The 213,202-nt window shown below is 47.5% G+C and overlaps 3 protein-coding genes and 1 long non-coding RNA gene across 14 annotated transcripts in view; 2 read left to right on the top strand and 2 right to left on the bottom strand.

Moving 5' to 3' along the window:
* Positions 1 to 13,179, top strand: part of aqp4 (aquaporin 4) — a 17,062-nt gene extending 3,883 nt beyond the window's left edge. The window contains exons 3-6 of the mRNA XM_078398021.1: positions 434 to 842; positions 4,928 to 5,092; positions 9,319 to 9,399; positions 11,582 to 13,179. Coding sequence (XP_078254147.1) covers positions 434 to 842; positions 4,928 to 5,092; positions 9,319 to 9,399; positions 11,582 to 11,857 — 931 coding nt within the window. The 3' untranslated portion in view covers positions 11,858 to 13,179. The remainder of the gene's footprint in view (positions 1 to 433; positions 843 to 4,927; positions 5,093 to 9,318; positions 9,400 to 11,581) is intronic.
* A 17,811-nt stretch (positions 13,180 to 30,990) lies between these two features.
* On the bottom strand, positions 30,991 to 42,010 carry LOC144592852 (uncharacterized). The gene is made up of 3 exons (XR_013547183.1): positions 41,980 to 42,010; positions 38,618 to 38,756; positions 30,991 to 31,107 (listed from the first exon to the last, which is right to left on the bottom strand). It is a non-coding gene; the product is annotated as an uncharacterized LOC144592852 (long non-coding RNA).
* On the top strand, positions 41,760 to 119,141 carry kctd1 (potassium channel tetramerization domain containing 1). Of its 10 annotated transcripts, XM_078398010.1 has the most exons (8): positions 41,761 to 42,075; positions 53,634 to 53,710; positions 55,562 to 55,675; positions 94,275 to 94,459; positions 106,936 to 107,114; positions 110,684 to 110,828; positions 111,887 to 112,192; positions 118,952 to 119,141. In XM_078398010.1, exons 4-8 carry the CDS (start codon positions 94,349 to 94,351, stop codon positions 119,108 to 119,110), a joined length of 900 nt encoding a protein of 299 aa, XP_078254136.1. In that variant the 5' UTR covers positions 41,761 to 42,075; positions 53,634 to 53,710; positions 55,562 to 55,675; positions 94,275 to 94,348; the 3' UTR covers positions 119,111 to 119,141. The 10 variants fall into 10 exon arrangements, with proteins under 10 accessions (XP_078254143.1, XP_078254145.1, XP_078254136.1 ...); XM_078398017.1 differs by lacking the exon at positions 94,275 to 94,459 and having other exon boundaries at positions 41,760 to 42,075; XM_078398019.1 differs by lacking the exons at positions 55,562 to 55,675; positions 94,275 to 94,459 and having other exon boundaries at positions 41,760 to 42,075.
* Positions 119,142 to 132,406: 13,265 nt separating this feature from the next.
* LOC144592850 (transcription initiation factor TFIID subunit 4-like) lies at positions 132,407 to 209,283 on the bottom strand. 2 transcript variants are annotated; one of them, XM_078398007.1, is made up of 15 exons: positions 208,926 to 209,283; positions 204,421 to 204,593; positions 201,468 to 201,584; positions 192,165 to 192,281; positions 190,462 to 190,584; positions 188,434 to 188,523; positions 187,149 to 187,352; positions 185,969 to 186,089; positions 184,632 to 184,749; positions 170,933 to 171,102; positions 164,827 to 164,957; positions 160,226 to 160,351; positions 156,203 to 156,259; positions 151,798 to 151,917; positions 132,407 to 136,401 (listed from the first exon to the last, which is right to left on the bottom strand). In XM_078398007.1, exons 1-15 carry the CDS (start codon positions 209,092 to 209,094, stop codon positions 136,243 to 136,245), a joined length of 1,995 nt encoding a protein of 664 aa, XP_078254133.1. In that variant the 5' UTR covers positions 209,095 to 209,283; the 3' UTR covers positions 132,407 to 136,242. The 2 variants fall into 2 exon arrangements, with proteins under 2 accessions (XP_078254133.1, XP_078254134.1); XM_078398008.1 differs by having other exon boundaries at positions 192,165 to 192,275.
* Between the last annotated feature and the right edge of the window lie 3,919 nt (positions 209,284 to 213,202).

Genomic DNA, 213,202 nt, shown 5'->3' with positions numbered 1-213,202 from the left:
GGTAGTGCTGGTGTAGGGGTAGTGCTGGTGTAGGGGTAGTGCTAGTGTAGGGGTAGTGTAGGGGGAGTGTTAGTGTAGGGGTAGTGCTAGTGTAGGGGTAGTGCTAGTGTAGGGGTAGTGCTAGTGTAGGGGGTAGTGCTGGTGTAGGGGTAGTGCTGGTGTAGGGGTAGTGCTAGTGTAGGGGTAGTGTAGGGGTAGTGCTAGTGTAGGGGTAGTGCTGGTGTAGGGGTAGTGCTGGTGTAGGGGTAGTGTTAGTGTAGGGAGTAGTGCTGGTGTAGGGGTAGTGCTAGTGTAGGGGTAGTGCTGGTGTAGGGGGTGATCGCTGGTCGGCGCGGACTCGGTAGACCGAAGGGCCGGTTTCCGTGCTGTATCTCTGAACTAAACTACCATTGAACCATTGACTAACTCTTCCTCTTCTCTTCCCTCTCTCAAGCAAGCGTGCGCCACTGTGGAGCATCAAGGGGGCTATGGCGGCTTGCAAAGGCATCTGGACCAAGGCGTTCTGGAGAGCGGTGGCGGGAGAGTTTTTGGCCACCCTCCTCTTCGTGCTCATCAGCCTCGGCTCCTCCATGGGGTGGGGAGGGGTGACTGGACCCTCGGACATCCTACTCATCTCCCTCTGCTTTGGCTTCAGCATAGCCACCATGGTGCAGGGCTTTGGCCATATCAGCGGCGGGCACTTTAACCCCGCCGTGACCGCCGCCATGGTCTGCTCCAGGGACCTCAGTCTGGCCAAGGGCTTCTTCTATGTCCTAGCCCAATGCCTGGGCGCCATCGCCGGGGCAGGCATCCTCTACCTCCTCACCCCAGCCAACGTCAGGGGCACGCTCGGAGTCACCGCGGTAATACACACACTCGGCCACTCGCTGGCCATTTGGCCCAACATGGCCACCATGATCCCTGTGCAGGACTGGGGTTAAGGCTAGAGTTAGGGTGAGGTTTAAGATGAGGTGCAGGATTAGGTTTAGGATTAGGATGAGGTTTACTATTAGGTGCAGGAATAGGTTTAGGATTAGGAATAGGTTTAGGATTAGGAATAGGTTTAGGATTAGGAATAGATTTAGGATTAGGAATAGGTTTAGGATTAGGAATAGGTTTAGGATTAGGAATAGGTTTAGGATTAGGAATAGGTTTAGGATTAGAAATAGGTTTAGGATGAGGTTTAGGATTAGGATGAGGTTTAGGATTAGGAATAGGTTTAGGATTAGGAATAGGTTTAGGATTAGGAATAGGTCTAGGATGAGGTTGAGGTTTACGATTAGGAATAGGATTTGGAATAGGTTTAGGAATAGGTTTAGGATGAGGATGAGGTTTAGTTTCAGGTTTAGGATGAGATTTTAGGATTAAGATTAGGTTTGAAATTTAGGATGAGGTTTACTATTAGTAGGATTGTAGGATTAGGAATAGGTTTAGGATTAGGTTTAGGGTCAGGTTTAGGATGAAATTTAGGGTGAGGTTTAGGATTAGATTTAAGAATAGGATTGGGATGAGGTTTAGGTTTAATTTAGGATTAGGTTTATGATGAGGTTTAGGTTCAGGTTTAGAATTAGGTTTGGGTTAGGATCAGGTTTAAGTTTAGTTTTGTATAGTTCGGTTTAGGTTGAAGTTTAGGTTCAGAGTTTAATCATAATTATGATCATAACCATACTTTATTAGCCAAGTATGTTTTGCAACATATGAGGAATTTGATTTGCCATACAGTCACACCAATAAAAAGCAACAGAACACACAAAATACATTTTAACATGAACATCCCCCACAGTGAATCCTCCACATTCCTCCCTGTGATGGATGTCGAAAAAAGATTCAGTCTTCCCTTCTTTGTCTCCCGAGGTCGGGGGCCTCGAGCCTTTCGTTGTCGGGGCGATCTTGGCTCCCATAGCCGGTGGCCGAGCCCTCTGCATCGGGGCGATCAAGCTCCCACATCGGGGGTATCTCAGCTCCCCCGTGCCGGGCGATCAGATCTAGGGTCGGGGCTAGTCGAACCTACTGCGAATTTGGAGCTTTCCTGACATCGGTCTCTACCCGAGTCTGCAAGCTCCTCCGCGATTGGAGCGTCGATCCCAGGCAAGGGATCGCAGGCTCCGATGGTAAGTCCACGGCCCCACGGTGGGGCTCAAAGTCAGTCTCGAGCAAGGCCGCCAGCTCCATGATGTGAGGCCGCAGAGCGGCCGGAGATACGATCCGGAAAACAATCGGGTCTCCGGCAAGGTAAGAGATTGAAAAAAAAGTTTCCCCCGACTCCCCCCAACAACCCCCACATAAAACAAACCAGAGAACATTAACACAAACCTCTAAAACACTAAAAAGAACAAAAAAGATGAAAAGACAGACAGACCGTTGGCGAGGCTGCCATCGCTGACAGCGCCACCTGGTGAGTTTACGTTCAATTTTAGGATTAGGTTTCAGATTAGGTTGTGGTTTAGGTTTATTATTGTCACGTGTACAGGTACAGGGAAAAGATTTGCAGTGCATGCCATTCAATCTGATCAGGCAATACTATTAAAAAAAAGATACAAAGTGCTGGAGTAACTGGAGTAGCATCTCTGGAGAACATGGATAGGTGGCGTTTCAGGTCGGGACCCTTCATCACTCTGAAGAAGGGTCCTGACCCGCAATGTCACCTAACTGGGGCCTGATCCGCTGAGTTCCTTCAGCACTTTGTGTCTATTTTTAAAATAAATTGGTACCTGCAGTTACTTGAGCGATATCTAGGGAAAAAAAGGAAATATTTAGATTTAGATTCAGGTTTATTATTGTTACGTGTGTTATCCGGTCAAATCAGATAATACCATTCAAAAATACAATCGAGTCAAACCTAAGTACGAAGATAGACACAAAAAGCTGGTGTAACTGTGGGCCAGGCAGCATCTCTGGAGAAAAGGAATAGTTGATGTTTGGGGTTGAGACCCTTCTTCAGACTGAGTGTCGGGAGAGGGAAACAAGAGTTATAGACGGTACATAGAACAAATGAATGAAAGATATGCAAAAACCACCGTTGATCAATGAAAGGTGGAGCCCACAATGGTCCATTGTTGGCTGTGGGTTAGGTGATAACGAGTTGTACAGACAGTGGAACTCAACAGGTCGACAGTGAAACTAGTACGATGACTAGGGTTCACTGTCTGTACAGCTCGTTACCACCTACCCCACAGCCAACGATGGACCACTCCATCTTTTTGTGTCTATTTTAGCTTTAAACCAGCATCCGCAGTTCCTTCCTACAAACGCAAGTCCAATAGGTAGAGCTAAGGGGAAGAGAATCATCTCACCATTCTCACCTCCTCTGCTTTCTCCCCACGGACCTGCAAGTTCTTTATAGACAATAGGCAATAGGTGCAGGAGGAGGCCATTCGGCCCTTCGAGCCAGCACTGCCATTCAATGTGATCATGGCTGATCATTCTCAATCAGTACCCTGTTCCTGCCTTCTCCCCATACCCCCTGACTCCGCCATCCTTAAGAGCTCTATCCAGCTCTTTCTTGAATGCATTCAGAGAATTGGCCCCCACTGCCTTCTGAGGCAGAGAATTCCTCAGATTCACAACTCTCTGACTGAAAACGTTTTTCCTCATCTCAGTTCTAAATGGCCTACCCCTTATTCTTAAACGGTGGCCCCTTGTTCTGGACCCCCCCCAACATTGGGAACATGTTTCCTGCCTCTAACGTGCCCAACCCCTTAATAATCTTTATTTGAGAGGGTTGATTCAATCCTATCCGAAGTCCCCGATAGACTATTTTCACCTTTCCCACAGACAGCGAGTTGTAGAACAACACCTTGCTTTGGCAAGTATAACATTAACTAAGACCATAGAACGCTGCATCACAGGAACTGGCCCTTCGGCCCACAATGGCTGTACCGATCATGACGCCCAATTAAACTAATCCCCGCTTGCACGTAATCCATATCCCACCATTGGGGTGGCACAGTGACGCAGCAGTAGAGTTGCTGCCTTACAGCACCGGAGACACAGGTTCAATCCTGACCACAGGTGCTGTTCTTTGTACGGAGTTTGTACGCTCTCCGTGTGACCGCGTGGGTTTTCTCCGGGTGCTCCGGTTCCTTCCCACACTCCAAAGACGAGCAGGTTTTGCAGGCCAATTGGCTTCCATATAATTGTAAGTTGTCCTTAGTGTGAAGGATATCATATCATATCATATATCATATATATACAGCGCGGAAACAGGCCTTTTCGGCCCACCAAGTCCGCGCCGCCCAGCGATCCCCGCACACTATCACTATTAACACTATCCTACACACACTAGGGACAATTTTTACATTTACCCAGCCAATTAACCTACATACCTGTACGTCTTTGGAGTGTGGGAGGAAACCGAAGATCTCGGAGAAAACCCACGCAGGTCACGGGAAGAACGTACAAACTCCATACAGACGGCGCCCGTAGTCAGGATCGAACCTGAGTCTCCGGCGCTGCATTCGCTGTAAAGCAGCAACTCTACCGCTGCGCCACCGTGCCGCTAGTGTACGGGGCGATCGCTGGTCAGTGTGGACTCGGTGGGCTGAAGGGCCAGTTTCCACACTGTATCTCTGAACCAAACTAAACCAAACCAAACTAAATTAAATGTTGTGTAGGAAGGAACTGCAGGCGCTAGTTTAAACCGAAGACGGGCACAAAAAGCTGGAGTAACTCAGCGGGTCAGGCCGCATTTCTGGAGAAAAGGAATAGGTGACATTTCGGGGTGTGACCTTCTTCAGACTAAGGTCTTCAAACTAAAGGTTTGTAGATGAATTGGCTTTGGTAAATGGTAAATTGTCCCTAGTGGGTAGGGTAGTGTTAGTTAGTGTACGGGACGATGGCTGATCGGCGCGGACTCGTTGATTCGTGGTGTATCTCTACAGTCTACAGACTGCCGTCACCTCTGGACCCATCTGGAGGTCGTGACACTCGCTGCTCTTTGCCGTTTCAGATTGACGAGAATCTCTCCGCTGGCCACGGGCTGTTGGTGGAAATGCTCATCACGTTCCAGCTGCTGTTTACCATCTACGCCACGTGCGATTCCAGACGCGATGACCTCAAAGGCTCATCAGCGTTGGCCATTGGTCTCTCGGTCGCCATTGGACACATGTTTGCCGTAAGTTCAGCTTGGTTCAGTTTATTGTCACGTGTACCGACCGAGGTGCAGTGAAAAAGCCTTTTGTGCAGGAAGGAACTGCAGACGCTGGTTTACCCCGTAAATAGACACAAAATGCTGGAGTAACTCAGCTGGTCTGGCAGCATCTCTGGAGAAGAGCAATGGGTTTCATTTTGGGTAGAGACCCTTTTTCACGCTGAGAATCATGGGAGAGGGAAACGAGATATGGAAGGGTACAAAACAGCATTATGTAAGGTGTGAAAAGGACAGATCATAGCAGACGATGATCAAGGAAATGTAGTATAAGAAAATAACTGCAGATGCTGGTACAAATCGAAGGTATTTATTCACAAAATGCTGGAGTAACTCAGCAGGCCAGGCAGCATCTCAGGAGAGAAGGAATGGCTGTCGTTTCGGGTCGAGACCCTTCTTCAGACTGATGTCAGGGGGGCGGGACAAAGGAAGGATATAGGTGGAGACAGGAAGACAGTGGGAGAACTGGGAAGAGGGATGGGAAGAGAGGGACAGAGGAACTATCTAAAGTTTGAGAAGTCAATGTTCATACCACTGGGCTGCAAGCTGCCCAGGCAAAATATGAGGAGCTGTTCCTCCAATTTCCGGTGGGCCTCACTATGGCACTGGAGGAGGCCCATGACAGAAAGGTCAGACTGGGAATGGGAGGGGGAGTTGAAGTGCTCGGCCATCAAGGAAATGTAGAATGGTTCATTGTTAGCTTTTTGTTGCGTGCTCTCCAGTCAGCGGAAGGACAATCCATGATTACAATCGAGCCATCCACAATGTAAAGATACATGATAACGGGAATAACGTTTAGTGGAAGATAAAGTCCATTAAAGTCTGATCAAAGATAGTCTGAGTGTCTCCAGTCAGGTAGATGGTAGCTCAGGATTGCTCTCTAGTTTAGATTAGATTAGATTAGATTAGGGATATTGCGTGGAAACAGGCCCTTTGGCCCACTGAGTCTGCGCCGACCAGCGATCCCCGCACACTATAACCCTGTCCTATACAAACGTGGGACAATTTAAAAAGATGTCCCTCAGATTCCGATTAAATCTGTTGTGGATTGCTGAGCGTGTTGGATAGTGCTAGTGTTGAGTTTAGATTATTGTCACGTGTACCGAGGTACAGTGAAAAGCTTTTGTTGTGTGCTCACCGGTCAGCGGAAAGACAATGCATGATTGCAGTCGAGCCATCTACAGTGTACAGATACATGATGAAAGGGAATAATGTTTAGTGCAAGATAAAGTCCAGTAAACTCTGATTAAGGACAGTCCAAGGGTCTCCAGTGTGGTAGATAGCAGCTCAGGACCGCTCTCTAGTTGTTGGTTGGATGGTTCAGTTGCCTGATAACAGCTGGGAAGAAACTGCCCCATAATCTGGAGGTGTGCATTTTCACTCTTCTGTACTTTTTGCCTAATGGGAGAGGGGAGAGGAGGGAGTGAGACTCAGGGGTGCAATGCTGCCGGAGCTCACTGGAGCGCCGCTCCAACACCTCTGCAAAAACAAAAGGTCAAATAAACAGCGGTGTATTCTAACTAGCAGGGAATTTAACAGCGGCCGCTCCGAGCACCAGTGACAGCTCCGGTAACTAAAAAATGAGTACTGCAACACTGGTGCGACTGATCCTTGATTATGCTGGTGGTCTTGCTGAGGCAGCGTGAGGTGTAAATGGAGTCAGTGGAAGTCTCCTGAACCCTGCTCGATACAGCTTGAATGTAATAAGAAGAAACTACAGCAGGAAAGGGCACCAAGTTTCATGATTTGCAAATGCTGGTTTACATCCAATGTGGACACAAAGTGCTGCAGTAACTCAAGGGGTCCAGCAGCATCTCTGGAGAACATGGACAGGAGATGTTTTGGGTCGAGACCCATCTTCAGACCCTCTGAAGAAAATCCTATGCATGTTCTCCAGAGATGCTGCCTGATTCACTGAGTTACCCCAGCACTTTGTGTCTATCTTTAGATACAGCTTGAGTTTAGTTTTGTTCAGAGACACAGCATGGAAACTGGTTTAGTTTAGTTTAGAGATACAGCAATGGGTCCGCTCCGACCATCGATCATACGTTCAGACAAGTGCTGTGTTATCCCGCTTTCCCATCCGCTCCCGACTCTCTAGGGGGAAGTTTACAGAGGGACAATTAACTTACAATCCCATGTCTTTGGGCAGTGGGAAGAAACCGGAGCAACTAACATCGCAGGGAGAACGTGTAAACTCCAACACGGACAGCGCCCGAGGTCAGGATCAAACCAGGGTCTCTGGTGCTGTGAGGCCAGCAACTCTACCACCGCGCCACCGTGCCGACCCCACAGTTAAACTCTAAAAGACTTTTACTAAACTCGAGATGAACAAGATCACCAGGCTCAGCATGGGGAAAATCCAAAACTGAGCAAAGACAGAGACAAAAATCATTGGGACAGCACGGTGGTGCAGCGGTAGAGTTGGTGCCATACAGAGCTAGAGACATGGGTTCGATCCTGACTACAGGTGCTGTCCGTACGGAGTTTGTAGGTTCTCCCCGTGACCTGCGTGGGTTTTCTCCGGGTGCTCCATTTTCCTCCCACACTCCAAAGACGTACAGGTTTGTGGGTTAATTTGACTTCGGTAAAAATTGTAAATTGTCCCTAGTGTGTATGACAGTGTCAGTGTACAGAGTGAGTGTTGGCCAGCATAGACTAGGTGGGACAAAGGGCCTGTTTCCGTGCTGTATCTCTTAACTAAAACTAATCGGCACTTGCATAGGGAACTCAACAGGTAACTCAAATGAAAATGACACACAGATGAAAATACTTAAACTTAATTGAACACGTCAACACAGTCTATACTCTATGGTCAGCAGAGTTATCAGCAGGCACTGTGACTAGTTTAGTTAGATGTGATGTGGCCCTTGTGGCTAAAGGGATCAGGGGGTATGGAGAGAAGGCAGGTACAGGTTACTGAGCTGGATGATCAGCCATGATCATATTGAATGGCGGTGCAGGCTCGAAGGGCCGAATGGCCTACTCCTGCGCCTATTTTCTATGTTTCTGTTAGTATAGTATCATAAATTCATATATCATCAGAGCAGAAGTAGGCTAGTTGGCCCAATAAGTCTACTCCATCAGTCAATCACGGCTAATCTATCTTTCCCTCTCAACCCCATTCTCTTGCCTTCTCCCCCAAACCTTTGACACCCTTACTAATCAGGAATTTGTCAATCTTTGCTTTAAAAATACCCAATGACTTGGCCTCCACAGCCACATGTGGCAATGAATTGCACAGATTCACCAGCCTCTGGCTAAAGAAATTCCTCCTCATCTCCTTTCATAAAAGTACATCCTGTTATTCAAGGGTTGTGCCCTCTGATCCTAGACTCTCCCACTAGTGGAAACATCCTCTTCACATCCATTTTAACCATGCCTTTCACTATTCGGTAAGTTTCATTGAGGTCCCCTCTCATCTCTCGAAATACCTAGTTTAGTTTAGTTTAGTTTAGATATACAGCATGGAAACAGGCCCTTCAGCCCACTGAGTCACACCGACCATCGATCAACCGTTCACACTAGTTCTATGTTATCCCACTTTCTCATCCACTCCCTACACACTACGGGGCAATTTCCAGAGGCCAAAGAAAAACATACAAACAGGCACATCTTTGGGATGTGAGAGGAAACCAGGGCACCCGGAAAAAACCCACTCAGTCACAGTGAGAACGTGCAAACTCCACGCGGACAGCACCCGAGGTCAGGATTGAACCTGGGTCTCTGGCTCTACCCGCTGCGCCATCTTCCACGGATGGAAACAGGAATAATGATCAATGTATGCTCCAACAACTCTTTGCTCAGTTGCCAATGAATACAGCATGTCATGGAGCCATCGAGAATGGAAACAGGCCCTTCAGCCCAACTCGCCCATGCCGTCCAAGATTCGGTCAGAATCGAACCCGGGTCTCTGGCGCTGTGAGGCAGCAGCTCTACCCACTGGACCACTGTGCTGACCACAAAGGTTGACAATAGACAATAGGTGCAGGAGGAGGCCATTCGGCCCTTTGAGCCAGCACCGCCACTCAATGTGATCATGGCTGATCATTCACAACCAGTACCCCGTTCCTGCCCTCTCCCCATATCCCCTGACTCCACTATCATTAAGAGCTCTATCTAACTCTCTCTTGAGATGGACTTTAAGTCCCCTTTGATTTGTAGGTCATGCTAACCTTACTCTTGTGTTTCAGATAAACTACACAGGTGCCGGCATGAATCCTGCCAGATCGTTTGGACCTGCGGTTATTACAGGGAAATGGGCCAACCACTGGGTAATTATTAATTGCGCAATTAGTGTAGGAAAATAACTGTAGATGCTGGTGCAAATCGAAGGTATCACAAAATGCTGGAGTAACTCAGCAGGTCAGGCAGCATCTAGGAGAGAGGAAATGGGTGACGTTTCGGGTCGAGACCCTTCTTCAGACTGACGTCAGGGGGGCGGGGCAAAGAAAGGATATAGGTGGAGACAGGAAGACAGTGGGAGAACTGGGAAGGGGGAGGGGAAGAGAGGGACAGAGGAACTATCTAAAGTTGGAGAAGTCAATGTTCCATACCGTAGGACTGGAAGATGCCCAGGCGAAATATGAGGTGCTGTTCCTCCAATTTCCGGTGGGCCTCACTATGGCACTGGAGGAGGCCCATGACAGAAAGGTCAGACTGGAAGTGGGAGGGGGAGTTGAAGTGCTCAGCCACCGGGAGATCAGGTTGGTTAAGGCGGACTGAGCGAAGGTGTTGAGCGAAACGATCGCCGAGCCTGCGTTTGGTCTCGCCGATGTAGAGAAGTTGACACCTGGAGCAGCGGATACAATAGATGAGGTTGGAGGAGGAGCAGGTGAACCTCTGTCTCACCTGGAAAGACTGTTTGGGTCCTTGGATGGAGTTGAGGGGGGAGGTAAAGGGACAGGTTTTGCATCTCCTGCGGTTGCAGGGGAAAGTGCCTGGGGAGGGGGTGGTTTGGGTAGAAAGGGACGAGTGTCTCCTTGCATCTCCTGCGTTTGGCCCATATCTAATCCACATGTACATGTCCTATCCATGTACCTGTGGAGACTCTCCTACTAGTTTCCACTAGTTTCTAGAGTCTAGAACCAGAGGCCATAGCCTCAGAATAAAAGGACGTACTGTCAGAAAGGAGATGAGGAGGTATTTCTTTAGTCGGAGGGTGCTGAATCTGTGGAATTTATTTCCACAGGTGGCTTTGGAGGCCAAGTCGATGGATATTTTTAGAGTGGAAATTGACAGATTCCTGATTAGTACGCATGTCTAGGGTTATGGGGAGAAGGCAGGAGAATGGGTTTGAGAGGGAAAGCCATGAACGAATGACGTAGTAGACTTGATGGGCCGAATGGCCTAATTTTGCTCCTAGAACTTATGAACTTTTCGTACTTCTGTACCTCTTGCCTGATGGGAGAGGGGAGAAGAGGGAGTGACCGGAGCAATCTCTGGCATTCCAGGGAAAATGTTGAGAAAACAGCACGGTGACGCAGAGGTAGAGTTGCTGCCTCACAGCGACAGACACCCAATTTTGATCCTGACTCTGGGTGCTGCCTGTACGGAGTTTGTATGTTCTCCCTGCGGCCATGTGGGTTTTCTCCGGGCGCTCTGGTTTGCGCCCACATTCCAAAGATGTTCAGGCTTGCAGGTTAATTGGCTTGGCATAATTGTACATTATGGACAATAGACAATAGGTGCAGGAGTAGGCCATTCAGCCCTAGAGCCAGCACCGCCATTCAATGCGATCATGGCTGATCACTCTCAATCAGTACCCCGTTCCTGCCTTCTCCCCATACCCCCTCACTCCGCTATCCTTAAGAGCTCTATCCAGCTCTCTCTTGAAAGCATCCAACGAACTGGCCTCCACTGCCTTCTGAGGCAGAGAATTCCACACCTTCACCACTCTCTGACTGAAAAAGTTCTTCCTCATCTCCGTTCTAAATGGCCTACCCCTTATTCTTAAACTGTGGCCCCTTGTTCTGGACTCCCCCAACATTGGGAACATGTTTCCTGCCTCTAATGTGTCCAATCCCCTAATTATCTTGTATGTTTCAATAAGATCCCCCCTCATCCTTCTAAATTCCAGTGTATACAAGCCCAATCGCTCCAGCCTTTCAACATACGACAGTCCCGCCATTCCGGGAATTAACCTAGTGAACCTACGCTGCACGCCCTCCATAGCAAGAATATCCTTCCTCAAATTTGGAGACCAAAACTGCACACAGTACTCCAGGTGCGGTCTCACCAGGGCCCGGTACAACTGTAGAAGGACCTCTTTGCTCCTAATGTGTGTAGGCCCTAGTGTGTGTAGGATAGTGCTAGTGTGCGGGTATTGCTGGTCGGCGTGGACTCGGTGGGCCGAAGGGCCTGTTTCCGCACTGTATCTCCAAATTTAATTGAACTAGGCTGTAATTTGTGGCTGTTCCCCGTTGAGGAGCGCTTATCTTTCTTTATCTGTTTCAGGTTTACTGGGTAGGTCCAACAATGGGTGGAGTTGTGGCAGCTGCCTTCTACAAGTACCTCTTCTGTCCAGACAAGGAAATGAAGAACCATTTTAAAGATGCCTTAAGGCCAACGCAGGCTCCCGGGGATAAATATTCCGATGTGGAAGAGGGGAAGGGCCAAACCATTGAGTGCGTGGATCTGGCTGTGACACCAGTGAGCTCACGTTCCGTGCTTGGGTTTAACGTTGAAGAAAAGGAGAAAGACAAGACTGAAGAACTGTTGACACCTGCATGACTAGCAAAGGGAAAGAGGAACGGAGAGATAACTAGTGAATCCTTGCTTGTCGAGGTTGTTCCTATCAAGGAAACTGATCTATTATAAACATACAGCACTCTGTAACTCTTTGGCGCCTTGAACAAGGATTAATCCATTGTAAGGACAATATTAGTGCAATACCCAAGGACACAGGGGCTGGACTAGCACGAGATACGATCTGTCCCCTTCACAAACTCAACCCTTGCTCTGTCCTAGTCTTGGCGGCACAACGTTAAAGGAACGAGGTGGAATCATGCGTTGACATGATCGAAGGGAAGGCACAGCTGGTAGAGCAAACAGAGGCCCAGGTTCAATCCTGACCTCGGCCGCTACCTGTGTGGAGTTTGCACGTTATCACTGTGACCGCGTGTTTTCCCCCACGTGCTCCGATTTCCTCACATTTCCTGACAGAAAATGCGGGTTAGGTTGATTAGTTGGTGGCTATGAATTAAGTTTAGTCTTAGGTTTATTATTGTCACATGCATCGAAGTGTATACAGCGAAAAGCTTTATTTTGCCATGCTATCCAATCAAATCAGATAATACTATGCATAAATACTATCAATCCAAACTCACGTGCAATGGGTCGAGTGAAGACTCACGGATTCATAGTTATACAGTGCAGAAACAGGCAGTTAGGCCCAGTGAGTGTGTGTTGACCATCAACCAAAGATAGATACAAAAAACTGGAGTAATTCAGCTGTGCGTCAGACAGCGTCTGGAGTAAAGGAATAGGTGACGTTTTCGGTCGAGACCCATGTTCAGACCATCAGCCATTAATTTACGCTAATCTGTCCTACTCACACGGAAACTGGCCCTTCATCCCAACTCCACCATGCTGACCAACTTATCCCTTCTAAACTAATCCCATTTGCCTGTGTTTGGTCCATATCTGCCCAAAGCTTTCCTATACATGTGTCTATAACATGTTGCTATAATACCTGTCTCAACTAACTCCTCTGGCAGCTCGTTACACATACCCAACACCTCCATGTGAAAACGTTACTCCTGAGGTTCCAATCAACTCCTTCCCCTCTCACCTTAAACATTTTCCCTCTCGTCCTTGATTGCCCTATATTACCCAGAGTCTGGGTAAAGGACTCTGTGCATTCACCTGATCTATTCTCCTCGTGTTTTTATACATCTCCCTATAAGATCACCTCTCAACCATGCGGTACAATCTATCCAGTCTGTCCTCGTAACTGGCAACAAAGTGGCGCAAAAGAAGACACAAAGTGCTGGAGTAACTCAGTGGGTCCGACAGCATCTCTGGAGAACATGGATAGGGACCCTTCTTCGGATTGAATGGAGTAGGGGGGGGGGGGGGGGGGTGTCAGGATGGGACAAAGTCTGGCAAGTGATGGGAAAGAACTACAGATGCTGGTTTCAATCGAAGGTAGACACAAAATGCTGGAGTAACAGGCAGCATCTCTGGAGAGAAGGAATGGGTCTCTGGAGAGAAGGAATGAGAAGGCAAGTGATAGGTGGATACAGGCGAGGGGGTTGATTGGCAAATGGGTGGGAGTAAGTGACAAAGGCTGGAGATGAAAAGGGGACAAAAGGGTGTGAGATACGGAGAAAAGAGGAGTTAAAAACCTGCACTCAGATCCAATCAGATCAGATAATACTATGCATAAATACAATCACGTCACACTCAAGTACAATAGGTAGTGCAATGGGGAAGATACAAAAGTGGGTGGTTTTGCAGATAGTGAAGATGGTTGTGAAAGATTGCAGCAGGATCTGGATCGATTGGCCAGGTGGGCTGAGGAATGGTTAATGGAATTTAATACAGAGAAATGTGAGGTGTTGCATTTTGGGACATCTAACAAGGGCAGGACCTGCACAGTAAATGGCAGGCCTCTGGGGAGTGTTGTGGAGCAGAGGGATCTAGGAGTGCAGGTGCATGGCTCCTTGAAGGTTGAGTCGCAGGTAGATCGGGTGGTCAAAAAGGCTTTTGGCACATTGGCCTTCATCAGTCAGAGTATTGAGTGTAGAAGTTGTATGGTCATGTTGCAGTTGTATAAAACATTGGTGAGACCACATTTAGAGTATTGTGTTCAGTTCTGGGCACCATGTTATAGAAAAGATATTGTCAAGCTTGAAAGGGTTCAGAGAAGATTTATGAGGATGTTGCCAGGGCTAGAGGGTCCGAGCTATAGGGAGAGGTTCAGTAGGCTGGGTCTCTATTCAATAGACAATAGGTGCAGGAGTAGGCCATTCGGCCCTTCGAGCCAGCACCGCCATTCAATGTGATCATGGCTGATCATTATTTGGAGTGCAGGAGGATGAGGGGTAATCCTATTGAGGGTGTATAAAATCATGAGAGGAATAGACCGTGTAGATGCACAGAATCGCTTGCCCAGAGTAGAGATATCGAGGACCAGAGGACATAGGTTTAAGGTGAAGGGGGAATGATTTAAGAGGAATCTGGGGGGTAACATTTTCACACAAAGAGTGTGGGGTGTATTGAACAAGCTGCCAGAGGAGGTAGTTGAGGCAGGGGCTATCCCAACGTTTAAGAAACAGTTAGACAGGTACTTAGATAGGACAAGTTTGGAGGGATATGGACCAAGTGCAGGCAGGTGGGACTAGTGTAGCTGGGACATGTTGGCCAGTGTGGGCAAGTTGGGCCGAAGGGCCTGTTTCCACACTCTATGACTCTATACAAAGTGCAGAATATAGTTCTCAGCATTGTAGCGCATCAGTTCCAGAGACAAAGTCCAATGTCTACAATGGGGTAGGATGAAGATATACCAATATCAATCTATAGGTAAAATGTACATGAAGGAACTTCAGATGCTGGCTTACACCAAAGATAGACACAAAATGTTGCAGTAACTCAGTGGGTCAGGCAGCATCTCTGGAGAAAAGGAGTAGGGGATGTTTCGGGTCGAGACCCTTCTTCAGTCTGCTTATTGTTATGCTCTATGCCATGGAGGATCCGGTACTCATTGATGTGGGGGCGGAGGGATACATAGTCAAGGCCTCTGTTGAGGACAGACCGTCGTATGTCAGAGAGAGGGAGATGATGGGAAATGGTGCAAACACAACAAGGGTGGGGGTTGGAATCAGAGGAGGCAGAGGGATGGAAGGACGTATGAACAAAGGACTGTGGGAGGGTAGTGGAGGATTAGAGAGGAGAGTAGTGTTCGATTGAAGAGTGATTTGTTCTGAACCTTTTCATATCTCTAGTTTCTCTCTCCCCTGACTCTCAGTCTGAAGAAGGTCTCGACCCGAAACATCACCTATTCCTTTTCTACAGAGATGCTGCCTGACCCGCTGAGTTACCCCAGCTTTTTGTGCCTATCCTCAGTCTGTAGATATATCAATAACAATCTGTATTGAGGGGTTCATTCAGAAACTTGGAGATGACAAAATGTAAGAGCAGGATAAAGACCATGTTGACTTCAGAACATTTCATCAGTCAGGGTATTGAGTACAGAAGTTAGGTTGTTATGCTACAGTTGTACAAGGCATAGGTGAGCTTGCATTTGGAGTATTGTGTTCAGGTTTGGTCACCCTGCTATAGGAAGGTTGTTGCTAAGCTGGAATGGGTGCCGAGAAGATTTACGAGGATGTTGCCAGGACCCGGGGGCCTGAGCTACAGGGAGAGGCTGAGCAGGCTAGGACTTTATTCCTTGGAGCGCAGGAGGATGAGGGGTGATCTTATAGAGGTGTAAAAAATGATGAGAGGAATAAATAGGGTCTTTTACCCAGAGTAGGGGAATCAAGGACCAGAGGACATATGTTTAAGGTGAGGGTGGGAATGATTTAATAGGAGCAACGTTTTCACAAAGAGAGTGGTGGGTGTATAGAACGAGCAGCTAGAGGAAGTGGTTTGTATGTTCTCCATGTGACCGCGTGGGTTTTCTCCGGGTGCTCTGGTTTCCACCAATATCCCAAAGACGTTCGGGTTTGTAGGTTAAGTGGCTTCTGTAAATCATTCCTAGTGTGTAGGAAAGGACTAGTGTACGGTGTGATCGCTGTTCAGCGCGGACTCGGTGGGCCGAAGGGTCTATTTCCGTGCTGTATGCTCCCACTCCCACGAGCTCCATGCTCCCACTAGTGGGAGAGTCTAAAACCAGAGGCCATAGCATCAGAATAAATGGATATTCCTTTAGGAAGATGAGGAGGGATTTCTTTAGTCAGAGGGTGGTGAACCTGTAGAATTCTATGCCACAGAAGGCCGTGGAAGCTGCCAATTAATATTTTTAAGGCAGAGATAGATAGATTTTTGATTGGTGCTGGTGTCTGGAGTTATGGGGAGAGTAGGATTGAGGGGGTAAGATACAACAGCCATGATTGAATGGCAGAGTAGACTTGATGGGCTGAATGGCCTAATTCTGCTCCTATCACTTTTGAACTTTAAGTCCAAACTAAACTAAACCAGACTACCATTGCGATGTTTAAGAAACACTTGGACGGGTACTTGTATGGGACAGGTTTAGAGGGATATGGACAAAATGCAGCAAGGTGGGACTAGTGTAGATGGGACATGTTGGTCGGTTTTGGGCAAGTTGGGCCGAAGGGCCTGCTTCCACTCTGTTTGACTCTCTGATTCTACCATAGATCTTCAGTCCCTGTTCGAGAGGGACGTTGAGGCTTACAACGTAATGTAAAGTGACACTAATCGGGAAGCGGGATACGGGAGAGTGCACACAGGTCAGGAACTGAATGCGGTACAAAGCATTCCGAGCATTCCACATCTAAGATGACTTTGCTCCACTAGACAGGAACAATGTGACCCAAGTGGAGACCGACCGCACTGAGCTCTGCACTAAATCTACTGATGGAACTAGGGGCAGTAGACCGTAAAATTCCTGTGATAATGAGCGAGGCCGTCGAGACACAGTCCAAAATCATCGACCCTGAGGTTTAACGAGTACCGTGCAAAGGAGAGAACTGGAATCCATCGCCACAGGCGGCTGCGGAGGCTGCCACTGGGTATCTTTAAGGCCGGGATTAACAGATTCTTGGTTAGTGCGGGTGTCAGGGGTTACGGGGAGAATGCAGGAGAATGGGGTTGAGAGGGAAAGATAGATCAACCACGATTGAATGGCAGAGTGGACTCGCTGGGCTGAATGGCCTGACTTGGCCTCCACAGCCGTCTGTGGCAATGAATTCCACAGATTCACCGCCCTCTAAAGAAATTTCTCCTCATCTTTCTAAAGATACGTCTTTTTATTCTGAAGCTGTGGCCTCTGGTTCTAGACTCTCCCACTAGTGGAAACATCCTCTCCACATCCACTCTATCCAGGCCTTTCACTATTCGGTAAGTTTCAATGAGATTCCCCCTCATTCTTTTAAATTCCAGCGAGTGCAGGCCCCAGTGTCGTCAAACGCTCATCATATGTTAACCCAATCATCCCCGGGATCATTCTCGTAAACCTCCTCTGGACTCTCTCCAACACCAGCACATCCCTCATCAGACATGGGGCCCAAAACTGCTCTCAATACTCCAAATGCGGCCTGATAAAGCCTCAGCATTACATCCCTGTTTTTATATTCTAAAGAATCAGTAACACAATGGTTATATTAATCAGCAGAAAGTGCTGGAGTAACTCAGCGGGTCAGGCTGCATCTTTGGAGAACATGGATAGGTGACGTTTCACAAAGTGCTGGAGTAACTCAGCGGGTCAGGCAGCATCTTTGGAGAACATGGAGAGGTGACGTTTCACAAAGTGCTGGAGTAACTCAGCGGGTCAGGCAGCATCTCTGGAGAACATGGATAGGTGACGTATCAAATCAGCTTCTTCAGACTGATTTTGAAGGGGGGGTGGAGAAGTTGGATCAAATGAATCAATTAGTTGTCTAGAAGGGCAGGTCATTCCTTAAGAGGCAATGGGTTTAAATCTCTCCCCTGCTCATCAGAGAAAGTAAAAACTGTAAGCAAATCTGGAATTAAGAATATTGTATCGAGAAGAATGACCAAGCCTTTTGCAGATAAAGGGGGTGTCTCATTGAAAACTATTGAAGAACGAAAGGTCTAGAGAGTGTGGATGAGTACAATTAACTCGTACTCAAGTACAACTGCACAGTGGCGCAGCGGGTAGAGCTGCTGCCTCACAGCGCCAGAGACCCGGGTTCAATCCTGACCACGGGTGCTGTCTGAGTATATGGGTTAATTGGCCCTCTGTAAATTGCCCCCTAGTGTGTGGGGAATGGATGAGACAGTGGGATAACATAGCATTAGGGTGATCGATGGTCAGCGTGGACTCGGTGGGCTGAAGGGCCTGATTCCAATTAACCTTCAATTAATCAAATTCCAGCATTTGCAGTTCCTTTCAATCGCTGTGGTTTCTGATTGTGGCCTCTATACTCCCATCTAGTGGCTGAAGAAATGGATGCAAGAGAAAGCACTTTAGAATGGAATACATGACAATCTGAAGAAGAGTCCCGGCCAGAAATGTCACCTATTCCTTTTTCTCCAGAGATGTTGCCTGACCCGCTGAGTTACTCCAGCATTTTTGTATCTATCTTCAGTATGTACCAGCATCTGCAGTTCCTTTCTACACAATAATCCAAGCTTGCCCTTTTGCCCTCAGTGCCACTGAATATGAGGTCAGTTTAGTTTAGTTTAGATCAAAGATAACAGCAGATGATTCAATACCATTTCTACCTAAAGATGCTGCCTGACCTGTTGAGCAACTCCAGAATATTGTGTCTATCTTCGCTGTAATGGTATTGTTTACTTTATAATTGTAAGTCTGACAAAAGGTCCCATTAAATTACACATTTACAATTGAGTTTGGCTTGACTGTATTTATGCATAGTTTTAGACTTTAGAGATACAGCACAGAATCGGCCCACTGGGCCCACGCCGACCAGTGATCACACGTACACTAGCACTAACTAATCGGCCCACTGGGCCCACGCCAACCAGTGGTCACACGTACACTAGCACTAACTAATCGGCCCACTGGGCCCACGTCGACCAGTGGTCACACGTACACTAGCACCAATCGGCCCACTGGGCCCACGCCAACCAGTGGTCACACGTACACTAGCACTAACCAATCGGCCCACTGGGCCCACGTCGACCAGTGGTCACACGTACACTAGCACCAATTGGCCCACTGGGCCCACGTCGACCAGTGGTCACACGTACACTAACACTAACCTACACAATTTACAGTTTTACCGCAGCCAATTAATCTACAGACCTGTACTTCTTTGGAGCGTAGGACCGAAGAAAACTCACGCAGTCACGGAGAGAACGTACAAACTCCGTACAGACAGCACCCGTAGTCAGGATCGAACCCGGGTCTCTTGCGCTGCAAGGCAGCATCACTATCACTACCCTATCTATTATCTGATCTGATTGGGTGCAAAACAACGCTTTTCACTGTACCTTGGTACATGTGACAATAATAAACCTAAAAAATGTTAAACCTAGTTGTAAAATAAATCTGATAAAGGACATCTTCTTAAAGTAAAGCGTTATTTCCTGCAGAAACAAAGAACCATAGATACTGGTTAATACACAAAAGGACACAAAGTGCTGGAATACCTCAGCAGGTCAGGCAACGTCTCTGGAGAACCTGATAGGTGAAGTTTCAGGTCGAGACCTTTTTTCAGTAAACTCTCAATAAACTACACAAATAATTAAACGTTAACATATCCATACTACGCCAATACACATACCTAGTGCATTGAGTATGCATGTTATTTTAGTTTAGTTTACTTTAGTTTACGGACATGTGTACTGAGCTACAGTGAAAAGCTTTTGTTGCGTGCGAACCTGTCAGCGGAAAGCCTATACGTGATTACAATTGAACCTTCCACAGTGCACAGATACAGGATAAAGGGAATAATGTTCAGTGCAAGATAAAGTCCACTAAAGTCCAAGTAAATATAGTCCGAGGGTCTCCAATGTAGTTCAGGACCGATAGTAGGTCAGGAACGCTCTCTAGTTGGTGATAGGATGGTTCAGTTGCCTGATAACAGCTGGGAAGAAACTGTCCCTGAATCTTGAGGTGTGCGATTTCACACTTCTGTACCTCTTGCCTGGGTAGGAGAGGGGAGACGAGGGAGTGACTGGGGTGAGACTGGTCCTTGATTATGCTGGTGGCCTTGCTGAGACAGCATGAAGTGTAGATGGAGTCGATGGAAGGGAGGTTGTTTTTTTGTGTGATGGTCTGGGATACGTCACTATGACCCTAAAGCTTTTCACTTTACCTTGGTACACGTGATAATAAACTGAACTAACTAATTAACTTTATGTCTACGCTGTATGGCACTATGATGGCTCTATCAAGCAGATGTTACAGGTACAATGCCCAGGGCAGCACAGTGGTGCAGTGGTCGAGTCGCTGTCTCTCAGCGCCAGAGACCCTGGTTTGATCCTGACTACAGGTGACTAATTCTGCTCCTATAACTAATGTTACAAGAGCATCTGCAAATGTTATGACAGTACCTGCTTCTGGTGAAGGTGCTCCCCCAGTATTGTAGGGGAGGAAGTCCTAAAACTGCAGAGCGGCACAGTGATAGAGTTGCTGCTTTACAGTGCCAGAGTCCCGGGTTCGATCCTAGCTGCGGTGCTCTCTATACGGAGTTTGCATGTTCTCCCCGTGACCTGCCTGGGTTTTCTCTAGGTGCTCCGGTTTCCTTCCACACTCCAGACATACAAGTTTGTAGGCTATTTGGCTTCGGACAAAATTGTCACTTGTTCCTAGTGTGTAGGATAGTGCTAGTGTACGGGGTGACCGCTGGTCGGCACGGACAGGGGGCCGAAGGGCCTGTTTCTGCACTGTATTTCTAAAGTACACTAAATGGACCAAGTGGCCTTCTTCTGTGATGAGAAGTGTGACATCTTAGAAAGAGGTTTATAAAGTGGATACTAATCCACTGCTGATTCTGTGGCTCCATTGCTACCTGTGGGTTGTGAGAGATAGATGTCTTTGTGCAAACTTAGATCTCGTGTGAGTCTGCAGTAACTGTCCCTGGCCAGCAGATGGGGCTTGAGGTCTAAGGACAGCCTGTGGCTCATTTGTGGCTGAAACCTCCAACAAAGTGATTAGTTTATGTGCAGGAAGGAACTGCAGATGCTGGTTTACACCGAAGATAGATACCAAATGCTGGAGTAACTCAGCGGGTCAGGCAGCATCTCTGGAGAAAAGGAATAGATGACGTCTTGGGTCGAGACCCTTCTTCAGTTTAGTTTAGTTTAGTTTAGTTTAGAGATACAACACGGAAACAGGCCTTTCAACCCACTGAGTCCAGCGATCACCCTGCACACTGATACTATCCGAAACACCAGGGACAATTTGCAATTTTACCGAAACCAATTAACCAACAAACCTGGACATCTTTGGAGTGTGGGAGGAAACCGGAGCACCCGGAGAAAACCCATGTGGTCACAGAGAGAACGTACAAACTCCGTACAGACAGCACCCATCGTCAGGATCAAACCTGGGTATCGAGCGCTGTGAGGCAGCAACCGTGGATCCATGTCTGGTTTTACTGTTGTGCATCCGGTCCATAATGCAGGCCGGATTTTGTACTGCGTTTTCCTGGTGTTAGTTAGGAGACTATCCTGAGAGCTGGAGGTAACGGTAGCCAGCATCTGTACTGCCAATGATCTGCTAATAAAGGACTTATATACGCCGGAGTGCCTCTGAATGTACCCACTCACAAACATGGTGTCAGAAGTGGGATGGTGTTCATGTGCGGAGATCTTCTGGTGGGTGTGGACTCGGTGGGCCGAAGGGCCTGTTTCCGCGCTGTATCTCTAAACTAAACTAAACTAAACTAATATCGTTCATCACCTGTTTGTGAGTGGGTACATTCAGAGGCACTCCAGCGTATATAAGTCCTCTACTGCTGCACCACCGTGCCGCTCTTTAGTTCAGTTTAGACTATTCTCCCTGTGACTGCGTGGGTTCCCTCCAGATACTCCGGTTTCCTCGCACAGTTTTGGTCACCATGTTATACGAAAGATGTTGTCAAGCTGGAAAAGGTGCAAAGAAGACTCACGAGGGTGTTGCCAGGACTCGTGGTCATGAGCTACAGGGAGAGGTTGAGCAGGCTGGGACTCTCTTCCTGAGAGCCCAAGAGGATGATGGGTGATCTTATAGAGGTGTACAAAATCAGATAGGAATAGATTGGGTAGACGCACAGAGTCTCTTGCCCAGAGCAGGGGAACTGAGGACCAGAGGACATAGGTTTAAGGTGAAGGGGGAAAGGCTTAATAGGAATCTGAGGAGTAACTTTTTCACACAAAGGGTGGTGGGTGTTTGGAATGAGCTTCTGGAGGAGGTAGTTGAGGCAGGTGCTATCGCAACATTTAAGAAACATTTAGACAAGTACATGGACAGGTAGGATTAGAGGGATATGGGCCAAAAGTAGGCAGGTGGGACTATTGTAGATGGGGCACGTTGGTCGGTGTGGGCAAGTTGGGCCGAAGGGCCTGTTTCCACACTGTATGACCACGACATGCGGGCCTGTTTCCCTGTTCGATCTGTAAACTATACCAAACAGCATAACAGCATGCTCTCTATAGAAACAAAGAACTACACATGTTGGTTTATAGCTTTGAAGAAGGGTTCAGACCTCAAACGTCACCCATCCTTTTTCACCTGAGATGCTGCCTGACCCGCTGAGTTACTCCAGCACTTTGTGTCTATCTTTGGTAACATCCGTCCGAAAGTGGGGCAGACAGAACCGCGCACAAAAGCCTAACTAGTGTTCCGTAATCTTGCAACTTTGTGTCCTAACTTTAAGACTAATGTAATGCCTTGACTTTAGAGGCCAAATGCAGGCAAATGGGACTAGCCCAGTATGCCAACTTGGTCAACATGGACAAAGTGGGCCGAGCGGCCTGTTTCTGTGCTCAGTTTGGTTTAGTTTATCAGTTTCGTTTATTTATTGTCAGATTGTTTAGTTCAGTTTCAGTTCAGTTTATTGTCACCTGTAACGAGGTGCATTTTGCAAAGTTTTTGTTGCGTGCCAACCAGTCAGCCTACAATCTGTACAATCCATAACTCTTAGCAGTCTATGACATCACTACCACGTGGAAACGTTTTTTTACAATCCACCCTTTCTATGCCCCTCACAATTGTGTATGCCTCTCTTTAATGTTCCCCTCAACCTCCTTGCCTCCAGGGAAGGCAGTTCCAGCCTGGCCAGTCTCATTCCACCACAAGCAAGATCGACCCCAGAAATCACGCTTGCAGCCTCTTTCTACGTCATAGAAGAGTTCTACGATTTATTCAGTCAGGCTTACAACCATCCACCCATTATCAGTGAAATTACTTTAAAATTCACACCCATGTGAACCCATGTGAATATAGAACATGAGGATAAACTTTTTCAGTCACAGATTTGTGAATCTGTGGAATTCACTGCCTCAGAAGGCAGTGGAGGCCAATTCTCTGAATGCATTCAAGAGAGAGCTAGATAGAGCTCTTAAGGATAGCGGAGTCAGGGGGTAAGGGGAGAAGGCAGGAACGGGGTACTGATTGAGAATGATCAGCCATGATCACATTGAATGGCGGTGCTGGCTCGAAGGGCCGAATGGCCTCCTCCTGCACCTATTGTCTATTGGTACAGCCCATTGTAGACGGTACCTGTTTACACATTGCCTGGAGATACCTAATCAAGGTCCAACGCAGCACAGTGTAACAACCAGTCCAGTTGCTGCCTCACGGCACCAGAGACCCGGGTTCAATCTTGGCCTCAGGTGTGGGAGATGCTGGAGCACCCGGAGAAAACCCAGGTGCTGTCTGTGTGGTTTTCACGTTTTCCCTGTGACCGTGCGGGTTTCCACCCACATCCCAAAGATGTACGGGTTTCTCGGTTAATTGGCCCTCTGTACATTGCCCTCTAGTGTGTAGGGAGTAGATGAGAAAATGGGATAACAGAACTAGTGTGAACGGGTGATCGATGGTCAGCATAGACTTGATGGGCCGAAGGGCCTCTAAACTCCATGACTCTATCCCAAAGATGTGTGGGCTGATGGGATACTGGGCCGCTGTAAATCTGTGTGAGTGAGAGGTGGAATCTGGGGACAAATGATGGAAACGTGGGGAGAATTAAACAAGATGAATGGAGGATTTGGACAAGTGGATGATTGTTGGTCAGCACGGACTTGGTGGGCCGAAGGGCCAGTTTCCCTGCCGTACACTCTGTGACCATCGTGAGGAAGCTCCAGGTGACATATACCAAGAGTGACACCACTGTCCGAGAACGTTTACTATTTTTTATTCTTATTGTTATTATTTTATTTTTATTATCCGCTTCTTCTTTTGTTTACTTTAGATTTTTTTAGATTTAGATTTAGATTTAGAGATACAGCGCGGAAACAGGCCCTTCGGCCCACCGGGTCCGCGCCGCCCAGCGATCCCCACACATTAACACTATCCTGCACCCACTAGGGACAATTTTTACATTTACCCAGTCTATTAACCTACAAACCTGTACGTCTTTGGAGTGTGGAAGAAAACCGAAGATCTCGGAGAAAACCCACGCAGGTCACGGGGAGAACGTACAAACTCCGTACAGACGGCGCCCGTAGTCAGGATCGAACCTGAGTCTCCGGCACTGCATTTGCTGTAAGGCAGCAACTCTACCGCTGCGCCACCGTGCGCATTTAGAGATACAGCGCGGAAACAAGCCCCTTGGCCCTCCGAGTCCGAGCCGACCAGCAATCACCCCTTACACTAACACTATCCTACAACCTAGGGACATCTTACAATTTTACTGAAGCCAATTAACCTCCAAACCTGTACGTCTTTGGAGTGCGGAAGGAAACCGGGGCACCTGGAGGAAACCCACACGATCACAGGGAGAACATACAAACTCGGTATGGACAGCACCTGTAGTTAGGATTGAACCTGGGTCTCTGGCGCTGTGAGGCAACAACTCTACTGCTGCGCCACCGTGCTTCTTGTCCTGAGTTTTTAGTTTAAACACTAACGTTCCATCAAAACCTCCTGCAGATTAACCATTATTAAAAATGCCCATGGCAATGTGATAGAGCTGTTGGGGAAATCAAAGTGGTATCGATTGAGTCATTTTGTTTTTGGATTTCATTTAAAAAGATATTTTTGAAGATGTTTTACCTTGTCTGAAAACTGTTGCTAAAAGCTACTGTGCAGGAATATTATTTATTGAAACCTAAAGTGCTTTATGTGCCTTCTTGAGTTTTACACAGTTATTAGTTGTTATTTCCATGTGCTTTTTGTTGACTGGCCTTGTAATAAGGGGTAGGCGATTTAGAACGGAGATGGGGAAAAACTTTTTCAGTCAGAGAGTTGTAAATCTGTGGAATTCACTGCCTCAGAAGGCAGTGGAGGCCAATTCTCTGGATGCTTTCAAGAGAGAGCTAGATAGAGCTCTTAAGGATAGCGGAGTCAGGGGGTATGGGGAGAAGGCAGGAACGGGGTACTGATTGAGAATGATCAGCCATGATCACATTGAATGGCGGTGCTGGCTCGAAGGGCCGAATGGCCTACTCCTGCACCTATTGTCTATTGTCTAATCCTGATGTGAAACAAGGAACTGCAGATGCTGGTTTAAACTGAATATTAACACAAAATGTCGGAGTAACTCAGCGGGACAGGCAGCATCTCTGGAGAGAAGGAATGGGTGATGTTTCAGGTCAGGACCCTTCTTCAGATCCTTCTTCTGAAACGTCACCCTTTCCTTCTCTTCAGAGATGCTGCCTGTCCCGCTGAGTTAATCCAGCATTTTGTGTCTATCTTCTTGTAATCCTGATCTCTGACTACTGTGTACAAATTCTACAGTGGGATTGTCCGATCAGTTAATTAAATAAATTGGGAATAAGGTACTAGGATTGGTAATGGTGGCCGTAGAAAAAGGACATATTTTTGAATTGCCCAGCATTACAGCACGGAAACAGGCCCATCGGCCCACTGAGTCCACGCTGACCCCCCGTTCACACTAGTTCTATGTTATCCCACTTTCTCATCCATTCCCTACACACCAGGGGTAATTTACAGAGGGCCGATTAACTTACAAACCCGCACGTCTTTGGGATGTGGGAGGAAAGCGAAGCAACCGGAGGAACCCAATCGGTTACAGAGAGAACGTGCAAACTCTGTACAGACAGCACCCGTAGTCAGGATCGAAAACTCGCCAAGTTTTCCAATGTCTTTCAGGGAAGAATCTGCTCTCTCTCTCTCAGGTTGGACACTCTGGCCCCTGTTTCAGTCTGAAGAAGGGTCCCGACCCGAAACATCACATATTCCTTATCTTGAGATGCTGCCGACAGGCTGAGTTACTCCAGCACTTTGTGTCCATCTTCAGCCCCTTGAGAAGGAATGAGCGGGGTGGGACAAGTCTTTGATTATGTTGGCTGCTTTTCCGAGGCAGCGTGAAGTGTCTGATGGAGTCGATGATGGCCGTCTGGTCCGTGTGATGGACTAGGGCGGCACGGTGGCACAGGGGTAGAGCTGCTGCCTTGCAGCGCCAGAGACCCAGGTTCCATCCTGACTGTGTGTGCGGAGTTTGTAAATTCTCCCTATGACCGCATGGGCTTTCTCCGGGTGCTCTGGTTTCCTCCCAACTCCAAAGACGTGCAGGTTTGTAGATTAATTTGTTAAAATTGTGTAGGGATAGTGCTGACTCGAAGGGCCACTCTGTATCTCTAAAGTCTAGAGTCCACAGGTACTATAGCAATGCAAATCTCCTCGCCCCCATTTTAATACTCTCTAGCCCAGAACTGACAATTGCAGCCAGATCCAGGGAGATTTCTGTTCACAGAACAATATCCAATTATGAAAGCACAGTCAAACCTTCAAGGCATGTGTCGCGCAGCCTGTGGTATTCTTTTATGTTTGAAGATAGACATATGCTGAACCTTTAAAGAGAAAATTATTTTTCTTTTCATTATTTCATCTTGCTCTCCTCCCATCAGAGGAGAACTGTGTCTCAACTGTCAGTGCAACTGGGCAAAACATATCACAGGAAAAAAACCCGCGACTTTGCAAGCTGGAGATCACAGCAATTTAAAGTATAGTCAGAGGACCTTCGGCCCATTGTGCCCCTGCCAGTAAAACTAGAGTGTGGCTCAGTCCAGTCTGGTCCAGTCTATGGACACAAAATGCTGGAGTAAATTAGAGGGGACAGGCACCATCTCTGGAGAGAAGGAATGGGTAATGTTTCTTCAGTCTGAAGAAGGGTCTCGACCCAAAACGTCACCCATTCCTTTTCTCCAGAGACGCTGCCTGACCCGCTGAGTTACTCCAGCATTTTGTGTCTATCTTTGGTCTAAACCAGCATCCGCAGTTCATTCCTACATGTCTAGTTTAGCTTAGTTTAGCTTAGTTCAGTTTATCATCATGTATACCAAGGTACGGTGAAAAGCTTCTTTGTCGGGTACTTGCCCACCTTCCCGACTGGTGTAAACCTTGTTTAGACTTTAGACTGTAGAGATACAGCGCACAGAAACGAGCCCTTCGGCCCACCACGTCGGTGCCATCCAGCAATCATCCCGCGCACTAACACTATCATACACACACTAGAAACAATTTGCGTTTTTTTAAAACCAATTAGCCGACAAAACCTGTGCCCGGGATGAGGTGTTTCAGACTAGGGCTTCCGAGATGTCCTCGTTTTTCAGAAAACGGGGCTTCCCCTCCTCCATTATAGATGAGGCTCTCACTAGGGTCTCTTCTACATCCCGCAGCTCCGCTCTTGCTCCCCATCCCCCCACTCGCAACAAGGACAGGATCCCCCTCGTTCTCACCTTCCACCCCACCAGCCAGCGGATCCAACATATCATCCACCAACATTTCTGTCACCTACAACAGGACCCCACCACTGGCCATATCTTCCCATCCCCTCCCCTCTCTGCATTCCACAGAGACCGTTCCCTCCGCAACTCCCTGGTCCACTCGTCCCTTCCTACCCAAACCACCCTAACCCCGGGCACTTTCCCTTGCAACCGCACGAGATGCAACACCTGTCCCTTTACCTCCCCCCTCAACTCCATCAAAGGACCCAAACATTCTTTCCAGGTGAGACAGAGGTTCACCTGCACCTCCTCCAACCTCATCTATTGCATCCGCTGCTCTAGATGTCAACTCATCTATATCGGCGAAACCAGGCGCAGGCTCGGCGATCGCTTCGCTGAACACCTGTGCTCGGTCCGCATTAACGCAACTGATCTCCCGGTGGCCCAGCACTTTAACTCCCCCTCCCATTCCCAGTCTGACCTCTCTGTCATGGGCCTCCTCCAGTGCCATAGTGAGGCCCGCCGGAAATTGGAGGAGCAGCACCTCATATTTCGCCTGGGCAGTTTGCGGCCCGGTGGTATGAACGTCGACTTCTCCAACTTCAGATAGCTCCTCTGTCCCTCCCTTCCCCTCCTCCTTCCCAGATCTCCCTCTATCTTCCTGTCTCCACCTATATCCTTCCTTTGTCCCACCCCCGACATCAGTCTGAAGAAGGGTCTTGACCCGAAACGTCACCCATTCCTTCTCTCCCGAGATGCTGCCTGACCTGCTGAGTTACTCCAGCATTTTGTGAATAAATCGATTTGTACCAGCATCTGCAGTTATTTTCTTATACTACTGTGCGTCTTTGGAGTGTGGGAGGAAACAGTAGCCCCGGGGTGAGATCCACACGGGTCACGGGGACAACGTACAGACTCCGTTTAGTCTAGTTTATTATTGTCAACATTATTGTCCTGAGGTGTCGTGAAATATTTTTCCTTTGTTACCGCAAGAAATTGCAGACAGTTGTGGACGCAACCCAGAGAATCTCATAAACCAAGGTCAGATCAAACCCAGGTGTCTGGAGATGTGAGGTGGCAGTTTTACCAACTTTTCTACCAAACTTGTACATGTCAGTAAGGTCACCCCTCACTCAGCCTGCCACGCCCCACTGAAATAAACGTCTCAGCCTATCCAACCTCTCCCAATAACTCAAGCCTGCGAGCCCAGGTAACATCCTGGTGAATCTCCTCTGCACCCTTTCCCACTTAATATCCTTCCTGCAGCTGGAGGACCAGAACTGTGCACCCAACTTCTCCAAGTATGGTCTCACCCACGACTTGTATGGCTGCATCATGAAGTCCCAACTTTTGCACTCAGTACCCTTCCCAATGAAGGCCAGGGTGAGGAACACCTTCTTCACCCGCCTGTCTACCTGACTTGCCACTTTCAGGAAACCATGTACCTGCATTCCCAGATCTCTCTGTTTACAATTTACAGAAGCCAATTAACCTACAAACCCGCGCGTCTTTGAAATGTGGGAGGAAACCGGAGCACCCTTGGATAGGCCTAACAAATCCTGCGCCATCTAAGTCTCTTTTAAAGTCATCCACTGAGACAACTCTGTTAATTTTACATCTTTCCGTGATCTGTCTGCAGATCTGTTCCTCTTTCGCCCGCTGGCTATCGAGAGGCCGTCAGTATAATTCCAGAGTGACTGCACGATTCCTATTTTTGACCTCTCCCCATGTTGCCTCATTGGCTCAACCTTCCAGTTGGTCTTCTGACGGCAGCTCAACAATCTTTCCGATTAGTAATGCAACTCACCCACCTATTTTACCTCCTGCTCCATCACGTCTGAAACATCCAAACTCCCTGGAATATTGAGCTGTCAGTCCTGTCTCTCTTGCAACCAAGTCTCGCACAGTAACACACGAGGCCACAACATTATAGTCATGCCCAATCTAGGCTCTAGGTTTATACGATTTACCCGTAATACGCCTTGCACGTTAGTCCCAGCATGTTCATTAAACCCCTTCCTGCCTGTCTGCCTTTGCAGACTTGCTTGTCCTACCCTCTGCCTTCTCACCAGTCCCTCCATTTGCTGACCTGTTCCTCTGGTTCCCACCCCGTTCCACTCCACTTTAAACCATCCAGAGGAGCCCCAACACACTTCCCCGTGAGGATATTGGTTCCTGCTTCGTTTAATTACAACCCATCCCTCTTGTACACCTGCCCTGGATGAGAATCTAATAATCCATTTCATTTACATGAAAGAACAAGAAGGCAGATTATTATCTGAATGCAGGGCCGTTTTTACAGCATTATGGGCCCCCGGGCAAAGCAGTGTACTCTCCCCCACCCCCTTTCCCTACCAACCCCCCCCCCCCCCCCCTGCCCCCCCCTGTCGTAAGTTCGAAAAGCACTTACCGAAAAGCACTTAGCGATGGACTTAGGGTGCTACATTGTTGCGAAAAGCGCTTACAGATCGCTGTGAGAAGCACTTAGTGACCGAAAATGTTGCGAAAAAAGCACTTATTGAGCCTACATTTTTAAAGTAGTATTTATTTATTGCAAGTCACTTAACATACACAGATCAGCATGGGGCCCCTATGCTCGTGGGCCCCCGGGCAAGTGCCCATCAGGCCCATGCGTTAAGACGGCCCTGTCTGAATGGCGTCTGATTAAGAAAAGGGGAAGTGCAACGAGACCTGGGTGTCCTTGTACATCAGTCACTGAAGGTAAGCATGCAGGTACAACAGGCAGTGAAGAAAGCTAATGGCATGTTGGCCTTCATAGCGAGAGGATTTGAGTATAGGAGATCCTACTGCAGTTGTACGGAGCCCTGGTGAGACCACACCTGGAGTATTGTGTGCAGTTTTGGTCTGCTAATTTGAGGAAGGACATTCTTGTTATCGAGGGAGTGCAGCGTAGGTTCACCAGGTTAATTCCCGGGATGGCGGAACTGACATATGATGAAAGAATGTATCTACTGGGCTTATATTCACTGGAATTTAGATGAGAGGGCATCTTATAGAAACATTTAACATTCTTAAGGTATTGGACAGGCCAGATGCAGGAAAAATGTTCCTGATGTTGGGGGAGTCACAATTTAAGAATAAGGGACTGAGAAGAGGAAAAACTTTTTCACCCAGTGAGTTGTGAATCTGTGGACTTCTCTGCCACAGAAGGTAGTGGAGGCCAATTCACTGGATGTTTTCAAGAGTTAGATTTAGCTCTTAGAGCTAAAGGAATCAAGGGATCTGGGGAGAAAGCAGGAACGGGGTACTGATTTTAGATGATCAGCCATGATCATATTGAATGGCGGTGCTGGCTCGAAAAGCCAAATGGCCTCCTCCTGCACCTATTTTCTATGTTTCTATGTTATGTTTCACCCGGAGAAAGCCCACGCGGTCACGGGCGAACGTACAAACGCCAAGCAGACAGCACCCGTAGTCAGGATGGAACCGGTGTCTCTGGTGCTCTGAGGCAGCAACTCTACCGCTGCGCCACCGTGCCTCCCACTTACGTCATCATCGATACCTGGGGACTGGTTGAGAAGAAAGAGAATTCTTAAAATTCCATTATTCCCCATCTGTTAAAGGTTGTTACTATATTAAAAATTAGGGCATGGAATCTATTTCATTTTAATTATAGATTTATAAGTGATACTTGCAGAGGCAATTATAAGGCTTCTCCCGGTCTACCTAGGAAAGGAAAGCAACATTTTCGGAGGACGTGGTCTTGTCGCCAAGGCCAATGTTTATCAGTGCAAGTCACCTCGGGAACGTGGGGGCGAGCTACTTTCATAAGTTCAGAAGTTCTAGGAGCAGAATTAGGCCATTCGGCCCATCACGTCTATTCTGCCATTCAATCATGGCTGATCTATCTTTCCCTCTCAACCCCATTCTCCTGCCTTCTCCCCATAACCCCCGACACCCGTACTAATCAAGAATCTGTCAAACTCCACCTTAACAATACCCGTTGACTTGGCCTCCACAGTCGTCTGTGGCAATGAATTCCACCCTCTGACTAAAGAAATTCCTCCTCATCTCTTTACTAAAGGGACGTCCTTTTATACTGAGGCTGTGCCCTCTGGTCCTAGACTCTCCCACCTGTAGAAGTTTGAGAGTATTTGTCAACATACCAAATCTCCTCAACCCTTTCAAGAAATGGAGGCGCTGATAGGCTTTCTTTATAATTGCATCACGATGCTGAGTCCAAGACAGATCTTCAGAGGTACGTATGCAGGCCCAGGAATTTGAAGCTTTTGGTTCTCTCCACCACTGTCCCATTGATGAAGACAGGTTTGTGGATCCTTATTCTTCCCCTTCCAAAGATCACAACCAGATCCTTGGTTTTACTGACACGAGGAGCAAGGTTGTTGTTCTGGAACCGTTTGGCCAGTCAGTCGATCTCCCTCCAAAACTCTGACTCAGCATCCATCCGCCTTATTCATCCAACAACAGTGGCGCCGTCAGCCAATTTGAAGATGGAGTTCTTCTCACCTAACCTGACATCTTTTAAATCTCTTTTTCATCTCTAGCCTTTATCACTTACTTCACCCATCTGCAAACACCTTCACCTGTATCCACCTATCACTTACCAGGCGTTGTTCCACACCCCCACCTCTTTTTCACCTTTCTGCCCCCGACTAAAATCAGTCTGGAGATGGACCCCCCCGCCACTGTACCACTGTGCCACTGTACCACTGTGCCACTGTACCACTGTACCACTGTACCACTGTGCCACTGTACCACTGTGCCGCTGTGCCACTGTACCACTGTGCCACTGTACCACTGTGCCACTGAACCGCTGTACCACTGTACCACTGTGCCACTGTACCACTGTGCCACTGTACCACTGTGCCACTGTACCACTGTGCCACTGTGTTGCTGTACCACTGTGCCACTGTACCACTGTGCCACTGTGTTGCTGTACCACTGTGCCACTGTGTTGCTGTACCACTGTACCACTGTACCGCTGTACCACTGTACCACTGTGCCACTGTACCACTGTGCCACTGTGCCACTGTACCGCTGTACCACTGTGCCACTGTACCACTGTGCCACTGTGCCACTGTACCGCTGTACCACTGTGCCACTGTACCACTGTACCACTGTACCGCTGAACCGCTGTACCGCTGTACCGCTGTGCCACTGTGTTGCTGTACCACTGTACCACTGTGTTGCTGTCCCACTGTGCCACTGAACAACTGTGTTGCTGTACCACTGTGCCACTGTGCCACTGTGCCACTGAGTTGCTGCATCACTGCACCGCTGTACCACTGTGCCACTGTACTACTGTGCTGCTGTACCACTGTGTTACTGTACTACTGTGCCACTGTACTACTGTGCCACTGTACTACTGTGCCACTGTACTACTGTGCCACTGTACTACTGTGCCACTGTACTACTGTGCCACTGTACTACTGTGCTGCTGTACCACTGTGTTACTGTACTACTGTACTACTGTGCCACTGTACCACTGTGCCACTGTACTACTGTGCCACTGTACTACTGTGCCACTGTACTACTGTGCCACTGTACTACTGTGCCGCCCATGGGCTGTTCCTATTCCCCAATCCTGCCTCAATATTCTCCCAGGGTCACTGTGTCGTTTTACAGCCCATGCTTGTAATCGAGAACCAAGGACATGGATTTAAGGTGACGTGGGTTTAAGATTTAATAGGAACCTCAGGGGTAACTTTTCTTACACAAAATGTGGTAGGTGTATGAAATGAGCTTTTGGAGGAGGTACTATCGCAACATTCAAGAGATACAAACAAACAAGAGTTTTAGTATATAGATTTGAACCGGTACATGGATAGAATAGGTGTAAAAGGTATGGGCCAAATCGCAGGCAGGTGGGACTAGTGTCGATGAGACACGTTGGTCAGCATGGGCAAGTTGGGCTGAAGGGCCAGTTTCCACGCTGTGTAACTCTACTCAACGTGCCTGACGGGTTTGGTGACCTTCCCTGGCCAACAACTAAGCTCCAAGGGCTGAGATCTGATAACTCTGATAAAGGAGAGACAACTGTACATTTGTTTATTTGTGCCTTTGGCTTTGCAAAGGATAATAAGGGAGTGGAATTTGCCAGTAAAAGAGAATGTAGAAACAGAGAACTACAGCTGCTGGTCATGGAGTCATAGAGTGATAGAGCGTGGAAACAGGTCCTTCGGCCCAACTTGCCCACACTAGCTAACATGCCCCACCCGCTCGGCGTTTGGCCCATAGCCCTCTGAACCTGTCCTTTTAAACTAGGTTTAACAGGTTAATTCGCGGAATGGCGGGACTGTCGTTTGGTGAAAGACTGGAGCGACTAGGCTTGTATACACTGGAAGTTAGAAGGATGAGAGGAGATCTTATCGAAACGTATAAGATTATTAAGGGGTTGGACACGTTAGAGGCAGGAAACATGTTCCCAATGTTGGGGGAGTCCAGAACAAGGGGGCACAGTTTAAGAATAAGGGGTAGGTCATTTAGAGCTGAGATGAGGAAAAACCTTTCCACTCAGAGAGTTGTAAATCTGTGGAATTCTCTGCCTCAGAAGGCAGTGGAGGCCAATTCACTGAATGCATTCAAGAGAGAGCTAGATAGAGCTCTTAAGGATAGCGGAGTCAGGGGGTATGGGGAGAAGGCAGGAACGGGGTACTGATTGAGAATGATCAGCCATGATCACATTGAATGGCGGTGCTGGCTTGAAGGGCCGAATGGCCTCCTCCTGCACCTATTGTCTATACCAACGATAGACACAATTCGCCGGAGTAACTCAGTGGGTCAGGCAGCATCTCTGGCGAAAATAGATGGGTGACGTTCCGGGTGGGGACTCTTCTTTAGACTGAAAGCAGGAGGTGAGGGGGAAGGGTTGCCGAGCTCCTTGCTCTCCTCCTCCACCTCAGTGGATTTACCAGTTACCACTTCTCCACATTGAGGGCGCCGCACGATGGCTGCCCCGCCTACAGTCTGTCTGTCCTTTTCAAACTCATTTTTGTTATTGTTGGTAAGTTTTAAAAGTTTGTGTTAATGTTCTCTGGTTTGTTTTATGTGGGGGGTGGGAGAGGGGGTCGGGGGAAACTTTTTTTCAATCTCTTGCCTTGCCGGAGACCCGATTGTTTTCCAGATCGTATCTCAGGTTCGCTCTGCGGCCTCACATCACGGAGCTGGAGGCCTTGCCTGCGACTGATTTTGAGCCCCCGCGGGGGCGTAGACTTACCATCTGAGCCTGCGATCCCTTGCCTGGGATCAACGCTCTAACGCGACCTGTGGACTTAACATCGAGGAGCTCGCAGTCTCGGGTTGAGACCGGTCGGAAGCTCCAGGCTGCACGAGGTTTGACTGGTCCCGACCCGGGGTAGATCGCCGGCGCGGGGGAGCTGAGATCCCCCCCCCAATACAGGAGCTTGATCCCCCCGACAAGGAAGGCCCGCCACCGCCTACAGGGGTCAAGGTCATCCCGTCAACGAAAGGTTAGAGGCCCCCGACCACGGGAGGACAAAGAAGGGAGAAATTGAACTTTTTTTTCGCCTTCCATCACAGTGAGGAATGTGGAGGGGTCACTGTGGTGGACGTTCATGTTAAAATGTATTTTGTGTGTCCTGTTGCTTTTTATTGCTATGACTGTATGGCAAATGAAGTTCCTCGTATGTTGCAAAACATACTTGGCTAATAAAGTATTATTGTGGTGTGATTGTGATTGTCATTATTGCTTCTCTTGAGATCGATCACACCTTCCCCAGTTACCAATGGGCCCACCAGCCACCACCCTGCCTGAGGTCATTTTGTGGCCAGCCCAGATTGGTCCTGGTCTTTTCTTGCCTCCAGCTCTTCATCCCACCCCCTTAGGTTTCTATTAAACCTTTCCCCTCTCACCTTAAACCTATGTCCTCCGTTTCTTGATTCCCCTACACTGTGTAAAAGACTGTGCATTTACCCTATCTATTCGGCACAGTGGCTCAGTGGTTGAGCCGCTGCCTTACAGCACCAGAGACCCAAGTTTGATCCTGACGACAGGTGCTGTCTGTACGGAGTTTGCACGTTCTCCCCGTGACCGTGTGGGTTTTCTCCGGGTGCTCCGGTTTCTTCCCACATCCCAAAGACGTAGGGTTTGTAGGTCAATTGGCTTCGGTAAAAATTGTAAATTGTCCCTAATGTGCAGGATAGTGCTAGCGTATGGAGATCGTTGGTTGGCTCGATGGGCTGAGGGCCCTGTTCCTACACTTACTACATCTCTGTAGTAAAGTCTAAAGTCTATTCCATTTGAGTGACTTTGTGTGTTTTTATTACAACTCAACCTCGACAGTTCCTTGATTCTCCAAAGCTGCTGCTGCTGCTGATACTTTATTGTCACGTGTACAGGTGCAGTGAAATTCTTTCTTTTTACATACAAAGTGCACAAAACAGTCGCCATAACGGCGCAGACAATGTCTTCCATTCTTTGTCCCCCTCCCCTTGCTGGGTCCCCCGTTTGTTTCCGGCAGCGCGGTGCGGCGCGGCACGGCACGTCCACCTCGTCCCGAGCTGCTCCAACCTCGTTTCTTGACGGCTTTTCCTGGCTCCATTTTGCAGGTGATTTGCATCGGTAGCTGCATGTCAAACTCTGCTCCAAGCTGCCCTCTCCATCGCTTTGGCAGTGGGATTACAAGTCCCCAGGAACTGGTCAGTCCAGCAGTGATAGTCCACTTGCTGCACAGTGGCGCAGCGGGTAGAGTCGCTGCCTCACAGCTCCAGAGACCCGGGTTCGATCCTGACCTCGGGTGTTGCCTATGTGTGGGCTGTTGGCACGTTCTCTCTGTGATGGCATGAGGGTCCACCGAGTGTGTAGATGAAAGCATTGGAGTAACCCAGCGGGTCAGACAGCATCTTTGGAAGACTCAGATAGGTGAAGCTTAGAGTCCAGACCCTTCTCCAGGCTCCGTAGTGCTTCGGTTTCCTCCCACATGCCAAAGACGGGCAGGTTTTCGGAGGACCTAACATGGTCCACTAACACTGCTGCGCTGGTCAAGAAGGCACAGCAACGACTGTTCTACCTAAGAACACTGAAAAAGTCTGGTCTACCCCAACAGCTGCTGACGACCTTCTACCGCTGCACCATAGAGAGCATCCTAACACATGGCATCCCTGTGTGGTATCTCAGCTGCACGGAGGCAGAGAGGAGAGCTCTTTAGCGGGTAGTCCATAGAGCTCAGAGGACCATCAGAACACAGCTACCAGCCTTGGAGGGCATCTATAACACGATGCCTCAGAAAAGCCACCAGCATCCACAAAGACTCTTCACACCCCTGTTCGAACTTCTACCAACGGGCAGACGATACAAGGCCTTCAACGCCCGTACCTCCAGACTCAGGAACAGCTTCATCCCCAGGGCCGTAGCTGCTATGAACCGGTCCTGCTGAGCCGGATGGTCACATCGCACAGTGATCCGGCACAGATCTACTTGCACTTTATTCTGTTTTAAAACTGTTACAATTTGTTTCATTGGGTTGTTTAAATTAATACTGACTAGCTAATTAAATTATTGCATCGTATGGGAGGCGCATTCCCAATCTCGTTGTGCCCCTGTACAATGACAATAAAGATATTGTATTGCATTGTATTGTTTGCAGGCTAATTGTCCATCTGTAAATTGCCCCTGGTGTGTAGGGAGTGGATGGGAAAGTGGGATAAACGTGGAACTCATGTGAACGGGTGATCGATGGTCTGCATGGACTCAATGGGTCGACCCGCCTGTTTTCACGCTCTCTTTCTAAACTCAGTGAACAAGAGGTCAGTGAGATCCACTCTCGCTGTCCCCCCTCTGTAATTCCTGCTCTATGACCATGTTCTAACCTTCACCAAAGATAGACACAAAAGTGCTGGAGTAACTCAGCAGATCAGGCAGCATCTCTGGAGAACATGGAGAGGTGACGATTTGGGTCGGCATCTTTCTTCAGAAGGTTGGTGGGAGGGGGGGGGTGTGGATGAAAGCTGGAAGAGAGGAAGGGTTGAACAAAGCCTGGCAAGTGATAGGTGGATACAGGTGGGGGGATTGACAGGTGGATGGTTGGACAAAGGCCAGTGATAAAAAGACAAAAAGTGAGAAATGAGATCAGTTCAACTTGGCATCATGTTTGGCCTGTTTCTGTGCTGCACAATTCTATGGTCTATAAGACCATAAGATATTGAACCAGAATTCGGCCATTCAGCCCATCGAGTCTACTCCGCCATTCAATCATGGCTGATCTATCTTTCAACCTTTCCTTGTCCTGCCTTTTCCCCGTAACCTTTGAGTGAAGGATAGAAGAGTTGTAAAATGTGAAGCCAGAGGTAGGTGTGCAGGAGGAAGACGAGAAATGGGCACGTCCTGGTGGGGTGCAGGGAAAAGAAGGGGGGAGAGAGTAAAGGGAAGGTTGTTTGTAGGTTAGTTACCTAAAGTCATAGAGTCAGAGTTATACAGCGTGGAAACTGGCCCTTCAGCCCAACTTGCCCACGCTGACCAACATGTCCCATCTGCCCGCATTTGGCCCATATCCCTTTAAATCTGTCCTGTCCATGTACCTGTCTAAATATTTTTTAAACCTTGTGATAGCACCTCCCTCAACTACCTCCTCCGGCAGCTCGTTCTGTACACCCACCACCCTTTGCCCCTCAGGTTTCTATTAAATCTCCCCCCCCCCCACCTTAAACCTAGGTCATGTTCGAATCCTTGTATGCCGTCTGTATCACACCTTCCCCAGCCAACAATGGACCATTATGGGCTCCACCCTTCCTGAGGTCATCTGTTGCCAGCCCTGATTTGTTCTGGCCTTTTCTCGCGAGGGATTCCTCCTCCCTCCCCAGATCTGTACTTTCAGTCTAAAGAAGGGTTCTGACCCAAAACATCACTTATTCCTTTTCTCCAGAGATGACGCCCAACCCGCTGAATTCCTCTAACCTCCATTTTTTGCGTCTATCGCCTGATTTTTGATTCCCCTGCTCTGGGTAAAAGGGTGCATTCCCCTCTCTATTCCCCTCATGATCCTCAACACCTCTAAAATTATGGAATTCAATGTTCATGCCATTCATTGGGTTGGAAGCTACCCAAGAAATTGGCTTGTCTTAACATGGGTCGTAGCAGGTAAACACAAAAAGATGGAGAAACTCAGCGGGTCAGGCAGCATCTCTGGAGAAAAGAAATAGATGACGTTTTCGGGTCGAGACCCTTCTTCCGATTGAGAGCCTGGGGAAAAGGGAACAAGAGATATAGATGGCACTTAGAACAAATTAATGGAGGATATGCAAAAAGTAACATTAATCAAGGAAATGTGGAGCCCACAAAGGTCCATTGTTGGCTGTGGGATAGGTGATAACGAGTATATAGACAGAGGAACTCAACCTAGAGTACTGTGTGCAGCATTGGTCTCCAAATTTGAGGAAGGATATTCTTGCTATTGAGGGCGTGCAGCGTAGGTTTAATAGGTTAATTCCCGGAATGGCGGGACTGTCATATGTTGAAAGACTGGAGCGACTAGGCTTGTATACACTGGAATTTAGGATGAGAGGGGATCTTATCGAAATATATAAGATTATAGACAATAGACAATAGACAATAGGTGCAGGAGGAGGCCATTCGGCCCTTCGAGCCAGCACCACCATTCAATGTGATCATGGCTGATCATTATTAAGGGGTTGGACACGTTAGAGGCAGGAAACATGTTCCCAATGTTGGGGGAGTCCAGAACCAGGGGCCACAGTTTAAGAATAAGGGGTAGGCCATTTAGGACGGAGACGAGGAAAAACCTTTTCACTCAGAGAGTTGTAAATCTGTGGAATTCTCTGCCTCAGAAGGCAGTGGAGACCAATTCTCTGGATGCATTCAAGAGAGAGCTAGATAGAGCTCTTAAGGATAACGGACTCAGGGGGCATGGGGAGAAGGCAGGAACGGGGTACTGATTGAGAATGATCAGCCATGATCACATTGAATGGTGGTGCTGGCTCGAAGGGCCGAATGGCCTCCTCCTGCACCTATTGTCTATTGTCTATAAACAAGACGACAGTGAAACTTGTACAATGACTAGGGTGGGGGAAGAAGGGAGGGAGAGGGAACGCCAGGGTTACTTGAAGTTAGAGAAATCCAGGACAGAGAGGCGAGTGTGGGGATGGGAAGGAGAGTTAAGTGTTTGGCAACCGGTAGATCACCTAGGCCATGGTCTTGCTGGTGGTGGACTGGGGAACTCCATCAACAAGTGACCACCTTTGGTTGACTGATGGTCATGGAGAGAATTTTAAACCCTTCCCTCTCCTCTTTTCCCTATGCTCCCTTCTGCCTAATACTCACAGTGTGGAAAAAGACCTTTCAGCCCAACCTGCCCATGCTGACCAACATGCCCCATCTACACTAGTCCCACTACCTGCGTTTAACAGTCTGAACATGTCTAACCATGTGCCTGTCCAAATGCTGTGATAATCCCTGCCTCAAACGCTGTGATAGTCCCTGCCTCAACTACCCCCTCCAGCAGCTCGTTCCAAACACCCACCACCCTTTGTGTAGAAAAGTTACCCCTTATGTTCCCATTAAATCTTTTCCCCCTCCCTCATCTTAAATCTATGTCCACTGGTTCTTAATTCCCTCACTGTGGCCAAGAGACACTGTGCAGTTACCCAATCTATTCCTCTCATGATTTTGTACACACCTCTTCCCAATTACTTTTCTCCCCTTATTCAATCTTTTGCCCACAACCCTGCCCGTCCCTACATCCCTCTCTCCCACTCTCGCTCTCTGCTTCCTCCTCTACCCCACTCCCTCTCTTTCCCCTACACCCCTCTCCTCTCCCCCTCTCATCCTGTGCACCCTCCTTCTCTACCGCCCCCTCCCCTCCATCCCGTCCCCTCTCCTCTCTTCCCCATCCGCCCTACACCTCTCTCTCTCTCTCTCACTCACACATCTCCCACTCCTATCTCTCTCTATCTCCCCCCTCTTTCTCTGCCCCTTCTCTCCCCTCCCTGTCCATCTCCTCTCTCTCCACCCCCCCCTCTCTCTCTCTGCCCCCTCCCCTCTGCCCCTTCTCCCCCCTCTCTCTCTCTGCCCCTTCTCTCCCTCTCTCCCTCCCCCCTCTCTCCCTCCCCCTGCCCCCTCCCTCTCCTCCCCTCTGTCCCCTCTCTCCCCTGTCTCTGCCCCCCTCTCTCTCTCTCTGCACCCTCTCTCCCCTCTCTCTGCACCCTGTCTCCCCTCTCTCTGCACCCTGTCTCCTCTCTCTCTCTCTCTCTCTCTGCACCCTGTCTCCCCTCTCTGCCCCCTCTCTCTGCCTCTCTCTCTCTCTCTCTGTGCACCCTGTCTCCCCTGTCTCTGCCCCCCTCTCTCTCTCTCTCTCTCTCTCTCTGCACCCTCTCTCCCCTCTCTCTGCACCCTGTCTCTGCCCCCCCTCTCTCTCTCTCTGCACCCTCTCTCCCCTCTCTCTGCACCCTGTCTCTGCCCCCTCTCTCTCTCTCTCTGCACCCTCTCTCCCCTCTCTCTGCACCCTGTCTCTGCCCCCCTCTCTCTCTCTCTGCACCCTCTCTCCCCTCTCTGCACCCTGTCTCCTCTCTCTCTCTCTCTCTGCACCCTCTCTCCCCTCTCTCTGCACCCTGTCTCTGCCCCCCTCTCTCTCTCTCTCTGCACCCTCTCTCTGCACCCTGTCTCCTCTCTCTCTCTCTCTCTCTCTCTCTGTGCACCCTGTCTCCTCTCTCTCTCTCTCTCTCTCTCTGTGCACCCTGTCTCCCCTCTCTCTGCCCCCCTCTCCCCCTCTCTTTGCCCCCCTCTCTCTGCCCCCCTCTCCCCCTCTCTTTGCCCCCCTCTCTCTGCCCCCCTCTCCCCCTCTCTTTGCCCCCCTCTCTCTGCCCCCCTCTCCCCCTCTCTTTGCCCCCCTCTCTCTGCCCCCCTCTCTCCCTCTCTTTGCCCCCCTCTCTCTGCCCCCCTCTCTCCCTCTCTTTGCCCCCCTCTCTTATGGCAAAGAAACACTCGATCTATTTTGTGAGGAAAACCGCCCGCAGGAAACATCACATCAAAACTAATCATAGCGATTAAAATCAGCTCTCTGTACAGAGAGGGAGGGAGAGTAATGAGCAAGTTGGAGCTGACGGGAGGAGAGGCTGTTGCAGACAAAGGAAAATGATGCAAGGACTGGAATCACACACACACACACACACACACAGTGTATTGGCAAAATATAAACTGAAACAAACCGGGACACAGTCAGGGCGAAAGCAGGGAGGGAGGGAGGGAGGGAGGATGCACCTACACAACAGTTAATTAAATTTAACTTTTCTTTGCAGATTGGTTGAGACGCGAAGAGAGCAATGAGCTAATTGTGTCCTGATCCTTGCCTTGGGGGGTTTCAATGCCCTGCAGCGATTCTCTCTCTCTCTCTCCCTCTCCCCCTCTCTCTCTCTCTCTCCCTCTCTCCCTCTCTCTCTCTCTCGCCTACCTTAGAGCCAGCCTCTGTAAGACGGTCTACATTCTCTGCCGTGTATCGTGGGGAGCGGAGAGGCGACACACCGTCCGCCGCCCTTCATTGTTGCAGGTGAGAGGGTGTGAGAGAGAGAGAGAGAGAGAGAGAGAGAGAGAGTGGGGCGGCCCTGCCCTGCCCTGCCCGGCCGCTGACTCTCCCTCTGTGTGTGTGTGTGTGTGTATGAGTGAATGAGTGAGTGTGTGTTGATTGTGTCTTGCTGGCTGCCACTTTGGGGGACGCGAAGCGTTTCACGCATGTGCTGAGCAGTTGGATGTGAGCTTCAGGGAGAGAGAGATGTTGTACTCACACACACAGTACTAACACACACACACACACACACACACAGCACTCACACACACACACACACAGTACTCACACACAATACACACAGCACTCACACACACACACACACAGCACTCACACACACACACACACACACAGCACTCACACACACACACACACACACACACACACAGCACTCACACACACACACACACACACACACACAGCACTCACACACACACACACAGCACTCACACACACACACACACACACACACAGTACTAACACACACACACAGCACTCACACACACACACACACACACACAGTACTCACACACAATACACACACACAGCACTCACACACACACAGTACTCACACACAATACACACACAGCACTCACACACACAGTCCTACACACACAGTACTAACACACACACACAGTACTCTCTCACACACACACAGCACACACACACACAGTGATGACATACACACACCAATACTGACACACACACAGTACTCTCTCATACACACAGTACTGACATACACAAACAGTACTGACATACACAAACAGTACTGACACACACAGTACTGACACACGCACACACAGTACACACATACAGTACTCACACACACAGTACTCTCACACACACAGTACTCACACACACACACAGTAATGATATACACACACACAAGGTACACACACACACAGTACTCACACACACACAGTAATGACATACACACACACACAGTACACACACACACACAGTACTCACACACACAGCACTCACACACACAGTAATGACATACACACACACACACACAGTATTCACACACACACAGTACTCATAGAGACTACTCTCTCACACACACACACACACACACACACACACACACACACACAGTACACACACACCCACAGGACTCACACACACAGTACTCACACACACAGCACACAGACAAAGTACACACACACAGCACACACACAGCACACACACAGTACACACATACAGTACACACACTACACACTCACACAAGCAGTACACACACACACAGTACTCATACACACACACACAGTAACACTCACACACACAGTACTCACACACAGTACACACACACAGTACTGACACATATACACTCACACATATCACACACACACACACAGTATAAGAAAATAACTGCAGATGCTGGTACAAATCGATTTATTCACAAAATGCTGGAGTAACTCAGCAGGTCAGGCAGCATCTCGGGAGAGAAGGAATGGGTGACGTTACGTACACAAGTACACTCAGTACACACAGTACACACTCACACACAGTACACATGCACAGTACACACACACACAGTAATCACACACACACACTACACACACCTTACACACACACACAGTACACACACACACATACAGTAGTCATACACACACACAACACAAACACACACAGTACTCACACAGTACTCACACACAGTACTCACACATACACAGTACTCACACATACACAGTACTCACACACACACACAATACTTACACATATACACTCACACATATATCACACTCACATAGCCCTGACACATATACACACACAGTACTCACGCACACAGTATTGACATACATGCACTGACACATATATCACACAGCACTGACACATATACACTCATAGCTCACACTCACACATATCTCACACACACTATTGACACACACAGTACTGACACATATATCACATCTCTCACACACGCACTACTCTCTCATACACACACATATATATCACACACACACCACTAGCACGCACACATACATTATCACACACTACACATCACACACACAGTACCTCAGAAGGCAGTGGAGGCCAATTCCCTGAATGCATTCAAGAGAGACCTATATATATTTGATATATATTGTACCGTTCTATGTTCTATCTTAATAACAATTGAAAGACATTTGGACAGGTGCATGGATAGGAAAAGTTTAGAGAGCTTGTCCCCTCTATTTTATCTGGGCTCCACCCTTCCTTGGTCATTTGTTGCCAGTCCTGATTTGTTCTGGCCATTTTCTACCCCCAATCCTGCCCCTCCTCCTCTTTCAGTCTGAAGAAGAGTGCCGAACCGAAACGTCGCCCATTCCTTCTCTCCAGAGTTGCTGCCTGTCCCGCTGAGTGACTCCAGCAGTTTGTGTCTATCTTCGGTTTAAACCAGCATCTGCAGTTCCTACCGCTAAAGGTTTAATTGATTGATGGGTAAAACGTATATCGACAACACTTCCAACAAACACTGCAACAGGTTGCCATTATCTGGAAACTTTTAATGAGCTAAAACATGCTTGGAGTGTGATGAAGTGAGATATAATCTAAGGTCTGCTGCGATTGACTGTTCATTAGAGAGGAAGTGGGAGATTTTGGAGAAGAATTCAAAGCTGTCCTACCGACAACTGGAGAGCAGTTCTGACCTGCCATCTACCTCATCGGGGACCCTCAGACTATCTATAATCGGACTTTACTGGACTTTATCTTGCACTAAACATTATTCCCTTTATCCTGTATCTGTACAGTGTGGACGGCTCGTTTGTAATCATGTATAGTTTTTCCATTGATTAGCACGCAACAAAAGCTTTTCAATAGACAATAGGTGCAGGAGTAGGCCATTCAGCCCTTCGAACCAGCACCACCATTCAATGTGATCATGGCTGATCATTCTCAATCAGTACCCCGTTCCTGCCTTCTCCCCATACCCCCTGACTCCGCTATCCTTAAGAGCTCTATCTAGCTCTCTCTTGAATGCATTCAGAGAACTGGCCTCCACCGCCTTCTGAGGCAGTGAATTCCACAGATTCACAACTCTCTGACTGAAAAAGTCTTTCCTCATCTCCGTTCAAAATGGCCTACCCCTTATTCTTAAACTGTGGCCCCTGGTTCTGGACTCCCCCAACATTGGGAACATTTTCACTGAACCTTGACACTAAACTGGGCAGCACTGTGGTGCAGCGGTAGAGTTGCTGCCTCACAGCGCCAGAGACCAGGATTCCATCATGACTACGGGTGCTGCCGTCTGTACGGAGTTTGTACGTTCTCCCCATGACCTCTGTCGGTTTTCTCCGGAATCTCCGGTTTCCTCCCACGTTCCAACGACGTGCACGTTTGTAGGCTAATTGGTTTGGCAAAATAGTAAATTGTCCCTCGAGTGCCTAGGATAGCGCTAGTGCGTGGAGACCACTGGTTGGGCAGACTTGGTGGGGGTGAAGGGCCTGTTTCTGCTATGTATCTCTAAAACTGAAACTAAAAACAAAACTAAACTAAGCTAAGAGCCCAGGTAGAGTCATGGAATCATAAAGTACAGAATGAGGCCATTCAGCCCATCATATCTGTGATGTATATATGCAACAATATGGTAAAGCTGCTATGTGATGTATACATGCAACAATATGGTAACAACACATGTTTGGACACAAGATCGCCATTTTAACTCTCTGTGTATTTTAGCAAAGTCGCAGGCACAGCTTTACCATATTGTTGCATGTATACATCACAAAGCAGCTTTACCATATTGTTGCATATATACATCACAATATCCATGCCGACTTTTTTGCCCACCTATTTCCATTTGCCTGCTTTAGTATTGGAATCGGTTTATTATTATCATATGAAAAACCTTTATTACAGTGACAAATTTGGTTTGTGTACTATCCAGACTAACCATACCATGTATGAGTGGAAAACCATACCATGTATCAGTATAAAAGCAGGGTCTTGACCCGAAACGTCACCCATTCCTTCTCCCCAGAGATGCTGCCTGTCCCGCTGAGTTACTCCTGCATTTTGTGTCTACCTTCCATATAAAAGCACAACTGATGGCACAAAAATAAAAATGTCACAATCCAGGGTTATAGCATTATAGTGTCACAGTTACAGAGAACGTGCAGATAAAGTGCAAGGGCTGCAATGGGGTGCTTTCAAGGTTCTGTACCTTCTGCCAGACCAGGAGCAGGGAGAGCAAGGAATGACCGGGGAGGGACAAGTCTTTAATTATGTTGGCTGCTTTCCCAAGGCAGCGTGATGCGGAGGTGGAGTCAATGGTGGGACTCTGGTCTGTGTGATGGACTCTAAATTTGTCATTGTTGCGGTTTGCGTGTCAATATGGATCGAGGTCACCTGTTGAGTTTGAGATTGAGTTTAGTTTATTGTCACGCATACCAAGGTACAGTGAAAAGCTTTTGTTGCGTGTTAACCAGTCAGCGGAAAGACAATACATGATTACAATCGGGCCATTCACAGTGTACAGATACATGATAAAGGGAATAACGTGAATAACGTTTAGTGCAAGATAAAGCCAGTAAAGTCCAATCAAAGATAGTCTGAGGGTCTCCAATGAGGTAGATTGTAGTTCAGGACTGCTCTCTAGTTGGTGATAGGATGGTTCAGTGGCCTGATAACAGCTGGGAAGAAACTGTCCCTGAATCTGGAGGTGTGCGTTTCACACTTCTGTACCTCTTGCCTGATGGGAAAAGAGAGAAGAGGGGGGTGGGGTAAGGCTCGTCCTTGGTTATGCTGGTTGGAGCTCACAATGGATTCAGGATTATTTGAGAGAAAGGTAAAGTAATTCATTACCAATGTACTCTGTGTTCAGTCTCAGGAGCCATCACTAGTAAAAGACTCACGGTCCTTCCATAAGCTAGGGTATTATTTGTTTCACCTCTCCCCCATTGCGGCCATTGGACTTTGTCTCTGGAACTGATGCGCTACAATGCTGAGAACTATATTCTGCACTCTGTATCTTCCCCTTTGCTCTACCTATTGCACTTGAGTTTGACTTGATTGTAGTTAAGTTCAGTCCTATCTGGTCTAATTGGATACCATGCAAAGGAAAGTTTTTCAATGTTCTGTACCTTTTCATTTAGTTTCCTTTAGTTCTTTAGTTTCCCTCTCCTCTAACACTCAGTCTGAAGAAGGGTCTCGACTCGAAAAGCCACCTATTCCTTTTCTCCAGAGATGCTGCCTGACGCGTTGAGTTACTCCAGCATTTTGTGTTTCTTTTCAATATACATGACAATAATGTACACATGACAATAATAATTCTTTGCCAGAATGATGCCTGGGTTAGGGGGTAGTAACTACAGGGAGGTTGGACAGGCATGGATTGTTTTCTCTGAACAGCAGAGGTTGCGACGAGACCTGATAAAAGAATACAAAATTATGAAAGGATAGACAGTCAGAACCTCTTTTCCCAGGGAATAATCAAAATATTAGCGAATCTAACTAATATTAAGGTGAGTAAAGAACATCTAAAGGAGATGTGCAGGTTTTTTTTTTTACAGAAGAACACGCTGTCAAGGGTGTTGGTGGAGGCAAATGCCTATTTAAAGGGCATTTAGATAGGCACAAGTATAGGCAGGGAATGGATTAAGTGCAGGCAGAAAAGAGTTGGTCTTGGCATCATGTTCAGCACTGACATTGTGGGCCGAAGGGCCTGTTCCTGTGCTGTGCTGTGTTCTAAGTTTTTAGGATAGGCGCATGGATAGGCAGGGAATGGAGGGATATGGAATATGTGCAGGCAGGTAAGAGTTGGTCTTGGCATAATGTTCAGCTGGGACAGAGTGGGCCGAAGGGCCTGTGCTGTACTGTTCCATGTTCTATTTTGTTTGTACAGGCAGGGAATGGAAGGATGTGGATTACGCACAGGCAGATAGGAGTTGGTCTTGGCATTATGTTTGGCACAGACATTGTGGGCCAAATGGCCTGCTGTTGTGCTGTACTGTTCTAAGTTAACAAATCTGAACCTAAACTTAACAATCGCCCTTTTAAAATGGCTTCCCATTGAATTTACCATTTGCTTGCAGCAGTTCTTTCAGCTGGCGAACGAACAATTTGGTGTGGTTTTTGCACAATGAACTATTAATAGTTTGAGGTGTGTTTAGCGCGTGGGCGCTGTGGTTAATGTGGTCTCCGGTTTTATTGAAAAAAAATGCCTTGTTTGTTTCTGCCTTTGACTGTAATACCTACTTCCTAACCAAAGAAACTCTTCAAAGCATTTGTGCCCATTAATAATAAAAGATCAATACTCGCCCTTAGCACTGTTGAAATCACGTTCTTTATTTCAAGAGAATCAATTATTTTATCGTTTCCCTTTTTCTTCCAACGCTGTTGGAGGAATGTTTTTCTATATCCTCTTCCAGTGCTTCAAACCTTCATAAACCCAAGCAATGTTGCTAATGTGAAGGGCACAAAGTGCTGCAGTAACTCAGCAGGTCTGTTGGGTGGGTTTGTGAGAGGTTACCCAAAATGGGAGAATTCAGCGTTCATAATTTAGTTTAGTTTATTAGTTTAGAGATACAGGCCCTCCGGCCCACCGAGTCCATGCCAACCAGCGATCACCCCGCACTAGCACTATCATACACACACTGGGGACAATTTAAAATGTTACCAAGGCAATTAGCCTACAAACCTGTACGTCATTGGAGTGTGGGAGGAAACTGGAGAAAACCCACGCAAGTCACAGTGAGATCATGCAAACTCCCTATAGACAGCACCCGAAGTCAGGATCGAACCCGGGTCTCTGGCGCTGTGAGGCAGCAACTCTACTGCTGCGCCACCGTGCTGCCCTCGTTGTGCCACCGTGCTGCTGTTCGTACCGTTGGGTTGTAAGTTACCCAAGCGGAGTACGAGGTGCTGTTCCTCCAATTTGCATGTGGACTCACCCTGGAAAAACTTTGCCCCTCTCACCTTAAAGCTATGCCTTCTACTATTAGATTTTTCCACACATGAAAAAAATATATACTCCCATCAGGTCTCCTCTCAACCTGCAGAGTGCCAGGACTCCTGGTGGAACTGACAGCACAGACAGTGAGGTTCAGACTGTGGTGGATGCAATAGGTAGCAACGTTTAAGAGGCGTTTACACAGAACATGAAGAGGCAGGGAATGGTGGGATATGTGACCACATGCAGGCATATGTGCAGTTTAAGTGCGTAAGAAAGAACTGATGCAGATGCTGTTTACAACGAAGATAGATACAAAATGCTGGAGTAACTCAGCTTGTCAGGCAGGTCTGGAGAAAAGATATAGGTGACTTTTCTCCAGAGAAGGGCCTTGATCCGAAACATCACGAACATCCGAAAGGAATATCCAAAAGATATTCCTTTTCTCCAGAGATGCTGCCTGACCCACTGAGTTTTTAAGGTGGAGGTTGACAGGTTCCTGATTAGTATGGGTGTCAGGGAATATGGGGCAAAGACAGGAGAATGGACTTGAGAGGGAAAGATAGGCCAGCCATGATCAAATGGTGGAGGAGACTTGGGCCAAATTCTGCTCCTAGAACATGAACCTCAACCTCCAGTGTTCATGAGGTTGAGGTGCCTCCACAAATTGACCAGTTACTGGTGCCTTCCATTAATTCCTCATTTACTGGTGCCCTCTATTAATTCCTCATTTATTCGTGCCCTCCATTTTGTCGACACTTTCCCTGGCAGCCCAGATACTGACTACCCTCTGAGTGAAAAAGTTTCCCATCTACCCCAGCTTTGTGACACTACCAGATAGAGTGGTAAAGAAAGCATATGATATGCTTGTTTTCCTAGGTTGGGGCTTTGAGTATAAGAGTCAGGTAGTCACGATGCAGCTTTCTCGGACTTTAGTTAGGCCGCATTTGGAGTATTATGTGCAGTTCTGGTCGCCCCCATTACAGGAAGGATGTGGAGGATTTTGAGAGGGTGCAGAAGAGGTTTACCAGAATGATGCCTGGATTATTGGGTATTAGCTACAGAGAGAGGTTGCACAGACTTGGATTGTTCTCTCGGCAACTTCGGAGGTTGTGGAGAGACTTGACAGGAGTCTCGGACAACTAGTAGAATAGATTGCAAGCTGGGTAACGTACAGTAAGCAGAGTTAAGCTAAAAGGTCGTTGTCTGTAATGAAAGGGAGTGGGTTAATGGTGCTCCACACAGCACAAGCACAATCTATGGATTCCCCATTTACTAGTGTCCTCCATTATTACCCCATTTATTGATGACCCACCTCCAATTCCACATTTCCTGAGATCCACCCCTCCTGTAATTCCTCATTTGCAAAGGCACCTCCCATATTCCCCGTATACTGGTGCCCCCCTCTATTTTCCTAGTGATCTGTGTTCCACCCCTAACTCCTCATTTACCAGTGCCCTCCAATAACAGTGATCCATCCCAAATTTCACACTGCCTACCCAAAAGGAAATAGGACTGTCCTGTGACCAGGTGCACATCCCTGACCTATCTACCTCATTGGAGACCCTTGGACTATCTTTAATCAAGCTCTTCTCAAACTCTTCTGCACTAAATGTTACTCCCTTTGTCCTGTATCTGAAGCCAATTCTCCAACTAGTCAGCTAGTTCTCCCTGGATCCCATGCTCTCTAACCTTCCAGATCAACCTACCATGGCTTTTACCCAGAGCAGGGGAATCAAGAGAGTGGTGGGTATATGGAACGAGCTTCCAGATGAGGTAGTTGAGACAGGTATTATAACATTTAAGATACATTGGACAGGTGCATGAAAAGGAAAGGTTTGGAGAGGTATGGGGCAAACGTAGGAAGGTGGGACAAGATTACTATCGTTTGGGCATCTTAATCAGCATGGGCAGTTTTGGCCAAAGGGACTGTTTCTGTGCTAATGGCTCCATGACCCTTGGGTAAAAGACTGTGTGCATTCACTCTATCTATTCCCATCATGTTGTTTTACACCACTAGAAGATCACCACTAAGCCTCCATCTTGGTTTTGCGTGTTAGCCAGTCCAGGATGTCACAGTGGCACAGCAGATAGAGTCACTGCCTCACAGCGCTAAAGATCCGAGTTCGATCCTGACTACAGGTGCTGTCTGCGTGGAGTTTGCACTTTCTACCTGTTCTCAGTACTGTAGCACATCAATTCCATAGACAAAGTCCAACGTCGCAATGGGGTAGAGGTTAATCGGACAGTACCCTAGTTTCTGGAGGGTCTCAACCCGAAACGTCACCCATTCCTTCTCTCCAGAGATGCTGCCTGACCTGCTGAGTTACTCCAGCATTTTGTGAATAATTAGCTTCTGGAAGGACCGTTCAGAAGCCGGGTAACAGAGGGGATAGAACCAGGGGCTGGGACAAACTGGAAAACTCTTTCAAGCTGCTGGCATCGATAGGATGGGCCAAATGGCCTCCCTCTGTGCTGATTTCAATTCTATGATTTAAATCAGTTTTAGTTTTAGAAATACAGTGCGGAAACAAGCCCTTCAAGTTTGAGTTGAGTTTAGTTCATTGTCACGTGTGAAGTTTCTGTTGGATGCTAACCAGCAGTGGAAAGACAATACATGATCACAATCGAGCCATTTACAGTGTACAGATACATGATAAATGGAATAATGTGAATAATGTTCAGTGCACAGTAAAGTCCGATGAAAGATAGTCGGAGGGTCTCTACTATCTGAGGTATATAGTTGTTCAGGACAGCTGTCTAGTTGTTGTAAGATGGTTCGGTTGCCTGAGCGGCCCTTCAAGTCCCTGCCGACCAGCGATCACCCCATACACTAGCACAATCCTGAACACTAGGGACAATTTACAATCTTTTTTACCAAAGCCAATTAACCTACAACCCTGTACTCTTTGGGTACAGTGGGAAGAAACCAGAGCACGCAGAGAAAACCCACGCAATCACAGGGAGAATGTGCAAACTCCACACAGATTGCACCCGTGGTCAGGATCGAACCCGGGTCTCTGGCACTATGAGGCAGCAGCTCTACCGCTGTGCCACTGTGCCACTCCCAAATGCGAAACATGCAGGTTAGTGTGAGACATTGGGAGGTCGATTTTGTTCACAATAAAACATAACTATAATTGTTCAGTGACATATTAATTCAGCCTATCATTCTCAGACAGTTGCTTCAGCATCACTTGCTGCAATGATTTAATTTATTTTGAGTCATAGGCAGGTTTCAAAGCTGTAGCTTAAGGCATTGTACTCTTGTGCCCTAAACTTCATAAGTTCATAAGTTCTTAGAGCAGAATAAGGCCATTCGGCCCCATCAAATCTACTCCGCCATTCAATGATGGCTGATCTATCTTTCCCTCTCAACCCAATTCTCCTGCCTTCTCCCCACAACACTGACACCCATGCTAGTCAAGAATCTGTCAATCTCTGCTTTAAAAATATCCATTGACTTGGCCTTCTCAGCCTTCCGTGGCAAAGAATGCCACAGATTCACCACCCTCTGACTAAAAAATTCTGCATTTCTTAACCTGTCCTAATTTTATATGTGGCTGCGTGGGGTTTTTTTTCTGGGTGCTCCAGTTTCCTCCCACATTCCAAATACATAAGTTCTAAAGACTTAAGGTTGACAAACACAAAATCCTGGAGTAACTCGGCAGATCAGGCAGCATCTCTGGAGAATAGGTGGCGTTTCGAGACTCTTCTTCAGATTTGGAGGTTAATTAGCTGCTGTTAATTGTAAATTGTCCCTAATGTGTAGGATGGAGCTCGTGTCGGAGTGATTGTTGGTCGGCGTGGACTCAATGGCCAAAGGGCCTGTTTTCATGCTGTATCTCTAAAGTCTAAAGTCCAAAGAAGGAACTGCAGATGCTGGTTTACAAAAGAAGACTCAGAGTGCTGGATTAACTCAGTGGGTCATTTTAGGGGTCAGGAAGAAGGATCCCCACTTGAAATGCCGCCTACCCATGTTCTCCTGAGATACTGCTTGACCCACTGAAGGCACTTTGTGTCTTCTTAATTTTATATGTCTGTATTTAATATCAATGCAAACTTAGCACCTTCATCCCCAAAGTACGATTATTATTTCTTATGGTCTTGGGCAGAGCTGTTGCCAAATCAAGCTGGGCTGCATCCTGATAGAATGCTTTCCAAGGTGCATCTGTAGAGGTTGGTAAGAGCCGGGGCAAACATGCCGAACAGTCTTAGTCTTATGAGGACTTTAGAGATACAGCGTGGAAACAGGCCCTTTGGCCTACCAAAGATGGACACAATGCTGGAGTAACTCAGTGGGACAGTGTCTCTGGATAGAAGGAATGTGTAGCGTTTTGGGTCGAGACCTTTCTTCAGACTGAGCGTCAGGGGAGAGGGAGTTACAGGGTGTATCATAAGAGATGAAGCTCAAAGGAGAATGTAGAATAGACCATTGTTAGCTAGGATAAGGTGACAACAAAACAAACAGGGATACAATGTTTTCAGGAGGACTGTACTCCACACAGACAGCACCCGTGGTCAGGATCAAATCCGGGTCTCTGACACTGTGAGGCAGCAACTCTAACGTGCTGCCCACAGATCTTGAGTTCCTCCAGCACTTAGATTTTACTCAAGATTACAGCATCTGCAGAAATCAAACGTTAATTTTATGCTTCTCTCTCCACAGATGCTGCCTGACCTGTTGAGTATATTCAGCGTTTCACGTTTAATCCTTGTGAGGAAATCAGTCTTGTGATTGTACAGGTAGGCACCGCTGATTTACTTTTACTAAAGCGATTTCAGTTTGGTGAAATGTTCATGTTTTTACTTGCGCCAGGGATGGGGGAAATGGTTTCCAACTGATGGAACACTTGGTGTGAACTGGGAGATTCGACACACTAAATCCAACCTTAAGGGTAATCCAGCAGATGAGGAAATCAAAAGACACATCAAAAGGGAACAAAATCTCCCTTTTTGCTCTACCTATTGTAATTGAGTTTGATGGAATTATATTAATTCCTCTCTGCTATCAGGCTTCTGAAAGTGCATTCCACAAGCTAGGGTAGTGTCCGATTCACCTCTACCCCGTTGCTGATATTCGATTTTATCTGTGGAACTGATGCACTACAATGATAAGAACTATATTCTGCACTCTGTATCTTCCCCTTTGCTCTACCTATTGTACTTGAGTTGGACTTGATTATATCTAAATATGGCATTATCTGATCTGTTTGGTTTGCATGCAAAACAAAACTATTGTCCTTGAATTTGACCTGATAGTATTTACATAGAACATAGAAGAGTACAGAACTATGTGTAGGAAAGAACGCCAGATTCCTTCTCTCCGGGGATGCTGCCTGACCCGCTGAGTTACTCCACCATTTTGTGTCTACCTTAGAGTACAGAACTACCCTGGCTGACCCAATGTTTCTGCCTGCTGCTGTCCCACTGAATTCATTTCCACATACCTCGACTCCATCCTATCCCCCTTGGTCCAATCCCTCCCGACCTATGTCCAAGCCACCTCACACGCCATTCGTCTCATCAATGACATGTTTTCCAGGCCTCCACTCCTTCATCTTTACTATGGACATTCAGTCACTCTACACCTCCATCCCCCACCAAGGTCATAAAGCCTTCCGTTTCTTCCTCGACTTCAGAACCAGCCAACTTCCCTCTACCAACACTCTCGATAACTTTGCCTTCGATTCCTCCCACTTCCTCCAAATCCAAGGCGTAGCTATGGGCAGCTGCATGGGCCCCACCTATGCCTGCCTCTTTGTAGGGTATATCGGACAATCCTTGTTCCAGGAGTACACTGGCCCCACCCCCGAACTCTACCTCCGCTACATTGACGACTGCAACGGTGCTACCCCCTGTAACCATGCAGAACTCACTGACTCATTAACTTCACCACCAATTTCCATCTTGCACTCAAATTCATTTGGACCATCTCCGACATCTCCCTTCCGTTTCTTGATCTCACCGCCTCCATCACAGGAGATGTACTATCAACTGACATGTATGACTCCCACAGCTATCTTGGCTACACTCCTTCCCACCTGCCTCCTGCAAAGACTCGATCCCTTACTCACAATTCCTCCGTCGACACCGCATCTGCACCCAAGATGGGGTGTTCCGTACCAGGACATCTGAGATGTCCTCATTCTTTAGGGAACGAGGGTTCCCCTCTTCCATCATAATTGAAGCCCTCAAACGTGTCTCCTCAGTACCACGCAGCTCCGCTCTTGCTCCCCACTCTCCCCAGTGGCAAGAGGGACAGAGTTCCCTTAGTCCTCATCTTTCACCCCATCAGCCATCGCATACAGCAAATAATCCTCCAACATTTCCACCACCTCCAACGGGATCCCACCACTAGTCATTTCTTCCCATCTCCACTCCATTCCACTTTCCGCAGAGACCGTTCCCTTCGCAACTCCCTGGTTAACACATCCCTGCCCACCCAAACCACCCCCTCCCCAGGTACTTTCCCCTGCAACCGGGAGATGCAACACCTAGTCCCTTTACCTCCTCCAAGGACCCCAACAGTTTCCAGGTGAGGCAGAGGTTCACTTGCATCATCTCCAACCTCATCTACTGTATCCGCTTTTCCAGGCATGGACTCCTATATATCGGCGAGACCAAGCGCAGGCTCGGCGATCGTTTTGCTGAAAACCTCTGCTCAGTCTGCCTAGACCAACGCGATCTATCGGTACCATGTATACCAAGGTACAGTGAAAAACTTTGTTTTGCATGCTATGCAACCAAATCAGATAATACCATACGTAAATGTGAACATTTAAGGTGAGTGGGGCAAAGTTTACACAAGATGTGCGGAGCAGGTTTTTTTTACACAGGTTTGTGGATTAATTGGTTGTTGCCCCGAGTGTGTAAGATAGCATAAGGTAGAACTAGTGTGAATGGGTATGCAATGGTCGGTGTGGACTCAATGGGCCGAAGGGCCTGTTTCCATGCTGTATCTCTAAACTAAACTATATTCCAAGTGAAACCTCATCAACGTCTTGTGTAACTTTAACACAATGTCCCAACTTCTGAGCTCAGTTCCTCGACTGATGAAGGCCAGTGTTCCAAAAAACTTCTGCACCATCCGATCGACCTGTGATGCCACTTCCAGAATTTTCTAAGATCAGAGTGCATTGCAGAGAGGATAAGAAATCTTGCTTTCCCTCTGGAATGTTGCCTTAAATCTTATCCCCTGAATAAAAACCATTTGGGGACGTTTTGTTTTTACAAAAGAGCCCTGAATCATAATCGTAGCCTGAAGACTAGATTATCCATTTAATCAACTCATTGGCATTTATGGTTTTTTAAGATTTCCAGTTATACATATGAATTTTAATTTGTGCATTTGAGGGGAAAATTTGGTTTTTATTTTCTAAACTACTGGGTTGTTCGATTTCCTTGTCATATCTGTTGAGAGATATAATATAGTCACAGTCATACAACAGGGAAACAGCCCCTGCGGCCCAACTTGCCGACACTGACCAACATGCCCCATCTACACGAGTCCCACCTGCCTTCTTTTGGCCCATATCCCTCTAAACCATTCCTATCCCTATGTACCCGTCCAAATGTCTTTTAAAAGTTGTTATAGTACATACCTCAACTACCTCATCTGGCAGCTGGTTCCATTTACCCACCAGCTACTGTGAAAAAGTTGTTCCTCGGGAACCCAATAAATCTTTCCCCTCTCCCCTTAAACCTATGTTCCCTGGTTCTTGATTCCCCTACTCTGGGTAAAAGACTCGGAGCATTTACCCTATCTATACTCCTCATGATCTTATACACCACGATAAGATCACCCTAGGTAAACGTAGACGGACTGGTATCCAAAGATTCAAAACTCAGCGGGTCAGGCATAATCTCTGGAGAACATAGATGGTTGCCTTCCGGTTGCGATCCTTCTTCAGACTCAAGGTGGGTAGACGATGTTTCGGGACGGGACTGAAAGCTGAAGAAGGATTGTGAACCACAATGTCACCTATCCATGTTTTTATCTTTAGTTATCTAGCACTTCCATCCAGAGTCACCAGAATTCTAGTAGATTGTTTACTTATCAAATATGTCTTTCTGTGTTTAAGATTTTGATATTCTGTTTCTGTGGGTACATTGTGTGAAATATGTGCTTCCTTCTATTGCTATTGTGTAATCACAGCTATCTCTCTGCTACACTATATATAACTGGTGTATTGATGTGAGGAGGGAAGGAAAATGCAGAGGCATATTACACTACCTTAATCAACCAACTGACTGACCCGCTGAGTTACTTCAGCACTACGTGTCTTCCTCTGCTATATATAAATTAGATGATTCTCTGCTGCTATATCAGATCATAGACACAAGGAACATAGGTCCTGGAGTAATTTATCGGGTCAGGCAGCATCTCTGGAGAACATGGTGAGGCGACGTTTTGGGTCACAACCTTTTTAGTTTAGTTAGAAATACAGTGCACGAACAGGGCCTTCAGCACACCGGGTCCACGCTGAACAGCGATCACTCCGTACACTAACACTATCCTACACACTAGGGAAAATGTATAAATTTTACCAAAGCCAAATAACCTACAAACTTGCACATCCTTGGAGTGTGGGAGGAAACTGGAGCACCTGGGGAAAACCCACACGGTCACAGGGAAAACATACTTTATAGACTCTGTATAGACAGCACCCGTGGTTAGGATCGAACCATAGACTCTGGTGCTGTAAGGTGGCAACTCTACCATTGTGCAACCATGCCGCCCCTTCTTCAGTGACCCAAGATTCAGGATTGAGACAGTCAGAGAATCTGAAGAAGGGTCCCGACCCAAAACATCACCTATCCATGTTCTCACGCGATGCTAACACGCTAATTTACTCCAGTACTTTGTGATATACAGTGTCATATTCTTGGTTGGTGTTTTGAGAACCCAAATATATTTTTTGTTGCTATACTGTATCAGTCATTTCCATTGTTATGCTGTAACTTATGATTCTACTGGAGTATATGCTTGTTTCCTGTTGCTGTGCTGTGAAGCGCTTTGCGATGTTTTCCTATGCTAAGGAGGTGAGGTAAAAGCAAGAAAATGCAATGAAGAGATGCATGCGGTGGTTATTATTACCTTGTGGCTCAGTGTTGCTATCAATGTGGCTTGTCCATACTACTTGTTTGATGTTAGGAAACTGACTGTGAAAAAACCCGCAGATGCCTGAAATCTGAAACTAAGCCAGTAAAAGGGCGGACCAGTGGCGCAGCGGTAGAGTTGCTGCCTCACAGCGCCAGAGACCCGGTTCGATCCTGACCTCGGGTGCTGTCTGTACGGAGTTTGTACGTTCTCCGTGACCGCGTGGGTTTTTTCAAGGTGCTCTGGTTTCCTCCCACACTGCAAAGATGTACAGGTTGACAGGTTAATCGTCTTTGGTGAAATTTGTAAATTGTCCTGTGTGTAGGACAGTAATGGTGGACGGGAATCGCTGGTTGGTGCGGACCCGGTGGGCCGAAGGGCCTTTTTCCGCGCTGTATCTCTAAAGTCTAAAATATGAAAATAAAGACCATTCTAAAGAAGGGTCCCGACCCAAAACATAGCCTGTCTGTCACAATATGACCACTGCGTACTGGCTACGGAATTATGATAATGTTGTAGCGGGCCGAGCCACTTTGGTATCGAACCGTTGATTGTCGGGCTCAAACTCTCGCGTGGACCGGGCGTGATCTGGGCCGACTAATCACGCGGTCAGGGGGACGGGCCGCTGTACACCAGGAGAACAAAGGATTTGGCAGTTGGGGTTTGAACGCGGGTGAGCGACGGGGGCTGCATTCGGTTAATTATTAAACGGAGTGTTTACACGATGCGTGGACCTCTACAGTGGTGACCCCGACGATCCAAAATGGCCTATTTTTGGATTGTATCTTGTCTGCAGCCGACAGCCCAGACCAGCAGCACGCAGTTTCGATCAAACTGCCCGCTTTCTGGACATCACAGCCCCACGTGTGGTTTCAACTGGCTGAAGCCCAGTTCCACATCCGCCAGATCACCGCCGATGCCACCAAATACTACTACGTGTTCAGTGCGCTGGAGCAGAGCGCATAATCGATTACCTTCGCCAGCCACCAGCCGAGGGCAAGTACGAGGGCCTCAAAACGCTCCTCATTCGACTTTCGGTCCCAGCCACCGCGACAGGGCAGCCAGACTCCTGCACATGGAGGGCCGAGGCGACCGCAAGCCGTCCGTGCTTATAATAATAATATAATAATATATTTATTTTATATAGCGCCTTAACACATGCACAAAGCGCTTTACAAATACAATTAACATAGAAACAAACAGACAAACAGACAAACTATCCTGACGGAAAAGCTGGATGAAATGCTCGCCCTGATGGACGGACACAAGTCCTGCCTCCTGTTCGAACAGGTTTTCCTTGAGCAGATGCACGAGGATATTCACCTGCTCCTTGCGGCTGACGATTTCACTGACCCCCGACGGCTGGCAGCCCGTGCGGACGTGCTGTGGCAGGCGAAACAGCAGGGTGGCGCCACCATCAGCCAGGGGGCAAGCGGCCGGGCCCAGCCTCCACCAAAGGTGTGGCAGTGAAGCCGTCCACGAGCGACGTCGGCAAGGGTGAGTGGTGTTACTACCACCAAAGGCGGCGTTCCGAGGCCCGCCGATGCCGTCCACCCTGCACTCATTCCGGGAAACGCCAGGAAACTGCCAGTAGTGGGCTACTGAGGCAGGCCAGAAGCATCGCCTCCTCTACACCTGGGATCGTCATTCGGGGCGGCGTTTTCTCATGGACATGGGAGCAGAGGTCAGTGTTTTGCCCCCATTGGGGGTCGACACACCTTCCGAAAAGAGGGGGCCTCCTCTCGCTGTCGCCAACAGCAGCAACATCAAGACGTACAGAGTCCGCACGATCCCGCTCAGCTTCAACTCCTGTCACTTCAAGTGGCCCTTTACTATCGCTGCCGTCTCTCAACCGCTGCTGGGTGCCGATTTCCTCCGGGCGCGTACCCTGCTGGTCGACGTGAAGGGATGACGTCTCGTCAATTCTGAGACGTTCGAGTCGATCGTTTTGCGCCACGCCGAATTGACTGCGCCACATCTCGGCCCGGTAACCTTTCCCGACAACAAGTACACCAGAATCTTTCCCGATTTCCCCAACATCATAACCCCCCAGTTCACAACGGCCAGCCCCAAGCATGGGGGCACCATATCCATAGGCACCATATCCCTACCACCGGACCGCCACTCCATGCACACACACGCAGCCTGCCCCCTGACAAGCTCCAACTGGCCAAAGACGAGTTCCGCAAGATGGAGGAAATGGGCACAGTGCTCAGACAGCCCGTAGGCATCCCCGCTTCACATGGTCTGCAAAGCGTCTCGGGGCTGGAGACCCTGTGGGGATTGCCGCCGTCTCAACGAGGTCACAACGGCCGACCAGTACCCTGTCCCTCACATCCAGGACTTCAGGGCCCATCTGAACGGCACCAGGGTTTTTTCCAAAATCGACCTGGTACGCGGCTATCATCCACAAGACGGCTCTCATCACCCCGTTTGGGCTCTTTGAGCTCCTACAGATGCCTTTCAGCCTCACGAACGCCGCCCAGACTTTCCAACGGCTCATGGACACGGTAGGCCGCGGGCTGGACTTCGTGTTCATCTACCTCGACGACATCCTCGTCGCCAGCCGCTCTCACCAGGAACACCGCGCACACCTCCGGCTGCTCTGCCAGCGGCTCAATGAGCATGGCCTGGCCATCAACCTTGCCAAGTGTCAGTTTGGTTTCCCTTCTATCAGCTTCCTCGGCCACCACATCAACCAGCACGGTGCGGTCCCGCTCCCGACCAAGGTTGAGGCCATTCGCAAGTTTCACAAACCCTCTACGGTGAAGGGACTCCAAGAGTTTGTCGGCATGGTCAACCTCTACCACCGTTTCGTGCCAGCAGCCGCCAGGATCATGCAACCGCTGTTCAAGGACCTGGCCAACAAGCCGAAAGAGCTCGTTTGGGACGACGCAGTCATGTCCCCGATCAACAATGCCAAAGAGGCGCTGGCAAAGGCGACGATGTTGGTCCATCCGTGGTCCAATGCGCCAACAGCTCTCACGGTTGACGCATCTGGCATAGTTGTGGGCGGGGTGCTGGAACAACTGATAAATGGAAGCTGGCAGCTCCTCGCCTTTTTCAGTCATCACCTGAACCCCCCCGTGCAGAAATACAGCGCTTTCTTTCGTGTTCCTCTTCTATGTCTGTATAAAACTTCAGAGTCTTCAAGGTAGAACAGAGGTCTTTATTACATTAACCCAATGCTGGCAGCAAGACAACTAAAATGGCTGCAACCACACGATCTGACTGCACACTCCACACTGTGTACAGCCAAGATAACTATGTACAAAACATCTCCCTTCGTCCTGTGCAGCGCCACCTGCTGCACGGGAGGAGCAACGGGTCCTCCCACCCCACACGGTCCACCAAACATCACACTTTCGACTGGGAGCTCCTCGCGCTCTACCTGGCCATCCGGCATTTCCGCAACTTCCTCGAGGGCAGGGATTTCACAGCTTTCACCGATCACAAGCCACTCACGTTTGCCTTTGCCAAGGTGTCCGATCCCGGGTCATCCCGGCAGCAGCGTCACTTGGCCGACATCTCAGAATACACGAATTGCGTCCAGCACATCGCAGGCAAGTCCAACCGGGTCGCAGATGCGTTGTCCCGCACCGCCATCAAAGCCATTCACTTTGGCACAGCAGCCGCCCAGCGAAAGGATGAGGAGATGCTCGCCTACTGCACTGCCATATCAGGCCTGTTGTTGGAGGATGTGCGATTCGGGCCCGCTGACATCACGCTCCTTTGCGACATGTCTGCTGGACTGCCAAGACCCATCATCCCTGCGGCCTGGCGCCGCCGGATTTTTGACATGGTTCATGGTTTGGCTCGCCCTTCCATCCGGGCAACAACGGCACTGATGGCAGCCAAGTTCATGTGGTACCGGTTGTGGAAACAGATCGGCAACTGGGCCAGGGCTTGCACCCATGTCAATCCTCAAGGATTCAGCGACACATCAAGGTGCTGCTGCAGAGTTTCGCCCTGCCACACCGGCGTTTCAACCACATCCATGTCGACATCGTTGGACCGCTGCCCCCATCCAGAGGTGTCACCCACCTCTTCACCATCGTGGACCGATTCACAAGATGGCCGGAAGCTTTCCCGCTCTCGGATACCTCCACTGCGACATGTGCACGTGCCCTCACTGCCCACTGGAGGTGGACATCTCCTCCGACAGAGGTGAGCAGTTCATCCCCGAGTTGTGATCAGCAATGGCCCGGCTGCTTGGCGTTCAGCTGTACCACACTATGGCCTACCACCTGCAAGCAAATGGCCGCGTGGAGCATTTTCACCGGCACCTGAAGGCAGCCCTAAAGGTACGGCTCATGGGCCCGGACTGGATGGATGATGTGCCGTGGGTCCTGCTGGGAATACGCACTGGCCCAAAGGAGGACCTGGCAACTTCCTCGGCCGAGCTGGTGTACGGCACCCCGCTAACGCTCCCAGGGGACTTCATCCCGGCGACACGTGGACATCACGAACCAGCCACGACAATGCTGATGCGCCTCTGTGAGAAGATGGGCAAGCTCTCTCCAGTCCCAACGTCCTGCCACGGACTCATCACCACGTTCTTCCCACCCGCCCTGCATGACTGCCAGTACGTCTTCCTTCGCGAGGATTCCCACCGTACGCCACTGCAAAGGCCTTAGGAGGGACCCTTCCAGGTACTGCAACACGGCACACGACCTTTGTCATCAACATGGGCGGCAGGCACGAGACTGTCTCCATGGACCGTCTTAAGCCTGCACACTTGGACATTGACCAACAGTGAGGGCACTGTGATGACCTCACCTGCCCAACTCCGCCAGCTGCGATCCTGAACACAGGAGAAGCATACACGCGAGCAGGCCGCCTCACTCGTCAGCCTAACCGCCTCCTTTACTCCGGTTCTGGGGGGGGTCATGTGGCGGGCCGAGCCAATTTGCTATCGAACCGTCGTTTGTCGAGCTCGAACTCTCGCGTGGACCGGGCGTGATCTGGGCCGTCCCATCACATGGTCAGGTGGGCGGCTGTCGTACGCCAAGAGAACAAAGGATTAGGCAGTTGGGATTTGAACTCGGGCACGCGCGGGTGAGCAACGGAACTGTATTTGGTTAATGATTAAACACATTTGCTCAACGTGTGGACCTCTACAACGTTGTAATAAAAAGGAATTGCAGATACAGGTTTATGCCAAAGATAGACACAAAGTGCTGGAGTAACTGTGCGTCGGACAGCATCTCTGGAGAATATGGATAGGTGATGTTTTCAGTTGGGACCCTTCTGCACACACAAGTGATTGGTGGATACAGGTGAGGGTTTTTTTTGTGTAGGAAGGAACTGCAGTTGCTGGTTTACACCAAAGATGGACACAAAATGCTGGAGTAACTCAGCGGGTCAGGAATAGGTGACATTTCGGGTCTGATGAAGGAGTTGATTTGAAACGTCTCCTATCCATGTTCTCCAGATATGCTACCTGACCCATTGAGTTACTCCAGTGTTCAGCCATGATCACATTGAATGGTGGTGCTGGCTCAAAGGGCCGAATGGCCAATATTGTCTATTGTCTATTATATGAGGGTTTTTTTGATGATTGGCTGATGGTTGTATAAAGGCCAAAGATTAAAAGATAAAAGATAGTGAAAGAGGGAGGTGTGAAATGTGAAACCAGAGGGAGGAATATAGGTGGAGACGCAAGGAACTGCAGATACTGGTTTACAAGAAAAGACAAAGTGCTGGAGTAACTCAGCAGGTCAGGCAGCGTCTCTGGAGAAAATGGATGGTCAGCATTTCGGGTCGGGACCCTTCTTCAAAAATGCATTTTGATGATAAATTCTGGTGGCTTTATATGCCTATTAGCACAACACAACAAATAAAAATACAATAATCAGCAACACTCTGTAACCAGACTATAATACTGCAAAGCCGAAGCCAAAACAAAGTCAAGCGTCGAGTCAAGAGTGTTTTATTATCATATGTCTCAAAAAGGAACAATGAGGTACCATAGAAGATCATAGTTGCTGAGAAACAGCTGAGGTTCGTGTTGTGTAGTGTTCAAGTTGGTTGCTGGGAAGAAACTGTTCTTGGATCTGGAGGTCACGGTTCTCAGGCTCCTGTATCTTCTTCCCTATGGTAGGAGTGAGATGGGAACATGCCAGGGTGGTAGAAACATAGAAAATAGGTGCAGGAGTAGGCCATTCGGCCCTTCGAGCCTGCACCGCCATTCAATATGATCATGGCTGATCATCCAGCTCAGTATCCTGTACCTGCCTTCTCTCCATACCCCCTGATCCCTTTAGCCACAAGGGCCACATCTAACCCGCTCTTAAATATAGCCAATGAACTGGCCTCAACTACCTTCTGTGGCAGAGAATTCCACAGACTCACCACTCTGTGTGAAGAAATGTTTTCTCATCTCGGTCTTAAAAGACTTCCCCCTTATCCTTAAGCTGTGGCCCCTGGTTCTGGACTTCCCCAACATCGGGAACAATCTTCCCGCATCTAGCCTCTCCAACCCCTTAAGAATTTTATATGTTTCAATAAGATCCCCCCTCAGTCTTCTAAATTCCAGCGAGTATAAGCCTAGTCTATCCAGTCTTTCTTCATATGAAAGTCCTGCCATCCCAGGGATCAATCTGGTGAACCTTCTCTGTACTCCCTCTAAGGCTAGAATGTATTTCCTCAGATTAGGAGACCAAAACTGTACACAATACCCCAGGTGCGGTCTCACCAAGGCCCTGTACAACTGCAGCAGAACCTCCCTGCTCCTATACTGAAATAGGATCATACTGTGCCTCTCATGATGTTGGCTGTCTTCTTGGGGCAGCGGCTCCTGTCTATCCCTTGAACGGTGGGGAGGTCAGTACCCATGATGGACCCAGGCAGCGTCCACCACTCCTTGTAGTCTCCTTTGTTTCTGGGCGTTTGAATTGCCGAACCAGGCCGTGATGCAACCAGACAGTGTTCCCTCTACACCTGTAGAAGTTTGTTTGCATATTCGAGTTTGAGTTTAGTTTATTGTCACGTGTACCGAGGTACAGTGAAAGGGTTTTGTTGCGTGCTAACCAGTCAGCGGAAAGACAATAGAAGATTACAATCGAACCATTCACGACGTACAGATACATGATAATGGGAATAATGTTTAGTGCAAGAGTTTGGAAGAATGAGGGGGGACCTCATTGAAACTTACCGAATAGTGAAAGGCCTGGATAGAGTGGATGGGGAGAGGATGTTTCCATTAGTGGGAGAGTCTAGGGCCAGAGGGCACAGCCTCAGAATTAAAGGACACTCCTTTAGCAAGGAGATGAGGAGGAATTTCTTTAGTCAGAGGGTGGTGAAACTGTGGAATTCATTGCCACAGAAGGCTGTTAATGGATATTTTTTTAAGGTGGAGATACAGATTAAAACGGGTGTCAGGGGCTTATGGGGAGAAGGCAGGAGAGTTGGGTTAAGAGTGAAAGATTGATCAGCCATGATTGAATGGCGGAGTAGACTCGAATGGCTTAATTCTGCTCCTATCACTTATGAACACATTTGCCTTCCTCACCACCCACTCTACCTTTGTTGTCCATTTCAAGGAATTGTGGAGTTGAATGGTGACACAGTGGCACAGTGGTAGAGTTGCTACCTCACAGCACCAGGGACCTGGGTTCAATCCTGACTATGGGTGCTGTCTGTATGGGGTTTGCACGTTCTTCCCTGACCGTGTGAATTTGCTCCCACGTCCCAAAGATGTGCGGGTTTGTAGGTTAATTAGTCCTCTGTAAATTTCTCCTAATGTGTTTGGAGTGGATGAGAAAGTGGGATAACATAGAACTGGCGTGAACAGGTGATCGATGGTCAGTGTGGACTCGGTAGGCTGATGAGCGTGTTTTCCAAGCTGTATCTCTAAATTATACTGCACTTAATTCCCAAGGTTGCTCCGTTCATTAACATTTCTTAGCACCCGACTATTTACTGTACACACTCTCAAAATGCATCACCTCACCCATGTTACAGTTAAATACCATTTGTCAATTCTCTACCAAATTTCTTGCTGTGACCAAGACAACCTTCTTCATGGCGCTACCAATGTTCATGTCACCTGCTAATCATTCATTCTGCATTCACATCCAACTCGTTAATAACTATCACAAACGACAAAATATACAACAGTAGAGCACACAAACAGGCCCTTTGGCCCACAATGACTGTACCAAACATCAGGGCAAGATAATCTCATCTGTCTACACAGGATCCATATCCATCCATGTCTGAGCACCAATCCCAAACCCTCATCAAACGCCTCTTAAAAGATCTCATCTGAGATCTGGTTTCGAGTCATAGCATCACACAGCACGGAAACAGGCCCTTTGGTTCAACTTGTCCCCATCGTCCAAAGTACCCATCTAAGTTAGTCCCATTTGCCTACATCCCCTAAACCTATCCAATTCATATACCTGTCCAAGTGTCTTTAAATGCTATTGTAGTACCTGTCTCAACTACATCCTCTGGCAGCTCGTTCCATATACCCACCAACCTCCATGTAAAAAGGTTGCCCTTCAGGTTCCTATTAAATCTTTCCCCTCTCACCTTAAACCTATGTCCTCTGGTTCTTGATTTCCCTACCCTTGGAAAAAAAAGTGCATTCACCCTATCTATTCCCATATGAATTGTTACACCTCTAGAAGATCACCCATCAGCCTAATTCTTTGTGCTCCATGGAATAAAGTCCTAGCTTACCTAACCTCTCCCTATTGCTCAGGCCCGCAAATCCTGGCAACATCCTTGTAAATCTTCTTTGGTTTAGTTTAGAGATACAGCGCAGAAACAAGCCCTTTCGGCCCACCGGGTCTGCGCTGACCAGCGATCCCCGCACACTAACACTATCCTACACCCACTAGGGACAATTTGTACATTTACCAAGCCAATTAACCTACATACCTGTACGTCTTTGGAGTGTGGGAGGAAACCGAAGATCTCGGAGAAAACCCACGCAGGTCACGGGGAGAACGTACAAACTCTGTACAGACAGCAACTGTAGTCGAGATCGAACCGGGGTCTCCGGTGCTGCATTCGCTGTAAGGCAGCAACTCTATCGCAGCGCCACCGTGCCACTCTGCATCCTTTCCAGCTAAATTACATCCTTCCTATAGCAGGGTGATGAAAACAGTATACAGAACTCCAAGTGTAGGAAGGAACTGCAGATGCTGGTTTATAGCGAAGATAGACTCAGGCTGTCAAACTGTAGACTGCAGAAGGGTTCTGACTTGAAACGGCACCTATTCCTTTTCTCCAGAGATGCTGCCTGACCCGCGGAGTTACTCCAGCATTTTGTGTCCATCTTTTGTACAAAGCGATATCCCCACTACTCTTCTTAAACAAAGGAACAACATTGGCTGACCTTTAGTCTTAAGGCACTTCACCTGGGGCGAGCAAAGATGCAAAAGTCTGCATCACGAATACAGCTCTCCCCTCCCTTGTGTCCCATAGCAACCTGGGGTAGATCTCATCAGACCCTGGGGTCATATCCACCCTGGATCCCATGACTTCTAACACTGCCTCCCTAACATTGGCTTTAGAGATAGTGTGGAAACAGGCCCTTCAAGCCCACCAACTCCGCAGTGTCCAGTGATCACCCTAGTACACTCGTTCTCCCATTGGGCAAAAGGTATAGAAGTGTGAAAATGCACACCTCCAGATTCAGGAGCAGTTTCTTCCCAGCTGTTATCATCCTACCAACAACCAGGCAGCCGAACCATCCTACCAACAACCAGGCAGCCGAACCATCCTACCAACCAAGAGTGAGCCGTCCTGAGCTGTTATCTACCTCACTGGAGACCAAAGAACTATCTTTGATCGGACTTTAATGGCTTTGTCTTGCACTTAAAGTTTTTCCCTTTATCCTGTATCTGTACACTGTGAACGGTTCAATTGTGATCATGTATTGCCTTTCCACTGCCTGGTTAGCACACAATACAAGCTTTTCACTGTATCTCCGCACACGTGGCAATAAACTAAACTCAACACTAACACTATCCTACATACTCGGGACAACCACAACAGAGTTGCCGGAGGAGGTAGTTGAGGCAGGTACAATCACAACATTTAAAAGACATTCGGACAGGTGGTTTAGAGGGACCTGGGACAATTGTGGGTAAATGGGACAAGTGTAGATTGGGCATCTTGGCTGGTGTGGAAAGGGGATGAGGTGGAGAAATGGAGTGACGGATGGGGGTAAATGGGTTTGGGAAGAAGAAGGAGGAGAGGTGGAAAGCAGGCTGGTGGGAGATGGAGGGAAAGATGAGGTGGCATGGTGGCACACTGGTAGAATTGCTGCCTCACAGCCCCAGAGACCTGGGTTCGGTCCTGACTACGAGTGCTGTTGGTATGGAGTTTGTATGTTCTCCCTGCGACCTTGTAGGTTTTCTCCGGGTGCTCTGGTTTCCTCCCACACTCCTAAGACATACAGGTTTGTAGGTTATTTGGTTTCGGTAACGATTGTAAATTGTCCCTACTGTGTGGGGGGGGGGGGGGGGGGGGGGGGTAGTGTGTGGGGGGGGGGGGGAATCGCTGGTTGGCATGGACTCGGTGGGCCGAAGGGGCTGTTTTCATTCTGTATCTTTAAACTGACGTAAACTAAGAAGGAGGAGGAAGGAGAGTGTGATGGATGGAGGAGGGAGAAACAAAGGAGTGAGAAATGGAGAACTTGGCTAGAGGGTGTGAGGGGGAGGAGAGAGGGGGGAGGGATGTGTATTGAATCAGGCACAAGTCACACTGAGAGGTGACGGATGGGGAAGGTGGGGAGGGAGTTGTCAAGGGGCAATGGGACAGTCTGGACGAGGGTGGAGGGTGGGAGTATTGTGGTGATACGGTGGGGTGCGTAACTGAGTTTGGAGGGGCATGGAGAGGAGGTGAGATGGAGAGAGGTGGGCAGAGGGGGTGAGGTGATAGAGAGGGGAGACAGGAGGGGGAGAAAGAGAGGGTGTGTGTGGGGAAAAGAGGATAGACAGAAGGAGAGATAGAGCAAGAGGGGGAAGACAGAGTGGGGTAAGAAGGGAGAGAGAGGGTGGATAGAGGGGAAGAGTAGGGAGAGAGGGAGGAAGGAGAGAGATGGGGAGGGAGTGGTCAGAGAGGAGAAAGAGTGTGGGAGGGGAAGATAGAGATGAAGAGGTAAAGAAGGAGAGGGAGGAGTGTGAGAGAGAGAAAGGGGGAGACGGGGGTGTGGGAGAGAGAGAGAGAGAGAGAGAGAGAGAGAGGCGCTAGTAAAAGAGAGGAGAGGTACGGGCGGGTGTTTCTCCACCGGGCAGCGCAGAGCAGGAGTGGGCAGGGAGCTCCCCGCCGGTGGGAGCGGGGTGACTGGGCTGGCGTGAGGCGGCAGCAGCGGGGTGACAGGGCCCGGTGTGGGAGCAGCAGCGGGGTGAGGGACCGGGCCGGGGTGAGGGGGCTGAGCCGGGACGGGCCGAGGTGAGGGGGTGACCGGGCCGGGGTGAGGGGGTGACCGGGCCGGGTGAGGGTCTGGGCCGGGGTGACCGGGCCGGGTGAGGGTCTGGGCTGGGCCGGGGTGAGGGGGTGACCGGGCCGGGGTGAGGGGGTGACCGGGCCGGGGTGAGGGGGTGACCAGGCCGGGGTGAGGGTCTGGGCCGGGCCGGGGTGACCGGGCCGGGGTGAGGGGGTGACCAGGCCGGGGTGAGGGTCTGGGCCGGGCCGGGGTGAGGGGGTGACCAGGCCGGGGTGAGGGTCTGGGCCGGGCCGGGGTGAGGGTCTGGGCCGGGCCGGGGTGAGGGTCTGGGCCGGGCCGGGGTGAGGGGGTGACCAGGCCGGGGTGAGGGTCTGGGCCGGGCCGGGGTGAGGGTCTGGGCCGGGCCGGGGTGAGGGGGTGACCGGGCCGGGGTGAGGGTCTGGGCCGGGCCGGGGTGAGGGGGTGACCGGGCCGGGGTGAGGGGGTGACCAGGCCGGGGTGAGGGTCTGGGCCGGGCCGGGGTGAGGGGGTGACCGGGCCGGGGTGAGGGGGTGACCAGGCCGGGGTGAGGGTCTGGGCCGGGCCGGGGTGAGGGTCTGGGCCGGGCCGGGGTGAGGGGGTGACCGGGCCGGGGTGAGGGTCTGGGCCGGGCCGGGGTGAGGGGGTGACCGGGCCGGGGTGAGGGGCCGGGCCGGGGTGAGGGGGGTGACCAGGCCGGGGTGAGGGGCCGGGCCGGGGTGAGGGGGTGACCAGGCCGGGGTGAGGGGGTGACCGGGCCGGGGTGAGGGTCTGGGCCGGGCCGGGGTGAGGGGGTGACCGGGCCGGGGTGAGGGGGTGACCGGGCCGGGGTGAGGGGGGTGACCAGGCCGGGGTGTGGGGGTGACCGGGCCGGGGTGAGGGGGTGACCGGGCCGGGGTGTGGGGGTGACCGGGCCGGGGTGAGGGGGTGACCGGGCCGGGGTGTGGGGGTGACCGGGCCGGGGTGTGGGGGTGACCGGGCCGGGGTGAGGGGGGTGACCGGGCCGGGGTGTGGGGGTGACCGGGCCGGGGTGTGGGGGTGACCGGGCCGGGGTGTGGGGGTGACCGGGCCGGGGTGAGGGGGTGACCGGGCCGGGGTGAGGGGGTGACCGGGCCGGGGTGAGGGGGTGACCGGGCCGGGGTGAGGGGCTGGGCCGGGGTGAGGGGGTGACCGGGCCGGGGTGAGGGGGTGACCGGGCCGGGGTGAGGGGGTGACCGGGCCGGGGTGAGGGGGTGACCGGGCCGGGGTGAGGGGGTGACCGGGCCGGGGTGAGGGGGTGACCGGGCCGGGGTGAGGGGGGTGACCGGGCCGGGGTGAGGGGGTGACCGGGCCGGGGTGAGGGGCTGCGGGTGTCCCGGGCTCTGCCTCCCTCCTCCCGGCCCAACCGCAGCGCATGCGTCCGTCCCGTCCCGGCACAGTACAGCACAGCACAGCACAGCCACAACATGGCGCGAGTGGCCGGTAGCGGGCGGCAGGACGGAGCGGAACCGGGACCGGGGACAGGAGCGGGAGCGGGGACAGGGTCGAGTCAACGGCCGGGAGGAGCGCAGCATCTGCCGGGCGCTCCGGGGCCTGGACCGGGGCAGCCTCCGGGCGGAGCGGGACCGCGAACGGGCGCGACTGGACCTCAGCCGGGTGGAAGAGGACTGCAACCGGGCGGAACGGGGCCAAGCCCGGGCGGAATGGCGGTGAAACCGGGAGCGGCGGCCGGAGAGGGCCCGCAAACGGGCGCAACGGGACCAGACCCGGGCGCAACGGGACCAGGAGTGGGTGTAACGGGACCAGACCCGGGCGCAACGGGACTAAGCCCGGGCGCAACGGGACCAGGAGTGGGTGTAACGGGACCAGACCCGGGCGTAACGGGACTAAGCCCGGGCGCAACGGGACCAGGAGTGGGCGTAACGGGACTAAGCCCGGGCGCAACGGGACCAGGAGCGGGAGTAACGGGACCAAATCCGGGCACAACTGGACCAAACCCGGGTCCGGGCGGAGCGGGAGCGGGAGCGGTCGGGCAGCGGGAGGCTCTGTCCGCGGGGAAGTGTCCGCCCGGCGCCGGGTTTGCGGCGGGTCCAGGCCCGGGTCCAGGTCCGGACGGGCAGTGTCCGCCCGGCCCCGGTCTTGGGTTTGCGGGGGGCGGGCGGAGGAGCCACAACACGCGGCTGGCCACCCGCTACGCTGTGAAGATATTCCGGGACTACCTGAGCGAGCGGGAGGAGAGGCCCGACTTTGAACGGCTCGACAAGGCGGGGCTGTGCCGGGCGCTGCGCTCCTTCTACGCCGAGGCGCGGTCCAAGAGCGGCCAGGTGTACAGCAAGTCGTCCCTCATCAGCATCCGCAGCTCTCTCAACCGACACCTCAACCAGCCGCCACACTGCCGCACCCTCGACCTCACCAAGGACCCCGAGCTCCGCAGCGCCAACCTTGCGCTGGCCGCCGTCATCCGCAAACTCGAGGAGCAGGGAGCCGGGCCCGTCATCCAGAAACAAGCCATCACCAGGTACGGGCGGTGCTGCCCCATCGCCCCATCGCCCCTCTTCCAAGTGCGCTTGCCCCATTCCCAGCTCTTGCACCTATGTCCATGTGCCATTTCCCCAGCCTCTCTTAGCCTCTGTCCATTTTCCCATCTTTGCCCCTTGCCCATTTTCCCATCTTTGCCCCTTGCCCATGCCCTTACCCCTTCGCTTGCCCCATGTTTTGCCCCCTTCGTTTTTGCCAGTGTTCTTGCCCCCACTCCTATCCCTTTGCCCCATTCCCAGCTCTTTGTCCATGTGCCCCTACTCCCTTTGCCCCTTGCCCATGCCCTTACCCGTTCTCTTGCTCCTACCCCTTCTCTTGCCCCATGTTTTGCCCCCTTCATCTTTGCCAGTGTTCTTGCCCCCCACTCCTGTCCCTTTGCCCCATTCCCAGCTCTTGCACCTTTGCCCATGTGCCCCATCTCTCTTTGACTCTGTCCATTTTCCCATCTTCGTCCCTTGCCCGTGCCCTTACCCCTTCTCTTGCACCATTTTTTGCCCCCTTCATCTTTGCCAGTGTTCTTGCCCCCCACTCCTGTCCCTTTGTCCCCATTCCCAGCTCTCTCCCCATCACTCTTGCCCAAGTTCAAGCCATTGCCCCTTTGCACTACCTCCTGCCTCTGCCCCCGTTCCATTGCACCCCTCGACCCCTGTTCCATTGCCCCATTCACCCCATCCCAATTCTTTCCCCCTTCGCCCCTCCCCCCCCCCCCCCCCCTTGTGCCCCTTCATCACTCTTCAGACCTTGCCCTAAACCTTCCTTCTGCTCCCTCTGGCCCATTCCCTACTCTTGCCCCCTGTCCATAGCCCCTTTCACCCCTGCCCAAGTGCGAGCCATTGCCCCTTGCACTGCCCCTGGCTCATGCCCCTTTGCCCCATGCCAGCTCTTGCTCCCATTCCTTTGCCCCTGCCCATATACCCTCACCTTTTTACCTGCCCCTTGGCTCCTGTCCCATAACCCCCTTCATCCCTGTACCAACTCTTTCCCCTTTGTCCCTTGCCCCTCATCGCCACCTGACCCCATTGCCCCCTTCTCCCCTTGCCCCCTTCTCCCTCCCCTTGGCCCCTTCTCCCCTGGCCCTTACCCTTTCTCCTGCCCCATTTGCCCAAATCTCAGATCTGGACTGTCATTCCCTTGCCCCCTTTACACTAGCCCAACTGTGAACCATTGCCCCATTGCACTGCCTCCTGCCTCTTTGCCCCTGTCCCAATGCCTCCTTGCCCATATACCCTGGCCTCCTTTGGCCCTGTTCCATTGCACCTTCACCCAATCCAAACCTCCCCTGAAGAGCGAGCCATTGCCCCTTGCACTGCCCCTGCCTCGATTCCTTTGCCCCTTCACCTTTGCCCATGTGCCCTTGCCCATTCTCCTGCCCCCTTTGACTGTCACATTGCCCCTTCACCCGATCCCAACACTTCCCCTATCGTCCCTTGCCCATGTGCCCTTACCCTATCTCCAGCCCCTTTGCCCCATTCCCAGCTCTTGCCCCCGTTGTTGCCCCCGCAACTGCCCAAAAGTAAGCCAATGCCCCATGCCCCCCTTGCCCCCTGCCCCCATTGCTCATAGTCCCTGTCCATGTCTTAGCCGATGCCCCATCCCCTTAGCCACCCTGCCCCCTTCGCCCAAGACCCCCTGACTTCCCATCTCCAGCCCCCCATCTCCAGCCCCCCATCTCCAGCCCCCCATCTCCAGCCCCCCATCTCCAGCCCCCCATCTCCAGCCCCCCATCTCCAGCCCCCCATCTCCAGCCCCCCATCTCCAGCCCCCCCCTCTCCAGCCCCCCCTCTCCACCCCCCCATCCCCAGCCCCCATCCCCAGCCCCCCATCTCCTGCCCCCCCATCCCCAGCCCCCTTGCCCTCCGTTCCTTCCCCCAGAGTTCTTCACTTAGCTGGGACTTCACACATCCACACAACCAGTCCTGCAGCCAGTTTCACAACGTGTTGGAGGAACTCAGCGGGTCAGGAGAACGGGTTCTCTTGTTTTCAAGAGAGAGTTAGATTTAGCTCTTAGGGCTAATGGAATCAAGAGATATGGGGAGAAACCAGGAACGGGTTACTGATTTTGGATGATGAGCCATGATCATATTGAATGGAGGTATCACAAAATGCTGGAGTAACTCAGCAGGTCAGGCTGTGTCTAGGAGAGAGTGAATGGGTGATGTTTCGGGTCGATACCCTTCTTCAGACTGAAGAAGGTCTGAAGAAGGGTCTCGACCAGAAATGTCATCCATTCCCTCTCTCCTAGATGCTGCCTGACCTGCTGAGTTACTCCAGCATTTTGTGATACCTTCGATTTGTACCAGCATCTGCAGTTATTTTCCTGCACATATTGAATGGTGGTGCTGGCTCAAAGGGCCGAATGGCCTACTCCTGCACCTATTTTCTATGTCAGGCAGCTTCTGTGGAGGGAAATGGACAGACGGCGTTTCAGCCCGGGGCCCTTTCTTCAGACTGAGATCTTGAGTCTGAAGAAGGGCCTCGACCCAAAACATTACCTATTTTCCTCCACAGCTGCTGCCTGACCTGCTGTGTTCCTCCAGCACTTTGTGTTTTGCTCGAGATTCTAACACCTGCAATTCCTTGTGTCTGCACCTGTTTCCCTTTCCTGCATAGGGGTAGTGGTGGGGAATTGTTTTGTACAAGCACTTCCCTGCTGCAGAATGGTGTGTACATGATGATAACTCAACCAGGTGAGATGCCCTTGTTTTATACAAGGAAAAGAGAGACAAACACGCACGCACGCACACAAAGACAGACACACCACTACCTACCTATCTACCTAACTTTTTATGGCACGCAGTAAACTTAACTCGCGTCTTGGGGGAGAATCACATTGATTCTGACACATCGAGGCTGGACCTGAATTTCTCAGCTGGTCTCTCTTTCATTTCAACCCCTCCTCCTGTGTATTTTCACTTTTAGACTTTAGAGATACAGCACAGAAACAGACCTTTCGACCCACCGAGTCCAAACCGACCAGCGATCACCCCGTACACTAGCATTTCCTACACACGAGGAACATTTTACAGTCTTAACCGAAGCCAATTAGCCTACAAACCTGTACATCTTTGAAATGTGGGAGGAAACTGGAGCACCCGGAGAAAACCCACGCGGTCACAGAGAGAACATACAAACTCCGTACTGACAGCACCCGTGGTCAGGATCGAACCCGGGTCTCTGGCGCTGCAAGGCAGCAACTCTACCACTGTGCTGCCCATTGTTTTCATTTGAGCCGAGCCTTTCATTAGTTACACGATGCATACACAACGTCCACTATGATCCGTGGACTAAGCTCAATCTAATTCGGGATGGCTTTGGTAAGATTACTGTGTTTTTACATTAGACTGGGAACTCCTACCAGTTTGCTTTATCTGCCAACAAGTAAGAGTGAAACATTAATAAATAGCCAGAGCTTAAATATTTTGGGTAATCTGTACCCTATAGCGGAACTCCAAACATGTTTACATTTACTTAAGACCCTTCTTGCCAGAAATGGGAAAGTGGAGGATAGAATTGTGAATGAATATAAACACAAAGTGCTGGAGTAACTCAGTAACTCACCGAGGTTGCTTTTCGATCTAGAGGCCTGATGAATAGTGGTGTGCCTCAGAAATGGATGCTGGCCCTGTTACTGTTTGTCGTCTATATCAATGATTTGGATGAGAACGTACAAGGCAAGATTAGCAAGTTTGCAGATGATACAAAAGTGGGTGGTATTGCCGTTTGTGGGTGGTATTGACGTTTCAGGTCGAGAGTCTGAAGAAGGGTCCTTACCCAAAACGTCACCCATTCTTTTTTCTCCAGAGATGCTGCCTGACCCGCTGAGTTACTCCGGCACTTTGTGTCTATCTTCAGTATAAACCACCATCTACTGTTCCTTCCTACACATAGAATTCAGATTGTTTATGGGAGTAAAGTACTTGGAAGTTAACTTTGGCCTAGTTTGAACTTAATATAAATCAGTGAAGCTATTTGAGTACCTTTCTGTGGTTTGTAAGTTGCCTAAAATTGGGTAATTCAGTACATATTCTGATACCTAATTCTCCCATCATGACTAGCAAACTTAGACAATCAGTGTAGTGCCATGATTTTAGTTAGTTAGTTTATTGTTATGTGTACAGAGATATAGTTTTTATGCTTGTTCTGTATGCTATCCAGTCAAATCGTTCGGTATGCTTTCTATGCTATACTTGCACCATAGAAAGCATACTGTCGGCTTGCATCACAGCTTGGTTTGGGAACAGCTCAGCCCAAGACCGCAAGAAATTGCAGAGTTGTGATGTAGCCCAGTCCATCACACAGACCAGACTCCCCACTATCGACTCCATCTACACTTCAGGCTGCCTCAGGAAAGCAGCCAACATAATCAAAGACTTGTCCCATCACGGTCACCCATCCTTTTTCTCTAGAGGTGCTGCCTAACCCGCTAAGTTACTCCAGCACTTTGTGTCTATCTTCTGTATATACCAGCACCTGCAGTTCCTTTCTACATTCTCTCGAACAGTATGCCGAGAGTCATCATTTCTGGTGCCAACTTGCAACTTCCAAGTCTCTGAAAAGTTTGATCTTGGCCCAAGGAGATATGCAGTTTCTTAAATATTTCACTTTAAGGCTCATGGTCCTGGCGACACTAGATCGATGAGGTAGGGGTCGGCCTGGCTTAATAATACTCCACTGTTATGCCACCATGACCCCATAATAAAAGGGGCTTCTACCACTGAGGCCAGGAATCTCTTTTCAACGTTCCGTATTGCGTTTTCAACACTGCCTGTCTGCATCCACCTATCACTCACCAGGCTTTGTCCAGCTTACCCCCCCCCAACCTCCATCAGGTTCTCTGAAGAAGGGTCCATATTAGAAATGCCATCTCTCCACGTTCTCCAGTGATGCTGTCCGACCCGCTGAGATATAGAATCATAAAGTCACACCACATAGAAACAGGCCCTTCAGCCCAACTTGCCAATGCTGACCAACGTGGCCCATCTACACTGATCCCACCTGCCCACATTTGGGCCATATCCCTCTAAAACATTCCTATTGATGTGTAACTATCGAAATGTGTTTTAGGTTGGCAGCTCAGGCAGCTTGTTCTATATATCCAACACCCTCTGTGTGGGGAAAAAGGTGCAGGTTCTTGATTCCCCTACTCTGGGTAAAAGATTGCATTTATCCTGTCTAAAGACAGATACTATCTATTTGCACTATCTATCTATAAATCTATACTGTCTATTCCCCTCATGATCTTGCACACCTGTATAAGACCACCCCTCATCCTCCTGCGCTCCAAGGAATAAAGCCCTAGCCTACCCAACCTCTCCCTATCGCCCAGGCCCTCGAGTCCTGGCAAATTGCTCGTTACTTCAGCACTCTGTGCCTTTTTTTTGTAAACCAGCACCTGCAGTTTCTTGTATCTACAGCTCCACTGCAAAATATTTCTCAAAGCCTAACTTGCCTCTTCTCCCGATTCTCACCCCCGTCCCCACCACACAGATTTTGGAGCATGAATGCATTTTTGCCAACAATCTGCCAAAAGAAAGGTTCTGAACTGTATCTGTAAAAACTCAGGTGGGATACAGCTGTGGATATCAGTCAAGAGTGTCAGATGATGCACTGTATTTTCCGGAGAGAATTGTTGAAGTTACCCTATTCTGGTTATTAATAGTGGAATAATTTTCACAGAAGAAAGCAGGACAGGTGTGACACAGTGGCGCAGCTGGTAAAATTGAAAGTTGTGGCAAGACTGGCCAAGTTGTGGTATTTTTACCTCAGACTGGTTTCCGATTCATGAGAAGTTGAAACTAAGTTTGAGAAGTGGTGCAGTTTGGTAGAGATGCTACCGCCGAGTGCCAGACACCCAGGTTCAATCCAGACCTGGGGCGCTGTCTCTGTGTGTGTGTGTGTGTGTGTGTGTGTGTGTGTATGCGGAGTTTGTACGTTCTCACGGTGACAGCGTGGGTTTCTTCCGGGTTCTCCGGCTTCCTACGACATCCAAAAGACGGGCGGGTTTGTAGGTTAATTGGTGTCAGTACATTTTTCCTTAGTGGTGGGTTGAAGAGACTGTATCCATACTGTATCATTAAGACAAATTTTAGTACCCGGAGAAAACCCACACAGTCACAACGAGACCGAGCAAACTCCACTCAGACAGCACCCGAGGACGATCTCTTGCACTGAGAGGCAGCGGCTCTACCTGCTGCACCACTGTGTCGCCTTTGTATGACTTCAGTACTTTAGAGGTACAGTGTGGAAACAGGCCCTTCGGCACACCGAGTCCGTGCCGCCCAGCGAGCACCTCATACACTAGCACTACCCTACACACGAGGGACACCATTTTTACTGAAGCCAATTAGCCTACAAACCTGTAGACGTTTGGAGTGTGGGAGGAACCCGGACACCCACGCGGTCATGGGGAGAACGTGCAAACTCCGTACAGACAGAAACCCAAGGTCAGGATCTAACTGGGGTCTCTGGAGCTGTGAGGCAGTAACTACAGCTGCCCCACTGTGCCGCCCTTTTTACGAAAGCCAACAAAATCGTACTCTTTATTTTTTATTTTTCTCTCCCAAAACGTTACTGTATCATGTCGTCAAGACAAATCATATCGTGACATCCCTATCACCAGGTGCGACTTGAGGAAACTCTACACTTCATGCAGCCTCGACTCGAATACTCCCTTTGGATTGCTCAATAAGGTGTGGTTCGAGATCTGTATGTACTTCTGCACGAGGGGACGGGAGAACCAGAGGGAACTGGAGGAGGACTCTTTTGGCTTGGCCACGGACGAGGATGGTAGAAGATATGTCTACTATAAAGCCTGTGGACCGCACCATAAATCCCGCATGGCGATGTGGAGCAAGAAGAGAATGTACGAGACTGGCACGGAGTTCTGCCCGTACGCCAGTTTTGTTAAGTACGTCTCAAAGCGTAACCCTCTCTGTAAGGCGTTCTTTCAAAGACCTAGAGACCACTGCAGCGAAAGTGACACGGCCTGGTTTGAGAACAAAGCCATTGGGAAAAATCTGTTGGGTACCCGGATGCAGATGCTGTCCAAAGCTGCCAAACTTTCCAAGACTTACACCAACCACTGCATAGGAGCCATCTCCATTGCCACCCTGAGCAGCATTGCAGGCATTGGCAACAGGCTGGTGCCTCGTAGATCTCCCCAAAACACTCACGGTTCCCGTCCGCATCCCCAGCGACCGTGCCCTTGCGCCGGGCAGGACCTCGGTGGAGGGGTAGTGGGGACGAAAGTGGAGCAAACCGCGACTCCCACCCTTTATCAGCCCGTCTCGTCACACAACGCGAGGCGTCCGCCAAAGAGACTATGCATCCGTTCCTCCGATCCCGCAGATTCCCAGAAGGTGATTCCGCCTGGCAACGGCTCACAGGAATCCATGCTTCCCGAATCTGGTGACCTCCTTGGAGCCAATACATCAATAACCATATCGACTAGCCAGGTAATGCTCGGTGCTCACCGCTTTTGACGGGTCAGCTGAGTTTTCAAGCCAACTTTCATATTAAAAACAAAATCTGTGACAGATCTAGATTGTTACCAAAGTCACTGACTGCATTTTGAAGTAATTTAGTAGGTGAACAAATATACCCATTTTAGGGCGATCGTGTGTATAAATTGTTTCATTCCGTTTTTTGGCTTTTACTTATCTTTTTGACGGTGTTGGAGGGTATTAGTTTGGCTTGAAACGTTTTTGACAGAAAGTTTGGGAACATTGTCAAGGATAGTGTTGGGTAACTCAGCACGTCGGGCAGCATCTGAACCGGTTGAGTTACTCCAGCACTTTGTGTCTTCTTTTGTAAACCAACATCTGCAGTTCCTTGTATCCCCATTTCATATTACAACTTAGACATCTCATAGAAACGTAGAAAATAGGTGCAGGAGGGGGCCATTTGGCCCTTCGAGCCAGCACCGCCATTCATTGTGATCATGGCTGATCATCTACAATCAGTAACCTGTGCCCATATCCCTTAATTCCATTAGCCCCCTAGAGCTCTAACTCTCTTTTAAATTCATCCAGTGAATTGGCCTCCACTGCCTTCTGTGGCAGAGAATTCCACAAATTCACAATTCTCTGGGTGAAAAACTTTCTTCACACCTCAGTTTTAAATGGCCTCCCCTCTATTCTTAGACTGTGTCCCCTGGTTCTGGACTCCCCCAACATTGGGAACATTTTTCCTGCAACCAGCTTGTCTTGTCCTTTTATAATTTTATACCGGGCAAAGGGGTTAGTTTAACTTGACATCATGTTCGGTCAAGGACATTGTGGACTGAACGGCTTGTTCCTGTGCTGTACATTTTTAGTCTAAAGAAGGGTTTCCACCTGAAAAGTCACCTATTCCTTCTCTCCAGAGATGCTGCCTGACCCACTGGGTTACTCCAGTTTTTGACCCGCTGGGTTACTCCAGTTTTTTGTGTCTTTTTTAGGGAAAGAGTACTTTCTGCCATCATCACTTGAGGGAGAAAACATTTTAGAACACAGTTGTCCCTCTAATTTTAATGGAAGGTAGAGGTATATCAAGGCGTTCCTTGGTGTGAGGTGAGGTGAGGTGAGGTGGGTAATAACATTGATTTAATAATTAGCATGGCCATAAGGACGGTTTAGGTCTATAATTTTCATGTGTACAGAGGTACAGTGAAGAACTTTGTTTTGCATGCTAGCCAATCAAATCAGATAATAAGATACATAAATACTTTTTGTTGAAAAAGTGCAGAGAAGATTTACGAGGATGTTGCCAGGACTCAAGTGCTTGAGCTATAGGAAGAGATTGTGCTCTACCTTTAAGAAGTTCTCCTTCTCTAAGTCTGAAGCAGAATCACGACCCAAAATATAGTGTATCCATGACCTCCAGAGATGCTGTGTGATCTGCTGAGTTCCTCCAGCACTTTGTGTTCTATGCAAGATTCCAACATCTGCAGTTTACTTTAAACTTTAGAGATACAGCACAGAAACAGGCCCTTCGGCCCACTGAGTCCGTGCCGACCAGCAATCACCCTGTACACTAACACTATTCTACACACCAAGGACAATTTACAGAAGACAATTAACCTACAAACCAGTACATCTTTGGAGTAGGGAAGGAAACCAGAGCACCCGGAGGAAACCCACGCGGTCACGGGGAGAACGTACAAACACCATACAGCGCCTCTAGTTAGGATTGAACCTGGGTCTTTGGCACTGTAAAGCAGCAACTCTACCCCTGCGTCACCATGCTGCCCCTAGTACCTCGCATCGAAGCTTTACTGTGCATTTTACTGTTCTTATTAAGAAGACAACCATAATTTCTGTGCAAGGAATTGCTTCACTCTGGCAAAATATAATTCCCTTGTCACCTGTCATCTTGCTTCTGTGAAGCTGTCTTTGATCAGTATTACGGTGCTTTTTTTTAGGAATTTGCTGTTTGCAAATTAGCTGCAATGCTACAGTGAGGCACAGCTGTGAAACATTTTGGGTTTACTGAACAGTGAGTGGTGTAATGTAAATGCAAGTTCATTTCTTCCAGATGTGTTCTAAGTTCTTCACTGTAAGCACCTGTGGCATGCCACCATTTTCGACTGATGTCTGGATTAGATGGTATTAGCTACAAGGGGTACCTTGGTGCGCATTAATGAGCTGGGCCGTAGGGCCCATCTCCGTGCTGTAGGACTCCGTAACTATGACTAGGAGAGGGACACACAAATTGCTGGAGTAACTCAGCGGGACAGACAGCATCTCTGGCGAAAAGGAATAGGTGATGATTCGGGTTGGGACCCTTCTTCAAGAGAGGTTGCACAAACCTGGATTGTTTTCTCTAGATTCGGAGACTGAGGGGAGAGCTGATAGAAGTTTATAAAAGTTTATAAAATTGCGTGAGACATGGAGAAGAAAGACACAAGAACTGCAGAATGCTGGAATCTGGAGCTAAACAAGTGCTGGAGGAACTGCGTGGGGCATGGATCATCTGTGAAGGGAATGGAGGGGTGACTATTCTCTCTTTTGTTCAAGATGCTGCCTGACCCCCTGAGTTACTCCAGCACTTGGTGTGTATCTTCTGTTGCTAAATGGAATTGGACATAGTGAGCCGATGGGCCTATTTCTGAGCTGTATAACTCTTAAATGTGGCACTAACACAGGTAGAGAGATACGAAGAAGGTAAGGATCATGTGCTTGGGAAAGATTTAGATGTGGACTATATTCGGGTAGGTGGACAAAGCTTTTACCTTGCGCCTCCTCCAACCTCGCCTTCTGTATCCGCTGTTCTCGGTGTGGACTCCTACTGCGCGATCGTTTCAGTCCGCTTTGGTCTACGCGATCTCCCAGTTGCCAAGCACTTTATCATATCATATCATATATATACAGCCGGAAACAGGCCTTTTCGGCCCACCAAGTCCGTGCCGCCCAGTGATCCCCGTACATTAACACTATCCTACACCCACTAGGGACAATTTTTACATCTACCCAGCCAATTAACCTACATACCTGTACATCTTTGGAGTGTGGGAGGAAACCGAAGATCTCGGAGAAAACCCACGCAGGTCACGGGGAGAACGTACAAACTCCTTACAGTGCAGCGCCCGTAGTCAGGATCGAACCTGAGTCTCCGGCGCTGCATTCGCTGTAAAGCAGCAACTCTACCGCTGCGCTACCGTGCCGCCAACTCCCCTTCCAATTCCATTACCGACCTTTCGGTAGACACAAGATGGTGGAGTAACTCAGCCGGACAGGCAGCATCTCTGGAGAGGAGGAATGGGTGACGTTTCAGGTCGAGACCCTTCTTCAGCCCATCATTGACCACACTATCCACAGTGGCCCCTTACATAACCATGATTTTCATCAATCCAGCATCGGCGTCAACTATCCAGGTTCTAAACTCTGGATTACCGAGTTAACAAGTATTACTGATATCTCTCACTAACCTTTCGGTCCTGGGCCTCCTCCACTGCCAGGGTGAGGCCAAATGCAAATTGGAGGAAGAGCACCTCGTATTTTGCTTGGGCAGCTTACAACCCAATGGTATGAATATTGATTTATTTAACTTCGTGACCCTCGCTCTCCGTTCTTTCCCCCCCCCCCCCCCCCCCAAGTCACTGTTCTACTTTCACTGTCGTCCTACTTAGTTGCACTGTTTGTGTCACTCGTTATCACTTTCTCCACAGCAATGGACCATTGTGGGCTCTACTTTGTGGGCTCCACTTTTCCTTGATCTGGCTTTGATTTGTCCTTTTGCATCTCTTTCATTCATTTGTTCTCTGTACCTTTTTGATATCTCTCGTTTCCCTCTCCCCGACACAGTCTGAAGAAGGGTTTCGACCCAAACCGTCGCCTATTCCTTTTCTCCAGAGAAACTGCCTGACCCACTGAATTACTCCAGCTTTTTTTATGTCTGCCTTTAGATCAAAGACATTGGCTTTGCAGAATGTGGGAGGAAGCAGGATAAAGAGGTTTACGAAATGAAATCCGCGTTCATCAAATGTGGAGCAATAAACGTAGGAGTGGATGGAGAGGCGATAGTCAGTGGAACGCAGGGACACCAGAGGTTTGTAGGGCTGGTGGAAGTTAGAGGAATGAAGAGACCCAGGGGATGAGAAATGAGGGCAGTCGTGTATGTTATTTGCCTGACAGTTATATTCTTCAGGGGTGTTGCAATTTACAGCTGAATATCCCTTAGAATCACCTTCACCGCTGATCAGAGGTGAGTGGGACCTAACAAATACTGTAACTCACCAGACAGATACTCCCTCTCCCTCTCCCTCTCCCTCTCCCTCTCCCTCTCCCTCTCCCTCTCCCTCTCCCTCTCCCTCTCCCTCTCCCTCTCCCTCTCCCTCTCCCTCTCCCTCTCCCTCTCCCTCTCCCTCTCCCTCTCCCTCTCCCTCTCCCTCTCCCTCTCCCTCTCCCTCTCCCCCTCCCTCTCCCCCTCCCCCTCCCTCTCCCCCTCTCCTATTCTCCCTCTCTCTCTCTCCTATTCTCCCTCTCCCCCTCTCCTATTCTCCCTCTCTCTCTCCTATTCTCCCTCCCTCTCTCTCTGTCAAGCGCTGTCTTGTCTATTTTTCTCTGCGTACCTAGTGCACATAGCCAGCATTAGCAGCTCCCCAGCATAAACCAGCAGGTTATTATTTCAACAAAGTGTTAGTTTTGAAATAAGGTTGGTGCAAAGATGAGATTGCCTTTTCCTATCTAGTTAGCTGACTGGTTAGCACGCAACAAAGCTTTTCACTGTACTTCAGTATACCTTACAATGAACTAAACTAAACTAAAATCTATATACCTGTCCAAGTGTCTTAAATAGTTACAGTATCTGCCTCAACTACCTCCTTTGGCAGCTCGTTCCAAATACTCACCACCTTCTCAGTGAAAACATTGCCCCTCAGGTACCTATTAAATCTTTCCCATCTCACCTTAAATTCACCTAATTTTGGAGTTAATAGGTGGATAGAAAGTCAATATATCATCTGGTTGGGGTGCCTAAAACCAGGGGCACTGTCTCATATTTCACTTGGGCAGCTTCCAACCCAGCGGTATGAATATTGATTTCTCTAACTTCAAGTAATCCTTGCATTCCCTCTCTCTCCATCCCTCCCCCACCATAGCTGTTCTACTAGTTTCACTGTTCGTGTAACTCGTTATCACCTTCTCCACAGCCAACAATGGACCATTGTGGGCTCCACTTTTCCTTGATCATCGATGCTGGCTTTGATTTGTTCTTTTCACACCTTTCATTCATTTGTTCTTCGTACATTTTCATATCTCTAGTTTCCCTCTCCCCTGACTTTGTCTGAAGAATAGTCTCGACCCGAAATGTCACCTATTGCTTTTCTCCAGAGATGCTCCTTGTGGATAGTGAATCTGTGGAATTCCTAGCCACAGACAGCTGTGGAGGCCAAGTCAGTGGATATTTTTAAGGCAGAGATAGATAGATTCTTGATTAGTACAGACGTTGGAGGTTATGGGGAGAAGGCAGGAGAATGGGGTTAGGAGGGAGAGATAGATCAGCCATAATTGAATGGCAGAGTAGACTTGATGGGCCAAATGGCCTAATTCTATCCTGTCACATGACCTTATGACCCGCTGAGTTACTCCAGCATTGTGTCCATCTTCGGTGTAAACTAGCATCTGCAGTTCCTACCCACGCACAGTCTAATTTAGATTAGTTTATTATTGTCATATGTACAGAGATATGATGAAATCGTATTTTCATGAGTACAATAGATCCTCTGCTGGAACAGCACGCAGAGAGTCGCCACGTTCCAGCGCCATCTTGCAACTTCTAAGTGTCTGCAAAGTCCGATCTTGGCCCGAGGATCTGCAGTTCTTATAGTATCGCACTTTAAGGCCCAGTGTTCTGGTGGTGCTGGATGTATGAAGTAGGGGTCAGCCTGGCCCAGTGCGATGCCATCGGCTCCTTCTACCGCAGGCTGCGCTCGATCCGCTCGCTCGCCTGGCTGCTGTGGGGCCTCCCGCGGCCGTCTCCACCAACACCACCGCCCGTGGTTGTGGGGTTACCTGAAATTGGAGAATTCAGCATTCATATTGCTGGGTTGTAAGCTGCCCAAGGAGAATATGAGGTGCTGTTCCTCCAGTTCACATGTGGCCTCACTCTGGCAATGGAGGAAGCCCAGGAGAGAAGGATCAGTGTGGGAATGGGAAGGGGCGTGTAAATGGTTAGCAACTGGGAGATGCAGCAGGACTTGGTGGACCGAGCGTTCTAGAGTACTGGAGTTCAGAATGCCTGACCAGAGAATTTCAACCCATACTAATTATTAGTATATTAACTATTTGGCTGGCACAGTGGTGCAGCAGGTAGAGCTGCTGCCTCAAAGCACCAGAGACCCATCTTCAATCCTGATGTCGGCTGCTGTCTGTGTTGAGTTTTCACGTTCTACCTGTGACCGCATGGATTTCCTCTGGGTGTGGCAGTTTCCTCCAGACGTGCAAGTTTGTAGGTTAAACGACATTGGTAAAAATTGTAAATTGTCCCTAGTGTGTACGATAGTGCTAGTGCACAGGGTGATCACTGGTCAGCGCGGACTTGATGGGCCGAAGAACCTGTTTCCGTGCTGTGTCTCTAAAGTTTAAAGTGTTCCTTCTAACATAGGAGTATGCCACTTGGCCTCTCAGGTCTACATCAGCTCACAGCACAATCCTGTTAATGTCGTTTCCCCCACTTATTTCCCTGTAAATTCCCGCTGTTCCATCACGGGTACTGACCTCCCCACCATCGAAGGGATCTACCGGAGGTGCTGCCTCAAGAAGGCAGACAATCTCATCAAAGACCCACACCACCTTGGCCACGCTCTCATCTCACTGCTACCATCAGCAAGAAGGTACAGGAACCTGAGAACCGTGACCTCCAGGTTCAAGGACAGCTTCTTCCCAATAACCATCAAGCTCTTGAACAGTGTGCAACACTAACCACAACCCTACCTCAGCACTGAACCACTACTGACTTGGCACGACTGAGGCTGCACTATGTACTTAAGTCTGGTCTACCAAGAATAATTCTCAAAGTCATAGTCATTCGGAACGGAAACAGGTCCTTACGCATGTTGACCAAGATGTCCCATCTACACTAGTCTCATCTGCCCGAGTTTGGTCCATATCCCTCTACATGTTTCCTATCCAAGTACCTATCCAAATATCTTTAAGACGTTATGATAGTACCTGCCTCGACTACCTCCTTTGGCAGCTCGTTCCATACACCCACCACCCATTGTGTGAAAAGGTTGCCCCTCAGGTTTCCATTAAATCTTTCCCCTCTCATCTGAAGCCTATGTCCTTTGGTTCATGATTCCCCTACTCTGGGTAAAAGACTCTGTCCATTCACTCTATCTATTCCCCTCATGATCTTATACACCTCTATAAAATCATCTCTCATCCTCCTCTACGCCAACTAATGAAGTCCAAGCCTGAAATTTTTTAATTATTAGCCTAGGCTATAATTAGCCTAGAATAATTAATTGTATATTTATTTTGTTGCCTTAAAGTGCCTGTAAAGCTGCAGCAAGGAAGAATTTCATTGTTTTAGTTCCGGTGCATATGACAATTAAACACTCTTGTCTCTTCTAATCTATTCGCTCGTGCATTGCACGAGCCAGCTACACGCTAAGATTGAATCGATTAATAGATTGGAAAATACAGCATGGAAACAGGCCCTTTGGCCCACTGAGTCCACGCTGACCATCGGTCACCCGTTCACACTAGTTCTATGTTATCCCACTGTCACATCCACTCCAGACATGTTGCTTGACTGGCTGAGTTACTTCAGAATTTTGTGAATATCTTCGGTATAAACCAGCATCTGCAGTTCCTTGCTACACATTCTGTTGTGTTGCTGCAAGTACGAATTTCATTGTTCGGTTTTGGGACATATGACAATAAGCCACTTTTGACTCTTGATAGCACCTGTCCCAACTGCCTTCTTTTGACTTCAGATTTTAGAGATACAGGGTGGAAACTGGCCCTTCGGCCCACCAAGTCCACGCCGATCTGTGATCACCCCGTACACTACCACTAGTCCAACTTCCCTTGGGACAATTTACAATTTCACCGAAGCCAGTTAACCTACAAACTTGTACGTCTTTGGAGTGTGGGAGAAAACCGGAACGCCCGGAGAAAACCCACGCGGACGCAGGGAGAGTGTACAAACTCCTTACAGACAGCACCCGTGGTCTGGATCGAACCCAAGTCTCTGGCGCAGTAAGACAGCAACTCTACCGCTGCGCCTCCGTGCCGTCCTTGTGTCATGATCCTGCTTCCTCTTAAACGCATCAGTGCCACCCACCTTTAACCGATCCATGTTCTCGCCCTGTTTTGAAATGAGCCGCACTCTGAATTATTGACCTGCTGAAGTATTCCATTAACACTTAGGCTAAGCCGTCATTGACTGTGTATATCAATAATACAGCAGCATCAAACTCCAGCAGTCTTGTCGTTACCGCTCGTACCCCGAGGCACTCATTACTCTCCTCTCCCTCTCTCCGACTAGTAATGAGAAACCTGGGGGGGGTCTACCCATGACTAAAGCGCCCTCCAAAGTGACAATGCTGCTGTGTTCAGTTTAGTCTAGAGATACAGCGTGGAAACAGGCCCCTTCGGCCCACCGAGTCTGCGCCGACCAGCAATCCCCGCACACCAGCAATATCTTACACACAAGGGACAATTTTACAATTTTTACTAAAGCCAAATTAACCAACACACCTGTACGTCTTTGGAGTGTGGGAGGAAACCGGAGCAACCAGGGAAAACCCACACGGTCACAGGGAGAACGTACAAACTCCATACAGACAACACCCGTGGTCACGATTCAACCCGCTATAAGGCACCAACTACCGCTACGCCACTGTGCCACTGTCTTGCTAACGTTTATCTTTTAAATCCGTGCTTTAGTTTGATTTTGTTCTTGATGGGAAGATATGAGTTTGGGTTCCTTGCTTGTGATGGTCTGTAGCAGGATATCATGAGAGTAATAAATAGGGTGAACACAAAATGCTGGAGTAACTCGGGGCGACAGGCAGCATCTCTGGGGAGAAGGAATGGGTGACGTTTCGAGTCGAGACCCGTCTTCAGTCTGAAGAAGGGTCTCGTCCCGAAACGTCACCCATTCCTTCTCTCCACAGATGCTGCCTGTCCTGCTGAGTTACTCTAGCATTTTGTGTCTACCTTTGATTTAAACCAACATCTGCAGTTCTTTCCTACACACAAATAGGGTGAATGCAAGTGGAAGCAGTAGATGAAGTTGTGCACAAATGCCCCCCCTCCTCCCCTAATAATCATGCTAAGGGATGGACACAGTCCATTCAGCCCTTCAAGTCTGTGCTAGCTTTTTATTCCCCACTGACGGGATCAAAAAGGCAGCCAGCATCATCAACCCACACCACCATGGCCATTCTCTCATCTCGCTGCTACCATCGGGAAGAAGGTATGGTATGAACCAGAGGATAGAGGGTTAAGGTGAGAGGGAAAGTTGGTGCAACTTTTCTGCTCAGAGGCTGGTGGGTGTGTGGAACGAGCTGCCAGAGGAGGTAGTTGAGGCAGGTACTATAACTATAACATTAGTTTAGTTTTTTTTAAAGTTTAGTTTATTGTCATCTGTACCAAGGTACAGTGAGAAGCTTTATCATTGCATGCTAACCAGTCAGTGAAAAGACTCTACGTGATTATAATCAAGCTGTCCACCGTGTACAGATACAGGATAAAGGGAACAACATTTTGTGCAAGATAAAGTCCTGTAATGTCTGATTAAAGATAGTCCGAGGGTCCCCAATGAGGTAGGTGGTATGTCAGGACCGCTCTCTAGTTGCTGACAGGATGGTCCAGTTGCCTGATTGGGAAGAAACTCTCATTGGAATGTGCGTTTTCGCTCTTCTCTACTTTTTGCCTGATAGGAGAGTGGAGGAGAGGGATAACATTTAAAAGACATTTGGACAGGTGCATGGATTGGAAAGGTTTAGAAGTATATGGGCCAAACAGGGGCAGGTGGGACTAGCGTAGATGGAGCATCTTGGTCAGCAATTTGGGCCGAAGGGCCTGTTTCCCTGCAGTAAGGCTCCATGGCTGTATGACCTTGTTTAAGCTAAGCATTGCCCCCACAAAACAAGACCACAGTAGTTTCACCTCTTTCAGGAGCATTTTCTCTGTGTCCTATTTATGTGTCATCTGAATTTACTGTGAAATTAGATTTGAGGAGAGAATTTGCATTTTTTTTTTCTTCAAAAACCCTCTCTAATTCAAATAAAACTGGAGGCTATTAATTGTTTTACTGGCTGTTTTCAAATGGTCGCCTTCCTTGCTATCTGATAGTGCTGGAATTCACCGGAGGGGATAGCGAGAAATAGAGTCAGGGATGGCAATTTGTCTTCCAAGCGAATGTTTGAACGAGGATTTTGCAGGGAATTGTACAGTGCACACTCTGCGTTTCCGCTGGTTTCCTCCCCTGCGTCCTAGGGTGATGTTCAAAGTGCCTTGGATTTGTGTACATTATAATACCCCAGTAAGAGAGTTTTTTAATCAGACAGCAACTCAACCTGCATTTTATTTTTGCAGGAGCCGTTGTCTTCTAATCATGAAAAAATCACATTTATTTTTCATTATGTCTGCCTGTAACTTGTAACAATTGCAAAGCTGGGGATTCATGTGCATTCCAGGATTTCAAATTCATTCTCTTTCTGAGCCCAAAGGCATATAGGTAATCTGTAGGGCATTTTAAAATAAAACATACACACGTACACAGGACTGGAGACATTTTGTGCAAAGCACGGTGGCACATCAGTAGAGTTGCTGCCTTTGCAGAACCAGGGACACGAGTCTGATCCTGACTACGGGTGTTGTCTATACGGAGTTTGTACCTCGTCCCCTGACCTGCGTGAGTTTTCTCCGGGAGTTCTGGTTTCCCCCCACGATCTAAAGATGTACAAGTTTGTAGGCTAATTGGCTTGGTAAAATTTAAACTGTCCCTCGTGTGTGTAGGATAGTGATGGTGTGCAGGGATCACTGGCTGGCACGGACTCAGTGGATCAAAGGGCCTGTTTCGGCGCTGTATCTCTAAACTAAACTAAACATCCCAGCCATCTGTGGACTTGCATCAAATCTACAGAGGGGTTGATGACAGCAGATGAGGTTATGCACAGATACCCCAAAAAATCTGTGACAAGGGACGGACGCAGTCCACGCAGCTCTTCAAGTCTGTGCTAGCATTTGTTCTCCACCATCAAAGGGATCCAAAGGAGTCACTGCCTCAAAAAGGCAGGTGGCATCATCAGAGACCCACATCACCCTGGCCACGCTCTCATTTCACTCTTGCCATCGGGAAGAAGGTACAGGAGTCTGAAAACCGTGACCTCCAGATTCAGGAACAGCTTCTTCCCAACAACCATCAAGCTCTTGAACACGACAAGTCATACAGTCATACAACGTGGAAACAGGCCCTTTGGCCCAACTTGCCCACACTGACCAACATGCCCCATCTACACTAGTCCCACCTGCCTGCGTTTGGCCCACATCCCTCTAAACCTGCCCTATCCATATACCTGCCTAATTGTTCCTTAAACATTACAATAGTCCCTGCCTCAACTACCTCCTCTGGCAGCTCGTTCCATACACCCACCACCCAATTTTGTTTCTATACGAGTTGAAAATTAACAATTTATTAACCTTTCTTGTTTATTATGTTATTTATGCATGGTTATAGACCTGTTATGCTGCTGCAAGCAAGAATTTCATAGTTGTGCTTTGGTATATATGACAATTAAACACTCTTGACTCTTGAAGTTTCTTCTTCCCACATCTTACCCTCCATTTCAACTCTTAATTATTTTGGAGGCACAAGCAGCCAACATAATCAAAGACTTGTCCCACCCCGGTCATTCCTTCTTCTCCCCACTTCGGTCCGGCAGAAGCTTGAAAGTGCGCACCACCAGACTCAGGGACAGCTTCTTCCCCTCTGTTATCAGGCTTCTGAACGGTCCTTCCATGAGCAACACCTCTACCCCAATGTGGACATTGGAGTTTGTCTCTGGAACTGATGTGCTACAATGCTGAGAACTATATTCTGCACTCTGTCCCACCTAATTATGTACAGTATTAGCTGATTTGATCGGGGTAGCATGTAAAGCAAAGCTTTGCACAGTAACTTGGTACATGGCAATAATAAACTTCATCCTAAAGATTAGAGAACCAGGGGCGGTACCGTGAGGCAGCGGTGGAGTTGCTGCCTTACAGTGCCAAAGACCTGGGTTCGACCTTGACTAACGGGTGTGTTTGTACAGAGTTTGTACGTTCTCCTTGTCACCGCGTGGGTTTCCTCCGGGTGCTCTAGTTTCCTCCCACACTCCAAAGACATAGAGGTTTGTAAGTTAATTGGCTTCTGTAAAATTGTAAATTGTTCCTAGTGTGTAGGAGAGTGTTCGTGTGCGGGATGATCGCTGGCCAGTGGGCCGAAGGGCCTGTTTCCATGCTGCAGGTCTTCTGCGTTTTCACATTTCTGTATCTCTTGCCTGATGGGAGTGGGAGAGACTGGCCTGGATAGAGTGGACATGGAGAGAATGTTTCCACTCGTGGGAGAGTCTAGGACCAGAGGCCACAGCCTCAGAATAAAGGGACCTACCTTTAGAAACCAGGAGGAGGAATTTCTTTAGCCTGAGAGTGGTGAATCTGTGGAATTCGTTGCCACAGACGGCTGTGGAGGCCAAGTAAATAGATATTTCTAAGGCGAAGATTGACAGATTCTTGATTAGTACGGGTGTCAGGGGTTATGGGGAGAAGGCAGAAGAATGGGGTTGAGAGGGAAAGATAGATCGGCCATTAATGAATGGGGGAGTAGACTTAATGGGCCGAATGGACTAATTCTGCTCCTCGAACATGTGACCAGGGTGAGAGTCGTCCTTGATGATACTGGTAGCCTTGCCGATGCAGCATGAAGTGTTGATGTAGTCAATGGAAGGGAGGTTTCAAATTTATTTCGCCGCACTAATTTTCTTGTAATTTTAGAACTTGCCGCTGGAATTCTACTCTTGCGGTTCCACGATTAATTTTACCCAGTTTTCCCCTCAGTTGTATCACGCCATTCACCCAATTAGTCTCAAGGGAGTACATTGCTTTTTCCATCTGCTCTGAATTTTCTTCTGAATTCCCCCTTGCACATATTAATGACTGTCTTCTCATGGGTTCCAGATTGGGACTCTTCTCAGGAGTGGAAACACTGCTCCGAACCTGTCTTTACAAACCCCAGCCAAATTGTAGAGGTTGCTAATCAGATTCTTCTTGCCTCTAATTCTTCCAGGAAATAAGACCATAAGACAAGGGTGGCGCAGCGGTAGAGTTGCTGCCTCACAGCGCCAGAGTCCCGGGTTCGATCCTAACTACGGGTGCTGTCTGTGTGGAGTTTGTACCTTCTCCCTGAGACCGCGTGGGGTTTTTCTCTAGGTGGTCTGATTTCCTCCCACACTACAGGTTTGTAGGTTAATTGGCTTGAGTAAAATTTGTAATTGTCTCTAGTGTGTAGGATAGTGCTAGTGTACGGGGTGATCGCTGATTGGAGAGCACTTGATGGGTCAAAGTGCCTGTCTCCATCCTGTATCTCTAACGTCCAAAGTGCCTCATATTTTGCTTGAGTAGCCTACAACCCAGAGGTATGAACGTTGAATAGTCTCATTTTAAGTAACTTCTACTCATGCTCCCCCCTCCCTCCTTGGCCCTTCCTTCACCCTAGTTGTTTTACCAGTTCCACAGTTCTCCACATTATTTCCCACTTGAGATCACACTTTCCCCAGCCAACAATGAACCTACCAGGCATCGCCTTCCCTGAGGCCATTAGTGGCCAACCCTGATTTGTCCTGGTCTTCTCGCACCTTCAGCCCTTCACCCAGCCCCACTTTCATTTTGAAGAAGGGTCCCGACACGAAACCCATCCTTTTTCTACAGAGATGCTGCCTGACCTACTGAATTACTCCAGCGCTTTGTATCTATCTTTGGTAGAAACCAGCACCTGCAGTTCTTTGTGTCTGCATCATCTGTGTATAGTGCAGCCTTTCAGACTTGACAAGATGGAGCCCTAGAGTCTTACATCCTGAAAACAGGCCCTTTGGCCCAACTTGCCCACACCGACCAACATGTCCTATCTACACTAGTCCCACTTGCCTGCGTTTGGCCCATATCCCTTTAAACCTGTCCTATCCATGTACCTGTCTAATTGTTTCTTAAACAGTGCGATAGTACCTGCCACAACTACCTCCTCCTGCAGCTCATTCCATACACCTACCACGCTTTACGTAAAGAAGTTAGCCCTCCAGGTTCCCACAAAATCTTCCTCCCCCTCACCTTAAACCAATGTCCTCTGGTTCTCAATGCCTCTTGTCTGGGCAAGGCACTCTGTTCGTTTACCTGATCTATTTCTCTCATTATTTTGTACACTTCTATAAGATCCCCAATCATCCTCCTTTGCCTGAGCACCAGCCTGCTCAACCTCTCCCCATAGCTCAGGCCATTGAGTCCTGGCAACATCCTTGTAAATCGTCTCTGCAACCTCTCCAGCTTGATATCTTTTCTATAACATGGTGCCTAGAACTGAACACAATACTCTAAATGTGGCCTCACTACCATTTCATATAACTGCAACATGACCTCCCAACCTCTATACTCAATGTTGATGGGAAATGATGGGATTCTCAACAGGTTAGATAACGTCTAGCAATGATGATGCTGCCTGGTCTGCTGAGTATTTCCAGCATTTTCTATTCTTATTTCAAATTTCCAGCACCTGCAATTTCTTTTCTTTGTTTTCAGTAGTTGAACTAGTTCAAGTTCAAAACAGAAAGTGCTGGAGGAAATCAGCGGGTCAGGCGGCATCTGTGGAGGGAATGGACAGGCGACGTTTCGGGTCGGGACCTTCCTCCATTGCCAGAGGGAGGCCACACGCAAACTGGAGGAACAGCACCTCGTATTCCGCTTGGGTAGCTTACAACCCAACGGTATGAAAATTGAATTCTCCAATTTTAGGTACCCCCCCCCCCCCATTTCCCTCCCTTTCCCATTCCCCCCCCATCCCATGTGCACATTTTCTCCCACTATCCTGCCCCCCTTTTCCTTCCTCCCATCCCTTTCCATCCACATCCCTCCCTCCGGCTTTACTTTTCATTTCTTCTTTTCTCTCCATATCTCACACCCTTTTGTCTCCTTTCCATCTCTAGACTTTGTCACTGACTCCACCCACCTGCCAATCAAACTCCACCTCACCTGCATCCACCTATCACTCACCAGGCTTTGTCCTGCCCCCACCTCTCTTCCACATTTCCCTCCCTGCTACAATCAGTCTGAAGAAGGGTCCCAACCCAAAACGTCACCTACCCATGTCCTCCAGAGATGCTGCCAGATCCGTGTTGTGTCTATTGAAGTTTATTAGTTTAGTTTAGTTTATTGTCACGTGTACCGAGGTACAGTGAAAAGCTTTTGTTGCGTGCTAACCAGTCAGCGGAAAGACAATACATGATTACAACTGAGCCATCCACAGTGTACAGATCCATGTTAAAGGGAATAACATTTAGTCACAGGTGGGATATTATTGTCATGTGTACTGGGGGACAGTGAAAAGCTTTTCCTTGCATGCTCTCCACTCCAATCAGATTATACCATACATGAATACAATCAAGCCAAACACAAGTACAATAGGTTTAGATCAATTGATTAAAAGATGCAGCATGGAAACAAGCAGGCATCATCTGGGGAGGGAGTAGATATACAGCACGGTGGCACAGTGGTAGAGTAGCTGCCTCTCAGCGCCAGAGACCCGGGTTCCATCCTGACTACGGGTGCTGTCCGTATGGAGTTTGTACGTTCTTCCTGTGACCCCGTGGGTTTCCTCCGGGTGCTACGGTTCCTTCCCACACCAAAGATGCAGATGTTTGTAGGTTAATTGGCTTCTGTAAATTGCAAATTGTCCCTAGAATGTAGAATAGTGCTCGAGTGTAGAATAGTATAAGAAAATAACTGCAGATGCTGGTACAAATCGAAGGTATTTATTCACAAAATGCTGGAGTAACTCAGCAGGTCAGGCAGCATCTCGGGAGAGAAGGAATGGGTGACGTTTCAGGTCGAGACCCTTCAGTCTGAAGAAGGGTCTCGACCCGAAACGTCACCCATTCCTTCTCTCCCGAGATGCTGCCTGACCTGCTGAGTTACTCCAGCATTTTGTGAATAAATACCTTCGAGTGTAGAATAGTGATCGCTGGTCGCTTGGACTCGGTGGGCTGAAGGTCCTATTTCCGCACTGTATCTGTAAATAAATGAATACTTTATAGTCACATGTGACAAGTCACAGTGAAATTTGTCTAAAGACACTTTGGGTCAGATCAAACCACTGTCTGCCCATTCCCTCTACAGATGCTGCCTGTCCCACTGAGTTACTCCAGCATGTTGACATACACTGACTGTTCCTCCCTCCATGGATGCTGCCTGATCTCCTTCGTACTGCAGGCGTTTTCTGATTTTATGGTGTTAGCAGTTGGAATCAATCTTGTCGTTTTTTTTCCCCTTAAGAAATTACTTTGCAGAGACTTTTCTGCTGATATGTAGCTCGGCTTTCCGTTCAACTACTTGTAAGTAAAAGTGGAAGAGTCGAGGACCAGAGGGCACAGCCTCAGAATAAAAGGTCATACTTTATAAAGGAGGAGGAATTTCTTTAGCCAGAGGGTGGTGAATGTGTGGAATTCATTGCCACAGGCAGCGGTGGAGGCCAGGTCATTGGCTATTATAAGGCGGAGATTGACAGATTCTTGATTAGTGTGGGTGTCAGGGGTTATGGAGAGAAGACAGGAGAATGGGGGTTGAGAGGGAAAGATAGATCAGCCATGATTGAATGGCGGGGAGTCAACGTGATGGGCCACATGCCCTAATTCTGCTTCTACAACTTTGAACTACTTACAAAGAGTGAGTTTATTATTCAAACAACCCAACAAGCAAACTTGGATTATTTATTAAGTGCAGGAAAGAACTGCATTTGCTGGTTTATACCGAAGGTAGGCACAAAAAGCTGGAGTAACTCAGCGGGTCAGGTGGCATCTCTACTTTCTTTTTGTTCAGGTGTTCTGTATAGGTGCAGGGGGTAGCCCCGATGCAGTCATCAATGTAGTGGAGATAGAGTTCGGGGATAGGGCCAGTGTATGCCTGGAACACTGGTGTCAGTGGTTAAGGGGAGAATGGGGTTAGGAGGGAGAGATAGATCAGCCATGTGAAAGGAAGGAACTGCAGATGCTGGTTTAGATTTTTAGATTTAGAGATCCAGCGCAGAAACAGGCCCTTCGGCCCACCGGGTCCGCGCCGCCCAGCGATCCCCGCACGTTAACACTATCCTACACCCACTAGGGACAATTTTTACATTTGCCCAGCCAATTAACCTACAAACCTGTACGTCTTTGGAGTGTGGGAGGAAACCGAAGATCTCGGAGAAAAACCCACGCAGGTCACGGGGAGAACGGACAAACTCCGTACAGTACAGCACCCGTAGTCAGGATCGAACCTGAGTCTCCGGCGCTGCATTCACTGTAAGGCAGCAACTCTACCGTTGCGCCACCGTGCCGTAGATAGACATAAACCGAAGATAGACACAAAAAGCTGGAGTAACTCAGCCAGACAGGCAGCATCTCTGGAGAGAAGGAATGGGTGATGTTTTGGGTCATGACTGAAGAAGGGTCTCGACCCGAAACGTCACCCATTCCTTCGCTCCAGAGATGCTGCCTGTCCCGCTGAGTTACTCCAGCTTGTTGCGTCTATGATAGGTCAGCCATGATTGAATGGTGTAGACTTGATGGGCGGGTTGGCCTATTTCTATGTTTACTCCTATCATTTATGATCTTATGAACAGGGATTGTTTGATGAACCCTACAAAGATGCTGCCTGGCCCGCTGAGTTACTGCAGCTTTTTGTGCCTGTCGTTGGATTATTTAGTGCTTTCAGCTCGGTAAAACAACCCGAGGCTTCTCACAGGGGTGGCTGTCTTTAAATCACCTTGGCAACGAAGTACAGAGAAGTGTTAAGCATTCCCGAGGGGGGTTTTGGCTGTTTGCTGGGGACAACTGTTTGCAGCTGCAGGAGGGGTCTCTGAGCAGGGGAATGGAGTGAGCTGTTTCTGCACAGCGCCCTGACAGAAAGGCCAGGAAAGGCCGTTTCAACACGAGCATTGAAAAGGGATACTTAGAACTGTTGAATAATGCACACCAAAGATAAATGCAGCCAAATCATGTCCACTTCTCCAATTCTCAGTCGCCCAATTAGGTTTAGTTCAGAGTTACAGCCGTGGAAACAGGCCCTTCGGCCCACCGAGTCCGCGACGACCAGCGATTCCCATACAGTTACACCATCCTACATACAAGGGACAATTTACAATTTTACCAAGTCAATTAACCTACAAACCTGTACATCTATGGAGTGTGGGAGGAAACCAGAGCACTGGAAACACACGCAGTATCCATGTATCTGTCCAAGGTGCTGTTATAGCACCTGCCTCAACTACCTCCTCTGGCAGCATGTTCCATATATCCACCACCCTCATAGTCGCCCCTCAGGTTCGTATTAAATCTTTCCCCACTCACCTTAAACCTGTGCCCCCTTGTTCTTGATTCCTTGGGGAACTGACTCTGTGCATTCACCCTAACAATTAGTATTATGGACGAGTTGGACTAAAGGGCCTGTTTCCGTGTTCTATGACTATATGCGCCAAACTCGGCCAGGTGGGATGAGCGTGGATGGGGCATCTTGGTCGGCATGAACGAGTTGGGCTGAAGGGCCTGTTTCCGTGCTTAATGACTCTAAGCCTCCCGCTCAATCTCGATATTTTAACGTGCTAACCCAGAAACAATAATCCATACATGCTTGAGTATGGAGCAATAATGAAAGAACTCAACAGGTCAGGGCCCAGCTGTTGAGGGACCTCATTTTGGATTGAGACCCTTCATCTAAACTGAGAGAGTGGAGGGACAATAGCCAATATAAAGGGTTAGGGCAAGAGTTAGCAAGTGACAGGTGATGCACCCCCAGTGAAGAGGGGTTTCGTTGAGATAAGCCCAAGGTAGGTAAAGGTTCTAAAACAAATTGGAGCGCTGTGATTAGAAATCATGATGAGAATTATACCTCAAACATCGGGAAAACCTAGACCCAATTAGCAACAGGACTCATAAGTGCTGGAGTAACTCGTAGGTCAGGCGGCATCTCTAGAGCAAGTGACGTTCGGGTCAGGAACCTTCTTCAGGCCTCTCAAATAGCAATATCTTTTCCCAATTCCTGCATTGATTGATTTTCTGAACATTTTAATGGTAATGTCTGCCGAATATGGTAATGAAGTTTGTGCTACATTAGTCCTGTCAGTGGGTGGGGAGGCTGATGTTTAAATCATCTACGGGGCTCTGTGCTAGAATGCTGTGGTGATTAGTTTGCTCAGTCTGTATTAGTTTTGCTTTTAAACACTGAACAATAGGGGTTACCAGCGTGATGTTGACATATGAGGAGTGCACTGGAGAAGCAGTGAACTCCAGGAGATGTTACAAATGAGATTCTGAGCTGGAAGCTCGGCAAATTTGTTCCAGCTCTTTGGAGATTACTTCTCCTTCTGAATCTCTTAAAATGATCAAAAGTAAAACGGGTGGCACGGTGGCGCAGCGGTAGAGTTGCTGCCTCACAATGCCAGAGACCTGGGTTTGATCCTGACCACGGGTGCTGTCTTTACGAAGTTTGTACGCTCTCCCCGAGACCTGCGTGGGTCTTTTTCGGATGCAAACTTCCACATTCCAAAGACGTGCAGGTTTGTAGGTTAATTGGCTTCTGTAAATTATCCCTAGTGTGTAGGATAGAACTAGTGTATGGGTGATTGCCGGTCGGCGTGAACTCGGTGGGCTGAAGGGCCTGTTTCCACATGGTATTTCTAAACTAGATTAAATGAAAGTTAAATACTTCTAATAATTTGGTTGTCGGTATGGACACTCCCCGACTTATACAATAGGCATTATCTCACACTTGCATAAACAATTCTGTACTCAGTCCTAGTGCAATCACGGCAGCTTGTAATTTCCATAGCACTCTACGATCACTCAAGTTTACATCGGTAAAAATTGTAAATTGTCCCTCGTGTGTAGGATGGTACTAGTGTGAACGGGTGACCGAAGGTCGGCGTGGACTCGGTGGGGCCAGGAGCATGTTTTTGCACTGTATCTAAACTAAACAAAATGTGAACATTGTGCTACTCTAGGGACAATGTACAATTTACAGAAGCCAAATAACCTACAAACATGTACATCTTTGGTTTGGGAGGAAACCGGAACACCCGGAGAAAACCGTACAAACTCCATACAGACAGCACTGGTAGCCGGGGTGGAATCCGGCTCTCTGGCGCTGTAGGTCAGCAACTCTACCGCCGTGCCACCCTATCCACAAGTTCTCTGAAGAACGGTTGTCCAACTCTCATATCTTCTCCCCAATTCCTCACCATCACCGTTTGTCCTGCAGGTGCAGTCATAGAGCTATACACTGTGGAAACAGGCCCTTCGGCCCAACTTCCCCATGCTGACCGATGCCCCATCTACACTTGTGCCACTTGCCTGCGTTTGGCACATATCCCTCTAAACCTGTCCTATCCACCACCTGTTCAAATGGTTTTTAACGTTGCGATAGTACCTACCTCAACTACCTCCTCTGGCAACTCGTTCCTCACACCACCATTTGTGTGATAAAGTTACCCCTCAGGTTCCTAATAAATCTTTCCCCTCCTCACCTTAAACCTATGTCCTCTGGTTCTTAATTCCCCTACTCTGGGCAAGAGACTCTGTGCGCCTACCCGATCTATTCCTCTCATGATTTTGTACACCTCTATAAGATCACCGCTCATTCTCCTGCACTCCAAGGAATAGAGTCCTAGACTGCTCAACCTCTCCCTACAGCTCTGGCCCTCGCGTCCTGGCAACATCCTCGTGAATCTTCTCTGCACCCTTTCCAGCTTGACAGCACTGATGACACTGCCTATCTGTTGTAATCTCTCTGCTCCACTTTTACCTCGATAATAAAGTCTTAGTTTCAAATGGCATCTGTTCCATTCTGATGGTCAAATTCATTCGGTAATCCCTGCTAACTTACTGCATTCCAACGTACCAGCAGGTTTCACTGGGTTATGCCTCTACCCATTGAGGTGAGCCTTTGTCTATTTTCACTCAGAAGGTGGTGGGTATGTGGAACAAGATTGCCAGAGTAGGTAGTCCAGGCAGGTTTGTTTTGTTTTGCCTCTTCCAGCTTTCTTCTCCACGCTCTACAATCAGTCTGAAGAAGGGTCCCAACCAGAAACATCAGCTATCCATGTTCTCCAGAGATGCTGCTTGATCTGCTGAGTTACTCCAGCACTTTGTGTACTTGAACTAGACTTGATTTATTTGTAAATTGTATTTATTTATGGTATATTTCGATAGGGTTATAACAACATTTAAAAGACATTTGGACAGATATGTGGTTCAGAAAGGTTGAGAGCGTGCAGCGTAGGTCTACTAGGTTAATTCCCGGAATGGCGGGACTATCATATGTTGATAGACTGGAGCGACTAGGCTTGTATACACTGGAATTTAGAAGGATGAGAGGAGATCTTATCGAAACGTATAAGATTATAAGGGGTTGGACACGTTAGAGGCAGGAAACATGTTCCCAATGTTGGGGAGGTCCAGAACAAGGGGCCACAGTTTAAGAATAAGGGGTAGGCCATTTTGAACTGAGATGAGGAAAAACTTTTTCAGTCAGAGAGTTGTGAATCTGTGGAATTCTCTGCCTCAGAAGGCAGTGGAGGCCAATTCTCTGAATGCATTCAAGAGAGAGCTGGATAGAGCTCTTAAGGATAGCGGAGTCAGGGGGTATGGGGAGAAGGCAGGAACGGGGTACTGATTGAGAATGATCAGCCATGATCACATTGAATGGCGGTGCTGGCTCAAAGGGCCGAATGGCCTCCTCCTGCACCTATTGTTTATTGTCTATAGAGGGACATGGGCCAAACACGGGCAGGTGGGATTAGTGTAGATGGGCATGTTGGTCAGTGTAGATGAGATAAGCCGAAGGGCCTGTTTCCATGCAGTTTGACTCAAAATGTCATTTATTCCTTCTCTCCAGACATGCTGCCTGACCCGCTGACTTACTCCAGCACTTTGTGTACTTGAGCTTGCCTTGATTGTATTTATGTACAGTATATCTGACCTGTTTGGGTAGCTTGCAAAACAAAGCTTTTCATTGTACCTCGATACACGCGACAATAGATAATTTAAACCTAACTTAGCATCTGTGGAGGGAATGGACAAATTATGTTTCGGGTTGGAACCCTTCTTCAGAAGGAGGTAGCTGAGGCAGGTGCAGTCTGAAGAAGGGTCTCGACCCGAAACATCACCTATTCCTTTTCTCCAGAGATGCTGCCTGGCCCGCTGAGTTACTCCAGCTTTTTGTGTCTATCTTAAGCATTTAAAAGACACTTGGACAGGTACATGGATAGGAAAGGTTTAGAAGGATATGGGCCAAACACAGGCAGGTGGGCCTTCATAACAAGAGGAGCTGAGTATAGGAGCAAAGAGGTCCTTCTGCAGTTGTACAGGGCCCTAGTGAGACCGCACCTGGAGTACTGTGTGCAGTTTTGGTTTCCAAATTTGAGGTAGGATATTCTTGCTATTGAGGGCGTGCAGCTTAGGTTTACTAAATGGCAGCTTAGGTCCCGAAATGGCAGGACTGTCATATGTTGAAAGACTGGAGCGACTAGGCTTGTATACACTGGAATTTAGAAGGATGAGAGGGGATCTTATCGAAACGTATAAGATTATTAAGGGGTTGGACACGTTAGAGGCAGGAAACATGTTCCCAATGTTGAGGGAGTCCAGAACAAGGGGCCACAGTTTAAGAATAAGGGGTAGGCCATTTAGAATTGAGATGAGGAAAAACTTTTTCAGTCAGAGTTGTGAATCTGTGGAATTCTCTGCCTCAGAAGGCAGTGGAGGCCAATTCTCTGATTGCATTCAAGAGAGAGCTAGATAGAGCTCTTAAGGATAGCGGAGCCAGGGGGTATGGGGAGAAGGCAGGAACGGGGTACTGATTGAGAATGATCAGCCATGATCACATTGAATGGCGGTGCTGGCTCGAAGGGCCGAATGGCCTCCTCCTGCACCTATTCTCTATTGACGAGCTTAGATGGGACAATTATATGTGGTATTTCTGATATGTTTGGATAGCATGCAAAACAAAGCTGTCCTCTGTACTTTGGTACACGTGACAGTAATAAACCTAAACCTGACCACTTTGGTTACTAAACTGCGACCTTGTTCCGTTCCTTTTACGTTTTTTCCTTTAAAAACTTTTTCTAAACTCCAAGGTACTTGTGAGGGGGAAACTCCAAAGTGAAATTTATATCAACCAAAGGCTGCAGGAGAAATAATCTCCCACTCTTGCCTGCAGTGAAATGGTGAATATTGAATGAGACCTCGTTCTAATATGAAAAATAACTCCTCGGGAAATATTTCAAGGTTTTGATCAGCCTTTGCTTGAAGAGGCGTGAATTTAATATTAATAAAGCAAAAGGAAGTGTGATGACAGTCTAAAACAGGGGAGCTGCACATTTTTAATCATTGATAATAAGTAGGGCACAATTATAAATTTCTCTCGAGTTACACTGGGAGTGAACATCCTAGTGTGTGAACAGAGAGGACACAGCTTATAGAAGTTGGGAGGTCATGTTGCAGTTATAAAAGACGTTGGTGAGGCTGCATTTAGAGTATCGTGTTCAGTTCTGGGCACCATATTATAGGAACACGCGTAGGGTCTCTTGCCCAGAGTAGGGAATCATGAACCAGAGGACATGGGTTTAATTTGAAGGGGGAAAGGTTTAATAGGAATCTGAGGAGTAACTTTTTCGCATAAAGGGTAATGGGTATATGGAACGAGCTGCCAGAGGAGGCCGTTGAGGCAGGTTCTCTGTCTACGTTTAAGAAACATATGGGCGGGTACATGGATAGGACAAGTTGAGAGGGATATGGGCCAAACACAGGCATGTGGGACTAGTGTCGATGGAACATGTTGGTTGGTGTGGGCATGTTGGGCCAAAGGGCCTGTTTCCTGTATGACTATGACAGCACCCTGCAGCCACCAAATCACAAGGAACTGCAGATGCTGCCTCAGCAAGGCCAGCAGCATAATCACGGACCAGTCTCACCCCGGCCGCTCCCTCTTCTCCCCTCTCCCATCAGGCAAGAGGTACAGAAGTGTAAAAACGCACACCTCCAGATTCAGGGACAGTTTCTTCCCAGCTGTTATCAGGCAACTAAACCATCCTATCACCAACTAGAGAGCAGTCCTGACCTCCCATCTACCTCATTGGAGACCCTCAGACTATCATTAATCGGACTTTACTGGACTTTATCTCGCACTGAACATTATTCCCTTTATTATGTATCTGTACACTGTGGACGGCTCGATGTTAATCAAATATAATCTTTCGACTGACGATAGCTACAACGTTTTCCACCGTACCTCGGTAGACGTGACAAAAACTAAACTAAACTACAATATGCTACATGTTTCAGTCTGAAGAAAGGGTCGTGACCCGAAACGTTGACTGTCCAATTCCCTCCACAGATGCTGCCTGATCCACTTCTGCAGCACATTGTACTCTGCACAGGATTCCAGCACCTGCAGTTCTTTGCCAAATACTTGATTGATGAGGGTGTCAAAGGTTATGGGGAGAAGGCAGAAGAATGGGGTTGAGAGGGAAAGATAGAAAGAGAGACATGATTGAATGGCGGAGTAGACTTGATATATCTCACTTGAGATCACACAATCGGTCTACAGGGAACCACCCAGCTTGAGGTCATCTGTTGTCGGCCCTGATTTGTCCTGGTCTTTTCTCGCATCCAATTTTCTCCCCTACTTTTAAGTCTGAAGAAGGGTTCCAACATGAAATGTAAGAAAATAACTGTAGATGCTGGTACAAATCGAAGGTATTTATTTCACAAAATGCTGGAGTAACTCAGCAGGTCAGGCAGCATCTCAGGACAGAAGGAATGGGTGACGTTTCGGGTCGAGACCCTTCTTCAGACTGATGTCGTCACCCATGAAATGTCACCCATCCTTTCTCTCCAGAGATGCTGCCTGACCCGCTGAGTTACTCCAGCATTTTGTGTCTATCTTTAACATCAAAGCTAAGTTTGATAGATATCTTAGTTTAGTTTAGTTTATCATTACGTGTACTGAGGTACAGTGAAAAGCTTTTTTGTTGAGTGCTAACCAGTCAGCGGAAAGACTATTCATAATTACAATCCGGCCGTCCACAGTGTACTGGTATATCATAAAGGGAATAACATTACATATGCTTTGTCAAGCTTATTTATAGTTGCAGAATCAAGGAAGCTACCACATCCATGATCCATGTGAATTATGGAACTGGTTCAAGGAGTTTAATGGTCCTATTTCTTACCCCATACTCCTTTGCTGCGATTTATCAACCGGTCTCCACAGGATTTGTGCAGGAAACTGGTTGAGATAAGCTGATTAAAGCAAGCCTTTAAATAGTTTATTTGACCTATATTACAGCCTCCTGTGTGATCCACCTGTTTTAACAACGGCAGTTGAATTAAACGATGTTTTTCCCTTAATTCAGGGGCAGAGTCATCCAGCACTCTAGTTTAGTTTAGTTTATTATTGTCACGTGTACCGACTACTACCGAGGTACAGTGAAAAGCTTTTTGTTGCGTGCTAACCAGTCAGTGGAGAGATTATATATGATTACAATCGAGCCGTCCACAATGTATAGATACAGGATAATGGGCAAGATAAAGTCCAGTAAAGTCTGATTAAAGATGGTCCGAGGGACTTCAATGAGGTAGATGGTTGCTTAACACCGCTCTCTAGTTGGTGAGAGGACGGTTCAGTTACCTAATAACAGCTGTGAAGAAACTGTCCCTGAATCTGGAGTGTGCAGATTCAGGACAGATTTGGCCCAACTTGTTCATGCCAGCCAAACTAGTCCCATATCCCTTCAGATAAGAGTCATAGACTCATTGAGTCATGCAGTACGGAAATAAGCCCTTCAGCCCAACTCGTCGATGCCCCATCCAAGCTAACCACTAAACGTTCCCATGTTTGGTCCATATTACCTCTAAACCTTTTCTGCCTCCACTAGGGACAACTATGCCTCGGGTTAACCTGCCTTATCTGGCAGCTCTTTCCATATACCCACCACCCTCTGTGTGGAAAAGGTTGCCCCTCAGGTCCTTTATAAATCTTTCTCCACTCGCCTAAACTAAAGCCCCGAGTTTAGAATCGCCTACCCTAGGGAAATGACTGTGGATATTCACCTTTTAAATGCCCCTTTTATAAACCTCTAAGGTCATCCCTCAACCTCCTACGCTCCAAGAAAAAAGGACCCAGCCCCACGCACGCTCTCCACCAATAGTCTTACAAGCTCACAGTATCTTCCGGGTGTATTCCCAAGGAAGGTTGTTGAAATGGGTTTGCCAATTCTACCAGTTGATTAAACTTCGTGGAACTGTGGAACCCACAGTGGCACAGCGGTAGAGCTGCTGTCTCCCAGCTCCAGAGACCCAGGTTCGATCCTGACCACGGAGGATGTATGGACTTTGTACGTTCTCCCTGTGACCACACGGGTTTCTCTGATTTCCTCCCACATCCCAAAGAGGTGCAGATTTGTTGGTTAATTGGCTTCTGTAAATTGCCCCTAGTTTGTAGGGAGTTGATGAGAAAGTGAGACAACATAGAAATCGTGTGAACGGGTGATCGATGGTTCGGCGTGGACTCGGTGGGCCGAAGGGCCTGTTTCCGTGCTGTATCTCTAAAACTCTAAACTAAACTAAACTAAAAGGAAGAACATTTAGTGCAAGATAAAGTCCAGTAAAGTACGATTGAAGATAGTTTGAGGCTCTGCAAAGAGGTAGATAGTAGCTCAGGACCACAATAACTAATTAGAAATAATGGAACTTTACTGGACTTTACCATGCACTGAACGTTATTCCTTCGATCCTGTGAGTGTACACTGTGGACGGCTTGACAGTAATCATGGATAGACTTTCCGATTACTGGATAGCATGCAGCAAGAAGCTTTTCACTGTACCTCGGAACACATGAAAATAAACTAAACTGAAGCCAGGTGAGCTTTTGGGTTTGGACCCTTCTTCAGACTGATTGTAGTTGGGGGTGGGAGAAGGCTGGAAGAGAGGTGGTGTGCGACAAAGCCTGGCAGAAGACAGAACGCAAAGATCAGGAACCTTACACAAAACTCCTGACCCTTTTCATCTTTTCCTGTTCCTTTTTCTTCAGAGATGCTGAGTTGCTCCAGAACTTTGTGTCTTCTTTTGGGGGGAAAGCAGCATCTGCAGTTGCTTGTGTCTACATGTCGAGCCCATCAGCTTGGCCTTGCCTCACTCTGACCTTTGCCTTACAGGATTGTCGGCGTAATATGTCCCGGCCGATGCTGACTCGCTCTCCCGTGTCCCCGCTGGGAAACCAAGGCATCCCAATGCCAGCACAGCTGACCAAGTCTAACGCTCCCGTGCACATCGATGTGGGAGGCCACATGTACACCAGCAGTCTGGCCACTTTAACTAAGTTTTCCGATTCAAGGTAAACGGACTGCAGTGTTTGGGGCGGAGGGAGGTGGGAGCGAGGAGAAAGGGCAGAGTCATACAGCACAGACACAGCCCCTTTGGCCCAACCTGGCCACGCGAGCAAGATGCCCCATCTACGCTTGTCCCATCTGCCCCGGTTTGGCCCAGATCCCACAAGTCATAGTCAAACAGCCCTTCGGCCCAATATGCCCATGCCTACCAAGATGCCCCATCTACGCTTGTCCCACCTGCCCGGGTTTGGCCCAGATCCCACAAGTCATAGTCAAACAGCATAGAAACAGGCCCTTCGGCCCAATATGCCCATGCCTACCAAGATGCCCCATCTTCGCTTGTCCCATCTGCCCCGGTTTGGCCCAGATCCCACAAGTCATAGTCAAACAGCCCTTCGGCCCAATATGCCCATGCCTACCAAGATGCCCCATCTACGCTTGTCCCACCTGCCCGGGTTTGGCCCAGATCCCACAAGTCATTGTCAAACAGCCCTTCGGCCCAATATGCCTATGCCTACCAAGATGCCCCATCTACACTAGTCCCGCAAACCCACATATCTCTCTAAACCAATCCTGTCCAAAACCCTTTCAAATGTTGTTATAATACCAGCCTCAACTACCTCCTGTGGCAGCTCGTTCCATTTACCCACCACCCACTGAGTGAAAAATTTGCCCCTCGGGTTCTTATTAAATCTTTCTCCTCTTACCTTAAACCTTTGTCCACTGGTTAATGATTCCCTTATTCTGAGTAAAAGTATGCATTGACCCAATCTATTCCCTCATAGAGTCATACAGCATGGAAACAGGTTTTTCAGCCCAACTTGCCCATGCCAACCAAGATGCCCCATCTATGCTAGTTCCACCTGCCCATTTGGCCCATATCCCTCTAAACCTATCCTCTCTGTGAACTTGTCTAGATGCCTTTCAAATGTTATTATGATACCTGCCTCAGCTACCTCCTTTGGCTGCTCATTCCATATACTCACCACCCTCTGTGTGAAAAGGTTGCCGCTCAGGTTCCTATGTACAGCTTGGGCCTCCTCAGGTGATGGTGTTCCCTGCTCTCCATCCCCTTGTCCTCCTTGATCCAAGGTTGTGGGCTTGGGAGGTGCTGTTGGAGTACACAACAACAGCAGTAGGCCACTCGGCCCCTCCAACTTGCCCCGTCTTTCAATACCATCAAGGCTGGCCTTAGAGCAACAGAGTGGTGCAGCGGTAGAGTTGTTTCCTTACAGTGCCAGAGACCCGGGTTCGATCCTGACCACCGATTCTCTGTGCAGAGGTTGCACGTTCTCAATGTGACTGGGTGGGTTTTCTCCGGGTGCTCCGGTTTCCTCCCACATTCCAAAGACGTGCAAGTTTGTAGGTTAATTGGCTTCTATAAAAATTGCCCCTAGTTTGTAGGATAGATCTAGGGGTGATTGCTGGTCAGCGTGGATTCGGTGGGCCAAAGGACGCATTTCTGCGTTGTATCTCGTAACTAAACTAAGCTAATCCCTCTTCAATGTCAGTCCCCCATCAGCCCCAACTCCCCGACCTTTCAAATGTTTATCTGTCTCCACCTTAAATACAACTAATGATCCCACGCTGCACGGGGTGGCACAGTGGCACAGCGGGTAGAGCCGCTGCCTCACAGCACAAGAGAACCGGGTTCAATCCTGACCTTGAGTGCTGTCTGTGTGTGGAATTTGCACGTTCTCCCTGTGATTGTGTGGGTTTCCTCCAGGTGCTCCAGTTTCCTCCCACATCCCAAAGACTTGCCAGTTGGCCAGTTAATTGGCCCTCTGTAAATTTTCCGTAGTGTGTAAGGACTGTTTGAGAAAGTGGGATAACATAGAACTAGTCTAAATGGGTAGAAGACAACGTGCTGCAGTAACTCAGCGGGCCAGGCAGCATCTCTGAAGGACATGGATAGGCGACGTTTCCGGTCGGGACCATTCTCTAGAGTTTGTGTTCAATGTAAGATTTGAGCATCTGCAGTTCCTTGTGTCTGGTGTGAATGAGTGATCAATGGTTGGTGTGGATGGTGGGCTGAAGGGTCTGTTTCCATGCTGTATCTCTACAATAGACCAAGCTGCTGACCTCTAGCACTCTGTGCTTGACTCTTGGACCATAAAGACATAGGAGCAGAATTAGGCCATTCAGCCCATCGTGTCCACTCCGCCATTCATATCATATCATATCATATCATATATCTACAGCCGGAAACAGGCCTTTTCGGCCCTCCAAGTCCGTGCCGCCCAGTGATCCCCGTACATTAACACTATCCTACACCCACTAGGGACAATTTTTACATTTACCCAGCCAATTAACCTACATACCTGTACGTCTTTGGAGTGTGGGAGGAAACCGAAGATCTCGGAGAAAACCCACGCAGGTCACGGGGAGAACGTACAAACTCCTTACAGTGCAGCACCCGTAGTCAGGATCGAACCTGTGTCTCCGGCGCTGCATTCGCTGTAAAGCAGCAACTCTACCGCTGCGCTGATCCATTTTTCCCCCTCAACCCCATTCTCCTGCCTTCTACCTCCAAGCTTTGATGCCCTTACTTAACACGGACCTATCAATCTTAAAAAAAAAAACAATGTCTTGGCCACCACAGCCGGCTGTGGCAATGAATTCCACAGATTCACCACCCTCTGGCTAAAAAACTTCCTCCTCATCTCCATTCTAAAGGTACACAAAGTGCTGAAGAACATGGATAGGTGACTTTTCAGGTCAAAACCCTTCTTCAGACGAACAATCAGTCTGAAGAAGGGTCTTAACCCAAAACGTCACCTATCCATGTTCTCCAGTGATGCTGCCTGACCCACTGAGTTACTCCAGCACTTTGTGTCTTTTTGTATATGAACCAGCATCAGTAGTTCCTTGTTTCTCCTCAGTAAGTCCTTGTATTCTGTGCCCTCGGGTTTGAGACTCTCCCACTTCGTGTGGCTCGATTGATCTTTGTAAGCACATACCTCTCAGTGTCATTGCATAGATTTAAGGTGAGGGAGGAAAGATTTAATGGGAACCTGAGGGGTAAATTTTTCACACAAAGGGTGGTGGGTGTTTGGAACAGTGGCAGGCAGATGATAAAACTGTTCGGTGAAATTTTGTAATTTTGTCGGTGCTGGAAACGAGGGGACTCTTGTGTACTGCCTAGGTAATGATTTTATTGGGTTGCATGCACAGCAAAGCATTTCATTGTACCTAGGTTTAGTTTCGTTTAGAGATACAGCATGGAAACAGGCCCTCCGGACCACTGAGTCCGTGCCGACCAGCGATCCCCGCACACTGCACACTACCCTACACACACTGGGGACAATTTACAATTTTGCTAAGCCAATTAACCAACAAAGCCAAACTCTTTGGAGTGCGGGAGGAAACGGGAGATCCCAGAGAAAACCCACGCAGGTCACGGGGAGAACGTGCAAACTCCGTACTGACAGCACCCGTGGTCAGGATGGAACCTGGGTCTCTGGCGCTGTAAGGCAGCAATTCTACCTTCGTGCCACTAGGCACACGGGACAATAAAGTACCATTGAATTGAATTGACTCTGTCCAACGTGTTTCCTGTTGGTTGTTGTTCCAGGATTGGCCGGCTCTTCGATGGCACGGAGCCCATTGTCCTCGACAGCCTCAAACAGCACTACTTCATCGACAGGGACGGTCAAATGTTCCGCTACATTCTGAATTTTCTCCGGATGTCCAAACTTCTTATTCCTGACGACTTCAAAGTAAGTCGGCACGTTGATAAATCCACGCTTGAAGCACAAATTAAAGTGTGCGTTGGCATCGGAATATTTTCCCAACCCATGGAATTAAATTACCAGCGAGTGAATTTGGATTGTTGTGTAAACCAAGCGAAAACAAGACCGTAAGACAGATCAGCATTAGGCCATTCGGCCCATCGAGTCTCCTCCTCCATCCCATCATGGTGGATCTATCTTTCCCTCTCAAGCCCATTCTCCTGCCTTCTCCCCCTAACCCCTAACACCCGTACTAATCAAGAATCTGTCAATCTGTGCATTACAAATACCCAACCACTTGGCCTCCATTGCTGTCTGTGGCACTGAATTCCACAGATTCACCACTCTCAGTCCAAAGAAGGAACCACTCTTAGTAAAGTTAAAAAGAGTCGGGAATGCACTAGCCAAAGTTGAGGGGGAAGCGGATAAAACGTCACCCATGAGTTACTACAACATTTTGTGTCTATATTTGGTGTAAACCAGCATCTGCAGTTCCTTCCTACACACACTATCAACGTCCGTGCAAAGAAAATATTGCCCTGACTGCTTTGACTCTGACTGGGTGTCTCTGTAACTCTGTGTGACTGTGACTGTGTGACTGTATCTCGACAACTGTAGGACTAGGTAACTCTGTGGCTCTATGACCATGTGACTGTATCTCTACAACTGTAGGACTAGGTAACTCTGTGGCTCTGTGACTGTATCTCTACAACTGTAGGACGAGGTGACTGTGACTCTGTGACTGTATCTCTACAACTGTAGGACGAGGTGACTGTGACTCTGTGACTGTGTGACTGTATCTCTACAGCTGTAGGACTAGGTGACTGTGGCTCTGTGACTGTATCTCTACAACTGTTGGATGAGGTGACTCTGTGACTGTATCTCTACAACTGTAGGACGAGGTGACTGTGGCTCTGTGACCGTTTGACTGTATCGCTACAGCTGTAGGACTAGGTGACTGTGGCTCTGTGACTGCATCTCTACAACTGTAGGACTAGGTGACTGTGGCTCTATGACTGTGTGACTGTATAACACTGTGACTCTAGGACTACAGCCTGCTGTACGAGGAGGCTCGCTACTTCCAGCTGCAGCCCCTGCTGGCCGAGCTGGAACATTGGAAGCAGGAACGGGAACTGAGCTCCTTCTCGCGCCCGTGCAAGTGTCTGGTGGTGCGTGTGGCTCCGGACCTGGGCGAGCGCATCACCCTCAGCGGAGACAAGGCCCTGATCGAGGAGGTCTTCCCCGAGATCGGAGACGTCATGTGCAACTCCATCAACGCCGGCTGGAACCACGACTCCACACACGTCATCCGCTTCCCCCTCAACGGCTACTGCCACCTCAACTCCGTGCAGGTGGGTCGCCGTGGGGGGGGGGGGGCAGGGGGCACAGGGTCAGGGGCCATCACCCCTCCTCTGCCTGTCGCCCCTCCCCACACATTGCTCCCCTCACCCATCACCACCCCACCGGTCACCCCCCACCCTGCCCATTGCTCCCATCACCCCTCCCCCATCACCATCACCCCTCCCCCATCACCATCACCCCTCCCCCCATCACCCTCACCCCTCCCCCATCACCATCACCACCCCCCATCACCCCTCCCCATCACCCCTCCCACCATCACCACCCCCCATCACCATCACCACCCCATCACCCATCACCATCACCACCCCCCATCACCATCACCACCCCCATCACCCCTCCCCCATCACCATCACCACCCCCCATCACCATCACCACCTCCCATCACCACCCCCCATCACCATCACCACCCCCATCACCATCACCACCCCCCATCACCATCACCACCCCCATCACCACCACCATCACCATCACCACCCCCCATCACCATCACCACCCCCCATCATCATCACCACCCCCCATCACCATCACCACCCCCCATCACCATCCCCCTTCACCATCACCACCCCCCATCACCCCTCCCCCCATCACCAACCCCCATCACCCCACCTGCCCATTGCCTCCCATCACCCCTCTCCCCATCACCCCTCCCCCATCACCACCCCCACCCCCCATCACCCCACCTGCCCATTGCCTCCATACTCAGCAATTCCATCTGGTTCACATGTTCCGCTCGACAGAAACCCACGGTCCCCAAATACCCTGCGATCGCCCGTCCACACACGTCCCTGATGGAATGACCCTTCCTTTTACACCATTAGCTTTGGCTGCACTAGCTCCCACGTGGGTTTTCTCCGGGTGCTCTGGTTTCCTCCCACATTCCAAAGACATGCAGGTTTATAAGTTAATTGGCTTCTATAAATTGTCCCTAGTGTGTGGGATAGAACCAGTGCACGGGGATCATTGGTCAGCGGGGACCCCGGTGGGAGTTTCCACACTCTGATCTCTAAACTACATTTCCCTAGCTGGGTGACCAGAACTGCACACGGTGCTCCAAGTGTCATCTCACCAGCGACTTGTACAGCTGCATCATAATGTCCCAACTTCTGTACTCAATATTGATTGAATCATAAGATCATAATCATAACTGATAGGAGCAGAATCAGGCCATTTGGCCCATGAAGTCGACTCCGCCATTCAATCATGGCTGATGTATCTTTCCCTCCTAACCCCATTCCCTTGCCTTCTGCCCATAATCTCTGACACCCATGATTGATTGATTGATTGATTGATTGATGAGTGGGTGGGTGGGGGGATGGATGGATGGATGGATGGGTGGGTGGATGGGAGGAGGGTGGATGTATGAATGAGTGGGTGGATGGGTGGGTGGATGGATGAATGTGGCTGGGTGGGTGAATGGGTGGGTGGATGGGTGGGTGGGTGGATGGATGAATGAGTGGGTGGATGGATGAATGGCTGGATGGGTGGGTGGATGGGTGGGTGGGTGGATGGATGGATGGATGGATGGGTGGGTGGTTGGATGGATGGATGGGTGGGTGGATGGATGAATGAGTGGGTGGATGGATGGATGAATGTGGGTGGATGGGTGAATGTGTGGGTGGATGGATGGATGGGTGGGTGGATGGGTGGATTGATACTTTATTGCCACACATACCTATGAACCTAGGCACAGTGAAATTCTTTGTTCACATCTAAAGATAAGCACAATCATAGATAAGTACAATAGTGCAATGATTGTGGTGTAATAGTGGACTTCACCGAGACAGTACACAAGGGGACGCCATATTTCTGGCACCAACAAACTTTCAGCGTCCGTAAGAGTATAGAGCTTTATGTCATGACCGCACCGATCCTCCCCTCCACCTGCAGCCACCTTGAAAACGTCCCTTTGCATCCCATTTTTTTTCCAGTTGTCTGTGTTTGAACATTGACGGTCGGAGATCATATAGCAGTTATATAAGACTTTGGTTGGCCATAGTTAGAATATGGTGTTCAGTTCTGGGCACCATATTATAGGAAAGATGTTGTCAAGCTGGAAAGGGTGCAGAGAAGATTTACAAGGATGTTGCCCGGGCTAGAGGGTGTGAGCTACAGGGAGAGGTTAAGTAGGCTGGGACTCTGTTCCTTGGAGCACAGGAGGATGAGGGGTGATCTTATTGAGGTGTATGAAATCATGAGGGGAACAGATAGAGTGAATGTACAGAATCTTTTACCCAGGGTTGGGGAATCAAGAACTAGAGAGCTTAGGGTTAAGGTGAGGTGGGAGAGATTTAATAGGAACCTGAGGGCCAATCTTTTCTACACAAAGGGTAGTGGGTGTATAGAACGAGCTGCCGGAAGAGGTGGTTGAGGCAGATGCTGTTACATAGAAACATAGAAAATAGGTGCAGGAGTAGGCCATTCGGCCCTTCGAGCCTGCACCGCCATTCAATATGATCATGGCTGATCATCCAGCTCAGTAACCTGTACCTGCCTTCTCTCCATACCCCCTGATCCCTTTAGCCACAGGGACCACATCTAACTCCCTCTTAAATATAGCCCATGAACTGGCCTCAACTACCTTCTGTGGCAGAGAATTCCACAGACTCACCACTCTCTGTGTGAAGAAATGTTTTCTCATCTCGGTCCTAAAAGACTTCCCCCTTATCCTTAAGCTGTGACTCCTAGTTGTGGACTTCCCCAACATCGGGAACAATCTTCCCGCATCTAACCTCTCCAACCTCTTAAGAATTTTATATGTTTCTATAAGATCCCCCCTCAGTCTTCTAAATTCCAGCGAGTATAAGCCTAGTCTATCCAGTCTTTCTTCATATGAAAGTCCCGCCATCCCAGGGATCAATCTGGTGAACCTTCTCTGTACTCCCTCTAAGGCTAGAATGTCTTTCCTCAGATTAGGAGACCAAAACTGTACACAGTACTCCAGGTGCGGTCTCACCAAGGCCCTGTACAACTGCAGCAGAACCCTGCTCCTATACTCAAATCCTCTTGCTATGAATGCTAACATACCATTCGCTTTCTTCACTGCCTGCTGCACCTGCACGCTTGCTTTCAATGACTGGGGCACCATGACACCCAGGTCACGTTGCATCTCCCCTTTTCCTAATTGGCCACTATTCAGGTAATACTCTGCTTTCCTGTTCTTGCCGCCAAAGTGGATAACCTCACATTTATCCACATTATATTGCATCTGCCATGCATTTGCCCACTCGCCTAATCTATCCAAGTCACTCTGCAGCCTCCTAGCATCCTCCTCGCAGCTAACACTGCCACCCAGCTTCGTGTCATCCGCCAACTTAGAGATGTTGCATTCAATTCCCTCGTCCAAATCATTAATATATATTGTAAATAACTGGGGTCCCAACACTGAGCCTTGCGGTACCCCACTAGTCACCGCCTGCCATTCCAAAAAGCACCCGTTTATTCCTACTCTTTGCTTCCTGTCCGCCAACCAATTCTCTATCCACCTCAACAGTGAACCCTCAATACCGTGTGCTTTAAGTTTGTACACCAATCTCCTATGTGGGACCTTGTCGAAGGCCTTCTGAAAGTCCAGATATAACACATCGACTGGTTCTCCCTTATCCACTCTACTAGTTACATCCTCGAAAAATTCTATAAGATTCGTCAGACATGATTTGCCTTTCATAAATCCATGCTGACTTAGTCCGATGATTTCACCACTTTCCAAATTATCACTAATGCATCCACTATTTCTGGGGCTACTTCCTTAAGCACTCTGGGATGCAGCCTATCTGGCCCTGGGGATTTATCGGCCTTTAATCCATTTAATTTACCTAACACCACTTCCCGACTAACCTGGATTACCCTCAGTTCCTCCATCTCATTAGACCCCCGGTTCCCTGCTATTTCCGGCAGATTGTTAATGTCTTCCTTAGTGAAGACAGAACCAAAGTAGTTGTTCAATTGGTCTGCCATCCTTGTTCCCGATGATCAATTCACCTGTTTCCGACTGCAAGGGACCTACATTTGTCTTAACTAGTCTTTTTCTCTTCACATATCTATAAAAGCTTTTGCAGTCAGTTTTTATGTTCCCTGCCAGTTTTCTTTCATAATCTATTTTCCCTTTCCTAATTAAGCCCTTTGTCCTCCTCTGCTGGACTCTGAATTTCTCCCAGTCCTCTGGTATGCCACTTTTTCTGGCTAATTTATATGCTTCAACTTTTGTTTTAATACTATCCTTGATTTCCCTTATTAGCCACGGATGCACTACCTTTCCTGGTTTGTTCTTTTGCCAAACTGAGATGAACAATTGTTGTGGTTCATCCATGCAATCTTTAAATGCCTTCCATTACATGTCCACCGTCAACCCTTTAAGTATCAATTGCCAGTCTATCTTGGACAATTCACGTCTCATACCCTCAAAGTTACCTTTCTTTAAGTTCAGAACACTTGTTTCTGAATTGACTTTGTCACTCTCCATCCTAATGAAGAACTCCACATATTATGGTCACTCTTGCCCAAGGGGCCTCGCACAACAAGACTGCTAACTAACCCTTCCTCATTACTCAATACCCAGTCTAGAATGGCTTGCTCTCTCGTTGGTTCCTCGACATGTTGGTTTAGAAAACCATCTCGCAAACATTCCAAGAAATCCTCTTCCTCAGCACCCCTGCCAATTTGGTTCACCCAATCTATATGTAGATTGAAGTCACCCATTATAACTGCTGCACCTTTAGTGCACGCATTTCTAATTTCCTGTTTGATGCCATCCCCAACCTCACTACTGCTGTTAGGTGGCCTGTACACAACTCCCACTAGCGTTTTCTGCCCCTTAGTGTTTCGCAGCTCTACCCATATCGATTCCACATCCTCCGAGCTAATATCCTTCCTTTCCACTGCGTTAATCTCCTCTCTAACCACCTCCTTTTCCTTTCTGTCTATCCCGCCTGAATATAGAATATCCCTAGATGTTGAGCTCCCAGCCTTGGTCACCCTGGAGCCATGTCTCCGTAATCCCAACTATATCATAATCATTAATAACTATCTCCACATTTAATTCATCCACCTTATTGCGTATACTCCTTGCATTGAGACACAAAGCCTTCAGGCTTGTTTTTACAACTCTCTTGCCCCTTATATAATTATGTTGCAAAGTGGTCCTTTTTGATTTTTGCCCTGGATTTGTCTGCCTGCCACTTTTACTTTTCACCTTGTTACCTATTGTTTCTACCCTCATTTTATACCCCTCTGTCTCTCTGCTCTTGTTCCCATCCCCCTTCCACATTAGTTTAAATCCTCCCTGACAGCGCTAGCAAACACTCCCCCAAGGACATTGGTTCCATTCCAGCTCAGGTGCAGACCGTCCTGCTTGTAACGGTCCCACCTCCCCCAGAACTGGTTCCAATTTCCCAGAAATTCGAATCCCTCCCCCTTGCACCATTTTTCAAGCCACGTATTCATCTGAAATATCCTCCTATTTCTACTCTGACTAGCACGTGGCACTGGTAGTAATCCAGAGATTATTACCTTTGAGGTCCTACTTTTTAGTTTATCTCCTAGCTCCCTAAATTCACCTTGTCGGACCTCATCACGTTTTTTACCTATATCGTTGGTGCCAATGTGCACCACGACAACTGGCTGTTCACCCTCCCCCTCCAGAATGTTCTGCAGCCGCTCAGAGACATCCCTGAACCTTGCACCAAGGAGGCAACATACCATCCTGGAGTCTCGTTTGCGGCCGCAGAAACGCCTATCTGTTCCCCTTACAATTGAATCCCCTATCACTATAGCCCTTCCACTCTTTTTCCTCCCCTCCTGTGCTGCAGAGCCACCCACGGTGCCATGAACTTGGCTGCTGTTGCCTTTCCCTGATGAGCCATCTCCCCCAACAGTATCCAAAAATGGCATATCTGTTTAGGAGGGAGATGACCGCAGGGGACTCCTGCACTACCTGCCTACTGCTACGCTGGCTAGTGGCCACCCGTTCCCTTTCTGTCCGCTTAACCTTTACCTGTGGTGTGGCCAAACTCACTAAACGTGCTATTCACGACTTTCTCAACATCGTGGATGCTCCAGAATGAATCCAACCGCAGCTCCAGCCGTTCAATGCGGTCTGCCAGGAGCTGCAGCTGGACACACTTCCTGCACATGTAGTCATCAGGGACGCCGTCAGTATCCCTGATCTCCCACATGCTACAGGATGAGCACTCCACGGGGCCGATCTCAGCTGACATGGCTTACCCTTTATATTAAATCAATCCCTTAAATTAAATCAAATTAAATCAGCACACTCCGTATTTAAAAATCGTAATCCTTTTAAGCTGTACCTTTAACTAAAAAACCCAGAACCCTTAACTCAAAGTGCTATCAGAAAGCAGAAATACTAACCTGGGGTTACTCACCAATCAGCTGCTCCCTCCCGCTTACTCACCAATCAGCTGCTCCCTCCAGTCCGCGTCACTTTTTCAAGTGTGACTCGCTAATGGAGCGTTGCAGAGAGTGGTCGCTCCCACCTCTCCAACGGCTCCTGGGCCTCTGTGAAACAAAAGCCTCGCGCTCGGTTTTAAACTCACCGCACGGACGCTGTACAAATCGCTCCCACCTCTCCAACGGCTCCTGGTACATGGATAGGACTGGTTTAGAGGGATATGGGCCAAATGCAGGTAGGTGGTACTAGTGTAGATGGGACATGGTGGTCGGTGTGGGCGGGTTGGGCCGCTGTGTGACTCCCTGAATCTTTGCTTGATCTGTTTTTTCTTTTCTCTCGGCAGGTACTCGAGCGGTTACAACTGAAGGGCTTCGAAATAGTGGGATCGAGCGGTGGTGGTGTTGACTCTTCCCAATTTAGTGAATACGTACTGAGGCGGGAAATCAGGAGACTATCTCGCATCCCGCCAGTCATCCGGATAAAACAGGAACCATTGGACTGAACTGACACATCCATGAATTGAGAGAGAGAGCGGGAGAAAAAAAATCTTTAAAAAAATAAATAAATTTAAAAAACATATTTCCTGCGCATTTGGTTAAAGGTGTTGAATGTCGAACATAAATCCTCACCTCTCGTAGACTGAATTGGCTTTGGAGCTTGAGGGACACCTGTAAACAACTTATCAATCTGTCCGTGGTAGACTTTCCAAATCCAAATCCGGAAATCATTGCGTCTTCATTGGTGAGGCTATATTTTAGTTATTGTGTTCAGTTTTGGTCACCATGTGGCTGGAAGGATTTCAGAGAAGATTTACGAGGATGTTGCCAAGTCTCGAGGGCTTAAGCTATAGGGAGAGGTTGAGCAGGCTAGGACTTTATTCCTTGGAGCGCAAGAGGATGAGGGGTGATTTTATAGAGGTGTACAAAATTATGAGAGGAATAAATTGGGTAGACGCACTAAGTTTCTTGCCCAGAGTAGGGGAATCGAGAACCCGAGGACATAGGTTTATGGAGAAGGGGAAACAATTTAATAGGAATCTGAAGGGTAACTTTTTCACAAAAAGGGTGGTGGGTGTATAGTGAAAAGCTTTCATGTTGCATGCTATCCAGTCAGTGGAAAGACTATACGTGATTACAATCAGTGTACACATACAGGATAAAGGGTACAACATTTAGTACAAGATTGTCCAGTAATGTCCAATTAAAGATATTCAAAGGTCTCCAATGAGGTAGATGGGAGCTCAGGACCGCTCTGTAGTTGGTGGTAGGATGGTTCAGTTGCCTGATAACAGCTGGGAAGAAACTGTCCCTGAATCTGGAGGTGTGCGTTTTCACACTTCTGTACCTCTTGCCTGATGGGAGAGGGGGGGAAAGAGGGAGAGTTTGGGGTGAGACCGGTCCTTGATTATGCTGGTGGCCTTGCCGTGGCAGGGTGAAGTGTAGATGCAGTCAATGGAAGGGAGGTTGGTTTGTGATGGTTTTAGTCCCCTGCTATAGGAAGGATGCAGTTACGGTGGAAAGAGTGCAGAGAAGATTTACGAGGATGTTGCCTGGTCTTGAGGGCCTGAGCTACAAGGAGAGATTGTCAGGCGAGGACTTTATTCCTTGGAGTAAGGAATAACTCCAAGGAATAAAGGCTAAGGGTTGATCCTCTGAAGGTGTACAACATTATGAGAGGAACAGATAGGGTGAATGTACAGAGTCTTTTAGGGGAACCAAGAACGAGAGAGCTCCGATTTAAGGTGAGGGGGGAAAGATTTAATAGGAACCTGAGGGTCAACTTTTTCACACAGGGTGTTGGGTGTATGGAACGAGCTGATGGAGGAGGTGGTTGAGGCAAGTACTGTAAAAAATGTCAAAAACATTTCACTAGGTACATGGATAGGACAGGTTTAGAGGGATATGGGCCACACACAAGCAGTTGGGACTAGTGTAGATGGGACATGTTGGTCAGTGTGGGCAAGTTGGGCCAAAGGACTTGTTTCCACGCTGTATGACTTTTAAGACTAATATTTTAAAAACATCTGGACAGGTACATGGATAGGAAAGGTTTAGAGGAATATGGGGCCAAACGCAGGTAAGTGGGACGAGTGTAGATGGGGCATCTTGGACGCATTGGGCCGAAGGGCACGTTTCTGTGCTGTATGATTCTACGACTCGAAAGAAATTAATGAATTCTCCAAACCTTTTTTAAATATATTTTGGGCTTAAACCCTGCACAAATTAGCAACACGAGACTGTTTAAATGCTTGACTTCATCCAAAGGTAGACTCTTGATATCGGGAGGCTTGTTTTTGCAGCTGTTTTGGTAATGCTTGACTGATTTCTGCTGAAAGGGAAAATCGGATGGGGGGGAAGTCGCCTTTCAAAATATCACTGACCTCATCCAGTTTCAGAGTTATCCGCTCAAGGCTGGTTGTTGCATTTTGTCCGTACGCAGAGCATAGAACAGTGCAGCACAGCAACAAGGCCTTTGGCCATAATGTCCGTGCCAAATATGATGTCGACTAACTCTTATCTGCCGCTATCGTATCTGCCTCCACCCTCTTTGTTCCCTCTGACAAACTTTACTCAGACTTTACTAGCCTTTATCTTGCGCTGAATGTTATTCCCTTTATCCTGTATCTGTACACTGTAGATGGCTCAATTGTAATCATGTATTGTTTTTCCACTGACTGGATAGCACGCAACAAAATTTTTTTTAACTGTACCTCGGTACAAACGAAAATAAGTTTAACTATACTAAAGTAAGTTCAGAAGTCATAGGAGCAGTATTAGGCCATTCAGCCAATCAAGTCTACTCTGCCACTAATTAATTAAATGGGACTAGTGTAGTTGTGACATGTTGTTCGGTGTGGACAAGTTGGGCCGATGGACCTCTTTCCACACTAAAGATCACATTACATCTCCTTTAAACTTTGCCCCTCTCATCCTAAAGCTCTGCCCCCTGGTATTTGACAAATTCATCCTGGGGAAATAAGTTCTGTGTCTACCCTGTCAATGCTTCTCGTAATTGTATATAGTTCTATCAGGTTTCCCCACAACCTCCAGCGTTCTAGTGAAAACAAACCGAGTCTGTCCATCCTCTCCTTCGAGCTAATACCCCCTAATCCAGGCATCATTCTGGTAAACCTCTTCTGCACCCTCTCCAAAGCCTCCACAGAACTGCACTCAGTACTCCAAATGTAGCCCAACCAAAGTACTAGAAAGCTGCATCATGACTTCCTGCCTCTTATGCCAATAGACAATAGGTGCAGGAGTAGGCCATTCGGCCCTTCGAGCCAGCACCGCCATTCAATGTGATCATGGCTGTGATCATTCTCAATCAGTACCCCGTTCCTGCCTTCTCCCCATACCCCCTGACTCCGCTATCCTTAAGAGCTCTATCGAGCTCTCTCTTGAATGCATTCAGAGAATTGGCCTCCACTGCCTTCTGAGGCAGAGAATTCCACAGATTCACAACTCTCTGACTGAAAAAGTTTTTCCTCATCTCCGTTCTAAATAGACAATAGACAATAGGTGCAGGAGTAGGCCATTCAGCCCTTCGAGCCAGCACCGCCATTCAATGCGATCATGGCTGATCAATCTCAATCAGTACCCCGTTCCTGCCTTCTCCCCATACCCCCTTACTCCGCTATTCTTAAGAGCCCTATCCAGCTCTCTCTTGAAAGCATCCAACGAACTGGCCTCCACTGCCTTCTGAGGCAGAGAATTCCACACCTTCACCACTCTCTGACTGAAAAAGTTCTTCCTCATCTCCGTTCTAAATGGCCTACCCCTTATTCTTAAACTGTGGCCCCTTGTTCTGGACTCCCCCAACATTGGGAACATGTTTCCTGCCTCTAATGTGTCCAATCCCCTAATTATCTTATATGTTTCAATAAGATCCCCCCTCATCCTTCTAAATTCCAGTGTATACAAGCCCAATCGCTCCAGCCTTTCAACATACGACAGTCCCGCCATTCCGGGAATTAACCTAGTGAACCTACGCTGCACGCCCTCCATAGCAAGAATATCCTTCCTCAAATTTGGAGACCAAAACTGCACACAGTACTCCAGGTGCAGTCTCACCAGGGCCCGGTACAACTGTAGAAGGACCTCTTTGCTCCTATACTCAACTCCTCTTGTTATGAAGGCCAACATTCCATTGGCTTTCTTCACTGCCTGCTGTACCTGCATGCTTCCTTTCATCGACTGATGCACTAGGACACCCATATCTCGTTGAACTCCCCCTCCTCCTAACTTGACACCATTCAGATAATAATCTGCCTTTCTATTCTTACTTCCAAAGTGAATAACCTCACACTTATCTACATTAAACTGCATCTGCCATGTATCCGCCCACTCACACAACCTGTCCAAGTCACCCTGCAGCCTTATTGCATCTTCCTCACAATTCACACTACCCCCCAGCTTAGTATCATCTGCAAATTTGCTAATGGTACTTTTAATCCCTTCGTCTAAGTCATTAATGTATATCGTAAATAGCTGGGGTCCCAGCACCGAATCTTGCGGTACCCCACTGGCCACTGCCTGCCATTCCGAAAGGGACCCATTTATCCCCACTCTTTGCTTTCTGTCTGTCAACCAATTTTCTATCCATGTCAGTACCCTACCCCCAATACCATGTGCCCTAATTTTGCCCACTAATCTCCTATGTGGGACCTTGTCGAAGACTTTCTGAAAGTCGAGGTACACCACATCCACTGACTCTCCCCTGTCAATTTTCCTAGTTACATCCTCAAAAAATTCCAGTAGATTTGTCAAGCATGATTTCCCCTTCGTAAATCCATGCTGACTCGGAATGATCCTGTTACTGCTATCCAAATGCTCAGCAATTTCGTCTTTTATAATTGACTCCAGCATCTTCCCCACCACTGATGTCAGACTAACTGGTCTATAATTACCCGTTTTCTCTCTCCCTCCTTTCTTAAAAAGTGGGATAACATTTGCTATCCTCCAATCCACAGGAACTGATCCTGAATCTATAGAACATTGAAAAATGATCTCCAATGCTTCCACTATTTCTAGAGCCACCTCCTTAAGTACCCTGGGATGCAGACCATCAGGCCCTGGGGATTTATCAGCCTTCAGTCCCATCAGTCTACCCAAAACCATTTCCTGCCTAATGTGGATTTCCTTCAGTTCCTCCATCACCCTAGGTTCTCCGGCCCCTAGAACATTTGGGAGATTGTGTGTATCTTCCTCAGTGAAGACAGATCCAAAGTAACGATTTAACTCGTCTGCCATTTCTTTGTTCCCCATAATAAATTCCCCTGCTTCTGTCTTCAAGGGACCCACATTTGCCTTGACTATTTTTTTCCTCTTCACGTACCTAAAAAAACTTTTGCTATCCTCCTTTATATTATTGGCTAGTTTACCCTCGTACCTCATCTTTTCTCCCCGTATTGCCTTTTTAGTTAACTTTTGTTGCTCTTTAAATGGCCTACCCCTTATTCTTAAACTGTGGCCCCTGGTTCTGGACTCCCCCAACATTTGGAACATGTTTCCTGCCTCTAACGTGTCCAACCCCTTAATAATCTTATACGATTCGATAAGATCCCCTCTCATCCGTCTAAATTCCAGTGTATACAAACCTAGTCGCTCCAGTCTTTCAACATATGACAATCCCGCCATTCCGGGAATTAACCTAGTAAACCTACGCTGCACGCCCTCAACAGATAAAGGCAAGCATTCCATATGCCTTGAACTCAGCAGGTCAGGCAGCAGCTCTGGAGAACATGGATAGGTGACGTTTCGGGTTGCCACCCTTCTTCAGTCTTAAGACTCTTGACCCGAAAAGTCACCTACAAATGTTCACTCCATCTAACTTCAAATGGTGAAGAACATTTATAGGTGACCTTTCGGGTCAAGAACCTAAGCTAATTTCAGGGAGTTGTGGACTCGTGGAGCGGGCAGCACAGCGGTAGAGTTGCTGCCTTTCAGTGCCAGAGACTCGGGTTCGATCCTGACTATGGGTGCTTGTCTGTATCGGGTTTGTGCTTGTCTGTATCGGGTTATAACCTGCGGAAATTTTCTCCAGGATCTCCAGTTTCCTCCCTCACTCCAAAGACATGCAGGTTTGTAAGTTAATTAGCTTGGTATAGTTGTACAATTGTCCCTGGTGTGTGTAGGATAGTGTTAGTGTCTCGGTGGGCCTATATTCGCGCTGTATCTCTAAAATAAACCCAACTAAACTTGGACCCCAAAGTCCCTCTGCACATCAATGCTATTTGAGTCCTGCCATTAACTAATTAATTAAGTAAGGTGAATGTGCAACATCATAACAGATGATATAAAACTGCCCGACTGTGAAATATTGTAAACGCTCAGCGGGTCAGGCAGGATCTGTGGAATGAGAAACCTGACCATAAATAACATTATGAGAGGTATAAGAGTATATAAAGTTATGACGGGCAAGAGAGTCAAGAGTGTGTCATTGTCATATGTACCAAAACAGAACAATGACATTCTTACTTACAGCAGCAGCACACCAGGTATGTAAACACTGTACCCAATAGATAGTATAATTAAAAAACAAAATAATTCAATATATTGCAGGGACTCGAGGGCCTGAGCTAAAAGGGGAGTTGATCAGGCTGGGTCTCTATTCCCTGGAGCGCAGGAGGATGAGTGGTGAAGTTATAGAGGTGTACAAAATCATGAGAGGAACAGATCGGGTAGATGCACAGTCTATTAGCCAGAGTAGGGGAATCGAGAAGCAGAGGACATAGGTTTAAGGTGAGGGGGGGAGGGGGGGAAAGATTTAATATGAACCTGAGGGGTCACTTTTTCATACAAAGGGTGGTGGGTGTATGGAACGAGCTGCCATAGGAGGCAGTTGAGGCAGGAACTACCACAAAGTTTAAGAAACATTTAGAAAGGTACCTGGATAGAACAAGTTTAGAGGAAAATGTGCCAACGCAAGCAGGTAGGACTAGTGTAGATGGGACATGTTGGCCGGTGTGGGCGAATTGGGCCGAAGGGCCTGTTTCCACGCTGTGTGACTCTATGACTGACTCTAAATTTAAAAAAACAATATGAGTGCAAAACAAAACAAAGCCCAAAGTCCCTAGTGAAACCCAGGCCGGTCATAATTTGTAGTTTAGTTGGTGTTCGTAGTGTGTAATAGCTTGATGGTTGTGGGGAAAAAGCTGTTCCTGATCCTAGACGTTAGTTTTCAAGCTCCTGTACCTTCTTCCCCCATGGCAGGAGCTTAATGAGAGCGTGGCCAGGGTGGTGTGCGTCTCTTATGATGCTGGCTGCCTTTTTGAGGCAGCGACTGACTCCTGTAGATCCCTTTGATGGTGGGGAGGTCAGTACCCGTGATGGACTGGGCATAGATAGGGTAGACAGTCAGAACCTTTCCCTCAGGATGGAAAAATCATAATCTAGAAGGCATAGGTTTAAGGCGGGAGGGGCAAATTTGAAAGGAGATGTGAAGGGGAAAAGGTGGTGGGTGCCTGGAACGTACTGCCAGGGGTGGTGGACGAGACAGATAAGATAGTGGCGTTTAAGAGGCTTTTGGATTGGCATATGGATATGGAGGGGTATGGATCATGTGCAGACAACTGAACCGTCCTCCCACCAACTAGAGAGCGGCCCTGATCTCCCATCTACCTCATTGGAGAGCATCAAACTATCTTTAATTGGGCTTTACCAGACTTTATCTTGCACTAAATGTTATTCCCTTTCTCCTGTATCTGTACACGGTGGATGGCTTGGTTGTAATCATCAATAGTCTTATCAGATAGTACGTAACAAGAAAGCTTTTCACTGTAAACTATACTAAATAAGAGTTGGTCTTGACATTATGTTTGGCACTGCCATTGTGGGGCTGAAGAGCCTGTTCTGTGCCCTATTGTCCGATGTGCAGTGAGGAGATGTTGAAATCCAAGGCTCCCATTTAACCTTCTATCCGCATGTATAATCTGAGCTGTATTTTGAACTAAGTGGAATGAAATAGGGCAAAATTAATCTCAGGAAATAACTGGTAGCCTGCTGAGGTCGTGTGAACCGCCCGAGGCTTGCTGCCGTTTTCTCCACAGACGCCAGTTTCAGATTCATTGACCGTTAGATGTTGAAAATAAGTCTGAGAAGTGGTGTAGTGGGTAGAGTTGCTGCCTCGCAGCGCCAGAGACCCGGGTTTGATCCTGACCTCGGGTGCTGTCCAAGTGTGGAGTTTGTGACTGTGTGCGTTTCCTCCGCGTGCTCCGGTTTCACTAGTTCATATATAGGAGCTATATAGTAGAGAGGAGCAGAATTAGGCCATTCAGCCCATCGTCTACTCCGCCATTCAATCACGGTTGATCTATCTTCCCTCTCAAGCCCATTCTCCTGCCTTCTCCCCATAACTCCTGACACCCGTACTAATCAAGAATCTGTTAATATTTGTCTTAAAAATATCCATTGGCTTGCCCTGCACAGCTTTCTGGGGCAATGAATTCCACAGATTCACCACCCTCCGACTACAGAAATTTTGCATCTCCTTTCAAAAGGTACGCCCTTTTATTCTGAGGCTATGGCCTCTGGTCTTCGACTCTTCCACTAGTGGAAACATCCACTCCACATCTACTTTATCCAGGCCTTTCACTATTTGGTAAGTTTCAATGAGGTCCCTGCTCATCGTAAACATGCACCTTTCTTCAATCCTTATTCGATCTACTTGAAGACAATTAATGTTTAAAAAGATAGTTGCCCTCCCAGTTAGGACAGAGAGGGAAGAGGTCAAACTGGTGCACCTCAGGGTTCGGTGCCAGCCGATCGCTATTTGTGGTGTGTGTCAACGATTTGGATGAAAATGTACAAAGCGTAATCAGTAGGTCTGCAGATGATCCTGCAATAGACGTAGACAGTGAAGACGGTTATCAAGACCTATGGTGTGATCTTGATCAGCTGTTCAAAGTTGGTCAAGGAATAGCTGATGGTGTTTAATACAGACAAGAGCGAGGTGTTGCATTTGGATAGTCAAATCTGGGTTGGATCTTCATAGTGAGCAGTAGGGCCCTGGGGAATGTTATAGAGCTGAAGTATCTAGGAGTAGGTACAAAGTTACCTGAAAGTAGTGTCACTCACAAGAACACAAGAAAATAGGAGCAGGAGTAGGCCAACCGGCCCCTCGAGCCCGCTCCGCCATTCAATACAATCATGGCTGATCCTACCCCAACCCCCTTCCCACTATCGCCCTTCTTCCCACCCAAAAGAACCGTGTGATCTCCTGGGAGAGGCGAAAAACCAGATAAAAACCCAGGCCAATTTGGGGGGAAAAATCCGGGAAATTCCTCTCCGACCCCAAGCTAGGCGATCGAAACTTGTCCAGGAGATTACTCAGGTCTTACTATACTAACCATAGCTCATGCCCACTTCCCTGCCCGCTCCCCGTAACCCCTGATTCCCTTGTCTATTAAAAAACAATCTATTTCTGTTTTTAATTTATTTAACGTTCCTGCATCCACAGCTCCCTGAGGCAGCGAATTCCACAGACTAACCACCCTCTGAGTGAAGAAGTTTCTCCTCATCTCAGTTTTAAAAGAGCCCCCTCTTATTCTAAGACTATGCCCCCTAGTTCTGGTCTCCCCGATCATCGGAAACATCTTTAGTGCATCCACCCGATCAAGGCCCCTCACGATCTTATACGTTTCAATAAGATCGCCTCTCATTTTTCTGAACTCCAATGAGAAAAGTCCCAACCTACTTAACCTTTCCTCGTATATCAACCCCCTCATCCCTGGAATTAACCGTGTATCTCACTGGTAGATAGGTTGGTTGAAGGCGGCTTTTGAAACACTGGTCATTTTCAGTCAGGGTATTTAGCATGGAAGGTAGACGCAAAATGTTGGAGTAACTCAGTGAGTCAGGCAACTCTGGAGAGAAGGAATAGGTGACATTTTGGGTCGAGGCCCTTCTTCAGACTGAGAGTCAGCGTAGAGGGAAACGAGAGGTATGAATATGCACAAAGAACAAGTGAATGAAAGGAATGCAAAAGGACAAATAAAAGGCAGCAATATGATGATCAGGGAAAGGTGGAGCCCACAACGGTTCATTGTTGGCCATGGAGGCGGTGGTAATGAGTGATACAGTGAACCTCAGCAGGACCACAGTGCAACCAGTGTGTAGGAAGGAACTGCAGATGCTGGTTGAAAGCTGGAGTAACTCAGCGGGTCAGACTGCATCTCTGGAGCAAAGGAATAGGTGACGTTTCGGGTTGAGACCCTTCTTCAGACTCAGGGGAAAGGGAAACGAGAGATACAGACAGTGATATTGAGAGATATCGAACAAATGAATGAAAGATATGAAAAAAATGATAAAGGAAACAGGCCATTGTTAGCTGTGTGCCAGGTGAAAACGAGTTACAGGAAATGAGACTCAAGAGGACTCTGAAGTACGACTTGTGTGGGAGAGGCACGGTGAGAGAGGGGATGCAAGAGAGTTGCTTGAAGTTAGAGAAATCAACACCATATCGCTGGGTTGTAAGCTGCACAAGCGAAATAAGAGGTGCTGTTCCTCCAGTTTGCGTTTGGCCTCACTCTCACAGTGCAGGAGGCCCAGGACAATGGTGATTAGTATAGATATGTGCAAGGTGTCGCATTTGGAACGTCAAACCTGGGTAGGATCTTCATAGTGAATAGTAGGACCCTCTCGTAGAGCAGAGCAATCTAGGAGTGCAAATGTAATAAAGTTATCTAAAACTGGTGTCACAGATAGATAGGGTGGTGAAGAAGGCTTTTAACATGCTGGACTTCATCAGTCAGGGTATTTAGTACAGAAGTTGGGACTTTATGTTACAATTGTGCAAAATGTTGGCGAGGCCGCTCTTGGGCGTATGGTGCTCCGTTCTGGTTATCTCTGCCCTCATTCCTGATTCCAAGAACCCACCCTATCTATTCCTCACATGATTTTGTACACCTCACTCAGTAAGATCACCCCTCCTCATCCAGTGATCCAACTAATAAAGTCCTAGCCTGTCCAACCTCTCCCTGGAGCTTAGGGCCTCGAGTTCTGACAACCTCCTCGTAAATCTTCCCTGCACCTTTTCCAGTTTATTATTAGTAAAAGGGTGCAGATGAGATTTATGAGGATGTTGCCAGGTCTCGAGGGCCAATGCTCCAGGGAGAGGATTGAGCAGGCTGGGGCTTTATACCTTGGAGCGCAAGAGGATGAGGAGGGATCTTACAGAGGTGTACAAAATCATGAGAGGATTAGATAGGGTAAATGCACAGAGAGTTTTGCCCAGATTAAGGCAATCGAGAACCAGTGGTGATGGGTTTTAAGATGGGGGGGGGGATAAGATTTAATAGGCACCTGAGGGGTAACTTTTTTTGTACACAAAAGGTGGTGGGTATATGGATCAGGCTGCCAGAGGAGATTGTTGAGGCAGGTATTAACATAATGTTTAAGAAACATATGGACGGATACATGGATAGGACAGGGTTGGAGGAACATATGGGCCAAACACAGGCAGGTGGGACTAGTGTCGATGGGACATGTTGGTCAGCGTGGGGCCGAAAGGCCTGTTTCCACATTGTATGACTCTATGACTTGGTTATCGCTTGCACGAAAACTAACACACAAGCTCACGGAGGTCAAAAGAACACCCAAATGAATAATAATTCTAATCTTTTGCCCCAAGGTGTGTAATAATAGTAACTAGAAAGTGAATAGATTAGAAATGGGCAGCCTGGAGATGGTCACCAGGAGGGAGGTGGATATCGGTTTGTGGAAAAAAAAACTACTGGAACATATTCCAGCAAAACAGCGCTGTGATAAATTCATAAGTTCTAGGAGCAGAATTAGGCCTTTCGCCCCATCAAGTCTACTCCGCCATTAAATCATGGCTGATCTATCTTTTCCCCTTAATCCCATTGTCCTGTCATCGCCCCATAACACCCGTACTAATCAAGAATCTGTCAATCATATCATATCATATTATATATATATACAGCCGGAAACAGGCCTTTTCGGCCCACCAAGTCCGTGCCGCCCAGCGATCCCCGTACATTAACACTATCCTACACCCACTAGGGACAATTTTTACATTTACCCAGCCAATTAACCTACTCAGGTTCGATCCTGACTACGGGTGCTGCACTGTAAGGAGTTTGTACGTTCTCCCCGTGACCTGCGTGGGTTTTCTCCGAGATCTTCGGTTTCCTCCCACACTCCAAAGACGTACAGGTATGTAGGTTAATTGGCTGGGTTAATGTAAAAATTGTCCCTAGTGGGTGTAGGATAGTGTTAATGTACGGGGATCGCTGGGCGGCACAGACTTGGAGGGCCGAAAAGGCCTGTTTCCGGCTGTATATATATGATATGATATGATGATACATACCTGTACGTCTTTGGAGTACGTCTCCACCTTAAAAATATCCATTGACTTGATCTCCACAGCCGTCTGTGGCAATGAATTCCACGGATTCACCACCCTCTGACTAAATAAATTCCTAATCTTTCTGAAGGCAAGTCCTTTTATTGTGAGGCTGTGGCCTCTGGTCCTAGACTCGACCAAGGGTGGAAACACCCTCTCCGCATCCACTATCCAGGCCTTTCACTATTCGAGCCTAGAGCAATAATTCATTTGAATTTAGTTTCCACATGGAACAGAATTCCGAGGAGCCAACAGATCAAGAAAAGTCCAACACTCTTGTTTAAATCACACCTGATGTTTGGGGCATTGAGTGTAAGAGTCACAAACTCATGTTACAGCTCTCTAAGACTTTGGTTAGGCTGCATTTGGAGCATTGTTTGCAGTTCTGGTTGCCCCCATAACAGGAAGGACGTGGAGGCTTTGGAGAGGGTGCAGAGGAGGTTTACCACAATGATGACTGTATTACTTACACGGAGAGGTTTGACATACTTTGATTGTTTTCTCTGCAACGCCATAGTTGCGGAGACCCGATAGAAGAATATAAAATTATGAGAGGCAGACTAGAGGATATCTGTTTAGTGTGAGGGGCAAAGTTACACACATACACAGCGCCCAAGGTCATGTCCTAACCCAGGTCTCTGGCATTGTTGAGAGACAATAGACAATAGGTGCAGGAGTAGGCCATTCAACCCTTCGAGCCAGCACCGCCATTCAATGCGATCATGGCTGATTACTCTCAATCAGTACCCCGTTCCTGCCTTCTCCCCATACCCTCTCACTCCGCTATCCTTAAGAGCTCTATCCAGCTCTCTCTTGAAAGCATCCAACGAACTGGCCTCCACTGCCTTCTGAGGCAGAGAATTCCACACCTTCACCACTCTCTGACTGAAAAAGTTCTTCCTCATCTCCGTTCTAAATGGCCTACCACTTACACGGACTTGGTGGGCCGAAAAGGCCTGTTTCCGGCTGTATATATATGATATGATATGATATGTGGCCCCTTGTTCTGGACTCCCCCAACATTGGGAACATGTTTCCTGCCTCTAATGTGTCCAATCCCCTAATTATCTTATATGTTTCAATAAGATCCCCCCTCATCCTTCTAAATTCCAGTGTATACAAGCCTAATTGCTCCAGCCTTTCAACATACCACAGTCCCGCCATTCCGGGAATTAACCTAGCGAACCTACGCTGTACGCCTGCTTTACCCGCTGCGCCACTGTGCAAATAAATATGCCTCGTACAAATGAAATCACTAAAAGCGGACACAGAGTTGTTGTAATAACTCAGTGCACCGGGTATCGGAGAAGCTTCGGGTCGGGACTCCACTTCAAGAATCCATTTCATTAAAAACGACACAAATACAAATCACATTCTGTGCCTTTATTTTTACGATTTTTTTAAACTTTGATATGCAAAACCAAATATATATACGCAACATTCATCCAAATTTTCATTTGAGGATACTTCAATTCTGGCTCAGAAATTAACAAAAATATGTCTTACAAAAATGCGTACAAAGCTCCATTAGTTACCAAAAAAATGCATCTTATATACATATTACTTAATAAAAATAAGCTTTTCACAGCATGTGCATCAGCATATATACAAATGAAAGGACCTGATATCACTGGATGCACATGGGCCCAAGATTATCTTTATATATATATATATATATTTATACATTTCTAATGTCTTGCATTTTACTATTTACACCTGGGTCCAAAACTGAGATGTACAGGTTCAAGGAGTTCTGTCTGTATAAATATGGACAGTTGTATACTGTCAGACACTCATTGTTACTGTACATTTCCTTCCTCACCCCGTGTTTGAAGGATACCCATGCCCATCATTGGAAAAACAATATCTATTTACTCTATATATTACTCAAAATGGCATCAAAATTATACGATTATTGTAGAATACCTCCCCCCAGGAGCTTTTTAAAATATAAAATGGCTTCCAACCCACGATAGAACACTGCCAAAGTGGGCAGAAATTGTTTTGTACATCACTTTATCAATGCAATGGCTGCAGCTTTATCTTGTGTCCGGAAGGGAAGTGGGGAAAGGGACAGGGAGATGGAGCACAGGGCAAACTGGTAACGCTTCAAATTAACGAGGGGCGTTCTGCAAATGTTTCTGCGGAAGGTCTTTGGGTGGAGCAAGGCTGGGGGAGAAGGGTGCGGGCACAGGGAAAGGTCACAAAGAGATGGCAAGATGCATCAACCATGACACACACAAGGGCTTCTCTTACTGCCTTGGTGTCCCACGGCAGTGCAGTATCTAAACTACCCCCGCCCCTAATCAATATCACCCCAATATCAATACAAGGATTGATTGTATTATCCTTGATTGAATGGCGGAGTAGATGTGAAGGGCCAAATGGCCTAATTCTGCTCCTATAACTTATTAATCACAAATGGAATTGGAGTCCACCCAAACAGCAGCTGAGAAACTATTGCTGAGAGCAACAAGTCGAGTCTCAGGTCAAACCTTGCACTGATTGTAAGCAGGGGTGTTCCTCACTTGCCCACTTCTGCTCTCTCAGACTCAGCAGTCTCTTGTTTGCTCACCCACCCTACATGACATGGGGCACGGACCTGGGTAGATGTTGGAGTGGTCCCGCCACCTCATTTTTAAACGAGTAGGTTTGTCACGATCGGGACGTCCACTGACTGGGCACGGGGACAAATACGCATCAGGGCAACGGAGGGCAGCATTCCCAGAGAGACCAAAGCAAGTAAGCCAACCGCTTAGAATGAACAACGTTCCTTTGCCTTTCCAACCAGGGGGCACCATTTTGCATGGAAATGCAAAGCCTTAGACTGTCAGCGAGTGACACTGTAATGGCTGCCAACCATCCCACGATGGGACCCCTTTCTCCAAATGCATTTCCTTGTGTGCAGGTAGAGGGAGTTCCTTACTTGGCATTTGGTGGGACCTCACGCACATCCGTGTCGGAAGCCTTTCCTGGCCTTGCATCCAGCAGATGGCCCGAAACCAAGTTGGCATTACCCACCGCCTTGAGATGTCCAGAAACATTTCATTCCCCGAGCACGGACTGGTGTTTGAGACCAGGTCCTACCTGCAGTAAATAATCACCGCAATACACACACGGCTCGAGTTTTAAAAAAAAGGTACAAGCGAAAGCAGTCAGGGGTACTTTCAACAGGTAACTGGACAAGCCCTACCTGATGGCGCCTCAAGAGGACTCTGTCAGTAATGCAATGTTTCAGACTTGCTCAAACCCAAGAGATGAACCCCAACTGTATTCTACAGATAATGCAGACTACAAATAATGCAGCAAAGGCAAGGTTGAGGATCTATTGCAAACACAGTCCTCGTCCCCCAATCTCCCCACCCATCGGGCAAAACTAACCTTGAATGCTGTGCCCAACTCCAGTGGAAATAAGGGGCAGTCGTTTATTCTGATCCAACAAATTCCTACGTGCTAAATTTAGTTTAGAGATACCGCGCTGAAACAGACCCTTCAGCCCACCAATTCCGCGCCGGCCAGCAATCCCCGCACACCAACACTATCCTACACAGACTAGGGACAATTTACAATTTTACCGAAGCTAATTGGCCTACCAACCAGTACGTCCTGTGAGTAAACTGGAGCACCTGGAGAAAACCCACGCAGGTCTCGGGAAAAACGGACAGACTCCATGCAGACAGCACCCATCTGGCACTGTAAGGCAGCAACTCTACCGTAGTGCCACCGTGCTGCACAGAGTCGCATATGGTAACAGCTGGTGTAGCTAATGTGATTTCTGTTCCCCTTAAAGAGCTGCATCCAGTGGTGGACCCTTTATGGCAAAAAAAGGAACTGAGATAATTGTTCACTGCCTGAAATTAATAAATCCTTATGGGGGGGGGGCAGGAAGAAAAAAAAAAGGTGATGATGTGCTGTTTATCTTCATGAGTGCGACCCGTCATGATGTGTCTGGTTCAGGATGGGCACACATTACGCATCATTCAGTTTGGGTTGGGCGGGCTCTGCAAACAATAAATAAATAAATGTGCTGTTCACACACACACACACACACACACACACACTTTGGCAGGTCTCTTTGCCTGCTGCGCAGTCAAACAGCTCTGAATATTACTTCCCGCTCGATTTGAGTTACCCCACGCAATGCAAGCCTGGAAGGCTAGCGTGAGAGAATCTCCAAATGCACGACTGAGATCACATCTGCCGCAATGGGTGGACGGTGGATGGGAGTTGTACAGATCCTCGGGCAAGGAGTTGCCGTGGTATTGGGTAGGGTTTCAATTCTGTACCCAATTCCATGCCAACCGCAGAAGTAGCTGGGATTGGTGTAAACCCTTGCAGCATTATCGCTAATCCAATTCAAAGGTCAGGATTCATTAATTTTGAGAAGGGGAGGGTGGGGAAGTCCAGTACCCCTGGCCGAGACGCAACGTTTAATCCAACGATGTTCAGCAGGCAAAGAGCATGGCCAATACTCAGCTCATTCTGGTAGAATAAAGTACGCGCTTGCTTAAAAAAAAAATCACATCCTACTGAAAGTTTAAACACCACAGGTTTGAAGACAAGGTTATGAGAGAGAGAGAGAGAGAGAGAGAGAGAGAGAGAGAGAGAGAGAGAGAGAGAGAGAGAGAGAGAGAGAGAGAGAGAGAGTCCCTGAGAAAGGAACAGCCTAAAACAAGCTGCAGGTAAATACAGGCTTTTCTGCTGTTGAATGAGGAGGAAGAGATGACGCAGATCACTCGAATAGTTAAATAAATCATGACAGATTAACCAGTTTAAACCCAAGACATACCATTTGTTACAGAACCCCAACTTGCCAAAGAGGGGCGTGACAATGTTAGCAAAACAAAACAGATTGTTTCAACCACGTAAATCTCTCATTTATCCCGTTGTGTCAGGAACTTATACCACAGCAGATGTATTTAATGAAAAATAAATTGCATGCCATTCAAATGATTGGGAGTGTTAATTTAGATACGGATCAGAGATCTTCTTCCATGTACAAAACATCAATAATATTCTGGAGTTCTGCATCTTTGAACTGGAGGGAATTCATTTTCACAAGTGATACTCGAAGTTCAACTGAATTCAGTTCTCGCCGAAACCAGTATTGTACCCGTCAGATCATTTTTTTTTGTAAAAAAAAAAGTCAGAGTAGTAAACAAAGACGACAGGGCGTGGAGCCTGGAGGCAACGCACCGTTTTGCTGTTAACGTCCATGCGGCCAGCTTGGTCCGGGACCCCCCTGCACAGATGCAGTCCCTGGCACTGGCTTCATTTGAGATAGGCTCGGTACAGGAGAAGTGAGCGTCTGGCCGCCCGTTCTTGCTCCAGGCACAGCAGCAGATCCCTGAGACTGACGCGTGTCACTCTGGGCCGCAGGAAGGGCCGAGGCCGTGTGACACCAAGGGCGCTCCCGTCTCCGCTTAATCCCTGCACAGGGGGAAGAAAACGTTTCAGTTATGAGAAGGGTGGAGGGCAAGATGTGGAAAAAGGAGATTTATGGCGCGTTTAAGAACTCCACATAAAAGGGTGCAATTCAAGCTGTTTTCCCGCTTAAACTGTAAAAGCAGCAATTCCTTGGCTTGAACCATCAAACTGCACGCTGAGTTTCATCTAACAGCGAGGCACAAAATAAAATACTTTGAGCAGTGCCCCACGAAAGATGCAGCCTCGATTTTCATCGATTCGTAAAAGTCATCTGTCAACAAACTTCAAAAAGCTAAAGAGGACCCATGTGGTGGAGTCTGCACAGATCTAACGCTCCCCAACACTTCCAGGCATTTCTGACCCAGAATGTATTCACGTGTTGTGAGATAGAATTATACACAGCCAGGTTTTAAAAACGTGTACGAGCACATTTTTCCAATCAAAGCTCAAACAACTGTCAGCTTCAGCCAGCTGTTAATTATTTTTATAAAATGAGGCACAGTAGCGCAGCTGGTAGAGTTGGTACCTATCAGCACCAGAGACCCAGGTTCGATCCTGACTACGGGTGTAGTCTGTATGGAGTTTGCACGTTCTCCCTGTGACTGTATGGGTTTTCTCCGGGTGCTCCAGTTTCCTCCCACGTCCAAAAGACGTACAGACTTGTAGGTTAATTGGCTTCAGTAAAATTGTAAAGTGTCCCTGGTGCATAGGGTAGTGTTAGTGTACGGGGCGATCACTGGTCAGCACGGACTCGGTGGGCCGAAGGGCCCATTTCCGCGTTGTATCTCTAAAGTCTAGTCTCTTACCCTTCAGCTCACCGAGGCCGCACTGGCCATCGATCGCCCATTAACACTAGTTCCAATGTTATTGCACCCACTCCCAACACACGAGGGACAATTAACCTACAAACCTGCACGTCTTTGGGATGTGGGAGGAAACCGGAGCACCCGGAGAAAGACCACGCGGTCTCAGGGAGAACGTGCAAACTCCACAGGCAGCACCCGAGCGAGGTCAGGTCAGACCTGGGTGTCAGGCACTGTAGGGCAACAGCTCTTCCAGCTGCACCACTGTGGGACCACTTTTATTCACTATATTGAGGTCACAGTGGAAGGCGGGCACAGATAGAACATGGAACAGTACAGCCCCAAAACAGACCACGTGGCCCACCAGTCTGAAGAAGAGTCCCAACCCGGAACGTCACCTATCTATGTCCAAATCTATGTGGAAGGGGAAAATTCATGTCAAAGGGGCAGAATTAGGCCATTCAACCCATCGAGTCTACTCCACCATTCAATCATGGCTGATCTATCTTTCCCTCCCAACCCTTTTCTCCTGCCTTCTCCCCATAACCCCCAAGAGCCTGACTAATCAAGAACCTGACAATCTCTGCCTTATAAAAATCCAATCTTGGCCTCCAGATTCCCCAGATTCACCACCCTCTGGCTAAAGAAATTCCTCCTCAACTCCTTACTGAAAGAGCGCCCTTTAATTCTGAGGCTATGACCTCTGGTTCTAGACACTCCCACCAGTGGAAACATCCTCTCCACATCCACTCTTTCCAGGCCTTTCACTGTTCGGTAAGTTTATAAATGACACCTCCAACGACAGAGCAGTGATAAGGAAGCGGCACTCTGCACAAGAGTCGGCACAGGGTTGAAAAGGAGGTCACGAGCAGGATGGAGCGGAGAGCCAGGGGCAATGTTATAAATGAAAAACAACCATTGGGGATTCTCTGTGACCCGTCAGTACTGTCCTTTACCAATTCACAGTCACTACCTGAACTGCAGGGAACTGACAAGCAGAGGCTTGGATAAACACAGCCATTAAAACCAGTCATCATTTTTGTCAGAAATAGAATAACCCAGGGAAAGGGGAGAGCAATGATACACTAGTCCACCCAGTGCATTACTGTCTCTGGAACTGATGCGCTACGATGCAGAGAACTATATTCTGTACTCTGTATCTTCCCGGTTGTTACCAGCTTCTGAAAGGTCCTTCCATAAGCTCGGGTACTGTCCCATTCACCTCTACCCCGTTGCAAGTATTTAAGTAAGAATGAAATTGTTCTATTTTTGGGTACATAGGACAATTACTACTTGTTACTCCTTTTTCTCTTGAAATCTCCTCTTTCCACATCTTGCCCTCCACTCCAACTCTTAATTATCTAGGAGGTGCAGTCAACATAATGAAAGGCCTTGTGTGTAGGAAGGAACTGCAGATGCTGGTTTAAATCGAAGATAAGACAAAAAATGCTGGAGTACCTCAGCAGGACAGGCAGCATCTCTGGAGAGAAGGAATGGGTGACGTTTCAGGTCGAGACCCTTCTTCAGACTGAAGAAAGGTCTCGACCCATTCCTCCAGAGGTGCTGCCTGTCCCACTGCGTTACTCCAGCATTTTGTATCTATCTTAATGAAAGGTCTTCAACCCTGGTCTCTTTCTTTCTTCAGGCAGAAGGTACAGAAGCTTGAAAGTGCGAACCACTAGACTCAGGAACAGCTTCTTCCCCACTGTTATCAGGTTTCTGAACAGTCCTTCCATAAGCTAGGGTATTTGCCTTCACCAGAGGAGAATACCAACGCCGTGTATGTATACATATGTCTAATAAAAATGTATTCAATTCAATTCACCTCTACCCATTGTGGACATTGGACTTTGTCTCTAGAACGGATGCGCGACAATGCCGAGAGCTACATTCTGCACGCTGTATCTTCCCCTTTGGCTCTACCTACTGTACTAGAGTTGGACCTGATTGTATGTATATATAGTATATCTGATCTGTTTGGACAGCAGTACAACAGATATGTAAACACAGTACGCTGTACAACTCATAATAAACCACAAAAAAAAAATCAGTATCTTCTATATACTAAAACTCTCGTTTGTTTGTTTGTTTGTTTGTTTGTTTGTTCCTGAGCTACAGCCAAAACGGTACACAATAGCGCGACAATTTTAGGCCCACCTTATTTACCGTCGTTCCTTTGGTGCTAATGGAAGAAGTTTCATTGAAATCGGTGTTATATTTTTTAAGTTATTCACATTTTAAAGTTTAAATCTATCTCCTAGGAAGGGAGGGAGGGGGGCAGGAGGGATAAGGGAGATGGAGTGAGGGGGATGGAGAAGGGGGGGAGGGGAAGGGAAGGGGGGGATGGAGAAGGGGGGGAGGGGAAGGGGGGAGAAGGGGGGGGAGGGGGAGGGAAGGGGAAGGGGAAGGGAGGGGAGAGGGTGCTGCACCAATGCAGGAGAGGTTTGGGCCCAACAAGTCCATTTGGTCTAGTATATTAATAAAATACCATCGATCACCCATTCACACCAGTGCTACCCTATACACTCGGGGCAACTTATAGAGGCCAATTAAGCTATAAACCTGCATGTCCTTGGAATGTGGAAGGAAATCGGAGCACCCGGAGAAAATCCGTGTACAAACGAACAACGTACAAACTCCGTACAGAGAGCACACGTAGTCAGGACCGAATCCAGGTCTCTGGTGCTGTGAGGTAGCAACTCTACCGCTGAGTCACTGTGCTGCCCCCCAAATCTCAGACATGCCTGCCCCTGCAAGAGAATCATTTAGTGACAGAGTAGTCTTGGGATGACTGACGCACTTCAGGTGCTTAAATTAGTAATCACATCTTCCTGCCAGGTGCAGTTTACATTGATCTATCTTTGTACCTCCACAGCTATTGTTGCTCAAAACATCGTTTCAACAAAATGATGGAGCATAACTTTTCAAATTGTACAAGGATTAAACAAATTAATAATGGACATTTCACGCGCAGGAATGAAAGATTACCAAAAATTACTATGTACAAGCCAAAGTCGAATATGTGATTCAAACTCAAGGCTTCAGGGAGCGTGTAGACATTCCAATTCACAGCTAGAAATCACTCACACGCAGTTGGTATTCTCCTCTGGTGAAGGCGAGCCTTTGCCAGAAGACAATCAACAACAGAGTACCGAGGTTGGGAGGTCATGTTGCATAAGACATTGTAGAGTATTGCTTTCCTTCTGGGAACCATGTTATAGGAGAGATGTTGTCAAGCTGGAAAGGATGCAGAGATTTACGAGGATGTTGCCAAGAACTTGTGACCCAAGGGTCAGCAGGCTAGGACTCTATTCTTGGACTCTATACAGGAGGGTCAGGGGTGATCCGATAGAGGTGTACAGCGCTGTGAGGCAGTGTCCATACCAGCTGTGCCACCGTACCATATGTCTATAATCGCTGCTCAAGCATGGAGTAGGAGTTAAATTCTGTCTGCGCTTTTTACCTCTTCACTGCAAATCCAATTAAAAACACACACTGTAAATACAAGTTTCAATCGTCTTTTAAACTGGTTAACTTCACTGTCATGTAAATTGGTATTTCAGTGTTACAGATCTATCAAGAACTTCAAAACCAAGATGACAATGTGGAGAGAGCTGACAGCTTCAAGGAATGCACTGAACTCCACAAAACAAAAAATAAAAGGACAAATCAATGCCACTGAGACAACCTCAATTTGACATTCTCCTTATCTGAATTTGAGATAATTACTTATCAGGAACATGAATAGGAGACAGACAGACATTCAGCCCCTTGAGCTTGTTCTGCCAATTAGATTGGAACGGTGGTGCAGCAGTAGAGTTGCTGCCTCACAGCACCAGAGACCTGGGTTCGATTACAGCTGCGGGTGCTGTCTGTACAGAGTTTGTACGTTCTCCCTGTGACCGCGTGGGTTTTCTCCGGGTGCTCCGGTTTCCTCCCATGTTCCAAAGACGTACATGTTTGCAGGTTAATTGGCTTCAATGTAATTGTAAACAGAAAAATTGTCCCTAGTGTAGGAAAGTGCAACTGCATGGGGATCGCTGATCGGTGCAGACTGTGATCAGTCCATCATTGGCATTGGGGATTTGCTAGCTGAAAGCACATAAGTTCTGGAAATTTAAACACCTTTTTTGCCATCTTTAATTACTTACAACCTTTTTCCCTGTCAGTCACACAGCACAGAAACAGGTGCTTCAGCCAACCTCGTCAATACTGACCAAGATGGTGGCAGAGAGGACAGAAAGGACAGAGGGATCCTGCTGTACCTAGGCAGAGTATCCCTAGGAGCTGCCTGCCGGTAGGCCCGACCTGCCCGCCGTGGACCTGGGACTCGCTCGTCGCAGACCCAGAGGCCTGGCTCGCCCGCCCAGAGTGGAGGGAGTCAGACGGAGTGGGCCAGCTGCAGGAGGGAGTGCAGTGCCTCGACGGTGGAGTGGGCCACTGGATTGGTTGGTCACAGTCGTATAATTGAGTTGACCAGGAGCCTCAAGACTATTCTAGTCAACAACCTGCAGTCGTACTATCCCTTTTTAATGAAGAAAAGTACAAACTCCATACAGACAGAGGCCGTAGTTAGGATTGAACCCGGGTCTCTGGCGCTGAGAGGCAGCAACTCTACTGCCTGAAACAAAAGAATGCAAAACACAATGAGCTGGGGGAACTCAGCAGGTCAGGCAGCTCCTGTGGAGGGAAATGGTCAGACGGTGTTTTGGGTCAGGAACCTTCTTCAGACTGATCAGATTGACGTAACCTGAGAGAGTGGTAGGGGTTCCCTATTCGATAGGACGGGGATACTAGTTCACGCGAGCACTCTCTAGTGCAATCTATTTTATCTCATTGCCTCAATGCAATGCATAACTCATTCTGCTCACTTTTAGGGAATCATTTATAAGTTCATAAATTCTAGGAGCAGAATTAGGCCATTCAGTCCATCAAGTCTACTCCGCCATTCAATCACCGTTGATCTATCTTTCCCTCTCAACCCCATTCTCCCGCCTTCTCCCCATAATCCCTTAGACCCTTGCATCAAGAATTTATCAATTCCCACCATAAAAAAATATCCATTGACAGCCTACACAGCCTTCTATGGCAATGAATTCCACAGCTTCACCACCCTCTGACTAACGAAATACCTCCTCATCTCCTTTCTTAAGGTACATCCTTTTATTCTGAGGTTATGGCCTCTGGTCCTCGACTCTCCCACTAGTGGAAACATCCTCTCCACATTTACGCGCCCCAGGCTTTCACAATTCAGTAAGTTTCAGTGAGGGATCATTCTCATAAACCTCCTCTGAACCTTCTCCAACACCAATGCATCCTTCCTCAGGCATGGGGCCCAAAACTGCTAACACTGCAAATGCGATCTGACCAGTATCTTATAGAGCCTCAGCATTACATCCCCGTTTTTATATACGGCAGAACTCAACACACAAACTGGCTTTCCATTTTGCTGATCGAACGTGGGAGGATTGTAGCAACAATAAATGATACTCAACAGCAGCAACTGATTATGTTACTAGAACACATTCCACTGCCAACATTCAAGACGTAGCCCTTGACTAACAAAGCCAGTCCTGTTCAAGATCGTTTGTTGGCATGACAGCAGGCTACAAAAGATGCAAGACAAAGTTACTAGTATTTCCCCACTGCCTACAGGCCAAACTCACGTTACAAAGTGCAGACGAGGGGAATACTAATGATTGTTCGTAAATCATAGGAACAGAATTAGGCCATTTGGCCCATTGAGTCTACTCCACCATTCAATCATTGCTGATCTATCATTCCCTCTCAACCCCATTCTCCTGCCTTCGCCCCATAACCCCTGATACCCGTACTAATCTAGAATCTATCAATCTCTGCTTTAAAAATATCCATTGAGCCATCTGTGGCAATGAACTACACAGATTCACCACCCTCTGGCTAAACAAAATTCATCTTCATCTCATTTCTTAAGGTACATCCTTTTATTCTGAGACTATGGGTTCTGGTCCTAGACTCTTCCACTAGTGGAAACATCCTCTCCACATCCACTCCATCCAGGCCTTTCACTATTCGAAGGGAAGGGAACAGAATGAAAAGAATACATCGACAGGATTGAATAAAGATTGTTCAGCCCTTGTTTTCATTAGTTCACTGTATGTCACCAATACTGACGACATCATTGCATTAATTACACATCGTGCAAACTCCACCCCGACAGCACTCAAGGACAGGATCAAAGGCAGCAATTCTGTAAGGCAGCAATTCTACCGCTGCGCCACTGTTTATACATGTTTATATATAAACATGTAACTTCTTGTTACCAGTATAGTGTACAGCAACTTAGTGCAGTACATACTTTAATTATTTTAGATTTAGATTTTAATATTGTGTTAAGAACAAGTACCTTTCCCACAAGGAAGTAAAGAACCAAATAACAAACTACATTGTTTTGTTAATGTTCACCTGTTGGTTATTAAATACATGATTTATCACCAAGCCCAATTGCCAACAATTTTATTAAAAACCTTATTACACTGCAGGGAGAGTTGCAGTAACTTGCTCTTATTGAATATCAAAGGTAGACCTACCTACCTTAAGGAATGTGCCCACGGTCATTGTATTATAGGTTGCAAATAACCAAATAGGCACGAAAACCTTTTGGGTTCAGTTCAGAGATGCAGCATGCAAAAAGGCCCTTCGGCCCACCGAGTCCACGCTGACCATCGATCACCCGTTCACACTAGATCTATGTTGTCCCACCTTCTCATCTACTTCCTTCACCAGAGGCAATTTATAGAAGTCAGATAACCGACAAACCTGCACGTCTTTGGGTTGTGGGAGAAAACATCCCAAAGAAAACACACGCGGTCACAGGGAGAACGAACGAACAAACTGCACACATAACACCCAAGGTCAGGATCAAATCCAGGTCTCTGGCGCCATGAGGCAGCAGCTTTACCGCTGTGCCCATATCTGGACTATTCACTCATTTGTAAGAGGTAAGTGAACTGCCCTTGTGCAGAGTTTGAACGCTTAGTGCGTGAAGCAGGAAGAGGGATAGTCACCAGAGTATATCTCAATGTGGCCACATCATTTGTTTCAATGTTTGATATTTTATACCTCTTTTCAGCACACTAGGGTGGCACGGTGGCGCAGCGGTAGAGCTGCTGCCTTACAGCGCCAGAGACCCGGTTCCATTCAGACTATTGGTGCTGCCTGTACGGAGTTTGTACGTTCTCCCCGTGACCTGTGTGGGTTTTTTCCGTGATCTTCGGTTTCCTCCCACACTCCAAAGATGTGCGGGTTTGGTACAATTGTAAATCGTCACTAGTGTGCGTAGGATAGTTCAAGTGTGTGGGGACGGCTGGTTAGCACGGACTCGGCGGGCTGAAGGGTCTGTTTCCGTGCTGTGTCTCTAAACTAAACATTAAATCACGGGTGTACAGATCTGTAGCAAAGACTCCAATTTGGAATAAAGAATCACGGTGTGCTGAAACCATGCAGGAATTTTGCCAAAAATATGAACACTGCAAGATGCAAGTGGCTTAACACCATTTGTAAAAATGTTTAAACATTGAACAGCAAAGGAACAGGCCCTTTGGCCCACAGTGTCTGTGCCAAACATGATGCCAAGTTAAATTAATCTCCTCTGCCCGCATATTATCCATATTCCTCCATATCCATGTGCCTATCTAAAAGCCTCTAAAACACCACTATCGTATCTGCCGCCACCACCACCCATGGCAACATGTTCCAGGCACCCAACATTCTCTGTAAAACAACACTGCTCCACACATCAGGCAAGAGGTGCAGAAGTGTGAAAACACTCCCCTCCAGATTAAGTGACCACTGTTAAATTCCAGCAGTTATCAGGCAGCAGAACCATCCTATCACTACCAGAGTACTCCTGACCTACCATTTACCTCATGGAAGACCCTCAGACTATCTTGAATTGGACTTCACTGGACTTCATCTTGCACTAAACGTTAACCGTTATCCTGTATCTGTGCACTGTGGACGGCTTGATTGTAATCATGTATAGTCTTTCCTCTGACTGCGTAGCACGCAACAAAAAGCTTTTCACTTTACCTCGGGTACGCGTGACCATAAACTGAACAAAAACATAGATCGCCAGAAAACCGACACAAAGTGCTGGAGTAACTCAGCGGGTCAGGCAGCATCTCTGGAGAGGAAAGATGAGTGACGTTTCGGGTCGGAATTCTTCTTCAGACTGAAAGTAGAGGGGAGGTAACTGGAGGTAGGAAAAAGGCCAGAACAAATCAGGGCCGGTAACAGGTGACCAAGGAAGGGTGGAGCCCATAATGGCCCATTGAAGGTTGGGGAAGAGGTGATAATGAAGGGATACATATATTCCTGATGTTCCCAATCTACATCGTTGTGACCCTCACATCGTTTTAAAATGTGCACTTTGTGTATCTGTAACTATTCTACACTGTTTCTTCTCTTTTGCAATTGTCTGTTGGGAGTCATGTATTGTATAACTACACTCATGCATAACTAGCAAATCAAAGTTGTTCACTATATCAGTGCAGTTGAGAATAATAAAGTAATACCTGTCCATGAACCAAGAGCCTCCAAACACCGACACCCAGTGGGTGGTTTATAGCAACCACCACCAGGTTTCAAACCCAACTATTTTTTTGAAATGTGGGAGAAAACTGGAATAGGAATAAGGGTCAGACAAACACCAACCCTTACTAGTGAACAGAAATAAATCTGCAACTGCAAGATGGGGAAGACCCGATTTATATACAAAATACAAGATACTTAAATTGATTTCTTGAGGTTAAAAATAGAAAAGAAAATGGGATACTGATTGAATTATTGATCAGAGCACAGAAACAGGCCCTTCAGCCCAACTTGCCCACGCCGACCAAGATGCCCCATCTACACTAGTCCCATCTGCCTGCGTTTGTCCCATCCTCCTCTGAACCTTTCCTATCCATGTACCTGTCCAAATGACTTAAATGCTGCACAGCACCTGCCTCAACTACGGCAGCTTCCGGCAGCTCGTTCCAGACACCAACCAGGGTTGACCTCAGGTTAACCTCAGGTTCCTATTAAATCTTTCCCCTCTCACCTTAAACCTATGTTCTCTGAGAAACTCTCTCTTCAACACGAACCCATTAAGGTGGACACAAATTGCTAGAGTAACTCAGCGGGTCAGTCAGCATCTCTGGAGAGAAGGAATGGGTGACGTTTCGGGTCGAGACCCTTCTTCAGACTATTAAACGTAGCTGGGATGAGTGTTCATTTGAAAGCAAGTTATTCTAAGCTCAAGGACCTATATAATTCCCGAATAGCAATCAGTTCCTAGCAACCTTGCTTTCAAAAGCACTGTTCCCCCAACACCATCCAGGATAAAAATGATTCCAAGATTTAGACTCCATTTTAAATGGAAAGAAAAAGGACCGTTGGAACCAAACGTTTTCCCTTTGTATTTGGAAAAGGCTGGAGGGGTTGGGGGGTGTGGGGGTGGAGGCAAGATGATCGAGGTCCTTTTGGATGCTGAGAGGCACAGATAATGTAGATGTAAGCAGGTTATTTAATTTGGACTGAGCGCACAGAACTAGAGGACGAATATAAAATTAGTTGGCCTTGGGCAAGAGAAGAGATTAGAAAAAAAAAATTCTCAGAGCGGTAGAAATGTGGAACAGGCCTCCAGCGAAAGCAGTTAATGGCTTCTCGATTAACTCTTTCACAATGGAGAGAATTTGCAGAGGTTTTGGCATCGATTGGAACTCGAGGGTAGGGAGAAGGTGGAGGAAAGGAATGAGACTGAGTGATTTGCAGCGTGAAAGTTTCCCCCCTAAATTCACAACGGCACCGCAAGGGTGATGTCTGAAGCAAAACCATTGTAACGTTGATAATTCACACTAGATATCGCGGCTGTGGGGTTGAAATCTAACAATATTGCACCCCCAAGATAAGATCAAGACTGACACGACCAGGTAGTTTATAAAAAAAAGCAGCCGTTTTCAAAACCAGCATTTGAAAATTCGCCAGGAATCTTCTGGTCTCCCCAGGAACTGAACACAAAATTGGTTTGGCAGATCGGAACTTTTTTTCTAGGGTGGAAAAGTCAAGGATTCGAGAGCACAGCTTTAAGGTGAGAGGGGCAGAGTGTAAATGAAATCTGCAGGGCAAGTTTTTTTTTTACACCAAGGGTGGTGGGTTTAAGTTAGTTTTGTTTCTGTCACCTGTACCGAGGTACAGTGAAAAGCTTTTTTGTTGCGTATTATTCAGTCAATGATAAGACATGATTACAATCGAGCCAACCACAGTGTACAGATTCTGGGTAAAGGGAAGGTAAAGTGCAAGGTAAAGTCCAGTAAAGTCGGATTAGAGATAGTCCCCGGGTCTCCGATGAGATACATGGTAGCTCAGGACCGCTCTCTCGCTGGTGAGAGGATGGTTCAGTTGCCTCATAACAGCTGGGCAGAAACGGTCCCCGAATGTGGAGGTGTGCGTTGTCACACTTCTGTACCTCTTGCCTGATGAGAGAGGGGAGAAGAGGGAGTGACCGGGGTGAGACTGGTCCTTGATTGTGCTGGTGGCGTTGCCGAGGCAGTGTGAGGGGTAAGGGAGTTGATGGAAGGGAGGTTGGATTGTGCGATGGTCTGGCCTGCATCTTCTGGCCTGCTCCCTCTCTCGATTGGTGCCGGTTACCTGTTGATTAATTTGCATCCGTTTCTGTTCCAATTTCCACAAAAATTACCAACGGTGAATGTTACTTCCAGCATGCACTCACTGCACTTGTCGATGCGCACTCTCTTGCTTAGATTCCTATATCCTGCACTAGGTCTTGGGAATTGGGGGCTAGTTTATACTACTGATCAAGGTAGTCCACCCACCTACTCTTAGATTCACACAGTGATGGCTGCTCATAGTCACACAGCATGGAAACAGGCCCTTCGGCCCAACCTGCCCACACCGGCCAACATGGCCCAGCTTCACACGTCCCACTTGCCTGCTTTTGGCCCATATCCCTCTAAACCTGTCCTATCCAGGTACCTGTCTAACTGTTTCTTTAACGCTACAATAGTCCCTGCCTCAACTACCTCCTCTGGCAGTTCATTCCATACAATCACTGTCGTTTGTGTGAAAACGTTACCCTTCAGATTCCTATTAAATCTTTTCCCTTTCACCTTAACCTATGTCCTCTGGTCCTCAATTCCCCTACTCTAGGCAAGAGACTCTGCGCATCTTCCCAATCTATTCCTCTCATGATTTTATACACCTCTCAGGTCACCCTTCATCTTCTTGCGCTCCAAGGAATAGAGTCGTAGCCTACTCAACCTCTCCCTATAGCTCAGACCCTCGACTCCTGGCAACATCCTTGTAATTGTCTCTGCACCCTTTCCAGCTTGACATCTTTCCTGCAACATGAACAGACCACACTCGAAATGAAGCCTCACCATCGTCTTATATAATTGCAATATGACCTCTCAACTTCTATACTCAGTGCTCTCTGACTGATGAAGGCCAATGTGCCAAAAGCATTCTTGACCACCCTATCCACCAGCGACTCCACCTTCACGTATCTATGTACCTATACATCTAGGTCTCTCTGCTCTATAACACTCCCCAGAGCCCTACCATTCACTGTGTAGGTCCTTCCCAAAATACAACATCTCACATTCCTCTGTATTAAATTCTTGGTGGTTATTTACTTTCAACTCCATTGGAGAGTCTACGACCAGAGAGCACAGCCTCAGAATAAAGAGAGACAACGTCAGAGAGTGAGAGAGAGTGCGTCCCAGAGACTTTAGATTAATGATCAATGGGTACTACAAAATAAGCAGCTAGGTCAGTCTCAGAGAGCAAGGCAGCAGGTTTAGAGGGATATGGGCCAAACATGGGCAGGTAACTAGTGTAAATGGGGCATGTTGGTCGTTATGGGCAAGTTAGGCCGAAGGGCCTGTTTCCATGCTGTATGACTTTATGTAAGGTGCCCGGCGTTTCTCTGGATGAAGTAGCAGAAAGCCAGTACTGAAGGATTTATAGACAATAGGTGCAGGAGTAGGCCATTCAGCCCTTCGGGCCAGCACCACCATTCAATGTGATCATGGCTGATCATTCACAATCAGTACCCCGTTCCTGCCTTCTCCTCATACTCCCTGACTCTGCTATCTTTAAGAGCTCTATCTAGCTCTCTCTTGAAAGCATCCAGAGAATTGGCCTCCACTGCCTTCTGAGACAGAGAATTCCACAGATTTACAACTCTCTGACTGAATTTTTTTCCCCTCATCTCCGTTCTAAATGGCCTACCCCTTATTCTTAAACTGTGGACCCTGGTTCTGGACTCCCCCAACATAGGGAACATGTTTCCTGCCTCTAACGTGTCCAACCCCTTAATAACCTTATATGATTCAATAAGATCCCCTCTCATCCTTCTAAATTCCAGTGTATACAAGCCTAGTCGCTCCAGTCTTTCAACATACGACAGTCCCGCCATTCCGGGAATTAACCTAGTGTACCTACGCTGCACACCATCAATATTTGTGAGTCGTCGAATTAAACCAGTGGGCCGAGCAAGAATGATCCCAAATTGCAACAGTGCAGAATGTTTCTCACCGACTGCCATTCAGTCACCTGACGAGGCGGAAAGGGATTTTCTTTTTAAAAACATAAATTGTATTCGGGAAAAGCCATGAAGTTGGTTTGAAGTCAGTCCATGTTGAGTCTTATATTTCACCTGTGCAAGGAATGGACAAAATGGCTACTAGATCCATCCTTCCTCTGAAGCAGCGGCTGGTGTTAAATCTAACTCCGCACAAGGCAATGTTTTTCAAAAAGAAGCTGTGGTTATTTGAACAGCCAAGAAAGATGGCAAACGCGCAAGAAAAGAAAATCAGGTCACACATTCTCAAGTCAAGTCAAGTCAAGTCAAATGTATTTGTCACATACACATACTCGATGTGCAGTGAAATGAAAGTGGCAATGCCTGCGGGTTGTGCACAAAAAGAATTACTGCAATATTAGAACAAAAGTCTTTTTTTTCAAAAAAAAGTTATAGGCACACCAATTGTTATTTTTAGCAAAAAGCTATACAAAGATTGGTCAGAAATAGATTGCAAGTGGAACACAAGGCAATAAAACGACAAGTATGCAATGAAAGACTTCAACAACACAAAAGGAACCTCGCCTCCATTTTGCTTGTTGATCTATTCATCCCATTTAAGATGCTTGATCTTAAAAAATAATTTTATTTCAAAGGACGGTTCCAAGAGATACTAGTCAAACGCAGCCACAAAAAGGCTGAGTCTGTGGTGCCACTGGTAGAGCCGCTGCCTCACCGCGCCAGAGACCTGGGTTCGATCCTGACCTCGGGTGCTGTCTGCGCGGGGCATTGAGTACAAGAGCCAGGAAGTCAGTTGGTTAGGCCACATTTGCAGTTTTGGTCGCCATATTACGGGAACAAAGTGGGGACTTTGGAGAGGGTGCAGAGGAGGTTTACCAGAATGCTACCTGGATTAGTGGGTGTTATATAGCCAACAGGCCCTTTAGCCCAACTCGTCCACATCAACCATGCTGCCCCATCTACACTAGTCCTATTTGCCTGCGTTTGGCCCTCTAAACCTTTCCTACCCGTGTCCCCATCCAAGTGTCTTTTAAATGCTGTTACAGTAGCTCCTTCAACTAGCTGCTCAGGCAGCTCGTTCCACATATCCACCACTCTGTGCGAAAGAGTTGCCCCTCAGGTTTCTATTAAATCTTTCCCCTCTCACCTTAAACCTCTGTCCTAGGTTCTTGATTCCCCTACCCTGGGTATGGGACTGTGCGTTCACCCAATCAATTCCCCTCATGATTTTATACACGTCTATAAGATCAACCGTCAGCCTCCTGTACTCCAAGAAATAAAGTTCTAGCCTGCCCGAGAGGCTTTTATATAGGCACAGGGACATGCAGGGAATGGAGGGAAATGGATCGCGTGCAGGGAAGAGGAGATTAGTTTAACTTGGCATCATGTTCAGCACAGATATTGTGGGCTGAAGGGCCTGTTCCTGTGCTGTACTGTTCTATGTTCTAACAAAGGCACCAATCTTAGCTGAAGTCGGATGGTTGGGTGGCCCATACCCCCAAAACCTGTCCTTTCGGGTTTGCACGCAACACGTGCTTTTCACTGAACCCCAGTACACGTGGCACTAAAACCAAACCCCTAAAACTAAACCTAAAATGACAAAGATATCTGAGCCTAATTCAACACTCAACCTGGGGAGACGGATAGCCAATAGGAATGAGAAATATTGACTGGTGAATAAAGGCACAGAACACAGGTAAACCAAAAGTGTTAATCAGGAAGGGCTTAGCCCAATGCTACAAGTGGACATGTGTAGGCAGGAAATGCAGATGCAGATGCTGGTTTATACCATAGGCACAAAATGCTGCAGTAACTCGGTGGGACAGGCAGCGTCTCTGGAGAAAAGGAATCGTTGATGTTTCAGGTCGAGACCTTTCTTCAGACAGTCAGGGGAGCCCCCCTCACTCTGAAGAAGGGTCTCGACCCAAAACGCCCCCCTTTCCTTCTCTCCAGAGATGCTGCCTGTCCGGCTGAGTTACTACCAGTAGGATACCAGGTTGTGTTGCGTACCTCGTTTCCTGCTCCCAGACTCGGTGAATCAGGAATCTTTCTCTTCCTCGGTCCGATGGCTGCCAGAGCCGCTAGATTTGCTTCCCGCTGCGCCAGCTGTGCAAGTTCCAGTTGTTTCATCTGGTCAAAAAGGTAAGAATTGTGATTTACTATCAGAATTGGTTAGCCTTTGTTTATTGGGATGCATCACATCACAGCATGGTTTGGGCACAGCTCCAGCCAAGACCGCTAGAGATTGCAGAGCTAAGGACGCAGCACAGACCACAACCCTCCCTTTCATTGACTCCATCTACACATCACACTGCCTCAGAAGGCTACCAGCATAATCAAGGACCAGTTTCAACCTGGTTGCTGCTCCTTCTCGTTTATCCCATCAGGCAAGAGGTACAGAATTTTGAAAACGCATACCTCCAGATTCAGGGACAGTTTCTTCCCAGCTGTTACCAGGCAACTGAACCGTCCTCTCACCAACTATCTACCTCATTGGAGACCCTCAGACTATCATTAATCCGATTTTACCTTGCACTAAACATTATTCCTTTTATCCAGCGTTTATACACTGTGGACGGCTTGTAATCATGTATAGGCTTTCCACTGACTGGATAGCACAAACTAAAAATGCTTTTCACTGTACCCTCTGTACACGTGACAATAGAGTAAACTAAATTAAAGAAGTGTAGAAACGTGTCATTTTGCAAAATGGTCCACACCATCCTTGTACACCAAGATTTTGGATAATTTTTGTCACGGTTGTGAGGTACAGCGAAAGGCTTTGTTTTGCACTCTTATCCAAGTAATTATACCTCACATAAATTGAATGAAGTCAAATTTTATTACAATAGGTTGCAAGATACAGGGGAAGATACAGAATATAGTTGCATTGTAGCGCATTGAGACCATTTCACTATAATTGCTTGTTTATAATATATACACAGTGAAAAAGTCTAAATGCGCTACCAGACACACACACACAGACACACACACAGACACACACACACACACACACACACACACACAGACACACTCACACACAGACACACACACAGACACACGCAGACACACGCACACAGAGTTTTTTTCATTTATATTGTTTATGTTTACTTATTCTGTTGTGCTGCTGTAAGAATTCCATTGTTCTCTCTGGGACAAATGACAAGAAAACACTCTTGCATCAGCTCCATAGACAAAATCCAATGTCCTTCTATCTTTTCGATCCTAAAAGCTGTGAGTTCACTTTTCCCCGCGAGTTTATCCAGCTTCTTTGAAGTCTGCTGCTCCCCCCACCCCACATCATTCTTGGTAAAACGGCTCCCGAACTGCAATTGTATTTACTTCATGGAGTCATAGAGCATGGAAACAGGCCCTTTGGCCCAACTTGCCCACACCCGACCAACATGCCCCATTTACACGAGTCCCACCTGCCTGCGTTTGGCCCAGATCCCTCTAAAGACGCTGAGGTGAGAAGAAACTTTTTCACCCAGAGTTGTGAATTTGTGGAATTCTCTGCCACAGAAGGCAGTGGAGATCAATTCACTGGATGGATTTAAAAGAGAGTTAGATAGAGCTCTAGGGGCTAGTGGAATCAAGGGATATAGGGAGAAGGCAGGCCCTGGTTACTGATTGGAGATAATCAGCCATGATCACAATGAATGGCGGTGCTGGCTCGAAGGGCCAAATGGCCTCCTCCTGCATCTATGTTTCTATGTAAACCTGTCCTATCCATGTAGCTGTCTAAATATTTTTTAATGTTGTGACTATCCATTCATGATCCCCAGTTTCAGTGTGTTCTTTCCACAAAAGGTAGAAATATCTCCACTGTTGCCACATCACACAACTTAATCTTAACGCCTCAATCTTCAATTACATCCCCGTGTTCACTCTTGCACTTGGAGCAGAATGATACTCTTCTGTAATCTCCAACACAACCAGAAAATAATCTGCCTTTTGAGAATGAGCTTGGGGAATATAGTCACCCTTATCCACAGCTGTTTTAATTTAATTTGTTCATGTTCTAAAAGCATTCACATGCATTATCAGGTATATTCATATTTGAAGGGTGTATCGAGTATAAACCGGCAACTGTCGACTTTAGAGATACAGCCCGCCGAGTCTGTGTGGACAAGTGATCACCTTACACACTAGCACTATCCTACTGACACACTAGGGACAATTCTACAACCTAACAAACCCAATTAACCTACAAAGCTGTATGTCTTTGGAGTGTGGGCGGAATTTGGAGCACCCAGAGAAATCCCACAAAGTCACGGGAAGAACGAACAAATCCGTACAGACAGCCCCCGTAGTCTCGCCACTGTCCGTCCTTATTGGATTGTAACGTACAATTGGCCAGAGTTAGCAGTTGCATTTTTTGGTTGTCTACTGATGACTGGCCACCCGATCCAAAACTCAAGAGAAATAAGTGTTTTATTGTCATATGTACCAGAACGGAACAATGACATTCTTACTTGCAGCAGCAGCAGCAGCGCGACAGGTTTGCAAACACAGGGCTCATTAGATAATATGATAAACAAACAAATATGTTCAATATATAAAACAACCAACATAGTGCAAAAACCAAACAAAGCCCCAAGTCCCTGGTGCTATCCAAGCAGTTATGCTTTCAGCGTTTAGTTAGAGTTCATTGTACTCAATAACCTGATGGTAGTTGGGACAATTTATTTTATTTTTTTAAGAGGGTGGTAAGTGCCTGGAAACACTCTGGAGAACACGCTGAGGTGATATTTAGTTTAATTTAGAGATTATAGCGCTGCAGGCCCTACAACCCACCGAGCCAGTGCCGACCAGCGATCCCGGCACACTAACACCACCCAAGGACAATTTACAATTCTACCGAAGCCAATTAACCAACAAACCTGTATTTCTTTGGGGTGTGGAGGGAAACCGGAGCACCCGGGGAAAACCCACGCAGTCACAGGGAAAACGTACAAACTCTGTACAGACTCCGCAGTCAGAATCAAACCAGGATCTCTGGCACTGTAAGGCAGTAACTCCACCGCTGAGCCACTGTGCCGCCCTGTGTTGGGCGCTCATACTGGAACACGAGAGGAAAGAGTCGGAGAAGGGGTGAAATAGGTACGAATCTAGGTGGGGGCACAGGAAAGAGATGGGAAAGGAAGGAAAAAATATATATGGGGGGGGGGGGGGGTTGCTCGTAGAATAGTTATCAAACATTGGAGAATTCAATGTTGATACTGTTGGGTCGTAGTACGTCCCCACGCAGGCAGTGGAGGAAGAATAAAACGAAAGCTCTCCATCCGAGACAAGCTTTTCCCGCAGAGAATATCAAAACAGAAACAGCTACTTAGAAAGTTGCGTTATTAGCTAGGGGAGGCTGGTGTTAGTGATGGAGTTGGTGGCCATGGAAACTAATTTCTTCAGCTCCTCAGCTTTCATCAAGCACTCGCATTGTCTTTATTAGCATCTGTCGTCAAATCTTTAATCATGAAACGCGAGCAGGCTTGATGATTTATTCAGCAGGGAGAAAGAATCTGTAGGTCAAGTGAAAGATTTCACACACAGCACGAACGTTGGGTACTTTCATTTGTTTCCATTCACCGAGTGCCGGGAGCAAGCACTAGCGAGCACCAATATTAAGGCTCAATTAAAACTGGGTCCAATTAGTGGAGATTTCACTCCCGGCAACCAGAGCCAGGAAATGGATATCGGGAAAGAAGAAAAAAAAAATGTAAAAGTGGGCCACTGTTCATCAACAACAGCAGACATGAAATGAACTTATTTGTTGGTTTCTTCGGTTGCTGTGTAGCACCCTCTGGGAACAAAAGCTTAAACCAGTCTAAGCTATAAAATAAAAAGCCCTGGAGCCAAACATGAACTGTGTGAAACAAGGGCTCCGTCACAGAACAGAGAAGGAAAAAAAAAACTGCTGGGTTTAGAAAATTAAATGCCAGGGGCTTTTTCCATTTACAACTAAATCCCAGTTCCGCCTCTGAGCTAAAGAATTATAAACAGTAACAGATTTACAAAATGAGCATTTATCCTGCAATATGTAACCCATTGTGATATTCCCAAATAACAAATCCCGAAGTTTAATGCAAGAATTAAATTCAGTTCACAATTATAGCTGGGATTCTTAAGATAACTTTTTAAAGAGAGACAAAACAGAGAAACCCTCCAGCCACAAAGAAGCACCATCGCCTCCTGCCCGCCGTGATTTTGCTGCTCCAGTTGACCTTGATTCACAAGCCACCCTTGCCTTCGGCAGCTCCTGCCCTTGCCGGGAGCCTCCGACCTCCGCATGGAAAGTGGCGCGCAAATGACGCCAGAAACGGTGACCTAAATACCTGGAGATTGATGCCCCCAAAAAAACTTCCATCTGCAAATACACAAAGAAAGAAAGGAAAAAGTGAAGAGGCTCTCAACTCACCTCTTTGGCTCGTTGCTTCAGTCGAAGTTGTTCTGGATCTTCATGCTTGGATCGACTCTGGTGATTGGAAAGAGAGTAAAGAGGAACTAAATCTGAAGCATTTTTTCCATACTCTATGAATTACCTCCAGATTACCCATTAATATTTAGCAACTGCAGACTCCAAGTAGTCAAGTTTCTCATTCGTACGCCAGTTATAATATACAAAAGGTTTGTTTAGTTTAGAGATATAACGTGGAAACCCCATGTAAATTCCCTTTAACACGTATCTGTACTTGTGGACGGTTCGGATGTAATTACGTACTGTCTTTCCGCTGACTGGTTAGCACGCGACAAAAGCTTTTCACTGTCCCATGGTACACGTGACAATAAACTAAACTCAACTCAAACAAGCCCTTTGGCCCACAAGTCTGCGCCAACCAGCAATCACCCCGTATACTTGCGCTATCTTACATACTTGGGACAATTTACAATGATCTTACCGAAACCAATTTGCCTACTAACCTGCAAGTCTTTGAAGTGTGGGAAGAAAGTGGAGCACCCGGAGAAAACCGCACAGTCACATAGAAAACCTACAAACTTCATATGGGACCCGTAGTAAGGATTGAACTCTGGTCTCTGAGGCAGCAACTCTACCGCTGCACCACTGTGCCGCACAGCACAGGAACGAAGTACAGCATAGGAACTGGCCCTTCAAACCACAATGTCTGCACCAAACATAGCGGCAAGTTAAATCTTAACTGCCTGCATGTGATCTCTGCATATTCATATGGCTATTTAAGAGCCTCTTAAACACCACTATCTACCTCATTGGAGACCCTCGGACTATCTTCAATTGAACTTTACTCGCACTAAACGCTATTCCCTTTATCCTATATCTGTACACTGCGGAAGGCTTGATGCATGTAATCATGCATAGTCTTTCCCCGACTGGTTAGCACGCAACAAACGCTTTTCACTGTACCTTGGTACACGTAACAATAAACTAATCTAAACGAGATTCCCAAGGACACTGCCTGAGGACTAGTGGGCTTGACTGGAGAGATTGGATAGGCTGGGACTTCTTTCCCGGGAGCAATAGTGACAAAGGTACATAAAGAAATGAGGGGCATTGATAAGGTGAATAGCCACAGTCTTTGGCCCAGACTTGGAGAATCTAAAACTAGAGGGCACAGATCCAAGGTGACAGGGAAAAGATAAGAACCCGATGAGCAATTTTTTCCAGATAGTGGGTGGTGGGTGCATGGAGCGAGCTGCCAGAGGAAGTGGAAGAAGCAGGCACAATTAGGACATTCAAAAACCATTTGCACAGGTGTGCGAATAAGAAAGGTTCAGAGAGATATCGGCCAAACATAGGCAAATGGGATTAGTTTCGATAAGCAGGAGCAAATCCAGCAGTGGTATTTACGTGATGCCGACTGATTTTCTGATCATTGGTAATCGTCAGGATTTTAGGTTTAGGTTTATTATTGTCACACGTGCCAAGATACATTGAAAAGATTTGTTTTCTTACTATCCAAACAGATCACATAAGACCACACATTAAGTCAAACTCAAGTACAATAGGTAGAGCAAAGGGGAAGATGCAGATTCCAGAATGTAGTTCTCAGCATTGTGAAGCATCAGCATCATCGATAAAGTCAAGTCCACAATGGAGTAGAGTTGAATTGGACAGAACCCTAGCTTACAGAAGGACTGTTCAGAAGCCTGATAACAGAGGGGAAGAAGCTGTTCTTGAGTCTGGTGGTGCGCACTTTCAAACTTCTGCACCTTCTGCGAGATGGGAGCAGGGAGGAAGAGTGAATGACCGTGGCGGGACAAGTCACTTATGAAAAAAGGCAGAGTAACTGAGCACGTCAGACAGCATTTCTGGCAAACACGGACAGGTGGCGTTTCAGGATATTCGCTGCATTTTTGAGGCAGGGTGAAGTGTAGATGGAGTCGATTCTGGGGAGTCTGGTCTGTGTAATGGACATGGCTACATCTACAACTCTGCAATATCTTGCAGTCTTGGGCAGAGCTGTCCCCAAACCAAGCAACCCAACAGTATGCTTTCTATGGTGCGTCTGCAGAGGTTTGTAAGCGTCCCTGGAGACATGCCGAATTTCTTCACTCCCCATGAGGTAGAGGTGTAGGTGTGCCTTCTTGGCTGTCACATCCATGTGGTTGGTGCACGACATGTCGTTGGTCATATCAAACTCCAGCTCTCAACTATTTCAACTTTGGCACCATTGATGCTGATTGGGACATGTACTCCACCAAGCTTATTGAAGGCGATAACTAGCTCCTTCATCTTGCCGACATTGAGGGAGGTTCTTGTTGTCCTGACACCATGTTCTTTTGACCTTTCTGTCCTGAGCCTCCTCCACTGTCAAGAGTGAAGCTGCCCGCAAATTGGAGGAACGGCACCTCGTATTTCGTTTGGGCAGCTTACAACCCAGGGGTATGAATATTGATTTTTTAAATTTCAAGTAACCCTTGCACGCCCCTTCTCTCCATTCCTCCCCCACCCTAGTCGAACTTCTCGTTTCGCTGTTGGTATCCCTTCTTTATCACGTCTTCCATGGACCATTGTGGGCTCCACCACTCCTTGGTCATCAGTGTCAGCTCTGATTTGTTCTGAACGTTTGCTCACCTCTAGTTTCCCTCTCCCCTGACTCTCAGTCTGAAGAAGGGCCAAGACCCAAAACGGCAACAATTCCTTTTCTCTAGAGATGCTGCCTGACCAGCTGAGTTACTCCAGCATTGTGTCTATCTTTGGTGTAAACCAGCATATGCAGTTTCTTCCAATACACCATATTCAGGAAGTTCTCCATCTACCTCCTGTATTGGAACCCGCCCACCCCCCCCCCCCCCCCACCACCACCCAAATCTCTACTCTAGTTTCCATGGTTCCAACCTACTCCCTCCCGCCTTCAATATATTTTAAAAACATGTTGCGTGCAGGAAGTAAAAACAGAAGCAAGGGGATTTGTGAGAATGAAATAATTCTGCTGGGCCAGGATTTTAAAAATCACTGCAGCTCTTTCAAGATATTCAGCAGTTATATTCGTTCAAAAATAGAATCTGTTCTTACCCACCAGGGATTCAGCCCCAAGGCAGGAAGAGGAACAGAAACTACAGATGCATTTTGGATTTACATGGAGCAAGGACAACATGCAGTGGTTTAGTTTATTTTCGAAATACAGCATGGAAGCAAGCCCTTCGGCCCACTGTGTCCGCCCCGATCAGCAATCTCCATACGCTAGCATTTTCCTACACACTAGGGAAAATTTAAAATCTTTACCAAAACCAATTAACCTACAAACCTGCACGTCTTTGGAGTGTGGGAGGAAACCGGAGCACCCGGAGAAAACCCATGCGGTCACAGGGAGAACGTACAAACTCCGTACAGTCACCTGCAGTGAGGATTGAACCTGGGTCTCGGGCACAATCAGGCAGCAACTCTACGGCTGCCCACCCGTTACATCCTATGCCCCCCAGTATTATGGTAGAAAGAAAAGAGAGTTTGTAATGAGGCACAGAAACCATGGAACCTGAAGGCTGAGATATGTTGACCCACAGCAGGGCATTATCTAGCCCAGCCAGACGCTGCAGCGAGAATTGGGAATGGTCAGATGCTTTTAGTCCAGCTTAGCCTTGGGATGCAGCATGGAAACAGGTCCTTTGGCCCATCATGTCCATGCTAACCACCCATCACCCGTTCATATCCGATTTATGTTATCCTAATGTGTAGGTGGTAGCTGAGTGGGATAACATGGGACTAGTATAAACGGGTGATCGATGGTCGATGTGGACTCAGTGGACCAATTTGCATGCTGTATGTCTAAACTAAACTAAATCAAGCTTTGGTATTAAAGGAACAAGCAAATTATTTCAAGAACGCACAAACCAAAGACACGATAAACACGCGGTGCCTTGCATATGAAAACACTTCATGCATCTAGCACGACCATAGTAGTATCATGAAGCTTCCTGTAGCTGCCTGAAGATTTAGGCGTAAGCTTAATAAAGAAGTTCTTACTTTAGCCAGTCGCAGCATCGTTTCCCTCTCGTCCTCATCCTTCCGCTGCTTCTCCAGGTGGTCCAACTGCTCAAAGAACCTCAGCTGTGACCGCGTGTCACTCGATAAGCTGTATTGGTCATTGGCCTGCGGGGTGGGAGGGAGAAAAGGCCGAGTCACAAGTTGGAAAACACCCAATTGACTCATAGATTGTAGGAGCAGAATTAGGCCATTTGGCCCATCAGGTCTACTCCACCACTCAATCGTGGCTGCTCTTTCCCTCTCAACCCCTCTCCTGCCTTCTCCCCATAACCCGATACCCTTACTAATCAAGAATCGGTCAATCTCCGTCTTTAAAATACAGATGCTCCCCGACGTACAATGCTTCGACTTTGCGATGGTACAAATGGCAGCGAACTTTGGCGAGCCACAGCTCGCTTCCGGTCACGTGATCACGTTTATTCAATGCATTTTCAACTTACGATATTTTCAGTTTACGATGGGTTTCTCAGAACGTAACCCCATCATAAGTTGAGGAACACCTGCATCCACCGATTGGTCTCCTTTTCAGCTTTAGCTCTGCTCCATCCATCTGCCCATCAAGGCCCCCCCCCCCCTCACCTGTGCCCACCAGAGGTCATTTGTGGCCGGCCCTGGCTGGTTTTGGTCTTTTCACACCCCCAGCTCTTCGCTCTTCTCCCTCCCCCTCCAAACTCTACTTTCAGTCTGAAGAAGAGTGCCCGATCCGAAACACTATCCATCCGTTTGCTCCAGAGATGTGGCCTGGCCCGCTGAGTTACTCCAGCACTTTGTGTCTATCTTCAGTATAAACCAGCACCTGCAGTACATTTTTATTACCTTTTTGTAATCAACCCTCCCCACCTGTATCCACCTATCACTTGTCTAGGCTTTGTCCCACTCCCCGAACCTTTTCTGCAGCTTTCTCCAGTCTACTACATCAACCTGAGATGAGTCCCAACTTGAAATGTTGTCTGTCCATCTCCCTCTAGAGATGCTGCCTGACCCGCTGAGTTACTCCAGCACTTTGTGTTTTGCTCAACTATGTGAATGGAAGTTTGTGAAAAAAACATACTGCAAACGTACCAATTCAGAGATTTGGGAAAAGGGAGGCTATTTTTCCTTCGAGCCCAGTGAAGAGCTGGAGGCGAGAAAAGAGCTGGGCCAATCAGGGCGGTCAGTCACAAATGACCTCAGGCAGGGCTTCGGGAAAGCAGCCAACATAATTATGGGTCATGTCCCAGCCATTCCCTCTTCCCCCTCTCCCGTCAGCCGATGAAGGGAAAACTTGAAAGTACACACCACCGGACTCAGGAACAGCTTTTTTCCCTTCTGTTATCAGGCTTCTGAACGGTCCTTCCAGAAGCCAGGGTACTGTCCGATTCACCTAAACCCCATTACGGACATTGGACTTTGTCTCTGGAACTGATGCGCTACAATGTTGAGAACTATATTCTGCACTCAGTATCTTCCCTTTTGCTCTACCTATTGTACTTGAGTTTGACTTGATTGCATTCATGTTAGGTGCATCTGACCTGTCTGGATAGCAAGCAAATCAAAGGTTTTCACAGTGCCTTTGTGCACGTGGCAATAACAATAAACCAAAACTACCTCAATGCGGCCATCACACTCTCGTTATCTGCACTCTCTGTAAATGTAAATGTATATTTATGGTATGTAGGTTAATTGGCTGGGTAAATGTAAAAATTGTCCCTAGTGTGTGTAGGATAGTGTTAATGTACGGGGATCGCTGGGCGGCACGGACTTGGTGGGCCGAAAAGGCCTGTTTCCGGCTGTATGTGTATGGTATGGTATGGTATGGTATATTCTGCACTCTGGTATTTTTCTCTTTGCACTACCTGTTGTACTCATGCATGGTTTGATTGTACAGGTGCTCCTCAACTTATGATAGGGTTACCTTCCGAGAAACCCATCGCAAACCGAAAATATCGCACGTCGAAATACATTTAATACACCTGATCACGTGGCCGGAAGCGAGCTGCGGCTCGCTGCCGTTTGCACAATCGCAAAGTCAAAATATCGCAAGTCGAAGCATCGTAATTCGGGGAGCATCTGTAATCATGTATGGAATGCTTTGAAGATAGACAAAGTGCTGGAGTAACTCAGCGGGTCAGTCATTATCTCTGGAGAAAATGGACGGGTGACGTTTCGAATGGATGCCACATTTCCGGGGAGACTTCTGCGGAGGGATTTCACGTGCGGTCGCGTAATTTTGTTCGGATTAAAAGGAGGTGCCGTACAAGTTCTAGTTGCCGGAAAATCAATGGTGGATCTGTACCCGCAACTATAATAAACCGATACCAAGACCACAAAGCAGAGTACATTGTTGTGGTACACACATTCTGTCGCCGAGGGCCCTCCCCTCACAAGCCAACAGTCTGGCATCTCCTCCTTTCCATCCAATTAACCCTGAACGATGACAGCTTCGCTCCGAGTCAGGACAGGAGCTACCACCACCTTCTCAACTCCTCGTTTCTCCCCTTAGCTCAGAATCCTTCCGCTCCATTTCTCCCTGGCCTTCATTACTGATACTTCTCTCTCCACCTCACTCCTTACCCTTAAGGCTGGCTGATGAAGTCCTCTTCCCCTCTCACCCTCAGTCCAAGTAACTTCACACTTAGCCAGAGGAACCTGTACAGCAGAATGTTCATTGTCTCCCTGCAGAAAATCTACACAGTGCTCAGCGAGGGCTTGGGGTTAGACAGCAGCCTTTCCAATCACAAAGGATGTGTGGCCACGGTACAAGTGTTCAGACACCACTGCAGTAATATTTACCATATTCATGTTTATCTTCTCTTCTGCACTACCTGATGTACTGGAGAGTACCAGACAGTAGCTAATGTTAAGATGTACAAGTTTGTACGGGGTGATTGCTGCTCGGCGCAGACTCGGCGTGCCAAAGGGTTGTTTTCACGCTGTATATTTAAAGTCTAAATGATGTTGGCTCTATGATTGCTACCTGATGTACTGCATTTGGGTGGATAGCATGCAGCTTGAAGCATTTTCATTGCATCTCAGTACAGGTGACAATAATAAACCAATACCCCCTGATTTAAAGCATGCCTGATGAATTCCACAGCCCAAAACCAGGTTTTCCCTCACCCCATTTAATCTCCTGCCGGTGACAGATCTTTCCTCTTCGTTCCCGCGTATTTATCCAGCCTTTCCTCAAAATGCATTCCCGTGGGAATGAGTTGCCTGTTCTCCCCTGCTGAAGCTCCTCCTGAATTCCCAGCGGAGTTAATTAGCTATCGCCTTGTAAAATATGGCCTAAAGCGCTGCTCTCCCGCGCAAAATGGATACGCCGCCTTCCTGTGTACCCTACTGATCCGTACAATCATTTCAACAAATTAGTGTCACTGTATTATAAAGAGCTCATATTTATTTATTCTTTTCCTGGCAAGGTCAGTGTGCACCGGAGACAAACAAACACAAGACCAGCCCTGGCTACATGGGGCAGAATGCATGACCCCATTAAAGGCACTGAAACAGCCCCCTTCTGAAGTTACTTAAACTTTAGACTTTACTTCAGAGATAAGACGCAATGGAGGTACTTTGACGGCAGGCAAAGCACCAATCCATGGTTTGGTATTTTACATTGAAAAATATTTAAAGACCATCAAAAATTACTACAAGGTTTTCAAAAGTAATGAAAATTAAATTTAAAAAAATATTTATAATGAAAAATAATGGCATTTATTTAAATTAGTTTGATTGAATCAAAATCAGAATACTTTGGACCACTCTTTGCAGTAAGTTTATATTGAGAACTAGCGCGCTACACTTTAGAGATGCAGTGCAGAAACAGGCCCTTTGGTCCACTGTGTGCCATGCCAAACAGCGATCACCACGAGTACTATCCTACTCACAAGGGACAATTTGCAATTTTTACAATCAACCTACAAACCTGGTACATCTTTGGAATGTGGGAGGAAACCAGAGCATTTCCATATGGTCACTGGGAGAACGTACAAACTCCATACAGACAGCACCCGCAGTCAGGATTGAACCCTGGTCTCAGGCACTGTAAAGCAGCAACTCTACCACTGCGCCATTGTGCTGCCCTAAGCGTTACAAATTATTTCAGCCTGATGTCATTATCAGGTTAGCGTTAATCGGGGGGACAATGCAAAAACACAGCTGTAATTTCTACATAGTGAAACCAAAATGTATAAAAATGACCTTTAATAAAATCTGACAATGCACTTTAACCACATGTGATTTTTTATATTACAAATCTCAAGTTGTGGAGTACAGAGGCAAATAAATAAATGATGTTTCTTTGTCCCAAATATTATGGAGGGCACTGTATAAAAGTTACTCCTCAGGTCCCCCCCCCCACCCCCTTACCTTAAAACCACGTCCTCTGGTTCTCGATTCCCCCTACTCTGGGCAAAAGACTGTACAGTTACCCGATCCATTCAATTCATGATTTTATACACTGTATTAACGTAGAGCATTAAATGATCTAAATGGATGGCATGCAAAACGCTCATTTTACTGTAGCTCGGTACACGTGACAATAACAAACTTAAACCTAATCTCTGTCTTCAAATTATTAAACTTTAAATGGCATGACAAACCTTGTACATCATCATACGGTGCTGTGCAATCACAGTGATCTTTTCCACGAGTTCTCGCAAGTGCTCTTGCGTTGCATGAGATATGGTGCTCAACACTTCAGAATCCACTTCCGTCACACCATGTTGCTTACCTGCGGAAAACAAGCAACGACTCATTTATCACTGACCCTGCACAACTCAAAACACCTTCATTCCTTCCCAGAGTTTGGAAGCCGCACACACACACACACACACCTAGTCCTGACCCAAATTGTTGCTTATCCTGGCCAAAGGTTCTAAGAGCAGAATTAGGCCATTCGGCCCATCAAGTCTACTCCATCATTCAATCATGGCTGATCTATCTTACCCTCTCAACCCCATTCTCCTGCCTTCTCCCCATAACCCCAGTGGTCGCCCTTACTAATCAAGAACCTGCCAATCTCTGCCTTAAAAGTACCCAATGACGGCCTCCAGAATCATCTGTGGCAATGAATTCCAGATTCACCACACTCTGACTAAAGAAATTTGTCCTCGTCTCCTTTCTAAAGGTACATTATTTTATTCCGAGGCTGTGGCCTCTGGTCCTAGACTCTCCCACTAGTGGTCACCCTGCTATAGGAAGGATGTCATTAAGCTAGAAAGAGGGCACAGAAGATTAATGAGGATGTTGCCAGGACTCAAGGGCCCTCAGCTGCAGGGACAGGTTGGGCATGCTAGGACTTTATTCCTTGGAGCACAAGAGGCAGAGGGGTGATCTTATAGAGGTGTATAACACCATGAGGGGAATAAATAGGGTGAATACAAGAGGTCTTTTCTTTACCCAGAGTAGGGGAAATCAAGAACCAGAGGTTTAGGATAAAAGGTGTAAGATTTAATAGGGACCCGAGAGGCAACCTTTTCACATAGAGGGTAGTGGGTAGATGGGACAAACTGCCAGAGGAGGCAGGTACAATAACAATATGTAAGACACTTAGGACAGATACATGGATAGGATTTGAGCCAAATGCAGGAAAATGGTCAGTCTGAAGATGCTTCTTGACCCGAAATGTCACCTATTCCATTTCTCCAGAGGTGCCGAGTTACTCCAGCATAGTGTCTATCTCGCAGGGGAAATGGGAGTAGGCTAGATGGGGCATCTTGGTCAACATGGATGAGTTGTTTCCGTGCTGGACTGTGTTCCTCCAGCGCTTTGGTGTTTTACTCAGTTCCTCGTACCTCCTTCATCTGATTGTGGTGCACACTGCGTCTCAATCACTTTGGGTGAATTGTTTGCACTTCTGCCATAATTATGAAATTTGTTTAAGCAGCATTTGCTTCAGGGGAAGTCGAGAACCAGAGGACATAGGTTGAAGGTGAGGAGGGGAAAGATTTTAGGAACCGGAGGGGTAACTTTTTCGCACAAAGGGTGGTGGGTGCACTGAACAAGCTGCCGGATGAGGTAGTTGAGGCAGTTAGAATCGCAATGTTTAAGAAGCATTTGGATAGGTACTTGGATAGGACAGGTTTGGAGGGATATGGACCAGTGAGACTAGTGCAGATGGGACATGTTCGCTGGCGTGGGCAAGTTGGGCCTGTTTCTGCATGGTATGATTATGACAATGTTCCAAGAGTTATGACAAAGGATGGTTGGTGAACAAAAAAGTTAAAACCCAAGGACATGAGATACAAAATTTCATCTGTACAGTCTACTAATATAAGCCACAGCTCATAGCTAAAACTGAGATGATAAATTGTCCAAACTTCAAACTAGTGGCAATGATTGGATAGACAGAGAGAGGATGGGGATTTTCTATGATACAACTTCAAATAAACATAGCTGTCAAAGGAAAAGAACTGGCCACAAGCTCTGGGAGATGAACTCATATTTTGCTGTAAAAAGCTCTCACTACGGAGATCACAGAAACACAAGTAGGAGATCACAAACAACAAAATACTGATTGGCACCGAAAGATGGACTTCAAATAGAAATGGTATTTACAACAGTTACACAGAACTCTTATCTTGCCGCTGGTGAGCAATGAAATGAAAGATACATTTTAAAAACAGAATAGATTGATTGAAAGATACAATATGAAAACAGGCCCTTCGACCCACTGAATACTGATCGTCTGTTCACCCTAATTCTATGTTATCAAACTTTCTCATCCATTCGCCACACAGTCACAGAATCATACAGTCTCAATTTCGGCCCAACTTGCCCACGCCACCCCTCTTCACGTCCCACCTGCCTGTGTTTGGCCCATACCCCTTTAATCCTTTCCTATCCATGCATCTGTCCAAACGTCTTTTAAATGGTTATAGTAGCTGCTTCAGCTGCCTCGTCTGGTAGCTTGTTCCATTCACCCATCACCCTCAGTCTTGAACATAGTTGTCCCTCGGGTTTGTATTAAATCTGGATGCTCAATAGGGGCAATTTACAGAGATCAATTACCCTACAAACCCACACATCTTTGGGATGTTTCCAGAGGAAACCCACATGGTCACAGGGAAAATGTGCAAACTCTCTGGTGCCGAGGCAGCCACACTACCCGATGCACCACGGTGCTAAAAGATAGTTTGAGGTGGGAATTAGAATATTTATAAAATCAAGTCATTTTTCCAGTAACAATAAATTTGTTTACGTTACAAGTATGCATTTCAAATGCCATAAAGGGTTAAATTAACTTACTACAGTCAAAGCTGATGCATTACTTATTTACTGTCTTTAGCTTAGAGATGCAGCATGGAAACAGGCTCTTCAGCCCATGCCGACCATCGATCACACTTTCACACGAGTTCTATGTTATCCCACTGTCCTCATCCACTTCCGACACATTAGAGGCAATTTACAGAGGCCAATTAACCTTCAAGCCCATGTGTCTCTCAGATGTGGGAAGAACTTGGACTTGGAGGGTTTGTGGTCATTCAAGGAAATACTGCAACAACATGGGAAGAAATGTAGCCAACCACATACAAAATGTCAGAAATCTGCATCACTTTCCTTTTCTTTAGTTTATTGTTGCATGTACGGAGGTATAGTGAAAAGCTTTTTGTTGCGTGCTATCCAGTTAGCAGGAAGACTACACCTGATTATAATTGAGCCATTAACAGTGTACAGATACACGATATAGGAATTGACGTTTAGTGCAAGATAAAATCCAGTAAAGTCTAATTAAAGATAGTCTGAGGGTCCCCAATGATGCAGATGGTAGCTCATGACCGCATTCTAGTTTGCCATTGGATGGTTCAGTTGCCTGATGATAGCTGGGAAGAAACTGTCCCTGAATCTGGAGGTGTGCATTTTCACACTTCTGTACCTCTTGCCTGATGGGAGAGGGGAGGAGGGAGTGACCGGGGCGAGACTGTTCCTTGAATTTGCTGGTGGCTTTGCAGGGGCAGCATGAAGTGTAGATGGAGTCAATGGAATGGAGGCTGGTTTGTGCAATGGTCTGTGCTGTGTCCAAAATTCACTGCAATTTCTGGAGGTCTTGGTGGAGCCGATCGAAGCCAAATCTGTAAAGAGCCCTCTGGAGATGTTCAGAAACCACCCCGAACCAAAACAGTTTGGACTTGGAGCGTTTGTGGTAACTTATGGAAAGACTGCAACAAGATATGTTTTCTATGTTTCTATTAAGATGGGAAGAAATGCAGCCAACCTCAGACTAAATGTCAGAAATCTGAGTCACTTTCCTATGGAAACATGCAAATCAGCTTTCAAGGTATAGTAAACCCTGACAGATACTCGTTCTTCCTTTCCAGACCAGTTGCACAGTTTAGCAATTACTAGAGAAATGGTGCAAAAATGAGAACAGTAGACAGAAGGGAGTCATGGAGAGGGGGAAAAAATGCAACTCATTAATCCAGCACCTCAGGCACTTTGCTTTTTTTCCAGTCTCCAGAAACTTGCTCAGGGGAGAAAAAAAGATCAAGCTCCAGTCATATAAAAAAAGCCAATGAATCCACCGGAAGGAATTAGACCTCTATTCTCTTACCTTCTTTGGCAAATTCAACTATCAAAGTTTTTAAAAAACTTGGTATATTTAATGACCTTCCAAGCCTGACAAGAAAGAAATCAAATTTGGCCAAATTAACTTTTTTGGAGGAGAACTATCCTTTGAAATGACCTGCTTTTTATTTGGTAATTTGGAAACGGCAGGAGACAATTGATGGCAGCAACTCAAACTGATGGGGGTGGAGTGGTGGGGGGAGAGCTGCAGCCAACATACATTTAAAACTAATCTTAAAATAATGGAAATATACAATCAAATCTAACGTGTGGAAAAAATAATTGTTGGGTTTAATAACAAATTACCAGAGAATTCAGCTGGAATTAAATTAGCTTCAGTAACAGGAGCCATTAGAAGGATGAGGGGGGATCTTATTGAAACATATAAGATAATTAGGGGATTGGACACAGTAGAGGCAGGAAACATGTTCCCAATGTTGGGGGAGTCCAGAACAAGGGGCCACAGTTTAAGAATAAGGGGTAGGCCATTTAGAACGGAGATGAGGAAGAACTTTTTCAGTCAGAGAGTGGTGAAGGTGTGGAATTCTCTGCCTCAGAAGGCAGTGGAGGCCAGTTCGTTGGATGCTTTCAAGAGAGAGCTGGATAGAGCTCTTAAGGATAGCGGAGTGAGGGGGTATGGGGAGAAGGCAGGAACGGGGTACTGATTGAGAGTGATCAGCCATGATCGCATTGAATGGCGGTGCTGGCTCGAAGGGCTGAATGGCCTACTCCTGCACCTATTGTCTATTGTCTATTGTGCACATACAAACTCAAAGCTTGGTTGGACAGCTAAGAGATGTTGCAGTCACACCCACAGGCTTCATGTGATACTGCATTAAAATACAGTAGCTCACTATGAATTATCAATAACCTGTACACTACAGACCGAAAGCCTTGCACTCGTACTTTAGATGTACAAGCTCAATTTGCAAAAATAAAACTCCACTTTAACTATTCCAACTTTTTAGAAGTTAGATAATTTAGTTTATTGTCACGTGTTCCAAGGTACAGTGAAAAGCTCTTTTGTTGCGTGCTAACCAGTCAGTGCAAAGACTATACATGATTATAATCGAGCCGTCCACAGTGTACAGATACAGGATAAAGGGAGTAAAATTTAGTGCAAAATAAAGTCCAGTAAAGTCCGATTAAAGAGTCCGAGGGTCTCCAATGAGGTAGGTGGTAGGTCAAGACAGCACTCTAATTGGTGATAGGATGGTTCAGTTCCCCAATAACAGCTGGGAAGACAGTGTCCCTGAATCTGGTGGTGTGCATTTGCACACTTCTGTACCTCTTGCCTGATGGGGTAAAGGAAGAAGAGGGAGTGACCGAGGTGAGACTGGTCCTTGAATATGCTGGTGGCCTTGCCGAGGCAGTGTGAAGACATTTGTGCTGTGTTTAAAATGGTGCAAAACTTTTGCAATGAAGATGGGCAAGGTGAAGAGGTTTATCAGAATGAGACCAGAACTGAGGAGATTATGCTCGCACGCTTGTCCAAGAGTGATTTTAGTCAGTACTGCTCTCCGGATAGTACTTGATCACGCAGTGTATAAAGTGCAGCACACTGCGATCTAACTAAAACTGCAAGAAACATTGACGAGAAGCTGAAACAGTGTTTTGACTGCAGGAGGTTAACTATCAGCCAAGATCCATAAAATTCCCCCCAAAAAAAGACAAAGCGGTCTGAAGAAGCATCCTGAACCAAACATCGCCTATCCATATTCTCCAGAGACAGACACAAAATGGTGGAGTAACTCAGGCGAGACAGCATCGCTGGAAAAAAGGAATAGGTGACGTTTTGGGTCGAGACCCATCTTCAGACTGCTCCAGAGATATTGCCTGACCTGCTAAATTACTCCAGCACTGTGTGTCTGTTTTTTTAGTAAACCAGCATCTACAGTTAGTTGTTTATCCTGAGAATCCCCAACCTATTTAACTGTGTCTCTTTGCCCCTCCTTTACAGAGGGTGGAAAATTAAGTTTACTCCAGACCGGGCAAGTGAAATCTTTGGGCCCATCTCCTTTCCGCCGAAAGTGGTCACTTACAAAGACAATCGAGCTGCAACTGTTCACACTTCACCTCCACCAAACTTTATTAACTATTCTTTTAAAAATTAAACTGTGCACACTGGGACTTGACACCTACCTATTTCTAACATTTTTGTCTGTAGGGGCACAGAGGACAGGAATGTTTCTTCTTTACATGACCGGATTACAGCACCCACCAACTCCGAATTTGTTGCAAGGATGCGTGCATTCTCTTCACTCATGTTGACCCCAGCCATTGAGGTTACATCATTGATGTCGTCCTCATCCCTGAAGAATTAGAATAACCATTTAGTCGTGTAGTCGGAACACCAATTATTCACTATGCACGCAGAAACAAGCAGAACAAATTTTGAATTCAGCCGTGAATACAGAATTACATAGATTTGAAATAATGAGACAGGCCTTTTAGACCATGTAGTCTGGGCTAAGGTTTATACAGTTACGTCTCCCCCTGCTACTTCTTTCAGTCCTTCGCTAAGTTTTCTCTACTGCTGGACCCTAACGGTTAAGTTAAGGGGCAGGCAATCGAGGCGGCACAGAGGCGCAGAGGGTGTTTGTCTGTACGTGTGGAGTTTGCACATGCTCCCTGTGACCACGTGGGTTTTCTCCGGATGCTCCGTTTTCCTCCGCATCCCAAAGATACGCGTGTTTGTAAGTTAATTTTTCCTTTGTAAACGGCCCCTGGTGCGTTGGGAGTGGATGAGAAAGTGGGATAACAGAACTAACTAGTGTTTATGGGTGATTGATGGTCGGTGTGGACTTGATAGGCCGAAGGTCCTGTTTCCATGATGTATCTCCTAAAAAATAAATCAAAGGCTTGGACTACTGGTTGAGTGAAAGTAGTTCAAATCCCTCTTTGGCAGGGAAGGAATTAAATAAATCACGAATTAAATGGTGATTATAAATAGCACAAGATTACCGCAGAAACCCATCAGGGGGAATCGACTTCATTAGCTGCCAATCTGTAAAACGCAATCCCAGGCTGAGAATTGTGGTCAACTCAAACTGCTTACGGAAATCACAGTTCAAAGAGCAGTAAGGGACGGATGATAAATGCCAATGATATCCACATTTACTTTAGTTTAGTTTAGAGATACAGCGCGGAAACATGCCCTTCGGCCCATGCCGACCAGCGATCCCCTTACACTAACACTATCCCACACACTAGGAACAATTTACAATCTTTATCAAAGCTAATTAGCTTACAAACCTGCACATCTTTGGAGTGTGGGAGGAAACCGGAGCACCCGGGGAAAACCCACAGTCACGGGGAGAACGTACAAACTCCGTACCGACAGCACCCAAGGTAAGGATCGAACCGTGGTCTCTGGCACCATGAGGCAGCAATTCTACCGCTGCGCCACCGTGCCACTCCGGTGTCAATTAAAATCTTGTTTCCTTATTAAAAAACGGATATTTACATCGACCTCAGACGCAGCACATTCCTCACCAAATTAAAAACGTTCTCATTACTTCTCTATTCAACAGTTCATGTTCATAAAGAAGCACCAGCAGAATTAGGCATTTGGCCCCTCGAGGGCCCTCACCTCGGCGGTCATGAAATGCTTCAAGAGGCTGATCAAGAACCACATCTGTGCCCTCCTCCCTCGCAATATGGACCCGCTGCAGTTCGCATACCGTCCGAACAGATCCACGGATGCTGCGGTCTCCCAGGTTATGCACACCGCTCTCTCTCATCTTGATAGCCAGAAGGGGGGCTATGTGAGGATCCTGTTCATTGATTTTAGTTCAGCTTTCAACACAATAGTCCCCACCAGACTTGCTGAGAACCTGCTGAAACTGGGGCTTAACACTCCCCTGTGTGCCTGGGTCCTGGACTTTCTCACCGCCAGGCCCCAAGTGGTCAATTTGGGGAGACATACTTCTACCCCCCTCACCCTGAACACAGGATCCCCCAGGGTTGCGTCCTTAGTCCCCTTCTGTACTCCCTGTACACACATGACTGTGTGACCAGGTTCAGCTCCAACTCCATCATCAAGTTTGCTGACGACACTTGGTGGTGGGCCGGATCTCCGACAACGATGAGAAGGCCTACCGAGAGAAGGTGGCTGATCTGGCACTCTGGTGTCAGGACAACAGCCCCCTCTTGAATGTCAAAAAAACTAAGGAGCTGATTGTAGACTTCAGAAGGGCTCAACATCCAAGGGCGTACATGCCACTGGAGATAAATGGGATTACTGTGGATAGGGTGAGCAGCTTTAAATACCTGGGAGTCCACATCACAGAGGATCTGACATGGACAACACACATGGCCGCACTGGTGAGTAAGGCAAGGCAGCGCCTTTACCACCTCAGACAGCTGAGGAAATTCAGAGTCTCTCTGAGGATCTTTCAGTGCTTCTACTCTGGGGCTGTAGAAAGCATCTTGTCCGGCAACATCTCAATCTGATTTGGGAACAGCTCTGCTCAGGACAGGAAGGCTCTGCGGAGAGTAGTGCATTTGGCTGAACGCACTATGGGAACTACACTCGCCCCCCTGCAGGACCTATACATCAGGAGGTGCAGATCCAGAGCCAGCAACATTATGGGGGACCCCTACCACCCCAGCAACGGACAGTTCCAGCTGCTACAGTCAGGCAAACGCCTCCGCTGTCACGCTGTGAAAACAGAGAGGATGAGACGGAGTTTCTTCCCACAGGCAATCAGGACTGTTAACTCTTGTATCACCAGGGACTAATTTACTGTATTAATTTATTTTTTGTGATGTCTTTAAAAAAAAAAATCTATTCTGTTTGTAGTTTAGCACAATCCACAGGCATTGCCACTTTCATTTCACTGCACATCTTGTATGTGTATGTGACAAATAAAGTAGACTTGATTTGACTCGAGTCTGCTCCCCATTTCAACATGGCTGATCTATTTTCCTCTCTCAACTCCATTATTCTGCCTTCACCCTGTAACCTTTGATGCCTTTACTAATCTGAAAGAGCTGATGGCTATTAACTTTGCATGATGGGACACTTGACCATTGTGTGTAAAACTGCTTGTATGCTTGTGTAGCTTCTGTATTGTTGAAAGTGGAGAAATACTAATGGCTCATGTAGATGTGACTGATAACTGTAACTGAAACTTCAATTCTTGGAAAAACCACAGAACATAACAATTATTGGTATAAGTTAAGGACTGACGAAGGATGACGTTAAACGACAAGGGAAAGCACGAAGGTAAGAAACCAGAGGACTGATAATGCACAGGGAGCTGTTCCAAGGACCAAGAACTGGTATCAAGTAAAAACCAGACGATCCATATACGGTCTGGTTAAAGTTGAGTAATGATGACTTTGCAGGACTCGCAGGCTCTTTGTGTTGTACAAAGATGCAGCCAGAATGCTGTATCTTTGAGTGGATCCACGAGGGACTGCTAGAACGCAAGCATACCGGCTGTAACTCTCCCACTCTCGTCTGACGATAAATTAAAGCTTCGCTTGGTTTACTTTTAACCGTTTGCGTTGTTGTCTGTTTCAAATAGCGAACTTTAACAAATCAAGAACTTATCAATTTACGCTTTAAAAATACCCAATGACCTGGCCTACACAGCCATCTGGCAATGAATTCCACAGATTCACCACCCTTTGACAAAAGAAATTCCTCCTCATCACCATTCGAAAGGTACGTCCTTTTATTCTGAAGCTCTGCCCTCTGGTCCTAGACTCTCCCACTATGTGAAAGATCCTCTCCACATCCATTCTATCTCGGCATAATAAATCAAGAACCATTCTTGTACTTGCCTGGCTATAAATTTAAATGTCCTGCCTTTAAATAAATTTAAAGGCAGGACATTGGTGAGATGGCACCCAGAATATCTTGTGCATTTCTGGCCGCCATAATATTGGAAGGATGTGGATGTGATTGACCGAGAGGAGATAGTGACAAGATCAACAAGTACATTGCAAGGACTGGAAGACTGGAGTTACGAGGAGCAATTGGATAGTTTGGGACTCCTCTCCATGGAGTAAAGGCAGCTGAGGGATGACCCTAGGGATATCAAATCATGAGGGGTGTAGTTAACGAGGTTGGTCAGCCTTTTTCCCCACACGGTAGGGTAATCTAAGAAAACTCAAAGCAGCATTTGCAGTTCCTTGTTTCGACAGGGTAATCTAAACTGGAGGGGAGAGACAGCAGATCATAAGGGGAAAGATTTAAAGGGGATCCGAGAGACAGATGCTGTCTTACTGAGGGTGGTGGGGATATGGCACAAACTGCCAGAGGAAGTAGCTGGAACATTTAATCAACACCTCGACAGCTACAGGGGTAGAAAAGTTCTCGAGGGATATGGGCAAAATGCAGATAACTTGGATTAGCTTGGATCATACCTTAGCAGGCATGCATGAACCTCCGTGCTGTAAGACTCTATAGTGACTTATAGTCTATACTCTCAGCTTCTTTACGTGAGGGATCTCCATAATAGGCACAGTCTCAAAAAAGCAGCCAACATCATCAAGGACCCACACCACCCTCACAACACCCGTCTCACACTTGCCATCTGGAAGTTGGCATCGGAGTCTGAAAACTGTAATGCTCAAGTTCAAGAATAGCTTCTTCCCTACAACCATCAGCCTATTGAACACTAAAAAACTCCAACTAAACTCGAACTACAAACTGCCTGGGTTGCACTAGGGACATTGAGCATGGTTTTGATTTTGCACCATATTAGGTTTTGACTCTCTTGCCTGATCCCACAATATAAAAGTGTAAAGCTAAGCCAGTCACCATTGAATACTGAACCGTGACATCCCACAATGCTTTAAGTATGACTTAAGTCTCGTTACTGGAACCAATTTGCACATTCCAAGTTCCCACAGACATAGAAACATAGAAAATAGGTGCAGGAGGCCTTTCGGCCCTTCGAGCCAGCACCGCCATTCATTGTGATCATGGCTGATCGTCCCCAATCAATACCCCGTGCCTGCCTTCTCCCCATATCCCTTGATTCCACTAGCCCTTGGAGCTCAATCCAACGCTCTCTTAAATCCATCCAGTGATTTGGCTTCCACTGCCCTCTGTGGCAGAGAATTCCACAAATCCACAACTCTGGGTGAAAAAGTTTTTTCTCACCTCAGACATAGGAATTCTAGATCTTCCAGTAATGCAGGTTAAATGCTACATTTAGATCATCAAATCTAGTCCACACAATGGACCTCTGTCCAATAACTAAGAACATGCAGGGCACAGCTAGAGGATCTGCTGCCTCACAACGCCAGTGACCCAGGTTCAAACCTGACCTCAGGTGCTGTCTGTACAGAGTTTGCATATTCTCCCTGTGACTGTGTGGGTTTCCCCCCGGGTGCTCCGGTTTCCTCCCACATCCCAAAGACGTGTGGGTTTGCAGGTTAATTGGGAGGATCGATCCCGGGTCTCTGGCGCTGTAAGCCAGCTGCGCCGCCGTGCCATGCCAATTAAAATCTTGTTTCCTTATTAATACCTGGATATTTGCGTCACCACTGGGGTAGCACTTCCCACACAGAGTAACAACAGATCTCATAACTTGCCTATTCAACAGTTTATGTTCATAAAGACAAAAGGGCAGAATCAGCTAGTTCAATCTATCGAGTATAGACAGAACCTGTAGTGAGGTTAGAACACGGGTCTCTGGTGCTGTAAGGCAACAACTCTACCAATGCGCTGCACATTACTCCAGCACTGCGTCTTTCTTCAATTATAGTGTGACACTAGCTCTCACTTCCAAGTAGCTTAGGAAACAACTGTCCACTATCTTTTGAACATTATTACTGAATGTTCTGATATTTTGCACTGCAAACCGTGGCTCTGAATGTTTAAAGAACCTGCTTTCCCTGTGGCAAGTCCTTGATTCACTGCTGCAACGATGTACAAAGTAATTGCTCTCCTGGAACTGCAAACTGTGGCACCACTTACTGGATTGTTATGGTAAAGCATTACTGATCAGCAGCACATACTTTATCTTCCTTCATAGAAAGTTAAAGTAAAAGTGAATGGCCTGGATAGAGTGATGCAGAAAGGAAGTTTTCAGTAGATTCTAGGACCAAAGGCCATAGCCTCAGAATAAAAGGATGTAACTTTAGAAATGAGATGAGGAGGAATTTCTTGTAATTCACTGCCACAGACGGCTGTGGAGGACAAGTCAATGGGTATGTTCAAGGCAGAGATTGACAGATTCTTGATTAGTACGGTGTTAGGGGTTATGGAGAGGTGGCAGGACAATGGGGTTGAGAGGGAAAGGTAGATCAGCCATGATTGAATGGCAGAGATGACATGATGGGCCGAATGGCCTAATACTGCTCCTAGAACCTATGAACTATGCTTGTGAAGGAAAAGGGGAAAGTATACAATTACTGCATTGAACACTGGTTCCATTCTGGTAATTTTTTTTCTGTGACTTTAAGAAAACAAAGTTGACTCTCCGAAAAGGATGACAATCAAAAGACAGGCAATCGATGATTTAGTACAGTGGTGTCCAAACTTTTTTCAAAGAGGGCCAGATTTGATAATGTGAAAATACCCAAGGGCCAATGCCCCCCCCCCCCCCCCCACCGAACCTTTAACTAATGCGCTCCCCCCCACCCCGAACCTTCAACTAATGCGCTCCCCACCCCCGGACCTCGCGTCTGACAATCCGCAGATCGGGCAGTGCTGACCGCCAGGTGTAGTTGGTGTAGTCGCCGTCACCTCTCCCGCTGGGGGGATGCGGCACCCGCCCGACTGACAGGAGCGCCTGCCAATGAGCGTGCGGGGTGAGGAGAGCTCAGCTGCTGCTCTCCCCCCCCCCCCCCCCCGCACACCAGGAAGTGTAGTCGCCGTCGCCTCTCCCGCTCGGGGAGGGGCGGGGGGGGAGTTCGGGCAGCGCTGACCGCCGTGTGTAGTCGCCCTCCGCCCTCTCCCCTCACCTTCATTCTGTTAGACAGTGCTGGCGGGCCATCAATAATACATTTTAAGACGGAAGCTGCGGGCCGTATAAAATCTGACCTCGGGCCGCGATTGGCCCCCGGGCCGGACTTTGGACACGTCTGATTTAGTAATATTTAGCATGTTCTTTGCTTTTTTATTTTGAGCATTGTGTTTTGAGCCATCGTGCTTTTATATAATGCTTTTTAAAAAGTCAGCATAGAACAGCGCAGCACAGGGTTTTCAGTCCACAATATGCTAAGCAGAATGCTCAGTCTGAAGAAGGGTCTTGACCCAAAACATCACCCATTCCTTCTCTCCATAGATACTGCCTGACCCACCGAGTTACTCCAGCATTTTGTTTCTATCTTCGCTATAATGCTGTTAAATTAACTAATCTCCCCTGCCTGCATGTGTAGCTAAATACCCCGATTATTCAAATATGGAAAGTATTCTGCACACCTACATTTTAGTTCACAATATTAATAAGACCACAAGACATTGGTGCAGAATTAGGCCATTCAGCCCATCAAGTCCATTCTGGCATTCAATCATGGCCGATCTATCTTTCCTTCTCAACCCCATTCTCCTGCCTTTTCCCCGTAACTTTGGCACCCTTACTAATCAAGAACCTGTCAATCTCTGCTTTAAAAATACCCAATGACTTGGCCTCCACCGCCATTTGTGGCAAAGAATTCTACAGATTCACCACTCTCTGGCTAAAGAAATTCCTCCCCATCTCCTTTCTAAAGTTATGTTCTTTAATGAGTTGTGCTTAATTATGACTTTGTAGTCTGATAGCCAAATCGGAGTCACAGGATCATAGAGAAATACAGCACAGAAACAGGCCCATCGGCCCTCTGGGAACATGCCAACCATCTACACCACTGATCACATTTTATAGTCCTCAACATCAGCTTCCCTGTCCCAGATATCCCACTTGCCTACACACTGGGGAACACACTACAAGGGCCAGTTCACCTTCCAACCAGCATTATCTTTTGGATGTTGGAGGAAACTGGAGCACCAAAAGAGAGAATGTGCAAACTCCACGCAGACGACGCCCAAGTCTTTAGCATCGAGGCAGTGGCTCTTACAAGCTACACCACTGCCACCCAAAGAATAGTCCATTGACCAACACCAATGGCAGTCACTCATTACTGATATGGGGAAAAACACCAATTTATCCACACACCTTCCAAAAAAAAACAACTGTGACAAGGAACCGGTTCATTCTCTTTTTATGATGGTAAACACCCAATTTTTATGCTCAGTCTTCAATAACCTACCGGCACTAAAGGTAGAGAGATCGCTTGGCAGTACAGACTCAGTGAGCCAAAAGGCCTGTTTCCACGCTGAAAGTCTAAAGTCTACACCCACAAACCCAAAGCTCAATAGAACTACTCCTGTACCATGACGCTCTGTTTGGTCCATATCTCTCAAAATCTTTCCTATCCATGTACCTGCCCCAGTGTCCTTTAAATGCTGTTATTGTACCCGCCTCAACAACCTCCTCTGCCAGCTCATTCCATAGACCCGTCCCCCTCTGGGTGAAAAAGTTGCACCTCAGGTTCATATTGAATCTTTTCTCACTCACCTTAAAAACATGTCTTCTTGTTCTTGATTCCCCTGCCCTGGGTAAAGGACTCTGTGCATCCACCCTATGATTTTGTGTGATCAGTAGCCTTTTCTGGAGGTCACTTGGAAGACTAGAACTGTGACTACCGTCAAGCTAAGCGATCAAACACAAAACATACTTCTAACCTAGATTATTAGGTGTGTAGATGATTAAGTATCACTAGCCATGCAATTTAAGAATTCTGTCAAATAATTCATGGTTCAGTTACTGAGTGCTTTGAAAAATGCTTTACTTTGTGATGTCACATTAGAGCAAGATTGGACGAGGTTTGTGATCAATGAAATACTGTAGAACAGTACTTCAGAATTCAGTATGAATATAGAAAATCACAATATGGAAACAGGGCCTACAGCCCACTGAGCGCATCCCAACCATCTACACCAATCCTACATTGATCTCATGTTATACTTCCCAACATTCTCAGCAGCTCCCATGTCCCCGAACAAATGACGGGTTTGACCACACAGGGCCTGTGCTCGCTGTAGTTTAGAAGGATAAGAGGGGACCTCATTGAAAAATACTGGTTCATGAAAGGCCTGGATAGAGCAATAGACAATAGACAATAGGTGCAGGAGGAGGCCATTCGGCCCTTCGAGCCAGCACCACCATTCAATGTGATCATGGCTGATCATTCTCAATCAGTACCCCGTTCCTGCCTTCTCCCCATAACCCCTGACTCCCGCTATCCTTAAGAGCTCTATCTAGCTCTCTCTTGAAAGCATTCAGAGAATTGGCCTCCACTGCCTTCTGAGGCAGAGAATTCCACAGATACACAACTCTCTGACTGAAAAAGTTTTTCCTCATCACAGTTCTAAATGGCCGACCCCTTATTCTTAAACTGTGGCCCCTTGTTCTGGACTCCCCCAAAACTGGGAACATATTTCCTGCCTCTAACGTGTCCAACCCCTTAATAATCTTATACGTTTCAAATAAGATCTCCTCTCATCCTTCTAAATTCCAGTGTATACAAGCCTAGTCGCTCCAGTCTTTCAACATATGACAGCAGATGTGCAGAGGATGTTTCCACAAATGGAATAGTCTAGGACCAGAGGCCAAAGCCTCAGAATAAAAGCATCCCTTTAGAAAGCAGATAAGGAGGAATTTATTTAGACAGTGGGAGGGGTGAATCTGTGGAATTTATTGCCACAGACGGCTGTGGAGGCCAAGTCAATGGATATGCTAAAGACAGAGATTGACAGATTCTTTGTTAGTAAAGGTGTCAGGGGTTATGGGAAGAAGGCAGTAGAATGGGGTTGAGGGGGAAAGATGAATCACCCACGATGGAATGGCAAAGTAGACTTGATGGGCTGAATGGCCTAATTCTGCTCCTAGAAATGAACTCACCTACACACTGGGGAACAAATTACACCAGCCACAGAGGATGTTGGGCATTTGGAACGACCCACCAGACGAGGCAGCTTCTATAGCAACATTTAAAAGTCATTTGGATGGGTATATAGATAGGAAATGTTTAGAGCGATATGGGCCAAACAAGGGTAGGTGGGACTAGCATAGATGGGGCATCTTGGTCAGCATGCGTCAGTTAGATCGAAGGACCTATTTCTGTGCTGTATGACTCAGTGACCCTAACATTTGAGACAATCTGGCTCTCTATTAAAACGGGATTCAACTGCAACCTCAAGATACTTGCGCTTGAAATGGTGAACTATTTATCCGTGCACTTTACAGAGCTCTGTAATTGTTGCAGAGCATCTTGCAAACTAGATTTGATTAGCTTAGGGACGGCGCAGTGGCACAGCGGTAGAGTTGTTGCCTTTCAAAACCAGAGAAACGTGTTTGAACCTGACGATGGGTGCTGTCTGTACGAAATTTGTATGCTTTTCCTGTGAACGCGTGGGTTTCCTCCACGGTGCTCTGGTTTCCTCCCACATGCCAAAGACGTGCAGGTTTGCAGGTTAATTGGCTTCTGTAAGATGTCCCAAGAAGTAGGATGAGAGGGGATCTTCTAGAAACATATAAAGTTCTTAAGGGATTGAGCAGGCTAGATGCAGAAAAAATGTTCCCGATGTTGGGGGAGTCCAGAACCAGGGGTCATAGTTTATGAATAAGGGGTAGACCATTTAAGATTGAGATGAGGAAACATTTTTTTAGCCAGAGAGTTGTGAATCTATGGAATTCTCTGCCACAGAAGACAGTGGAGGCCAATTCACTGGAAGTTTTCAAGAGAGGAATAGATTTTGCTATTAGGGCTAAAGGAAACAAGGAATATGGGGAAAAAGCGGGAACAGGGTACCGATTTTAGATGATCAGCCATGATCATATTGAATGGCAGTGCTGGCTTGAAGGGCCAAATGGCCTACTCCTGCACCTATATATATATATTTTTTCTATGAATGTAGGATAGAACTAGTGTACGGGTGATTGCTGGTTGGTATGGACCCGGTGGGCCGAAGGGTCTGTTTCCACACTGTAACTCTAAACGAAACTAGCGAGTCTGGGTCAGAACATGGTCGAAGAGCAGTAGAAATCATGGGGAAGTGGGGAAGCAATGAGAGGGTCTCACAGAACATCCAGAGATCTGGGCTTCTTCAAAGCGGCCATACTTGGAAGAGATTTTGCAATTGAGCATTAAAATGGAGACATAAAAGACTGCAGAAGCTGGAATCTGGAGCAAAAAACAAAAAAAAGCTAGAAGGACATAGGAGGGGCAGCCACGATGGAATGGCAAAGTAGACTTGATGGGCTGAATGGCCTAATTCTGCTCCTAGAAATGAACTCACCTACACACTGGGGAACAAATTACACCAGCCACAGAGGATGTTGGGCATTTGGAACGACCCACCAGACGAGGCAGCTTCTATAGTAACATTTAAAAGTCATTTGGATGGGTATATAGATAGGAAATGTTTAGAGCGATATGGGCCAAACAAGGGTAGGTGGGACTAGCATAGATGGGGCATCTTGGTCAGCATGCGTTAGTTAGATCGAAGGACCTATTTCTGTGCTGTATGACTCAGTGACCCTAACATTTGAGACAATCTGGCTCTCTATTAAAACGGGATTCAACAGCAACTGCAAAAAAAAAAAAGCTAGAAGAACATAGGAGGGGAGAAATGGACGGTCAACTTTTGGGTCAAGACACTTCCCCTGGATAGCAGTTTCTCACTCCAGATTACAGCATCTGCAGTGTTTAATGTCTCCAGTCAGAGGTTCTGACTCTCTAGCCTATTTCCCAGGAAAGAAACATCAAATATTAGGGGGCATAACGTAGGTTAGAAGGGCAATGTTTAAAGGAGATTTATGGGGCAGGCTTTTACAAAGAATGCGGTGGGTCACTGGAATGGAGAAGGCAGATACAATAGTGGCATTTGGATAGACTTTAGGCACATTTTAGTTTGAGAGATTCAGCATGAAAACAGGCCCACACCCAGGGAATAAGACTCTGCATACTCACACTATCTGTTGCCCTCATGATCTTATACACCTCCATAAGATCACCCCTCGTTCCAAATATGGAACGGTGCTACGGTGTCCAGTTTGTACAATGGGTTAGACTGTGTATGGCACAGGATGGAGCACTTTTTGTGTGCTCACCAGTTTAAAGCTTGTTGAATTTCATAAATGTATAGTCAAAATCTGACAATTAAATCAGTCATTTTCACAATGCTGGAGTAACTCAGTGGAACAGGCAGCATCTCTGGCGAAAAAGAATAGGTGCCGTTTTAGGTCAAGTCCCTTCTTCAGTCAGAGCCTCTACCTCAGTGCCAGATACCCAAGTTCAATCCTGATCTCGGGTGCGGTCTGTGTGGAGTTTGCACGTTCTCAGTGACCGTGCGAGTTTCTTCCGGGGGCCTGGTTTCTCTCTGCAGCCTAAAGAGGAGTGGGTTTGTAGATTAATTGGCCCTCTAAATTGCCCGGTGTATAGGGAGTGGATGAGAAAGTGGGATAACGTAGATCTAGAACTCTTGACTATTAACCCATGTAACTGGTGACTTCCTGAGGTTCAGGGCTCACAATACTGGATTACGGTCATTCTCAATTCTCCCTCCAGGTCACACACTGCCCAGACCTGGAACCGCGTGACCGTTTGGTCATGTTAAACACATGCAACTGCCCACACGAGCGCACCGATTATTTGCCACACAGATGGCAACAATTCAAGGTGGCCCACCATCACCTTCAATGTGAGACCAATAGGGGTTATGCTGTAACAGGGAGTAATAAACTGCTGACCAGCAGAAGTGCCTTGACCACAAAATGTTGACTATTCATTTCCCCCTCCAGATGCTGCCTGGCCCTCCGGGTCCCTCTCCCCACTTTTATTTTGCTCCAGATTTCAGCTTCTGCAGGGAACACAAGTTATTTATGATAACAAAAGAGGACACAAAGTGCTGTAGTAACTCAGTGGACCAGGCAGCATCTCTGCAGTACATGGATCGGTGATGTTTCAGGTCAGGACCCTTTGGATTCTTAATTACCATAACGCGTCTACTGTACAAAAACAATGAGCATACCTTTCTCTTACTATCCTGTCGCCTTGTTCCTTTCCCCTCTTTCTTCCAGTCATTTCCCGTGTCTGCTTCGAGCTCCATTTTTCCTATTAACCCCCTCTTTCCCACCCACCATCTCACCCTCCTCCTCCGTCTACTCAATATCTCTTCTCCAGCTTTACATTCCACTCTCTTCCTTATTTGGTACCCTTTTGTTTCCCTTTCACCTCCTGCCTTGGTTACTATCTCCACCCATTTGCGAATCACCCATCCACACCTGTATCCACCTATCACTAGGGGTTTGAAGAAGAGTTCCGACTCAAAACGTTACCCATCCTTTTTCTCACAGGTATGAGAGGTTGGAGTGAAGGGTGTCAGAGGTTATGGAGAGAAGGCAGGAGAACGGGGTTAGGAAGGAGAGATAGATCAGCCATGATTGAATGGCGGAGTCGAATTGGTGGGCCGAATGGCTTCATTTTACTCCTATTCCCCATGACCTTTTCCAGATATCATAACTCAACCCGTTGAGTTGCTCCAGCACTCTGCGTCTAGCTCCACCTATCATTCGCCACTTTCTGTCCTACACTCCCCCTCGTTTCACTTTACCAACTTTATCTCCTCTGCTCCATCAGTCCCAACCCGAAATGTTGTGTATTAATTTCTCTCCATGGATTCCACCTGACCCGTTCTTCAAGCACTTTGCAAATGCTGCGACTTTGAGCAGAATACAGTCTTTTGGGGGGCTGTACAACTTTTGGTTTCCAGTTCTTCACCCGCACCTGCAGTTCCTGATTTCTAAATTCTGATCATTTTCATGGCTCTTACCTGAAAGATGCACCTCCTCCTTCCCTTTTCAATCTTTCCTCAGTCGAGGCGCGCACGAGAATGCCTGAGCTCCCACTTCCTTGTACGGCTGGTACTTTCACCACTGAAGTCACAGCACCTGAGTGCAGAAAACAAAGTATGCCTTTCAACCTCAAACCACATCAGCGCCAAACAGCAGTTCATGGACAGCATTCATCAGAGCAGCATTAGGCCATTTGGCCCATCGAATGTACCCTGCCAATAATTCATGGCTGATCTATCCTTCACTCTCAACCCCATTCCTTCTCCCCATTACCTATGACACCGTTACTAATCACAAATCTGTCAATCTCCACCTTAAAAATACCCAATGATGGCCTCCACTGCCGTCTGTGACAATGAATTCCACAGATTCACCACCCTCTGACTAAACAGATTCCTCATTGTTTCCTTTCTAAAGGCACGTCCTTTTATTCTGAGGCTGTGCCCTCTGGTCCTAGACTCTCTCTCTAATGAAAACGTCCTCTCCACATCCACTCTATCCAGGCCTTTCACCCTGGTAACCTAACTGGTAATGTAGAAAAAACAATGCAATTATCTCCACAGGAACCCCCGAAATTTTCTTTCAAATTGTAAATGGAAATAAAGCTTTTATATAATAAAGCACTAAAGTCAGAACCATGGACCTTGAAAATAAAAGTAAATTGGTCAAAGGGAAAGGTTTAAAAAACAGAACATTTAAGGAGGAGTTCCCATTACTCCCCAGCACAGTGGCGCAGCGTCAGTGACACGGGGTTCGACAAAGTGCTGAAGTAACTCAACACAACACACAGAATGCTGGAGTAGCTCAGCGGGTCAGGCAGCATCTCTGGCGAACATGGATAGGTGACATTATGGGTTGAGACCTTTCTTCACACTCTACGACTTCTCTCCCAATTTCCTCTTCAAATTAGGGGAGTTGTTGCCCGACAGCGGCAAGAGACCCAGGTTCGACTCTGACTACTATGGGTACTGTCTGAGTGGAGTTTGCAGTTTTTCCCCGCCTCCGTAAAGCTTTTCACTATACATTGGTACACGTGAAAATAAAATAAACTGAAACTGAATGTGTGGGTTTCTACCCAGATCCCAAAGGCGACCAGGTTTGTATGTTAATGTAGCTCCTAAAATTTTTTAATCAGCCCTAGTGTGTAGAGTAGTGCTAGTGTACGGGGTGATCACTGGTTGGTCCAGACTCGGTGGGCCGAAGAGCCTGTTTTCAACGTATCTCTAAAGTAAGGTCTAAATGTTTACAACGTGCTCCATGACACTACACACATACACAACTTATTTGGTAAAATATTGCCGAATGGATTCCTTACCTCCTTGAAGCACTTTGACTTGGATTTGTGCTGCGGGCATGGTGATGTGGTTCGGAGGTCTTTGTGTCCGTGGCAGTAGGTTTTCTTGGGTTATGCCAGGTACTCCAGGCTGCTGAACTACCTGCAAACAAATTGAATCATGACTAAAGGCAGGGTAGATCAGAGAGGACAGCAAAAGCATGTTGCAAACTCTGCCTTCTACACAAGTCCAGTCAAGAGCGTTTTATTGTCACATGCCCAACCGATCAAGATCCTGCTGCAATTTTGCAACAATGCAAAACAAAACTTCCAACTCCCTGCTTCTTCAGTCAACTGCCTTGAAAGGTATGGAACTTTAGTCACATTAATCAGCCCCTGACGGGCCACAGCCGTACCTCAGCACGGTACAGGGAACCCGCCTGTAGGGGAAGCAGCCGATCTCGACCCCTGCTCGTCCCTGAGGACTGGGAGCTGGAGAGAGAGAGGGAGGAGGGAGTCGGCAATGGCAGCAGACGCTGGATAAACCGCCTGCAAGAACCAGGGGTCTTACATTCCGCACTGTCAAGGTCGGCTGCGGGAGGCGGCCCCGGGACACAAAGGCTGAAGGTGGCTGGACAAGGAGGGGGATGACAGTTCACTGGATGATCCAGACGGAGGTTTCAGCTGCAACGGACTTTTATGGCACAGCTGCAGCTGGGACGAAAAATGCGTCAAAACCTGACGACTCGTGCATATGGACTCAGTGGGCTGTTACTATGGATTCTGTACTTAACCGGGGACTATACTTGTGTATGGCAATAAGCACACTTCCAGATTCAGGGACGGTTACTTCCCAGCTGTTATCAGGCAACTGAACCATCCTATCACTAACTAGAGAACGGTCCTGAGCTACCACCTACCTCACTGGAGACCCTCGGACTATCTTTGATCGGACTTTACCTGGCACTAAACATCATACCCTTGAGCCTGTATCCGCTGACTGACTAGCACGCAACGAAAGATTTTCACTGTACCTTTTACGTGCCACGTGACAACAAACTAAACTCAAACTGTGTGCAAACAAAAAGACCATCACTGTACCTCGGTACCTGTGATAATAAAACACCATCGAACCATTGAATTTGATTACAATGATCTTGAAATAGCCTTCCCTACACTTCCACGAGCAGTTCTGTGCAATGGTGGAGGGGTTAGTACGTACCATCTGTGCCTTGGCCTGCAGGAGCGTTGCCTGCTGTGCAGCATTAGTCACTGTGACCGTCCGTGTAACCTGCCCTGGGTTAGGCAGCTTGGGTACTCCAGAGGCAGCTACTAGTGCAGTAGCTGGAGCGGCAGGTCTCTGTAGGCACTGCTGAATGAAGGCCTGCGGGTTTGGCGTCTGCTTCCGTAAGGCAGGTAAACTTCGCTGCAAGGCAAAAAAAGTTTCCACGAGGCATCATTCTTTATTGAGATCAAGTTGCAAAACTGTCGTACGTCATCTCGGGTAGAACAGTGGCACAGCGGGTAGAGCCGCCGCTTCACAGCGCCAGAGACCCAACTTCCATCCTCACCTTGGAAGCTGTCTGTGTGGAGTTCTCCCTGCGACCATGTAGGTTTTCTCCACTACTGTGTGGGATGTCCCCTTCGGCCCACCAAGCCCAGGACCACCATCGATCACCCGTACACACGAGTTAATTCCGTTATCCCACATTCTCATCCACTCCCTACGCACCAGGAGCAATTTACAGAGGGCCAATTAACCTGCAAACCTACATAGGTTATGCGGGATGCGGATTAAACCGGCACGGTCAAAGGGAGAACGTGCAAACTCCACGTCCACGACAGCGTCCAAGGTTATGATAGAACCAGGGTCGTTGGCGCAGTGAGGAAGCGGTTCGACCCTGCACCGCCCCATTGAGGTCTGGATTAATGATCCATATGGACGAGCTAATAACCTCCAATACAACTGGGGAATTTAAACTCAGTTAATTAAACACGTATGGAATAAATGAAAATACCAATGGTGTGATGACGGCAAACTTCCTTCCTCGACGCCCAAAAGTGAACCAGATGAAATTTTTGACAACTTCCCACTTCAATGGACACATTTAGTTAGCTTAGTTTATTGTCACGTGTACAGAGGTACAGTGAAAGGCTTTTTTTGTTGTGTGATAACAATGGAATCAGTGCGAACGGGTGGTCAATGGTCAGTATGGACACAGTGGGCCGAAGGGCTCTTTTCCATTCTGTATTTTGCATATTTAAAAAACAAGCATTCAATAAGCAAGGATTCTTCTCAGGCCAAGTGGTTACTGTGCAAGCACCTCTGTGTACATGAAAGAAGAACTCTTTGTACACATTAGATAGACACAAAAAGCTGGAGTAACTCAGCGGGACAGGTAGTATCTCTGGAGCGAAGGAATGGATGACGTTTCAGGTCGAGACCCTTCTTCAGACGGGTACACATTAATGGCTACAAGGTTAGAGCAATGTCACAAAGTGGTTACCTTGAGAAAAGGCACAAGGTAAGGCTGTGGGGAAGACTTCAGCTCTTGGTACAGCTGGGTTGTGAATTCCTCCGCTTCCAACTTCCCATCCTGATGGAAAACAAAGCACATTTCAAGACTAGAATTAATAGGCCAATGTGGTCACAGATAGATACAAAACGCTGGAGTAACTCAGCAGGGCAGGCAGCATCTCTGGAGAGGAATGGGTGACATTTCGGGTCGAGGTCCTTCTTCAGACTCGGCTCTGCACCCGAAATGTCACCCATTCCTCCTCTCCAGAAACACTGCCTGTCCCCCCTTCGATGATTTAAACCAGCATCTGCAGATCTTTTCAACACAATGTATTCACAGAATGACCTGAAGACAACGACACACAAAGTGCTGGAGTAACTGAGCAGATCAGGCAGCATCTCTGGAGGGCTTATAGAGGTGTATAAAACCATGAGACGGAAAGATGCACACTCTTGCCCAGAGTAGGGGAATCGAGGAACAGAGGACATCAGAAACTTAGGTCAAAGGTGGAGATTGTTCAACATATTCCATCCACACCTCTGCTGTGTGATCCAAGTCCCACTTCCCAGCTCTCAGCCCACTGCCCTCTGGGTTACAGTCCATGTGTTCATCCGGAGACTTGCTATGAAGGAAGTTTCAGCCTCAATCACCTTAATAGTTCCAAAACCCTGGCCAATTTTGAAAACTATTCCTCAACATCAGTTTAGTTTAGCTTAGAAATACAGCATGAAAACAGGCCCTTCTGCCCACGCCAACCAGCAATCCCGGCACATTAGTTCTGACATACACACTAGGGACAATTTACAGAAGCCAATTAACCTACAAACCTGCACGTCTTTGGGATGTGAGAGGAAACCGGAGCACCCGGGGGAAACCCACACGGTCACAGGGAGAAAATACAAACTGAAAAAAAGATTCCGATTCGAAACGTCACCCATCCTTTTTCTCCAGAGATGCTGCCTCACCCGCTGAGTTACTCGAGCTTGTTGTGTCCATCTTCTGCGTAAAGCAGCATCTACAGTTTCTCCCTCTACAAACTCTGGACGTACAGCACCCTGAGTCAGGATTGAACCCAGGTTTCCGGCACTGTAAGGCAGCAACTCCACCGCTGCGTCATTGTGCCGCCCTTATCCTTCTCCCCATCACCTCAAAACTACAGCCTTTCAGGTTTGGACGTGGCAAAGTAAAGGTCACACAATGACTTGAGAAATGACTGCCCGACTGCGATCCTTTTCAATTGAAATTACCCTGGGAGAGGGAGAAGAGGGAGTGGCCGGGGTGAGGCTTTTAATCAAGGACTAGACAAAGTGCTGGAGTAACTTGTTGGGCCCAAACCTCTCCTGCATTGGTGCAGCACCCTGTCTTCCCCCCCCTCCCATCTCTCCTCAACACCCCCTCCCCTCTCCTTTCTCCCCCACTCCCCCCTCCCTCTCCCCTCCTTTTAAACTTTAAAATGTGAATATCTTAAAAAATATAACACCGATTTCAATAAAACTACTAAAGTGATAATGGTGAGTAAGGTGGGCCGAGAATTGTCGCGCTACCGTGTACCGTTTTGGCTGAAGTTCAGTCACAAACAAGATAACAAACGAGAGTTTTAGTATATAGATGAGTCTCACCCCAGCCACTTCCTCTACTCCCCTCTCCCATCAGGCATAAGGCACAGATGGGTGAAAATGCACACCTCCAGATTCAGGGATAGTTTGTTCCCAGCTGTTATCAGGCAACTGAACCATCCTACCAACAACTAGAGAGCAGTCCTGAACTACTATCTACCTCATTGGAGACCCTCAATCTATCTTTGATTGGACTGTACTGGACTTTATCTTGCACTAAACATTATTCCCTTTATCCTATATCTGGATACTGCGGACGGCTCGATTGTAATCACCTATTGTCTTTCCGCTGACTGGTTAGCATGCAAAATAAAGCTTTTCACTGTTCCTCGGTACACGTTACAATATACTAAACACAAAATTTTGAAAAGGGAACAATATTTATGGTAATATTTCTTACCAGTAGTTTCTGCACCAAAATCTTCACATTGCTGGACATCTGTGTTGACTGAGACCCACTGGAAGCAAGTTTAATTAACGTTGCAAGAAAGTTCTTGCATTTCTTCACATTTTCCAACGTTTCCTACAAAAGGGACCAGAAAGCAAAATGAACACAAGGACAAAAGGTGTTCACAGACTACTCAGTCTTGGATTCCCCCACCAGTGCTAAGTGTGTATCAGACACGAATGATCATAGCAAATGTACATCACTGCTGAATACAGGGGCATTATATGTAACAGGACTTGTCAGTGAAATTTAGTTTAACTTGACATCATATTCGGCACTAACGCTATGGGCCAAAAGGGCTGTTCCTGTCTTATACTATTCTATGTTCTGTCCACAGAATAATTGTGTCATCTTTGTGCATTAAAGAAAACTATTCAGTGAGCACAAGTAACTGGACGAAGTGGGTCACCATCCATCACCCATTCACACTAGCTCCATGTTATCCCACTTTCTCGTCCGCTCCCTACACACTTAGAGGCCAACTAATCTACAAACACGCATGCCTTTGGAGTGTGGGAGGAAACCGGAGCACCCGGAGAAAACCCACACGGTTAGTGGGAATGTACAAAACTCCGCACAGACAGCACTGTGGTCAGGATGGAACCCGAGTCTCTGGCGCTGTAAGGCAGCAACTCTACTGCTGTGCCACGTGAATACATGGTTACACAGCCCTCTACACTTCAGCGTCTCAAACATTTACTGGCAGTGTCCCCAAATATAGAAGAATAACTTGTATCTGTGTTCTGTGCCTGTCAACTCCATACCCATGAGGATAGCTTGCCTCCCACCTAGTGCCTTATCATTTGTGTCAAAGTCAGAACTGAATGTACTCCAATAGACTTGAGTACTCTGCAATAGGTCTCTGACAGGAAAACTTAGTTTTAGTTTAGAGATGCAGCATGGAAACAGGCCCTTCGGCCCACCGGGTCCATGCTGTCCACCGGCCACCCGTTCACACTAGTTCTATGTTATCCCACTTTCTCATCCACTCCCTACACACTGAGAGGCAATTTACAGAGGGCAAATAAACCTACAAACTCTCATGCCTTTGGGGTGTGGGAGGGAACCCGCATGGGCATAGGGAGAACGTGCAAACTCCACAGACAAAGAGCACCCGACGTCAGGATCGATCCCGGGTCTCAGGCGCTATGAGGCATCAGCTCTACCCGCTGCACCACTGTGTCGCGCCAGTTTTTTTTACAGGAACTCAAAAGCAAGGATCTGCCACACAGCCGCTGAACCACACAGCCGATCTGAATTTGGCCTCAATCCTTGTCTCTTCCTCAGACAGTCAGCCTTTTAGGTGGCACGTCATGTCACAGACAACCAGGATTGAACAAGATGGAGCATCGCTTGTGGTACAGGTCGCCCCGTTACAGGATGTGGAGGCTTTGGAAAGGGTTGCAGAAGAAGTTTACCAGTATGATGCCTAGATTAGGACCCCATGGGATGAAGGACCATGCTGTGTCTCTACACCAAACTAAACATAGAAAATGTGGCATCCTTGACAAAAGACAAGCATAAATGGGCAACACCCAGAGGCAAAAGGAAGTGCCCCAGACCTGTTATACTATCACCCACCATCTGTGCCCCAAGCAAAAAATCAATTAATCAATCAACACTTTGGTTTTATATCAATCAATCAAGACACTTACCGGTGAAGCACTGGTTTGTATAACTTGCACGGGGGCTGCATGATTTACAGGCATTGATTGTTTTGGCACTACTATTGACGGGGGTTTTGTTGCAATGGCTCCAGTCATAGGCTGCGACTTAATAACATGGAGAGAGTCATTAGAACCTGACACGATTGCCCAGCTATGTAATGAAGCTTTATATTTCCTCAATAGCCATTAGTATTACAAATCCATAAGCTGTAAAATAAAACTCACAACCCAGTCCTGGGTAGAGAATGCCAGGGCAGTATTACTTGCCCACCCAAACCCAAATAGCTTTTGAGAAGTTAGCTGGGAGCTGCCTTTATGAACAAAAGATAGACACAAAGTGCTGGAGTAACGCAGCGGGTCAGGCAGCATCTCTGGAGAACATGGATCAGTGATGTTTTGGATCGGGACCATTCTTCAATCCGATTGTGGGGGGTGGGGTGGGGGGGAGGAGTTGCCTTCTTGAATGACCGTAGCCCTTGTGGTGAAGTTATGAAGGGATGAAGGGCTAAATCTCTTAGCATTCGGACAGGTTCACGGATAAGACGGTTTAAAGGGATTTATTCACAAAATGCTGGAGTAACTCAGCAGGTCAGGCAGCATCTCAGGAGAGAAGGAATGGGTGACGTTTCGGGTCGAGACCCTTCTTCAGACTGGATATAGATACGAGCCAAACGCAGGCAGTTGGGACTAGTGCGGATGGGGCATGTTGACGGCATGGGCAGGTTGGGCCGAAGGGCCTTTTTCTGTGCTGTGTGACTCTATGACTCAAAGTCATGATAGTGTCCAACACACACAGTCGTTCAATTGTTACAACATAAAAGGAAGCCATTCGGTCCATCAAGTCTATACTGGCTCGAGATCAATTGTGTCACTGCCGTTGCACAACAGCATTGCAAGTTTGTGTGCCCATCTATTAGCCCGAGGGGTCCAGACCCAAATTTTCTCCAATCCGTTCTCCAGATATGCTGCCTGACCCGCTGTGGTACTTCTGCACTGTCCTTTTTTGTAGATCAGCATCTGCAGTTCCTTGTTTCTATATAAAACAAGATTAATCAAGACTCAAGATTCAAGAGTGCTAATCGACTCTGAGAAAGGGTCCAGACCAGAAAGGTTGCTTATCCATTCCATCCACTTCCTGACAGTAAAGTTACTCCAGTACTCTGCCATTTCAAAAGCTGTATGTGTGGGGAGGAACTGCAGATGCTGGTTTAAACAAAGACAGACACAAAAAGCTGTAGTAACTCAGCGGGTTAGGCATCATCTCCGGAGAAAAGGAATTCATTTGTCCTAAGTACCATCTATATCTCTCGAAGGTATTTATTCACAAAATGTTGGAGTAACTCAGCAGGTCAGGCAGCATCTCGGGAGAGAAGGAATGGGTGACGTTTCGGGTCGAGACCCTTCTTCAGACTGGCAAGTCTGGGACCCTTCTTCAGGGAGACCCTTTGGGTCGAGATCCTTCTTCAGACTATATCTCTCGTCTCCCTTTCCCCTGACTCTCAGTCTGAAGAAGGGTCCAGGCCGAAAACATCACCTATCCTTTTCTCCAAGGATGCTGCCTGACCCGCTGAGTTACTCCAGCATTTTGTATCGGTCTTCCTTTCAAAAACCGTGTTTGATTCAATCTGCACCGAGTTCACTGGCATCGAAGAACAGCTTTCAGCTATATTCATGCTGTAAACCAGTCATCAACCTTGCGCCCCTCTGTCAAATCTCCTCAATCGTCTGTCTTGGGGTAAGGGTGAATTGTACAAAAGGGACGGGTTGCACCTCAACAGGCGGGGGACCAGCATTCTGGCAGGCAGGTTTGCCAATGCTACACGGGTGATTTTAAACTAAATAGTAGGGGAGGGGAGTGGGTGTGTCAAATGGGATAGACAAGGATGGAGTTGGAGGGAAAGAGAGTATAGGAAAAGTCAAGAAAGACCCCAGAATTAACGGGACAGAAAGCTCACGAAGGGATAGGAGAGAATGGCCAAGTGTAATAGGGATCGATGTGAAAGGTGAGATAAGCAAAGCATTAAAAGTACTGTATATGAATGCGCGAAGTATAAGAAATAAAGTGGATGAGCTTGAGGCTCAGTTAGAGATTAGTAGATATGACATTGTGGGGATTACAGAGACGTGGTTACTAGAGGATCGGGACTGGGAACTGAATAGTCAGGGTTATATGTCCAAAAGAAAGGACAGGCAGGTGGGCAGAGGAGGTGGGGTAGCTCTGTTGGTGAGGGGTGAAATTCAGTCCCTTGCGAGGGGTGATATGGGGACTGACGATGTAGCGTCACTGTGGATAGAGTTGAGGAATTGTAAAGGTAAGAAGACACTAATGGGAGTTATCTACAGGCCCCCAAACAGTAGCCTGGATATAGGGTGTAAGTTACACCAGGAGTTAAAACTGGCATGTAACAAAGGTAATGCCACTGTGGTTATGGGGGATTTCAACATGCAGGTGGACTAGGAAAATCAGGTTGGTTCTGGACCGCATGAAAAGGGAGTTTGTAGAGTGCCTCCGAGATGGATTCTTAGAGCAGCTTGAACTGGAGCCTACCAGAGAGAAGGCAATTCTGGATTTAGTGTTGTCCAATGAACCAGATTTAATAAGGGAACTCCAGGTAAAGGAACCACTTGGTGGTAGTGACCATAATATGATTAGTTTTAATCTGCAATTTGAGAGGGAGAAGGTTAAATCAGAAGTGTCAGTGTTGCAGTTGAACAAAGAGGACTATGAAGGCATGAGAGAGGAGCTGGCCAAGGTCGACTGGAAAAGGATCCTAGCAGGAATGACGGTGGAACAGCAATGGCAGGAATTTCTGAACATAATCCAGAAGATGCAGGATCATTTCATTCCAAAGAGGAAGAAAGATTCTAAGGGGAGTAAGAGGCAACCACGGCTGACAAGGGAAGTTAGGGATGGAATAAAACTAAAAGAAAAGATGTATAAGATAGCAAAGAGTAGCAGGAAGCAGGTAACTTTCAAAGGACAACAGAAGGTAACAAAACGGGCAATACGGGCTGAAAAGATAAAGTACGAGGGGAAGCTGGCCAAGAATATAAAGGACAGTAAAAGCTTCTTTAGGTATGTTAAGAGAAAAGATTAGTAAAGACAATTCTGGGGTCTTTCTTGACTTTTCCTATACTCTCTTTCCCTCCAATTCCATCCTTTCATGCTGGGGCAGCAACTATTTACAATATATATTAATGATTTGGATGATGGAATTAGAAGTAACACGAGCAAGTTTGCAGATGACACAAAGCTGTGTGAACTACAAAAAGGATGTTCAGAGGTTGCAGAGTGACTTGGACAGGTTGAGTGAGTGGGCAGATGCATGGAAAATGCAGTATAATGTAGATATATGCGAGGTTATACACTTTGGCGGCAAAAACAAAGAGGTAGATTATTATCTCAATGATGTCAGATTAGGTAATGAAAAAGTGCAACAAGACCTGGGTGTCGTTGTACACCAGTCACTGAAAGTAAGCGTGCAGGTACAGCAGACAGTGAAGAAAGCTAATGGCATGTTGGCCTTCATAACTAGAGGATTTGAGTATAGGAGCAAAGAGGTCCTTCTGCAGTTGTATAGGCCCCTGGTGAGACCACATCTGGACTATTGTGTGCAGTTTTGGTCTCCTAATTTGACGAAGGATGTCCTTGCTATTGAGGCAGTGCAGCATAGGTTCACGAGGTTAATCCCTGGGATGGCGGGACTGTCATATGAAGAAAGATTGGAAAGACTGTGCTCGTATTCACTGGAGTTTAGAAGGATGAGAGGGGATCCTATTGTGACATATAAAATTATAAAAGGACTGGACAAGCTAGATGCAGGAAAAATGTTCCCAATGTTGGGGGAGTTCAGAACCAGGGGCCACAGTCTAAGAATAAAAGGGAGGCCATTTAAAACTGAGGTGAGAAGAAATATTTTCACCCAGAGTGTTTGTGGAATTCTCTGCCACAGAAGGCAGTGGAGGCCAATTCACTGGATAAATTTAAAAGAGTTAGAGCTCTAGGGGCTAGTGGAATCAAGGGATATGGGGAGAAGGCAGACACAGAATACTGATTGTGGATGATCAGCCATGATCACAATGAATGGCGGTGCTGGCACAAAGGGGCTAATGGCCTCCTCCTGCACCTCTTTCCTATGTTTCTATGTTACCAAAATCCCTCCTTCCTGGTACCATCTTGTAAACCTGCACCCATCTCCAGGCCCTTCACATACATCCTCGAGTGCTGCTGCCAGAACTGGAAGCAACACTCCAGTTACGGACCCACCACTGGCTTATATAGTTGAGACAATTTCCCTGTATTTGTGCCATTTCCAAATGCCAGGCACTCTCGCCTGCTTTACAAACTACTCTCTCATTACGCACTGCCCCCTGCTGACAGCATCCAAGAAGTGCCTGAAATAACCAAGACCATTACATTTTTTATTTCAAAAATAAACTTTAAGCAGAATTTAATTTTTTTTTTAAATATATAAATATTGGGGCAGCACGGTGGTGCAGTGGTAGAGTTGCTACCTCACAGTGCCATAGACCCGGGCTCGATCCCAACTAGGGGTACTGTCTGTACGGAGTTAGTACGTTCTCTCTGTGGCCACGTTCTCCGGGTACCCCGGTTTCCACCCACACTCCAAAGACGTACAGGTTTTTAGGTTAATTGGCTTTGGTAAAATTGTCACTAGTGTGTAGGATAGTGTGAGGCTACCGAATTACTAGTCGGTGCTAACTTGGAGGGCCAAAGGGCCTTTTTCCCCAACTAAACTAAAACAGAAACGGTGCAAAAACTCTACCTACATTCTCAGTGTCTATACATTCAGTAGTGTCATACACATGTTCACATCTGTCTTTGAACAAAAACCCTTTGCCGTACGATATCCCTTCCCTTGTTTGAGGTGTATCCCCACCACACTCTGCCCCCAATTTCCAGCAGGGGGAGGACCTTCGACCTAGTGTTGGCTGCACCGAGCTTCGCTGTGTCCCTCAGCACATACACCTGCACTCTGGAATGGGCCAGTCAGCAATGTTCCCTGATTAGTTCGTTAGTTCGGCTTATTGTCACGTGTACCGCGGTACAGTGAAAAGCTTTTGTTGCGTGCTAACCAGGCAGCGTACATTACAATCGAACCGTCCAGTGTACGGACACACGATGCAGAGAATAACGTTTAGTGTAAGATAACGTCCAGTAAAGTCCATCAAAGATAGTCTGAAGGTCCCCAATGAGGTAGATAGTAGTTCAATACTGTTCTCTAGTTGTTGGTAAGATGGTTCAGTTGCCTGATAACAGCTGGGAAGCAACTGTCCCTTAATCTGGAGGTGTGGGCGTTTTCACACTTCTGCACCTCTTGCCAGAGGGGAGAAGAGAGAAGAGGGAGTGGCCAGGGTGCGATTCATCCTTGATTATGCTGGTGGCCTTGCCGAGGCAGCGTGAAGAGGAGATGGAGTCAATGGAAGGGAGTTTGGTTTGTGTGATGGTCTGGGCTGCATCCACCATTCTCTGCAATTTCTTGGATGGAGCTGTTCCTAAATCATGCTGAGGACCCCAGACTGTGGTCATCCCCCACAGAGCCTTGGCGTTAGCTGCACAGAGCTCAACGAGTCCGTCAGCACATACTCTTGCAGTCTGGAATGGGCCAGTCAGCAACATTCCCTGACGGACATCTCGCTGTGCTGGGAGACCAACACGTTTCACGAAGTCCAAAGAACGTCTTTCACAGATTTAAACTTTGCAAAGACAGTACTGATCAGCGATCACCCCATACACAAACCTAGACACTCGGGACACATTTACAACTCAGAGGGCAATTAACCTACAAAACTGTACATCTTTGGAGTGTAGGAGGAAACCGGAGCACCGGAGAAAACCCACGGTCACAGGGAGAACATACAAAACGCCGCATCTGTAGCCAGGATTGAACCAGGATCTCTGGCGCTGTAAGGCAGCAACTCTACCGCTACGCCACTGTGCCGAGTTGATGAACTTCCAACAGCACTGATGTCCGTCTCCAAATATGTCCCTGGGAACAGCCCGTAAATCAGAGTCCTCTCCTCTCTTATGGAGCTGTTCGGGATAAACCGTGACGAGGACTGCATCCTTCTCCAGACCTTCTTTCCAAATCCACACTCTGCAAAGAGGTGGCCAACTATTTCCTCTCCACGAACCCTTGAATCGCCTGGACATGGAAGCCAATGGACCCAGAGAGATGGTGATTACTGCAGAAGGGTACCATCAATGAGTTGGGCTGAATGGCCTGTTTCCATGTTGTACAATACCATGCCTACCATTTAAAGATTTATACATCTGTATTCCCCATTCCCTACATTCCTGCACAAATGTGCCAGTTCGACTAACTGGTTGAGATTTAGGTTTCTTATTGTCATGCTTACTGAGGTACAGTGAGAATATTTTGTTTGTGGGCTATCTAATTAAATCTGAAAATACTAAACATAGCACAAAAAGTAAGGAAATTTGTGTTTGGTAGATTATTTCTTTGTTGTAACAATGCTTCTTGGCAATAAATCTTATACCGTTGGAAAGCCTGTTTATTTCCCTTTTAAATGGTGCCACATTTGTAAGGAACATGCATTTGTGGGATGAGCAGCAGAGCTGAGTATATGGGTTGTGTCCATGACAAATTTGCCAAATCTTCTCTGCCAATGCCAAACAGCTTATTCTGCTGTTGCTATTGACTCTTGTTTTGAGCTTCTGGTACCCCCAGGTGCTGACAATCAGGTGCCTGATTGGCACCTGTTTGGCAGCATCTGTGAGCATGGGCCCTGCTACAATGGTCAGTAGGTGTCTGCCCCAAGAATCGGCATGCAACGTTTGACTGATCTGGATAGGGCCCGTGCGATAGGGCAACTTCAAGCTGGTGTTCCGCAAAACCAAGTTACGGCATTATTTGGAGTGAGCCCTAGTACCATCTCCAAAGTGAAGGCCAATTTCCATATAACGGGGGATGTCAGAGACAGGCCGCGAAGTGGGCGTCCCAAGAAGACGACACCCGAAGAAGACCGTTTCCTCTCCCTGTCAGCACTTAGGATCCGTAGGCTGTCTTCTACAGATTTGCAGTCAAGGTTTGCAGGACGATATGGCCGACGGCTCTCTGCCCAGACAATTCGGAACAGACTGCACGCAGCCGATCTCCGGTCTCATAGGGCTGCCAGGAGGCCTACCATGACTGCCCTTCACTGTCAGGCCCGTTTGCGCTGGTGTCGGCAACACGTGCACTGGAACCTGAACATGTGGAGGAACGTTATGTTCAGCGATGAGTCCAGATTCTGCCTACGGCAGTTGGATCATAGGGTCAAAGTGTGGAGAAGACGCGGAGAACGCTATGCTGATTGCTGCACCGATAGAGTAACATCTTTTGGTGGAGGCAGTGTGATGGTGTGGGGTGGCATCTCCCTCACTGGAAAAACGAGGCTTGTCATCATTGGAGGCAATCTCAATGCAGAGAGATATCGAGATGAGATTCTGCAACCAGTGGCAATCCCATATCTCCACAGTCTGGGACCAAACTCTATCCTCCAAGATGACAATGCTCGCCCCCACAGAGCAGGGTTTCTCAGAGACTACCTCCAGAATTTGGGAGTGGAGAGGATGGAATGGCCTGCCAGCAGTCCTGACCTCAACCCCATTGAACACTTGAGGGATCAGCTTGGGCGTGCTGTTCGTGCCAGAGTGACCAACACAACCACGTTGGCTGACTTGCGACAAATGCTGGTTGAAGAATGGGATGCAATCCCACAACAGTGTGTGACCAGGCTGGTGACCAGCATGAGGAGGAGGTGCCAGGCTGTTGTGGCTCTGTATGGTTCTTCCACACGCTACTGAGGCTCCTGTTTATTAAATGAATAAATTGTTAAATTGCCAATATGTCTTGTTTCTTCAGACTTCAATCATCCAATCCACCAAACATCACCGAACAAGAGTCAATGGCAGAATAAGCTGTTTGGCATTGGCAGAGAAGATTTGGCAGATTTTTCATGGGCGCAACCCACATACTCAGCTCTGCTGCTCATCCCACAAATGCATGTTCCTTACAAATGTGGCACCATTTAAAAGGGAAATAAACAGGCTTTCCAACGGTATAAGATTTATTGCCAAGAAGCATTGTTACAACAAATAAATAATCTACCAAACACAAATTTCCTTACTTTTTATGCTATGTTTATATTTTAAGGTGAGAGGAAAGATTTAGGAGACCAAGAGATAACTTTTTGTTTAGATTTAGATTTAGAGATACAGCGCAGAAACAGGCCCTTCGGCCCACCGGGTCCGCGCCGCCCAGCGATCCACGCACACTAACACTATCCTACATCCACTAGGGACAATTTTTCCATTTGCCCAGCCAATTAACCTACAAACCTGTACGTCTTTGGAGTGTGGGAGGAAAACGAAGATCTCGGAGAAAACCCACGCAGGTCACAGGGAGAACGTACAAACTCCGTACAGAAGGCGCCCGTAGTCAGGATCGAACCTGAGTCTCCGACGCTGCATTCGCTGTAAGGCAGCAACTCTACCGCTGCGCCACCGTTTACACAAAGGGTGTTGGGTGTATAGAATGAGCTGTCAGAGGAGGTAGTTGAGGCAGGTACTATCGCAACGTTTAAGAAACATTTAGACAGGTACATGGATAGGACAGGTTTAGAGGGACATGGGTCAACCGTAGGCAGGTGGGACGAGTGTAGATGGGGCATGTTGGTCGGCATGGGAAAGTTGGGCTGAAGGGCCTGTTTCCACGCTGTATCATTCTATGACAATACATGAAGACTATCAAGCCAAACAAAAGTGCGACAGGTGGAGCAAATAGAACGATATCAGAGTATGCAGGAAAAAACTGCAGATGCTGGTCTAAATTGAAGGTATAGACATAAAATGCTGGAGTAACTCAGGGGGACATGCAGGATCTCTGGAGAGAAGGAATGGGTGACGTTTCGGGTCGAGACCCTGCTTCAGTCTGATTATCGTTGCCTTTTGCCTATCTTCCATTCATTTCCCGTCAGTACCATCTACATCTCTTGTTCCCTTTTCCACTGACTCTCAGTTCAAAGGTCTCGACCCAAAACATCACCGATTCCTTTTCTCCAGAGATGGCTGCCTGACCCGCTGAGTTACTCCAGCATTCCGTGTCTGTCTTTGGTGTAAACCAGCATCTGCACTTCCTCTCTACACCCTACAGCCGACCGTCCTGTCTGTATACACCAATCCCACTTGCCCACATTTGGACCATATGTTTCGATGTCTTTTGGATTCAAATGCTTAATGTAACATTTCCACAGTACATTTCTCACCTGCACTAGAGTGATGCGCTGTGGTAGAGAGTTTGTCTGGATTGGAGCTTGCAATTGGTTTGTGTGCTGGGCACCCGGTGGCTTCATTTGATTGGCAACGGTCTGCGTTCGAATTGTCTGTCAGAAGACCCAGGGAAATACAAAATATTAAAGTAGTTAACAACAGAACAGTACAGCACGGGAACAGCCCCTTTGGCTCACAACATCTGTGCCAAACATGATGCCGAGACCATCTTATCTGCATGCACGGGATTGGAGAAGAGGGAGCACCCGGGGTGAGACAGGTCCTTGGTTACACTGGTGGCCTTGCCAGTGTGAAGTATAGATGGATTTACACAATTAGAAGTAAAAAAAACACAAAATGCTGGAGGAACTCAAGTGTGCCAGGCAGCATCTGTGGAGAATCACATTGCTTCTGTCCATTGAACATAGAACAGTACGGCACAGGAAGAGGCCCTTTGGCCCAATGTCTGTGCTGAACAGGATGCCAAGACTAACTCATCTGCCTAAACATAGCCATATCCCTTCATTCCCTGCATATCCACATGCCTATCCAGACCATATCTGCCTCCACCACCATCCCTGCCAGCACGTTCTGACCACCCTCCGTGTTTAAAAAAAAAAAAACGTACTCAGCGCATTTCCTTTAAACCTTGCCCCCTTCCACCTTAAAGCTATGTCCTTTATCCTGTGTCTGTACACTGCGGATGGCTTGATTGCAATCATGTGCTATAGTCCTTTAATTGACCGGATAACACGCAACAAAAAAGCTTTTCACTGTACCTCGGTGCACGCGACAATAATAAAACTAATAATAAATAAACTATACTATCTCAGCTTTGTTATTTCCACCCTGAGAAAAAAAGGTCTGAACGTCTACCCTGTCATAATAATAAATGCTTCTCAGGTCTCCTCTCTGGACTCGGGAAAACAATCCAGATCTGTCCAACCTCTCCCTGTAGCTAATACCCCCTAACCCAGTCAACATTCCGGTAAACCTCTTCTACACCCGCTCCAAAGCCTTCACACCCTTCCTGTAATCGGGCAACCAGAATTGTGCACAAACTCCAAATGTGTCCGGAACAGAGACTTTGAACTGCAACGTGATTTCTAATTAGTGGTAGAGTTGCTGCCTCACAGCGCCAGAGAACCAGGTTCGGTCCTGACCACAGGTGCTATATGGAGATGCAATAAGGCTGCAGGGTGACTTGGACAGGTTGTGTGAGTGGGCGGATACATGGCAGATGCAGTTTAATGTAGATAAGTGTGAGGTTATTCACTTTGGAAGTAAGAATAGAAAGGCAGATTATTATCTGAATGGTGTCAAGTTAGGAAGAGGGGATGTTCAACGAGATCTGGGTGTCCTAGTGCATCAGTCACTGAAAGGAAGCATGCAGGTACAGCAGGCAGTGAAGAAAGCCAATGGAATGTTGGCCTTCATAACAAGAGGAGTTAAGTATAGGAGCAAAGAGGTCCTTCTACAGTTGTACCGGGCCCTGGTGAGACCGCACCTGGAGTACTGTGTGCAGTTTTGGTCTCCAAATTTGAGGAAGGATATTCTTGCTATTGAGGGCGTGCAGCGTAGGTTCACTAGGTTAATTCCCGGAATGGCGGGACTGTCGTATGTTGAAAGGCTGGAGCAATTAGGCTTGTATACACTGGAATTTAGAAGGATGAGGGGGAATCTTATTGAAACATATAAGATAATTAGGGGATTGGACACATTAGAGGCAGGAAACATGTTCCCAATGTTGGGGAAGTCCAGAACAAGGGGCCACAGTTTAAGAATAAGGGGTAGGCCATTTAGAACGGAGATGAGGAAGAACTTTTTCAGTCAGAGAGTGGTGAAGGTGTGGAATTCTCTGCCTCAGAAGGCAGTGGAGGCCAGTTCGTTGGATGCTTTCAAGAGAGAGCTGGATAGAGCTCTTAAGGATAGCGGAGTGAGGGGGTATGGGGAGAAGGCAGGAACGGGGTACTGATTGAGAGTGATCAGCCATGATCGCATTGAATGGCAGTGCTGGCTCGAAGGGCTGAATGGCCTACTCCTGCACCTATTGTCTATTGTCTATTTCCACCATATATAATTCTGTTATACTCTGTAATATTGCTTTCTCTGCGCTGATTGACAGGTTGAAGGGTAAACTAGACCTTTGGAGAGGTTTACATTAATTTCTTTGTTGAAGTCAGCAACTTGTTGAATAACATTCCATGTCTGCGTGTGTTTCCTCCCGCATTCCAAAGATGTGCAGGTTTGTAGGTTAATTGGCTTCTGTAAATTGTGTAGGATAAAACTAGTGTATGGGTGATTGCTGGTTGGCGCAGACTCAGTCGGCCAAAGGGCCTTTTTCCACACTATAGCTTTAAACTAAAACTAATGCAGGTATCCTGCTGCAGCACTTTTAGTTTAGTTATACAGTGTGTAAACAGGCCCTTCGGCCCACCGAGCCCGCGCCAACCAATGATCCCTGCATGATTAACACTACCCGACACAGACTAGGGACAATTTACAATTATACCAACCCAATTAACCTACAATCAGTCTGAAGAAGGGTCTCGACCCAAAAAGTCACCCATTCCTTCTCTCCCGAGATGCTGCCTGTTCCACTGAGTTAATCCAGCATTTTGTGTCTACCTTCAATTAACCTACAAACCTGTACGTCTTTGGAGTCAGGGAGGAAACTGAAGCACCCAGAGAAAACCCACGCAGTCAAGAGGAGAGCATACAAACTTCGTGCAGACAGCACCTGTAGTCAGGATTGAACTTGGGTCTTTGGTGCTGTGAGGCAGCAACTCTCCCGCTGCGCCACCGTGCCACCCATAAATTATAAATCACGTTGCGGCTCAAAGTCTCTGGTCAGGCCAAGCCCCTGTTGCCACGCTGTATCTCTGAAACTAATGCAAGCATCATGTTGCAGCAGTTGAAGATGCATCAGGAAAATCGTAAAGGCCTTACCTGCACGTTGGAGATTCGGACAGTGTGAGTGGTACCGGGTGCAGCGGCAGAGGTGCTGCCGACTCTCTGTGCCTGTGCTTGTGCTCGAGCCTTGGCCTGGGCCTGGGCCTGAGCAAAGGCCTTCTGTGGAACCAATACCAGCTGCCCATTGTCACTCCGCACAAGGACCATACCTGCAACGACAGCGCAGTTGCACAACGTTAAATGCCACAGTGGTGTTGACAGTTCAAAAGTCATCCAAACAAAAGCACAGATTAAAACCGCGTGTGCCAACGTATACCATGCAAACAAAACATCTGCAGCTCTTTGTCTCTCCATTTTGCTGTTGCCCTTATCTGACAAGCAATTACCAGACTGTCAAGAGAAAAAGCATAGGCCAGCATCCACCTACCCATTAAATGCGATCAATAAAAATCAACAACCTTGAATTTATGTAGCGCCCCCTGAACATTTCCCTATCACAGCTTGGTTTGGAAACAGCTCTGGCCATGATCGCAGGATATAGTAGAGTTGTGGATATACCCCAGTCCATCACACAGAGCAGACTCTCCACCGTCGACTCCATCTATCTACACTGCACACTGCCTCGGAAAGCAGCCAACATAATCAAACCGGGATCGAGTCCAAGGATGGGCCCCCACACAAAACATCGCCGAAACGTGTTCTCAAGGATGCCGTCTGACCCAGAGTTACTCCAGCACTCTGTGACATTTTTCAAACATAAACAAAGACTGTCCCAACCCGGTCATTCCTTCTCTCTGCTCCCGTCTGTCAGAAGGTACCGAAGCTTGAAAGAGCGCACCACTTGATTCAGGTAAAGCTTCTTCCCCTCTCTGATCAGACTTCTGAATGGTCCTTCCATAAGCTAGGGCACTGTCCGATTCACCTCTACCCCATTGCTGACATTGGACCTTGTCTCTGGAACTGATGCACTACAATGCTGAGAACTATATTCTGCACTCTGTATCTTCCCCTTTGCTCTACCTATTGTACTTGAGTTTGACTTGATTGCATTTATGTACAGTATTATCTGAGCTGTTTGGATAGCATGCAAAATTAGGCTTTTCACTGTACGTCAATACACATGACAATAATAAAACTAAACCTAAAACATCCCAAGCAGAAGCAATTAGAAACTTGTAAACAAGGACACCTTAGGTTTAAGATGAAAACTGGAAAATTCCTGAAATCATTGGAAACTGCAAAGTGACATTCTGTCCATAATCTCTTCTTTTTCTACAGGGCCACTGACAGCCTCATTTTCAAACCTCTACTTTCCCTTTCCTCTGACTCTCATTCTGAAGGGTCTTGATCCAAAACACCTCCTATTCATTTTCTCCACAGATGCTGCCTGACCCACTGAGTTACTCCGGCATTTCATGTCTGTCTTCGGCCAGGATTAGATTGATGTCCCAATGAAAGGATTCACTGTGTCTATACCAACTAGCGCTGGGACTCTACACCACGTCCACAGGCCACTCAACCCACCGTCCATTCCGACCATTGATCACCCGTTCACACTAGGTTTGTACTCGACATCCACATCCCCCGCATTCACTCCCTGCACACTCGGAGTAAGTCACAGAGGGCCAATTAGCCTACAAACCCATATGTCTTTGGGGTGTGGGAGGAACCCGGAGAACCCGGAGGAAACCCACGCAGGCACGGGGAGAACATGCAAACTCCGGAACACACAGACAGTGCCCGAGGTCAGGATCGAACCCAGGTATCTAGTAGAGAGGAAACAGCTCCACCAGCTGCGGCATTTGGTCAGCATTGACTGGTTGAGTCGAAGGGCCGTTTCTATGCTGTGTGTCTTTATGAGAAACATTTTAACCAGTGAACAGTAGGAGGCCCCAACTTTAGTTTTAAGAAATGAAGCCAAACAGGTTGATGGAATGTCACAGTATACTTTTTTTCCCCTGGAGAAAACAATTTGATTAGTCAGCATAATTATACAGCATATATATGGGGCATTGCTTTAGTGTGAGATGGGGACAGGATAATGCAGATGTTCTTGCGATAGGAGCAGAATTAGGCTACTCGGCCCATCGAGTCTACACTGTCATTCAATCATAGCTGGTCTATCTTTCCCTCTCAACTCTCCGTAACCCCCGATACCCGTTCTAATCAAGAATCAGTCAATCTCCGCTTTAAGAATACCCATTGGTTCAGGCTCCACAGCTGTCTGTGGCGATAAGTTCCACCAATTCACCGTCCTCTGACTAAAGAAATTCTTCCTTACCTCCTTCCTTAAGGCACATATTTTTATTCTGAGGCTCTGAACTCTGGTCCGAGACTCTCCCACTCATGGAAACTCCTCCACATCCACTCTCTCCAGGCCTTTTAGTTCAGTTTATTGTCTCGTGTAACCAGTCAGCAGAAAGACAATACACAAGGGTCCGAGTTGGCACCACGGAGGCGTGAAGCGGGTCGATGGCGGCGGTTAAGCCTCGCGACGAAGGGGCTTTGGCGGTGAAGCTTCGCGGTCGATGAGAGCGTGGAGGAACCGCGGTGAGGTGAAGAACAATGGAGGACCCAGCGTGCAGAGACCACCGTGTGGGAGGAGGTGGGAGAACAATGGACAATGTGGGGGGATCAATGTGGGCCCAGCCTGGGGGAACTGTTGTGGGGAGCAGGCGTGCTTTGTAATTTTGTCAGCACCATAGGTGGCTTCTATTTGTATACATTGTGTATGCAAGCAAAGAACCTCACTGTGCCTAGTCACGTGACAATAAAGTATTCCTATTTCTAATTACAATCGACCCATCTACAGTGTTTAGATACATGATGAGGAAATAACGTTTAGTGCAAGATAAAGCCAGCAAAGTCCGATCAAGGATAGTCCGAGGGTCACCAAGAGGTAGATAGTAGTTCAGCACTGCTCGCTGGTTGTGGTAGGACGATTCAGCTGCCTGATAACAGCAGGGAAGAAACAGAATCTGGTGGTGTGTATTTTCACACCTCTGTAACATTTGCCTGATGGGAGAGGAGAGAAGAGGGAGCGGCCAGGGTGCAACTCTTCCTTGATTATACTGCTGGCCTTGTCAAGGCAGCATGAGGTGTAAATGGAGTCAATAGAAGGGAGGTTAGTTTGTGGCTGCGTCCACAATTTGCTGCAATTTCCTTGCGCTCTTGGGTGGAGCTGTTACCAAACCAAGCTGTGATGCATCCCGATAAAATGCTTTCTATGATGCATGTGTAAAAGTTGGTGAGAGTTGTAGGGGACATGCCAAACTTCCTAAGCTTTCTAAGGAAGAAGAGGAGTTTGTGTGCTTTCTTGGTCATTGCTTCAATATGGGTGGTCCGGGAGAAGTTGTTGGTGATATTGATTACTATGAATTTGAAGTTTTGAACCATCTCTACTCCGGCACTGTCAATGCAAACTGGAACACGTGTACCACTTCGCTTCCTGAAGTCAATCACTATCTCCTTTCACTATTTGGCAAGTCTCATTGAGGTGCTCCCTCATCCTTCCAAACTCCAGTGAGTACAGACCCAGAGCCGTCATGCTCGTCATATGTTAACCCAATCATCCCCGTAATCATTGTCATAAACCTCTTCTGGACCTTCTCCAATGCCAGCAGATCCCTCCTCAGATTATGAGGCCCAAAACTGCCTTATAATATCTCACCATCAAATCCATATTTTTATATTCTGGTCCTCTCGGAATAAATGCTTACATCGCATTTGCCTTCCTGACTACCGATTCAATTCGCAAATTTACCTTTTGAGAATCCCGTACCTGTACTCCAAAGTCCCTCTGCTGTCAATTTCTGAATCTTCTTCCCAGTTAGAAAATAGACTATGCCTTTATTCCTACCACAAAGATGCATGACTGTATACTTTCTTGCACTGTAATCCATCTGCCGCTTCTTTGCCCTCCCAATCTCTCCAAGTCCTTCTGCTTTCTCTACGCTGCCTGCCCCTCCACCTATCTTCGCCTCATCCGCAAACCTGGCCACAAAGCCTTCAATTCTATCCTGAAACGAACTTACTGACGTATAACTTAGAGTACTAGTCACTGGCACCCAACCAGAAAAAAAGCCCCCTTTATTGCCACTCTGCCTTCCGCCATCCAGCCAACTTGCTATCCATGCTAGTATCTTCCCAATTATACCATGGGCACTCATCATCTTTAGCAGCCTCACATGCGGAACCTTATCAAAAGCCTTCTAAAAATCCAGGTTAAAGAAATCCACTGACTCTCCTTTGCTTATCCTATTTACTTCCTCGCCCCCCACCCCTGTATGTCCCTCTCCCCTCCCACATTCCCCCCCTCCCACATTCTCCCCTCCCCCTTCCTCAAATCCCTCCTCCTCTCCCCCTCCAACCCTTTACCCCACCGCCTCCCTACCCCTTTCACGTCCCCCTCCCTACCCATCACCTCAATACCCTTCCCGCCCCCTCCCACCCTTCCTTGCCCCGTCTCTCTCCCCACTTTCCCTCCCTTAATTCCCTTCCCCAGTCCCCATTGCTCCTCCTTCGCTTCGCTCTCCACTTACCCGCCGGCACCTGTAGACTCTGTAGGACAGGCACCGAGGCCCGAGCGACGGTGGGGGTGGGAACGACCGCGACCGCGGCCCCGCCGTTGAGCAGCGTTGCCGCCGGGGGAGGAGGAGGTGGAGGCCCCGGGGGAGGAGGCGCGGCGCCTGGAGAGCCCGGGGCGGGCATGGCGGGGCCTCGACACTCGCCGCAGGGCTCAGGCAGCCGCCAGCCTCTCGCCCATGGCTACAGCCCCAGGGAGGGAAGACTACGGAACGGGAGCGAGGCTTGCTGGGCGGCCCATAGCCTGGACCTCGGGTGATTCCCGTCCCTCGCTCACGAAGCCGGCCATCGCCACACCGCCATCTTTGTACCGGCGCTGTGCCGCCCACTGCGCATGTGCTACCGGCACCGCGCTGCCGGCCACAATCAATATGCGCATGCGTTGCCGGCTTTAATGGGCGCCATCGTCCAAGAGCGTATGCGATGCCGGCGCTATCGACCGGCGTCCGAACCAGAGCGCATGCGCTGCCGTCACCCACTAGCCGGTTGCCATTCAACAGCGCATGCGCCCCTTCTCGCAGAGTACAGTGCGCATGCTCCTGCCGCCACTCCCGGTCCGACTGCAGCGCATGCTCCCTCTCTCTCCGGGACATGCTGGCCGCCCATGACGTCAGGCTCCCTCCAGCGGGGATTCCCCGCGGCTTCATCAGAGGGAAATAGAAGGGGAACCTTGGCAAAGGACAACCCCGAGGGGGGGGGAGACGGGGGCTTCCATAACCTGCAGTTACATGTTCCAATTGGTAAAAAACTCAAGCTAAAAATTTGGAGAAGTTTGAATTGCTTTTAACCCTAGCTGAGTTAGCACCTGCCCTGCAGTTCATCTTTAAACAAAGTTTGGACCAAAGCACATTGCCTGAAGACTGCAAGAGAGCAAATATTTCTCCCATCTATAAGAAAGGCTCTAAGTCAAACCCGGTTAACTACCGTCCCATTTCATTGACGTGCGTCTGTTGTAAACTAATGGAACACATCATTGACAGCCAGATTATGAAATTCCTGAGTTCACAAAACACTCAATGATGCTCAACATGTTCTTAGAAAATCCAGATCTTGTGATACACAATTAATTGCAACTCTTCACGACTTGACTTCAAACCATAAAAATTTACCCCTCAGATTCCTATTAAATATTTCCCCCTTCACTTTAAACCTATGTCCTCTGGTTCTCTGATTACTGATTCCTCTACTCTGGGCAAGAGACAATGTGTGTCGACCCAACCTATTCCTCCCATAATTTTATACACCCCTATAAAATCAATGTTTTAATTGTTGAAAAACAAACCTAAAAGTTTGAAGTAGTATGTTTTAATTGTTGAAAAGCAAAACTAAAAGTTTACAGAAGCATGTTCTCATTGATACAAAAACAAAAAATAAAAGTTTGGAGACAAGAAGAACTAAATAGACTTCCCTACCCATGAGGGGGGAAAAAGAGGGACTACGTAGATAATGTAGATAAATGTGAGGTTATCCACTTTGGCGGCAAAAACAAGGAGGCAGATTATTATCTCAATGGTGTCAGATTAGGTAACGGGGAAGTGCAACGAGACCATGGTGTCCTTGTACACCAGTCACTGAAAGTAGGCGTGCAGGCACAGCAGGCAGTGAAGAAAGCTAATGGCATGTTGGCCTTCATAATGAGAGGATTTGAGTATAGGAGTAAAGAGGTCCTTCTGCAGTTGAATAGGCCCCTGGTGAGACCACATCTGGACTATTGTGTGCAGTTTTGGTCTCCTAATTTGAGGAAGGACATCCTTGCTATTGAGGCAGTGCAGCGTAGTTTCACGAGGTTAATCCCTGGAATGGCGGGACTGTCATATGACGAAAGATTGGAAAGACTGTGCTTGTATTCACTGGAGTTTAGAAGGATGAGAGGGGATCTTATAGAGACATATAAAATTATAAAAGGACTGGACAAGCTAGATGCAGGAAAAATGTTCTAAGTTGCAGGAAAAATTAACAAATTGTAGACTTTCGAAGAGATCCCTCTCCCCTCCCCCCACTCACCATCAACAACACCATAGTCACACCTGTGGAGTCATTTAAGTTCCTTGGAACCATCATCTCCAGGGACCTTAAATGGGGGACCATCATCGACTCCACAGTCAAAAAGGCCCAACAGAGGATGTACTTCCTGCGGCAACTGAAGAAACACAATCTGCCACAGGCAATGATGGTCCAATTCTATACTGCTATCATTGAGTCCGTCCTCACCTTCTCCATCATGGTTTGGTTTGGCTCAGCCACAAAGCACGACATCCGGAGGCTGCGACGGATCGTTCACACAGCTGAGAAGGTTGTTGGCTGCAACCTTCCCCCCATTGACGAACTGTACATTGCAAGGGCCAGGAAACGAGCGGGCAAGATCATCTCTGACCCCTCTCACCCTGGCCACAAACTCTTCGAAGCACTTCCCTCTGGAAGGGGACTCCAGACTGTCAAAGCAGCCACAGCCAGACATAAAAACAGCTTTTTTCCACGAGTGATAGTTCTACTCAATAACCAAAGTCTGTAGTCTCTTTTTTGCTCTGGTTTATTTTCACCCACATGTTTAGACTGTAATGGTGTATCCTTATTGTTTTGATGTGTTTATGCTTTATTCTTAATTGTTAACTGTATGTTTGCATTGTCATTTGTGAGCGGAGCACCAAGGCACATTCCTTGTATCTGCATACTTGGCCAATAAACATATTCATTCATTCATTCATTCATTCATTCATTCATTCAATGTTGGGGGAGTCCAGAACCAAGGGCCAGTCTAAGAATGAAGGGGAGGCCATTTAAAACTGGTGTGAAGAAACTTTTTCACCCAGAGAGTTGTGAATTTGTGGAATTCTCTGCCACAGAAGGCAGTGGAGGGCAATTCACTGGATGAATTTAAAAGAGAGTTAGATAGAGCTCTAGGGGCTAGTGGAATCAAGGGATATGGGGGAAGGCAGGCACAGATTGTGGATGATCAGCCATGATCACAATGAATGGCGGTGCTGGCTCGAAGGGCCAAATGGCCTCCTCCTGCACCTATTTTCTATGTTTCTATGTACTGTACGACCCTCAATTTTATAAAGCTCTCCCAAGGTAATCCGTCAGATAGATACAAAATACTGGAGTAACTCAGTGGGTTAGGCAGCATTTCTGGAGAAAAGGATTAGGTGATGTTTCAGAACCCTTCTTCGGACTGAAAGATTTGTGAGGGCGGGGGGTGGTGACGAGAACGTGCCAGAAAAAAACCAGGCCGGCAATAGACGACCTCAGGAAGGGTGGAGTCCATAAACAAGCTTCTGTGGTTCCTACCCACACGTAATCCATCGGATGCCTGCCTTTCAAACAGAATCATCCCACCCCACAGTGGCGCAACTACTAGAGTTGCTGCCTCAGAGCACGAGACCCGGCTTCGATCCTGAACTCGAGTGCTGTCTGTGTGTAGTTTGCCAGTTCTCCCTGTGAGCGTGGTGATTTCGCTTGGCAAATCTGGCAATCCTATAATATAGAAACGAGGAACTGCAGACGCTGGATAATACAGAGAAGGACACAAAGTGCTGGAGTAACTCAGCGGGTCAGATCAGAATATCTCCGGAGAACATGGACTGGTGACGTTTCCGGTCAGCACCCTTCTTCAGACTGGATTTTTCCTAACACTTGCCAGGCGTTGTCCTGCCCCCACTTTTCCTCCACTTTTCTCTCCTCTACTACTACAATCAGTCTGAAGAAGGATCTGGACCCGAAACGTCACCTGTACCATGTTATCCAGAAATGCTGCCTGACCCGCTGAGTTACTACAGCAATCTTTTTTGTAAACCAGCACCTGCAGTTCCTTATCAGAGTGTTAGCAAACAAATTTGACTTCAAAATATTTGGCAGGCGACCAGAGCTTGATTGTTCTATCTTCTGTTATAAATGAACTTCACTGAATTCATTGTGCATCCGTCATTGCCCTCAAAGTGGTAGTGATAAATAGAGAATAGGTGCAGGAGGAGGCCATTCGGCCTTTCGAGCCAGCACCGCCATTCAATGTGATCATGGCTGATCATTCTCAATCAGTACCCCGTTCCTGCCTTCTCCCCATACCCCCTGACTCTGCTATCCTTAAGGGCTCTATCCAGCTCTCTCTTGAATGCATTCAGAGAATTGGCCTCCACTGCCTTCTGAGCCAGAGAATTCCAGTAGTTTCCTTAGTTAGACCTTTTCAGTGCCACTAGTAAAGGTGATCTCAGTGCTTTTGGGTAGAGAATTCCAGTTA

Source organism: Rhinoraja longicauda, chromosome 4 (genome assembly GCF_053455715.1).
Source record: "Rhinoraja longicauda isolate Sanriku21f chromosome 4, sRhiLon1.1, whole genome shotgun sequence".
Taxonomy (NCBI): Eukaryota; Metazoa; Chordata; class Chondrichthyes; order Rajiformes; family Arhynchobatidae; genus Rhinoraja; species Rhinoraja longicauda.
This window is presented reverse-complemented; position numbering and strand designations above follow the sequence as displayed.

Coding starts and splice junctions, on each gene's coding strand:
- kctd1 (XM_078398009.1), top strand. CDS start 70,938: ATGGCGCGAGTGGCCGGTAGCGGGCGGCAGGACGGAGCGGAACCGGGA. Junction 107,115..110,683: donor ACTAAGTTTTCCGATTCAAG/GTAAACGGACTG, acceptor TTGTTGTTCCAG/GATTGGCCGGCTCTTCGATG. Junction 110,829..111,886: donor TTATTCCTGACGACTTCAAA/GTAAGTCGGCAC, acceptor CTGTGACTCTAG/GACTACAGCCTGCTGTACGA.
- LOC144592850 (XM_078398007.1), bottom strand. CDS start 209,094: ATGCCCGCCCCGGGCTCTCCAGGCGCCGCGCCTCCTCCCCCGGGGCCT. Junction 164,958..170,932: donor GACAAAAATGTTAGAAATAG/GTAGGTGTCAAG, acceptor TGTTTTCCGCAG/GTAAGCAACATGGTGTGACG. Junction 160,352..164,826: donor ACCGTATGATGATGTACAAG/GTTTGTCATGCC, acceptor CCCACCCCGCAG/GCCAATGACCAATACAGCTT.